Source organism: Balaenoptera ricei, chromosome 15 (assembly GCF_028023285.1).
Source record: "Balaenoptera ricei isolate mBalRic1 chromosome 15, mBalRic1.hap2, whole genome shotgun sequence".
Taxonomy (NCBI): domain Eukaryota; kingdom Metazoa; phylum Chordata; class Mammalia; order Artiodactyla; family Balaenopteridae; genus Balaenoptera; species Balaenoptera ricei.
This window is the reverse complement of record NC_082653.1, coordinates 53,292,466-53,521,899: the sequence shown is the minus strand read 5'-3', so window position 1 is coordinate 53,521,899 and position 229,434 is coordinate 53,292,466. Positions and strand designations below refer to the sequence as shown.

Genomic DNA, 229,434 nt, shown 5'->3' with positions numbered 1-229,434 from the left:
GACCATGCAGCTTCGGGTGCACTCCCTGGGGGGAGGCCTGGGAGCCTCACTCCTCGGACAGTGTCCTGACTCCGAGAACGCTACCAACTCCAGGTGGAAAAGGAGGTTTTGGGGGAGGGGTTAAAGTTGATAAAAAGCCACCAGCAGGTAAAGGCAGGGAAGGTGGGCCTGGGGACTGAAGACCTTGGCCCGTCGGGTCTGTGCAGCGCGTCCCCGGAGGCCAGCAGGGGTCAGCAGTGGGCCTGGCCATGGATCGGCCAGTGCAAAAGCAAGGAAAGAGGGTTAAACCAGCCACAAAGAAAAGAAACCACCACAGCCGGAGAATCGGCGGCACCCAGGAAAGCATCACCTTTCCAGAGGATTTAAACCTGACTCAGGAGCTAGAGAATTAGGTCCAGCTAACTGGTTGAAAAGGAGCCGATGATGAGCTGCCCTCTCCCAGCACCCACAGGGAGCCTGGAGGAGCCAGCGGCCATGGCCTCGTTCTGGGCAGCAGGCACAGGCGTTCCCGTGCAGAAGCTCTGCCAGTCGCCACGGGGACTCAGCATAGGAAGAACGTGAGCTGAGCTCCAGGGCAGCGGAACGTTCACCCATCAGCGAAAACGATGAGACACCCACGCTTCACTGTGATGTGACCTCCTGGGCTGGTCCTGCTTCCTGTGGCCTGGCCTCGGCCTGGACATGTTCACTCAAGGCAATCAAAGGACAGCCACAGCCCAGCTTGAGCAGGGCCCCAGCAAGGGGGCCTTGCAGCCTGCACAACCCCAGAAAGGCCCGTGCAGGCAGGAAGCCTCAGGTTTTTGCTGAGCTGGGAAGGGCCTGCCCAGCTGACCACAACTCTGGGTGGATAGAAAGCCCCAGAGTGAGAACGACCACGGGAGACCTCACCCCAAACGTACAAAAACCCCCAGGAGAGTCAGGAGAAGGCCCCGAACTTCTTAGAGGAGCTGGCAGAGGGAGCCTGGGGCCCAGCCCTACCCAGCCATGGGACATCCCTTCTAGGTGGGGAGGAAAGGTGGGGGGCAGTGCTGACTCAGGGGTGCCCCGAGATTCCCCACAGAGGATGCTGTTTCCTTTTGTGCTCAGGATCCATCGACCCTGAGCCGTGGAGGGAGGAGCAGAGGGGCCTCCTGGCCTCTGTCGTGTGACAGATACCCACCCAGCCCCTGTGGTTTCCAACATCCTGTGGGCGGCCTGCTCTCAAACGCCTTCGCTGCACCTCTGGCCAGGGCTGCAGCCGCCAGTCTGCACTCTGCCTGCCTGAAGCCTCAGCAGGCTTCTCCAGGGTAGCCACCGTGTGTCCCCCCAGCACCTGGCGAGCGCTGATGGAAGGGACAGAGGGAGTGAGGGGGGAATGGGAGGATGGCATTCTATGAAGCACTTCTGATCTGCCGCCTTGGTACCCTCCCCTCCATCATCCACGCGGCTCTTGAGGACAGGCTAATACAAGCACACGCCCCCTCCCAACTCCCCTCACACACAAGCTGCTACATGCACTTGAACCTACTACTCTCCTGCTCTATAACCATTGCTGGCTCCCACCTGCTCGCTGAGAAAATCTGAGGCCCCATCACTTTGCTCCCACCTCGTCATCTGCTTCTCTCAGTGGTTTCACATGACGTGGTTTGCTCCCTGTCACCAGAGGCTGTCCTGTATTTTTCCTCTACTGTAACTTTTCTCATGTTCACTCTGGGCTGTGTCCTTCCCCATCAATGCAGCGCATGTGCTGAGGTCCACCTCCAGGGGCCTGAGTGAACTGCCACATTCTGCTGTTTCAGGTGCAGCTGACCTGCCTTGGGGGCCCTTGACTCAGGAAGACACTGTGGGGTACAGCCAGGGCAAAGGTGCCTGTTGGGTGCTAGAGAGAAGGAAAGCAAGGGCGGTTAGAAGAAGGGGTGAGGAGGGCCACACACCGTATCAGAGCATGCCGGCCTAGAGTGGCAGGATGCAGTTCCAGCCCCAGCGAGGTCAGCTGCCTGCTGTGTGGCTTTGAGGAAGTCACTGAATGCCCCCAAGCTTGCCTGGTTTCCCTACCAACCCCCCAAAAGCAAAGGTCTGCTGATGGTGAGTCTGTTTTCCTTTGTGGCCTTGGTTGGACCACTTTCCCTTGAGCATCAGGTCTGCAGGGGCACTCAGTCCTTGAAACAAGACCCTGGCGTCACCCCTGCCTCTGACTTACAGGGTGGTGACAAAGCCAGAGAACTGGCCCGAGGCAGCTGCAGCTCACTGATTTGTCTGTAAGGTTGTTGGCTTTTGAAATCAGACAGGAAGGAGGGTTGAGGTGGAGCCCGGCACAGGAAGAGGTGAGGAGCCCCGGCTGCCGTGACAGCCGGTGGGCTCGGGGGAGTGCGGGAGCTGGCAGGCCGCGGCCCTGCTGCCCTGCACGGTCAGCACCTCCTGATCCCTCCAGACAGGGCTTCACTCCTGCCCTGGACAGATCCTGACGGCTCGGGGACCAGGTGACCAGCCACAGGGATTCCCAGGACATCCTCACACCCACCCAGCTGCCTCTGTCCACTGGAGCAGGGCTGAGCCCAGGAGTGCTGGGATGGACCCCCCCCGGCCCCCCAGCGTTGGTGGCATCCCTGGGGCAATGAGGCCCGGGAGGTAAGTCGAGTCCAGACTGCCTCAGTGCAGGATGGGGGAGGAAGAGGAGACAGCTGGCAGAAAGGACCATGACTTTGAAGGCCTGAGCCACTCTGTGGAGTGGTGGCTGGGGCAACTCCAGGAAGGTGTCCCCATGGGTGCCAGGAGCTGCTGGGAAGGACTAGATAACGGTGTGAAATAAGCAAACAGATGCCTAAGGACAGCCCACAATGGGCCAAGGCGACAAAGCCCAGCACCCCAGGTACCAATGATGGGACAGGAGGAGCAGGAAGTAGCTGGAAAGTGCTGCAGGCAGGCAGAGGTGATATTGAGCAGTGCAGCCCAGTGGTTAAACTTGGCATCAGCAGACCTGGGCACCATTCTAGCATCCCCCTTCCTCCCTTAAGATGGAGGGGACAATACCAGACCTGCCCAGGGTCCTGAGGACCAAGGGAGGTGGTGCAGGTGGGGTGGGGGTCTATCACCCAGTGCCTGCTCCATAAATGTCGCCCTAATGTTGGGTGAGCAGTCCCCAGGGGCCTCTCCCAGCTGCGCCCTCGGATGGAGGTGAGGTTCATCATTCTGAGACGGACGGTAATCACAGAGGCTTTCTCAGAAGAGGTGACATACAGCTGGTCCAGGGTGGCTATTGGTCATAGGGCCCTTCCCTGCGGCCAGGCTCCTGGGTCCCAGGGTTTTTCCCCGTCCCCTCAAAGGACACACATGCTTTCCCTGAGCCCTAGGGCTCACCCTTGGCCATTACAGGGAAACCTGCAGCTGGCTCCCAGGTGGGGGTGCAGGCTGGGCACCTCCTCCTCTGTCCCAGGGGTGCCAGGATCCCCAGGGTTGAGCCTGTCCCGGTCCCCAAGAGGGTTCCAGGGCAGTGAAGTTAGGAGAGCCGTGTCTCGCGGTGAAGGCACTGCTTCCTCCCTCCTCTGGGAAAGGCTGTTTGGTCTCAGGTGGTCAGCGGTCATGGTGGGGGGCGCAACCTAAGAGGGCTGAGAACTGAAGTCTCGGGCCCTGGGGGGCAGGGGACAGGGGCAGGAGTCAGGAGACAGGAACATCCGAGAAGCTGTGGCCTGGGACATGGGCAGCCCAGGAGGGAGGGCAGCACTGCAGGCCCCACAGTCACCAAGTGCAGGTGGGCAGAGTGGAGGCCGGCTGCTCTCACACAGGCCTGGCAGACGGGACTGGGGCCCCTGGAAGGAAAGCGTAGGACAAACCAGGCCTTGTTGGTAGAGACAATGAGGAAATCGGGGCCAGGGCCTCAGGGATGAGACAGAAGCCCAGCTGTGGAGCCTGAGGGACAGGGTCTGAGTGATTCCAGCACAAGGGCGCGCAGGCCCTTAGCTGTGTCCTGCCCCATGGATGAAGCACTGGAGGATGCATGGGAGCGGGGAAGCCCTACTCCAGGGAGGTGGCCGTGGACCCCCGGCCCTGCGTCTGTCTGGCCTTGCCCTGCCCGCTACAGCACAGACCCTCTGCAGACTGGCCGCCCTCTGGCCCTAAAAGCCCCCAAGGCGATCCAAGGCCCACCCTCCCTCAGTCTTCTTCCCTTTAAGCTGGGCTCTCAGGCCTCCTGCTGCTCACCAGAGACTGTCTACACTGGGCAGGGTCTACCTGGCTGTCCCTGGTGGCATGTGTGGCCACCGGATGTCACCCTGCTCAGAAGCCTGTGGTAGGTTCCACCCTGTGAGGGTGGCATCTGGGGCTGCAAGCAGGGCTGTCCACACAGGTGGCCAGGTAGCCACCCTCAGCCGCTGCTGGCTCTGGGAGGTCATGGGAATGGTGTGGCTCCTGGGCCAACTGCTGGGGTCTCCTCTTCTGTTCTTGTTGGGACAAGGTGTCCAAAGGTGAAGGCCAGGTTGGGGGGGCTCTTATCTGAGTGGGGCCTGCGTAGGGGTGCCAGATAACAGAACACCCTGTTAATACTGAATCTCAGATGAACAATGAGGTTTTTTTTTTTTTAAGTATAAGTATGTCCCAAGTAGTACATAAGATATACTAAAAGAATTATTTGTTGTTTGTCTGAAATTCAAATTTCACTGGGCGTCCTGTATCTTAATTTGCTAAATCTGGCAACCCTAGGCGAGCTCAGTGGGGCAAGAAAGATGGGTGTCTGATCAGGAGGGAATGTTGGCCCCACTGCTGAGTGGCTGATGGGACCCAGAGGCAAGGAGCTCACCCTCCCACCTTCCCAGGCACACGCAGGCCGGCCTCTTCCTCCCGCTCACTCTCGCCCTCTGCTGTCCCTTCTTTGTCACTTTCCTAGCCTCTCTCTGGCCCAGTGGTTCTCAACTCTGGCTGCTCATTAGAATCACCTGGGTAGCTTTAAAATGCATCCATGTGGGGGCTCTACCCCAGACCAGTGAAATCTCTGTGCAGTTGGGCTAAGCAGTGGCTTTTTTAAAATAGTGCTCCATAGAATGACCATAAAATCCAGCAATTCCACTTCTGGGTATACACCCAAAAGAGTTGAAAGCAGGGCCCTGAACTGCTATTTGTACTCCCACGTTCACAGCAGCATTATTCACAAGAGCCAAAAGGTGGAAACAACCTAAGTATAATATCTATTGACGAATGGATGAATAAACAAAATGTGGTCCATCCATAAACTGGAATATGATTTAGCCTTAAAAAGGAATGAAATTATAATACCTGTTACAACTTGGATGAGCCTGGAAAACATTATGCTCAAAGAGGCCAGATGCAAAGGGACAAATACTGTGTGATCCCACTTACATGAGGTACCTAGAGATGTCAGATTCATATAAACAGAAAGTGGAATGGTGGTTACCAGGGGCTGGGGAGTCAGTGCTTAACGAGTACAGAGTTTCCATTTGGGAGGATGAAAAAGTTCTAGAGGTGGATGGTGGTGATGGTTGCACAACACTATAAATGTACTTAATGTCACTGAATTGAATACTTAAAAAATAGTTAAAATAGTAAATTTTATGTTATGTATACTTTACCACAACAAAAATTTTAAATTAAAAAAATATATAGTGCTCCAGAAAATGTCCTGCCAGAGCTGAGAGGCACTGAGCCTGGCCCTTCTTCAACATGGTCCTGCATGCTCCAGGCCACCACCCCACCCCCACCGAGGCATAGTCTGTTACCTGGTGGGTGTACCTGGACATCCAATGCAGGAGGCTGTGTCCAGCCCTGGGCCACACCCTGACATCGCCCTGAGAGCAGGACAGAGGCCTGAGTGTCCCAGCTCATGCACTAAGAGGCTGCAGTAACAGTGCTTCATTTTGGTTTACATACATTTGAACGTTTAGATAGCTGCTAGCATAACGTTCTCTAAATTGAGGTATAACTTAGTAAAGAGAGCTCAATGGATTTTTATATATGTGTACGCCTGTGTGTACACCATCCAGATTAGTAGATAGAAGTTTCCAGCACCCTAGAAGGCTCCCTCATGCCCTGTCCAGTCAGAACCGCCTCCAAGTATAACCACTACTTTGACTTCTATCTTTTCAGATTGGTTTGGCCTGACTTTAAACTCCCTACAAATGGAATCACAAGAGTGTGTCTCTTTTGTCAGACTTCTTTCACTCACAATGTCTGCGAGAGTCAGCCATAGTGCTGAGGATATCAGTAGCTTATTCTGTTTCTTTATGATGTAGGATTTGATTGTATGAACATTCCAAAAAAAATCTCAATCTTTTGTTGATGGACATTGGTTGTTTCCACTCTTCTGGACTTTATGAATAAAGCTGACATAAATATTCTGATCTGGGTTTTGGTGGACATAAACACTCGTTTCTGTTGGGTATATACCCAGGAGGGAAATTACTGGGTCACAGAAATATGCATATTTAGTCTTATCATTACCAAACATTTTCCCAGAGTGATCTTAATTTTCATTTTCTGATTACTAATGATATTCTCTGCAGTGACATTCTTTCAATTTTTGGCTCAGTTTATCATCAGGTGTCTGTTTCTTACTGATTGATTAATGTGTTGGGGATGTTGTCTCCTAGTCCATGGTTTGGTTTTTCACCTTTTAATGCTGTCTTCTAATGAACAGATATTCCTAATTTTAATGAATCTCAATATATTGTTCTTTTCTTTCATGGTTAGTGCTTTTTGTGTTCTGTTTAATCTTTACCTAGACCAAGTTCAAAAAGATATTTTGATCCTGTATTTTTTCTAAGGCTTGACTGTGTTAGCATTCACATTTAGATCTATGATCAGCTTGAATTAATGTTTTGTGTATGGTGTGAGGTAGAGGTCAAGGTTCACTTTCCCCATATGAATATCCCATTAGCCAGCACAATTTAATGCCCACTGAATTGCAGTGGAGGCCTTGTTATAAATCAGGTGCCCATATATGTGTGGGTCTGTTTCTGGACCCTCTATTCTAGTGCACTGGTCTATTTGTCTGCCCTTGTACCAATACCTATAGCTCTATACTAAGTCTTGATATTGTGTAGTGTAAGTCCTCAGGCTTTGTTCTTCTTCTTCAAGATTATTTTGTCTATTTCAGGGTCTTTTGTTTATGTTTTAGAATCAGCTTACCAATTTCCACCCTCCCCACCCCCCTCCAAAAAGCCTGCTGGGATTTTGATTGGGATGTCAATCTATAGATCATCTTAATAATACTGAGTCTTTCAATCCATGAATATGGCAAATCCCTACTTTAGGTCTTCTTTAATTTCTCTTAGTATTGTTTTATAGTTTTGAGTGTGGAGGTCATGCAAATTTTTTTGCTAGATTTATTCTTTTTTTAATATTTATTTATTTATTTGGCTATGCTGGGTCTTAGTTGCAGCATGCAGGATCTTTGTTGCAGCATGTGGGATCTTTAGTTGCGGCATGTGAACTCTTAGTTGCAGCATGTGGGATCTAGTTCCCTGACCAGGGATTAAAACCAGGCCCCCTGCATTGGGAGCGTGGAGTCTTAGCCACTGGACCACCAGGGAAGTCCCTAGATTTATTCTTATATATTTGATTTTTTAAATGGTATTTAAAATTTTTACTTTTTACTTGAGTGTTGCTAGTAAGTAGAAATATAACTGATCTTTTTGTGTATTGACCTTGTGTCCAGAAACCTTGTTAAGTTCATGTATTAGTTCTAATAGTTCTATTGTAGATTCTTTTGGATTTTCAAAGTATACAGTCATGTCAACTGTGAATAGTGACAGTTTTATTCTTTCCTTTTCCAATCTTGATGTCTTTTATTTCTTTCATTTGCCCTATTGCACTAGCACCTACTTTAAAAAAAAAAAATCATCAACTAGAAGAGGTCACCCCTGGGGAGTGGAAGTGAGGTATATACTTTACTTACTTTTGTATTATTTAAATGATTTTAATGTTTTACTTTTATAATTCTATAAGCAATCTATTTAAATGAGGGGAAGCAATACACATTAGTTAGCAAAATCTAAGCAATCAAAATTTACAAAATAAGAAACAATTCCTTAATCCCACTGTCAAATATTTCCAGCTAATCTCTAGCCAGACAAAAACAGTAACCTATTTTCTTTTTAAAACATAAAGGTATCCTATCATAATTCTCCTCTGCACATTGATTTTTTTTCCCACATAAAAATACATTGTAGGGCTTCCCTGGTGGCGCAGTGGTTAAGAATCTGCCTGCCAATGCAGGGGACATGGGTTCGAGCCCTGGTCCGGGAAGATCCCACATGCCACGGAGCAACTAAGCCCGTGTGCCACAACTACTGAGCCTGCGCTCTAGAGCCCGTGAGCCACAACTACTGAGCCTGCATGCTGCAACTACTGAGCCCACATGCCACAACTACTGAAGCCTGCATGCCTAGAGCTCGGGCTCTGCAACAAGAGAAGCCACCGCAATGAGACGCCTGTGCACTGCAACAAAGAGTAGCCCCTGCTCACCACAACTAGAGAAAGCCCGCTCACAGAAACAAAGACCCAATGCAGCCAAAAATAAATTAAATTAATTAATTAAAAAAAAATTTTTTTAAATACATTGTAAACCATACAGGAAGCTCAACAAACTCCAAGTAAGATTAATTCAAAAAGACCCACACCTAGACACATTATAATCAAACCTTCAAAAAACAAAGACAATCTTGAAATCAGCAAGAGAGAAGAAAATCATCACACACAAGGGATCCTCAATAAGATTATCAACAGACTTCTCATCAGAAACTTTGGAGGCCAGAAAAGAGTAGGTTGACATATTCAAATAGCTCAAAGAAAAAAACCTATCAACGAAGAGTCTTATATCCAGCAAAACTGCCCTTCAAAATTAAGGGAGGGGCTTCCCTGTTAGCGCAGTGGTTGAGAATCCGCCTGCCAGTGCAGGGGACACGGGTTCGATCCCTGGTCCAGGAAGATCCCACATGCCGCGGGGCAGCTAGGCCCGTGAGCCACAACTACTGAGCCTGCACTCTAGAGCCCACGAGCCACAACTACTGAGCCCATGTGCCACAACTACTGAAGCCCGTGCGCCTAGAGCCCATGCTCCTCAACAAGAGAAGCCACCACAATGAGTAACCTGCGAACCGCAAAGAAGAGTAGCCCCCACTCGCCGCAACGAGAAAAGCCCACGCACAGCAACGAAGACCCAACGCAGCCAGAAACAATAAATAGATAAAATAAAATAATAAAATAAATAAATTTATTAAAAAAAATTAAGGGAGAAATTAAGACATTCCCAGATAAACAAAAGCTGAGGGAGTTCATGACCATGACCTTCCCTGCAAGAAATGCTCAGGGGAGTCCTGAGCACTAGACAGTAGTAACTCAAAGTCATATGGAGAAATAAAGATCTCAACAAAAGTCAACACATGGGCAATTATAAACGCTAGTAACAATGGTTTATAACTGCACTTTTGTTTTCTACATGATTTAAGATACTAATGTATTTAGAGAAAAAAACCAATTATTAGTGTACAAGCTAATATTACTATATCTTTGGTTTGTAACTCCAAATTTTGTTTTCTACATAATATAAGAGACTAAAGAATTTTTTAAAACTATTAGTTTATGTTTGGGGGGCACACAATGTATAAAGGTGTAATACTTTGACATCAACAACCAAAAGGGGTGGGGACAGAGCTGTAAAGGAGCAAAGTTTTTGTTTGTTATTGAAGTTAAGCTGGTATAAATTTAAATTAGAGTATTATAACTTTAGCATATTAAATGTAACCCATGGTAACCACAAAGAAAATAACTAAAATATATACACAAAAGGAAATGAAAAAGGAATTTTAACATTTCAATACAAAAAATCAACTAAATACAAAAGAAGACGGTAATGCAAGAAATGAGGGGGGAAAGTAATAACGCAGAATAAAAACAAATAGCACAATGACAGAAGTAAGTCCCTTCTTATCAGCAATTACTTTAAACGTAAATGGGTTAAACTCTCTAATCAAAAGACAGAGATTGGCAGAATGGAGAAAACCATGTGATCCAACTACATGATGTCTAACTTTATGAGAGATTAACTTTAGATCCAAAGACACAAATAGGTTGACAATGAAAGGACAAAAAAAGATATTCCATGGGGAGTTCCCTGGTGGCCTAGTGGTTAGGATTCCGGGCTTTCACTGCTGTGGCTCAGGTTCAATCCTTAGTTGGGGAACTGAGATCCCACAAGCCATGCAGCATGGCCCCACCCAAAAAAACTAAAAAATACATTCCATGACAATAGTAACCAAAAGAGAGTAGGGGAAGCTATACTGATATCAGACAAAAAAGGCTTTAAAATCAAAAAAGGTTACAAGAGACAAAGAAGGACATTTTATATTAATAAAAGATTCAAAACAGCAAGAAGATATAACAATTATAAACATTATATACCTAATGAAAGACCATTAAAACATATGAAGCAAAAACTGACAGGACTGAAGGGAGAAATAGTTCCAAAATAATAGTTGGATACTTTAATAACCCACTCACAATAATGCATAGAACAACCAGACAGAAGACAAATAACAAAATAGAAGTCTTAACACAATTAGATCTAACAGATACACACAGAATACTCTACCCAACAAGAGAATATTCTTTTCAACTGCACATGGGATTTTAACAGAACTGACCATATGTTAGGCTACAAATTAAGTCTTTAGAGACTTTGAAAGATAGATATTATACAAAGTATCTTCTCTAACCACAGTGGGATGAAGTTAGAAATAAATAACAGAAGGAAAACTGGAAAATTCATGAAATTGCAGAAATTACACAATACACTATTTTTTTAAAATTTATTTTATTTTTATTTATTTTTGGCTGTGTTGGGTCCTTGCTGCGGAGCGCTGGCTCCCTCCAGTTCCGGCAAGCAGGGGTCACTCTTCGCTGAAGTGCATGGGCCTCTCACCATGGTGGCCTCTCCTGTCACAGAGCACAGGCTCCAGGCACTCGGGCTTCAGTAATTACGGTGCACGGGCTCAGCAGCTGTGGCTCACAGGCCCCAGAGCACAGGCTCAGCAGCTGTGGTGCACAAGCCCAGTCACTCCGTGGCACGTGGGATCCTCCCGGACCAGGGCCTGAACCCATGTCCCCCGCGTTGGCAGGCGGACTCCCAACCACTGCGCCACCAGGGAAGCCCAAACAACACACTTTTAAATCACTAATGTATTAAGGAAGAATTCACAAGGAAAATTTAAAAATACTCAGAGATGAATAAAAATGAAAACACAACATGCCAAACTTATGGGACACAGTGAAAGTGGTGCTAAGGGAGGAAACTGATAGCTATAAGTACTTATATTAAAAAATGGGAAAGATCTCAAATCTACAACCTAACTTTACAACTTAAGAAACTAGAAAAAAAAGAACAAACTAAACCCAAACCTAGCATAAGGAAGGAAATAATAAAAATAAAACAGAGAATAGAAAAACGATAGAGAAAAATCAATGACACTAAAAGTTGGTTCTTCAAAAAGATTAATAAAATTGACGAATCTTTTGCTAGATGGACTAAGGAAAAAGACGACTCAAATTACTAAAACTAGAAAAGAGGGACTTCTCTGGCAGTCTGGTGGTTAAGACTCTGTGCTTCCAATGCAGGGGACGTGGGTTCGATCCCTGGTCAAGGACCTAAGATTCCACATGCCATGTGGTGCAGGCAAAATATATATATATATATATTCACTAGTGAATTCTACCAAACATTTAAAGAAGTAATACCAATCCTTCTCAAAATTTTCTGAAAAGTTGAAAAGGAGAGAACATTTCCCAACCCATTCTATGAGGCCAGCATTACACTGATACCAGAGCCAAACAAAGACACTATAAGAAAAGAAAAATATAGATATCCCTTATGAACACTGATGCAAAAATCTTCAACAAAAACCAAATGGAATTTATTCACGGAATACAAGGATGGTTCAACATAGGAAAATCAACCAATGTAATATGCCACATAAACAAAAGGAAGGAAAAAACCCACATGAACATCTCAACTGACACAGAAAAAGCATTTGACAAAATTGAACACCCTTTCACTATACGAACGCTCAGTAAGCTAGGAATAGAAGGAATCTATCTCCACATAATAAAAACCCACAGCAAACATCATACTCAGTGATGAAAGACTGATAGTGATTCTTCTAACATTGGGAACAAGGTAAGGATGCCTGTTTTCACCACTTCTATTCAACATAGTACTGGAAGTTCTAGCCAGAGCAATTAGGTAAGAAAAAGAAACTGAAGAGGAAAAAATGAAATTTTTATCCAAAGAAGATTGGTAAAATTATTATGGCTAAGTTATACAGTGGAAAATTATGTGGCCATAAAAGGCCACACAGAAAAGTCATCCAAATTGGAAAGGAAGAAGTAAAATCATCTGTTTGCAGATACGATTTTTTATGCAGAAAATCCTAAAGATTCCACAAAACAATTGTTAGAACTAATAAGTGAATTCATCAAAGTAGCAGGATACAAAGTCAACACACAAAATTCACCTTCATTTCTATACATGAACAATGAACAACCTGAAAAGGAAATCACAAAAATGATTCCATTCACAATAGCATCAAAAAGAATAAAATGCTTAGGAATTAACTTAACCAAGGAGGTAAAAGACCTGTACAATGAAAACTACAAAACACTGCTGAATTAAAGAAGACATAAGTTAATGGAAACACATCCCATGTTCATGAATTTGAAGACTTAATATTGTTAAAATGTCAATACTACTGAAAGCTAGCTACAGATTCAGTGCAATCCCTATCAAAGTCTCAATGACATTTTTTTTTTGCAGAAATATAAAAACCCAACTTAAAATTCACATGGAATTTCAAGGCACCCCAAATAGCCAAAACAATCTTTTTTTTTTTTTTTTTTTTTTTAAAAATCACATCTTTTATTTTTTTTTTTTAATTTATTTATTTATTTGTTTATTTATGGCTGTGTTTGGTCTTCGTTTCTGTGCGAGGGCTTTCTCTAGCTGCGGCAAGCGGGGGCCACTCTTCACCGCGGTGCGCGGGCCTCTCACCATCGCGGCCTCTCCCGCTGCGGGGCACAGGCTCCAGACGCGCAGGCTCAGCAGTTGTGGCTCACGGGCTTAGTTGCTCCGCGGCATGTGGGATCCTCCCAGACCAGGGCTCGAACCCGTGTCCCCTGCATTAGCAGGCAGATTCCCAACCCCTGCGCCACCAGGGAAGCCCAGCCAAAACAATCTTGAAAAAGAACAAAACTAAATAAGAACCTGCTGTATTAAAAAAAAAAAAAAGGAACAAAACTAGAGGACCCACACTTCTTAATTTCAAAATTTACCACAAAGTGGCAGTAATCAAAGGAGTATGGTATTAGCATAAAGACAGACATGTAGACCAATGGAATAGAATAGAGATCCCAGAAATAAACCCTCATGTATATGGTCAAATGATTTTTGACAAGGGTGCCATGACCATTCAATCAGAAAATGACAGTCTTTTCAACAAATGGTGCTATGAAAACTGGATATCCACATACAAAAGAATAAAGTTGGATCCTTACCTAATACCATATACAAAAATTAACTCACAATGGATAAATGTAAGACCTAAACCAATAAAACTCTTAGAAGAAAACAGAGGACAAAGCTTCACAACATTGGATTTGGCAATTACTTCTTGGCTATGACACCAAAAGCACAGGTAACAAAAGAAAAATTAGACAAATTGGACTTCATGAAAATTAAACAATTTTGTACATCAAAAGACACTATCCACAGAGTACAAAAACAACCCACAGGATGGGAGAAAATATTTGCAAATCATGTATCTGATAAGGATTTAATATCCAGAATATATAGAGAACTCCTAAAACTCAACAACAACAAAAAACCCAAACAACCTGATTGAAAAATGGGCAAAGGATTTGAATAGATATTTCTCCAAAGAAGACATATAAATGGCCAATAAGCACACGAAAAGATGCTCAACATTACTAATCATTGAGGAAACACACGTCAAGACTACAATGAAATACCACCTCACACCCATTAGGATGGCTGCTATCAAAAAACCAGAAAACAAGAAGTACTGGTGAGAATGTGGAGAAATTGGAACCCTGTGCATTGTTGGTGGGAAAGTAGATGCTAAAGCTGCTTTGGAAAACAGTGTGGCAGCTCCTCAAAAAATTAAAAATAGAGTTACCATATGATCCAGCCATTCCACTTCTGGGTATAAACCCTAAAGAATTGCAAGCAGGGTCTTAAAGAGTTCACCCTTGTACACCCATGTTTGTAGCAGCATTATTTACCAAAGCTAAAACATAAAAGCAGCCCAAGTACTCACTGACAGGTGAATGGATAAGCAAAATATGGTACCTACATACAATGGAATATTATTCAACCATAAAAGGGAACAAAATTCTGATACATGTTGCAATATGGATGAACCTGGAAAACATTATGCTCAGTGAAAGAGGCCAGATGCAAAAAGACCAATACTGTATGATTCTACTTATATGAGGTACTTAGAGTCATCAAAATCATAAAGACAGAAAGTACAGTGGTGGTTGCCCGGGGCTAGGGAGGAGGGGAGCATAGGGAGTTGTTGTTTAATGGGTATAGAGTTTCAGTTTTACAAGATAAAGAGAGTTAAGGGGATGATGGTGGTGATGGTTGCACAACAGTGTGAATACACTTAATACCACTGACCTGTACACTTAAAAATGGTTAAGATAGTAATTATGTTATATGAATTTTACCACAATTTTTAAAAAGTGGAAAAAAAAATTGAAATTCTAGAAAAGGTAAAACTAATCTATAGTGAAAAAAGCAGATGGATGGCTCAGGGCCAGAGGGGTGTGGTTGGGGTAGACAGCAAAGGGGCATGAGGGATCACTTTTTGGGAGAAAGAAATGCTCAGTGACTTGATTGTGGTAGATGTTACACAGGTGTATACATTTGTCAGAACTCATATAACTCTATTTGAAATGCGTGCATTTTATTTTATATAAATTATACTTCAGGACTTCCCTGGTGGCACAGTGGTTAAGACTCCATGCTCCCAATGCAGGGAGCCCGGGTTCAATCCCTAGTCAGGGAACTAGATCCCACGTGCATGCTGCAACTAAAAGTTCGCATGCCACAACTAAGGAACCTGCCAGCCGCAACTAAGACCTGGTGCAACCAAATAAATGATAAAATAAATAATTTTTTAAAAATATATATATATGATTCTCATTTAAGAAAAAATTATACCTCAAAAAAGTGATTAAAACCTTTATAACAGGGCTTCCCTGGTGGCACAGTGGTTAAGAATCTGCCTGCCAATGCAGGAGACATGGGTTCGAGCCCTGGTCCAGGAAGATCCCACATGCTGCGGAGCAACTAAGCCCGTGCGCCACAACTACTGAAGCCCGCACGCCTAGAGCCCGTGCTCCACAACAAGAGAAGCCACCGCAATGAGAAGCCCGTGCACCACAACAAAGAGTAGCCCTCACTCGCCACAACTAGAGAAAGCCCATGCGCAGCAACGAAGACCCAACGCAGCCAAAAATAAATAAATAATAAATAAATGAATTTTAAAAAAAACCTTTATAACATTAAGAGACAAAAAAATACACTGTGGACATTTCCAGTTTGACCTTATTATTTTTTATGGCCACATAGTTTTCCACTGTTTAACTGCGCCAAAATAATTTCACCAATCCTCTTTGGATAGAAATTTAGTTTTTTTCCCCTTCAATTTCTTGTTGTTGTAAACAATGTTTCAGGATCATCCTTATAGTCACATCTCTGTGCACTTGCCCAATTATTTCTTTAGCATAAATTCCCAGAAGTGGAACTTCTGGATCAAAGATATTTAATGACAATAGATAATGATACATTATGATCCAGAATCATACTAATTTACCCTCCCACCAGCTATGCACTAAGATTCCTACTAATCCCACGTTCTCACCAATGCAGCCTGTTATGTCATTATAATAGCTCCTTGCTTTGTTTTTTCTTGATCATTAGTGGGATTGAGCACCTTTTCAATATCATGGTCACTTATACTTCTATGAATTATCTATGTCCTTTTTTCTATTTCTGTCTGGGTCCACAATTACCTGTCTGTGTCCATCATTCTATTTCTATTTCTATTTCTATTCATTTCTATTTCTTTCTTATTGATTTTAAGAGTTCCTTATACATTAAAGATATTAATGCTCTTTCATATATTTGCAAATGTTGACTCTTGGCTTGAGGTTTTCCTCCAACTTTATTTGTGGCATCTATTATTATTTAGAAATATTCAATTAAGGCAAATCTGTTAGTCTTCCCCTTTATGACTCCTGGATTTTATGTCTTGCTTAAAAAAAAGCCTCCCTTACTGAAAGAATATTTTAAAATATTCTCTCATATTTTCTTATTGTGTTTTTATGGTTTTGTATTTAATCCAAACTGAAGTTAAATTTTGCACTTAATGTGAAGTAAAGTTCAAAAAAATTTTTTTTCATAGGCTGCCCAATACCACTGACTTGAAATGTTATTTTTGTCATATTACCAAATTCCTTCATATGTAAATAATATAAATATATATTTGTTCCTGGACTCTTTATTATGTTCTATTGACTTATGTTTCTATTTTTGTGCTATCCCACCCTGTTATACATAGCTTAATACTAATGGAAGATTATATTCAAGAATGCAAGTTTGGTTTGATGTTAGAAAATCTATTAGCATAGCTCACAGTTTTGTTTTGTTTTTTTGTTTTTGGCTGCGCCACCACAGCATACAATTCCCTGACCAGGGATCAGGTCCGTGCTCCTTGCAGTGGAAGCACGGAGTCTTAACCACTGGACTGCCAGGGAAGTCCCAGTGTAGTTCACGGTTTAAAGAAGAGATCTGAGGGACTTCCCTGGTGGTCCAGTGGGTAGGACTCCACGCTCCCAATGCAGGGGGCCTGGGTTCGATCTCTGGCTGGGGAACTAGATCCTACATGCATGCCTCAACTAAGAAGCCCACATGCCACACCTAAGACCTGGCGCAGCCAAAATAAATTAATTAATAAAAATAGAATAAAATAAAATAAAATAAAGGAGAGATCTGATATACATCAGTCCCGTTGCTCCCTCCAGTGGCTTCGCACCACACTCAAACGCATCCAAACTCCTTAGGGGAGTGACCAGGTCTCAAGCCCCTCTGAGCTTCCCTCCCAACCCCCTTTGTGAGCCCACGTGCTCATTCACTGCATTCCAGCAACTCTGGCCTTTTCCTGCTGCTCTAACACGCAGGGTATTTACACTTGCTGTTCCCCTGGCTCTCTGCATGACTCTCTCCTTCTCACCTTTCAGATCTCTGCTCATATGTAGCTTTCTCACAGAGTCCTTCCCTGGACACTGAAACTAAAGCACCCCCTCCCCCTGGACCCTGACCCTCTCCATCACTCACACGGTTTATTTTATTCAGGTACTAATCACCATCAGAACTGCCTTGCTTATTCACTTGCTTTCTTCTTTACTGTCATTATCCTCCACCCCCACCACACTCACAAGGTAAGAACTTTGTCTAATTGTTCACCTTTACATCACCAGTGCCTGGAACACACAGCAGGCCCCCTATAAATATCTGCCAGCTGGATGAATGATTGGAAGTAAATCATGCAATTATATCAATATTGCTAAAAAGTCTTTTGCTCATTTAACAGACATGCCTAAAACTTTTATAACATGTGTCAACATACCTTAAGAGGCAGGTAGATTATACAGCACAAGTGTTGCTGTCAGTGAAGCCTTGGTTTCTATTCCAACACAACTGCTTCCCACTCGTGGATCCTTGAGAAAGTCATTTAAACTCTCTGAGCCTCAGTGTCCTCATCTATAAAATGCGAGAAGTAATGGTAATGAGAGTTGTTACAAGGCGTAAATGAAATGATGTAAGTACAGTGCTTAACAGAATGTCTGAACACAGTAAGCCTTCAACAAGTATTATATAATGTTACTTGAATGGCAATAAGAAAGGAGGAATTGAAGGAATCTTTTCCAAGAGGAGAAGAGAACTAATTAGAAACCGGTCACAAACATCAGGTCTAATGGTTTGGGCTAGAACCACTCCTGGGAGAGTCAGGAGTAAGAAAACGATGCCTGCTACAACTGCTGTCCTTCAACATTGCTGGGGGCAGCGGTGGGGCTGGACCATGCAGAGAAATTGTTCAAAATAAGAGATGAAATTATTTGCATTGCAGTAGTTCAAAAGCCTGAAGAGAGTTAACTGAAAAATGAGAACTAATGTGACTACTTAACATGTTGGTGGGATACAAGATAAAATACACAAAAATTGCCTTCTTTGACACCAACAAAATTCATAATAACAACAAGAACTATTTAAAAATACTTAGACACAAAGAAGAAATTGGCAAGATCTAGATAAGGAAAAATATAGTTTTAGCAAAAGATCTAAAGAAAAACCTCAATAATACCTCCATTAATCTGTGCACATTAACATGACTTAAACCAACACCCCATCCAGTTTTTTTCCTCCTTGGTTTTGACATTTAGAAAAATAAAATAAAACAGCCAGAAGGGTCCTGAAAAAGTGTAAGGAGCATGGCCTCACCCTGGCCTATTTCTGAAGTTCCCAGAATAGTTTAGTCAGCTCAGTTGGGCACCACCTACCTCAAATTCATTGCACTAACTCTTCAATATCACCGTGAACTGAATGGTTAGAAAATGCTATTTTACTTGTTGCCAAGCTTCTTTTAGCATTTTCCAGGTAGAAAGGTTCATCTCAAGTTAAAATGCCTGGGAAGCCCAATTCAAATCCAAGGTCAGCGAGTGTGTTGGATCCTAGGGGCTGTAGCCAGTGGCCCCCTCTTAAATGAATCACATTGGGACCCAGAGAGCTGCAGGGCTGGAGGGTGCGGGTCGACCTGTTTCAATGAGCTGCTGCCACCTGAAGCAGCAGGCATGACCTCTGCCCAGCCACACGCCCTGTTTTCTCCTAGACCCGTGGACAAAGGATGGCCGACCCCCGCCCCCTGAGTTCCTGGGGCCCTGCTGGAGGGGCTGCCGAGGGCTGGACATCCTGCCTGGGGCAGGTGAGGAGCGGCTGGGGGCGGGCTCAGGGTCCTCAAGTGTCCACCTTAGCTGACGGAGGGACACATGGGGGCGGCCAGCCTTGGCAACAGGATCCACTCCAGTCCCCAGGGAGGGAAAGGAACGTGAGCAGGTGGGGCTCTGCCTCTCAGCGCCTCGGCATCACTGTTCCCAGCAGAAAACAGTGCTGCCTGCGGGTCAGGAGCCTCTGTGCTTCCCAGAGGCCCCAGGAACACAAATGAAAAGTAGCTGAGTAGCTGAACCAGCTCTCTCTTCCCTTTTGGCTCCTCCTTTCTTTCTTTTTTTTCTTCTTAAGTTAATAGACGTTAGTTTTTAGAGCAGTTTTAGGTTCACAGAAAGATCAAGTGGGAAATACAGAGATTTCCCTCTACCCCCAGCCCACCTACATGCACCCTTCCCCGACCAGAGGGGCACACTGGTTACAATCAGTTGACTTACACTGACACGTCACTATCACCCAGAGTCCAGAGCTGACATCAGTGTAACTCGTGGTGCCATACATTCTATGGGTTTGGACAAATGTACAATGACATGAATCTACCACTGCAGTATCATACAGAGTAGTTTCAGTGCCCTAAAAATCCTCTGTGCTCTGCCAATTCATCCTCCCTCCTCGCCCCAAACCCCTGCCAAACACTGATCCTTTTACTGTCTCCATAGCTTTGCCTTTTCCAGGAGGCCATAGGATTGGAATCATACCACACGCAGCCTTTCCAGATTGGCCTCTTTCATCCTTCCCCTCTCGTGAGTGGAACTGTTCATAATCTCATCCTCTTTCCCAGGTTACAAATGAGGACACCACGGCACAGAGCACTCAGGTGGCCTGTCCAGTGTCACAGAGCCAGTAAGTGACAGAGCTCAGATTTGAGCCCGGGGCCCCTGCACCTGAGCAAAGCTCCTGGCATCAGGGACTACTGTCACAATCCAGGAACAAACAGCCCTTCCAACCCTGTCCCGGAGGCCAGATCAAGAGCCACCCGTAGTTCAGGGCAGGAGAAAGGGTGGGTCCCCATCCTGCCCATCCCTTGAGGCTCGCTTAGCCTGTCCCCAGGCCACTGATGGGCAGACAGAAGAAAGCAGATTCAGGCCCTCTCTCCACAGCTCCTGGCAGCAACCCCAGACCCCATGAGGAAGCAGGAGGTGCACACAAGCAGGGAGGCTGGCCAGGGCCACGGTGCTGGCTCCCCAGCCGAGCAGGTGAAAGCCCTAGTGGACCTGCTGGCCGGGAAGGGCAGTCAGGGCTCCCAGGCCCTGCAGCCCCCTGACAGGACGCCAGAGTCCCCGCTGAGGCCCCACGGCAATGGTAAGCAGACAGACAGGGATCCCTGGGCCCTCTTCCCCTCCCCCACCCTCCCCTCCCCCACCCTCCCCCATCCCTCCCCTCTGGCTTCTGTCCAGCAGACTTGAGGATACAGAGGCACCGAGAGGCCCTTCTGAACAGGATGGGAGGCAGCCCTGAGCTGGGCAGCCCCTCCCCCAGGTTGACCAGCCTCCTGCTGGTGGAGGGCCTGATGGACCTGCAGCTGAGGGAACACGACTTCACACAGGTGGAGGCCACGCGTGGGGGCTGGTGCTCCACCAGGACCATCGCCCTGGACAGGCTCTTCCTGCCTCTGTCGCGGGTGTCCATCCCGCCCCGCATCTCCATCACCATTGGGGTGGCTGGCGTGGGCAAGACCACCCTGGTGAGGAACTTTGTCCACCTCTGGGCCCGGGGGCAGGTGGGCAAGGACTTCTCGCTGGTGCTGCCTTTGACCTTCCGGGATCTCAACACCCATGAGAAGCTGTCTGCAGACAGACTTGTCCACTCTGTCTTCCCACACGCGGGGGAGACTGGCCTGGCGTCAGCAGCCCTAACCAAAGTCCTCCTCGTCCTGGACGGCCTGGATGAGTGTAAGACGCCCCTGGACTTCTCCAACACCGTGCCCTGCACAGACTCCAAGAAGGAGATCCAAGTGGACCATCTGATCACCAACATCATCCGGGGCAACCTCTTCCCAGGTGTTTCTGTCTGGGTCACCTCCCGCCCCAGCGCGGCTGGCCAGATCCCAGGGGGCCTGGTGGACCGGATGACCGAGATCCGGGGCTTCAATGAGGAGGAGATCAAGATGTGTCTGGGGCAGATGTTCCCTGAGGACCAGGTCCTCTCGGGCTGGGTCCTGAGCCAGATGCAGGCTGACAGGGCCCTGTATCTGATGTGCGCCGTCCCAGCCTTCTGCCGGCTGGTGGGGTCGGTGCTGGGCCACCTGCACCGCAACAGGCCAGGGCCCCACGACACAGAGCTGTGGCCTCCGAGGACCCTGTGTGAACTCTACTCATGGTACTTCAGAATGGCCCTCAGCAGGGAGGGGCAGGAGAAGTGCAAGGCGAGCCCCCGTATTGAGCAGCTGGCCCACAGCTGCCGCAAGATGGTGGGGACACTGGGCCGGCTGGCCTTCCACGGGCTGGTCAGGAAGAAGTATGTGTTCTACGAACCAGACCTCAAGGTGTTCGGCGTGGACCTTGCTCTGCTGCAGACCGCCCCGTGCAGCTGCTTCCTGCAGCGGGAGGAGACCCTGGCCTCCTCGGCAGCCTACTACTTCACCCACCTGTCCCTGCAGGAGTTTGTGGCAGCTGCCTACTACTACAGCGCGTCCAAGAGGGCCATCTTCGACCTCTTCACCGAGGGCGGCATGTCCTGGCCCCGGCTTGGCTTCCTCACGCACTTCAGGAGTGCGGCCCAGAGGGCCATGCAGGCCGAGGATGGGCGGCTCGACGTCTTCCTGCGCTTCCTCTCAGGCCTCTTGTCTCCGAGGGTCAACGCGCTGCTGGCCGGCTCCCTGCTGACCCAGGGTGAGCACCAGGGCTACCGGGCCCAGGTGGTCGAGCTCCTGCAGGGCTGCCTGCGCCCCAACATGGTGGTCTGCGCCCGGGCCATCAACGTCCTGCACTGCCTGCGCGAGCTGCAGCACATGGAGCTGGCCCACAGCGTGGAGGAGGCCATGGCAAGCGGGGGCCTGGCCGGGCTGACCAGCCCCCCACACCGCGCTGCCCTGGCCTACCTCCTGCAGGTGTCCGATGTCTGCGCCCAGGAGGCCAACCTGCCCCTGTACCTCAGCCAGGGGGTCCTCCAGAGCCTGCTGCCCCAGCTGCTCTACTGCCGGAGTCTGAGGTGGGCGCCAGGGTGGGGCTGTGTGGGGCGTGTGGGCAGAGGAGAGAGTGGGGACCTGGAGGGCTCCTCCCCTCCACCACGTCCCTCTGTGTCCATGTCCTGGGGCTGCTGTAACAAAGGACCACAGCCTGGGTGGCTTAAAATGACATGTTATTCTCTCCCAGTTCTGGAGGCTAGAGTCTAAGATCAAGGTGTCAGCAGGGCTGTGTTCCCTCTGAAACCTGTAGGGGAGGATCCTTGGGTCATTCCTGGCCTCTCCAGCCTTCAGTGTTTGCTGGCAATACTTGGCTTGTAGACGTATCACCACAGTCTCTGCCTCCGAGGTCACACGGCCACCTTCTCCGTGTCTGTCTTCATGTAGAGCTCTCCTCTCTTGTGAGGACACCAGTCACACTGGGTTACAGGCCACCCCACTCCACCTCATCTTAACTCATTACCCTGCAATGACCCTATTTCCAAATAAGGTCACATTCTTGAGGCACTGGGGGGGTTATGACACCAACATATCTTATAGGGGGACACAATTCAACCTACAATACCCTGTAAACCATCCCAATGCTGACAGGCCACACCCATTCACTCCACTCTCAGCCCATCACCCTCTGTCCACTCTCTGGACCTTGGCGGAGGGAGGGGAAGGCTTAGGACAAGGGTCATTCAGGACCTCAGAGTAGCTTCTACATCCTCAGAAGGAGGAGAGCTAGCAAGTGGTGTCCTGCACACGCATACAGACTGCGGGGCTGCTGGGAAGACATCCCTGTGGGTAGGAAACCCAGGGTTTACACCACTGAGCCTCCCAAGTCACTCTTGGAGGAAAACTCTGAGCATGTGGGTGTGCTGGCACGGATCTCCGAGCCTCACAGTGGGGGCTGCACTGGGATGGAGAGGAGGGGGAGGGAAAGGATCTCAGCCTGGGTGTCTGTGTAGCGCCCCCTCTGCTGCCTTGATGCCAGCCCTCTGCCAGGGGCCTCATCCCACCTGCCCATGGGCGGTGGGACTGTTCATTATTGCTGTTCCTCCTGACCAGGCTGGACACCAACCAGTTCCAGGACCCCATGATGGAGCTGCTGGGCAGTGTGCTGAGCGGGAAGGACTGCCGCATTCAGAGGATCAGGTAACACCGACCCAGGACACCCTGCCCAGGCTGCCCACCTGTCTCTTGGTGTCCAGGGCTCTTTTCACATCCTCCTCTCTGCTCAAATGGCCAGGGGTGCTTTCAAAGTGAGGTGTCTTTGAGGCGTGTGGCTCAGGATGCAGGCTGCTTGTTTCTGCTCATTCCGGAAAGTTCCAGAGGCTCAGGTACCTCATCTGTAAGAAGAGGGAAAGGATACGGTATGGGTCAGATGCTATCGTGGATACAGAACCATTTCTCCAGATGCTGTCTGTGCGGACATACCGCCAAGCCTGATTTACTCTAAATGCCTCACAAAGTTTGCCCTCAAATGGTATTTTGAGCACAGGATTGCATCTTTAAATAACACCCAAATTTTTAAATTAAAAAAAATTAATATTAATTAAAACAATTTTAAATTTAAACATTGCATCTTTAATAACATAATTAGATAGAGTTTATATGCTGACTGCAGAACAGATCTATGTGCTAATGAAATCACTCCTACATTGCGTTGGCCAAAAAGTTCGTTTGAGTTTTTCTACATCACCTTATGAAAAACCCGAACAAACTGTTTGGCCAACCCAATAACATCCAAGTGTGAGTTAACACTCTGATTCGTAGTTGAATCGATGTGATGACCTGAGGGTGGCTTTAGGAGAACTAGGGAGGTGAGTTTAGAGAACAGGACCCAGAGAGTAATTTTTCATCCTCACACGTCCTCCAGCTTTTGAAATAATCTTTATCTGAGGAGACAAGAATATAGCATGAGTCCGGAGCAAAAGTAAGTCTTTGAGGATAGTGGTTAGAGTAGTGGTGAGCTCCACGTGACCTTGGACAGACACCTCTGTGCCTAAGAAGGGTAAACGGTATGGGTTCAGGGGTCCCCATGACCACCCTCAGGTTCAGTGAACTCACAGAACTCAGAAAAGCCACTATACCCACAGTTACGGTTCTTTACACTGAAAGGATACACATTAAAATCTGCAAAGGGAACGGCCCTTGGGGCAGGGTCCCAGAGACCAGGCCAAGTTTCCAGCCGCCCTCTCCCAGCGGAGTTGAACACAGAGTGCTTCCTACTCCCAGAGACCATGTGTGACAACACACATACGGAGCATTCCAACCAGGGAAGCTCACCCAAGTCTTGGTGTCCAGGGTTGTTACTGGGGTTTGGTCGTGAAGACACACCTGCCCACCGCATGCTGACCTTAGTCTCCAGCCCCTCCAGAGGTCAAGCTGACACTGCATGACCATAAATCCCACTGTGAGATAGACTATCCATCAAGGCCCAAGGCCCCCAGGTAAACAGAGACATTCCTACCAGGCAGGACATTCCAAGGGCTTAGAGGTCACCTCTCAGGAGCAGAAGCCAAAGTTAATCCTTTACTGCACACTGCCTCTTAGGGTTGCCACGAGGCTACATGAGTTAATTCACGGAAAGTTCTCAGGACAGGACAGCCACAGAGGAAGCACCGTGTAAGAGCCAGCTGTTAACTAGCAGGATCCTCTGGTTAGCCAGAAATGTAAATGCAATCTCTTAGAAAGAAACAAAATAATGACAATTTCTCATTATGAATATAGCTTCCTTCATGAGAACCTTCAGCAAAATAGCCAACTTTCAGTGTTTTGCTTAAAGGAATCTAGATAGTACTCAGAGATTTTTCTGAACAAAGCCCAAAACTTCTCTGGCCACACGCTCTCCTTCACCTCTCTATAGTTGGTCCTCAGTGCCACAGCCCTGTTTGAAACGTCCAAGGCATCCTTCATAAAATATTTTTTATAAAATGTTATAAAAGTCCTGGGGGTAGGGGATGGGGACAGAGGCTCTCTAGAAGCTGAGAACAGTTATATAGAAGGTGGTGGTCTGGATGAACAGTCTTCAAACTTTTTTTAAGCGACAGAACACTTTTTAAAAGTGGCATATGAGGGACTTCCCTGGTGGCACAGTGGTTAAGAATCCGCCTGCCAATGCAGGGGACATGGGTTCAAGCCCTGGTCCAGGAAGATCCCACATGCCGCGGAGCAGCTAAGCCCGGGCACCACAACTACTGAGCCTGCGCTCTAGAGCCCGCAAGCCATAACTACTGAGCCCACGTGCCACAACTACTGAAGCCCGCGTGCCTAGAGCCCGTGCTCCGCAATGAGAAGCCACTGCAACAAGAAGCCCGTGCACTGCAACGAAGAGTAGCCCCTGCTCGTTTCAACTAGAGAGAGCCCACGCGCAGCAACGAAGACCCAATGCCGCCAAATATAAATTAATTTTAAAAAAAAGTGGCATATGAGGCAGAATCCCAATTAGGCAGACAAAAGGGGGGGCTGCTGGGATTGAAAGAAGTGGGGGGCAGAGCCTAGGCACTTGGTTTCCCCTCAGCCTCCTGAAGCTTTTCTGAAGAAACTTAGGGGCCGTTGAAACATAGCTTGAAAAGCACTGGGGATTCCAATTGTATCCCATGGGGCTGCCTCACATGTTAAAATGCCTAAGAAACTGTAAAGAACCTCAACAGATATCATTTCTGAAACTGGGTGTATGAAGCAACATTAAGTGGATCCCCAGCGTGTTCCTGGAATGCCTTTTTTTTTTTTTTTTGGCCACACCACGTGTCTTGTGGGATCTTAGTTCCTTGACCAGGGATCAAACCCACGCCCTCGGCAATGAAAGCACAGAGTCTTAACCACTGGACCACCGGGGAATTCTCTGGAATGCCCTTTCAAGGCAGACACAGATGTACATTTTGTTACTTCAAAGTTAATTTTATAATAACTCTACCATTTTCGTTTCTTGGATTAGAGAAAGGGCTGGGGTCAGGGGTGTGCTGGAACCGACTTCAGCCACCAGTTCATGAGAGCTGATTGTTACATTTTCAGAATTTTTACAAGCTGAGAGTGCTTGAAATTGGCCATGATGGGAGTATTTACACCATGGAAATTAGCCAACCCAACAAATCATGATTTTTGTATTCTGTTTTTTCCTGACAGCTGGTTTTCCAGCACACCCCTGGCTGGGAATCCCATGGTAGTCTTCAGTAATTGCCCGTACCCTCTGCTGTGCTGTTGGGGTAGAAGCTGTTGTGCTGGATTCTGAGCATACTTTCCCCTGGGACCCTCTGCTGGTGTGAGGGTCTGTCCGCCCACTCTGGCCCTACCTTGCCCATCTCAGAGGCTTTCCTGGGCCTGGCTTACCTGATCTCCACCTGAGTCCAGGCCCTGATGATGCTACGGTGGCTGACGGGTTTGGATCCCAGGCCTCGTGTTGCAGGATAGGTGGCAAGATTTACAGACCTTCATTAACCACTCCTCTCCCTCTCTTTGGGCAGCTTGGCTGAGAACCAGATCAGTAACAAAGGGGCGAAAGCTCTGGCCAGATCCCTCCTCGTCAACAGAAGTCTGACCACTCTGGAGTAAGTAGGACCCTTCACCCCTGGGACAGGGAGAGAGTGTGAGCCATCCTGTGAAGTCCCCTAGACCACACTCTTCTCAGCATGGGTTGGAAGGACAGCTGAGCAAGCAAAGTCTTGACTCCTGCTCAGCTGCTGGGACTCACCCAGTGAAGCGCCAGAATTTCGGCCTTGAACCTGGTGTTACCATCTCCTCTTCACACTTGGCCCAAGCCCACTAGTCCATCAGATCCTGCTTTCTTCTCCCCATCACATGGGGCCATCTCGGGGAACTCCTTCCTTGATCGCCTAAATAAGGATCTCTGCCCCAGTTCTACCGAACGTGAAATCCTAAACCCTGATGCATTCTTTTTGAGGAGCATGGATTTAAAGGTCCATGTAACTTCTGTTCCTCCTTCCCTCCCTGGGAATTGGCTAAAAGAGAATGGTTCTTCCTCTCTCTTCCTCTGCCAGCCTCCACAGTAACTCCATTGGACCTCAAGGGGCCAAGGCACTGGCAGATGCTCTGAAGATCAACCGCACTCTGGCCTCTCTGAGGTACGTGTCACCCGCTCCCTGTCTCTCTGCCCCCAGGAGGCGGCCCAGAGAACCCTCTCATCAGGTGCCACTCATGGAGTGGGAGGTAATTCAAAATGGCGGCCATGAGATACTGGCTTCCACCCAGTGAATGCCAGGGGATCTTGTATCCTAAGCAAGTTTCTAAGTTCAGCTCTTCCCTGGTCATTGTGCCTGTGTTTATGGCCTGAACAGGGGATGGAGGAGAAGAGGGGAGGAGGTATATGGAGGTTTGAAGGACAAAATAATCTATGAGGAAAAGCTCTTGTCCTCCATTGAGTAGGAAATCCCCAAGGCCATGGCATCAGAATCATCCCCTGCGGTGTTTTCCAAGACACTGAAATCCCATCTTCCAGATGGTTCCTATGGTGTGGTGTGGTTTGCTGGGCTCCTTTTAGGGGCCAGTGGTTGTATCCATCCTTAGCGGAGTGTGTCCTGTCATTTTGTTTTGTTTTGTTCATTTATGTATTTATTTTTATTGAGGCAAAATTCACATAAAATTCACCATTTTTTTTAACAATCATCTTTTTTTTTTTAAACACCACTATTTTATTTATTATTTATTATTTTTTAATTTTTTTGGCTGTGTTGGGTCTTCGCTTCTGTGCGAGGGCTTTCTCTAGTTGTGGCAAGCGGGGGCCACTCTTCATCGCGGTGCGTGGGCCTTTTCACTGTCGCGGCCCCTCTTGTTGCTGGGCACAGGCTCCAGACGCGCAGGCTCAGTAGTTGTGGCTCATGGGCCTAGTTGCTCCACGGCATGTGGGATCTTCCCAGACCAGGGCTCGAACCCGTGTCCTCTGCATTGGCAGGCAGATTCTCAACCACTGCGCCACCAGGGAAGCCCAAAATTCACCATTTTAAAGTGTACAATTCAATGGCATTTAGTACATTCACAGTTGTGCAACCAACACCTCTATCTAGTTCCAAAATATTTGCATCACCCTAAAAGGAGACACTATACCCATTAGCAATCACTTCCCATTCTCCCCTCCCCTCAGCCCCTGGCAACCACCAATCTGCTTTCTGTCTGTATGTTTACCTATTCTGGATATTTCATACAAATGGAATCAAACAATAAGACTTTTTGTGTCTATCTTCTTTCACTTAGTATAATGTTTTCAAGGTTCATCCACATTGTAGCATGTGCCAGTATTTCATTCCATTTCATGGCTGAATAATATTCCATTACATGGACAGACCACAATTTGTTTATCCATTCATCAGCTGATGGACACTTGGGTTGTTTCCACCTAGTGGCTATTGTGCTGTACACATCTCTGTACAAGTATTTGAAGACTTTTTTTCAATCCTTTTGGGTAGATATACGTAGGAGTGGAATTTGCTGGGTCACCTGGTAACCCTATGTTTAACCTTTTGAGTAACTGTCAGACTGCTTTCCTCAAAGGCCATACCATTTGACATTCCCACCAGCAGCCGATGAGAGTTCCAATTTCTCCACATCCTCACCAACACCTGGGTGCTGTGGCTTTTAGCTGTAATTGGGACTATCGATGACCTTGTCATTATGATCTAGATACCATGGGCACCTTGTCCCCAGTCAGCAGGCAAGTGCTTAGAGACCCAGAGGAAAACCTAAGGCCAAAGCAGCAGTGGGAAGGGCCAGTTGTTTCCCCACTTCCTGGGTAGTGAGGGTGAGGGCATGCCAGGCACCCTCCTATGCTCCATCAGTGATGCACCTCTTTGCTTCCACAGCCTCCAGAGCAACAGGATCAGGGATGACGGTGCCAGGTCCATGGCTGAGGCCTTGGCTGCCAACCGGACCCTCTCCGTGCTGCAGTGAGTGGGCATGCTGGCTGGCAGAGAACGTTTCCTCTTCTCTCTTCTCCTCCAAGGGCCTGTCTGTTTTCTGCATGGAGGGATGGATGGGACAAAGCCCTGAGGCTTTCTGATCCATCTGGATGGCCCCTGGAAAACCTGATGTCCACTGCTTTTCCAGAGAACAGGTGTAGGGGAAATAATTAAAAATAAAGCCTCCTGCCAACCCAGAAAATCCTCTCCACAAATGTAGAAAAGTACGAAACAGCTTAATTCCTGGAATAAGCATTAAGCTAGCCTGCAATGAGCATCAAAGGCAATCCACCAATGGGATGGCAAAGACAGAAAAGAATCTCACCCTTTCCTACAGTCGAGCAGATACAACCCATTACATAAGTGTTTTCAAGAAAAACCACAACTTGCCCTCAAATAAGAGGACTGGACAGAACCATTTGTCACACTTACCTTATACTAAATTTGCCTGTTATTTGGGGGTAGCCATCTGTGTTTGCTACCTGCCTTTATCCCAAGGAAAATGAAACTTCTCACATCTTTATGACCAGCAGGTACTTACAGCTTGGAGCAGGTGTTCTCTTACTTGATGTGCACAGCTCAAAGAGATGGCTCCAAGGCCCTTACAAAAGATATTCCTAGGCTATAAACTTGCCAAGAGGTTTACTTCTAGCTCTTAAAAAGATTTACATACTCTCAAAGGGACAAGGAAAGGATTTACAATCCCAAATTTTCTCAAGGAAATACTCTAAGGGAGAGGAGGGGAGGGTTTTTTTTCCCTTTGTAACCAGGGAAAATTCCATTTTGTTTAGAGTGTACTTAGCCTCACACAGAAGAGGTCCTGCCCTGCCTGTCCTTCTAGGATGAGTACAGGGGTTCTCCTGTAACATCTCCCTCCTCCAGATTTAGTATAAGAGGAAGAAGCTTTTGAAGACGAGGCACCTAAGTGAGGGTCTGCCCTTGGGAGGACTGTAGGGTTGCAGGACAGGCTGCTGGCTGGTCTGGATGGAGGCAGACTGCTGAGTGTTGAGAAGGCTGGTCAGGTGAGGGGCCAGTGGGACTTGCACGTGGAAATCTCCAGTTTGGAGGTTGCTGGATATTAACAGTGTCCGCTGGTCACTGCTTTCTGGCCCCTGAAGGGAAGGCCCAACGGTTCTTGTCTCTTAACTCTTCACATCAGTCTATTAGCAACACTTTGGCAACAATCCACAGACCTTTCCTGGAGACCCCTCCCCCCATGCTGCGATAAACAGAGACGGCACTTGAGTAGTCTCTGACCTCTCACCTTGAACCAGACTGTCCTTGGCCTGGGAATGGTTGTGACCAGCTTTGCTGAAGGACCCCTCTCCTACAGCCTGCAGAAGAACAGCATCGGGCCAGTGGGAACCCAGCAGATGGCAGATGCCCTGAAGCAGAACAGGAGTCTGAAGGAGCTCATGTGAGAAATGCAGAAGGGCCAAACTGGTATCCTCCATGCCTGCCACAATGCCCAGCCCATCACAAATATTTGTGAACAAGGGGTTGGATGGATGGGTAGATGGATGGATGAGTGGGCAGATGAGTGGGTGGGTGAGTGCAAGGATGGATGAATGGATGAGTGAGTGAGTGGGTGAGTGGATGGATGAATGAATGTGTGGGCGCAAGATAGCTGGCTTTGGACTCCAAAGCCCTGGACCAGGAGAATGGAGATCCAGATTCCCAGGAATGAGTGAGCCCCAACTGTCTCAGACTCACATTTACTGTCTTCCCAGCTGGTAGAAGAAAACACCATCCCAGCCACCTTCACATAAAGTATCACAAATACCCCTCACTAAAGAGTTGGCCCTGCCAACCCTGCCAAGGAATCAAGAAAGACTTTGCTACCTTGATCTCTTACAGAGGCTACCCACCAACCAGCCTCAGGCAGAAGAAACTGTGCCCTGGGCACCCTTGAGACAACAGAGACAGCCCTTCCCTGGAGGGCTTCCTGGACTCTGATCCCCCAGCCTCGCCCTACCAGGCTGCTCCACCCATGTCCCATCTCTTGCAGGTTCTCCAGTAACAGCATTGGCGATGGAGGTGCCAAGGCCCTGGCGGAGGCCCTGAAGGTGAACCAGGGCCTGAAGAGCCTGGAGTGAGTCTCCAGGGGTGGCTGTGGGCAGAGGGTGACTCCCCACCTGGGTTCCCATCCAGCAGGTGGGTGGGTCCTGGAGGAGGGCTGTCAGTCAGGACCACTTCCCTGTCAGAACCCAACCAACCACCGACCCTGGGCATACTGTGATCTTAGTGTCTCTCCCTCCAGCCCACCCCAGTGGACAGTCAGGGTCGGCGCTGGTTCTGGAATTTTCAGTGACAAGCACTGAGTGTACTTTAGAAGCTGGCACAGGTGGCTGCAGAGGGGGCTGGCTCCAAGGGCCTTGGTGGGGAGTGGGGAGCTCAGTGCTGTCCCCATAATGGGAACACTCAGCTGCACCACTTTCTCTGGGGGCTGCAGACACATGTCCCCCCCAGAAGCCATGTGGAGCCACTCAAATCAAGGCAGCGTGTAAACTTTGGCACTGGTTGTGCTAGACCCACCTGCCCTGACCTAGCAGGAGCTGGAATGCGGGGAACGGGATGAGAAGGGCCGTGGGGGCAGCACAGGTTTCCCCCAACTCCCTGCTGAACTCAGTGCCTGCAGCCCCAGGCTGGACTCCCTCCGCGTCCTGAGACAGCCACGCCAAAGTGCGCCCTGTCCTCTGTCTGCAGCCTGCAAAGCAATTCCATCAGTGACCTAGGAGTGGCAGCGCTGATGGAAGCCCTCTGCACCAACCAGACGCTCCTCAGCCTCAAGTAAGTCCCTGCCTCCCTCTCCATCTGAGGGTGTCCCTTTGGCCAGGGGGTCTGAAGGGACTTTGGAACGTGGAAGGAAAGGCTGGTGCTGAGAAGCCCACACCCCCACCTCCAGGGGCCTGTGACGGGGAAGACGTATGGTTGGGCAGCTTGGCTCTGAAGCCTGGCATCCTGCGCTCCCCCTGCTCGCTGGGGAGGCAGGGGCAGCTCTGGCCCTCAGCTGGCCATATCTGCAGCTCCCTTCCTATGGGCAAGCCTGTAGGCCCCCAAGCATGCTGGCCTGCCCCTCCTTTCACACCTCTGAGGTCCCGTCATCTTATCCTCTTCCTCCTGGACTGTCTGTTCAACTGCTGACAGTCCTGGGGGGGTGTGGGGTCATCTGGCTGGTGAGCCGTTGGAGGGGGACTTCCTAGAGCAGGCTCTTCCCACCTTGGCCCAGGTCCCACCTGGGGCTCTCAGCTTCTCACAGCCTGAGCACCTGGCAGGCCTCCCCTGTCAGTCAGCAGTTCAGGGTCCTCTCTTTCCTCAGCCTTCGAGAAAACTCCATCAGCCCGGAGGGAGCCCAGGATCTGGCTCGCGCTCTCCGCACCAACAGCACCCTGAAGAGCCTGGAGTACGTGAGGGGGGCAGGCTGTACTTCCTAAGGCTCTTTATGCCACCCAGGGCCTCACTCACCCAGAGCTGGGAGCTGACAGCAGACCCTCGGCGCCCCTGCCATTGTGCGAGAAGGACCTGATTGGTGGGGGGGGACTGGGAGACCTGCTGCCCGGTGGCTACCCTGACACAAGTCCCCCCCTATGTCGTAAATTACAGGAGGATGAAGTGAGTGGCGACACTCTCCCTGCCCTGACCCCCTGACCCCCACTCCCTGGCAACAATATATGAGCAAGTGGGAGGGGCTCCCAGCACAGGGATCAGGAATGAGTGAGTCCCCGGGCGGCTCCGCCACCTCCTGGCAGGTGACCTGTCATGGAAGCTCACTGAGTAGAGCCTGCCCCCTGCCCCCCACCCCCCGTGGGGTTGCCAGGATGCAGTTCAATGGTCCAGGACACGTGCTGGGCACAGCACCTGGCACATTCAAGTGCCTCAAGAGCGTGAGCCAGGCAATCCCAGGAGACGCGATGCAGTCCTGGGGTGGGGGGTTGGGGACAACACGGCAGTGGTCTGGATCCCCCAGTGAGCAAGAACGGGGGTTGCACTGCCAGCTCCCACTCACTTGCCCCTGTTCACCTCCTCCCAGCCTGACAGCCAACCTGCTCCATGACCAGGGCGCCCAGGCCATCGCAGCAGCAGTGAGAGAAAACCGCGCCCTCACATCCCTTCAGTGAGTCTTCGACGCACCCTCCCTGCCCTGTCCATTTGTCTGCTCACAGAGCTGCAGGACCACACTCAAACCAGGGGAGGCAGAAGGCCAAGTCCGGCTTAGGGCGCCCCCCCACCCCCCGCCAGCAACATGGCCTCAGGGCCTCTAGGCTGTGCCCTGCCCCGTGCTCTGCTCCCTGGGGCTGATCCACGGAGAGAGGCCAATGGTGGGAGGTGTGTGCCCACGCTGTGCTTCTGTCACATGCTTCATGCAGGGCCACCTGGAGTCTATGTGAGCCTGTCCCTGTGCCCTCCACTAACCAGAGTGCACGTAGGCCCCTTGGGACTAGCCTGAGGGGGGCTGCAGGCGTTCTGCCCACCTTGGTCAGGAACCCCATTCCCTGCAGTCACTCTCCCAGGAGAAGCCCCTTCTTTCTGGAGCCCCTAGGACCTCCTGGGCTCTGCCCTGGGCCATGCAGTCATGTGTGTGTGTCTGCCCAGCCTGCAGTGGAACTTTATCCAGGCCGGCGCCGCCAAGGCCCTGGGACAAGCACTACAGCTCAACACGAGCCTGACCAGCCTTGAGTAAGTGGGGCCTCCGCAAGGGGGGAGAGGGGGCAGGGAAATCTGCAACCTCGGTGCCCACCAGGTGCAGGGCTCGCACCCTCAGCACACAGCCTCCTCTGCTCTAAGGCCAGCAGGCAGGTTTCCATCTCATCTGCTATTAAAAAAAAACAGCTTTGTTGAGATATAATCCACCCATTTAAGGTGTACACGTCGCTGGTTTCTAGTATATTCACGGAGTTGTGCAATATCACTGCAATCAAATTTAGGACCTTTCAATCACCCCAAAAGAAACTTCATACTCATTAGCAGTCACTCCCCATTCCCCCCCGCCCCCACAACCAAGTCCCCCAGTTCCCTAATCTACTGTCTCTATGGATTTACCTGTTTTGGACATTTCATGTAAATGAAGTCTTTCATGACTCACGTCTTTCATTTAGTATAATGTTTTCAAGGTTCATCTGCATTGCAGCATGTATCAGTACTTCATTCCTTTTTATGAGTAAATAATATTCCACTGCATGGACAGACATTATGTTTATCCACTCACCCACTGATGGACACTTGGGTTGTTTCCACTTTTTGGCTATTATGAATAATGCTGCTATGAACATTCATGCACAAGTTTCTGTGTGGACACACGCTTTTAATTCTCTTGTGTGTACACCTGGGAGCAGAAATCCTGGGTCAGATGGTCACTCCGTGTTTAACCTTTGAGCCTCATCTGCTTTTCATGCCGAATACTTCTCCCTCAACTTTCAAGATATCCCTTCTCTGGCTGGTCCTTCTGTTTGACTCTGAATATGGTACTCCTCAAGGTTTTGTCCTGGGTCATCTTCCCTTGAATGATGTCTCCTTCTAGAAGCTCCTCCTCACCCAGGGCTCCAATTCCCTTCAAAGTCCTGGTGGCCCCCACGTCTATAGCTCAGACCTCTCTCCTGAGCTCCAGACCCACGTGTCCACTGCCCACTCCACTTCCCACTGGGTGGACCTGACTTATCTCCCCCACAAGTCTGCTTCTTGGTTCCTCACCTTGTGAGGGGATCCAGCAACCAACTGTGCAAGCTAGAAACATCGCCTTCATTCTCACTTCCCACCTGCACCCCATCTCCAGATCCTGTCAATTCTTCTCCCAATGTTCCACCCACCCACCCTCTACCCTCACGGCCGCTGTCCAGGCCGCCAGCAGCACTCACCTGCATCACTGCTGCAGCCTCCACATCCGTCCATCCTCATACTGCTGGCCGAAGATCTTTCCCAAACGTAAATCTGTTCCCATCCTAGATAAGATGGCTGCCTGGTGCCTGCAGAGTGAAGTCCAACCCTTAGCGTGGCTTCCAAGGCCCCTAAAGATCTGCTTCCTTTGCACCCCCTCAGCCTCATTACACACTCCAGCAACTCAACTCGATTTCTTTGGGTTTCTTAGATGTGCCAGGCCCTCCCCCCTCTCTCACCTGCAGGTTTGGTTTAGACCTATTTCTGCTGGGCAGCCTCTGTGACCACACTGGGGAAGGAGACTCCACAGGGCCCTCCCAGCACCCTGCAGTTGGTAACTCTCATCTCATAGGTCTCCCCACCTGAGTTCCAAGAAGCTGGAACTGGGCTTGCTGGCACCCAACATACTCAAATGTCTGTTAAAATTATCATTGCAAACTGCTCCCTCAAACATACCAACGTCCACTTGAAATAAACTCTTAATCATTTATTGCTCCAGGGCCTGCCACTTTCCTCCAATGTGGAAGGAAAGGGGGGGGAAAAAGATGTAAAACACTGACCAGCAAGAATGGCCCGAGGATTGAGCGCTTTGATTTTCTGGATGGCTTTGCAAAGCACACCAAGCTCTTATTGACAGCATGTCCACGTGTCCCTTTTCTGGTTTGGCTCTGACAGTCCAGACTCATGCAGACCCGACCCCTGAGCACGTGCATTAGGTGGCCATGGGGCTGCAGTGGCCACACAGGAGGCACAGTGATCCCCAGGGTGACCCCAGGAAGATGGTCTGCTATGGTGTGTGTGGTCTGATTTAAATCTAGAAGGTCCATGCTCAGCATGTCCTGCCACAGCATTGGTCCCTGTTCTGTGCACCCAGAGTTCAGGCTCTATGTTCAGTTTACAGGAAAATGCCATCGGGGACGAAGGTGCTTCTGCAGTGGCCAGTGCGCTAAAGGCGAACACAGCCCTCACTGCTCTCTAGTAAGTCCTGATATGCACAGCAGCCCAGGAAGCTAGCTCTTAATCATCCTTTCACATTAACCGTCATTTTTGTTTCCTAGTCAAGGAAGGTGGGTTTGATTTTCCTAATATTAGCAATTGGGTCACCAGACATCTAGAAAAAACTAGGGGGGCAGGGAGTATTACCCCCCAAACTCTCCAGGAGACCACCTCTACTTCCTATATCCATAGCATCCAGATCTCTGTCAGGCATCAGTGCAGGCAGGAGATGCAGCATTCTCTGGACAGACCAGGGCCAACAACTTTCAGTGCTATTTCACCACTTTCAGCCCTAAGTCAAGGGGTAGTGGAAATGAAGGGCGAGTATGGATGCAGTTGGGCCCGGGTGGGTGTGAGGGCCGGAGAGGCTGCCTGTCTGTGTTGACTGCATCTCTTTTTACAGTCTCCAGGTGGCCTCCATTGGTGCCCCTGGGGCCCAGGCACTCGGGGAGGCCCTGGCTGTGAACAGAACCTTGGAGATTCTTGAGTAAGTATTCCAGTCTCTGGCTACAGCCTCTTGCCCAAAGAAATCAAGCTGTTGACTCACAATGAATAGATATGGAAGGGGGAAATGTACATGGAAACTCCCAAATCATTTAAATATCTTCACGTAGATCGGGAAGGACCCAGCTTCCCCAACCCCATGTCACCCCTTTTCCTGGGAGTCACTCGCTGGTCCTCTCCTTGGCCTTGCCCAGGCTGAACATGTCCCCAGGCCTGGGGTGGCCAGTGGCCACTGACCCGGTCTGCGAGAAGATCAAACCTGGGGCCCCAATCTCTGTGGGGCTCTCAGGATGTCTGGGTCATCCCTGCTCCTGCAGTTCTGTGGCTCCGAGCACACGGGCACCTCTGGATGGAGGGTTGCCGCTCCGGTCTCGGCCCAGCTCTTTCTTTGGAATGAAAACGGAGGATAAGAGTTCCAACAAACCACCAGGTTGGGCCGGCCTCACCCCTCCCAGCGTCCTGCTCCCCAGAGCCAATTTCCGTTCTGTGCCCAGGAGTGAGGAAGGAGCAACCTCACCGCACCCGCCACCCCTGTTGTTGCTAAGTAACTCATGGTCACCTGAAGAGGTACCGTGTTCACCTCTCAGCTGTCACTGTGCCTTAGGGTTCCTGTCTTTCCCAACAGCTTAAGAGGAAATGCCATTGGGGTGGCCGGAGCCAAAGCCCTGGCGAATGCTCTGAAGGTCAACTCAAGTCTCCGAAGACTCAAGTGAGTGGTTGTATAGACCTACCTGCATCTTAGAGCAGCAGACTTCTTCTCTTCTGGAACCTCCCCCGTGGCATAAGACGCTCTTGATTTCCTCTGTAGTTGCTTCCTTCCGAGTACAAATAGCTGACACTATTCTGATTACTACAGTCCATATTGTGGATGGGTTTGTTCACTTCTGCATTTTTGGTCTTATGTCCTCCATGGCACCTGGACGAGACAACCTGGCAGCCTGCAGACACAGGTCTCAGGGTTAAATGCCACTTCGCTGTTGCTAAGGCGCCTGTGGACAAATCAGTCTCAGACTTGTCCCCCCCAAGATAGTGCAGTGCTGCTTCCTGCGGAGTGTTCTTCTGTCCTGAATGGCTCACTGTGGTGTCTCCATCTTTTCTCTGCCTAGTCTCCAAGAGAATTCCTTGGGAATGGACGGGGCGATATGTGTTGCCACCGCACTGTCTGGAAACCACGGGCTACAGCACATCAAGTGAGTGGGGCTCGACAGCATCTGCCTGTTCCTGCCATCCTTGCTCACCCTTAGAATTTGCTCCCAGGGCAGACCCTGCCTTCCGCCTGAGCCTCGGAGCCGGCTGACTCCCAGGCCCCTTAGCAGCTCTGCAAGGGAACTCAGTATAAGAGGGAGCCATGCTGAGCCTTGTCCACGGGAGGAATCCTGGAAGCACAAAGGTTTCACACTGGGTTCTGCATTTTATGTAGTGACCATCTGCTCTTTACTAATGAGAATCTTCAGGCCTCCAGCCCTTCAGTCAATTTCTCAAGCCCTGTCCTAATCCTCTCTTCTAGTCTCCAGGGAAATCACATTGGAGAACCTGGTGCCAGGATGATCTCAGAGGCTATCAAGACAAATGCTTCCTCATGCACTGTTGAAATGTGAGCAAAACAAGTTCCTGGTGGACCAGGCAGAAGAACGGCAGAGACACAGCTGGGAGCTTTCCAACAAAAAGACCACTTTCCAGGTGACTTCTTGTGTTCTGGGAATGATGCTGACCTGCAGGAGAGCTGGTCTCCTGCAAGGAGGCAGGAGTGGTGCTGCCAGAGGAGGACACAAGCACCTCTCCTGGTCCAGGGTCAGTCCAGGCAGGGGAGCGATGAACACTGTGCTACAGCACAAGGAAAGGAGGGTCTTCCTCCAAGGGGATCAGGAACAGGCCTCAGAACTCAGCAAGTAAGAAGCCAGTCGGAGCTATTTATATCCTGAGGTCTTCATGTGCCCCTACTTTTTCTTATCATTACTGCCCTTTTCCACTGACCTGGCTAAAATCATCCCCCTCACTCCGAAATGAGTTGCCATCTTCAAGCCCATGAAGAGTACCAATTTGGCATCCGTGACAGAGGGGACCTCTCTTTCTTTTCTCAAGACGAAAAAAAGGTTTTAGGAGTATGATCCTTAGAGTCATATGGAAAAATTATGAAAAAATTTTAAAGAGAAATGAAGGCTTTAATTATAGGATTCTGGAGACAGAGACAAGAAAAGTTCTCCAAGGTTTTTGCCATCTTTTATCCATTACAAAATCTCTGATTTTGTCTGCCATATGTCATTTGGAATCTGGTATAGTGGTTATCAATGGCACATTAAATGTCAATGCCATAATATCATTCTATATTAGGCTTCCCAAAGCACTACTGTGGCTACAGCTTCCCTGTAAGGGCAAGAAAGCCGAGCTTCCATGTGGCATAAATTCCCTCAGACGTGTGTCTGTGTTGAAAGGAAAAATATTCCAAATGGACATCACAGCTCTCATCAACTAAATAACCAAGAAAAATGCTTATGAAAATTATAAAGTAATTATGACTTTTAAATGTGAATAGGAACTATGTTCCAAATGTTCCTTTAAAAATGAGTATTTGGGCAAGAATCATCATTGGATGATAAAACCATGGATGAAAGCCTATTAAGGAAGAAAATCACACAGTCTCCAAGTTTCACCCCACAGAGGGGTATTTACAAAGGCTCCTTAAAAATGGAGACATTTTGGGACTTCCCTGGTGGCACAGTGGTTAAGAATCTGCCTGCCAATGCAAGGGACACAGGTTTGAGCCCTGGCCGGGGAAGATCCCACATGCCGCAGAGCAACTAAGCCTGTGCACCACAACTACTGAGCCTGAGCTCTAGAGCCCGCGAGCCACAACTACTGAGCCCACGTGCCACAACTACTGAAGCCCACATGCCTAGAGCCTGTGCTCCGCAACAAGAGAAGCCACCGCAATGAGAAGCCCGTGCACCGCGACGAAGAGTAGCCCCCGCTCGCCATAACTAGAGAAAGCCTGCACGCAGCAATGAAGACCCAACACAGCCAAAAATAAATAAATTTATAAAAAAAAAAAAAAGGAGACATTTTGCAAATGCTGCCTTAGCAAAGTGATTGAACTTAACATCACTGATAATGGGACAAATGGACATCATGTGCCCCCAATGTGATGCGCTGAGGAGGACACATCACTGATGTATTTTATTCTTGCCAAAAATGTCTACTTGAATCTAATCATGAATGAACAATCAGACAAAATCCAAATGGAGGGGCATTCTGGGAAAAAAAAGGAAAAACTAGCCTGACCTCTTAAAAAATGTCAACATCATGAAAAATACAAAAGGCTGGGGACTATTTTAAATGAAAGGATATTATTAAAGAGTCATAACAACTTAAGATCTTTGATTGGATCCTAGACTAGAGGGAAAAAATCAGCTATAAAGAACATTATTTGGAAGTTGGGGACATTTGAACATAGGTCTAGTTATAGTCTTTACTGGATTACTGGTTTTGAAAGATATTTTTGCTGGGTATAGAATTCCAGGGTGACAGTTTTTTCTTTCAGCACTTTCAAGATGTTGCTATACTGTCTTCTGGTTTGCACTGTTTCTGGCTAAGTTGAGAATGTGACAGACAGTAGTTGCAGTAGCCAAATGCTAGAGAAAGCTGTGCCTTTGCAGGAACCTAGCACTGGAGAAAACTCAGGGGCCAAAGCAGTAGAGAAAAAAGTGTGCTCTCCAGGAACTTTGAAAGCCAGCCACACTGGGAATTGGAAGTAAAGGCCCCTCTTCTCTCCTTCAAAGTCTCTCTAGCACCCTACTGACGAGGCTTAACATTTTGCTGGCTAGCAAAGGAGAGATATTTACTACGAATAGCTCCACTATCACAGAGCAGGCCAAAAGGTGAATTTGGAGCTGAGGCAATAAATTGATAATCAACACAATGGGATTTTGGGGGTCTTTTTTGTATTCCATTTTGGACAAACATGCCCTGAGTCTTCAGGATCAGTAATGTTTTCTTCTGTAGTGTCTAATCTGATCTTAATCTCAGCTTGCACAGTTGTCCTCTCATTTTTTTTAAATCTCTACCAGTACTGTGTGAGACTTTCTTTCCATCTTCCGTATCTCACAACCTGCTCATGCTTTCCTCTACTGTCTGAATATATGGAATATAGTTATAACTGTTTGAATGTCTCTTTCTACTAATTCTATCAACTGTCATTTTTGCATCATTTCTTGGTCTGTTTCTTGACTTTTCTTATTATACCTGGTAATTTTTGATTTGATCCCAGACATTGAAAATTTTATATTGTTGGGTATTGACTATTTTCATATTCCTTAAAATATTCTTGAGCTTTATTCTGGGACACAATTACCTAGAAACAGTTGGATCCTTTCAAAACTTGCTTTGAAGATTTGCTAGTCAGGATCAGCCATCCTTTAGTCTAGGGCTACTTTGACTCAACTTCTAAGGCAATGTCTCAGTATTCTGGGTACTCTACCTGATGCCCAAGTCAAGAGAACTGTTTTGGGCCGTATCTACAATAGACACTATAGAAATCCAGGTGTAAAAGACCATGAAATCAGCCTTAGCCTTCTTACCCCAAATAGCAGCATCAACCCAAATGGTTATCTGGTGTATATGTTTTCAATATACAATACATATTTAAGCAGAATGGCTCCTAATGCAAACTTTGCTTCATCATTACACACACGGTCACTCCCTCCCTCTCTCTCTCCCATAGATTCAACCCCTCTCATTCCAAAAGCTAGTTCCCTTCAGTTAAAAAGCTATGTTCATTTTCCTCTTAAAAAAAAAAAAGGCCTTCTGCCCCTCCAAAATGTTCAAAATGTTCTTTGATCCCACTTTTCCCTGGCTCTGCCTTCTCTTTTTACTTATGACCACCCACTTTCTAAACAGTCATCAATACTCACTTCAAATCCCAACCTCTCTTCAACCCTCACCTGCTATCTTGCTTTTCCTTGTTGAGGTCACCAGAGATTTCCTGTCCATTTCAGTGACTTCTCTGACTCAAGCTCACTTACAGCAAGGACCTCACATTGTTCACCTCTCCCTTCTTGGGAAATTCTCTCCTGCCCTGGATTCCATAACATTACCATCTTCCAATCCTTCCACCTTCTCATTACCACTCTTTGAAAAACTAAACATATTTCTCCTGATTATTAAAGGAAAAATATATTCACTTTAGAAAATCCAGAAAATACTTTCCCAGTCTCTCCTGGCTCCTTGTGGACTCTCCCCTTAGACACAGGCGTTTCTCAGGCTTCCACCCTTAGCTCTCTTCTCATCCCACATGTTCTCCCCTGAGGAATCTTATACACAAATGATCCTCAAACCTGAATCTCCAGCCCTCACCCCTTTCCTGCCTGTACATTTACCTTTTTAAAAAATTCATTTTCATCAGGACAAAATGTGTAGTAATACACAGTTTAAAAAGTCAGAGTACTAGGCTTATAATGGGAAAGAACAATCTCTTGTCCTATTCCTCCCCTTCCTGAATACCTCTCCACCCAAAGCTAAATGTCATACATACACTAGTTCTTGTTTTATCATTTTAGAGATTATCTATTGACTTTCTATTATGGGAAATGTCATTGTACGTATATCACCGTATGACCCCACTTTCTGTTTCTCCATCCTTCCAATACAGTTACAGCATGATTCTTGGGTAAATCATTATTTAGTGTTTATTTTATGATTTTATTAGTACTGATGATCACTGCTGAGCCATTTTCTTCCTATATAATTTATTGTTCTTTCTAGAATTAAAAGTTGCATCATTTTAAACTTTCTATGTCACTACTAATTAATTTTTCCAAACTATCTAATAGACAAGTAAAATCTGAATACTGTTTCCTACAGACATATCGGTTATCCTGTCAGTTCCATTTTCCCCTAATGACATTACTTCTTGAGCCCTTTGTCTTCCTGCTCCAGTGTGTCCTTATAGAAAGGACTTCTGTTCTGGGTAGGAGGCAGAAGCTTTTAGTTCACTTCCAATTCAACCAGTCCTGTGTTCTAGCACACATGAGTCCCCTGGGCCAATCTAACAGTTGTGATATTTAAGCAGTATGTTGCTAACCTAAAGGGACACACCTTCCTTTCAGACATTTGACACTGATGTTACAGTTTAAAATACTAGTGAAAGAGATCTTGTATTTCTTCTTCCTGCCCCAGATAAAAGGGAAACAGTTCTTCAGAATTCCCAATGGACATCCTTGATGGTTATCACCACCAATAAAAACTGAGGACTTAAAAAGTTCCTTTAAATTTTCTGCCAATATATGTATTTTAAAGCATTTTAAGAGGTCCTTTGATTACACAGCAAAAAACAAAAAACAAAACCAAAAAAAGCTGTCAGCAATGATCTAAAAGCTAGTTTTTCACTGACCTAATCACACAATCTTCTCTGGGTCCTAAGTTCGCTCTGCTGCTTGACCAAAACCAAATGACACCAAATCATAAGGCACCGCATAGCACAGGGAGATCAGCTCGGTGCTTTGTGACCACCTAGAGGGGTGGGATGGGGAGGGTGGGAGGGAGGGAGATGCAAGAGGGAAGAGATATGGGAACATATTGTATATGTATAACTGATTCAGTTTGTTATAAAGCAGAAGCTAACACACCATTGTAAGGCAATTATACTTCAATAAAGATGTTTAAAAAAAAAAAAAAGAAATGTTATAGGATGAAGAGTTGAAACTACAGAAATAGCATAGAAAATGTTAAATATTTTAATAAATATAATTTTAAAATTAAAAAAAAAAATCATAAGGCACCTGCACACATCTGACTCCCGGATCTGTCAGAGCAACAGAAGTACATTAATAATTACGATCCATACTTGAAGCTCCTTTGTTGAAAGACGCTGCTGAAGTAAGGAAACATCAGACCACGCAAGACTCTGCACAAAGTCAGTTAATCAAGGGATGAGGGATGACAATAAGCAGGTGAGGGGCTTCCCTGGTGGCGCAGTGGTTGAGAATTTGCCTGCCAGTGCAGGGGACACGGGTTCGAGCCCTGGTCTGGGAAGATCCCACATGCCGTGGAGCAACTGGGCCCGTGAGCCACAATTACTGAGCCTGCGCGTCTGGAGCCTGTGCTCTGCAACAAGAGAGGCCGTGATAGTGAGAGGCCCGCGCACCGCGATGAAGAGCGGCCCCCACTTGCCGCAACTAGAGAAAGCCCTTGCACAGAAACGAAGACCCAACACAGCCATAAATAAATAAATAAACAAATACATCGTAAAAAAAAAAAAAAAGAAGCAGGTGAGACAATGACTAGCCGCTGCAGCTCTTGCCTCTACCTGTGGACGTGTTATCTGTGGTTTGGGTTGGGCTCCCATGTTAATGCCCATTAGAAGAAAGCATCACATAAGGGAAACAGAAATACAGTTTTTGTTTTTTAAAATAAAAGTCAGGTCAGACTCAGGTAAACCAAAGCTATGACATCCAAGGAGATGCAATGACTCTCTTGTGCCTTAAAAGCCATGGCATCTGAGGAGGTAATGTGGCTCCCGATACACCTCTTCCCTGTTAGCTTATCGTTTCAAAGATGGCACATCTCAAATTACTGGTGAATTAACTTAATGCTGAATGTTTTTTTAAAAAAAGGGAGTAATCTCTTATGTAAAATTGAGGGAAAGACAGAAAAAAGCAAAGATAGAAATAACTGTCACATAGTCTCCTGAAATTCACATGTAATATAATAACCCATGAACTCTTCTTAAATAAGTATTTATATGTTATGGTACAAATAAATAATTATACTTTCAAATAAAACAATAATATAAAAATATGGTATTAAATAAATTTATTAAGAGAGAACTTCACAAGTCTTCTGACTTTATAATTGAAAATAAATGAAAACTCCTCTGTGCTTTCCATATTAACAAGACAAAACCAAACTCCACCTATCTGTCACTTCTCCTTTCACAGAAGGGAAATTCTTCTAGTGCTATTCTATCAAATTCAATTCCGGTTTATTTTTTTAGGTCAGAAACATGAATCCATACCAAAACTTTTTCCTTAACTTGCTCCTTCCTAAGGAGGAAGGTCAGCCTTCTGAGAGAAAATGGAGTATGTATGATCTGGAGCATCTCTCTGTTGCCTGATTTTCAAGGAAAGCTAGTTTTCATCAGAGTTAGCTGACTTTCTTTCAGAAAATTTTAGTTAGTAAAATACATTTAAAGCTTGGTATTGTGAGCATGCAGAAGAAAGAAAATAAAGGCTAGAATCAAAAGCTGATCTAAAATAAACATTCTGAACTGTATGTGATGAATAGTCAGACACTCCCCCACAACTCCTGAAATGAGTCCTATGCCCAGTTCTAGCCCCAGGTCTGGACTTGAAGGTCCTGCTGACTTTTAGAGGAAAAGTGTAACAAAAATAACAGGCAAGACTTACACAGCGTTGGCTGTTATTTCTCAAGTTTTTGTCCTGTGGATGTGAATCACTAAGAACACATGCATTTCCCAAGTTTTAGGAGATAGATAAGGGAAAAAAATCATCTTTGGGGTTTGCTCCGGTTCTTGTTTAAGCTTTGGAGTGTGTAGAGTAACACATAGGAGGCTAAAGCTGAAATGGGTTTTGCTTCATTAACAATGAGTCCTGCTGGCTTATCCAACAAAATGCCTATTTCCTTCTGACCCTTTAATTTCCCCTTTACCTACAAATCTGAGGGTTTTAATCTGCCTGGGTCCCTTGGCAAGAAGGTCAGAAGTCATTGTCACTCTCATCCAGGGGCTCAGGTTTCCGGACTCTTTGACTGGGCTTAGCTGGTGAGAGAGCAATGCTCTCGTCCTCCAAATCGTCGTCGTCTTCATCATCCTCCATGTCAATCTCACTGTCCTCTGAGTCTTCCTACAGGAAAAGACAGCAAATACAGCTGAGGGTCCCGTCCTGCTACTGACATCATGTCAGCAGAGACCCTACCTTGCTTTTTTACTAGTAGCTCAATAACCAGCAACACCCACATGAAGGAAGAGCTTGCCAGAGCAGCAGTCAGGCCGTGGGGGCATAAGAATGGGGCCAGTGTCTATATATTGCTGGCTGAAATACATATATAAATGTGTCTTCCAACCAGTAACCCTCAAACACCAACGGGCAAGCCAAGGCTGGAGCTGCAAGGTGGCTTTCCCGCCGCCATCTCAGGAGCACCACTGGATGTGCACGGAGGCTCACTGGAGGCCCAGAGACCCACCAGTGGACAGCAAGAAGGGCAGGGGCTTGGTGGGGGTTGCTTATTTGGGCTTCTGGATGGAAAGCCACTCAGGAAATGGGTATAAGGAGCAAAATAAAAGACATTCTCTCTTTCATCATCTAGATCAAGGTGACCAACTCAACAAGCTTTTTCATACCGCAAGTCCTGTAGCCCCAGTAAACCAGGATGGTCGGTCACTCTATATAGACCATTCCCACCAGCACACATACATGCTGCAATCTCCTTCTTAAAAACACAAAATAAAAAACCCTAAAATGTAACCCCACCTTCCTCTGCAGCTACTCTGCCCTGTTCTCCTGTGGCCTCACAGCAAACCCCCTGAATGAGCTTGCACTCACGCTATCCCTGCTGGCTCCCCTCTCGCTGCCCTCTAAGCACCACTAGCCAGGCTCTCACCACCCCCGACAAGTTCCCCAAGACTGAAACATTCAATGGACTCAGATCCTATGGGTAATTCTCCGTGCTCCTGTTTGACCCATGGCTGCATCTGACACAGGACTGCTCCTCCTCCCCCGGAACCCCCTTCCTGTGCTCCAGGCCCCCTCCTCTCAGGTGCTTGCCCCACTTCACTTCCTCGTCTTCTCGGTAGAGCTTGCCTGACCTGCTTCCTCACCCTGACCTCTGCAATACAGGGTCGGCCTTAGGCCTCCTCTCTTCCCTTTCTATTCTCTCTCCCCGAGCAATCACATCTATCCTCATGGTGGTCTTTGGGTGGCTCCCCCAAATTCAATCTCCAGCTCAGACCTGACCCTTGAAGTCCTCAACACCAGCATGTGGACATCTAGCAGGCAGCTCACACTGAGAATGTCCAAAACCAGACTCTTGATCTGCTCTCAAGTCCCTTCCTCAGGTCTGCCCCCCTCAGGAAATGAAAACTATGCTTTCAGCCAATTAAGCCACAACCAGGGCATTTCTCTCTTTCTCTAACACCTCATGTCCAATTAACAAAACCTAATGGTCCTCACCTTAGAAACATCCAGAATCTGACCACTTCTCACCAGTCTGCTGCTACCGCCACCCTCGCTTCTGAACCAGACCCCTGCAAATGCCCCCCACCTGGTTCCTCTGAAACTCAGGTCAGCTCTCCTGGGTCTCCAGCACCTCCCCGCTGCACTCAGAGAGCGCAAGTCCTCGTCACATCCTGCAAAGCTGTGCGTGGCCCCTGCTGCCTCTCCTGCTGCTCCTGCCCCAGTTCACTCACTCCCAGTCACGCTGCCGCCTCCAGCCCTCGAATTCAGGAACCACGTTTCCTAGGCCTCATTGCCCCACCGCATCACCTTCCTCCTACCACTCAGCCCCCTGCCCAATGTCACCTAATCAGAGACCTTCCCCGACCAATCAGAAGACATCGACCTCCTCCCTCATCCCTGTCACTCTGTCCCCTGAACCTGCTTTATTTTTCTTACCACCATGACCCCTGATGTATCTGCTTGATGACCGTTGGAATGTAAGCCTCAAGAAGGCAGGGGCTTTGTTCTGTTCACTGCTGTATTCCCCAAACCCCTAACGGTGCCTGGTACGTAACAGGCACTCAACAAGGACCTGGCAAGTGAATGAGTGAACAGGTGAAGGGCAAGCCCCTATGCCCAGGGGGATGTGTGGAAACAGCCTCCTTGAGATAAATAAGTGGCAACAGGCACAGAGGAGATTTTAAGCTACAAATAAGGCATTTACTCAGAAAAGTAGAAAGCTATACAAATGATCAAGCAAATCATAAGAAAAGAGGCCAGACAGTGTCATGAGTTTCCCCACCAGATTTTCCCTAATTCTGTCTCAGATGGGTAAGATGGATGGATAGAAGCTATTTAGCCATCCCTCCCCTACTTTGTTAAAAAAATTTTTGAGGTAGTCTCTCTGCTTCTCTATAGACTGTCTTCTATGAATTCAAGGCCCTATTTTCTCTGTGCATCTTGCCCAGCAAATCTGAGTGACCTCTCCCCTCCCGTGAATTTCTCTAAAAGTATTCACCGTCGGTACCTAATAAACGGAACTGTCGTACAAGAATATCAGCCCATGCTATGTGCATGCACTAGTGCCGTGCTCCAGACACGCATGGCATTCAGCCTGATGGGAGGTCTGTGATCTCCATCAGTCCGGTCACCTTTGCCTCTTGGGCCTCACAGCCCTGCCAGGGACTCAACAAAGAAGGCATGCCCAGAGCGATGGACGGTGCGGCCCCAATAACCGGACCCCAGCAAGGATGCCTTGGTTCCCCATTCCATTGGTTTCCCAGTCAGTTATCCACTCAACAGTGCTCAAGGCATCAGCAACCTGATGTAACACTCCGGGCCCTGGTCTCGAGAGAGCCTGCCTTTCAGGTTCCCTCCCCAGAATGGAGCTGAAGAAAAGCCTGGACTTGACCCCAGCCCTCAGCAGAATCCCTTCTCTTCTAGGTTACAGTTCAGGGGCCTGATAACCTTCCTTGTTTCTTGGCTCAGTGTTCACCCCGCCTCCTCATTAGCACAGGGACCTCTTGGTAACTTCACCACTCACTGTGGAACCCATCTGAGTGGCTTCTTGCCCCAGACACAAGGCATCACTCTTGGGGAAGGCTCTCTGCTGACCCTAAGTCGCTCACACACACACAAATGGAGGTGAAAAAGAAAACCAACCTGTTTCTTGGAGCTGGGAGTCTTGCATTTACCTAAGAGAGCTGGTGCTGCTTCCATCTTTGGAAAGCAAGAATGGAAAGAACAAGAGAAGAAGAAAAAAAAAAGCAGGGCAAGCATGTTCATTTGAAAAGAAAAGAAATGAGCCAACAACTAGCAAAGAAGAGAGTCTAGCTCCTTGGGAGGTCGAACTCCGCCACAAACCCAGCAAAGGGCCGGGCTGAGAAGCAGCACCTCGCGCTAAACTGGTCAGATACACTTAGCTTCTCGGCCAAACTAGCCTACGAGGCTGGCCCAAGATGGCCAAGACCAGGACAGCTCAGGGAGCTGGTCGGGACTCACGTCGTCGTCCGAGTCTCCACCTTGCATTGTGCCCACGACGCGTTTGCTGGGTCGTCCTGAGGAGAACAAAAGCGTGAAGAGAGTATGAAAACCTTGTAGGATACAGGACAGGAAATGGCCTTCAAGATTTGCTTTCCTTTAGAAAACTGGGAAAAAGAAGAATCACATTAAAAAACTGACTTAAGTAGGTACTTCCCTGGTGGTCCAGTGGTTAAGACTCCGCGCTCCCAATGCAAGGGGCCTGGGTTCGATCCCTGGTCAGGGAACTAGATCCCACATGCATGCCAAAACTAAAGATCCTGCATGCCACAGATAAAGATCCCACACGAGGCAACGATGATCCCACGTGCTGCAACTAAGACCCGGCACAGCCAAATACATAAAATAAGTAAATAAATACTTTTAAAAAAATAAAAATAAAAAACTGACTTAAGTAGCATCCAGCTAATCAGAACTGTGATAGTAATAGATTTTCTGCATTTCCACTTTGAAAAAGAGGAAAAGGGCATTAAAATATAAGCACAAATCATAAATCAGAAAAATAAATATGCATCCTGTAAATATTTTAGGGAAAAAATCACTGAATCCCATTATTAGTATACATGCAATAGAACAGATGTGCTCTCTGTTGAAAAAAGAAATATATTCTCCTTTTATGGGCCAATGTCACTTGTACTTGGATCTATGTCTGAGCTCCAAAAAGTAAAAAAATTTAAGTATCACATTAATTTATCCTTCAAAACACCATCATTATCTAAGTGATTCTCCCCTCCTCCTCTGGAAGCCAATGTTGTCTAGATGTGACTTCCGCAAAAACTCAAGAGCCATCCTTGCTGGGTGAAGGCAGAGAGCTGCACATACCCGAAGGCTGAAAAACGGCCACCGGTGATGCCAGGGCCAGGCCTCAGAAGAAAGGCAGCAAAGGCAGCTCAGAGGCACTCACTCAGGGCAGGCCTGGAGACGGCCATCAAAAGCTGTTTATGGACATGCTCTCTTGGTCAGATAAAATGCAACTCTTGTGTTGTTTGAAGAACTTATTTATAGCTTTTGGAAACGAACCCTGTTTCCTGATTTTACTTCTGCAGGCTGAGTGGTCAGCAGGAGAATTTAGGAAACCAGTGCCCTTACTATGTTCTACTGAGCCAATTCCATACCTTTTTAGAGCCTTGGCCCCCATCTGCAGAATGGGAGTCATAACCTCTAACCTCTATTTATATCATGAAGCTCTTAAAAAATAAAAGGAAGAGAAAGGAATCAGAGCATCTAAATTATCCTATAAAAAATGAAATGTAATAAATAAAAATAGCTGAGCCTATAAGAGAAAGCAGTTAATATAGAAGTTAATATAAAACAATAAAGATGATTTACCACTTAGGAGTATTATATACATAAAAATGCAATTTTGTTCCAAAAATTAACAGGTAGTAGAAATGCTTTATAGGCAAATATAGGGCAATTTAGTTTAGTATCTATCAAAATAACAATTTATATAACCTTTGACCTAAGAATTCCATTTTTAATGATGCAACCTAAAGAAACACTTGCACATGTGCGGAAAGATGTACATACAAAGGAAAGAGTGGAAATACTTAAATATCTATCAATATGGAATGCCCAAACAAATTATGGGTACAGTCATAGGATGGAACACTATGCAGCTGTCAGAAAGAATGAAGCAGATTTGTATTTTACTGACATGGAAAAGGTTCCAGTATATTTAATAATAATTTTAAAAAGCAAGTACAGAACCACACACAATCTGGTCCCATTTAGGTTAAAAAACGTTTCAGGTGATCTCTGTGTCCACATCTGAGTGTGTGTGGGTGTGTGCGCACTCACAAGCGCACACGTGTATATGTGTGGAAAGGTAATTTGGAAGGACACACCCCAAGCCACTGGCCATGACCCGTGTAGGTGAGGGAGTGGGACATGAGGAAGACCCCAGGGGAGCACCCACATTTGCTCCACATATGTTATTGCTTGAATCTTTTGCAGTAAGAAGGTAGAAACTAGAAGAACTTTTTTTTTTTTTGGCCACACCCCACAGCATGGGGGATCTTAGGTCCTTGGCCAGGGATCAAACCTGTGCCCCCTGCAGTGGGAGCACAGAGTCCTAACTACTGGACCACCAGGGAATTCCCAGAAGAACTTTTTTTTAACAGCAGAGATGATCATGTAAGTCCCTTATTTGTGCATTAATTCTCTGACCATAAGGGATGTAACTGCACTGAGAGCAGTTTGGACCCAAAAAGGGCAGAATTCAGCTGATCAGCAGAGGCAATGTGTTATGTGGCCTCTGTGAGAAGTACCAAACCATAAATAAGACTGGCTATTCTTGGGGCCAAAGGTAAGAGTATTAGCAGCAAAGATGACCACTGACCAGTTTAAGAGCCAAATCCTGATAAACAACAGGGCAGTGTGCTTACGAGCCTCGAAACCAAGCAGCCCTGACCCAATCCTGGCCGCCATTTCCTGTGACAGGGCGTGGGGCGGAGGGCAAGCAAGAGCCACCGTGGTACCTTGCAAGAGCGCCTCCATGGCTGTCCGTGGCTTGGACAGCCGTCTCTCTTCTAGTTCACTGTCGGATTCATCGTCCTCCTGGATGTCAATGTCGGAGTCATCATTACCTGGCAGCGACACAAGTAGGCAAAACAAAAGAGCAGCTCTGTCATTGCCGCTAAAACAGCTTCTGTCCAGTAAGGCTCTTGTCAAAAGCCATCTGTGCTTCTGAGCCTTTCTTTTGATGCATTTGATTTTACAAGGCTCTTGGGAGTTGCCTGTAGATACTTAGTGAAGAGTTAATGCAAACAACGATAGGCTAGTTTTTTTATAAACAATTTTCCAAAGCAAGAAAAAAGTGGGTCAGTTATATCAGTTAGAAACATTATTCCAGTATGTAAAACTAAAAAACTGACTAGCCAGCTGTCAAGGTAGCTGGGAGTTCTTCATTAGTTGGGGGGAAAAAAACATTCTCTGTTCAGTCTTAGGCCATGTTACCAGAACTCAAGCTCCTTGAGGATAACACGAGGGAAGTGGAGCCCACTGAAATGGTCAGCAACTGCACCAAAACAAGCCTGGAGGCAAGAGGGAGATGGGCCAGGAAGGGCCTGATTGGGCTGCCTGGGAAAGATGGCTACCTGGTGACTGGCAACGAAAATTGGTGCTCGTGATATTCCTTACTGGAGAAAATTCATTATAAAGGTAAAGAAAGGTCATTCTCAATGCAACGGCCTTTTACATTAATTTCTTAAATACTCCTCTGGAGTCTTGTGCAGGTTGAACATTTCCTAATGTAAACCTACAGAAGGAGAGTTTCCACAGTGGGGAGAAAAAACTTTCACTGCCCAGCCCAACTGCTCTGTGCCCAGAGAGTGACAGGGGTTTTAGAAGGAAGGAACTGGAAGAATGCAGTTGCTGTTCTGATCACTGACTCTTAGGACAGTCTGGAAGTAGAGTAATTGTTCATCTACAAAAATGCTTTGCTTAACCCCTGCTGTAAGAGTAATGAAATGACAGCTGCATCTAGCTGGGCACTGAGGGAAAGTTTCCTACTTCCTTTAGCCCTGGAGAGAAGAGCTGTACTCTACAGCATGAAGGGGCAAAGCTGGGAGCTGGAGAAAGTGTCAATAAGGGCATCCTGCAAGGACTTCAGTACAATTGATCTGACAACTACCACCTTATAAAAGCTGTTACAGAGAATGTGATTAGATATTAACTTGATATTAACACGAATTAATGACCACAAAGTGAAATCACTCTTCAGATTAGTTCACTTTTTACCTCCTCCAGGAAAATTATGACATTAAATCCTCACCCCAAGCAATATAAAGCAAATGATATCATGAATTTTAAACCAACATTAACACAGGTACCTTGGGCTCAGTACGATTTCTTCTGACAAGTCACAGCAATAGACTGAGGACCAAGCATGTAAACTAAAGTTAATACATGCTGACACCGAAATCACCGAGTTGTCAGTGACACGTTAAAATGAGTATGGCCAACTAGGGTCCCGGGATGATTCAACAGGAAAAGAACAGACTTTCCAAAAAATAGTGCTGGGGCAAATGGACAGCCACACGCAAAAGAATGAGGTTGGCCCCCTACCTCACACCATATACAAGAATTAACTCAAAATGGGTCAGAGACCTAAATGTAAGAGTTAAAACTATAAAACTCCTAGAAAGAAACAGAGGGGTAAACCTTGGCGACCTTGAATTCAGCAGTTTCTTAAATATGACACTAAAAGCACAAGCAACAAAGAAAAAAATTGATAAATTGTACTTCATTAAAACTTTGTACAGCAAAAGACAGCATCAAGAAAGTGAAAAGACAGTCCAGAGAATGACAGAAAATATTTGCAAATCAGAAATCACCTAAGGGTCTAGTACATATAACTCATCAATAAAAGGAAAACCCAATTGAAAAATCTGCAAAGGGCTTGAATAGATCTCTCCAAAGAAGATATACAGACAGCCAATAAGCAGATGAAAAGATGCTCCATTTCATCGGCTATCAGAGAAATTCAAATCAAAACCACAATGAAATATACTTCATACACACTTAAACTGTAGACAGTTCCTTTGTAAGTTTCTCCTTTTAGATAAACACTGTCCAATAGAAACATGCCAGCCCCAGATGCAATTTAAAATTTTCTAGTAACTACATTAAAGCAAAAAGAAACAGGTGAATTAATTTTACTAATGTTTTATTTAACCCAATATATCTAAAATGTCATTTTAATAAGTAACCAATAGGAGACTGGTTCAAGATGGCAGAGCAGAAGGATGTGCTCTCACTCCCTCCTGCAAGAGCACCGGAATCACAACTAACTGCTGAACAATCATTGACAGGAAGACAGTGGAACTCACCAAAAAAGATACCCCACATCCAAAGACAAAGGAGAAGCCACAGTGAGATGGTAGGAGGGACGCAATCAAAATAAAATCAAATCCCATAACTGCTGGGTGGCTGACTCACAAACTGGAGAACACAGATACCACAGAAGTCCACCCAATGGAGTGAAGGTTCTGAGCCCCACGTCAGGCTTCCCAACCTGTGGCTACAGCAACGGGAGGAGGAATTCCCAGAGAATCAGACTTCGAAGGCAAGCGGGATTTGATTGCAGGACTTCAACAGGACTGGGGGAAACAGAGACTCCACTCTTGGAGGGCACACACAAAGTAGTGTGCACATCGGGACCCAGTGGAAGGAGCAGTGACCCCATAGGAGACTGAACCAGACCTACATGCTAGTGTTGGAGGGTCTCCTGCAAAGGCGGGGGGTGGCTGTGTCTCTCTGCGAGGACAAGGACACTGGCAGCAGAAGTTCGGGGAAGTACTCCTTGGTGTGAGCCCTCCCAGAGTCCGGTATTACCCCACCAAAGAGCCCAGGTAGGCTCCAGGGTTGGGGCGCCTCAGGCCAAACAACCAACAGGGAGGGAACCCAGCCCCACCCATCAGCAGACAAGTGGATTAAAGTTTTACTGAGCTCTGCCCACCAGAGCAACAGCCAGCTCTACCCACCACCAGGCCCTCCCATCAGGAAACTTGCACAAGCCTCTTAGACAGCCTCATCCACCAGAGGGCAGAGACAGCAGAAGCAAGAAGAACTACAATCCTGCAGCCTGTGGAACAAAAACCACATTCACAGAAAGATAGACAAGATGAAAAGGCAGAGGGCTATGTACCAGATGAAGGAACAAGACAAAACCCAAAAAAACAACTAAATGAAGTGGAGATAGGCAACCTTCCAGAAAAAGAATTCAGAATAATGACAGCATGATCCAGGACCTTGGAAACAGAATGGAGGCAAAGACTGAGAAGATGCAAGAAATGTTTAACAAAGACCTAGAAGAATAAAAGACCAAACAAACGGAAATGAAGAATACAATAACTGAAATGAAAACTACACTAGAAGGAATCAATAGCAGAATAACTGAGGCAAAAGAACGGATAAGTGACCTGAAGACAGAATGGTGGAATTCACTGCTGTGGAACAGAATAAAGAAAAAAGAATGAAAAGAAATGAAGACAGCCTAAGAGACCTCTGGGACAACATTAAACGCAACAACATTCGCATTATAGGGGTCCCAGAAGGAGAAGAGAGAGAGAAAGGACCAGAGAAAATATTTGAAGAGATTATAGTCGAAAACTTCCCTAACATGGGAAAGGAAATAGCCACCCAAGTCCAGGAAGAGCAGCGAGTCCCATACAGGATAAACCCAAGGAGAAACACGCTGAGACACATAGTAATCAAATTGGCAAAAATTAAAGACAAAGAAAAATTATTGAAAGCAGCAAGGGAAAAACGACAAATAACATACAAGGGAACTCTCATAAGGTTAACAGCTGATTTCTCAGCAGAAACTCTACAAGCCAGAAGGGACTGGCATGATATACTTAAAGTGATGAAAGGGAAGAAACTACAACCAAGATTACTCTACAAGCCAGAAGGGACTGGCATGATATACTTAAAGTGATGAAAGGGAAGAACCTACAACCAAGATTACTCTACCCGACAAGGATCTCATTCAGATTCGATGGAGAAATCAAAAGCTTTACAGACAACCTAAAGCTAAGAGAATTCAGCACCACCAAACCAGCTCTACAACGAATGATAAAGAAACTTCTCTAAGTGGGAAACACAAGAGAAGAAAAGGACCTACAAAAACAAACCCAAAGCAATTAAGAAAATGGTCACAGGAACATACATATCGATAATTACCTTAAACGTGAAAGGATTAAATACTCCAACCAAAAGACACAGGCTCGCTGAATGGATACAAAAACAAGACCCATATATATGTTGTCTACAAGAGACCCACTTCAGACCTAGGGATACATACAGACTGAAAGTGAGGGGAGGGAAAAAGATATTCCATGCAAATGGAAATCAAAAGAAAGCTGGAGAAGCAATACTCATATCACGTAAAATAAACTTTAAAATAAAGAATGTTGGGCTTCCCCGGTGGCGCAGTGGTTGAGAATCTGCCTGCTGATGCAGGGAACACGGGTTCGAGCCCTGGTCTGGGAAGATCCCACATGCCGCAGTGCAACTAGGCCCGTGAGCCACAACTACTGAGCCTGCGCGTCTGGAGCCTGTGCTCCGCAACGAAAGGCCACGATAGTGAGGCCTGCGCACCGCGATGAAGAGTGGCCCCCACTTGCCGCAGCTGGAGGAAGCCCTCGCACAGAAACGAAGACCCAACACAGCCAAAAATAAATAAATAATAATTAAAAAAAAAAAAAAAAGAAAAAAAACTTTAAAAAAAAAAAAAAGAATGTTACAAGAGACAAGGAAGGACACTATGTATTGATCAAGGGATCAATCCAAGAAAAAGATATAACAATTATAAATATATATGCACCTAACATAGGAGCACCTCAATATATAAGGCAACTGCTAACAGCTATAAAAGAGGAAATCGACAGTAACACAATAAGAGTGGGGGACTTTAACACCTCACTTACACCAATGGACAGATCATCCAAACAGAAAATAAATAAGGAAACACAAGCTTTAAATGACACAATAGACCAGATAGATTTAACTGATACTTATAGGACAATCCATCCAAAAACAGCAGATTACACTTTCTTTTCAAATGCGCACAGAACATTCTCCAGGATAGATCACATCTTGGGTCACAGATCAAGCCTCAGTAAATTTAAGAAAATTGAAATCATATCAAGCATCTTTTCTGACCACAGCGCTATGAGATTAGAAATCAATTACAGGGAAAAAAATGTAAAAAACACAAACACATGGAGGCTAAACAATACGTTACTAAATAACCAAGAGATTTCTGAAGAAATCAAAGAGGAAATCGAAAAATACCTAGAGACAAATGACAAGGAAAACACAACAATCCAAAACCTACGGTATGCAGCAAAAGCAGTTCTAAGATGGAAGTTTATAGCAATACAATCATATCTCAAGAAACAGCAAACATCTCAAATAAACAATCTAACCTTACACCTAAAGGAACAAGAGAAAGAAGAACAAACAAAACCCAAAGTTAGTAGAAGGAAAGGAATCATAAAGATCAGAGCAGAAATAAATGAAATAGAAACAAAGAAAACAATAGCAAAGATCAATAAAGCTAAAAGCTGGTTCTTTGAGAAGATAAACAAAATTGATAAACCATTAGCCAGACTCATCAAGAAAAAGAGAACTCAAATCAATAAAATTAGAATGAAAAAGGAAAAGTTACAACAGACACCACAGAAATACAAAGCATCCTAAGAGACTACTACAAGCAACTCTATGCCAATAAAATGGACAACCTGGAAGAAATGGACAAATTCTTAGAAAGGTATAACCTTCCAAGACTGAACCAGGAAGAAATAGAAAATATGAACAGACCAATCACAAATAATGACATTGAAACTGTGATTAAAAATCTTCCAACAAACAAAAAGTCCAGGACCAGATGGCTTCACAGGTGAATTCTATCAAACATTTAGAGAAGAGCTAACACCCATCCTTCTCAAACTCTTCCAAAAAATTGCAGAGGAAGGAACACTCCCAAACTCATTCTATGAGGCCACCATCACCCTGATACCAAAACCAGACAAAGACACTACAAAAAAAGAAAATTACAGACCAATATCACTGATGAATATAGATGCAAAAATCCTCAACAAAATACTAGCAAACAGAATCCAACAACACATTAAAAGGATCATACACCACGATCAAGTGGGATTTATCCCAGGGATGCAAGGATTCTTCAATATACGCAAATCAATCAATGTGATACACCATATTAACAAACTGAAGAATAAAAACCATATGATCATCTCAATAGATGCAGAAAAAGCTTTTGACAAAATTCAACACCCATTTCTGATAAAAACTCTCCAGAAAGTGGGCATAGAGGGAACCTACCTCAACATAATAAAGGCCATATATGACAAACCCACAGCAAACATCATTCTCAATGGTGAAAAACTGAAAGCATTTCCTCTAAGATCAGGAACGAGACAAGGATGTCCACTCTCACCACTATTATTCAACATAGTTTTGGAAGTCCTAGCCACGGCAATCAGAGAAGAAAAAGAAATAAAAGGAATACAAACTGGAAAGGAAGAAGTAAAACTGTCACTGTTTGCGGATGACATGATACTATACATAGAGAATCCTAAAACTGCCACCAGAAAACTGCTAGAGCTAATTAATGAATATGGTAAAGTTGCAGGATACAAAATTAATGCACAGAAATCTCTTGCATTCCTATACACTAATGATGAAAAATCTGAAAGAGAAATTATGGAAACACTCCCATTTACCATTGCAACAAAAAGAATAAAATACCTAGGAATAAACCTACCTAGGGAGACAAAAGACCTGTATGCAGAAAACTATAAGACACTGAAGAAAGAAATTAAAGATGATACCAACAGATGGAGAGATATACCATGTTCTTGGATTGGAAGAATCAACATTGTGAAAATGAGTATACTACCCAAAGCAATCTACAGATTCAATGCAATCCCTATCAAATTACCAATGGCATTTTTTATGGAGCTAGAACAAATCATCTTAAAATTTGTATGGAGACACAAAAGACCCCGAATAGGCAAAGCAGTCTTGAGGCAAAAAAATGGAGCTGGAGGAATCAGACTCCCTGACTTCAGACTATACTACAAAGCTACAGTAATCAAGACAATATGGTACTGGCACAAAAACAGAAACATAGATCAATGGAACAAGATAGAAAGCCCGGAGATTAACCCACGCACCTATGGTCAACTAATCTATGACAAAGGAGGCAAAGATATACAATGGAGAAAAGACAGTCTCTTCAATAAATGGTGCTGGGAAAACTGGACAGCTACATGTAAAAGAATGAAATTAGAATACTCCCTAACACCATACACAAAAATAAACTCAAAATGGATTAGAGACCTAAATATAAGACTGGACACTATAAAACTCTTAGAGGAAAACATAGGAAGAACACTCTTTGACATAAATCACAGCAAGATCTTTTTTGATCCACCTCCTAGAGTAATGGAAATAAAAACAAAAATAAACAAGTGGGACCTAATGAAACTTCAAAGCTTTTGCACAGCAAAGGAAACCATAAACAAGACGAAAAGACAACCCTCAGAATGGGAGAAAATATTTGCAAATGAATCAACGGACAAAGGATTAATCTCCAAAATATATAAACAGCTCATTCAGCGCAATATCAAAGAAACAAACACCCCAATCCAAAAATGGGCAGAAGACCTAAATAGACATTTCTCCAAAGAAGACATACAGACGGCCACGAAGCACATGAAAAGATGCTCAACATCACTAATTATTAGAGAAATGCAAATCAAAACTACAATGAGGTATCACCTCACTCCTGTTAGAATGGGCATCATCAGAAAATCTACAAACAACAAATGCTGGAGAGGGTGTGGTGAAAAGGGAACCCTCTTGCACTGTTGGTGGGAATGTAAATTGATACAGCCACTATGGAGAACAATATGGAGGTTCCTTAAAAAACTAAAAATAGAATTACCATATGACCCAGCAATCCCACTACTGGGCATATACCCTGAGAAAACCGTAATTCAAAAAGACACATGCACCCGAATGTTCATTGCAGCACTATTTACAATAGCCAGGTCATGGAAGCAACCTAAATGCCCATCAACAGACGAATGGATAAAGAAGATGTGGTACATATATACAATGCAATATTACTCAGCCATAAAAAGGAACGAAATTGAGTCATTTGTTGAGACGTGGATGGATCTAGAGACTGTCATACAGAGTGAAGTAAGTCAGAAAGAGAAAAACAAATATCGTATATTAATGCATGTATGCGGAACCTAGAAAAATGGTACAGATGAGCCAGTTTTCAGGGCAGAAGTTGAGACACAGATGTAGAGAATGGACATATGGACACCAAGGGGGGAAAACTGCGGTGGGGTGGGGATGGTGGTGTGCTGAATTGGGCGATTGGGATTGACATGTATACACTGATGTGTATAAAACTGATGCCTAATAAGAACCTGCAGTATAAAAAAAACAAACAAAACAACTAATACTAAACTTTCATTGGGTTATTTGTATGGAAATATGTTAATATAAATGTTTCAGACATTACATGAAATTTCTAAAAATCTTATATTTGTACTTGTATGGAAATATGTATGGAAATATGTTAATATAAATGTTTCAGACATTACATGAAGTTTCTAAAAATCATATTTGTATTTGTATGGAAATATGTATGGAAATATGTTAATATAAATGTTTCAGACATTACATGAAATTTCTAAAAATCTTATATTTGTACTTGTATGGAAATATGTATGGAAATATGTTAATATAAATGTTTCAGACATTAATAAAAAAAAAAAAAAAAAAAAAAATCTTCCAACAAACAGAAGCCCTGGACCAGATGGCTTCACAGGTGAATTCTATCAAACATTTAGAGAAGAGCTAACACCCATCCTTCTCAAACTCTTCCAAAAAATTGCAGAGGAAGGAACACTCCCAAACTCATTCTATGAGGCCACCATCACCCTGATACCAAAACCAGACAAAGATACTACAAAAAAAGAAAATTACAGACCAATATCACTCATGAATATAGACGCAAAAATCCTCAACAAAATACTAGCAAACAGACACCAACAACACATTAAAAGGATCATATACCGTGGTCAAGTGGGATTTATCCCAGGGATGCAAGGATTCTTCAATATACGCAAATCAATCATGTGATACTCCATATTAACAAACTGAAGACAAAAAACCATATGATCATCTCAATAGATGCAGAAAAAGCTTTTGACAAAATTCAACACCCATTTATGATAAAAACTCTCAAGAAAGTGGGCATAGAGGGAACCTACCTCAACATAATAAAGGCCATATACGACAAACCCACAGCAAACATCATTCTCAATGGTGAAAAACTGAAAGCATTTCCTCTAAGATCAGGAACAAGACAAGGATGTCCACTCTCACCACTATTATTCAACACAGTTTTGGAAGTCCTAGCCACAGCAGTAAGAGAAGCAAAAGAAATAAAAGGAATACAAATTGGAAAAGAGGAAGTAAAACTGTCACTGTTTGCAGATGACATGATACTATACTATAGATAGAGAATCCTAAAGATGCCACCAGAAAACTACTAGAGCTAATCAATGAATTTGGTAAAGTTGCAGGATACAAAATTAATGCACAGAAATCTCTTGCATTCCTATACCCTAATGATGAAAAATCTGAAAGAGAAATTAAGAAAACACTCCCATTTACCCCTGCAACAAAAAGAATAAAATACCTAGGAATAAACCTACCTAGGGAGACAAAAGACCTGTATGCAGAAAACTGTAAGACACTGATGAAAGAAATTAAAGATGATACCAACAGATGGAGAGATATACCATGTTCTTGGATTGGAAGAATCAATATTGTGAAAATGACTATACTACCCAAAGCAATCTACAGATTCAATGCGATCCCTATCAAATTACCAATGGCATTTTTTACAGAACTAGAACAAAAAATCTTAAAATTTGTATGGAGACACAAAAGACCCCGAATAGCCAAAGCAGTCTTGAGGGAAAAAAACAGAGCTGGAGGAATCAGACTCCCTGACTTCAGACTATACTACAAAGCTACAGTAATCAAGACAATATGGTACTGGCACAAGAACAGAAATATAGATCAATGGAACAGGACAGAAAGCCCAGAGGTAAACCCACGCACCTATGGTCAACTAATCTATGACAAAGGAGGCAAGGAAATACAGTGGAGAAAAGACAGTCTCTTCAATAAGTGGTGCTGGGAAAACTGGACAGCTACATGTAAAAGAATGAAATTAGATCACTCCCTAACACCATACACAAAAATACACTCAAAAAGGATTAGAGACCTAAATGTATGACCGGAGACTATAAAACTCTTAGAGGAAAACATAGGAAGAACACTCTTTGACATAAATCACAGCAAGATCTTTTTTGATCCACCTCCTAGAGTAACGGAAAAAAACCAAAAATAAACAAATGGGACCTAATGGAACTTAAAAGCTTTTGCACAGGAAAGGAAACCACAAAGAAGATGAAAAGACAACCCTCAGAATGGGAGAAAATATTTGCAAACGAATCAACGGACAAAGGATTAATCTCCAAAATATATAAACAGTTCATGCAGCTCAGTATTAAAAAAACAAACAACCCAATCCAAAAATGGGCAGGAGACCTAAATAGACACTTCTCCAAAGAAGACATACAGATGGCCAAGAAGCACATGAAAAGCTGCTCAACATCACTAATTATTAGAGAAATGCAAATCAAAACTACAATGAGGTATCACCTCACACCAGTTAGATTGGGCATCATCAGAAAATCTACAAACAACAAATGTTGGAGAGGGTGTGGAGAAAAGGGAACACTCTTGCACTGTTGGTGGGAATGTAAATTGATACAGCCACTGTGGAGAACAGTATGGAGGTTCCTTAAAACACTAAAAATAGAATTACCATATGACCCAGCAATCCCACTACTGGGAATATACCCAGAGAAAACCATAATTCAAAAGGACACATGCACCCCAATGTTCATTGCAGCACTATTTACAATAGCCAGAACATGGAAGCAACCTAAGTGCCCATCGACAGACGAATGGTTAAAGAAGATGTGGTACATATATACAATGGAATATTACTCAGCCATAAAAAGGAACGAAATTGAGTCATTTGTAGAGACGTGGATGGATCTAGAGACTGTCATACAGAGTGAATATATGTGGAACCTAGAAAAGTGGTGCAGATGAACCAGTTTGCAGGGCAGAAATTGACACACAGATGTAAAGAACAAACGTATGGACACCAAGGGGGGAACGTGGCAGGTGGGAGGGGTGGTGGTGTGATGAACTGGGATACTGGGATTGACATATGTAAACTCATATGTATAAAATGGATAATAAGAACCTGCTGTATAAAAATAAAATTAAATTTAAAAAAAAGTAACCAATTTAAAAAAGTATTAATGAATAATTTTACTCTACTTTTATAGTAAGTCTTCAAAATCTGGTGTATATTCTCCACAAACAGCATATCTCGATTCGGACTAGCCATGCTTCAAGTGCTCCAAGAACACCAGCTCATGGCCAGGTACCGATGGTGCAGTTCTAGATGTGGAGCTCCCTGAGCGCCTTTTCCATCACTGTGCACTGGAACAACACCTGACACACAGCAGGCACGTGGTAAATGTGTGTGACATGCATAAACATCTGCTCTCCACTACACCACAAAAATGGAACCACAGCAAGGTTACTCAGTTGCTTTCTAGAAATTCCTGGGTCATTTTATAAATTCAGAGGATTCTTTAAGTTCCTAATGCTACAGTACTTGAGTACTTGAATCCTACCGAGGATACAGTTATAAATTTACCACCAGCAACAAAGTTTAAAAGGATGGTGGGAAGATAAAGAGTCGCCCTTGACTTTTACTACAGGGCATCCGAACAGAGCACTTTGCCTTTTTAATCTCTGGGGCCTATGGCACTCTCCCATCTCTAATTACTCAAACTTTCTCTTCCTCAAACCTCTTACTCCAAATCCCAAAGCCAAATCTGAGATGACTTTACCTCCTGCTTAACAGAGAAGACAGTCTCCATCAAATGTGAGCCCCTCAAGCACACGGCCCACCTTCCAGCTCATCTCATCTGCCTCAGCTCCAGCCCCACATGTTCATACTTTTCCTCACTCAGCGAAACTCAATGAGTTTCTCACAGAAAGGCTGGGACTTTCCCCATCTGATAGCTCCCTTCTCCCCAGCTCTACTGATTTAGCCTTTGCTTAAACAGCATCTCCTGGTGAGGTCTACCCTGACTCCTCTTTAAAACTGCAATTCTATTACACCTTCCCTATGCCCCTTACCTGCTCCACATTTTCCCCCATGGCATTTTTCACCTTCCACAAACAGCTTGCTTATTGTTTGTCCCCCAGCATGTCGTTAGCACATCAAATCGTTTAAGGCAAGGATCCCTGTCTGCTGTCCACTGGTATGTCCTTAGCACCCAGAAAAGATACTCAGTAATGCTTTGCTGGGTTGAATCAGCTGCCTGCAGAGTGGCCTGAACAAGATGCTCTCTTCCAGCTTTTGGATTTTGCTAATTCTTGTCCCGATTCACATCTATGTACTATTAGATTTTTCTGTTCAGAGGAGTCTTTCACAGATGGAGAAAAGTTCAGAAGGTCTTCCTTTATATCTCTCCTCCTTTATATCCCAGTACTCTGGTCAATGTTCCCACATGTGCAGAAAAGCAAAGAAAGACAGGGCATCTTAAGAAGCTTAGGATGAATAGAACTGAGAATGGTCCTTTATAAATATTTTCCTAACTTCTTTGCTCAAAGATTACTAAATTAAGCGCTTTCCTTCATTAAGTGGGTTTAAACTGGAACTTATTTTTCCAAAAAAACTAAATCACACATACTCATGAGAATCTCTGTCCTTCATGAGATCCCAAACCTATGGATCACAAAATTAAAGTCTGAGTTCAGAAGAATAAAGCAAGATCACTGAGAAAGGTCTTAATGTGCTGGTCCAGGGCAGAGCAGGATGCAGCCAACCAACCGGGCTCTTACCTGTGCTGGGCCTCTCGGAAGGGGATAAACTCCATGCAGGCTTATCACTTAGGGCTGCTTCAGGCACTCCTGGCCGACCTGGAACCATAAAGGTGAGGGGCTGCTTTCGCTAGAGAGGCCCTTGGAATTTTCTAAACTTGCCCCTAGCGAATTTCACAGCAGTCCCTACTCTTCTTCCAGAGTTTCCTGACATTCAGGACAGAGAGGCATAGAACAAGTATGACAGGAGAGAGATACAAAGGGAAAAGACAGAGAGAGCGCACACCTGCTGTCCCAGGTACACTTCCCGCAAGCATGAGAGAATAAACCATCACAAGAAAAGAGAAACATGCAAGAGAAGTAACTCTGTGAGACAAAGCCATCAATTCCGCGTGAAGATCACGTGCTGCTACTGCTCCCAAGGCTGACTTGACACCTTGGTGAAGTTCATGGATGAAGTGTGCTACCCATTTATGGGGAACATTTCTTCCCAGAATCTAGGTCTCACAAGTAGGTAACCCCCATTTCTCTACAGGTGAGAGCCTAGATGAATGACTTCGGATTACTGGGGGACATATGACAGGTGTGTGTGAAGTGGGGGGACTACCTTCAAGTAAGTACACTTGCACTGCGTCACAGTACTTGCTTTCCCTCAGTTTGCCCTAAAATAAGGAACCCTACAAGACCTCTAAGAGCAAATTTTCTTGTATAATTATATGCAACTCAAACTAACTGTATCAGTTAAACAGGGGAAAACAGTATCTCAGTTGGCACCAAAACCAAATGTACTTTAAATGCTGTGTAATTTAAAACATTCTCTTGAGCTCCTGAGTGAATTAAAATGGTACCTGATATAAAAGTTGTGAGAAAATTGCCTTTTGAAAATAAATAAAATACGTGTGTAAGTTTTCCAAGGCTGAAAACTAGTCCAGAGTAAGCACGTCCATTTAAAAAGTGTGGGCTTACTTCTGCTCTTGAGCAGTCGCTTTTCTTCCTCCTTTAGCTTGTTCTGCATCAGACGGAGAGTGTTTTCAGCTTCCTGTGGAGCAGGAAAAACAAGATCCAGAAGAAATGACACTTTCTGGACTGTTTTATTATTCTTTACCATGTAAGTACGGCTAAATTTGTGATATAGAAGCAAAAAAGACTAAACTACAGGAAGGGGAAGAGAACTAACGCTGCATGGGAAACTCAACGCCCCTTCTCCGTCATCACTCTGGCAGCCTGATGAAAAGGGGGGCTCCCAGAAGTGACACCACTGGCCCAAAATGGGCCTCACTGGCCCCCAAAGCCAGGCTCCTCCCACTACACCTCACTGCCTCTGAAGAAAACTGACAACACAACAAGATGCCCGTCACGTGTGCCTGTGTAGGATGTGGACACAAGAACAGATGCATCAACTATGGGGCCTCTTGCTCTTAAAATAAAGCACGAATTTTATCATTTTTCTGCCCTGCACAATTCTAACCCTGAAAAGGGCTAAATGGTAGGAGTAATCAGATAGGAAAAGAAAGAAAGAAATACTAGTTTTAATTCCTAGGGTATAAAAAAAAGCTAATACTTGTGGCTAATAAAATGTGGCCCTGATTATTGTCAAAAAAGACAATGGGAGGGACTTCCTTGTGGTGGTTCAGTGATTAAGGCTCTGCACTTCCACTGCAGAGGGTGCGGGTTCCATCCCTGATTAGGGAACTAAGATTCCGCATGCCGTGCGGTGTGGCCGAAAAAAAAAAAGTTAGAAAAAGAGAGAATGGGAGAGGAAATTGGCTTTTAAAAATGTGCTGTTGTTCTAAATGTTAAAAAGGAAGCACTGTTTCATGCATGAGATATTTTGAGGGACCAGGTGTTAGAAGCATGGGGAGTAGCTGTGAGCACAGAAGAAAAAGAGGGTAGGTACTTGCTGAAGGGAGGGTGGGCAGGAAGGCGCCCCTCAGAAGTAACCTGGGCCACCCACTCGCATCCTGAGGCACGTTCTTTGGTACGTTCTCTGAGCCCAGGGGTGGCCCAGACAATAGTACAAAATGATCAGCTTATTTTCACTGTCTCTTTACTGCTCTTTCCCAGACACCCAATGTTTAAAATGTCCAGAACTCCAGGGTCTTTTCATTGCCCTCAAAACGTGCCTGTCCTGGACCCTCCATTCCTCCATGGCCTGCCTCTGCCTTACAGCACAAGAGTGGCAACGGGTTCCTCTTCCAGATAAACACATCCAGATGAAGATGTCAGTTACAGCCAGCCCTCTTGGCAACAAAGTAGCGTCACCTAATTCAAATGTCCAGGTTTGTAATAAGGCTAGGATAACCTTTATACCAAAAGCTGTCAAGGACAGCATGAGAAAGGGAGACTGGAGACCAGTTTCACCGTGAACACAGATTCCAAATGCCTATTTTAGGGTTAAGCAGAAATATCCCTAAGGGATAAGGGCAATTCAAAATGATAGCAACTTCGTCCAAGTTCCTTTGCTCCGAGTCCATATTTATCAACTGACGCTGGGATTTGAAATACTCTTTCCTAAATGGCCTTACACATTGGGATGAAAGGAACCTGAAAGACAGCCGGTCAGTTTCTAGGTCATACATATTTCCCACAATAATCAATAAGCTACAATTCTTCTTCATAAAGCAGTTTCTGAAAAGCTACTCTGGGTGATTCAATAAACCAGGGCTTGAAAATCTTTAAGTGAACTGACCAAACAAGATCTGTACCCAAGACATGTTACATAATTTGTGGGACTCAGTGCAAAATAAAATGCAGTTAAAAATTACTAAGAATTTCAAGACGGTGACAGCAGAGGATTAAAGCAAGCCCAGGCCCTTCTAAGCTTGCAGCTGTATCCAACTGCACAGGTCATGGTCCCAGCCCTGTCTGTAGTCCTAACTGACCAAACTCTGGTGACAACCTACTACCAAAGATCTGACAACCTTGGAGCCCAGGCTACACAACCAGAAAAACAGAAGAATCACACGAGCAATCCTTAGTCTGATCAGGGAGAAAACACATTCACCTGATATTCTTTTCACAGTGATATTTACAAACTGGCATGTCAACAAGTACAAAGTAACACACCAGAACGAATGGTCATACAGAAGGACTAAGCACTCACCTCAAACCTCTCTTGCTCCATCCTGTGATGATCCTCAAGTTGCTGTTCCAGATAAGCCAGATTTCGAAATTTCTCTAGATAAATGTCATACTGCTTTTGCAATTCGTCCTCAGTCTTCTCATACTCATCCATAAAGGCTGGCCTAGGAAAACAAAATGAAATAAAAACTGAAAGATTAATCAATATACAAATATATAGTAGTTTGAAATTGGTATTCAGAGCTCCAGATTCCGTCCTGGTTTTCTTTGGAAAGCCTTTAATTAGAGAAGGTTCTTCATTCTTGTAACTAAAGCTAATTTCCCCTTTTCTCTTCCCTCCCCACAAAATGAACATACTTTCAATCAAAAATTAAGACATGCTCTTTGTAAAAACTAGAAATAATCCTGAAAGTATTAAGAATAAAATTAAAATTACTCATAATCCCATCACTAGGTATTAGCACTTAATATTTGACATACATCCTTCCAGACTTTTCTATGCATAGATACATACAGAAATGCATTTCTTTTTAACAAACATTAAGTATATTATCTTAAATGAAGCTCTGAGGTCTTTTTTCCTCACTCAATATGGCACATATTACAATACAGAGTTAAAGAATAATCATACATTATACACATCTCTAAAAATCAATAAATTAAATATATGCATTATCTTAGTTGGGCATAATATTCTGTCTGAATGTTCCAAAATTTAATCAGTCCCCTAAAAAGAGAAATATAGGTTGCTACAAATTAAAGCTAAGTTTTAAAACAATATAAAACTTAAAAATAAAACCATAGCATAAAAACCTGTTTCAACTGGTTTGCTGAATTTTTTTCTCTTATTATTGAGCTTAAAGGAAAAACTTTGTTCTTTTAAAAATATAAACAGATAGGGACTTCCTTGGCAGTCCAGTAGTTAAGACTCCGAGCTCCCAATGCAGGGGGCACGGGTTTGATCCCTGTTCGGGGAACTAAGATCCCGCATGCCACACGGCACAGCCAAAACAATTTTAAAAATAAAAACATAAACAAACTAGAAAATAATTTATAATCTTTTGGACTAGAGGAAAACACAGAAATTCTTCTATTAAAAATATCTGAGGCTTGTGGAACAAAAACCACATTCACAGAAAGACAGACAAGATGAAAAGGCAGAGGGCTATGTACCAGATGAAGGAACAAGATAAAACCCAAGAACAACAACTAAATGAAGTGGAGATAGACAACCTTCCAGAAAAAAGAATTCAGAATAATGATAGTGAAGATGATCCAGGACCTCGGAAAAAGAATGGAGGCAAAGATCGAGAAGGTGCAAGAAATGTTTAAAAAAGACCTAGAAGAATTAAAGAACAAACAAACAGAGATGAACAATACAATAACTGAAATGAAAACTAAACTAGAAGGAATCAATAGCAGAATAACTGAGGTAGAAGAACGGATAAGTGACCTGGAACACAGAATGTTGGAATTCACTGCTGTGGAACAGAATAAAGAAAAAAGAATGAAAAGAAATGAAGACAGCCTAAGAGACCTCTGGGACAACATTAAACACAACAACATTCGCATTATAGGGGTCCCAGAAGGAGAAGAGAGAGAGAAAGGACCAGAGAAAATATTTGAAGAGATTATAGTCGAAAACTTCCCTAACATGGGAAAGGAAATAGCCACCCAAGTCCAGGAAGAGCAGCGAGTCCCATACAGGATAAACCCAAGGAGAAACATGCTGAGACACATAGTAATCAAATTGGCAAAAATTAAAGACAAAGAAAAATTATTGAAAGCAGCAAGGGAAAAACGACAAATAACATACAAGGGAACTCCCATAAGGTTAACAGCTGATTTCTCAGCAGAAACTCTACAAGCCAGAAGGGACTGGCATGATATACTTAAAGTGATGAAAGGGAAGAACCTACAACCAAGATTACTCTACCCGGCAAGGATCTCATTCAGATTCGATGGAGAAATCAAAAGCTTTACAGACAACCTAAAGCTAAGAGAATTCAGCACCACCAAACCAGCTCTACAACGAATGATAAAGAAACTTCTCTAAGTGGGAAACACAAGAGAAGAAAAGGACCTACAAAAACAAACCCAAAGCAATTAAGAAAATGGTCACAGGAACATACATATCGATAATTACCTTAAACGTGAAAGGATTAAATACTCCAACCAAAAGACACAGGCTCGCTGAATGGATACAAAAACAAGACCCATATATATGTTGTCTACAAGAGACCCACTTCAGACCTAGGGATACATACAGACTGAAAGTGAGGGGAGGGAAAAAGATATTCCATGCAAATGGAAATCAAAAGAAAGCTGGAGTAGCAATACTCGTATCACGTAAAATAGACTTTAAAATAAAGAATGTTACAAGAGACAAGGAAGGACACTACATAATGATCAAGGGATCAATCCAAGAAGAAGATATAACAATTATAAATATATATGCACCTAACATAGGAGCACCTCAATATATAAGGCAACTGCTAACAGCTATAAAAGAGGAAATCGACAGTAACACAGTAATAGTGGGGGACTTTAACACCTCACTTACACCAATGGACAGATCATCCAAACAGAAAATAAATAAGGAAACAGAAGATTTAAATGACACAATAGACCAAATAGATTTAACTGATATTTATAGGACATTCCATCCAAAAACAGCAGATTACACTTTCTTCTCAAGTGCGCACGGAACATTCTCCAGGACAGATCACATCTTGGGTCACAGATCAAGCCTCAGTAAATTTAAGAAAATTGAAATCATATCAAGCATCTTTTCTGACCACAGCGCTATGAGATTAGAAATCAATTACAGGGAAAAAAATGTAAAAAACACAAACACATGGAGGCTAAACAATACGTTACTAAATAACCAAGAGATCTCTGAAGAAATCAAAGAGGAAATCGAAAAATACCTAGAGACAAATGACAAGGAAAACACAACAATCCAAAACCTACGGTATGCAGCAAAAGCAGTTCTAAGATGGAAGTTTATAGCAATACAATCCTATCTCAAGAAACAGCAAACATCTCAAATAAACAATCTAACCTTACACCTAAAGGAACTAGAGAAAGAAGAACAAACAAAACCCAAAGTTAGCAGAAGGAAAGAAATCATAAAGATCAGAGCAGAAATAAATGAAATAGAAACACAGAAAATAGCAAAGATCAATAAAACTAAAAGTTGGTTCTTTGAGAAGATAAACAAAATTGATAAACCATTAGCCAGACTCATCAAGAAAAAGAGAGAGAGGACTCAAATCAATAAAATTAGAAATGAAAAAGGAGAAGTTACAACAGACACCGCAGAAATACAAAGCATCCTAAGAGACTACTACAAGCAACTCTATGCCAATAAAATGGACAACCTGGAAGAAATGGACAAATTCTTAGAAAGGTATAACCTTCCAAGACTGAACCAGGAAGAAATAGAAAATATGAACAGACCAATCACAAGTAATGAAATTGAAACTGTGATTAAAAATCTTCCAACAAACAAAAAGTCCAGGACCAGATGGCTTCACAGGTGAATTCTATCAAACATTTAGAGAAGAGCTAACACACATCCTTCTCAAACTCTTCCAAAAAATTGCAGAGGAAGGAACACTCCCAAACTCATTCTATGAGGCCACCATCACCCTGATACCAAAACCAGACAAAGATACTACAAAAAAAGAAAATTACAGACCAATATCACTCATGAATATAGACGCAAAAATCCTCAACAAAATACTAGCAAACAGACACCAACAACACATTAAAAGGATCATATACCGTGGTCAAGTGGGATTTATCCCAGGGATGCAAGGATTCTTCAATATACGCAAATCAATCAATGTGATACACCATATTAACAAACTGAAGAAGAAAAACCATATGATAATCTCAATAGATGCGGAAAAAGCTTTTGACAAAATTCAACACCCATTTATGATAAAAACTCCCAAGAAAGTGGGCATAGAGGGAACCTACCTCAACATAATAAAGGCCATATACGACAAACCCACAGCAAACATCATTCTCAATGGTGAAAAACTGAAAGCATTTCCTCTAAGATCAGGAACAAGACAAGGATGTCCACGCTCACCATTATTATTCAACATAGTTTTGGAAGTCCTAGCCACAGCAGTAAGAGAAGCAAAAGAAATAAAAGGAATACAAATTGGAAAAGAGGAAGTAAAACTGTCACTGTTTGCAGATGACATGATACTATACTATAGATAGAGAATCCTAAAGATGCCACCAGAAAACTACTAGAGCTAATCAATGAATTTGGTAAAGTTGCAGGATACAAAATTAATGCACAGAAATCTCTTGCATTCCTATACCCTAATGATGAAAAATCTGAAAGAGAAATTAAGAAAACACTCCCATTTACCCCTGCAACAAAAAGAATAAAATACCTAGGAATAAACCTACCTAGGGAGACAAAAGACCTGTATGCAGAAAACTGTAAGACACTGATGAAAGAAATTAAAGATGATACCAACAGATGGAGAGATATACCATGTTCTTGGATTGGAAGAATCAATATTGTGAAAATGACTATACTACCCAAAGCAATCTACAGATTCAATGCGATCCCTATCAAATTACCAATGGCATTTTTTACAGAACTAGAACAAAAAATCTTAAAATTTGTATGGAGACACAAAAGACCCCGAATAGCCAAAGCAGTCTTGAGGGAAAAAAACAGAGCTGGAGGAATCAGACTCCCTGACTTCAGACTATACTACAAAGCTACAGTAATCAAGACAATATGGTACTGGCACAAGAACAGAAATATAGATCAATGGAACAGGACAGAAAGCCCAGAGGTAAACCCACGCACCTATGGTCAACTAATCTATGACAAAGGAGGCAAGGAAATACAGTGGAGAAAAGACAGTCTCTTCAATAAGTGGTGCTGGGAAAACTGGACAGCTACATGTAAAAGAATGAAATTAGATCACTCCCTAACACCATACACAAAAATACACTCAAAAAGGATTAGAGACCTAAATGTATGACCGGAGACTATAAAACTCTTAGAGGAAAACATAGGAAGAACACTCTTTGACATAAATCACAGCAAGATCTTTTTTGATCCACCTCCTAGAGTAATGGAAATAAAACCAAAAATAAACAAATGGGACCTAATGAAACTTCAAAGCTTTTGCACAGCAAAGGAAACCATAAACAAGACGAAAAGACAACCCTCAGAATGGGAGAAAATATTTGTAAACGAATCAATGGACAAAGGATTAATCTCCAAAATATATAAACAGCTCATGCAGCTCAATATTAAAGAAACAAATAACCCAATCCAAAAATGGTCAGAAGACCTAGACATTTCTCCAAAGAAGATATACAGATGGCCAAGAAGCACATGAAAAGCTGCTCAACATCACTAATTATTAGAGAAATGCAAATCAAAACTACAGTGAGTTATCACCTCACACCAGTTAGAATGGGCATCAGCAGAAAATATACAAACAAATGCTGGAGAGGGTGTGGAGAAAAGGGAATCCTCTTGCACTGTTGGTGGGAATGTAAGTTGATACAGCCACTATGGAGAACAGTATGGAGGTTCCTTAAAAAACTAAAAATAGAATTACCATATGATCCAGCATTCCCACTACTGGGCATATACCCAGAGAAACCATAATTCAAAAAGACACATGCACCCCAATGTTCATTGCAGCACTACTTATAATAGCCAGGTCACGGAAGCAACCTAAATGCCCATCGACAGACGAATGGATAAAGAAGTTGTGGTACATATATACAATGGAATTCAGCCATAAAAAGGAACGAAATTGAGTCATTTGTTGAGACGTGGATGGATCTAGACACTGTCATACAGAGTGAAGTAAGTCAGAAAGAGAAAAAGAAATATCGTATATTAACGCATGTATGTGGAATCTAGAAAAATGGTACAGATGAACTGGTTTGTAGGGCAGAAGTTGAGACACAGCTGTAGAGGACAAACGTATGGACACCAAGGAGGGAAAGCCACGGGGGTGGGGGGGGGGATGGTGGTGTGATGAATTGGGCGATTGGGATTGACATGTATACGCTGATGTGTATAAAACTGATGACTAATAAGAACCTGCTGTATAAAAAAAATTAAATAAAAAAAACAAAAGATCTGAGGCTTAACAAAAATGAATTTATGCTTGAAAGGCAGAAGTTTTTAATGAGATAAATCTATCTGGTGGCCCTGATCCAGAGGCAGAAGGGGCGTGGGCTTGCCCTTGGCAAGGAGGAAGCCTTGATGCTCCCTTGGTTACTGTCTGCTGCCCCCAGGTGCTGCCTTCCCGCAGATCTCAGGACAGGAGCCAGAGTGTGGGCCAGGCACCAGTGTCCTGAAAAAGCAAGACACATTCAGAGCGAATACAGCAGCTGGAGAAAGGAAGGAGTAAAGAGAGAAAAATAAAGGGAGAATGAAAAGGGAGGAAGGGCAACACAGAAACAAAGCAAAGAAAGGAGGGTACAAAGTGAGAGAAAAAGGGAGGGCGCAAGAAAGAGGTGCGGTGGGGGAAGTGGGGGCTCCAAGAAAATGTGAGGCACACACTTGAAAGGGAAAGTCAGAAGAAGGATGAATTACCAGTGAGGAATTATAAAACTCTAAAATCTACTCAAACCTAGAAATGGGAGTATGTTTCTGTTTCCACCTAATTTATGGCAAGACACAGATCTGAGGAGCCAGGCCTTGTATAACTTTCGCCATCTGGATTTACTTACTTTGCCTTGCGTTCCCAGAAGCTATAAAAGCTAGAAGGGTGGTTCAAGAACTAAGCAGTTTTCCAGGCATATTTAAAGCAGTAAAGAGAATGAGTTTAGCAGTGTGCCTGTTAAAAACACACGTACATTCTGCAGCAGAGACATCTTTATGCCGGGCTTTTCCCACTGCTTGAAAGGTTAATATCACTGACGATGTATTCCCTCAGTCTGCTTTAACTTGCAGAGACAGCGTTCTACTCACTCTTCAGGTGTTCATATCTACCTGACACTCTGCAGAGTCTGGAGTCGCTTCCGATTTCTTTCCAGCTCTAATTTCCTCTTGTCAATTTTGGCTTCTAGGTTAGCTTCATCAGAGGCCACATTATTGAGCAGGTCTTTCGTCTTCTGAACCTGCACCTACATTTAACAGGAAATGAAGGAGACAAATGTGCCAATAAGGACGACGACCTGACTCTTGGAAGAGCAGGACTTCTCAACCTCTCAAGCCCAGCAACATCTCACTAAACAGAATCAAGGGGAAGCAAACAGAGCAAACCCTCCCTCAAGCCATCACTCGTTTAACCAACTATTTCCAGGAGGAACATCACAGAGGCCTAGAAAGAATCATCTACTTTTTTTTTCCATGAGAAGGTGTTTCCGAAGAGGGACCCAAAACCTCCTGCCACCTCACTTGTTTAGATGGTTACACGTCACTCTGAAGGGTTGGTTTGCCTTCATTTACATAGTTCAGGCTACTCCCCAGCTACAAATAACTGACTTATAGAATACATGCACACACAAGCTTTCTCTTAGCTTTACTTAGAAGGGAACAAAAAGAAACGCCGCCTGGTCCCAGCTCTAATGCGCTGCCTGCTGGGACTGAGAGAAGGTTCCTCTCCCCCTCCCAGGCAGCTGAACCGCAGACTGAACTAAACAGAGAAACCACTCCATTATGAGAAAGTGGCTCCCTGGGTGGCTCCGGTGTGATCCAGCCTTGGGGAGGGAGCCTGGGCAGCAGTGTGACACAGGCCCCTGGGCAAGGGGGCAGCATGAAGGGGAAGAGAGATCACTGGTGAAAACCATAGGCCTCCCCATCCTCCCGTAAGAGCAAGTTCATCTGAGGCAGGGCTAGTTTGAGTAAATGCACTGTCTTCACTCGTGTTGTCTGGGAAGCGGGCCAGGTCAAGGCCTGTGGCTCAGAGCTGCAATCTGCTGCCCTAGGAATGACATCTGCAACACAACCAGCCAAGTGTAGAACTGCTCCCCGCGCCCCCAGGCTGGGACTATCCAACTCTGCTGTTAAGTTCCAGATTGCCAAGGTGGGGTCCTCCCCTCCAGGACTTTACACATGTGTAGGCCCATGAAGGTTTACTGACTGTTTACCTGCAGGCCTCTGAAACACTATGCGGTCCACAAAGAAATCAGCTAAGGAGCCCAGACACGCTGCACGACTCTCAGAGACAGTGCATATTTGGAAGCAGTCACTTTTATCAACACTTTATGGCTTAATTTTTTTTGTCTAAGTACACTAACCATTTCGAAGACGCTTTCATGAAGATTAATCATATCACTAACTATTGATTTGCTGCAAGTACTTTAAAAACCCCAGCAGAGATGTGAGTTCACTCTCAGAGGAAGACAAGGTGGGTCTCCTTTCTGAACAGACAACTCAGGTTGATGGCAACTATTTCTCTGAATCAAAGTCAGATTAAAACCTAGTGAATCTATCTGACCTCAAAAATAAAGATTTTTAAAAAGGGTCTGTTCCTCAAAAAAGACAAATGTGATAAATACAAAAAATTTTCTCTAGCTTTCTGAAATAAATGGCCTATATTTCATAACCCCTTTTAAGTATCCATGTTGTTGTTTCGTTTTTGTTTTTAGAATTATCAAATATCATGTATATTTTCCAGCAACGAAAAGATATCTTAAGAGGTGTTCACCAAGAAATGAACTGTGCCCTCATTTGGTTGTTCCATTTTTAATATTGACTTAGTGCTAAAGGCACATTCATGCCATGCTAACCTGATTCAGCCAGAACACTGACAAGCACAAAAGTATTATCATTAGTTTTTTTTCTAATTTAGAAACAATCAGGAACTTACAAACAGCTGAAGTGTAATACAAAACATTTTTTCCTAACCTAGGTGAGAATGAGCTGCTGACCTGATGCTCCATCACTTCTAAATACTTTAATGTGTATTTCCTGCGAATAAGGCCTTTCTCCTAAATAACCACAACACAATCATCAAGACAGGAAATGAACTCTTGACGCACCACCCCCATCCAACCCTCAGACCCACTGCCCCATGAAGTCCTTAACAGCAGATGGGAGTGACCCCTGGTATTCAGTCATCAGGTCTCCTTAGCCTCCTTCAGTCTGGAATGGCTCCTCAACCTCTCCTGGATATTCATGACAGGAACATGAACTTTTCACTGTTGAAGAGTAGGGGCCGGGGAATTCACAGAATGCCCCTCAATTTGCCTTTGTCTGATTAGCTTCAGATTACACATCCCTAGCAGGAATAGCACAGATATCACTGAACCCTGCATCCCATCAGAAGGGCATAATTCTGGTTTGCTCCATCACTGGTGATATTCCTTTGATTACTGGATTAAGAGGGTGTCTGTCAGGCTTCTCCTATGACGTTACTCCTTTCCTCTCTGTAATTAATAAGTATTTTGTAGGGAGCTACTTTGAAACTATGTGAAAAACCTGCTCTTCATCAGTTTTCAATGTATTCATTTATCAGTGAGAACTCAAGATCTCCCATTTCATTCAATGGTCTATAATCCATTACTATAATTCATTCATTTTGATGCTTATCCTGTCCCTGGTGTGGCCAGGGGAAGCTGGCTTCTGTGTCCTTCTGACACTCTTTGAGCACTTCCTTGCTTTCTGGCACAAGAAGATCTTGTACTTTCTTGTCCCAGCTTTGGAATCAGCCATCCCTCCCGAAGAGCCCTGCTTCATTTTAGTGGAGAATGGCATTTAGAATCCAAGATCTGGGTGCTAGGTATGCTCAGAGCTAAGGAGTGTATGAATGTGTATGTGGGTGTGCATGTGTATGTACATAAATATACTACATACATATGCTACACATACATACATACACACAAAATTTATTCCTATATCTATCTACATATTGAAATGCATGCATTTAACCAACGCCTCCTATTTCAGGGTTCAATCTAATTTTCTCCCTTTTCATATCTGTAACTCCATTCTCCAACAGTGAGAACCCTGGCTTCCATTATCTTTAATATATTTACTTATTTGATCAACCTGCCTGTATGTAACCATCTCCCATCTCGGCTACCCTGCACATCTCACCCTGCTGAGGCTCTGACTCTCTGTGCTGGGCTGCGCAGGGAGTATTACTGTTTTATGATAAGAGTACTATAAAAACCAATCTTAGAGTTTTGTACAACTCACAGCAAATTCTTGTTTTATAACTATTCCTAATTTACGTAAGGCCCCCCTGTCTGTGTCTACTGAATAAAATGAATCTCTAATAATGACTGAATACCTACTATGTGCCACGCACTGTCATAATGAATGCTCACAAGGACCCTATGTGGTGGGCACTGCCATTCCTCCCATTTTATAGATGCGGAAAGTGAGGCACAGAGAAGTTAAGTAACTTGCCTAAAATCACACAGAGGGATTCAAACCCAAGTAGTCTGAGTCCCCCACACTTTCTGCTTTCCAAATGAATGATTTAGGTGAGATAAGCAAATAACAACTGATCATGGGTAAGTAGTAAAGGATGACGATCATTCTATTTATACAGTGCTGTTTAAAGTTAAGAAAACCTGGAAATCATTTAAACGCCCAGCAGTGAGGAACTGGTTAAATCAAGTATGAAGAGTCCATAAAGTAGAGTATTTACTAAAATTACTGCAGAATTTAAGAGAATTATTAAATTAATAAAACTGGCAAAATTTTAGCAACAGGAGAAATTGTTCATATTTGTAATGAGGAGAAAAATAACAGTAAGTCACCAACTATTCTAGAATGTGCTCTAAATTTTTCACCTCCCCACTAACCTGTCCCTTCTTTGTTATGAGGCCTGGCTTGTTCTGTCCTGTAGAGCCAGGAACTGTTCTCCAGTCCCAGGCACAAAAACATTAAATAAAAGCGAAGTAATCTTACCAAAATATCTTTTATTGCAATTCTCATCACTTTTTCAGTCTCATTTATTTCCAGAGGTCTGGCAATTGCTTCTGTTCTCAGTTCCTATGGGAAACAATGAAGCGAAATTATTTTTTCAGAAGACGAATTCGCAAGACCAATTCCCCTGTCTAGATATGGCTTATGGACTGGTTCTCAAAAGCTTCATTACTGTGTGGGTCTCTGATGCAAAAGCACTCCCACCATCACCTCCTCCAGTGTCTTCTGTAATCCTCTGGCCAGCCTGGCCTCTCTCCAGTGCTCAAGGTCCCCCTCTCCAGCCACAGGCCCTCTGTACCCTAACACCATGGGAACCTGAACTCACCATCCAGAATCTTTTCTCCCAAATTTGCTTCTTTTACTTGCATTCCATTCAGGTGACCCCAAACCAAATGCAGCTCAACTTGCTGTCTGAACCCCCTGCCAGCCTGTACAATCTTCTTTGTGATCACGTCCCTCTAAGTTGCCTATCACTGACAACTGTAACTAATGAGAAGAATCAGCTCGGCCCTGCCCCTAGCACTAACCACTAACCATCAAGGGAGGCATCTGTGCCTATCATATCAGTACTGGAAATTTCCGAGACATGGGACTTCATTGCGGATGCAGTTATGGGGTTCCTGGAGCACTTTATCAAATCCTGTCTTGTGCTTCCTTTATTCCACAGTGTACATTACCTCCCCCACAGTGGAAAACTATTGAGGGCAGGGACCGTGACTTACTCAAGGACACAGAGCACAGTGCCTTCCTTGCCTGTGGTTGGTGTTGGTCCTCAATGAATATTTGTTGAGTGTATGAAAAACATATATTGGATAGGGGATCTTCCTCAGATCATGACTGTATACAGAATTTGAGAAGTCCTACATTCAGGGTCTCTTGGCTTCCATGGCAACAGTTTGGCCTCTGATTGCTCCATCAATTCATTACAGGACAGTGCTAAAAGAGCCCCCAGGGGAATCCTGGTGAGCCTCACAATGAAGCCAGGGCTCTGCTGGCAAATAGCAAGTGACCAGCTCCTGTCTCTGGGACTCTGAGGAACACACGTAGAACATGTGCACTATTGCACTATAAACAGAAAACATGGAAAGCCGGGAGCTGCCTCACTGCTTATCTAAATTAGCTGTCAGACATTATGTCAGGTTTGTTCTGCCAACTACACTTCACCAGGTGGCAATATATCAAGAGCAGGGATGGTGAGCTAGCACCAAGTCCCCCGCTTCCAGTCTGTTCCTAGGGCAGAAATGAAAAATGCCATTACACTCTAGCAGCAATGCCAGAACACAGGCAAGGCAGTGAGAGAGCAGTCATGGATGATACACCTGATGGGAACGGAATGGACTAAGTGCATTTAATTCAAAAACATTAGATGTGAGCATGTATGCTTCAAATGCCATAAATCCTCACAGGTAAGAATTAAACAGTACTCCATTTCTTCTCCAACCAGTAGGTCCCAAAATCTGCTGCTCGTTGGAATCACCTGGAGATCTTTAAAAATCTGGCTCTCACCCCCAAACATTTTGATCCACTGGTATGGGGGATGACCTGGATGTCGGGTGATTTAAAAAGCTCTATAGGAGCTCCAAGGGTGTTTTAGGAACCCACTCTTCAACAGCTCCTTAAACACAGTGGACAGAGCATCCTCCTTGACTGGCATGGTCTAGAATAAGGACTGCAAGTAAGTTTCAACTGTAACATCAACTTCAAATGATTGGTAGTGACTGCCTAAATTAATGACTGGTTCCCAAACTCTGCTGTATGTTAGAACCACCCAGAAGACTTAAAACTCCCAGTGCCCAAGTCACATTTCATACCAATGACATTAGCATGGAAGCCAGACATCAGTAGTTTGTAAAGATCCCCAGGTGATTCCACTGGGCAACAAGATTTGGGAACCACAGGCTCAGAAGAGCATTTTGTTGGGAAGAATGCCAAGGCTGAGTGTACCGGGGGAAAGCATCATGATCAATAAAGTCTGCCACGGGCACAAGGAGGAAAGTTTCAGCAACAGGCACATTATTTGCCATTCCTGAACTAGATGTCAAAGGTATTAGAAACAGACCAGAGCCCACCAGAAGCACAAACAGCAGCAAACACCATATGCATATTACTTTCCCACACAGTAGCTCATTTAATCAGGTACCGTTTAATAAAATCAAAAGAACAGGGAAAAACAGAATTGGAAAAGAAACCTTGGAAATCTGCTTAGCTAAGGAGGTAATTGAGTTATCTGAACACTGCTTACCCTCAACTCCACCTCCTTGCCCAGCAAGTCATATAGAGATGCTCCCTTGGAAGTGATTTCAGAAGCAAGCTGCCTGGCTGCTTTCAAATCTGCAATCTGGAAGGAAAATATCAAAAACAGAAACTTCAGTGACAGGTTTTTATTAGGCATTCAGAAAGAATCAATCTGTTCATATCGGTTCCTACCTCCAGTCAGGATACTTGACTTACTTGACTATAGAACACATTTTCTACAAGACACATATTTACGTCCTGGAGAAGAGAGTTCCCAGAACACCAGTTTAGGAAACACTGATCTAAGAACAAATTAGACCAATTCCAGGCCACCTGAAAAACCCAAATGTCAGGTCAAATGTACTCTGCCACCAGGAGGTGTGGGGGTTGTGAACGTTGACACGCTTCCTATAATAAGGGACCCTGGCAGGGGTGGGGTGAGCAAAGGAGGGGCAACCTGAGGGACACATGCTTACCGCAGAAACCTGATGCCCTATGTTTAACCCTCCCTGTCCCCTCATTCTCTGCCTTCAGGTTGCACTTCACTGGGCTGCTGTGAGCTCAAATGAGCTCACAGGCATGAAGGCCTTACAAGCTCCCACAAGGCACTGCTGTGAAGATGATGATGATCTGGCCCTGGGCACAGCTTCTTTCTTAGGAGCTACACGTCACACCCTCTTCCATGAATACGCTAAACTTCCAAAGAGCCCAAACATTTCCCAGCTCAGCTCCCTCTCCCTCTCCCCAAAACAACGAATTCCCACCCTCTTTCATTTTCAAACCACTGACAACTCTCGCTCTTCATTCACAGCTGGTGACTTCCTTCCCATTTCCTCAGTCCTCAGGACTCCTCTCCCATGGCTGCTTCCTCACCAGCAGTGAGTTCCCAGCTTCCTCTCTGGGAGTCCTCTCACCCGCCCCACTTCTCAGCACTGGAGTTCAGCAGAGTCCAGCCGCACACCACCGCCCCCACCCGGACCTCCCTTTCACGCACACTCCCCGCAAGCTCTCAGCTCTGATACCAAGATTAAAGCCGTGAGCTGGGGCTTGACATCTCCACTTGGACATCTCGTGGACGTCGCAAACACAACATGTCCTTAACCAAACTCCTCATCTTTCCTGCCAGACCTGCTCCTTCCAAACTCTTCTCCACTTCAGTAGACGGCAACTTTGTCCTTGCAGGAACTCACACCCAAAACTTTAGAGCCATGATATCTAATATCGTGCCCGCTAGTCACGTGTGGCCATTTTCAATGTTAAACCATTCAAAATTTAATAAAACTTAAAACTCACTTCCTTGGTTATGCTGGCAACACGTGGCTAGCGACTACCGTATCGCGTGGCAGAGACACAGAACACGTCCACCAGCATGGAAAGCGCTACCAGACAGAGCTGCTTCAGGACCTTCCTTGTGCTGTCTGCTTTCTTCCAACCTACACCCAATCCATAAGACCTCCCTTCAAAATATGCTCTAACCTCTGACCACTTCCTCCCAGTGAGGATCTGGCTCCTGTGTATGGTTTTTCAGGCCTGACCACAGGCAATCCCGGAGGCTTTACCTGGCAGGCCTCCTGGGGAAAGCTGCACTCGAACACCAGTACCCTGCAGTCTCTGAAGAGAGTTGCAGTCAAGGAATCAGGCCCTCTGGCCAGTCATGTTCTCATAAAGACCTGCATTCCTAGGTCTCTTTATCTGAGGCCTTGGGTCCAGGTCCTCTTCAGTGCCTCTGCTGAGGCCTCCTTATTGGGGTAGGTAGGGCAAACACCTTCTCCCACACCTCAGGGGGCATTAAAACTGCCAGAGCAGTCTTATGAAACAGGGAGTTGACACTTCTTCTGGCTTTAGCCCCTTGCTTGTACCACTGCAGTTAGTGATTAAAGACACAGCTTTCACGTTCAGCTTGTTGCTTTAATCGAGTCCTCTGACGCCTGGCAGCTCACTCTCTCCCCAAGCTCAGCTGAGCACCTGACGGCCACTCTGCTCAAAGGCGCTGTCACCTCCTGCTTTCTAACAGGTCTCTGGGCTTCCACCTTTCTTCCCCCTTCAGTCCGACTCAATCCAGCAGCCAGAGTGATCCTTTTAATATGAAGTTTCAAATTATGTACTTCTCTGATCAAAACTCAACGATTTTCCACGTCAGAGTCAAAGTCAAAGTCTTGACAGTGGCTTTCCAGGGACCACAGGCCTGGGGCTGCCTCCCCTCCCAGCTTTCATCACATGGCCCCTTGTGTTTCCTCAAACACACACAGCACACCTTTCCACTGAATGGTTTGCTCCTTCCCTCCTTCAGATCTCTGCTGAAACCGTCACCCAGTCCCTGAGGCTGTCCTAGCCCTCCATTTAAGACACCTCCCCCGGCACCCCAGCCCCTTCCCTGCTTTACTATCCTCCACACATGCAGCCCATCTGACCTGTCACTCTTTCTGCTTTGCAGTTTACAGTCTGGCTCCCCCAACTGAGCTGCGGGAACAGAGGATTCCTGTCCTTGTTTTTCACGCCTGTATCCCCAGTGCTTGAAGAGTGCCTGGCAGATAGCAGGCTTTCAATAAAAAGTTGAATTTAGGGCTTCCCTGGTGGTGCAGTGGTTGAGAATCTGCCTGCCAATGCGGGGGACACGCGTTCGAGCCCTGGTGTGGGAAGATCCCACATGCCGCGGAGCAACTAGGCCCGTGAGCCACAACTACTGAGCCTGCGCGTCTAGAGCCTGTGCTCCGCAACAAGAGAGGCCGCGACAGTGAGAGGCCCCTGCACCGCGATGAAGAGTGGCCCCCGCTCACCACAACGAGAAAGCCCTCGCACAGAAACGAGGACCCAACACAGCCAAAAATAAATAAATTAATTAATAAATTAAAAAAAAAATGCCACGCCCAGTGCCCACTTTATAGGCCAGTAAAAATCACTATTTCTGGGCATCGGTAGTTTAAAAAAAAAAAAAAAAAGTTGAATTTATTGTCCCTTCTGCTTTGATCCAAATGCTGACAAGCACAAAACTGACAAATGGCCCTCAGTCAAGGAATAAGGAAAGAAGTGATGCTGTATTGATACAGCCCATTTCAGAGTTTGAGAAATAAACATTCCACTCCTCACTACAAGCCTTGCATTGTCCTTACCTTTGAGCTAAGGTCAAACTTGAATTTGCTGATATCTTCCTCTCCTATCTTAGAGTCCTCCATCCCTTTGGTCTTCATAGCATTATAAAGGACAGAGGTGATCTTCAATAGTTCTTTCACTGCATACCCGTCTGCTTGATAAAGCTTCTTAGTATTGAGTTTTATATGTGCCTTAGTGGCCTATTTTCAGATTAAAAAAAAAAAAAGTTTAAGACCCATTCCACGTAAAATCTAAACCAAATTCCATGTAGGTCATTTGAAAATGTCACTGCCAACAATAGGGATATAACCAAATCATTTTAAGAATCAAACTTTCAAGTTACTCATATATTGCAAGTGGGTATGTTGACTGACACAATCTTGATGGAGAGCAATTTGGTAAATGACAACAAAACTACAAATGCATACGTCCTTTGACCCAGCAATTCCAATCCTAAGAACTTATGCTAGGGATATACATATTCACAAACAAAATGATGTGTATAGGCTATTTGTTACAGCATTGCTTCTAAGAACAAAAGTTACCAACAACCTAAATGCCTACCTGTATAAATTACATAAGTTATGGTATAAACGTGCAAGCAATACTACTCAGGTGTAAGAGAGGATAAAGAAATTCTATGTGTATTTGAAAAGTTCTCCAAAATGTACTGTTACTTGAAGACAAGATTCTAAACGGTGGTGTGCAGTATGCCACTATTTGTGTAAGAGGAAGGAAAAGGAATATACAGTCTATTTGCTTAAATATGCCTAAAGAAACTCTGAAAGATATTAAGAATAGTGATCACTGGGAATGGAACTGGGCTGATGGCAAACAGAATAGAAAGTCATTTTACTCTGTATTGTTTCATGATTTAAAAAAAATTTTTGAGCCATAAAATATATTACCTATTCAAAAATAAGTAAATAAAATTCTTTTTAAAAATCTGCATGCTATTTTATTTCCATTAGAAAAATATTATCTATATAAAATTTTGGTCCAGTTTCTTCTCCTTTAGCTCTACTAGGTTTGAATACTTAAATACTTTAATTTTACTCAAGTAAAACCAGAATCATATATCTGACATGAAAAATAAATATTTTACATCATTAAATTAATAGGGTTTAATTAGGTGTGCTCTTTATTATTTCTCAGGAATAGTAACTCATCTTTCCTGTATGTTATTTCCCTTTACTTTTATTTATCTGAGTAACTATGTAATGCATGTCTTTTTTCCCACATCCAGTAATACAAGTGTTATGTAAGCATAATTTGTAACGTCAATAACTAGATTCGTCATTAATCTTCAATTTATGTTCAATTCCCCTTATTATATGGTATTTCCATAATAACTTCAGATATTTCAGTCAACCTTACACTTTGCAACAAAGACTGTAAAAATTAAGATGTTAATTTAAAAACATTATAAAAATTCCAGACTAAATAACCCTGGGCCCACTTAAAGTGATGCTGTCACAAGATATCCTGGAACAGCTACTGCTTCAATTTCAACATGGCCTCCTTTGGGCAAAGCAGCAACTTGGTAAGCAGCTCTCACAGGAAAACTACTCTGGAAATATTGTCTGTAGATGTCATTGACAGTATGTCAGCCAGCAAAACAGTTGTTTTTATCACATTCGTGAACTCACAGCCTACTGCTTTCAGAATTTCACCCATGTTTGTAAGAGCCTGTTTAGCCTCTTCTGCCACCCCTCCTGGCACAAGCTGTCCACTTGCACGGTCCATGCCTAGCTGTCCTGAAACGTAAATGGTCCTGCCAACTAACACAGCCTGACTGTAGGGACCAATGGCCGCTGGGGCATGGGACTCCAAAATTCTTAACAAATAATGAATTAAAAACAAAAAACCCAGAAAACTTTGTTGGTAAAATGGCTCCACAGAAATCTGGTAATGGAGTGTGTTTAGAAATCTGGGACTTCCCTGGTGGCCCAGTGGTTAAGAATCCGCCTGCCAATGCAGGGGACATGGGTTTGATCCCTGGTCCAGGAAGATCCCACATGCCACGGAGCAACTAAGCCGGTGCACCACAACTACTGAGCCTGCGCCCTAGAGCCCGCAAGCCACAACTACTGAGCCCGCGTGCCACAACTACTGAAGCCCATGCGCCTAGAGCCTGTGCTCCGCAACAAGAGAAGCTACAGCAATGAGAAGCCTGCGCACCGCAACGAACAGTAGCCCCCACTTGCCACAACTAGAGAAAGCCTGAGTGCAGCAACAAAGACCCAACGCAGCCAAAAATAAAATTAATTAACTTTTAAAAAAAGAGAAGGAAAAAATACTTTTAAAAAAGAAATCTGAAAGCAGCTCTAACTAGGCTTCATCTCCTTCTAATGTATTTAATTTTACAACTCCATCAAAAAACTGTGAACCAACCATGAACTGGGCAATTGCCTTAATGAAGAAAACTCGGTCTTGTTCAGTCTCAACATCAGAAGGGATGTCAGTCTGAGGTTCATACCTATTGCAGAGAGAGAAAGAGAGAGAGAAGACACAAGGTAATTAAGTATAAAGTTCACAAAAGAGAAAGTAAAGCAACTGAGAGGACAGTGGCTCTGTAACGGGAAGCTCTCTGAGTCCCCAGCTAAGGCAGTAAGAGTAAGAAAGGCTTCAGAAGCAACACAAAATACCAAATATTCAAGAGAACAAATCTTCACCTAAAAATAGGTTTAACAAATTTCAAGAATCAAATTCGGGGCTCAGCTTACAAAATTAAATCTATCTCAGACTGCAAAGTTTCATTAAAATAATCAGAACTATTACTCTGGCTGCCTGCCCTTGACCCAGTGGAGTTCCTTTCTTCGAGTAACTGATGACACACTGGGGTCAGCAGACGGCAGCCCTTGGCCTCTTCCTGTACAGCCCGCAAACTAAAAAGGGTTTTTACATTTTTCAAAGGTTATAAAAAACACAAGGAAGAATACATGACAGAGATCTTATGTAGCCTGCAATGCCTAAAATATTATCTCCTTAGCAAAAAAGTTTGCCAACCCTGAATCATATTAGATTTTTCACACAAAATGAAATCTAAATTATTTCCAAGCCAGGTACTCAGCAGAATGTGTGAGGAGGTCCTGTCACTCCCTGATGAAGGTGAGGGGATGAGGAGGAATGCGGACCAGCACCCCTGTGTCGGCTTCCTACTGAGAAACATTCTCCTTTTACCGCTGCTTGGTACACTCCCTTCTCCCACAGCGTTCTTTAAACTCAACTGATTTTTAACAGGTTACAACCGAGTCTGTCAAATTTTATTGAACTTTTCGTTTTGCTTCACAAAAGCATCCTGTTTCTAGGTGGCTAATGAATAACATCTCATATTCATTCTTAGACCTCAGTAAAGTGCAGTTCTAACCTTTTCACAAGCCAGAGAAGCACTTCAGATACAAGTCCGAAATTTGGTGTGCGGAAATTTTCCATAGAAATATGTCGAGGGTATCCCAAGGCTCTCATCATCTCTGTAAAGTCTGTCCAAGGTAAAACACAATGTAGTCAGTTCCTCGTCAAACAGCAACAACTTATGAACGTAGACACTTTCTTTGCTTTCTCTTCTTACTCCCAACCTACTGACACTTTTATGGACTATTTATCAACTCTCTAAGAGGAAAAGAAAAAGGGAGATAAAAGTTAAAATACCTAATCTGCTTCCTGAAAATCATTTATTTAAATTCAATGGGAGAAGAGGAAACTGTACATTGCAATGCGGTTTAGGGATTGGCTGTGATTTAATTTCTCTCTTGGACACCTCATTTATCTCTTGGATAGCTTTCTCTTTACCACTCAAAATGAGAACTACCGGGCTTCCCTGGTGGCGCAGTGGTTGAGAATCTGCCTGCCAATGCAGGGCACACGTGTTCGAGCCCTGGTCTGGGAAGATCCCACATGCCGCAGAGCAACTGGGCCTGTGAGCCACAACTACTGAGCCTGCGCGTCTGGAGCCTGTGCTCCACAACGGGAGAGGCCGCGATAGTGAGAGGCCCGCGCACCGCGATGAAGAGTGGCCCCCACTTGCCGCAACTGGAGGAAGCCCTTGCACAGAAACGAAGACCCAACACAGCCATAAATAAAATAATTAATTAATTAATTAATTAATTTTAAAAAAAATGAGAACTACCTGGCCACGGTTTAAATGTTAACCGTGGGGTTTTTTTGGGGGGGGTGGGTGATGATGGTAGGGTGAAGTTTATGTCTCTGTTTTATTTCTGAGTTGACTTTTTTCCCCCACTGAGCATATAGGACCTTAATAACACAAAATTTAAACATTAGTTGCATTGTATTTAGAGAAATCTTCAAGAAAATGATTGAACGATTGAGCAATATTTAGATGTATTATGAAACAGACTAAGAAACAGTAATACTAATACATGTTGATACCAGATGCTGCAGTCACTAAGCTTTCAGCAAGACTTGGAAATAAAACATCTTTTTAGTTCCCACGATGTGCTAAGACCTATATTCAGTGTGCTTCTGGCTAAGTAATGTCTGTCTTCACTCTTCTTGAAGGTGGGTATTCAAGATGTCCCAATGACATTCACAAATAAGCTACCTGGGCCTTGGAAATTAGGCTGGATTTCACAAGACAACAGAAGAGAAGGCATAGCAGAGGAAAGAGAAGCAGAGGAAAGAGAAGCAGAGGGCCTCTGTTGCTGTTTTGAGGGCTATTTAAATAGAGCAATGGAAAATAAAGCAGCAGCCTTCCCATCACACAGTAAGCCCTAAACACTTCTTGCCGCTAAGTAGCAGTGCAGTTGTTAATTCTACAGTATTATTGTCAAAATGGAGACAATCTGAGTAAGAATCTTACCATGAATTGCATAATGTACAGCATTCATTTAAGGTCACAATGTTCAGAAATCCCCTTCTTGTACACTTTTCCCAACACAACTCCATTCAACGTCCCCTAGCAGAAGGCTGGCCTCCCTCAACTATGAGGAAGGAGAAACTTGTCTCTACAACATAAGGTCACCAAGAACCTCCAAATCCCAGAGGGCACAGATTCACACAATAGTGCTAATAGGCATCAATAAAATGTGATGCCTCTTCCTATATATTTCCATTATAGAAAAAAGAGCAATTCACAACTGAAAGGAGTAATCTTTAATGGGGAAATTTCAGGCACCAGCAATTGTTAGAAAATTGGCCTTAAAGAGGCCCCTCAGATCACACCAAATTGGCAATCACCTGCTACACCTATGAAGGTGGAGCCAGTTGGCTAAACTGCTTCAGATTCAGAAAATGAAAGCGTATAAAAGGCAACTGATTCATTCACACAGTCCTACCTTTTGATCCTCGTTTCCACCCAGTTCTAGCTATGTGACCTAAAGCAAACTACTTTACCTCCCTGCCTCAAAGTATTTCATCCAGAAACTTATACGAACCACCTTACTGCTACAGTGAGGACTAAAACAAGATACTGAATGTAAAATGTTTGGTGTGTAACAGGTGTCCCCCAAAGTAGTAGTAACTAATTCTCTTTTCCCCATTCTTCCACTTCCCCACCCTCCTAGCAAAGGCACTTGGGTTCCCTTCTCCTCACCAGCCCCTTTAGAAAAGATGCAAGCTTTGTAGGTTAGACAACCTGACTTAACACTTCAGCGCCAGCTCTTACCACGTGTGTCCCCTGACCTGACCTCTCTCTGCCCAGTTCCTCATCTCTAAACACAGGAGCACAGTTGTTCAGAGGAGTGAATGAAACGATGAACACACATAAGACAGTAACTAACTACCTGGCAGATCATAAAAGCTCGAAAAAACGGAAGCCTCAATTATTATTCACCAGCCCCTCCTCGGTTGTTGTTCGTTTCCCGGAGCTCTAAGCTAACCCAACTCAAAACGGTCTCTGCGTTTTCCAATACAGTAGCGAACAGACCCATAAGTCAATTAAAATTAGATAAAATTAAAGCTTCGGTTTCTCAGCCGCACTAGCCGCATACACATACACAACCTCCTATCATCGCAGGAAGGGCTATGAGACAGGGCTGGGGCGCTCAGCCTGGGGGGCGGCGGGCCAGGAGCGCCCCCGAGCCGCAGAGGCCCGGGAGGGGGCTCCAGCGCGGGAGCCACGGCGGGGCTCAGACAGGGGACACGGCGGGCCGGAGCCCCGAGTCTCGGGAGGACCGCTGGTCACAGGGGTCAGGTTTGCCTTACTGCGGAGGTCGCGGAAAGACATGGCGCTCTGGTCCTCAGGACGCCGGAGTCTCAGCCGCTCGCCCCTCAGCGCTCACGGGTTTCTATGGCAATGCACGGAGCCCTCTACGGCGCGCAGCCGGGGCCAAACAGGACTGGAGGCGAAACGGCCGGGCTGTGTGCGCATGCTCCATGCCGCCAGAGAAAGGGCAGCCGGCAGGGGGCGTCCCGCGACGCTGAGGGAGGGGGCGTGGGGTCCCGCCCCGCCTGGCGGCCGGGCCCCCTTTACACAGTTTGCAGACATTTGGCACTGACTGACACGTTCTGAGGACCTACTAAGTGCCTGACGCTGTGCGAGGCACCCTACGTACTACTTCCCATTTCCTCCTAAACTCCTCTAGAAAGAATGTACATAATATCACGAAGCCGGGTCTCCAGCCTGGGTCCTGTGCCCAGTACATTTCTCTCTGGCATGTGTAAAATGGCTGGCCGCGCACACGTCCGAAACGCGCAAGAAGCGCCTGCAGCGTGAAGCAGTTGAGGCCACAGACTGCGAGTCGCAGGCAGGAGCTGACCGCAAGGCGGCGAGAGCAGGCCCGGCAGCCATCTGCGCGTGCGCAGCCGTCTCGCTCTTCACAACAGGCCGGAAACTGGCCCGGGTCTTCGCGCGCCGGCGGTTGTCCTGGCAACCGTGAACTCTGCCAGCTGGAGCTGTCGTTGCGCCTGGTGGAGGGAGGGGGCGGCTCCGGGGTGAGGACCGCGCCCAACATGTGGCCAGCTAAGCTGTGACCTAACTTGGGAGTCCTCTCTACTGGGCTGCCACGGTTGGGGATAGGCGACAGCAAGGGCTGGGGAGGTGAAGTGAGCTGAGCCCAAAAGGGTAGGCGAAGACGAGGGACTACCAAACCGTGGGACGCCCTCCGCCCCTGCATTGGTTTTGGCGAAGTAACAGACACATAAAGGCACGGGACCTCAAAGAGAGTCCCGAAATAGATCCACATATACATGGTCATTAGAACAAAGATGATAAAGCCCTTTAGTGGAGAAAGAATAATCTTTCAGAAATAGTTTTGGAACAGTTGGAAATGCAAGTAAATGAACCTCCACCCTTGCCTAAGAGTAAAACCTAAAAACTATTGGGTTGGCCAAAAAGTTCGTTAATATCGCACAGAAAAACCGGAACGAACTTTTTGGCCAACCGAATATAACTTTTCCAGAAGAAAACTTATGGGGAAAACTTTGTGACTGGGTTAAACAAGAATTCTTAGATATACCAAAAGTATCATCCTCTAAAAAAATGTTTTTTGATAAATTGCACCTCATCAAAATTTAAAACTGCTCTTCAAGACACTAAGAACATGAAAAGATAATCCAGAGTCTGAAAAATAAATTCACAAAACACATCTGATAAAAAGCCTTCTATCCAAAATACATAACAAACTCTCAAAACTCAGTAAAGAAAACCATCCAATTAGAAAGTAGAAAAAGGAACTTCCGTGGTGGTCCAGTGGTTAAGACTCCAAGCTTCCACTGCAGGCGGTACGGGTTCCATCCCTGGTCCAGGAACTAAGATCCTGCATGCCACACAGCCCAGTCAAAAATTGTTTTTAAAAAATTAAAGACAAGAAAGTAGACAAAAAACTTAAAACAGATACTTCACAAGGGAAGATATGGCAAATGTCAACAAAAAAATTAATCAATAGTCAATCTAAGAAATGCATAGTTTATTCGGGCCAGCCTGAGGATTATAATCAGGGAGACAGTCTTACAGAAAGCTCTGAGGATGTTTCAAAGAGGAAAGAGGGAGGCTAGTATGTAGTGATTTTGACTAAGGGGTAGGTGCAGTCAAGCATACATCTTGGTAGAAGGCGACTGCTATTCACGAGGAGCAGATATCTTAGGTAATGGTTGTAGTGCTTTTCTAAGTATGGGAAGATGCAAGAAACTGAGTTCATAAAATTTTCTCCCACAAATATCTGAGAGCTAGTTCTGCCAGTTTTCCCAGAGCACAAAATGCCTCATCCTGATCTTGGCCCTGAATTTCTTTCAGGGTGTGTTGTAAATCAGTGACTGTAGTGACTAATGACTCAATTCTTGTAGAATTGGATGGTGAGCAACATTCTTTGTTTTACAATCTCCTCCTTTTCCGTCTTAACTTCTACCAAGGTTTGGGAAGCATTTCATGACCAGTTTGTCCCACGGCTCTAGGAATGCTCATACCCAGGTCAAGCAAGGATTTCATTGATAGGCCACGCAATGTGCTATCACTGGACTGTTAACAGTAGCCAAAAGCCTCTGGACCACCTTGCCTGTCTTTCTAGTCTCTTATGGTCCAGGAAATGGTTCTCTCTTACTGCTTCTTCCTGTATCTAGAGTTACACTATTAATATCATCAATCTTGGAACTTCCTTAGTGGTCCAGTGGTTGGGACTCTGCGCTTTCACCGCCAAGGGCCTGGATTCAGTCCCTGGTCAGGGAACTAAGATCCTGCAAGCCACGTGGCGTGGCCAAAAAAAGAAAAAAAATCTTCAATGTTACAGAACCATATATTTGATCAATTGTTTCAAGTAGCCTAGTCATTATCAGAGGCTCAGTCACACATTCAGTAATACAAGAAACTATAATCTTGCAAAATAAACAGAATACAAGTAACATTACTAAGGTCCTAAGTAGGTATTTAAGCTAAGAACTTCCATTAGGTGTGGCCCAGTATCTCCCCAGATCATCTGACCCAGTGTGTTCTGCACCAATCGCTATCTTTAAGGGAAATGTTATATTGGCATTGCACACAAAGTTCACCAAAGATATCTGCATCATGACCCCTTACAAGATTGAGAAAGGAATGTTATCTTCTAAGGAGTTATATAACTGGCATCAGAAGAAGAAAAATTGAGCTTTATGGTTGAGCAGGTATTTCTGCTGTTGGGGAGGTCTGGTTAATGCATAAGGCAGATACACAATGCACACTACAGGGGAGAGAGGAGGCCCAAATGGGCAGAAAAAAAATTGTGTTTAAATCTTCTTGTCTTGCCTTAAAATATGAATTTTATTTCATTACAAATCGTAAGCAAAGGAAAAGATGCTCAAGATTATTAGTCATTAGAGAAATGCATATTAAACCACAAAATATCACTACACAATTATTAGAATAGCTAAAACAACAAAAAACCACAAAAACCCTGACAGTGCCAAGGGCTTGAAAGGATGTGGAGCAACTTGGGCTTTCATACACTATTGGTGAGAATATGAAACTGTACATCCACTTTGGAAAAACAGTCGGTAGTTTCTTAATAAAGTTAAACATACACAACGTACAGTTCAGCAGTCTCTCTCCCAGGTATTTGCCCAAGAGAAATAAAAACTTATGTTCACACAAAACTTATACATACATGTTGAGAGCAGCTTTATAATTGCCCCAAACTGGAAACCACTCAAGTGCCCCTCAACTTATGAATGGATAAACACATTGTGGTACATTCACACAATGGATTACCACTCAGCAATTTTGAAAATGCAAAGAGCTAAAATACACAAGGACAATGATGAATCTCCAATGCCTTATGCTAACTGGAAGAAGCCAGACTCAAAAGGCTTCGTACAAGGACTTGAGGACACAGTGGGAGAAGGGGAAGCTAAGACAAAGTGAGAGAGTAGCACTGACATACATACACTACCAAATGTAAAACGGATGGCTAGTGGGAAGCTGCTGCATGCCACAGCGAGATCAGCTCGATGCTTTGTGACGACCTAGAGGAGTGGGATAGGGAGGGTGGGAGGGAGGCTCAAGAGGGAGAGGATATGGGGATATATGTATACATTCACTTTGTTGTACAGCAGAAACTAACACAACATTGTAAAGCAATTATACTCCAATAAAAATATTTAAAAAGGGCTTCCCTGGTGGTGCACTGGTTAAGAATCCGCCTGGCAATGCAGGGGACATGGGTTCTAGCCCTGGTCCAGGAAGATCCCACATGCCGCGGAGCACTTAAGCCCGTGCGCCACATCTACTGAGCCTGAGCTCTAGAGCCCGCAAGCCACAACTACTGAAGCCCGCGCGCCCAGAGCCCATGCTCCACAAGAAGAGAAGCCACCACAGTGAGAAGCCACCGCAATGAGAAGCCCGCGCACCGCAACGAAGAGTAGTTCCCGCTCGCCACAACTAGAGAAAGCCCACACGCAGCAACAAAGACCCAACACAGCCAAAAATAATAAATAAAATAAATAAATATATTTTTTAAAAAGGCTTTGTACTGTACGATTCCATTTACATGACAATCTGAATGAGATGAAAATACAGACATAAATCAGTGATTGCCAGGAAGAGTTGGGTGCAAAATAATTTTGGGGGTGATGAAACTGTTCTGTATCTTGATTGGGGTGGTAATTACATGACAGTAGCTGTTTGTCAAAACTCATAGATCTGTGCACTAAAAAGGGTGAATTTTACCACATCTAAAATTGTATCTCTTGGGAATTCCCTGGGGGTCCAGTGGTTAGGACTGGGCGCTTTCACTGCCCTGTCGAACCTGGGGCCCAGGTTCGATCCCTAGTCGGGGAACTAAGATCCCACAAGACGCGTGGCATGGCGAATAGAATAAAATAAAATAGTGTATCACTAAGCATGACTAAAAACAAAAAAGCTTAAAAAAAAACTATCCAATGGCTTCCCATCGCTGTTCAAAGAAAACTCAGTCCTCTGAGCTGCGCCTGCTCTGTGCCTCCTCTGCTCCCTTCCCTCCATCTCCCCTCCCTGGCTTCCTGTTGAACACGCCCACCTTCTTCCTGCTTTCTGGTCTTTGCGCAAGTAGTTCTCTCTGTCCGTAGTGCTCTTCCCAACTTCTTCAGATCTTTGTGAAGAGGGCTCTCGGACCATCTACACTAAAGCAGACCCTTCCCAGCCCCTCCCTGTCACATCACCTTCTTTTATTTTCTTCGTATTATACCTGGAAACATCTCCCTTGCTTCTCTTCTGTGTCTCTGATCTGGACATGTATGCGCCGTGGAAACATACCTTCTCTGTCCTACTCGACTCTCTCCCCAAGTCTACAATAGTACCTGGCACTACACAGGCTCTCAGAACATACATGCTGAGACTGAATGAGTGAGTCGGAGTACAATGCCTCACCCCAGTGAAGTGAAAGGTCTTTGAGGAAAGGCCACGTCCCCTGCCCTCCTCCCATGCTCTGTGCTGGCTGTGATGCCCAGTTCAGAGCTGACACAACAGGCTGCCTGAAGTCCACCAGATCTGGGCAAACTGGTGTGCACAGGGCACCCAGTGCAGTCTCTAAAGCAGTCAGCTTTGTGACCTTGGGAAGTTACTCAACCTCTGGGGGACTTAGATTCTTCAATGTCAAAGTGGAGGTTGTGATGCCTGACACACACAGTGGAGGCTGTGATGGGCAGACAGCACTTGACATCCACTGTAGCTGGCAGGGCACGGAGGGAGCACCGAGCCTTCTCCCTCGGTTTTTACTTTTTTTAACAGCTTTTTAACATAAGATAAAATGCACATATTTAAAGTGTGCAATTTAATAAGCTTTGACAAGTGTATACACGCAAGAAACTATCCCAATCAAGATAGAGAACACATCTGCCACCTGTTTTCCTGTGTCCCACCCCTTTGTATTGTCTACCTCCTGCCACTCCTTCTACCCCAGGCAACCATTCCTCTGCTTTCTGTCACTGTACACAGGTGTATTTCTCGGGTTTTATATAAATGGGATCACACAACATATTCTTTTTGTCTGGCATCTTTTACTTGGCATAATTATTTTGAGACTCATCCATGTTGTAGCCTATATCGGTAATTCATTCCTTTTTACTGCTGAGTTGTATATCCATTGTATGGATATACCACAGTTTATTTACACATCACCTGTTCCTGGGCATTTCCAGTTTGGGGCTAGTACAAATAAAGCTGGTATGAACATTCATGTAGAAATCCTTATAAAGACACATATGCTTTCTTTTCTCTTGAATAAATACCTATGAATGACATAGAGTCATAAGGCAAGTGAATGTTTAACTTTTTTTCAATAATTTTTTTAAAAAATAACTTTATTTTTGGCTGCGTTGGGTCTTTGTTGCGGCACGCGGGTTTTCTCTAGTTGCGGCGAGCGAGGGCTACTCTTTGTTGCGGTGCGCGGGCTTCTCACTGCGGTGGCTTCTCTTGTTGTGGAGCACAGGCCGTAGGCACGTGGGCTTCAGTGGTTGTGGCTTGTGGGCTCTAGGGCGCAGGCTCAGTAGTTGTGGCACACAGGCTTAGCTGCTCCGCGGCATGTGGGATCTTCCCGGACCAAGGCTCGAACCCGTGTCCCCTGCATTGGCAGGCAGATTCTTAACCACTGTGCCACCAGGGAAGCCCTTCAATGGACTTTTGATTTTAGAACAGTTTTAGATTTTCAAAGGAGTTTCAAAGATAGAACAGAGTTCCTGTATATTCCATCTCTCCCTCATCCCCGCAACTGTTAACATCTTACATTAGTATGGTGCATTTGTCTGATGAACCAATACTGATACATTATTATTAACTGAAGTCCAGATTTCCTCATTTCTAACCTACTGTCCTTTTCCTGTTCTATGATTTGATTCAGGACACAGCATTACATTTAGTCGTCATGTCTTCTTAGGTTTCTCTAGACTGTGACAGTTTCTCAAACTTTCCTTGTTTTTGATGACCTTGATAGTTTTAAGTGGTGCTGGTCATTTACTTATTTTTATTGTGATAAAATATACATAACATAAAATTTGCCCTTATAAGTGTACAATTCGGTAGCATTAAATACATTTGAAATGTTCAACCACCATCTCTATTTAGTTCCAAAATATTTTAATCACCCCAAAAAGAAATGTCACACCAACTAAGCAGTCTCTCCCCATTTCTCCTTCCCCACAACCCCTGGTAATCACTAACCTGATTTCTGTCACTTTGGATTTATTCATTCTGCATATTTCGTGTAAACAGAATAAAATATGTGGCATTTTGTATCTGGCTTCTACCACTGAGCAGTATGTTTCTGAGGTTCATCCATGTTGCCCTGTGTATCAGTACTTCTTTTTACAGCTGAATAATATTTCCCTGTATGGACAGACTACAATTTGTTTATCCATCCATTAGCTGATGGACTTTTGGGTTGTTTCTACTCTTTGGTTACTATAAATAATGCTGCTATAAATATTTGTGTACAAGTATTTATTTAAATACCTGTTTTCGACTCTTTTGGGTATATACCTAGGAGTGAAATTGCTAGGTCATATGGTAATTCTACGTTTAACTTGTTGAGGAACTGCCAAGCTGTTCTCCATAGTGGCTGCACCATTTTCCATTCCCACCAGCAGTGTAGGCAGGTTTCAATTTCTCTACACCCTCATTAACACTTATCTTCTGTGGGGTTATTTGGTTGGTTGGTTTTTAAAATTATAGCCAGCCTCATGTGTGAGAAGTAGTGTCTCACTGTGGTTTATTTTTTATAATTTTTTAAAAATTTATTTATTTTTGGCTGCATTGGGTCTTCGTTGCTACATGCAGGCTTTCTCTAGTTGTGGCGAGCGGGGGCTGCTCTTCATTGTAGTGCACAGGAGGCCCCTCATTACGGTGGCTTATCTTTGTCGCGGAGCACGGGCTCTAGGCAGGTGGGCCTCAGTAGTTGTGGCATTGGGTTCAGCAGTTGTGGTTCGCGGGCTCCAGAGCGCAGGCTCAGTAGTTGTGGCGCACGGGCCTAGTTGCTCCGTGGCATGTGGGATCCTCCTGGACGAGGGCTCGAACCTGTGTCCCCTGCATCGGCAGGCGGATTCTTAACCACAGTGCCACCAGGGAAGTCCCTCACTGTGGTTCAAATTTGCATTTCTCTAATGACTAAATACATTGAACATGTTTTCATGTGCTTGTTGACTATTTGTATATCTTCTCTGGGAAAATATCTATTCAAGTTCTTCACCCATTTTTAAATTGGGTTGTTTGTCTTTTTGTTGTTGACTTGTAAGAGCTCTTTATGTGTTCTAGATACTACACTCTAATCAGATATATGATTTGCAAATGTTTTCTCTCATTCTGTAGGCTGTCTTTTCACTTCTTGACACTGTCCTTTGCAACACAAAAGTTTTCAACTTTTATGAAGTCCAATTTACCTATTTTTTCTTTTGTTGCTTGTGCTTTTGTTGTCATATCTAAGAATCCATTACCAAATCCATGGTGATGAAGATTTCTTCAAAGAGTTTTCTTTGAGTTAATTTTTGTATATGGTGTGAGGTAGGGGTCCAGCTTCATTCTTCATTTGTATCTTTTGAACATCTAGTTGTCCCAGCACCATTTGTTGAAGAGACTATTATTTTCCCTACGGAATAGTCTTGGCAACCTGTTAAAAATAAATTGTCCAGAGGTGTATGAAATTATTCTGGGCTCTCTATTCTATTCCATTAGTCTGGATGTCTAGCCTTATACCAGTTCCACAGTTATGGTTACTATAGCATTGTATGCAATAAGTTTTGAAATCAGAACTCTTGAGTCTTCAAACTTTTTAAGATTGTTTTTGGCTTTTGGGCTCCCTTGTAATTCCACATGAATTTTAGGATCAGTTTTCCTGTTTCTGCCTACAAGGCCATTGAGATTTTGATAAGAATTGCATTGACTCTATAGATCACTTTGGGAAGGATTGTTGTCTTAACAATATTAAGTCTTCAAACCATGAACAGGATCTTTTTCCATTTATTTTTACTTTTTTTTTCCCAGCAATGTTTTCTAGTTTTCAGTGTTGTCTTGTACCTCCATGGTTAATTTTATTCCTGTTTTATTCTTTTTGTTCTTTGCTACTGTATAGAAATACAGTTAATTTTGCGTGTTGATCTTGTATCCTGAGACTTTGCTGAATCTTATTAGCTCCGAGTTTTATTAGCTCAAATAGTTTTTTTAGTGTGAATTAATTTTTTTCTCTGTATAACATCATGTCATCTGTGAATAGAGAGAATTGAAGGTTTAACTTTTTAAGAAACTGTTTCCCAAATTGGTGGTACCATTTTACATTCCCCCAGCAATATATGAGAGTTCCGGTTCCTCCAAATCCTTCCTTACACTTGGTGTGATCCCACAGTACTCGATCATCTACTTAGGGGAAAATGTACAGAAAAATTAAGGGACCTATCCAGTCACCCAATACCACCTTCTCAGCATGCTCAAAGCACTGAGCCAGATCTCACCAAGTCTGCATCCCTAAACCTTCATTATCCATCCATGGATGAAGAAACTGATACCCCAAGAAGTCACCCCTGGGAGTGACTCCTCAGCCTGCAAGAGCTGAATCTGTTTGGCATGCCTGTCCCAAGCCAGAGGGACCAGGGACCTCCCCTAAGGTTCTGCCCCCTTCCCTTGTCCTCCTCCCACCCTGCCCCTGCCCTTGAGCGTCATCCTCTCCCAAACTCAGGGATCTGGGAAACCTGGGAGTCTTCCCTGTGACATCACAGAGCTGGTTGCCAAGGGAGACCTGCAGATCCATCCCCTAGGCAGGGGAGAGCACAGCCCTGCTGCACAGGAGGCTCGGCTGCTCCTCTCCCACCTGGCTGGCCCTCCATGGAAGCCTTGGTCTGTGTGTTCTCTCAGCTGCGCATAAGAGAAGGTGCCAGGCTGCGGGGAGGAGTGGCAGGAGGAGAGATGTCCTCCTGTCCTGACCTGGGCCCAAAGCCACCAGGGTGGCCTCAGGGACATACAAGCTTGGGAGAGGGGAATGGCCACCAGTCCAGGCCATGTGACCCTGGGCACCAGAATGCTCTCTCTAGGGTAGGGGGCAAAAAGGGGTGGCAGAAAGAGCCTGCAGTCCTGAAAGAGATCTTGGTGCCAAGACTCAGGCTTCTCAGCCTCCCTGTTGGTTGGGAGGGAGAAGGAGTGCTTTGTTGGGTGAGGGAGGTGGGAGACAGGGGGTGGAGCCCATTTGACAGACAGGTAAGCTGAGGCTCTGCAGGCCAGGGGTGGAGCCCATCACATGAGCATGTGACTACACTGTCCCCTCACGGCCTCTGTGGCCCACCAGCCACCAACCTCCTGCTCTCCCCTCCACAGATGCAGTGAGCTGGGTCCGAGGACGCACCAGTCACCCCGACACGCCACCCAATATCTACGACGGGGGGCTGGGGGCCCAGCAGCAGCAGTGTCCCAGTGCCCAGGGAAGCAAGCCCAAGAACTTCCGGTTGTACCACCTCCGGGGTCTGGCTCTCTACCTGCCAGGCCTCATGCAGCCTGCCGGCCAGTGTGAGACCCATTGGCTGGGCCAGCTCATGGCCGGGGGCTGCCTCCCACAACCTGAGGGCACAGTCTGGCCCCTGGACTTGAAACAGGGGGCTCTGGGCTCAGGTAACAGTCACCACTCAGCCCTTCTGGAAGTTCGACAGCCTGGGAAATACAGGTGAGCACCTGTTCAGGTGATGCAGGGCTGGGGACAGGAGGGGGAAGACCCCGGGCAGGGTTGGGCTGGGCACTCAGATGGACCCAGGTGGCCCCTCTCCACTCCCAATCTGCCTGGGTACCTGTCCCAGCTCTACATTTGATGAGGGACCTCAGACTGCTCTCCCCCGCTGGCCAGGCCTCAGTTTCCCCATTTGTAAAATGAGGGGTTCGCGTTAGAGAAGGGTCCTTTCAGTTTGAAACGTGTTTCCCTCTTCCTCCTCCCCTCCCAGGTTTTCTTTAAGGAGAACTGCCCCCTCCCCTCCGGTTTTGAAGGATGCCAGGTTCACGGGGGTCATAGGCTGGCAGCCTCCCCCAGGTCCCTCCAAGTGACTCCTCTCCCCCCACTTTCCTCAGCTTCCAGTTCCAGCATGGACCCAGCCAAGGGTGCCCCCTCCCAGCCCGGTCCCCGTGAAGGCTTGGGGCTCAGGCCTAAGAGATCCTGGGGGGCCTCAGAGGAATCCACATGTCCCTCATGCAAGAGAACGCACTCTGGAGCTCTGGAGAGGCCATAGGGATCCAAGTGCCAGGGATGGTTCTCCCAGCTCAGGACAGGAGGGGAAAGGATGGCCCAGGAGGAGGAGGAGGACACAGGTCCAGGGGGAAGGGCTCAGCCCCCACCAGTAGCATCCTCACACCGAGATGCCTGGGCAGCTGCCCAGCACCAGAGCCTAGGCCAGCCTCGGGAAAACTCGAAGGTGGAAGGAGGAGGAGGTCCTGCGGGAGGGACAGAAGGAAGCCTGGGCGTACCCTTGCAGCCTGCTCCAATTCAAGTCGGCCACTTGTACCTGGGAGGCTGGGCGGAGTGGAGAGTTGGGCTCCCAAGTGGCCAGGGAGCCTACAGGTCTAATTTCAATAAAAGCCAAGGCCTGCACCTTCTGTCCCTGGGTCTGTCTGTCATCAGGCCAATTCAGCCAGAGAAATGGCCCCTCGGCACCTGTGTTCTGAGAGCAGAGTTCCATGTAGATCCTGGGGGAATCCGAGGTGCTCCCACCCTTAGTTGAGGAGGGAGCCGTCCTCCTCGGGGCGGGACTCTGGGCAGGCTTCCTGGGTGGGCAGGGTCTCAGCAGGCCTAAGAGCAGGGCTTGGTGTTCTGGGTGGAGAGGGCAGAGGACACAGAAAGTTAGGCCAGGTTTAGGGAGGGTGTCGGGAGGAGAGCAAGTTCCCAACCTGGGCAGAGACGTTGACCCCACGCCGCCCCTCACTGAGGCCTTGGTTGAGTTCACCCTCTCTGGGGACCCCTGGCTGCCCTGACCCTCCAGGCAGAATGGGCACAGCCCTTCTCCCAGCTGGACTAGACTCTAGGCACCCAGGCATGGGCTCCTCTGTATCAGGAGGTCTTAATCCCAGCCCTGTTGACATTTGGGGCTATGCCATTCTTTGTTTCGGGGGCTGTTCTGTGAGTTGCAGGATGTTTAGCAGCGACCCTGGCCTCCACTCACTAGATTCCAGTAGTGCCCTCCGCTCAGTGTGGCAACGAAAAACATCTCCGGAGAGTCTGATGTCCCCTGGGGGGCAGAATCTCTCAGGCTGAGACCCCCTGCTCTACATCACTGGGCCTCAGCCTGTGGGGACAGATGGGAGGACCTGGGTTTGCCTCAGTGACCCTCACCATTTGGCTGATTTCCTGTCCTGGCAGGCTGGGTCAGGCAAGGGCTGACCTACCCCTCTCACAGGCTTCTGTCAGACCACACATGATGGTGTCAAGGACATTCTGGACACCAGGACAGCTGGGCTCCTTCCAGACATGGGGGAAAGCTCCCTCAGGCCCCTGCCCTGCCCCTGTACCCTGGTACAGCAGATTCTGGAGACTTTGGCCCCTGGGTGCTTTTCAGGTTGTTCTAAGTGTGCATATGGCCCTGGGTGGTGGCAGCTCCTAGTCCGGGCCACCAGCCTCAGGCCCTGTCCCATAGGGAGGGCCATCGGGGGGAGGCCCAGCCTTCAGGGAGCAGCGCACCCACACTTTGGAGGGGTCCACACCTGGGCTGGGGTCTCAAGCCCACCGTTCACAGCTGTGTGGCTCTTGGGCAACTCCCAGCCCCTGAACCAGTCATTTGTCTAACAGGGTGACAGGCACGACCCCCTGCCCCCAGGGTGGCCAGAGGCTCCAAGAAGTTGGTGGAAGGACCTGGTCCCAGGCTTGGCCCAGCCAGGGGTTGGGACCTGCTGCCCCCTCCCCCCGCCTCAGGCTCCTGCGGTGGGGTGCCCTGGGCAGGGCCCCTGCCTGACCACTGCACTGTCACCAGCTCTAGAACCTCTTCCAGGGCTGCATTCCTTGGCAGGGCAAGGTACAATTATGATCGTAAAAAACAATTGCCCTTTGAGCTGGAAGCCGTCCTTGGGACTTCAGGGGACAAGCAGCTCCTGGGCCGCCCTCAGCCACAGGGCAGGTCCACAGGCGCAGGGCCTGCAAAGACAGGATGTGACCAATTAAAGTCTATTTATTTGTTTGTAGTAAGACAAAACACTATAATCTGTTCAACACTGGGCTGGACACTGCAGTGATAAGGAGGCGAGGAGGGAGGGGCAGGGCAAGGCCTCTGAGCTCAATTACGAATGTCCAAGGCAGAACCTTCTGGAAGACTCTTCCCTTACCCTGAGGGGCAGAAATAAAAATCACATGATCTTTGATTCAGATTAGAGAGGACACCCAGTTGGGCCTCAGCATGAAACCAATGTCAGCGTCGAGGTGGGGAGTGCGGGGAGATGGAGTGCCCTTCCTGCCCGGGATCCACCGGTGAGGCCGCAGGAGCCCAGGGCCGGGAAGTTCTGAGGGAAGGAAGGACACGGTCACGGAGCCCCCACCTGGGGTGTTCCCGTCTCCTGCTCTCGTCCGGCGTGAGACTCTGTGCCATCCCCTCTGCTCCGGAAGGGCAGGCCAGGCAGCAAGCAGCTCTAGGGGCCCTGGCAGAAGGGACACCAGGAGCACGTGCCGTCCACGTGCACACTTCCAGGCACTGTCTCTGCCCCAGAGGTGGAGGGACCACAAGGCACGTGACTGTCCCCAGCCCCAAAGGCCGGGTCTCACTTGGTCATGGTGGTGCTCAGCTTCGTCCCGTCTGCACCTGGCCAGGCCCCGGAGCTGCTGCTCATGGGGCTGGGGGGCTGGGGGAGACAACCTCCAGGCCCTCAGCGGCGCCTGTCCTCAGCCCAGCTCCCTGCAGCAGCTCAGCTGAATGGCACATCCACCATCTGACAGGCGGTTCCAATCGCTCGGGACAGAATGAAGCAGCCTGTGGGAAGAGGCTGCGGGAGGACTCAGCCTCCTAGTGGGCATGTGGGCATCTGTCTCGTTATCCGCCCGCACACGTGGGGAGCGAAACCCCAGACCTCAGTGTGTGGGTAAGAAGCCTCCTCAGCTGTGCCCAGCAAGTGTCAGCCCCGGCTGGAGAGACCGGGGCTGCTCTCTGCCCCCTGGGCTTCTGGGTGCTGGTTTTGGACCAGGGGCTGGCCTTCCCGTTATTTCGACCCCTCATTGTTCAGAGGCTCCTGTGTCTTTAGGGTCAAGTCTGTCTGTAACACTTCGGTTCCTCCCTCCCAGAAGTTTATTCCGACTTTGGAGGAAGGAGCTGGAAGGATCAGGCAGTGGAGGGGAAGAGGCCGGTGAGGGGCGTGGGGAAGGAAGCCCTTTCCCATGCCCTTGCTCCCAGGGCAGCAGAAGAAACAGACCACAGTGAACACTGCCACCCCCAGGTGCCCGTGGGGCTGGAGCACGTGCGGGGGCCCGGCCAGGGCTCAGCAGAAGTGAAGGTTTCCAGATTGGGAAGGAGGGCTGGAGGAGCCTGTGGGATAGACAAGAGGGGAGCAGGGGTGAAGCCTTCAGCAGAAACACTCTGCTTCCCTCCCCTCCCCAGGGGCCTGGCCTAGGAGCCCAAAGCTGGGCCCCTGGTGCTCCTGAAGCGTGAGCCCTCCTCCAGGTCCAAAGTCCCTTCCAGTGACCACTGGCTCTCCTCGGTCCCAGCACAAACCACAGTACCGACGGCGGTGCCAGCCTAGGAGGCCACGGAGCCCTGCCGCCTGGGCTTGGCCCACGTCACAATCCGCTCTGGGCCGTGTCCATGCACAAGGGGTAGACCTTGGAGTCCCCATGATGCCTTCCAGCTCTGCCATTCCCTGAGGCCTGGGAGACCAGCTCCCCACGGTGCTCAGAAGTGGCCACGTCTAAGCAGAGCTCTCATCTAGGTGCCCACCACAGGGCAAGGCTGCTGCTGTTAAAGCCACCATCTACAGTGAAGCACCACCAGGGACACAGTGGCACTGATAACCCCTGGGAAGGGGAAGCTGAGTGTCTGGGGACAGGAGTAGAAGGGGCTTGATCTTTTGGTAACTTTTCAATTTTTGAACCATGTGAATGCATTATTTTTTAAAAAGTAGTTCAGGTAGTGAAAAGATAAAGCTCTGGCCAGGGCTCAAGAGCTCTGCTTTCCCTCCTGAAGTTTCTGAGAGACGTTCGGGAACTATCTCGGCCCCTGGCCATGCTTCCCAGCACCCTCAGCAGCAGATGCCCATCCAGGGCCTCCTGTTTTCATTGCTGAAAGCACCACCTCAATTTCCCCAACCATCATCCCACTGGGCTCTGCTCCCCTTTCTGCACCCCCTGCTCTGGTGTACCTGGGGGAGACCGGGCACGCCCCTTGACTCTCTTCTCCCGAGCCCACGTAGCACCGGGCCTGCAGCTGGGGCAGGTCGACGGGCCTGGCAGGTGCCCACTGGCTCCTCTGCAGATGACAGCAGAAGTCAGATGGCCGGGAAGGCGGTTTCCACAGGGTGCCGAGGGGTGGGGCCTGGCAGAGACTGCCCGGCTGGCGTCACATGGTCCGGCTGTACTCGATGCCGCCCTTGGTGGAGATGCTTGACCATGGCAGGAAGCTGCAGAGCAGGCTGTGGGCCTGGCGGTAGATCCTGTGCGGGATGGAACAGGGGCTCAGGTTTGCTAGCGCAGAGCCCAGGTGCTGGATGTAGTCCGTGCAGCTCCGTTAAGGAAGATTCCGACTCGCCTGCCCAACTGCCCCGGGGTGGCACTGTCAGCACGGTGACCATGGGGGCTGCATGCAGACAGCATGCCACTCTTGCAGGAGGCCAAGAGCCTGCTCAGCCTCTGCAGGGCTGGAAAGCCTCATCAGATGGAGGGGGCTCTGCTGCACAAAATAATGCAGGGCAGAGCCTGGGTACAAGGGACCTTCTGGGTGAGGCCCCAGGCACCTGGACACCCAGACTAAGGCTGGACAGGACTGGGTGCTGGGGGTGGGGTCTGGCAGAGCAAGTGTTCCTAGTTCTCCCCTACGCTCAGTCCTCAGAGTGGCAGGGCCCTGTCCCTGTGATGAGGAGGGGTCAGCAGTCCTGACCCTGTGGACACCCACAGAGACCCATCTTCACAGGAGCTAGGCCTGCAGGCTTTCGGGCCGCCCTTGTCTTTCTCGTTTATTTCCCTGTGAAAAGGATAAATCCTGGACTCATTCATTTAACTTCTCTCTCTCACATACACACAGTATTTTGGGGATCACACCCTATGACTATCAGGAAGTCTCCTGGCCTCCACTGAACCTGTCAAGGGCCAGAGAGAGTTAAAGAGGAGGGAGCAGGGCAGGGACACACCTCTGGGTCACGCACCCAGCAAAGAAGGTTTGAACCCAAGTGTTCACAAACAGCAAACAGTTCGTTTCACCTCACTTGCTCGTCTTCTCCCCCACCAGCACACAGCCCCATGAGAGCAGGGGCTTCTGGCTGTTTCGTTCACTGTTGTATCCCCCATGCACCTGGAACAGGAGGCTCTCATTCGATACTTGATGGATGGATGGATCTTGGGCCAGGAGGCTGAACACTCCCCTCATACCAGTCTAACGTCCAGCGAGCGCCGAGTGCCAGAGCTGGCCTGCTTTCCCAATGTCCACACCCAGACCGTCATTTCCCAAGATGTGCCGGCCAGACCCGCCCACAACAACATCTGGTCCCGTGAGCTTGGCCTTGTGGATGCCATGTGAAGGCAACCACAGCTCCAGCTGGTGCACGGGCCCTGCTAGGAAGCCACAATACCTCACCCCCGAAAGAGAAAGGATATAGGATGGTCCAGGGAGGGTGGCCACCGTTGATGTAGAGGACATAGGTGAAGCCATCTTTGAGGACCCCTCGGATGGAATAGTAATAGGGGAGATAGTGATGCTGCTTGAAGTCTCTGTTTTCGTAGAAGTTTATAGCCGTATTGTTGGTAGTGAGGACATGCAGGTAGATGGCTTTGCAGTGGTCCTGGGCGGTGGTTGATATGTGATCCTTTAAACTCTCAAGTAATAGGGAACCTGCGGAGGAAGAGGCACCGGGCAAGTGGGAAGGAAGCGTGAGGCAGACAAGGAAGTCATCTTTGCAGAGGTCTCTACAGATCTCTCTGCTATTGGACTGAAGACCGACCTCCCATAACCACCCACTATAGAAGTCCCTAACATCTCATGGCCCGATGGGGCTTGTCACCTGAGGTCCTCAGGCATCCGGGACCGCGGATGCCAGCCTGCTAGTTCCCTCCCAGGGGCTGAACCCACAACAGAGACTCACTGATCTTTTAGACAATGAAGTGTAAACCTGAGCCCAGGAAAATGTGGAACGGACACAAATGCAGACTCTGCCACTCCCTGGCTGTGTGGCTGAGTGGGATGGGAATTTGGAGTCATGCGGGCAGCCCGGCACCCCAGGTGTGGCGGGCACCCGATACGTGGTGGCTGGCACTATTTTTCAATTATGTTTTCTACTCTTAATCAAGAATACCTTGGGTCTCTGTCATACAGAGTGAAATAAGTCAGAAAGAGAAAAACGAATACTGTATGCTAAAGCACATATATGGAATCTAGAAAAATGGTACTGATGAACCTAGTGGCAGGGCAGGAATAAAGACACAGACGTAGAGAACAGACTTGAGGACACAGCGGGGAAGGGGAAGCTGGGACGAAGTGAGAGAGTAGCACTGACATATATACACTACCAAATGTAAAATGGATGGCTAGTGGGAAGCTGCCGCATAGCATAGGGAGATCAGCTCGATGCTTTGTGACGACCTAGGGGGGTGGGATAGGGAGGATGGGAGGGAGGCTCAAGAGGGAGGGGATATGGGGATATATGTATACTTACAGCTGATTCACTTTGTTGTACGATAGAAATTAACACAACATTGTAAAGCAATCATACTCCAATAAAGATATTAAAAAAAAAAATACCTTGGGATCAGACATAAGCTATGTGTGTGGCAAGAGGCACGATAAGAGGTGCCCATTCCCAAATGAGGACATTCGGGAGCGGTTATTAATCTGATCTTGTCAGATTTGGGAAGGAGGCCATGGCAGAAAAGACCTGGTATTGTATGGAAAGAGGACAGGCTGAAGGCCAAGGGAGTGGGTGGGGCCGTGGGTCTTGGCGGAAGGGGAGGAAGGATGAAGGTCTGGCCCCAGACAGAGGGACAGGGATGGAGGAAGAGACTGAGGGGTATTTATGAGAGACAATCGTCAGAACGGGGCGGGGGTGGGGGGCGAGTTGGCGGTTGTGGTTTATCAGCTCTGCCACCCTTACCTATGCCGTGCTTTCTGAATTCCTTCACTACTCCCAGGCTTAGGATGTACGCAACCTGTGTGTCAACAGAGAAGCTGGAGGCTAGAATATCTCCATCCTAAAGAGAAAGTCAGAAACAGTCGGGTCAGCAGTGGAGGCCCCGGTCCCACTGCAGGACACAGCTCACTTGCCAACTTCCCAGCCATGACACCTGGGGAGACACTGGGGCAGAGGGAACAGAACAGAAGACAATATAGAGGGTCACCTCCACTCCCATGGAAACGAGAGGGTGTGGGCCCTTCTGCGAGAAACTGCAGATGTAACAGCACACAAAAAAATCGCTTCTCTTGGGGTGGGTGGTAGACCAGACAAGGAGGGTCAGGGATGCCAGACGAGTGAAGTCATGGCGGGAAGAAGGAACTGCTCAGCGGGCCCTCAGCACGTGACAGTCCACCAGCCAAGAGACAAGGCAGCCCAAGAGAGTGTGAATGTTTTAACTAGGGATCCTACACAGCCCCAGGTGGTCTCACAGTAAAGGGGGAGGCGGGGGGTAGGGTGGGCAGTGGTGCCCTCCACCACCCTCTGCTGCCAAGGCCAGGCCAAGTGACACACCGCCCCACGTGGGTCTCTTGGTTCCGGAGATGCAGTTCTGGACCGGGAGTGTCATGAATCTGACCAGCACAAGGTTCTTATGTTCTTCTACCTCACAAAGAACTAGAAGGATCTGCCATGTGTATGGTTTTCTCTCCCCCATTGAAAAGGACACTTGGTGACTCGGCCTTTGTGTCCCGTCCACTGCTCACTGAGTGGCTCCCACGTGCTGGGAGTGGGTCGGCTCCCCACTCCCCACCCCACCCTCCACACCACAGTTAGCCTGGACACAGGTGGACTTGCCATCGGTCTCAGGGAGGTAAGCTTACTTCCTGCTCTTGTGACTCGAAGCCCGCAGAAAGGCCAGTGTACCGTTTACCCGCCTCCCTACTTCAAAACGGCTGTGATTGTGAAGCCTGTGGTCGTGTTACTTAATGCATATATGACTGTGTCACGAACACACAGAAAGAAACCAACCAGGTACGAATCTCACATGCCATCTGGGCTCCCAAGAGAAAGGGTCACAGAGCAGGCAGCGTGACTGTGTCGTAAGGCCCCACAGTCCTGTCCAGAGGCACCGACTGCCAAGTCATTGCTGCATACACTCACCTCCTTGTGTATCTTGGTCCTACTTTTTATTTCAGCTACGATCATTCCCACGATGGCGCCCCTGTAGGTTGCGGCGAGGGAAAAGAACTTCTTGTTGGAGGTGATATCACGATACCATGAGTCTGGGTAACTGAAGAAGAGACAAACTCAGATGAACCGGCCAGGTCAAGTCCAACCCCTGTCGTGCTTCAGAGAGTTGAACCACAGGGGACCCTAGGCTGCTCTGTCCACCACTCAGGGTTGACGAGGGGTCTGCCCATCGCTCAGTCTCCACCGAAGTGTATCACTCTCAGAGTATCATCTTCTGAAAGCGGTTATCTGTCCGGACAGGACTGGAAATTTGATGGGAAAACGATCTTACAAGACACCGAGACAAGAGGGGAAAAACCTCTGATGATGCTGTCCCCTCGAGAGCAGTGCCTGGGGGGGCAGGTGGATGAGTTAAGATTGATGACCCCCGCAGCCTGTGGACACTTGGGTGATTTCCAAGAATTCTGTGAGACTTTTTCAAGACTGGAGGAAGTGGTGTGGGGAGAGCCAGGTTCACTGCAGAGTGGCATTTGAGTTTCAGGGACAGGGCCTCAAGGGCAAGGTGTAGCCAGGGTCACTGGGGCTGCTGACCAAGTGCTGTCCGAGGAGCAGGGAACAGAACAGTGATGCAGTGATGAAAAGGCAGACTCAGCCACAGCTAAGGAGGCTCGGTCGGGAGGGTGTATGGGTTTGTTTCCTAACGGACACAGCGGGTTAGCCCAGGATGCCTTTCATGAGACCAAGAGCTGGAGGAGGGTCTCAGACCCTCCTGGCGACAAAGAGAGGTGCTCTACTCGGGTCTGCACTGTAGAGGCCACCGCCCGCCCACCGGAAGGTTCCACAGAACCTGAGCATCACCCAGGCTCCTCTCCTGGTCCTCATCACGCTCCCGCCTTCTGACCCCAGCAGTGCCGGGTGGCGCGGCAGCCAGGAGGGGAGCTGCGACCACATGGTCTGATGGGACTGAAGTTCTCTCCGTCATCTTTGGAACCTGAGGCCTCAGGCCCAGGAAACTGCAAGGAGAGGCAGGCAGGTCGGGCTCCTCAGAGGCACAGAGGCTCCGGCCAGTGAGGCTCTACCTGCCCCAGCTCACCCTCAGCGGGGTCTAACCTCGGACTTACTGGATTACTTTCCAGCGGTGGGACTGCTGGGATGACGTTTATTTTCTAACCTATGAAGCCGCCGCTAGCCTGTGGCCCCAGAAGGTGACAATTCACACTCCCATCAGGGACGTAAGGGAATCCCTCGCTTCCTGCCGGCAGCAGGTTAAACACATCTGAGGCTAAGGCTCACGGAAATTAGATGATTGGCAGGATCTTGTTTATTTTTAATTTTTAAAAGTTTGCACTATTTTTCTCACTATAAGCTCTATGTGCATATTACAGAAAAATGTAGGAAATACAGACAAGCAAAACCAGACAAACTTGTAGATGTTAATCATCCACCCACCCGAACTACTGAACACATTTGCTACGAAGTACATATCCTCCTAAGCTTTTATCTTGTATGTGTTTTTAAATAAAAGGGGGATTGTGGTACATACTGCTTTCTAGTCTGCTTTTTCCACTTAATATCTCGTAAAAAAACTCTCCTTGTCAACATATATACCTCTAGGACAGGTTTTTTTTTCCCCCGGCAGAATAACATTATACTTTTGCATGCACATACCCCGATGTATGTAACCAATTCCTTTCTGTTAAGATACTTAAGTAGCTTCTCAATTTTCTGAATATTATAAGTAGCACTGCATGGAACATCTTTGTAACTAAAGATTCTCAGCAAAGCCCTTTTGGGGATCTCTAGGAACACAATGAGGTGCAAAGAGCCCGGTGGTAGTCAGGGAGCAGGGCCCGGGGCCCCGACAGGCGAGGTCACTCTGGGCCACCACGGCGCCTTCACAGCAAGCCTTTCAGCTTTGGCACCCGTGGCTCTGCTCACATACCCCCCGCCACTCCCCACCCCTCAAGCCACAGCTGGGGACACTGCTCAACTTACTCGATGGGGAACCAGTCGCCGCACAGGTGCTTCACGGTGTCTATGTCATCGTGGCAGAGGAGACGCAGGCTGACCTCGCTGAGGGAGCTGGATGGCACCACCTCTGTCATTCACACCTGCAGGGAGGGAGGTGTCAGGAGGGCGGCCGCACCCACGCTGCCGCCTCCTCCTCCTCATATAACCTGTGAGGCAAGCAAGGCGGGAAAGCTCGCACCGTCCCCCTGATGGAGTGTTCCTCCCCTTACAACACTCCCTGCACTAGGCATCACAGGCACACCCCCACCTCCGCCGTCCCTGCAGGGCAGGAAACCAAGGATCGGGAAGGCCTGGGAGGATGGGGACCCAGGGTCCCCTCGCTGCTCACATGGGATACTCCTGAGCCCCACAGAGGGCAGCCCACCTCTGGTCTGTGTTCTCTCTTCTCTTGGCCCCTCTGAGCTGCCCGCTGAGCGCCCACACCAGCCCTACTTCTACCCAGAGGTTCTCACGTCTCCCTGACACCTGCTGTTTTTCCACTGGTGAGGCACACGGCCCTGCCAGCCCTGACTCCTCCCAGCCTGGGCCAGTGGCTGCCAACAAACGACCCAGGGCTCAGCAGCCCCAGAGACCTGCTGGATTTAGAGTGGCACTTGCTGGGTGGGCCATTTCTCCTCCCCTATGTGCGCACAGAAGGACTTCAAGACATGCCAAAAGTTCAAGACAGGGGCCACGAGTTGCAACGATTAAATCAGGAAGCTACATTCAGCCCAGGCAGGAAGGCCACGGGTGGACTCTGACAAAGCACCTGCACCCCCCAGGGCTCAGCGATCGCCAAGGAAAAGCCTAACCTCACACCCTTGAGATCCTGCAGTGCCACATCCCCCAGGGATGGAGACCAGCCTCCCAGTGCCTCCTGTGAAATACACAAAGCCCTCAAGCTTCCCACCTACAATGCTGGGCCTGAAGCCAATCAAGCCTCCAGGCCTAACTTCACGACTGCAGGTAACACTTGGCACCCGGGCACCATGACATCTGACACACACGGAACGGGTAGAATTCTACAAGACAACTGGCCTGGTCTCTTCAAAAAGTCAATGTCATTTAGGGACCTCCCTGTTGGCGCACTGGTTAAGAAATCTGCCTGACAATACAGGGTACACAGGTTCGATCCCTGGTCCAGGAAGATCCCACATGTCGCGGAGCAACTAAGCCTGTGCGCCACAACTACCGAGCCTGCACTCTAGGGCCCGTGCTCTAGAGCCCACGCACCACAACTAATGAGCCTGCGAGCCACAACTACTGAAACCCATGTGCCTAGAGCCCGTGCTCCGCAACAAGAGAAGCCACCGCAGTGAGAAGCCCGCGCACCGCAACGAATAGTAGCCCCCCGCTCGCTGCAACTAGAGAAAGCCCGCACCCAGCAACGAAGACCCAACGCAGCCAAAAAATAAATAAATAAATAAATTTATCAATTAAAAAAGTCAATGTCATTAAAAAAAAAATAGACTAAAAAAGACAAGGAGACCTACAACCAAATGTGATGTGTAAACTCTTCCTGGGAAAAATAAAAAGTCAAACAACATTTTGGAGAAACTTAAATATTGGCTGGACAGTAGATGATGAATTTATGATGAAATTATTATGAAACTATAATTAACTGACTTAGATGTGGAGGGTACAGTGCTTATGCAGAAAGTCTTAGGAGATGCATTGCTGAAATACTTTGTAGTGAGGTATCATGAGGTCTAAAACTAAACAGTTCAAAAATTTTTCAACTGCTTAGAATGCAAACGTGACAAAACGCTATTAGCGGTTGGACCTAAGTGGCAGGTTGATATAAAATAGGAACTTACTGTTCACACATTCAATTTTTCTACATATTTGAAATTTTTCATAATAAACATCGGGGTTGGGGCAGGGGGTAGCCTGAAGTTACCTAAACTGACTCTGGAAACCACAGTTCTGTGAATGGGCACTGTGAGAGTCCAGGCAATGCCCAAAGGTCAAAGGGAGCCCAAATGCAGTGCCCTCCTGCTGTCCTGACCCTGCTCCTGATTGGTTCCCATGAGACACAGGCGTTTCCATGAGGGTCCCCGGGCAGGCCGTGTCCTAACCTGCCACCTGCCAGGGGCCGAATCCACCCTGAGGCTTGACCACAGGGCCAGTGGGGCAGCTGCTCAGTCTCTGAGCCCTGGACATGATCCCAGTAGGCTCTGTCCAGCAAGAAGGGCTCCTTTGAGGGGTGGCCAAGGGTAGGCTGGGCAATGACAGGTCTGCCGCCGTCCCCCTTCCCCTTCATGGCACCAGCCAGTCTAACACGGAACAGCTGGGGCGGGGGCTTTAAAGGTCAGGTCCACGGGGCTGGAAACATGGTGACCTTGGTGACATTGAAGCAGACATGGGGTGGGCGGGGAGGCAGAGGAGGTACTGCAGGAGCTCCATGGCTCTGTGCCCACATCGGGTTCTGTCTTTCCAGCTCTCGCCAGACCCTGCAGGGTAAGGACCATGCCACCTTGACAGGTCCCTCTGCACAGCACGTCTTGAGAGCTGAGATGAGAGGGGACCTGCTTTCTCTTCCTCCTCCGTGTTTTCAGCCAGCACCTGCGCGCTGCACACACTGCCCGCGTGGGGTCTGCCAGGTGGGGCCCCTCCTGTGACCCCCTGGCAGCGTAAAGGGAAGCTCATCGGGACAAGAAGCTGGTGAGCTCTTGCCTGAGGCCTGGTGGATCCCAACAGGTGCCCTTCTTGAGAAGACTCGTCACTCAGAGGGGACCTCTGAGAGCCCACTCAGGCAGGGCAGAGACAGCCGCCCATGTCCTTGTTTTGAGATGACAGGACCAGGGACCAGGCCATCGCAGACATTAATGTGAGAGGCCACTGGAGAAAGGGCAGCCACAGCTGCTGGGCTGAGTTCTCGGCTCCAAACACAAAACAAAACCAAAACACCAACCAAACAACAAAAAAATCCTCCCAGACTTGGCAAATCTGACCTTCCCACATCGCCTGTGTTTTCCTTGTTGCTGGGACACACTTTCAGAAACCAAGATGCTGTCCGGCTCCATCTCTCGTGAACAGCTTGGCTGGTCCACTGCTCAGCAGCACTCCCCACCACCAATGGTGCCCAGGACGCTCTGGTGAATGTGACCTCAGGGACCTCAGGCCGGCCACCTCTTGGGAAATGGACTGTCAACCAAAAATGGCAACTCCTGAGTTTTATGAGTCATCTCTGTCCAGAATACATCCTGGCAGTCACAGCCAGGATGTGGCTTCACAGTCATCCCAGATTGTACAGTTCCAGGAGCAGAACGAGGCCCAACACATCACACCTGCCACAACAAAGCACTGCTTCCTGCGAGGTTTCTAAACAACCCACTGCACATGTGACCCTCTTTCCCCCACAAAGGGAGAGAGTCCACAAAAAACCTCTAAAAGCACCCACGGAGGTGCTGCTAATCTTGTTGGCATGAAAACAGCAGTGTGGTTGTGTAGGAAATGTCCATATTCCTGAAGAGATGCAAGCTGGACATACAGGGGTGAAATGCAGAATGTTCTGGAGCTGAATTTAGCTGTAGCGAAAGTGGCAAAATGTTCACAACCATTGAACTGGATGACGGGTACACCAGGTGGATGTGTGAAAATGTTCCTAATTAAAATTAGCCACCAACCTGCCAGACTTCTCCACAGGCTGAGTTTCCGGCATGGACGGCAGCTTCCCCAGGTGACTGATGGAGGTACCTCTGCCATCCTGCACGAGGCCACCTTGCAGTGGCCACCCCGCCTCTGCACACTCCTTGCTGAGAACAGCACAGCGCGCCCCCTGCTGGCCGCGGCTGCCCACCGGCCACACGGGGGAGCCCTGGAGGGTTGGGTGCCTGGTTCGGAGCTTTCTGGGGGCAGGAATACCGTCCGGGACCCAAGTTAAGCGACCCCCAAACTCCACCGCGGTTTTAAAGAGGAGGGTGTAGACACCTGAGGACAAGGGCGCCGCTTTAGAAGCCGTGCCTGAAGCTGCCCGAGGGGCTAAGTCTTAACCACGGGGCCAGTTGGCGCCCCTTCTCCTTCCCTTGCAGCCAAGAGAGGGGAAACGCAGGAAACCCCTGTCAAAACCTCGAGCCTTCGCGACGGTCGACAACCCTGCACCATCTGAGGCCGAGGCCTGGCCCTCAGTGCAGTCTTTCCAGAGAAGGCTCCTGAGACAGGCGTCCCCCTCTCCCTGTGGCAACTGCCTTTAGGGAAAATCCTGGGGGACAAACCCCAATACATCACCACCTGCCTAATCCGAGTGGCCAAACAGGATGCCCTATACACGTTCTACTCAACACTCCAGTGAGGGCACAACCCCTGCTCTAAATTGAGCAAAGGAGTGTAAGCTAGAGCCCACTGTGAGCTCACCAAAAAACAGCCCCAACGTGGAAGCAACCCAAATGTCCATCAATGGATGCCTGAACCAATACAATGTGTGCATCCATGCGGTGAATATTTAGCACTGACATGTGCTACGATGTGAATGAACACGGCAAACACGATGCTGAGTGAGACAGGCTGGACATAACGGGCCACATACTGCATCTTACGATTCCATTGCCATGAAGTGTCCAGAACAGGCAAATCCATAGGGACAGAAGGCAGATTAGTGGTTGCCTACGACTGGGAGTGGGGTTGGGAGGCTTGGAGGGTGATGGCTAAGGGTGTATGTTTCTTCCAGGAGTGGTGAAAATGTTCTGACACTGAACATGGTGATGGCTGCACAACTCTGTGAATACACTGAAAACACTGAATGGTACACTTTGGGTGAATTCATGGTAGGTGGACAGTACCTCAATAAAGCTGTTAAAAAGAAAACAAAAGCCAGCCCCAATCTTGAGAGTAAATGTTTCTTTGGTGAAATGGATAAAAACTATTCTTCCTGAAGGAAGTCACAGTAGATTCCAGAAAGAATCAGAAACTTTCCAGCCTGCAAGTCAAACTGCAGGGGCTCAAGCTGGTACCTGGAGAGGGGCTCTTGCAGTGGGGCTGGTCCACACGCCACCTCCCCCAGCCCCCGCCTCTGAGCCAGGCCCACTAGGGTGAGCGATGGGGGTGCTCTGGGGAAGATGAGGCTGAAGGTCAGGGAGGCTGGAGGGAGGCACAGACTCACAGAGATGAGGAAGAGCCGCCAGTCCACCAGGGCCGATCTGGTCGCTTACTCCAGATTTGGGCCAATTTTAATATTTCATATTCAAAGAAAAAAAAATCTGTCTTTGGCTTGGAGTGTGTAAGAAGTGACCAAATAAAGTTATCAAGGCTCAACCAAGTGCATCTGTGTTGTCTACAGGTTTTCACGGGGTAAGCTGCTTAGGTGATTTTGAGAAAGGAAAGATCAGGCTCAGATTTGCCCCTGTCTAGGAAGTCAACACAGAGCACAAATCACCGGATGAATTTCAAATCAACTTTCGGCTCCAATACCTGACCTGCGCCAGGAAACTCCACATCGTCCTCTTCCCTGGAAAACCGGCTCCAGGTGGTTTGTCTGGGGTTTGATGGGCTGAAGCCAGCCTGAGAAACAGGGTGACATGCCTGCCCACCCTCACCACCCCTGGCAGAGCTCCAGGTGTCTCAATGGCTCTGCCCCACTCTTCTCTCAACCAATAGCAAATGTGCTCTGAGCTCCCGCAGAAAGGAGCTGCAGGATGGGATACGTCAGCTCACTCTCACCAGTCTCTCCTCCGGAGCTGGCAGGACAAGTGCAGGCAACCAACAAAACCGGCTGCAGAGCCTGGATCTGGGTGGTCATGGGCAGACACAGGGCACCCGGAGCCACAGGAAGCAAGGCCTGTGACCTCTGGCACCTGCGGCAGGGGGCTGACTGCAAGGAGGCTGAGTGGGCACTTCCTGAGGGGACAGAAATGTTTTGTATCTTGATGGTGGTGGTTACACACACAAACACATATGTACACACACACATATATACACACATATTAAACTCATTGGGTACATTTTGTCATATGTCTATTAAACTTCAATAAAGTTGATTTTAAAACATTAAAAAAATTGAAGCTTGATAGCAAAGGGAGAGACTCATAATAAACGACCATCTCTTATGTCCCAGGATTTATACATTTTCCCCCTAGTACCCTTGGGATAATGCTCTTGACCAAAGGGGCAGGATTTGTTCCCTGTTCAACTTTCAAGAAGAACACTGGGCTCTAAGACACACAGCTATTTGTGGATTCTTGCATCCCTATTAAAAGTACTTCCGTGTTTTCAAAGGCCAGTTCTTCAGATGCCTTGATTTAAAAATAGAAACACATCACATTTAACTAAGGGAAAATGCAGCATGTCATAGTGTTAATCTGTCCCAGCCCAACCAACAGGAGAGGAGAAGGGGGCAGGAAGGCTTGGGGAATGGAGAATCTGGCGCCCGTGTGCCAGAGAGAAAGGAACGGTGCCAGGGAGGGCGAGGTCAAGGCGGCGGCGGTGCAGGTGGGAGGCTGGTGTGGCTGGTCCACCGCTACGGGAGAGGCCGGGGACTGACATCTGACACCTGTGGGGACCCCACCTGTCTGCCAGGAACTGATCTCCTATCACTATGGGCCACCCTAAGGGCTTAAGAGACAAGAATTCTGAATACTCACTAGAGAACAGAGGCTGGTGGGTGAAGCCAGAGCACAGCCCCCGAGTCAGCCCTCTGTCTTAAGGCCTGGGGTGCTGGTGGACGGGCACCGAAGCCACACAGGCCACCTTTCGGTACGTTTCTCTACAAAGACACAGACACGCCGATACTATGAAAGCAGGGACATGCTGTACGGGAGAAGGCATAGTTCAGGCCTGCAGGGAGAGTTCTCCCCAGGTTTCCTGGGTTTTCATCCTGTCCTTGGCCTTTAGGGGTCAGTGAGTGGAACAATTCCAAGAGGGACAGAAACCGGATTCTCCAAGACAATGAAGGGCCCACCAGCTCACCTCTCAGTCCATCCTTTCTCCTTCCCCAAACCTTGTCCTTGTGGGCTGTCTGCAAGCCTCATCTTCCTTCTGAGCTGAAATGACCTCTCAGGTCCCTGTACTGAAGTCCACGTGGTGGCTGGGGGGTGGTGGTGCCTGATCACCTAGGCATCCCCTCCCCGATCACACTTCCCGAGCGCCTCCGAGTGCTCAGCCAGAGGGACGGAGTGAAAGCCAACATCCCAGGGGCATCTTCCATCCCCCTCCCACTGCCAAGTGCTGGGGATTCAGAACCTGGGGGCTTGGAATGGGATTGTTCCAGTTTTTGGAGGGGTTTCCTGGCACCAGCAAGATCCCCACGGTGCACTCCACTCCCAACCAGTGAAGAAAGCCATACACAACCCTGTTTCCTGGAAACCACTCCCCTCTACAGACTGTGTCCTGATGCCCCAGGTCCACAGGGCCTCTCCCTCCTTCAAAGGCACTGCTTCTCAGTCCCAAACAAGCCATACTTAACTTTTAAAAACTGCTCCCATCATCTTAATGGCTTGAGAAGTGCTCTGGACTCCACCTTGACCTCAGCAGACTGCCAGTGGTCAGGCCAGCCATGACCACATTGCCCCTAGAACCTTCCCTTCTTTCTTTTCTTTTACTCCTGTTGGTTCAAAATGGTCCTTTCTCCTTGCTGAGGCTAGGCCACCCTCCACTTGTGCTCTGGACTCTGTGCTCCCCACGTGCTCCCAGATCCTGCAGGGATGCTGGAGTCACCATGCCCAGGGTCAATCCCAGCTCTGCTGTCCACTGGGACATCTCTGTCCTGCTGCATGCTTCAGCTCTCCTATCCGTCGCTGGGAAGATAAATGAGGTGGCCACTAAGGGGCACCCCAGTCCCTGGCCCAGCTCCACATCTCCTCCCTCCCTGGCCCAAGCACCACCTTCTCCAACCTTTTCAATCTTCTCTTTTGCACAAATACCCTCCAGTGCACACCGCGCACTCTCTCCTGGACAAGCCTCCCGCCACCTTCTCTCCCTTCAATGGAACTGCCTGCACTGCCACATTTGCTGCCACCTTCTTGCTTTACTCCTGCCCCAGCTCCCCTTTGGCCTGGCCTCTGCTCCAGCACATGGTGACAACGCACTAACAGTCTCCCCCACTGCAGCCCAGCAGCCTCCCTCAGGAGTCACCTCCCTAAACTCACTACAGCTCACATCTCCGTCAATCCCCTTCCTGAGCCCTCAGTTCCCTGCACCCTGTGACAAAGCACCGCCCTGGTCTGTCCCCAGCACTCCAGGTTTCTTCTCAAGCGAAGCACAAGGAAGATTAGCACACACTCGTCCATAGCACAAGAATGAAAGACCGCTGGGCCCTCGGGAGTGTGAAATTCTGCAGGCGCCAGGCCTACCGGCTTGAAAAATCCAACAGCCATGGACTCCAAGCTCTTGCTTTCAGGATGGATGACGCAGAAAAGGAGATATAAGCCAGTGATGGACACAGGGCACTGCCCTGCGCATCAGTAAAATGGGCTGAAGGGCTCAGAACGGCAAGTGAGGGAAACTGAGCGCTCGGCACAGCTGGTCTGTTCAAATGAGCAGCCGCCCGTGGTGGGACAAGCCGTCTCTAAAGCGGCCTGGGCTCCTTCCAAAGTCTCAGAGTAGGAGGAACATGAATAATTTACAGGCGACAAGAAACAAACACCCAGCACTCCAGTTCCAAAGAGCCTCCCTCGTACAACCCACCTCATCGTGCCCAGAGGGGAGCCCACGTATTCCTCACACACAATTTAAGACACATCCCTTCTGGCTTCCCTGGTGGCACAGTGGTTAAGAATCCGCCTGCCAATGCTGGGGACACGGGTTCGAGCCCTGGTCCCGGAAGATCCCACATGCCGCGGAGCAGCTAAGCCCGTGCGCCACAACTACTGAGCCTGCGCTCTAGAGCCCAGGAGCCACAACTACCGAGCCCATGTGCCACGACTACTGACGCCTGCGCGCCTAGACAAGAGAAGCCACCGCAATGACAAGCTGGCGCTGCAACGAAGAGTAGCCCATGCTCACCACAACGAGAGAAAGCCCGCGCGCAGCAACGAACACCCAATGCAGCTAAAAATAAATAAATAAATTTATTTAAAAAAAAAAAAGACACATCCCTTCAAACATGAACTGATAACAGTGGAGGATTCCATTTGTGTGAAATTCTAAAACTGGCTAAAGGAACCGATGGCGACAGAAATGAGAATGTGGCTGGGGGGTCAGACGACGCTGAGAGGGGGCAAAAGGTGACCCACTGGGCTGGTGGTGACGTTCCACGTGTCCTTTGGGGTCACCAACTGTGTGCATCTGCACACTTCTCGATTTAAAAATAAGACAACAGGTGGTCCAGGAGCAGTCCCGGGGACAGCCCATTTTGGCTTTCTTTTGGGCCAAAGCTTCTATCACCTCCCTCCCATTCCACACTGAGAATCCATTCAGTCATTTGTTTACCAAAATTGTACTTAAAACCCAGGCCCTGCTCTAGGCACTGGGGTCACAGCAAAGAGCATCATTGGACATCTCTGATTATTGGGGGAGCTACTGAGCGGAGAAGGAAGGTGTGTGTTTTCCTGCACTATTACCTAAAAACTCTCAGAAACCCCTTCTTTTGCTTGAGGAGTTCTGAGGCAAACAGCACATCAATGAACAGGAAAAGTGCTGTCCACCAGGCTGGGCTGGGAGGGGTTAACACAACTGTGGGAAGGGATGCTCTCCTCCCTGGGCCACAGGAAAGGCGGGGAATCCATCCCCTTGCCTCAGTCAAGATGTTTTTCTTGGGCTTCCCTGGTGGCACAGTGGTTAAGAATCTGCCTGCCAATGCAGGGGACACGGGTTCGAGCCCTGGTCCGGGAAGACCCCACATGCCGCGGAGCAACTAAGCCCGCGCGCCACAACTACTGGGCCTGCGCTCTAGAGCCCGCGAGCCACAACTACTGAAGCCCGCGTGCCTAGAGCCTGTGCTCCTCAACAAGAGAAGCCACCGCAATGAGAAGCCTGCGCACCTCAATGAAGAGTAATCCTGGCTCGCCGCAACTAGAGAAAGCCCGCGTGCCGCAACGAAGGCGTAACACAGCCAAAAAAAAAAACGATCATGTTTTTCTTGAGTATTTGTTCCGCCTCCTCGAATCAAAGAGTTCTGGGAGGCAAAATATTGAGGCCTGAAACGTCCCATGTGCATGGGACACAAAGAAACAAGAGGATCATTGATTCACAACATTTCTCAGAGGGCCTGTGAAGCAGGAGGCAGCAGAGTCCAGGGCTAAGCAAAGCTTCGAGGCCACCAGATCTGGGTTCAAATTCACTGTCCAGCTCCGCCTGCCATGTGCGGGCTATGAGCCGCAGGGAGGGCTATAAAGTGGGGATGGAAGTCCTCATAGGAAGCGTGCAAAACGCCTGCCAGGCAGTGAGATGTAAGCCCTCTGCAAAAGGTGGCCACGACTGCCAGGTGCCAAGTTCTCTGCCAGGGGCCGGCAAACTTGGGGACCCACAGTTGGAACTCGGGCCATCACCAGATTCTTGAGGATGAGAAGGCAGAGATAAGGGCACTACGCAGCTCAGGGCACCCTGCGTTTCAGAGCTCTGCCCTTTAATTTTACACTATATCCCAAGATGAGACAGATCTTATTTTGTTTTAAATTTTATTTCACCATTTTGCTTTTCTACCTCATGTCCATGGTAAAATGACCAGATGCGGAGGGCATGTCCTCGGACCACTGTGCACGTATGCCACCTGCAATCCCCACCCCCACTCCTTCCAGAGGCAGAATCCTGTGGTTGTTCTAAGGACCAGCATCCCAGCAGTCGATGGGCGGCCAAAGGACTGCTCGTCTTTTGTGGCCCCACTTGGTCAGAATTGGGGAACTACAGCCCGGGTTTGGGGACAGACAAGGACAAAGAGGGAAAACAGAGACAAGAATGTGACCTGGGAGAAAAAGGGCCACTGAACTGGGGGCCAGAGATGTGGAGCCAAGAGCAAACCCTGAGGTCCCCTCTCCTGAAAGCTTCGGGCACGTCTCCTCTTCCTGGAACGGAAAGGAAGTGCAGGTGCGCCTCCGCCGCCCACCCGCACGTTCACACCCACGGACTCGGTCAGAGCGCGAAGCAGAGACAGCCGGGCCTGGGCTGGACGGGCCACCAGGACGGCTGGGCAAGAGGCGCCGCTGCCCCGTGGCTTTTCAATTGGGGATCTTGGTCAAGCTGGGACAGGGCTGCCCAGAATGCTGATTCCCAGTTCAGATCGAGGGAGTGGGTCAACCAGTTGGGTTTAAAAACAAAACAAACAACAAAAAAACCACCTGTAAATACTAGGTTGGGGCTGATGGTGGTAAGTGTATGTATTTAATGGTAGTAAAATGTACGTATTAAATACACATCCTTGGACTTCCCTGGCGGTCCAGGGGTTAAAACTCTGCACTTACACTGCAGGGGGCACAGGTTCGATCCCTGGTCACAGAAGTTCCACATGCCGCAGGATGCAGCCAAAAATTAAATATACGTCCTTGACTGACACCCAAGACTGGACCCTATTGAGGGCTCTAACCCAACTGAGAGCGAGTGAGTTCTTCCACAGAAAACTTGGGCAGCTGCAGGCGCCCTCAGCACTGTCTGGGGCAGTGGGTGAAATGGACCGCTGGCTGCTCAATTTGAAGGGGAAAAGCACAGCAAAGGGGGCATCGGGCTTCAGAAACCCTGCCTGCCCCTCACTGCTGCTCCTTCAGCGAACCAGCCCCACCACTGGCCTTTCGGCACTTTTCCCATCTCACTCTGCTGGGTTTTTTTTATGTTTGATTTTAATCTCTACTTCTCTGGATTTGCATTTAAGGTCCTTCAGAAGCCAACAGATATTAAATGTGAAAGTGGGTCAAATTCGGTATAAATTAACACTTGATCATGAGGTTAACTTTTATAATAAAAATTATTTTTAAAAGTAATTCAATCTCCTGTCAGCATTTGCCTCTGGAATTAAGGCAGACGTTGGTGTTCTACATCACTCGCTTCTGTATCATTTGAGCTTTTTTTTTTAAAACAATGAGCTTGGGTTGTTTTTATTATCAGAAAAAAACAAGACTTGCAGGTGGTATGTGAAAATTATGAACACATCTTTTATATTAAAATAATCTGGGTTTTTTTTGCTATTTATTTATTTATTTATGGCTGTGTTGGGTCTTCGTTTCTGTGCGAGGGCTTCCTCTAGTTGCGGCAAGCGAGGGCCACTCCTCATCGCGGTGCGCGGGCCTCTCACTATTGCAGCCTCTCTTGTTGCGGAGCACAGGCTCCAGACACGCAGGCTCTGTAATTGTGGCTCACGGGTCCAGTTGCTCCGCGGCATGTGGGATCTTCCCAGACCAGGGCTCGAACCCGTGTCCCCTGAATTGGCAGGCAGATTCTCAACCACTGCGCCACCAGGGAAGCCCTAAAATAATCTGTTTTAATTAGTAACAACTTGGGAATTTTACAGTGTCTCTTCAAAGTATAAGTAGAATGGTTACCCATTTTGCCCCCAAATAGACCCTCTTAGTGCCAACGTTTAAGCCACATACCCTTGGAACAGCATGGCATTTATGCACTGATGGCAGAAATAAACATTCTAAACACAGACCCACATTTGTAATGAAGCAAAGAGGAGGTAGTTGTGGATAAGGATGCCAAATAGACTTGTGAAAATATTTTAAAGAGTTCCTGTGCAACTGTTAAAAAGAAAATTTAGTGGCCATATAAAAATCAATTTTTAAAACTCTTCATAGGTTTCAGGACAGCCATTTAAAAAAAAAAGGTTTAAAAAGAATATTCCCCTTTTGTTAAATGCTGTTTAAAACTATGTTTTACTATGAACACATGTTCATGGTAAAATAGGAATCCATACACAATGTGAAGCAAAAACTTGAAATCCCCTCCTCACCCCAGTCCCAATAAAATGACGGTTAATAGTTTCTTGCGTTTCCTACAAGAAAATAAACTTTTTAAATAGGAGAGGGCTTGCCTGGTAAGAGGCCCAAGGGGTCTTCTGAGGTGGTGGTTGCCCTGGTACGCTCATGCCATGACCGCTGGTCAAGCAGTGTACTTTTCTGTGTGTATATTTCAACAAAAAAGTTAAAAATGGGAGGCCAGAGGAGAAGCAATACTGTAATTTGACAGTAAGAGTAGAAAGAGCAGCAAATATCTGACCAGCAAGACCTTCTGAATAGTTTACAACTAGGGTCAGGAGTCAACTTCTAAAAATAAAAAAAATTTTTAAAAAGTAGCAAACAGCTACTGAATGCTACAGAAACCATGGAAATATTGTTGTATTAACATTTTCCAGATAAAAATCATTTTCAGTAGATAAGGGACAATTACTCAAAGACTATTTTATAAAATGAAATTGCTTTCTTCTCAGTTATTTTTAAGATGGGCTCAAATTTCACTATTTTGCTGCCAAATACTTTGCTGCCCTATTTCAGGAATGCAGGAAACAAAAAAGAGGAACACAATTTGCTTTTTAATAACAAGAATAGAACTGGGAAGAATTTCTTTTTTTAATGTGGTCTGTTAAAGATGACAAAATACTTTTCTTTGGTCTTCCTGTGGAAGCAAAGGGAACAAACATTTGTTCTGTGTCCCTTTCCACAATCAGCTCCTCTTTGCTTCTTTACAACTGTGCATCTTATTAGAACGTTTAGAATGTTTACTTCTGGTACCAGTGAACAAATGCCGTGCTATTCCAAGGGTATGGGGCTTAAACGTTGGCACTAAGAGTCTATGAATTGGAAGAGACATTTTAAAGTCTCTACGTTGTCACGCTCACAGGTGGTTCTCGCCATCAATATTCAGAGTGTTGGACCCCTCCCTGCCATGTAGGCCCTGCCTGAGCAGGAAGTGGGCCTCAGGTGAGGAGATGGGGAGTCTGAGATGCCCACAGGACGAGACTAGGGACTGGCCCTCATGCATGGTTACTCCCCCTCCACCTGACCATCCAGGCTCGGTGTTGTGGGCACCTCGGGGTGACTGTCATGTGTCTGCCAGCCTCTGCAGTGGGGCACTCGATGGAGCACTGGTTCCACTGTTGACGTAGACCCCAAACTACTTCCTGCAGAAAGCCCTGGCTCCCTGCTCAGATCCCCTTCCCATCACTCCACAAGCACTGAGCAAACACCTTCAGGTTCAGAGTGGAACGTCAACCCTACTATGTATGTGCTCACTGGGTTTTCAAACACATAGGCCTCTCTTTAATCAGCAGTGTAAGATATCTGGGCTTCAGATAACCCTGACCTGGCCTGTCAGCCAGCCTCTATCAGAGGTCACCCTAAAAAGAATGATATTTAGGGAAGGCGGCCTGATCCTGGAGTTATCAAAGACACTTAGAAATAGTCATTGAATGAAATTCAACATTTGGACTTAGCCAGAATGAGACCCAGGAGTTCCAGCATCATTTCGCAAATCAGCATTTTACTTGAAAGCACTGCACATGGACAGAAGCAGGACCAGCTTCGACACAGAGTCTATATCCCAATCTAGCTTTCTGCAAACGAAGAACTGAGGTGGAAAAGCCATGAGGACTTTGTGGATCCCTTCCAGAAAGAGATGTCAGGGGAGGAGGTGTTGGCGGTTAAGATGTAGAGATGCAGGAACCACCATTTAAGAGAGGACATGGCCTGACAAGCAGCCAGCCTTCTACTCAGGTAGGAGAGCTGTCACCAACAAGGAGCGACCTCTGGGCCATTTTAGCAGAGCAAAGATATGCACTGCCCAGCACTCAGAGCTCTGAGGATTCTTCTCTACACTGTGTTCCCTGTGGCTGCTGCCAGGTAAGGATGCTGTGTCCACCTGGTCTAAACACACCTCGGGCTGCCAGAAGACAAACTGCTGCTAACAGGTCCACTGAGGCTGGGATAGTCTGCGGGGCAGAGCACCTGGTGAGCAATGACAGCACCAACCTTCTTAGTTCTACTGGGTGTCTTTTATCTCTCCAATCTCCTAACATCCAGGAACTTTCTTCCATCCCAGGCAGAGGCCAAGTTGCCAAGCAACCTCAACAAGTTACACCTGAAGTCTGAGTGGGTGCGGTTAAAATAAACATGGTGATAAAGTCACTGTAAGTTACAACGGGAGAGGCTAAAGATAAGACACACACAGACCTTTTAAAAAAGTGTCTGTATTTTTTATTCTGGCTTGTGAACACCACACTATGCCTTGACTTTGTTACTTACAGGTTTTAACCATCTTTATAGAAACCCAGCATGTCTACAAGCTCAGTGAGATGGAACTCCAGCAAACTGTGGCCCAAAGGAGAAGGAGCTCATGCACACTGCTTTCTCAAAGGGCCAGTTTGCACTTTAATTGTGACGTACAAAATCCTGGAGCAGGGGAGATGAAGACCTATGTGCACAGCCATGACTGACTTTGTCCATTTGTTAAATGACTGACGTTTATATTTCAGCCACCCTTGAGTTTCTTCTGGTCTGGAATCCCTTCTTCTCTAACTGAGCTTAAATCAATTCAGGGATTCTTGTAAGAGAGTATTTGTTTTGCTCCAGCCCCTTTTAATTCAATGTTGTTCAAGACTCCCCTTCTCCCCACCTCACAATCCAGTACTACTGACCAAAGAACTTCTAAGGCTTATCTGTACATCACAAAGTACTACACGGAATGTGGTATTTCTATAGATGACCTGGAGTCACAGTGACTTTCCCGGTTCAGTCAGTTAAGCATTAACTAGAAGTTTTCTGCCTTCCATGCCCGGGTAAAATATCTGCAACCAGCAATGTTCTCTCCAGTTCTGACTCTCTGATTAACAACCACTCCAGGTACCACAGGGAACTACCCTGTGGGGCTGTTATCCTTTTCCTTCAGGACAAATGAGTAAGAAAATGGCATGGCTCAAGGATTTGGCAGAATGAAAACAGACCAATGAAGCAGGCAGTGTCCATGTTTATTGCAGAGTAACTCCTTTCCTCATCTCCAGGCCCTGGGCTCCGTCACCCGCTGGGCACACAGATCTTTGCTGTTAGCGGTCTAAGGAAAGCGCTCAGCCTCCCTGAAAATCTTCCCGGGGCACAGACCACAGAAGCTATAGATTCCCTCTATTCCTTGGGAAGTGCCCGATAGGGCAGAGGAGGGCAGAGGTGGTGTAGGGGTCTGCATGGCCAGTCTGTAAACTACCAAAAACGTAAGGAATTCAGTTATCTTAACCAAAATGTACAGCTGAAGGAGTAAGATGTGGAGACGACCAAGAAAGAGTCCCAGGCTTTCAGGAGTTCACGGGAGGGCAAACAAGTCGGCAAACAACTACAATCCGTGCAACAAGTACTCAAGCAGAGGTAGGGCCGGGCGAGGCAGCGGCGAATCGCTGAACTGTGAAGAGGGCAGGCCCTGCACCTCCCGTGAGACCTAGGGTGTAGTAAGGGGGAGGCTGCCCTGCGGTTCCAAATTTCCCCACCAACTCGTCCTGGGGCCTCGCACGGAGGCGTCCCAGGCAAAAGGGTCGGAATCGTGCTTCTCGGCACCCCTGGAGTCTGGGGTCGCGGCCCCCTCCTCACCCCGGGAAGCGTGAGCTCTGAGGCCGTCCCGAAACACCGCGGAAAGATCTGGGCTCCGGCTGGCGTGGGCCGCGCCCCCGGCCTCCCTCGAATGGACGGGCAGTTCCGCGCCCCGCCAGGGCCGCCTCGGTTCCCCTGCACCCCGGCAGTCCCACCAGCTGCGCTCCCCTGCCTCCCACGATCCCCGCCCCGGGCCGGGTTCGGCGCCCCACTGCAGGCCCGAGCCCGGGATACCTCACCTCGGGAGAGAGCCGGCGGCAGCGGACGGCGTTGTGGGGCTCAGTGCATCCTCGGTTCTCAGGGAGCCAGGAAGTGGGGCCGCGCGCAGCCCGCAACGAGTTATGTAACCGGTAGGGGCCGCAGCCTGGACGGAGGCGGCTGCCCAAGGCACTTCCGCCTCCCGCTCCGGGCCGGCGGCGCAGGCCCGAAGTCCATTGGCCACCGGCGCCCACGTGGGGCGCCACCTCTCGACGCCGACGCCGCCATCTTAGGAGCTGGCAGGCCGGGCGCGAAGCCGAACACAGGAGAGGCTGGGATGCCGGCGGTGGGGCTGGGGGCGCGCCTCCAGGGGGCGCGTCTGCTAGCGGCTGGAGAGGCTCTGAGAGCCAGAGGAAGGTCCGAGATCCTTCCGGACCCGGCCGAACTTTGAACTGCCCGAGCCTGGCGGGTGTGGACGCCGGGGGCGCGGTCCGGTTGGTAGCCGGCCGGCTCGGGTTTTTCGGGCGGGCACAGCTGAGCGTCCCCGCGCAGACCCGGAGGCTCACAGCCCTCCAGTTCCCGGCCAACACTTCCCTCGTTTGGGTTTGGGGCTTGAGCTTTTCCATCCCCAGCGGCTGGAGGGTTGTCAAGCCAGGGAAGCGTGATCGGAGGACCGACAGCGGCTGGTGGGCAGCGCCACCCCGCCCAGCGCCGGACGTCGGCCGGCAGCCAGAGTCCAGCTTCCGCAGACAGACAGTTAAGGCTGTCGCCGTGTAAATGGGCGGGGGTCAGTTGCCCTCAAGTTGGAGGTTCTACATCACAAAACCTAACTTAAATTTTGTTGCTACGGGACTCGTGTAGAGCAAACTCTGATGTTAACTTTAAAGGAGAGATTTATTCTTTGCCTTCAAATAACTTACAGTGGTAACAGGGCCAAAGGATGGAATCGGAAGGCTAAAATGATCAACCCTAAAAGGATTTAGTTCACATCCAAATGAATAAACGTTATCACAGATTAAAACAGTCTAAAATCACACTATCAGGACTTCCCTGGTGGTCCAGTGGGTAAGACTCAGGGCTCCCAATGCAGGGGGCCTGGGTTTGATTTCTGGTCAGAAAACTAGATCCCCCATGCATGCGGCAACTAAGAAGTCCGCCAAAGAAGACCCGGCGCAGTCAAAACAAATAAATAATAAATAAATAAATATTTTTAAAATAATAAAATAAAATCACACTATCTCATAAATGTTGAATGCATATTCTTTAACATTTTGACAAAGAAAATATACCTAAAGAGATTAGAAGTTTTAAAGGCAATTGGTATAAATAGATCAAGAGTAGTGGAACAAGGGGATGTAAAACAACCAGGATATTCTATTGTCTACATAATATGATGTTAGTGACTGATGGAATCTTGGTTTGTGTAAAGCAACTTATATTTCCTTTCTGTAACAGTTTCTGTAAGTTCCTATTTTTTTAAAGGCTGAAAAATCACGGGCAAATGAAAACATAATATCATTTACAACTCGGTAGAGTTACAGTTTTAAGTACTGCAAACATGCTATTGTAAGCAAAGATGCTGTGGTAAACGTGTTTGGGTCCACTCAGAGCATTTCAAGCGCTCTATACAATTATATTTAGTGTGTGACTATTATAATCAAACTTGAAAAAAAAAGCTTTAATATAAATGAAGATAGAACAAGCAACAGTGAGGCGGGTATAAAATGCATACTTTGAAGTCCTACATACTTTGTAGAGATGGGCTGCAAATTTAGCTTCAGTCTTTCCAGAATCCACTTTGAAGAGAACTGGTTGGGAGATCCAGCGAGTCAGTGTGTCAGAGGTGGCTAATTGTCCCCTAGTATCCACTGTCTTCCTCCTCCTCCTCTCCCTTCTTTTTATTTATTTTTGATTGTGTCGCGTCTCAGTTGCGGCATGTGGGGTCTTTCATTGCAGGCACGCAGGCTCTTCGCTGTGGCAGGCGGGCTTCTCTCGAGTTATGGCACGAGGGTTTTTTTTTCTTCTCTCTCTCTCTCTCTAGTTGTGGCGAGTGGGCTCTGTAGTTTTCGGCACATGGGCTCTCTCGTTGAGGCCCACAAGCTCAGTAGTTGTGGCGCAGGCTTAGTTGCCCTGCGGCATGTGGGATCTTAGCTCCCCAATCAGGGATTGAACCTGCGTTCCCTGCATTGGAAGACAGATCCTTTACCACTGGACCACCAGGGAAGTCCCATCTTCCTTCTTTTTAAAAAGCAACTGCTTTCTCATATCCTCTTGTAGTACAATAGAACAGCACCCCCTATAGCAGGTAATAGCTGTCAAGCTGAGCTTATACTTCTTACCCTCCCTTGCAGCAATGTGAGGCTATATGCCAAAGTTTTTACTGATGGACAAGAGCGGAAGTGATGTGGACAACTTAAGTTCTTAAGCATGTCCTTAAGAGGAAATTGCTTAAATATTAATAATTGGTGAAGCTAGGTGAAAAGTACATAGGTGTTTACTGCATTGTTCTTTCAAATACTCAGAAGGTTTGAAAATTTTAAATTAAAAGGATGAAGTTTTAAAAAAAGAAAATTGCTTGTTTTCCTCATCCTTTCTCTCGCCTTCCATCATGTTCCCATCCATGGAACATGGGGGCAGTGGTAAGCCCCTTCAATCACACAGGAAAGGCAAAACCCTTCCCAGGTCCTTGTTACTCAAAGTGTGGTCTTGTGGTCCAGCAGCATGAGCATCACCTGGGAGCTTGTTTAAAATGCAGAACCTCAAGCCTCACAAGACTGAATCAGAATTTGCATGAAGCACTCTGTAAGTGTAGCAGAGTTGACAACATTCTGTTGTTTCCAGGGTTCTACATAGAGCACTAATAAGATGAACTGTCAAAACTGAGAAGGGCATCTATATCCATTCAAACTTTAAAAGCACTTTCTAAAAAAAATGAGAAAATAATGATAACTATTCCCCCAGGGTTTACTATGTGCTGGGCACTGTGTAAGCATCTTACGCAGGATCTCATTTATCCTCAGGACAATGGTTTCAGTCAGGTACCATATGTCACTACAAGGGATATTCCAGGTAGTTGTCCTCTTTAAAAAAATTCCACTCTATCCCATTGTGTGGGTGGTATTGACTCCACCCCAAAATGGTCCCTACTTTGGTCTAACCCGTTAAGTTCAACCCATTCTCCCTTGGCTCAGCGACTGGCTCAGATAACCCAGCAAGTGGGAATTGCTGACCACAGGAATCGGTTCAGGAAAGGTCTAATCAGCACTGAGCTCAATACTGATTGGTCCTCCAAGTCTTTGCCTTCCTGGTTTTTCTCTATTTTTGATGTGTTTTGAGATATTTCTTCCACTTGATCTAAGAGACCACTGGCTTTATGATGACCATCCTCTCCTTCAATTTACCTACTGAATGTTAATTAATTAATGAATTAATTAGGCCACACCACACCATGCGGCATGCGGGATCTTAGTTCCCCAACCAGGGTTCGAACCCGTGCCCCCTGCAGTGGAAGCGTGGATTCTTAACCACTGGACTGCCAGGGAAGTCCCTACTGAATGTAAATTTAAAAACAAAACAAAACATGCTTTTCAGTTCCAGAAAGTTTTGCTATAATCGAATCTCCTCCAGTCATCGTATTTGGGTAGAGCTGCCATCTGTCTCTTTCAGAAGTTCTATTTCCTCAAGAGCTGCCTATTCTGAGAGTTCTGCCAGCTCCTTCTCCCTCTGGCTGCCAAGTCTCTTCAAGTGTACTGTTATTCTTCTCTTGCCTACTCATGACTGTTTTTACCCTCTGGCCATGGGTCAAGCACAGAGATATCTGCAGGCACTACCAGTGGGGGGCGTCATCAGTCTCTACTTCTGCATTCGAGCCACGTTCCAAGCTGCCAAGAAGAGTGGTTCTCTGTGGAGCTCTTGAAGGGAAACCCTCAATTCCTGCCTCCTCAGCTGCAGAGCCCTTTCCCAGCTTTGGTGATAGGGAGGTAATCAGGCTCTGCTGGGTCAGGGAGAGCCGCAAGCTACCATCTCCATGGGCAGGCTCTGCCGTTCCAGAGCCCCGGGTGAACTACTCTAATTTTGGAATACATGCTCACTGTAACAAATAGGAATTAACTTTCTCTGCCGTTCCACAAACTTCCAAGGCCAAGATCTCTCCAGAAATTAAGGCAAGATTAAGCATAGTAATTTTCATCTCTCTCTCTCTGGTGCACAGAGGAATAAGGTCGGGTACCGCTGTCTTCTGCCAACCCTAGGTGATCCCAGCCACCCAGGGCCCTACTCACTGCTCTATCATAGATGGACTGCGGTTGGGGAGGCGGGGAGAGCAGGGGCTGGGGATAAGGTTTCCCTCCCAACACCCGGACATTCAGGTTGTAAGCAGTATTGCCACTAAAAACCTTGGACAGAAACCTGCAATATTTCAGATTATTTCCTTAGCGAAAATTCCTAGAATGTTATTTTTTTATATATATAATATATATTCTTCTTAAAAAATATTTATTTATTTATTTGGTTGCGCCAGGTCTTAGTTGAGGCAGGCGGGCTCCTTAGTTGTAGCTCCAGGGCTCCTTAGTTGCGGCTTGCCAGCTCCTTAGTTGTAGCACGTGGACTCCTTAGTTGCGGCAGGCAGGCTCCTTAGTTGTGGCTCCACGGCTCCTTAGTTGTGGCTTGCCAGCTCCTTAGTTGCAGCATGTGAACTCTTAGTTGCGGCATGCATGTGGGATCTAGTTCCCTGACCAGGGATCGAACCCAGGCCTGCACTGGGAGGGCAGAGTCTTATCCACTGTACCACGAGGGAAGTCCCAAATGTTGGTTATTTTTAATTGATTTCATTTTCAATTTGAAAACATTTCATTTTCATTTGAAAACAAATGCCACACTGCCTCCTGTCTCATACATCCTCACCAACATGGGATATTATCATTCCTTACCTCTCTGCACTCTAAGGGGAAAAAAAAAATCTCATTATTTTAATGTGTACTTCTTAGTAAGTTTTATCACTTTTTTCTATTTTTATTAACCATTTACATTTCATCTTTATATGATTTTTACAGATGTATGCAACATATTTTGGTTTTGGTTTAACTTGGGGGGATTTTATGACATAAACATTTTTTTAGAAGTACGCATGCCCTGGACTTCCCTGGTGGCGCAGTGGTTGGGACTCCGCCTGCCAACGCAGGGGACACGGGTTCAAGCCCTGGGCCGGGAAGATCCCACATGCCACGGAGCAACTGAGCCCATGTGCCACAACTACTGAGCCTGCGTGCCACAACTACTGAAGCCTGCGCACCTAGAGCCCGTGCTCCACAACAAGAGAAGCCACCACAATGAGAAGCCCGCATACCACAAAGAAGAGTAGCCCCTGCTCACAACTAGAGAAAGCCTGCACACAGCAATGAAGAACCAACGCAGCCAAAAAATAAATAATAAATAAATAAATTTTTTAAAAAAGAAAGAAGTATGCATGCCTATGGTAAAATTTTAAAAGCAGAACAAAAGGATATATGGTGAAAAGTAAGTTTCCTTCCCTCTGACTCTGAGTAACAGAGTTCTCCACTGTTACCAGCGTCTCTGCATGCTCTCAGAGACCTTATTTACATGGACAATATGATATTTTCATAAATAAAAAGCAAGTGTGAGTGAGATGAGGGCTGAGCTTGGGTACTGGATGCTTGTCCTCCCTTCTTCCTTCACTTAAGGTTAGCTGGGCACTATGCTGGGAGCTGTGGGTACCAGTAGTGACTGAGATGTGTTCTCTGCCTTTGAGAAGATATGTGATTACAAGACGGTTTGATGAGGGTTTCAACAGAAGCACTTACACAGAATAATGGAACTTTTTGAATGTAATCTGAGTGAACATGTAGTTTCTAAGTGTCTGCTATGTGCTACATACTGTGTTACAGTCCTTCCTCAATGTCCTCATTTACTCTTCCAATCACCCTGAAAAGTCAGTACTGTTGTCCCATTTTACAATGAAACACCCACCCAAGGCCTTTATAGCATGCAGAATGAAACTTCTCTCCCCAGGGGCACCATGAGGATGAAAGTCAAGAAACAAATTGGTTCTTCATTTAAAGACGTGATGTGTTCTCTTGGATCACAACCTTCCTGACACCCAGGAGGACAGCTGACTTACCAAAACCAGCCTTTCCAGGAAGACACCGAAAACATTTTTCCAGGATCCCAGAAACAGATCATGAACAAGCCACTTCATGGCAAGCCCTGTAGACAGTCAGCTTGTTGACTAGCATCTGCTTTGCCTGAGAGGACTCTGGACCTCCCTGGGAGCACTCCCAGGGGAGGAGAAAGGTTCCAGGAGACTGGCTGGAGGTGCAGTGGAGCAGTGGATTGTTCTGACTCATGGTTCTGATGGGTTCATTAATATTTACATGGATCATAAGAAATCTGTTGCATTTCTTTACACTAACAATGAAATATCAAAAAGGGAAGGTAAAAAAAAACCCAAAAAACAACAACCCCTTTTGAAATTGCATAAAAAAATAAAATACTTAGGAACAAAACTGACCAAGGAGGTGAAAGACTTATATGCTGAGAAGTATAAAACACTGATAAAGGAAATTGAAGATTATTCAAAGAAGTGGAAAGACATCCCATGCTCTTGGATTACAAGAATTAATATTGTTAAAATGGCCATGTTACCCAAAGCAATCTACAGATTTAATGCGATCCCTATCAAGTTACCCATGACATCTTTCACAGAACTAGAAAAAATAATCTTAAAATTTATAAGGAACCATAAAAGACCCAGAATTGCCAAAGCGATCCTGAGGGAAAAGAACAAAGCTGGAGGCATAACTCCCCCAGACCTCAGACAATACAAAGCTACAGTAATCAAAACAGCCTGGTATTGGCACAAAAACAGACATATGGATCAATGGAACAGAATAGAGAGCCCAGAAATGAACCCACACACCTACAGTCAATTAATCTTCAACAAAGGAGGCAAGAATATACAATGGAGAAAAGACAGTCTCTTAAGCAAGTGGTGTTAGGAAAGCTGGACAGTCGCATGTAAATCAATGAAGTTAGAACACTCCCTCACACCATACACGAATATAAACTCAAAATGGTGTAAAGACTTAAATATAAGACTTGACACCATAAAACTCCTAGAAGAGAACATAGGCAAAACATTCTCTGACATAAATCATAGCAATGTTTTCTTAGGTCAGTCTCCCAAGGCAGTAGAAATAAAAGCAAAAATGAACAAATGGGATCTAATCAAACTTACAAGCTTTTGCGAAGCAATGGAATCCACAAACAAAATGAGAAGACAATCTACGAACTGGGAGAAAATATTTGCATACGATGTGACTGACAAGGGCTTAATTTAAAAAATCTACAAACAGCTCATACAACTCAATAACAACAACAAAAAAAACCCAATCAAAAAATGGGCAGAAGACCTAAACAGACATTTCTCCAATGAAGACATACAGATGGCCAATAGGCACATGCAAAGATGCTCAACATCACTAATTACTAGAGAAATGCAAGGGAATTCCCTGGCAGTCCAGTAGTTAGGACTTGGCGCTTTCACTGCCGAGGCCCAGGTTCAATCCCTGGTCAGGGAACTAAGATCCCACAAGGGCAGCACGGCTGAAAAAAAGAAAGAGAGAGAGAGAGAGAAATGCAGATCAAAACTACAATGAGGTACCACCTCACACCAATCAGAATGGCCATCATTAAAAAATCTACAAATAACAAATGCTGGAGAGGGTGTGGAGAAAAGGGAACCCTCCTACACTGTTGGTGGGAAGGTAAATTGGTGCAGCCACTATGGAAAACAGTACAGAGGTTCCTTAAAAAACTAAAAATAGAGTTGCCATATGATCCAGCAATCCCACTACTGGGCATATATTACCCAAGGGGAAAGGGGTCGGGGAGGGATAAATTTGGAGTTTGGGATTAGCAGATATAAACTACTATATATAAAATAAACAACAATGTCCTATACTGTATACCAGAGGAAAATATATGCAATAGTCTGTAATAAACCATAATGGAAAAGAAAAAAAAATAAACAAAGTAGATCTACATGGGCAAATATAAAAAAAATCTCTCTAGATATACTTAAGTGTAAAGAAGCAAAGGCTATAACACATTTGTATTGTAAAATAAACAATGGGAAAAAATTTGCATGAATCAAAGCCAGTACAACTAAGAACCAAATATTTTGCTTCCAGGGGGAGGGATAAATTGGGAGATTGGGATTGACATATACACACTACTATATATAAAATACATAACTAATAAGAACCTACTGTATAGCACAGGGAAGTCTACTCAGTACTCTGTAATGACCTATATAGGAACAGAATCTAAAAAAGAGCAGATATACGTATAACTGATTCACTTTGCTGTACAGCAGAAACTAACACAACATTGTAAACCAACTATACCCCAATACAAATTAATTTCAAAAAAATAAAATAAGTTTTGCAAGGCAAAAAAATAATTTGCTTCCAAAAAAATTCCCTTTGGGTGTAAAATGATGCAAGTGTATAAGCTGGATCACCAAGAATGATACTGATTGCTGCAATTAAAACCAAGACAGAAGTGGCCACTTAGCCTGGACTAAGAGGGTCAGGCCAGTATATTGGGAAGGTCTGATTCTCCATTTTTATTGTCAGTGTACCCTGAGACTGGGCTTACCAGTCAGGCTCACAAAAGACTGAGGCTTAAACCAAATTCTGGTTTACTTGTTTATAGTCAAGAGTCACTGGAATGCTCTTAACCCTGCTCCAGACACCTCCTTCTCTCTTAGTGTTCCTGGGAAAATAGACTGCTAACCAGAAAGTTCTTGGTGAGCAGCGTATAAAGAGGAAAGAAAAGAGAGCCTTAAGGGAGATCTTTTACTCAGGCCTTTCTCAAAGGTCAGGAACGCTTGCCCCACAAGTCCATGTTCCTTGTGTCTGAGCAGTGCCGGAGGGTTGCCAGACTCTTGCTGACTCTTCTTTCTCTTGGCTCCATTCAGACTAGGCCGCTCTGTAAACACATTACTTTTCAGATCCATAAATCACGACTTAACTTCCCAGGCTTTCCTTAAGATTACTTTGTAAAAAATTTTTTATTATTTATTTATTTATTTTGGCTGCACAGGCTCTTCGTTGCAGCGTACAGCCTTCTCTAGTTGCAGTGCACAGGTTTCTGTAGTTGCGGCACGCGGGCTTAGTTGCAGTATGTGGTATCTTAGTTCTCCGACCAGGGATCGAACTGGGGCCCCCTGCATTGGGATCGCAGAGTCTTAACCACTGGACCACCAGGGACGTCCCGAGGTTACTTCTTATTGCTGCAGAAACACGATTTTATCTTCATTTTCCCCATTTAATTCTCAAAATTCAGCCTTATTCCCCTCTTTAAAGTTCTTGGGAAACGCCTCATTACAGGAAGCTATCTGTGGATTACATTGAGGTATCTGATTGCTAAAGTGCCAATACACAACAGCTTTATTTAGAAACCTTTTCAATTATAAAGCTTATACTTTTTGAGCAGTTCTTTTATGCCAAGTGTTATGCAACATATTTTCTTTTAATCTTCCCAATAATCATCTGAGGCAGTTACAATCATTACTCCTATTTTGCAGATATGGAAACTAAGGCTTAAAGAGGTTAAATAATTAACCCAAGATGTTATAGCTGTAAAACTGTTAGGAGCAATTTCAACCCAGGCAATCTGACTCCAGAGCCCTGGCTTAAATAATCTGCTAATTATGGAAGAAATACATACTCACTGTAATAAATAAGAAAAATATAGAAAAAAGTATAAAGAAGAAAAAATTACCCTTTGCTCATCATCCAAAGATAATCACTCAACATTATTGTTTCCTTATTGCTCTTTTCAGTATATTTTCAATAATTATGATGGCATTTTATGTACAATTTGGTATCCCATTTAAAAACTTATATTGGGGTCTTCCCTGGTAGTGCAGTGGTTAAGAATCCGCCTGCCAATGCAGGGAACACGGGTTTGAGCCCTGGTCTGGGAAGATCCCACATGCCACGGAGCAACTAAGCCTGTGCGACACAACTACTGAGTCTGTGCTCTAGAGCCCACTCGCCACAACTACTGAAGCCCGCGCACCTAGAGCCCGTGCTCTGCAACAAGAGAAGCCACCACAATGAGAAGCCCACGCACCGCAACGAAGAGTAGCCCCCACTCGCCACAACTAGAGAAAGCCGTGCACGGCAACGAAGAACCAAAGCAGCCAAAGATAAATAAATTTATAAAGAAAAAAAAACGTATTGGAAGCATTTCCCCATATTATCAAAAACTCCTTATATATATAATCTTAATTGGATGCAATCTTTCCTCCTGAAAGAGAGGAAAAATACTTAGAAATCAGGTCATTTTTCTCCAGTTTTTCTCTACTGTAAATAATTCTGCAATGAACTTCATGTTTTCCCATCCATTTCCATTCATCTTTTTCCATATTCAACATATTTCCTTAGGATAACATGGCACTTATTGCCAGCTGTCCCGTGTCTACCTCCTCCTTCTTTCTCATTGTAATAGAACTTGTGCTTTTTAGCTGGGTGTGGGCTACCAGAGTGATACTATGCTTCTTAGCCTCCCTTGAGCTAGGTGTGGTTGTGACCACGTGACTAAGATCTAGCTAATGGAATGTGAACAGAAGTGATAGGTGCAACCTCCCAAGTTCCACCCTGAAAAGGAAGGGACATGCCCTCCCTTTCTCCTTCCTGTTGGCTGCAATGCAGGTGTGATACTGAGCCATACTGGGTGAGAGTCATGCTTAAGATACTAAGCACTCTAAGATAGTGGAGCACAAAGCAGAAGGAGCCTGGGTTCCCAGCAACTTTCCAGAGCATAGCTATCAGACCAGCTTGGATTGTATGTGGGAGAAAAATATATTTCTATTTGTTTAAACCAATGTTATTTTGAATTTCTTAGTATAGTTAATGAAATCAGATGCCCAGTTAAAACATAGATTTTTAGAATTAAATTTACAGAGTCAAATGGTATGAATAGTTTTCAACCACACAATACATACAATAGGGGCAAATTACAAGAGTATACTGAGTATACTTGCTTACCCACCCACCAGCAAAGTAAAAGCTTTTGTCTCACTAAACCCCCTCTATCATTCAGTATTAATAATTTTTTAAATGTTGACTAGCAAGATGGGTTTCATTTGAGTAGGTTCCCTCTGACTATGAGTGCATCATCCACAGCAAGGCAGAGCAGGCTTTTACATCTTGTTTATCCTTTTGCTGTTAATTGTAGTTATAATCACTCTTACAAAACTTTTTTGATTGTTTTTTAAATCTATGTACTGGATTGTTTAAGTGATCTTCAGTCCTTTTATACATTTGCCTTTCCTATTGTGATTTTCCCATTCCTATAGATCCTTGCCTCTTTTCTATTTAAGGAAGACTTTTCAATTATTTCTTTTAGGGCAGGTTTAGTGTTGCTGTATTCTTTTAGTTTTTGCTTAGGACACAGCAGGCTTTGACTCACTCCCTGGGAACTCTTCTCTGCACTCCGGCTGGCTCAGTCCCCCGTCCCTCCAACTACAGCCATTCTTATGCTGCAGGGGAGAAAGAGGCAGGCCATCACTTTGCTCCTGGCCACGCCATCTCTGTAACTCCTAGGCCAAGTGTCTCAGACAAGTCTGATCTCAGAATTCTCAATCTGATGGGCCTTTTCGGGGAAAATGAATTATCTGAGCACATAGTCCTCTAACCTACTATCCAACCCATCATTTCTTCTCCGTCCTCACTGTGTTTAACCTGCATTCTCTGTAGATCTCATTACCCTCCAGGAATCTCTGGTTGCAGCTTCTGTTTGCAAGAATTAATCAGTATCAGTAGATCTAGAACCTTTCTTTGGAAACGTCTCTGGCCTCAGTGACTGAAAAAGAATCCTGCTAGAGTTGATACGGAGCAAAGCCACTTTCTGGTAATGGGATTAACGTACTGGGGGTACATTTTAGAGCCCTGAGCTTCTTTCTGATGAAGGACCTCCTGCCCAGCTAGAGGTGATCCTAGCTTCAAATCATGAGAGCCTCTTATTCTTGGTGAAAGTAAAACCTGCAGGCATGAGCTACAGCCATCATTCCCCAATTAGAGACAAACTAGTGAACCCAGCTTTCTAACTGCTCAGTCAGGCATTTTGGATACTTATGAGAAAAGCCTCTTGCTGAAGTCGGGAAAAAAGATTATTCTTGCTTGTCTAGACTCCTTTGGTGCACTGTGAGAAGACCCTGTCAACTTCCCATTGGTAGTAAAATCTCATGAAGGATACACTAAAGGCTCTAAGCAGTGGTCCCCAACCTTTCTGGGCCCAGACACCGGTTTCATGGAAGACAATTTTTCCACAAACAGCGGTTGAGGGGGGGGTTGGGGAATGGTTCAGGCGATAATGCCAGTGATGGGGAGCGATCGGGAGCGGCAGATGAAGCTTCGCTCGCTCGCCCCCTGCTCACCTCCTGCTGTGCGACCCAGTTCCTAACAGGCCACGGACCGGTACCGGTCCACGGCCTGGGGGTTGGGGACCCCTGCTATAGGAACAACAGACATACTTATTTTTAAGTAATAAACCCTAAAAAGCAGTACCATCTGGGAATGTTAAAAACACCAAACCTGGGAATTCCCTGGTGGCCCAGTGGTTAGGACTCAGCACTTTCACTGCTGAGGACCAGGTCTGACCCCTGGTCTGCGAATCAAGATCCCGCAAGCTGCGCAGCATGGCCAAAATAACACCAAACCTAGTGAGTAATTCATTCTGGAAGTCATGTTTAAAATTACCAAGGAAAAAATATATACTTAACAATAAATAGTGATAATGTCTGGGTGATAAGAATGTGGTGCTTTTATTTTCTATTTTTTTATCTGTATTTTCTAACTTTCTAAAATGTACATATACTGTTTTGTAATAATAAAAAGTTACTTTTAATTTTAAAAAAGATGATGTGATCTTCAGAGAGAAAGCAGATATTTGGCTATGGAAAGAATTTTAATACATACAGATTATTATTATTATTGGTATGTTAGGGGCTGAAATGAAGAAACTTGTCAAAGGGTTGTGGCAGAAGAATTTTTAAGTTTGGATGATTAAAATCTGTCACTTGAACTTCTAATGGATATATGGTCAAGCACCTCTGATTTTTAAAAAATCAAGTTAGAAAAATAAATAAATAAAAAATCAAGTTAGGTATATAATTCAGTCTTATTCTTTCAATCTTGGTCTATCATAGACTTTGTATCTCATCTCTTTCCTTTTAGCAAGATCAAGCTTTCAAGCTTCTTCTTTCTTGATCGACTTGTTTAGTTTTGGTAGTCAGAAGGCCTAGGGAAGATTTTGCTCCTCTCCTGTTTCAAAGATAACTCTCTGGTTACCCAGTGAGTTAATACCACAGGCTTAATTTCTAGTCATTGGAAACTGGGTTTATCTCTTTGTAATAATGAGAACAGGATTCAAAGGAAAGGGCCATTAGAGCCACTTGTTCTTGGTGAAAGGGCCACAGATCAAAATCAGGAGGATCTAGCCCCAAATGAGATATCTCTGACATAAGAATACCATAAAATTAAGTACAAAGGAAGAGGGGAAAGAGGACTACTTGAACAGCTCCGTGATTACATGGTGAACATGTACCAGGCCATTAGCTCTTCTTCGACATTTACACTTTGGGTTGGTCTAGCCTGTAGGAAAGTTTGTCCTTATCATTCTTCCACCTGTCCTTTCAGCACCTTTTTCCTTCCTCCTGGGACCCCCAGATACCTCTTTTGTGACCCATCCCCACAAGGCCTAGCTCTACCTGTAAAGATGTCACTTGTGGCAGATACTGTTAGTTAACCTGTCTATTCTTCGTCCTTCTTTTTATTTTCCAACAGAGCCCTGATTTTGTGTAGGTAGATGGTCAGGAGAGACTGGGTCCCCTGGAGGTGAACCATGATGGGTGTAAACCAATACAGTAGCTAGTCTTTTTACTCTTGATAATGATTGGTTTAGGACTGGTACATGACACAATGCTTGTCGGCATGTATTACGTGGATTCCATTGCCATCTTCCCCAACATGCTAAGGATGGCAGAGGAGAAATATGGAAGTATTGGGACCATGATGGTGTCATTACGCCATTGAATTAATCAACCTATAACTGCCCTACCTTTGAACATTTTGTTGGGTTTTCTGTTACTTGCAGCTGAAACTATCCTATCTGATATTCCACCAAATCCCGTTACTTATTTTGTCAACTCTGATAATATTGTTTCAATTAATATGCAACCACTCCTTGAGTAACCTTTTAGGTACAGGAACATGCCTGGCACAAGAATAAGAAAATATATTGAGACGTATTCAGAATTTTCTATTAAGGTAAATATCACCCTTGTTTTTTCAGACACCTTTGTAAACTGACAACTTCTTTGAAACTACCCTCTGAGGAAAGGCTTCTGAGTTCTTTGCAGCTGAGGAAAGCAAAGTTGTATATAGGCCAAAATTACACAAGCAATTAGTGGCAGAGCTGCGGAAGCAGCTCAATTTTCTAATTCCAAATCCCTACACCACGGCACCCAGTGCCAGTAAAGTGGAAAATATGTGGCAATGGGGCAGGTCGAATGTGAGGTATTAAGAGGCCTACAACGTCCCGCGAAGCAATCCGATGGCTCTACTACCGCTTGAAGTCCGCTGTGGCTCCGAGCCTGATACGGCTCGGTTGGGCTGCAGTCGCCGGGCAGAATGCCCCTAGAATACACTGCGTTGGAGACGAGCAACCGGCCTGCGCCGACCTGAACTTTGTCCACCCAGAAGACACCCCTTTACATTCCATGGCCACGCAGTCCGCCCAAGACACAGCGGACTACTCAGGCTAAGACTAGGACCCGCACTCCTGGCCACTCAGGCATCTCACCTAGGCCGGACCAAAGTTTCGGACCCACAGGGTACTGCCGGCCGAACCCACATTTCAGTACCGATACTCTTCAGGTTCCGGATTCTCTCCGTCTACTTGCTTTCCTTCTTCCCTGAAACATTACGTCCCTCTGTGGTCACGCTAACGCTCCACTTCACCAGGTCCGCCGGCACGAAGCTCACGGGGGGAGACCCAGACAGCGGAACCGGAAATGCTTGGAAAACTGAGGGAAAACTACATCTCCCAGAATGCCGGGTGAGCCGGGGGCGGGAGGTTTCCATTAAGGCGCCCGATTGGTCAAAACTCAAAAGGGACTGCCCCCTCCTAGGTCACGCTAGCCAATCAGAGGCAGATCTGCGTAAAAGCATGGGGGTCGGCCGCATCCGGCGGCTTTCCCGGCAGGTCCAGCGTAGGGGAGCATGGGAGCCTGGGAGCCTAATGGTGGCGCCGTATTTCGGTCTCGAGTCTCGGCTGGGCGTCGCTTTCTGTTGCTTTTGCCTGGATAGCGGGAGGCTTCCTGAGATCTTTAGTCTCGGAGCCGTAAGTGGGGCCCGGCCGGCCCGGGAGTCGGCCTTTCCGAGGCTGGGCCGGGGAGAGGAGTCATAGGCTCAGGTCTTAAAGGGTGTGGGGATGCGAGGGGGTGCGTGGAGGAGCTTGGCAGCCGAATTGGCCCCTCCAAGTACTATTTTCTCCCCCCCCCAGATCTGTCCCGAAGTCCCTGTGGCGACTTGAAGACACTACCACCCCTCAAGATGGCATCCACACTCCCTACAACCGGGGCCCAGGTGAGACCGGGTCCCTTCTCTCGGTCCAAGTTCCGGTCGCTCCTTTCTGGCCTCTGCCTGGCCTCTTTTGGAGGAGGGTGAGGCACGCCCGTGATGCGAGGGCTCCTGATCCCCAGAGAGCCCTTTCACCAAGCTGTCTTTGTTCCTACCAGGCATATAGGAGAAATGGCTTATCAGAGCCTTCCTTTTAGAACCACCAACTGGGAGCAGGGCCCATTGGAGAAGGCTATTACAGGGTACCTCAAAGTGTCTTTCTGGAATGCTGCTCAAACTTACAGATTTCTAAGCTTCATTCCACACCTGTTGAATAAACAGAAACAAACAGAAACCCCAGGTGATTCTTAATCACACCAGAGCTCTATTGATTTATAAGTTTGGTAAACTTAGGGAAGGAGGAATAGGCCTGGATATGATGCTGCAGTGAGCTTAGCCATGAGTGTGACGAAGAAGAAGGAGAGGGACCAGCAAAGGGAAGGATGTTGGGAGAACACTGGACCTCCTGTCCTGTCATGAGTCTTCCCGGGCTGCTCAGTCTTCTCCTTTCCCTTAGAGCATCCCTACGTAATGGTTTCCTTAATGGTTCCCTGAGAGTTGTTCCCTCATCTTTTCTCTTCTAATAGGCTCTTCTAGAACTTCTCCCAGTTTACCGTTTTGGCCCTTATACCACTACCTCCAGTGGTCCATTTTTACTCTTTCCTTCCTAATCCCCACCTCCAGCCCTCAGAACCCATTCATACCCCCTCGCCAGCACTCAGGGACCTTTTCCACCAAGCCCTTTTCTCCCTTGCCTCTGATGTTTCTAGCTCTTCTCAGCCTTCCCAGACTGAGTAAGGGGGTAGCTTTCCAGCTTCTTGTCCTGAGATGGGCTCTCATGTTGTTTCAGGGACCAGTGCTGTTTGAGGACCTGGCTGTATATTTTTCTCAAGAGGAGTGTGTGAGTCTGCACCCTGCCCAGAGGTCCTGCAGCAGAGACACGCCACAGGAGTGTTTGGAGGATATGGCCTTGATGGGTAACATAGTTGTTTTTCCTGCATTTTTGAACTTTGGTCATTTCTAGGATTAGGATTGCATATCTCATCCACATGTTGGTATGGGGGAGTGGGACCTACCCCTGAGTGATTTATGTGGACATGACAAGAACTTGCATGAGAGTGCAATTTTCAAAGGGTGAGTTGATTCTTAAAAGGCAAAAATTGGCAATTCCCTGATGGTCCAGTGGTTAGGGCTCGGTGCTTTCACTGCCAGGAGTCCCGGACAGGGAACTAAGATCCCATGCAAGCCATGCAGCAGGGCAAAAAAAAAATTAGGGACTTCCCTGGTGATGCAGTGGTTAAGAATCCACCTGCCAAAGCAGGGGACATGGGTTCGAGCCCTGGTCTGGGAAGATCCCACATGCCATGGAGCAACTACGCCTGTGTGCCACAACTACTGAGCCTGTGCTCTAGAGCCCGCGAGCCACAACTACTGAGCCCACGAGCCACAACTACTGAAGCCCACACGCCTAGAGCCCGTGCTCTGCAACAAAGAGAAGCCACAACAATGAGAAGCCCGTGCACCACAATGAAAAGTAGCCCCCGCTCTTGCAACTAGAGAAAGCCCATGCGCAGCAGCAAAGACCCAACACAGCCAAAAATAAATAAAAATAAATAAATTTATTTTTTAAAAAATTAAAAATTTTTTTAAAAGGCAAAAATCCTGTCTAATACAGTGACTGTGGTTTTGCATAAGACCTGGTAATCTTTCCAGATATTTGTTACGGTCAATTCACAACTTTACTTGTGAAACTCCATTAGTATGGGTTACTATTATTTGCTAAAGGTTGGAAATCGCTTTAATCCTAAGGGGATGGTGTGCCTTTCTCACCTAAGAGGAACTATAATGTAGAAACACTCCTATGCCTGAGTAGATTTTATCCTTGACTAGGGTTGACTATTTGAACTTTCCCAGAACTCACATTTTATATTTTCTACTTCTGTCTTCATCATTTTGTTTTCCTCTACCTTCTTGAACATGTGAAGCATATTTATAATAGCTCTTTAAACATTCTTTCTACTAGTTTTATCATCTGTGTCATTTCTGGGTCTGCTTTTGTTGATTGATTTTGCTTCTAGTTACGGGTCATATTTTTCTGCTTCTTTACATGCCTGGTAAGTTTTGATTGGATGTTGGACATTGTGAGTTTTATGTTGTTGTATGCTGGCTTTTGCTGTATTTTCAAAACAATTTTTGGACTTTGGGGTAGGGTGCTAATTTATCAGTAAGTTACTTGGGATCAATATGATCCTTTCAAGGCTTGCTTTTTGCTTTGTTAGGGTGTGTTCAGAGCAATCTTTAGTCTAGGGCTGATTTGGCCTGCTGCTAAGGCAGTGTCTTTCTAAGCACACTGCCTGATGCTCTGTGTGGTAGGGAGTCTTTCCAGTTTGGCTGGTGGGAACATGAGCTATTGAACTATTATGTGAATTCTGGAGATTGCTCTTTCTATTCCTTTTTGGTGGTTCTTTCCCTGACCTGGGGTAGTTTCCTCAGATGCATTTACAGACTAGTACGCAGCCAGAGTCTTAAGGGGACCCCATCTAGATGCCCAGAGCTCTCTGCCTGGGCATCTGCCTCTTCTCTGGTATTTTGCTGTCAAATTCTAGCAGCCTTGGCATTCCTGAACTTGGTCTCCTTGAATCAGCAAAACCACTGAAGACTGGATTTCCACACACTGCCCTGCAGCCCAGAAACCCTTTCCAGGCAGTGAGCTGGGGCAGTCATAGGGCTGTTGCTTTGGAAGGAAAGATCCCTTTTGGATTGATATATTGGCTTTATAAATTAAGAATATTTGGGAAAATATTAAAGACTAATGCTTTTGGGCAGGCCTGAGTTTTGTCAGCCATCCTATAGCTTCCTGGTCCTCTGTGTAACTAGTTTGTTCTTTCCCCAGTACTACTTGAGGGTGTTTATGTTTTGCTTTGTTTTGTTTTTATCAACAGGAGGAGAAGGCAAGATTGAGATTAATCAGAAGCTAAGGCTAGAATCTATGGGACTTGAAGAGCTTGCCCTAGAAAAATACTCCATTGCTGTGCCCCTTGTCTATTACCCAGAAAATTCCTCTGAGCATGGAGTTGGAAACCTTGAAAGGAAAATGTCAGGTAGAACTCCTGCTTTCAAGAAGAGGTTCATAAGCCTTTTAGTTACCATTGAAAACCACACCCCTTTGATAGAACTATCTCAGTGTTTAGGAACCAGAGCACTTTCTGAAATTCTTGAATTTCCCGGGGAAGAAGCCAAAAATTCATACAAGTGTCCTGAATGTGACCAAAGCTTCAGTGATAGTTCATACCTTGTTTTGCATCAGAAAATGCATTCAGGAGAGAAAAAGTATAAATGTGGTGACTGTGGGAAGATTTTCAATCACAGAGCCAACTTGAGAACACACCAGAGAATCCACACCGGCGAGAAACCATATAAGTGTGCCGAGTGCGGCAGCAGCTTCCGCCAGCACTCACATCTGTCTCGGCACATGAATATCCATGTAAAGGAGAAACCCTACACCTGTAGCATATGTGGAAGAGGTTTCATGTGGCTCCCAGGATTGGCACAGCATCAGAAAACCCACGCTGCCAAAAAAGCCTGTGGTAAATGTTTTGGTCAGAAAACAAATCTGGCTTTGCCTGAGAAAAGGCACGGGTCAGCCAGCCAGCACCCATGCAGTCCGAGCGGGAAATGCTTTGGGCAGCCCTCGCACTTGGCCCTCCCCGAGCGGGTCCACGAGGACAACCCTGAACACTGCAGCGATTGCGGGGAAAATTTGCTTTCGTTCTCAAAATTCGAACCCTTAAAGTGTCCTGAGTGTTCGATGACCTTTCTTCGTATCTCTGAGCTTATCTCCCATCAAAGAATTCACAGAGGGGAGAAGCCCCATAAATGCAAACCCTGTGCAGAAAGTTTTATTTCGGACTCAGAGCTTGCATGCCACCAGAAGAACCACACAGGAGAACCTTATAAATGTACCGTGTGTGGGAAAAGTTTCAGGTTGAAAACACATCTCATTGTCCATCAGCAAACCCATGCGCAAAACACCACGTAAATATAGCAAGTTTTCATTAATGCTTGTGCTTCTCAGTATTTATACTGAAAACTGGGGCACAGTTACCCTTTATGTGCCAGGTACTGTGCTAAGCATTTTACACACATTCCATGTAATATATCATTTAATTTTCACCACCACCTTGATTTAGGCACCATGATTTCGGTTTTATAATGGAGGAAGCATAGTCAGTGTCACAGCTACTGAACAAAGCCAGAACTCTAACTCAGTAGCTCAGTTACTATCCAGATTCCATTTGTATGAGCCGGAGAAAGATACAGAACTTATAAAAAAAAAATTCAGTTTTCACTAAAATGAAGGTTATTGCTAGAGTTCTTTTAATTTTGTTTACGTGGTTTCTAAGTAAGTTTTAGAAGGCAAATTTATTTATTGTTTGCTAGTTCTGCAGATCTAGGATCTAGGAAAGTAAGTACCTTTGTATCTATTTTATACTTTTTTTTTTTTTGCTGTAACAATCAGAATGTAATGTTTGTATGAGATTATTGTTTTACATATGAATTTCTGGAGGGGTTTGGAAGCTTTTTTCCCTCCATGTGAAGTGTTCCCAAATGGGTTGGACTAGTTAGTGTCGAGATGGCTGTTAGTATCCGTGAAGTTAGTATCCATTCTCAGATCTGATGCCACTGGCCTTTGTGATTCAAGTGTTTGGAAGGAATTTTAGCAATCTGACTACAGCCCTTTCTGGTGCCTGGACTTGAGCAATGGAAAGGTACTTGCTTCTCTCTAAGAGGATTTACCTCCAAGTCTTTACCAAAGCACATCACCTGCCTTGCTATGAATAACAGTAACCCTTGTTTAGTGTGCATGCTCAATACTTCAGGTATATTAATTTAATCTTCAGAATAAATCTGACAGAAAAGGACTATCCTCGTTTCGTAAATGAGTAAGTAGAGCCCCTGGAGGATACAATCAGTACATTGCCCAAGACACAAAAGTAGCAACATGCTGAAGCTGGCATTTAACCTCTGGTCTCTGCTGTCAGAGGCCATGTGTTCAGCGACATTGCGTTATATGTTGGCATTTGCACCACATGTTAAAACTGCAGGCAGCTGGAGGACTGAGATGGGTGGGTGAGGATGGTCATCATGGAGGCTACCCTGTGCACGTGCTTCATTCCCTTAGTGCTTCATCCCAAGCCTGACTTACGTGTATGGTTACAAAGCAACTGAAAGACTGTTCAGGACTTGAGGTTCAAACTCCATCCCTATAATCAGAGATTGCAAACTCTACAGAGTATAGTTTTAGTTTAGTTTGAGTTTAGTTTAGGTTTTAGTTGAGTTTGGTTTAAGAAAAAAGTTTTTCTTCCTCATATCCAAAGAAAGATACATACAGAAAATTGTTAGAGCTTAATCAAAATACTTGAAAATATATAGATACTGCTGTTACATGTAAATACTGGAGCAAAATATTGTTAAATGGAATGGTTATTAATGTTAAAGAACCAGGGGATCTTGTAAATGTTACATTCATGTGGAATTTCTCTTTAAAGCAAATTTGTGTACCTCTCAGCAAAGCAGCATTTAAAGGGGTTTTTGATTGGGATGTGAGAATGGTCTTATTCTATATAAATGGTATAAAAGTATGGCATTTACTAAAATAGGATTATCACTGGGAAACCTCAGGAGTAATAATAGGCCTCTTTAGGACTAATTGGAGGAAAGTAGTACCTGGAAGGTAGGGTCTTTCTACTGAACAGCAGATTGAGAACTGAATGTACAAAAAGGTGCTGGCTACTGCTGTAAGCTCTTAACACTGATTAGAGGCAGGAAGATACTGTTGGTGAGGAAAAGGGAAACCAATAGCCCTAACCCAGCTCACCCACTCCTTTCCCCCTTTTCCTCATTCTTCTTTTGCCTCTTGTTTGCAGATCCACAGTTGAGACCCTGTGCTCTGTATGTCAAGGTCACACTTGGCTCATTGTTTCCCATGTCTCCACTCTTAGGATACAGGACACCAGTCTGCCGGGCCTTTGGGGTCTCAAATAAAAAAGCGAGGTCTTCTATAGGTTCTTCTTCAGCAAGTCTCTCTGTCTGAGGTGGTTAGAGTTGTGTAGAAAGATGGTCTCCAGTTAGGTTTCTTATCAGCCAGCTCTGGGATATAAACACCTTTGCTAAATATCAGAAAGTACTGCCTCCCTGCTTTCCTGCTTCTGCCTTCCGTGGGAGCAGCTGGCACAGTGCGCCACTGGCACATAGTAGGGGCTCCCATATTTCAGTTAACTGAAGAGTTGCAGGGTCGGGGATGAAATTGGGAAAGAGGTCCCTAGTAGCAGAGTTGCTGCAGAAAGAAGTAGAGAAGACTATTTTAGAAGGCGTTTGGACAGAGTGGCGCTGACCTGAAACATGGAAGCTGTCATCCTTTCCTTTGCTCCTAAGAAAGTACAGGGGAAGGTGAAAATTCATACCATCAATGACGTTCTGCACTCAGCATGGGAAGTTACCTTTCCAGATGAGGTTTCCTTCCCAATTAACTTCAGTTTTTACATTTTTGTTTTCTAGATTTTGGAAGATTATGCCAAACCTCCACAAGAGATTAGAAAAATATCTTTTACAAAGACTAATATATACATGAGTATAATTAAAATGCCTTTTTGGTGTAATATTGTTAATGATTGTTATGCGGAGGAAAAAAAAAATCCCTGAGTGTCAGCTACTGTGAAAGAGGCATCTTTTCAGTTGTTGCTTTATTGTGCACTTGCACCTAAATCCATTTGCTGGATGTAATTCGAGCTGCTCTGAGCCCAAGGAGTTGAAGGAAGCGGTCAGTATCCATCAGTGAGACCCATGCTGGTTTTATGCAGATGGCTTTTTCACCCTCTATTTACAGTGTTAACTGACAGGTTCCACAGATGGTCATTAATTCAGAGACATCATTAGCCTACCATGTTTTTTTGTTGTTTTTTTTTAGCCACAATGCTACTTTTTTTTTTAAATTAATTAATTTATTTTTATTTTTGGCTGTGTTGGGTCTTCGTTTCTGTGCGAGGGCTTCCTCTAGTTGCGGCAAGCGGGGGCCACTCTTCATCGCGGTGCGCGGGCCTCTCACTATCACGGCCTCTCTTGTTGCAGAGCACAGGCTCCAGACGCGCAGGCTCAGTAGTTGTGGCTCACGGGCCTAGTTGCTCCGCGGCATGTGGGATCTTCCCAGACCAGGGCTCGAACCCGTGTCCCCTGCATTGGCAGGCAGATTCTCAACCACTGCGCCACCAGGGAAGCCCCCATGTTACTTTTAATGAATACTTGGATGAAAGTTAATATAGGGATGAAAAACTAAATGCAGGAGTTTATTGCTAGGAACAGTCGGTTCACAACATTTTGCAGCATGGATGTTAACACAGGCAGAGTGAAAACTTTGTACTGAAGAATTCAATTGTTGAACAAATTTCTTTGGTTTTGTTGTTGATGCAGTGATGAAAATGTGTATTAAAGTCCTTAATGTGATTGCTGGACTATCAGGTTCTCTAACATCCGTCATTGATGAAACAGCATTATTCCCATAGCCTGCAGATGTTAAGTTTACATTTTGTAATTAAAGAAACTGTGGAATTTAATTGTTATTCTTGAAGGAGTTGAACTCAAAATAGTTTTGTTTACAGCGTTGTTGCAGTAGGTAATAGTCTATTCACATCTCTGCATTTAACATAGAAAATGACTAACCCAGTAATTCAGGGAGTTAAAACTAAAAACAAGTGACATTTCACAGCAAATGCTGTTTTGAGTCTTTGACTCCTGTGATTCCATATAATTAAGTGGCATTATTCTGATGACTGCAGCATGTCATACAATCTGATACTGCAGATTTTGCTCAAAGTAATCTGCCAATTTACTGCATATGTGTACTAAGCAGGTTATAGTTTATCTGAATAAAGAGTCTATTTGAAAGTGTTCACTAAACTTGTTAAGCCTATAGGATTTCCGTTGGAAAGTGTTTTTGCTTGGACATCTGTTTAAAAAGTAACTAAATAATCTTCATTAGAAGTGTTTATATTCATCTGTTTTAGTTTTGTAGATTGAGAGAGCTATTGATCTGATATCAGGATGACCATTATCCATCTCTTCACGGCCCGTCTGACTACAGGTGTTTTGTCTTATTTTTTGACATCCTTCCTTGTATTAACAATCTAGGGAGTGTGGGGATATGATATAAATATACAGTTATATAAACCTGAGAATATGCTGCAGTCTCTAGTTCCTTTGAATACCTTAGAAGTAATATGTCTGTTGGAGGCACTTGTGCTGTTTGTTTAATGTTTTGATTTTACAGTTTTTGGTGTATTCTCATCAGTCTTAGCTCTAGAGTTCAAGCTCTCACTGGGCAGTGATTACTGTCTGATGTGCAATTTGGCATCTAATAAATGCTTTTTTATGATGATGACAATGAAGTGAACTTTAAAATTTTGTTTTACACTTTAGTAGTTTGAGATGTCAATGAGATGTGACATTGTGTGGCAGGATTGTGGCTTGGAAGGGGTTAATGAGTAACTTCGGCCGTTTAATAATGGAGGTAAAATCTTTTGCTCCCGTAAGTCAGAAGAAAACTCCAGCACTGCTCCCGGGAGACGGCATTAGACGTCATTAGACGTCATCTTCCCTTTCAGTCTTTGCTCCACGACGGCTATACCTCCGGCCACGCAGGCCACCAAAGCCCTGCGTGGGCCGCCGTCTAGAGCGGGGGTTGGAGCTGAGGACGCGTGGAGTAAAGCTCCCAGAAGGCTTTGCGAGGCCTGGGAGAGACCTTGTGCCGCTCGGCCACCAGCCGCGCAGGCCGGCGGAAACACCAACGAGACGAGACGCGCTAGAGCGGCCCACAAGGCTGGGAATCGAAAGTCCTACGCTTACTTCCGTCGCCGTCTTCCGGCAGCACAGCTGCGCGTTCCGGGAGCGGCCGTAGTGGGCGGGTGACCCAGCGGCTGCTCGGCCAGACTCCCGGCCCACCTCCGCCACCCAAAGAGAGGCGGCCTCTGCAGAAGCCGAGCGGGGCGGGTGAGAGCGTCTGCGGAGCGGCTCCTCTGGTCTCTCTCTCCGCACCAGCGGGAAGGTTATGTGGGTGGGACTGTGGGGGGCCAGCCCGAATCTCGCACTGGTGACGGGAAAAGGAGCCCGGCGCTACCTCCTGGGCCCTAACCCTACTTTGGCAACGCGAAGCTATGGGCTCGCCCTGTTTGTCTCTTTAACTTGTCGAAAGGGACGCTTTGAGCTTCTCACTTGCCCTGGGTAGAGTGTCTTCTGCCAACTAAAGAGTGTCGCTGCCTGTCCAGTTCTGCAAGGCTTGAGTCGTTAGCCACTGCAGTCACTGACCTTCAACACGACCCGAAAGGAATTCAGGGCGAAGATCAGGAATGAGGCACTCTGTGCTCTGGGAAAACTGGCAGAGCCGGCCTTCAGAGAGTGAGATATTTTAAGGAGAAAATTTTATGAACCCAAATTCTTGCATTGTCCCATACTTGGAAAAGCACTAAAAGCATTACTAAGATATCTGTTCCTTGTGAATAGCAGTAGCCTTCTATGGAGGGGCGTGCTGCATACCCCTTCGTCAAAATCACATATAGTCCCCTCCTAAGTTCTTCAGGACAGTTTCTCAGAGCTATCTGAGAGGCTGCCTCCCCAGCTGTAGTCCTCAGTAAGACAACGAATAAACTTGACTCACAACTTTTAAGTTGTGTGTTGTTCTAAAAGTCGACACTTCTCTCTGGAACCAGCGCCAGTCTCCTCACCTGATTTCTGTGTACTCCACAGCCGAATTCTAACATGCTTTTGGTCAGAGTGTATCTTGGGATCACCTGAATCCACAGTCCCCACCCCCCCTTTCCCGCCCCAACCCCCAAGCGAGCTTAGCCACTTCCATGACTACAAGTACCTCACTTTATGTCTAGCCCCAATTTTTCTTCTCTCCTGCACTCTAGATGCCTGTATTCAAGTGCAAAAGAGAGATCTTCCTTTGGTGTCTCTGAGGCATGAAAACACATGCCCAATGGAATATTACTCAGCCATAAAAAAGAACAAAATAATGCCATTTGCAGCAACATGGATGGATCTAGAGATTATCATATTAAGTGAAGTAAGACAGAGAAAGACAAATATATCACTCATATGTGGAATCTAATTTTAAAAAATGATACAATTGAACTTATTTACAAAACAAACAGACTTACAGGTATCAAAAACAAACTTACGGTTACCAAAGGGGAAACGTGGGGAGGGGGTAGGGATAAATCAGGAGCTTGGGATTAACATACACACACTCCTATATATAAGATAGATAACCAACAAGAACCTGTGTGTATAGCACAGGGAACTCTATTCAGTATTCTGTGATAACCTATATGAGAAAAGAATCTAAAAAAGAATGAAAAATGTATATGTATAACTGAATCACTTTGCTGTAACCTGAAACTAACAAAATGTCGTAAATCAACTATTCCAATAAAGTTCAAACAAACAAGCAAACAAAGAAAAAAAAAACAAAAACATGCCCAAAACCGAACTCATGCCTTTAGTCCTTTTTTTAAAAAATTTATTTATTTATTTATTTATTTTTGGCTGCGTTGGGTCTTGCTGTGCGCGGGCTTTCTCTAGTTGCAGTGAGTAGGGGCTACTTTTCGTTGCAGTGCGTGGGCTTCTCATTGCGGTGGTTTCTCTTGTTGCGGAGCACGGGCTCTAGGCACGCGTGCTTCAGTAGTTGTGGCTCGCAGGCTCTAGAGCACAGGCTCAGTAGTTGTGGCTCACAGGCTTAGTTGCTCCGCGGCATGTGGGATCTTCCCGGACCAGGACTCAAACTCATGTCCCCTGCATTGGCAGGTGGATTCTTAACCACTGTGCCACCAGGGAAGTCCCAGGCCTTTAGTCCTTCATCTCTCTGCCTCCAGTATGTGGCGCCACATCCACACAATTGCTCATGCTACTAACACACACTCCCTCCTCTGCTCCTCAAACTTTCAGTCATCAAGTCCTGTGGATTCTACCTCAAAAATATCTCTCAAAGCTGACTTCTCGGGCTTCCCTGGTGGCGCAGTGGTTGAGAATCTGCCTGCCAATGCAGGGGACACGGGTTCGAGCCCTGGTCCGGGAAGATCCCACATACCGCAGAGCAACTGGGCCCGTGAGCCACAATTGCTGAGCCTGCGCATCTGGAGCCTGTGCTCCGCAACAAGAGAGGCCGCGATAGTAGGCCTGCGCACCGCGATGAAGAGTGGCCCCCGCTTGCCACAACTAGAGAAAGCCCTCGCACAGAAATGAAGACCAACACAGACATAAATAAATAAATAATAAATAAAAAATTAAAAAAAAAAAAAAAGCTGACTTCTCTCTCTCTCCACCCTTACCCAACAGCACTGACCCGGGTTGACAGCAAGGCAGGGACAGGGTTTTGACGTTGTGGGGATGACCATAGCCAGATGCTGCAGACCGGGACAAGCTGGGAGACAACAGACACTCAGGAGGCTGTTGCAATAAAGCAAGTGAGAGATGAGGGCCCTCACTAGGGGTCACGGGAATGAGGAAGATGGTGGGGCTTCGAGACAGATTGAGGAAGAAAAGGTGATGCTTTGGTGGGGTGAGAAAGCAGGGAGTCAAAGATGACTTGGAAGTTTCCGGTTTGGGTGACTTGATGGTTGGTAGCTTTGTGGAGAGATTGCTTGCCTCTCATGAGTTTACAGTTTTTCTAAACTTTCTAGGGAGACGTGTTCATCACAAGTGAGGGTGACAGTGCAGCTGTGTTCAGTGTGATCGAGAAGAGGTATGTTATGCTGTGAGAGGGGTCGCACCTGGCCAGAAAGAAGAGCTGAGAGCTAAACACCAACTTGACTTCATTGGTTGGAGGCTTCTGGAAAGGGCACAGGGTCCTAACAGAGAACATAGCAAGGGCCTCAGGTAATGTGTCAGCTGACCCCACATATAGTAAGCTTTTCTTGCTCACCTGTACTGTTTGTTTCCAGGGAAAAACAGAAATTGGAGAGCCCAGATGCCCAACCACACCCCACAGAGAGACAGGGTGTGACATTCCCAGATTCAGTTCAGTCCCAGCTGGTATGAAGCTATCCCCTGAGCCATAAGATGCTTGCAACTTGGGTGCCCTGGAACTCCCCATCCCCCAGAACTGGAGAGCCCCCTGATAAAAGATACCACTGGGGGCGGGAATCGAACCTGCAAGCCCACCATCCTGGTCCTGAAACACTGCTGTCAATGCATTAGGCCCCTCTGCCAGGAGGGGTAGCTGCGCCAGAGAGGCTCTTAGCCACCTCTGGAGAGTGTGCCATCAGTGGCTAAAGCCAGAGATGCCCACCAAGGAGCAGATCCTGGAGCTGCTGGAGCTGGAGCTCTCCGGCCCATCCTGTCTGAGGGATCCACACTGGGTTCAGTGTCACACCCAGAGGGTGACAAGAGACAGCAACCCTGATGGGGGATTTGCAGAGAGAGCCCAGGAACCAGGATGCTGGGTGACAAGGGCCAGAGGAGACTCAGAGAGTGAACACAGGATGGGTGATAAGCTCCTCTCCTTGGGAAAGAGTAGACGGGGGGATACCCTGAGCATATGTTACACCCCTGCTTCCTCTTCCACCAGGGATCCTGTCTCCAAGGCCTCCAAGAGTCCACACCATTGAGCTGAGGGTCACCTTTATTTTGGCCCAAGAAAGACCCAAACTTTCAAGGTTTCATGGGCAGCTCAGAGTAGAACTGAAAAGAAAATTAGAGAGCATTTTGTCTAAAACCTCATTTTACTGATAAGGAAACTGAGGTGCAGACATCGTAGAGCTCAGTAACTGGCTGCCTGCAGCACTGAAAATGGAACCTGGCTCTTCAGTGCCTTTTCCCCATCCCAGGCCTTTTCCCACCGTCTCAGGCTGTCTCCTGGTCAGGTTCAAGTGCAGCGGCATGTGTGTGATCAGCTAACTCCTTGTGAAGAAGTAACTTCTGTCTCTCTCAAAAAGACATGGGTCTGGTTGTACAACTTTGTGACTATAATAAAAAAAACTGAACTTTGTACTTTAAAAGGATGAATGTTATGGTATATGAATTATATCTCAATTTAAAAAATTACCTTTGGGGCGTCCCTGGTGGCGCAGTGGTTGAGAATCTGCCTGCCAATGCAGGGGACACGGGTTCGAGCCCTGGTCTGGGAAGATCCCACATGCCGCGGAGCAACTAGGCCCGTGAGCCACAACAACTGAGCCTGCGCGTCTGGAGCTTGTGCTCCGCAACAAGAGAGGCCGCGATAGTGAGAGGCCCGCGCGCCGTGATGAAGAGTGGCCCCCGCTTGCCACAACTAAAGAAAGCCCTCGCACAGAAACGAAGACCCAACACAGCCAAAAATAAATAAATTAATTAAAAACAATTTTTAAAAAATTACCTTTGAAGTAAAAAAAAAGTTGAAATGTATTTTAAAGCTGCAATAAAATATTTAAATGTAATATACAAAATAACGCATCAGAGACATGAAATAATTTATGCTACCAGCATGACTTATTTTGGGGCAGACCTGATAGTAAAGCTGCTTTTGCCTTTTCTGTGCAAAGATATCTTGTAAGATGAGCTGTTAGAACCATTAGCATTTGCAACTACTTATCTGTGTGCGTTAGAAGTTTCTCAATAGTGTGCAACCAAAATAAAAATCAAATAAACTGCATGTTAATATAGGAATGCAGTTCCCAAAAAGATTTTTTAAAATACTGAAAAGATGTGTGTCCTGGTTTAGGCACGATTTCCTTCCACAGAACCCACCTGTTGCAAAGGGAAAAGAGTGTCTCATAGTTTCAAAGAACTGAGCGTGGGAGAGTTTTCACTGGGGTTTGGGGAAAAGCTATGGACTGAGCAGGAAATCCAGATGAAAAGAGGAGCCGATGCATGTCTCTGGTGGGAGGCGTGCTTCCCGCTCAGCTCCTCTGCCCACCCCTTACTCTTTAGAAGCAAACTTCTCCATCAGAACTTTCTCCTTAGCTCCATTTTCTCCCTCCTGAGGGCATGTATCTGACTTCTGGTGTGATCCTTGACCTCCGATTCTCAAAATCCTGGATCAGAGAGGACTCTTACCATCCTCTTCCAGAACAGAGCCTGTTTCCCAGGAAATCATCCTGCTCAGTGCAGCATATGCCTCAGAAGTGGACATACAGGGGCATACGCTCTGGAGGTGTCTGGGTCCCTGATGTGCTCTACAAACACACCTCACTGGTGGGCTTCTTCCCTGCCTTCAAAGGAGTTCAGATGGGCCGGTGTTTATGAAGCCTTCATGTGGGGCGTTCTAGAGGCTATAACATGATCCCCCTCATCCCTGCACCGGCCCATCCAAGGTATTCACAGAAGCAACCAGGGCTCCAGGGGCAAAAAGTCTGCATGGCCAGAAGTCCAGCTTCCTAGAACTTAAAACAACTAGGATGCCCCCAAATGAAATGTTGCAGCTTGTGAAGTGGCGAGTTCCCCCGTCTACAAGAATTTCTAACAAAAGCCTGGATGACAGCTTATCAGGGTGTGGTAGGAGGATCTATGTAACAGGCAGTGTGGACAATCTTGCTTTTCCCTCCAGCAATAGGCTGTGATTTTGAAGAGGTTTGTAAAGAGGAGTGTGGGGCAGTTGATCACCTCCCAGTTTTGCTGTGGGCCAGCTTTGCCAGGGGCAGCCTTGCCCACTGGTCCACACTTCCAGTGGTGGCTGGACCAGACCCATGAAAGCCACCCAGAACGGGGACCAGACCTCTTGAGGGGCGAAGTATTTATGCCCATGGAGCCTTTGCCTTAGCGTGCTGGGGCATTCACCCCAATGGAGGCAAATAACTCAGATCCTCTCATTTCAACCTTATCAAGTTAAAGAAACAAGTTTGAAAGGGGAACTAGAGCCAGGATTGAAGCTAGGTCTGTCCAAAGCCAAAGTTCATGCACACCAGGTGCTATGGTCTGAACGTCTGTGCACCCCCCTAATTCCTATGTTAAAATCCTAACCCCCAGTGTGATGGTATTAGGAGGTAGCTCATGAGGATGGAGCCCTCATGGATGGGATTAGTGCCCTTATAAAAGAGACCCCAAAGAGTTCCCTCAGCTTTTCCACCATGTAAGGACACAGCAAGAAGACAGCCCATCTATGAACCAAGAAGAGGGCTCTCACTAGAATTCAACCTGACCGTGCTGGTGCCTTGATCTCAGACTTCCAGCCTCCAGAACTGTGAGAAATAAATATGTATTGTTTATAAGCCACCCAGCCTGTGGGATTTTGTTACAGCAGCCCAAACAGACTAAAACACTTGGCTACGCTGAACTATGTCCCGACGCTCCTTTATTAAAGTTTTCCAAAAGGTAAAATAAATGCCTTAAAACTCTTCCTCTGGACACTGTCTTTAGCCTGCACACCCCCATTCCACATGAACCATCTATCTCTCTGCAGCGTCACTTCCTAAGACTGTGCCACTTGCAGAATTTTGCGACTCTGGCCTTCCCTTCCACTGCTGAAAACACTGCTCCTGTCCTCCCAAGACCTCGGTGCAGGTGTCCCCTCCTGACACTCGGACACATCCATGGCCCCACATCTCCCAGGGGGACGCAGGTGAGCCCTAACTTGTAACCTTTATCGTTGGTTGTTCCACGCTCCTTAAAGCTGCTCCCATCCGGGATGGCCTCCCTCTGCCACCTTTGTCTCCATCCTGGCCCCTAACCCTCTGCTCCAGCTCCTAGGACAAGCCCTTCCCTGGACCTCTGCCCCAATTCCTGCTTGCAGCTGCTCCAGGAACACTAATGTGTGGTGCCACTCTCACAAGACTCGGGGGCCCTCTGGCAAATTTTCCATTGGGGTTTTTGAAAATATGTATTTGCAAAAAGTAAGGAGCACATTATTCATAATGGCCAGAAGGTGGAAATGACCCCAATGTCCATTGACAGATAAATGGTTAAAATGCAGTCTATCCATGGGAATTCCCTGGCAGTCCAGTGGTTAGGAATTGGTGCTTTCACTGCCAGGACCCAGGTTTGATCCCTGGTCTGGGAACTAAGATCCCACAAGCCACATGGTGCAGCCAAAATAAATAAATAAATAAATAAATAAATAAATAAATAAAATGTGATCTATCCATACAATGGAATACTATTAAGCCATAAAAAGAGAAGAAATTCTAATGAACCTCAGGAACATTGTGCTAAGTGAAATAATCCAGTCACAAAATGACAAATACTGTATGATTCCACTTATACGAGGTATGTGGAGTAGGCAACTTCGCAGAGACAGAAAGTAGAATGGGGGATGCCAGGTGCAAGAAGAGGGGGAACAGGGAGTTAGTGTTTAATGGGGACAGAGTTTCAGTTTGGGAAGATGAAAAAGTTCCAGAGATGGATCATGGTGATGGCTGCACAATATTGTGAATGTACGTGATGCCACTGAATCGTACAATAAAAATGGTTAGAATGGTAAACTTTATGTTATGTATATTTCACCATGATAAAAAAATTTTAAAAAGTCAATGTTAAAAAGAAAAGTAAGGAGCAGCATGAAGGGGCATTGAAGAAAGGGCGGGTGCCTCTGCTTTGGGGTGCCTCTCTCTAGGACATCAATTTTTCATAAACAGACTTTTGGAGAAATTCTTCCCCCCTTCCAGGACATTCTCTACCGTGACCCCAGTGTGAGCAAGTGCCAAATCCAGGAAAATAGGACCTCTCCACCCTCGAACCCCTGTGGCCTCTCTGCTCATTCCAGGCACAAGTATTTGGATCTGAAAAGGTGACAGAAGGAGATTTCAAGATGCTGTTTTACTTGACACATAATTCATTTTCTTTTTATGTAACACTTTACAGAAAATACTTTCACACACGTGTGTTCACTTCACCAATCATGTGAGGTAAGCAGAGCAGGTCTTCCCATTTTCAGTGGAGGAAACAGGCTTGAAGAATTTAAGTGACACATCCAGGTCAGGGGGCTGGGGGACAACAGAGCTGCGAGCAAAACCATCCTTGGTCTTAGCCTGGTATCAAGTCCACTCTGGTTTGTTTATGGAGCTGCCTCAGACTTGACTAAGTCAGGTCAGGTAGGTAGACCAAGGTAGGTTCCTGGGGCTACCCTACTTGGCTCTGCCCTTATCTGGTCCAGATGAATTTCTAGAGACAGGAGTGACATTTTGCCGCAAACGTCTGTTTCACTGGCAATTCAGGACTGTTACCGTCTTAGTCAGTTTTGTATTTTGGCAGGTGACAGACAGTGCTTCAAAGAGAGTTACTGCAATTGTGCAAAAGTATTACATTACAACAGAATGGGAGAAAATATTTGCAAGTCATTTATCTGATAAGGATTTGATTCCAGAATATATAAAGAACTCTTCAACTCAACAATAAAAAGACAAAACCCCCAGTTTTAAAAGGGCAGAGGTTTTGAATAGCCGTTTCTCCAAAGAAGATACACAAATGGCCAGTAAACACATGGAAAGATGCCAACATCATTAGCCAACAGGGAAGTGCAAATCAAAATCACAATGAGACACCACTTCATATCCACTAGCATGGCTACGATCAGAAAGACAGATAATAGCAAGTGTTGACAAGGATGTGGAGAAATTAGAACCCTCATACACTGCTGGTGGGAATGGAAAATGGTGCAGACCCTGTGGAAGACAGTCTGGGGGTTCCTCAAATTCTTTTTTTTTTTTTTTTTTCTTAAATTTATTTATTTATTTATTTATTTTTGGCTACGTTGGGTCTTCGTTTCTGTGCGAGGGCTTTCTCTAGTTGTGGCAAGCGGGGGCCACTCTTCATCGCGGTGCGCAGGCCTCTCACTATCGTGGCCTCTCTTGTTGCGGAGCACAGGCTCCAGACGCACAGGCTCAGTAGTTGTGGCTCACAGGCCTAGTTGCTCCGCGGCATGTGGGATCTTCCCAGACCAGGGCTCGAACACGTGTCCCCTGCATTGGCAGGCAGATTCTCAACCACTGCGCCACCAGGGAAGCCCAAAGGTTTCTTTTCAGGCTGTTGAAAATGTTCTAAAATTAGATTATGGTGATGGTGGTATAACACTGTGAACTTAATTATTAAACTGTACACTTTAAATGGATACATTTTATATGTGAACTATATCTCAATAAAGTTGTAAAAAATAGCATTTTGGTTTTAGAAATATCTGGGGGAAATTTCAACTCTATCTATCAGATGGTATTTGGGAGTTGTTAATTTTGTTGGGAGCGATAACGGTATTATGGGACGGGTTTTACAAGTCCTTATCTGCTGTAGATGGAAAATGCTTTTCAGAGAAATCTGCGAGGTCCAGATCCCTCACATATGCATGGAATCTTCCCCTCTCCCTGTCTCCTGGGGCAAGCCAGGGACCAAATAACCAAGGTAGGAATCATCCCACCCCCACATGGGTGAGTACAGGGCAAACTCAGAAAACATGGTGACACTTACAGACTGCTCCGTGGGTAAAGGGTGCACACAAAAGGAGAGAGGTTATTTTCTCATATGGGGTAGCCGATTGTAAGTCAGCAGGTCAATGTTTTGTGCTGAGACCCTCTGGTGGAACCACACATGCGGACTCTTACATTTGAAGAAGTGAGTACAGACCAGCAAATGTGGCTGAGTGCCCAGGGGCCTTCTACCAGGACTTCAGACCCTCACGGGCACTCCTCACCTGGAGCTGAGCCTTACCTGTCAAAGGAAAACTGGGCTGGGGGAGGCGGCAGCATCACAGGCTTGAAAACCTTTTGGGAGTGAGTGATATTCAGAGTGGTGATTTTGTCCCATTTATTCAAGGTCCACAGTTGAACAGGTACCCAAAGACATTAAGATTCAGCAATTATTAATTTCATAATCAGAAGACAGAAAACACACGCACACGGGTTCTTCAAAACATACCAAGTAAACAAAGCTCTTATTTTAAGAGAGATTTCCTGTCCCAAATCTAAGGAAAGTGGAAATCTATGTTCCTTTGCTTTTAGAAGAGATCGTCTTTGACTAACCGAATTGATTCACTAGATGGATGTGGTTGGCTGAATCACAGTCCCCGCCAAAGATGTCCACATCCTAATCCCTGGAACCTGTGAATGTTCCCTTATATGGCAAAAGGGATTTTGCAGGTGTATTAAGGATCTAGAGATGGGGAGATATCTCAGATTATCTGGGTGGGCCCAATATAATCATAAAGGTCCTCCTAAGAGGGAGGCTGGAGGATCAGAGTCAGAAGAGAAGGTGATGTGATGACAGAGATTGAAGGGATGCATTTTGAAGATGGAGGGAGGGGCCACAGGCCAAGGAATGCCAGCAGCCGCTAGAAGCTGAAAAAGGCGAGGAAACAGATTCACCCCTCAGAGCCTCCAAAGGAACCAGCCCGCCTGACACCTTGACTTCTACTCAGTGAAACTGATTTCGGACTTCTGACCTCAGGAACTATAAGAGAAGACATTTGTGTTGTTCTAAGCCACTAAGTTTGTGGACATCTGTTACAGCACCAAGAGGAAACTAATACAGACGTAAATATAATTAGGGAAGTTACTAAGAAACAACAGTGAAACTGGCCTGGAGAAAAAAAGGTGGTAACAGAATAAGGAATCAGGAGGCTCTGACCAGTGAGAGGCAGGGGGACAGGAGTGAGAAAACGGGCAGGCCTAACAATAAAGATAAACTCTACTAATATCTAACATAGTTGTTGGGAAAGGGACCTTGGATTAGATTCTGAAGGCCCACCAAATACCAGGAAGCAGGCCACTGGGCTCCCATTAAGTCTCTCTCTGCCCAAAAGATGAGAGGTTTTGTCCACTGCATTCAAAGGCTGCCACCGGGATCTCTGATTCAGGCAGGAATGGGCCCCAGGGTGAAGCAGGGGCCCTCGACTCTTCAATTACTGAACACCTATTTCTCCTGGCTGGTTGTGGGCTAAGTTCTAAAGCTAAAGTGATGGAAAATCAAGGTTCTGTTCTTAAAGAGCTTTTAACATATATAGCACAGTTCCCCAACCTTGGTACTACTGACATTTGGAACAGGTAACTGTTTTGGGGCCGTCCTGTGCACTGCAGGATGTTTAGCTACATCCTTGGTCTGTACCTACCAGAGGCCAGGAGCTACGCTCCCTTCCCCCAAGTCATAACAACCAACGGTGTTTTCAGACGTTCCCAAATATCCTCTAGGGGGCGAATCTGCTACCAGGTTGAGCGCCACTGGTGAAGTCTACCTCTGCCTAGAACTTGTCAGAGGAGGCTTTGCAGAGCTGGCAACTTTTGTGAGATGCGAGAGGGAGTGGGGGCGGTGGGTCCTAAGGGCAAAGGGAACAGTGTGTGCAAAGACCTGGGGGACAGGGCTGCCCATGTGAGCACCTGTCCCTCTGTGGTCAGAGGAACCTGAGATCCTTGGGGGGGACACACAATAGCACAACCACAGCCCTGAGGTGGCCAGCAGTGACCTGAGGATACTGATGCTTTAGGAAGAACGCTACCTGCACCTGTTTCCTGCTTGACATACTGCACCCACCTACCAAAAGTCTTCTCTAAACTGGGAGATCCACTGGCTTGCCCAGTGTGAATAAGAATTGTATACTGATTGGGTTATAATTTCCATTTTGAGAGAATGAGGGGTGGGATTAGATGATCTCTCAGGCCTAGTTCTAGGACTTTAACATTTTAGATAAATACATGTTGTCATTTTTAGAAACTTCTTTGAGGTATAACGTACATATCATAAAATTAATGAACGTTTCAATGATTTTTGGTACTTGTTCTGAAATAATTCAGTTTTAGTATATTTTCATCACCCCAAGCATTTTGTTATTCTTAAAGCTACTGGCCTAAGTGAGAAAGGAAAGTAGGAAGGATTCCCTTTGCTGTCTCCTTAGCAGTCTTGCTTCTTGCAGTTTTTCCTTATCACTATGGGTGGGGGATTGCAGCAGCTGTGATTTTTCTTTTACCAAATCAAAGGTGCTTTGATATAAAAAGAACCTTTAGTGTGTGTGTATGTGTATTTATTTGGTAAAAGCACTAATACTTGGAGACCCCCTCCTCACACAAACGTGTCCACAGTCCCACTTCATGTGTGCTTTGTTATGAACAGCCAGGAATGACAGGAAGAATATTAGGGGATTTACATTCCAATGAACTTCTGCCTTGAAATTCTTGCAGATCACTCATCTTTATTAAAGGAGTGTGTGCATGATAAAGATTGTCTGGTAGGACAGCAAATGCATAACTATATATAGGATTTATCCTTGAACAGATTTAGAGGATAAATAAAGCAGCAAGGGGAGATTTAACATCAAGGTGTGGGGCACATCTGCAGGATCGTCCTGATTCTCCCTCAGTAGTGACTCCCCGCTCTCCAACAGACACCCCGGTGCTCTCTGACCCAATGCCTAGACCTGCCATCTCTTCCCCCGTCATCGTACATGACCCCATGCACGATCAAGTCCCCCGTCAGCCTTTTCCCGACCGACGCCTCACCAGCCCGACGGGCGCCATCACTCCTCAGGGATCTCTTGCTTTCTTCCTTGTAAGTCACGCAGACGGTCTTTGTGATTTACATGCAAGCTAGGGGAAGGAGAAATGCAAGTACCTTCTTCTGAACAGAGAGGACCCAGCCCTGCTTTCAGTCCCCATGGTGGAGTCTGTGATGCTGGTGAAGGTTTGAGCTCTGGCGAAAGCTTTTCCCACACTGGCCGCACTGGTAGGGTTTCTCTCCGGTGTGGATCCTCTGGTGCAGCTTCAGGGTGGACTGCCGCCCGAAGCAGTTCCCACACTCTCCGCACGTGTAGGGCCTCTCCCCTGTGTGGACTCGCTTGTGTCTTTTCAGCTCTGAATTCCACGTGAAGCTTTTCCCACAGTCATCACATTTGTAAGGTTTCTTCGCCGAGCGGGTCGGCTGGTGACCAAGACGTTGCAAACGGCTGCTCAGGTTTCTTTTGCTTCCCTTGCTTTTCTTCAGCTCTCTCAGTGGGTGGCTCTTCAGGGGGCCGCTGATGTATTCCAGTTCCCTGCAATGTCTCCGGTAGTGAGCAAATGGCTTTTGAGCACGTGGGGGGCTGACCTGCCTCCGTGACAACCGGGACTCACTCACAGTCGCCCCTCTGGGTTCGGGGCTCTGCAGACCATTCCCTTTGGGTCTGCCCACTGACAACGCGCATGGTTTTGCTCCTTTAGCCCCCTCCTGCTGTGGATTTTCCTTGTTGTCACTTTTCATTCTGGAGGCCTCTATAATTATAAAGAATATGTTTCATTTCTGGGCTTCGAAGAAAGAACCCAAGCAAAAGAGCTATGAGATACATGGCAAAGTTTCTCAAAGTGCTGTTCTCCACTTGGCAACTTGCATTAGACTCATCTGGGGCAGCTGTCCACCAAGCAGGCTGCCCCTGCTCCCCCAGGGCTGCTGAGTTAGAATCTCTGGGGGATGGAACCTGGAAGTCTGCAGTTAACAGGGGGAAGCTGGGGTGATTCTGATGTATACTAAAGTTAGGAAACAAGTTCTCCAACCCCTCCCTCCTTCCTACCTTTGGGGAAAGGTTTAAGAAAGGAGAAATAGGAAAAAGCAAACCCATCAGAAATTTCGACATAGCAAATATACCCTCACTTACATGGACACTGACCACCACTCTCTCTTCAAATAATGGTAAATCCAGTGAGTGTGGTACTTTCTTCCATTATGAAGTTGATAGATAGCATATGTGACTGGAAATTGGGATATGGGCCAGACATGCACCCTAATTACAGAAACTCCACAACAGTGCTATTATCCAACAGGATTCCTGCCATGTGGAAGATCTATTCAATACGGCAGCCACTAGCCACATGTGGCTACTGAGTACTTGAAATGTGGCTTGTGTGACTGAGAAACTGAATTTTTAATTTTATTTAACTTTAATTTAAATTCAGATTTAAAAAGCAGCCCACACAATTATGGTCAACTGCTCTTCAACAAGGTTGTCATGATAATTCAATGGAGTAAAGAATAGTCTTTTCAACAAGTGGTGCTGGAACAACTGGATTTCTACATACAAAAGAATGAAGTTGGACCCCGACTCACAACACATACAAAAATTAACTCAAAATGGATCAAAGACCTAAATGTGAGAGCTAAACCTATCTCTCTTTGAACAGAACAAAGGTGTAAACCTTTGTGATGGTGGATTAGGCAATAGTATTTTCGATACGTTACCAAAAGCACAAGCAAACAAAAAGATAAATTGGACGTCCTCAACATCCAAAACATTTGTGCTTCAAAGGATACTATCAAGGAAGTGAAAAGATAACCCACATAATGGGAGAAAATATTTGCAAATTATACATAAGGGTCTAGTATCCAGATTATACAAAGAACTCTTATAACAATAAAAAGACCAACCCAGTTTAAAAATGAGCAAAGGGGACTTCCCTGGTGGTGCAGTGGTTAAGAATCCACCTGCCAATGCAGGGGACACGGGTTTGAGCCCTGGTCCAGGAAGGTCCCACATGCCGCGGAGCAACTAAGCCCGCGAGCCACAACTACTGAAGCCTGCGTGCCTAGAGCCCGTGCTCCGCAACAAGAGAAGCCACAGCAATGAGAAGCCCGGACACTACAACAAAGAGTACCCCCCGCTCACTGCAACTAGAGAAAGCCCGTGCACAGCAATGAAGACCCAACACAGCCAAAAATAAATAAATAAATAAATTTTTAAAAAATGAGCAAAGGATCTGAATAGACATTTCTACAAAGAAGATACACAATTGGCCAATAGGCACATGAAAATATGCTCAACATCATCAGTCATTAGGGAAATAACTCAAAACCTCCATGAGAGACCACTTCATGCCTAATAGGATGGATGCAATAAAAAGGACAAAAAATAACAAGTGTCAACAGGGATGTAGAGAAATTGGAATCCTCATAGACTACTGGATGTAAAATGGCGCAGCCACTTTGGAAAAGTCCAACCTCAAAAGGTTAAACGGTGAGTTACCATAGGACCCAGCATTTCCACTCCTGGGTGTACACCCAAAAGAAATGAAAATAGACACCCACACAAAAACTTGTACACAACTGTTAACAGCAGCATTATTCATAATAGCCAACAAGTGGAAACAACCCAAGTGTCCATCAACTGATAAACAGACGAAATGTCCACAGAGTGGAATATTATTCAGCCATAAAAAGGAATGAAGTACTGACACATGCTACAACATGGATGAACCTTGAGCATGAGACTCCACCCTCTCTGGAATCAAATAAAAGGAAATGGAGACAGCATGCACACCCAGCTGCCTCTGCTGAGGCAGAAGAAGGGAGTACGTGTGGTCCACTTTCTTTAGGACCATGAAGGCCGTAGGTTATGGGGTGGGACCTCAGCCAGGGCCACAGTGCTTTCCTGCTGGATGCCCTAGGTCTTCTCCATTCATGAGTTTTGAGAATAATGAAATCAAAGTGTTGGTGAATGTAGCAAATCTTAAGGAATCTAGCTTTCTTGTAACCTTCTTCTCTAATCTGTTGACCATATCCTGTATTCACATCACCAAGACTGGCCAAAGTGTCACTTTCATTCAGTCAGAGAGACCACAGGGCTGTGTAGAGCAGGGCCAGCAATTATACTGGCATTGTACCAGAGAAAGATAAAGAAATGGACACAGACAATGTCACAGGAGGAGAAAGAGGCAGAAAATAAAACGGAGAGGAGCTTTTTTCTCTAATTAGCAGAATCTTGTTTAGGTCCCTTCTAAACATGGGACCATTTTAAGTGACGAAACTCAGCCACAGCTTGAATGGAAGTTCATCAGTGGTCATATTTGGATTTGTCTTCACTATAAGTAGCTTTGAAAGGGACAGAAAAGTAGGCACTAGAATAATCCTGTGCACTGGATTCTCAAACAGTCATGAACAGAAAATGATAAAAGCACACTTTAGTAACACTACCATTCTAATTAGTGAAATTTGTTGGAGAATAAATATCTACTATCACATACAATATTGAAAAAAAGCCAATACCTGGTCTATGTCTTTTTAGAACCATGAAATGCTTTGATGGAAATAAAGGGATGATGAGAGGGAGAGAAGAGGCACCGAGTGTTTACCTGTCTCAGCCAATTTGGGGGTTGGGTCCTGGAGGAGCAGGGATTTTTCCCAATGACGGGGGCTCCGCTGATCCTGAGATCCTGCCTGGGACGTCTCCTCCAGAGAGCTCTCCCTGGGATATCTGCTAGGAGTTTGCAGTTGAAAGTCTGGCAGTTCCTGTTCTCCAAGCTGGGATCCAGTTTTCTCCAAGAGCACCTTCTGGCCCTCCATACAAACAGCCACCTAGGAACAAGCCCCATGCATTAGAGGGTAATGCATGCTCAAGGACTGTCTGAGGGCAGCTTGACCTCTCACTGCTCTGTAATGACTGTTTTTCCCTGGAAATTTCTGATAATGGCCTGGGGGTCAACCTTGAGAGAGAATGCTGAAACTCTCAAAGGAAGCAAAGAGAAGGACTTGCAGAATGACCGAAAGGAGGCTGCTTCAAATCAGCCAATACTTCCTGTCCCTAAAGCTTGGGGCTTTCTCAAGGCCTGGAGTCAAAGTCATCAGAGAGCAGGCACAAATATATCAGGGTCAGCCATGACACCCACCCAGCAGGTTCCTACCCTATGCTCACTTGCCTCTCTGCTTCTGCTGGAAACAGGCCCTGTAGGATAGGGAAGCAGTAGGGTGGGGGCCATTAAAAACCACCCTTACCTATAAATTGTTCTGCCCAAGGCTCTCCTGGTAAGGAGATCTCAGTAAGAGGACTGCCCTACCCCTGTTCCCTAACTGCTTCCGTTCACCAAAACACATGATTGTTTGCTTCCTCCCTAGGTCCCTACTGGGGTCTGACTTAGGGGTGGGATTTGGAAGGAATACTAGCCAATTGAGCTGGAGTTTCCTGATCCAAAGGCAATATGCAAGACACTTCCCTCGGACAAGGTCTAATAAAGTTCCCCCCAAATCAAATTCCTATCCAGTAGAATGACCCTGCCTGCTATGAATCCTGACTGCAGAAAAACTTCAAGAGGAAAGGGTCAGGGGAGATCTGTCAGCAAAGTTTCAAGAGCCTTACTTGATTCTCTACTTTCTCACTGGAATGCCTGTGGCTGGGTTTTCTGAAAACCTGTTACATCTCCCTAGGAGGGTGGGGGGAGGAGGGTTCCAAATAGAGGCCAGAAGCAACGTTTGAAATTCTGGACTCTATCTAGGGAGGGGTCCAGAGACCAAACACTAACCAGATGAAAAAGAAATCCTGGGGACCACAGAAAGTACCCTCCTTACCCACTGCTTTGGTCCCTTGGCTGCTCTGTAAAAATCTTCCACCAGGGTCACAATCTCCTTGCTGCTCATTGGACATTGATGCCTGGCCCGAGCCTGGATCTCCGGAGGCAGGATGTTCAGAAACTGCTCCAGCACCAGCAGCTCCAAAATCTGCTCCTTGGTGTGCACCTCAGGCTGCAGCCACTGACGGCAGAGCTGCCGGAGACGGGAGAGCGCCTCTTGGGGTCCAGACACCTCTTGATAACAAAACCGTCTAAAACTCTGGCGGGAGAGCTCAGGATCGGGCCAGTCTTTTTGCAGAGCGGGCTCCCGTTTTTCTTCTAGCTTTGCTATTATATGTCTCTCTTGCTTGGAGGAAGCCTGAATGTGGGACTGCGAGCTCAAAGTTATCTCCATCTTAGCCGCCATTTTGGGGCTCAGGAGACAGCTTCTCTCTCCTTGTAAACAGCTCAAGCCTTCGGGATCATGACCCTGAATGCTAGAAAGATGCTAGAAACGAAGCTCCTCTGAGGATATTGGAGAGGAAAGGATGCAAACAGAGCCTGCTCATTCGCTGGACTTGACCCCAAACTCCTGAAGACAACACAGTCCCTGAGAGTGGGAAGAGTTTGTTTTTCTGCCAGTTTCTTGAACTGTCTTGCAAAGGAGAAAAGTCATAATGTCCTAAAAGGAAACTGGGGGAAATACCGCTTTTATTTCAGCGGCAAGCACAAGCGGTCTCACAGGAAAATGCGCAACGTGACCTAATGGGCTGACAGGAATCCCTGGGAAAAGTTCAGGCTGTCATCCAGGTAGCCTGCACCAGCTCCCCCGCATCCTCCACAGGCCGACCTCCAGCATCTCGCCAGGCGCTACAGGGCGAGCCCAGGCAGGCCACGGCGCACGCTGGGGGTTGTGAGTTAGCGGAAACCTCCTGCTAGCCAGCAAGGTACACGGAGGCGCGGCGGCTGCTCACCCCCGAGGCTCCGAGGCCCAGCCGCTCCGGCCTCCGAGGGCGCCCGGCTCCGACTCCGCGCCCCAGCTGGCCTGGGGCTTGGCGAAGCTGCAGCACTCTGGCGCGCGGCTCAACTACGTGGCCGGGTGCGAGCCGGCGGTGGCGCCTGCGACGGCAGCACCACCGACAGCCCCGCTCCACACGCCCACCTGCAGCCGACTCACCTCTCTGGAGACCGGGGACCCAGAACCCAGGAGCCAAGGCTGGGGGCGGGGCAGAAGCCGCTCGTCGCGGACACTCCCACAGGCTGCCGCGAATCTGTGCCACGGGAGAGCTCGCCTCCTCCGCAGAGGGATTGGCTCCTCGGGATCGTTCTCTCTCGTCTATCGGCCGCTGGGTCTGTCGATGCTGGCGAGAACGGCACCCCGCCGTCGCAGTGCACTCCGGGAGTTGTAGTCCGCTGGCAAGACTCGCGAGCAAGCGCAGTGGGCGGATCCGCGCGGCGGCTCGCGGTGCTGACTTCCGGCCCGGCAGCCGAGCCAGTTTGGAGGGTCGCGAGTGAGTGCGTCTGGTGAGTGCTCCGCTTCTTGGCGGCCGGCGGCCGAGCCAGTTTGGAGGGTCGCGAGTGAGTGCGTCTGGTGAGTGCTCCGCTTCTTGGCGGCCGGCGGCTTGCTGCTGGCAGTCGTCTCAGAGGCAGTTGGGCCAGGTCAGGGCGCCCCTCGCACGCTCGGCGGTCACCCTCCTGTGCCGCGGCCCCTCGCCCCGGCCAACCCGAGCCGGCTAGGGCTGTCCCGATCCCTGTGCCCCAGCGCGGACTCTCTCCGGCCTGTGGCCCTGCCCGTCTCACCCCCGGGAGACGGGAGCGGGAGCCCGCGGACTTGTTTCCTAGTCCACTTCAGCCACAGGACCTAATCCTAGCACCGAGTGCACTGGAGTACTCAGGGCACCCTTGCCAAATGAAAAGTGAATCTGCCCGACTCCCCATCCTCATCCTGCTTTCTGCTGAGTGTTTGGGTTATCGCCAGAGAGAAACACATATTTGAGAGAGGAGTATTTTAAAATTAACGATGAATGGGATATTAGGGGTCAAGAGGAGTGCAGGCTCCGCCTTCTGCATGTAACTAGGATAGCACTCATTAAATTATTCTTCAACCAGAGAAGGTGTGGGATTTATGAAAATGTGTAAGGCAAGGAGTACAGGTTCTAGTCCTGACCTTGCTGCTGAGAAACTATGCTCTGTGATGCTCCTTTTTCGTTCAAAAGGACTGTTCACAGTAATGCCTTTGCTTTCTCTATCTCTAGCCCCTCCTGCCTCACGGAAATGTAAAGAGAATACAAGTGAAGGCAGTTTAAGTACTTTGGAAGAAAGGCAACCTGAATCCATGTTTTTAAAAGTAATTTCTTTACTCCTGTAAAAGAGACTCAGGCCTCTGGAGAAGGAATGGAATGGAGAGTGGGACATTAACTGCAGAAAGCTCCAGTCTTACGTCCACCAAATTTAGCAATTTCCAGGAAATTCGCAACTTTTTTCACCCGAACTGTATGTAAAATCCCAGAGAATTTTGACAGGCCCAGCCTATGTGAGTTGCCCATTCCTGGGGTTGGGGGAAGGGTACTGTAATGAACAGCCCCACCAGAGACAATGAAATAGAGAGGGGCCTTTTCATAAAGGGAGAAGATGCTGTTGTCAGAAGTGGGAAGGAATGCTGGAAAATAAAAGCAAACCAGAACAATCATTTCTCATCCTCATTGTGTGTGTGGTGGTGGTGGGAGGGAGGAGAGTGTGATAGTGATAAAGAGATTAATACTTTTCCCTCCTTAAGAAAAGGTGGCAATTGGGAGGCTGGGTCCAGGCCTCTGAGGGTAGGGAGGGCAGGGACAAGACCCAGGCACATGGGGAACACGAGAAGGAACAGCTGGACTACACTGAGGGACAGTTTGGGGAATTCATCCACAGAAATTTGGTTAGGGAGAAAACTATGTTTTTTGATATTTTTAGTACTTTGGCTACTTGGCTTGGATTGAAGAGGGAGTAAAGGAAAAGGATAGAAATAAACCATAAGAACTAGAGTGGAGGAATATGGGATGGTTTCATGCTGTCTTTTTCCATTCTTTTCAGCCTCACTGAGCCTTTTTCAAGTGTGCGTCTGAGTCTGCATGTCTATGAAATGCTCATGTCTCTGATTCCAGAAAGACACACTTTTCACTGGTATCCAGGAGACCCTCTTCCCAGTGATAAGAAAAGAGATGGAATCTGATCTGCAGGATGGAAGTGGCAACCAGTGAGCCAGTTCGTTGAAGCAAACCATGGCTGCAATAAGGAGTTCCCAGGCACACCCGTCCCCAAGCAAGGATTCCACACAGGGACAGAAATCAGCCCTGCACAACAACGGCCCTGACTCTGAAGCTTCCCGCCAGCGCTTCCGGCAGTTCTGCTACCAGGAGGTAGCTGGTCCACATGAAGCTTTTAGCAAACTCTGGGAACTCTGTTGTCAGTGGCTGAGGCCTAAGACACACTCAAAAGAGCAAATCCTGGAGCTGCTGGTTTTGGAGCAGTTTCTGACCATCTTGCCAGAAAAGATCCAGAGCTGGGTGAGGGAGCAGTGTCCAGAAAATGGTGACGAAGCTGTGGCTCTGGTTGAGGATGTACAGAGAGCACCTGGGCAGCAGGTGAGAAAAGGCAGTCAGAACCTTGTGGTTTTAGTCATGAAGAAGTTGGTGTGAGGAGCACAAGAATCCAGTTACTGGAGAGGCGCTTAGCTGAGAAATGCCAGAAGCTGTCTGCTGCCCAGAAAGTATTAGCTATCCTGCCTTGGTCCTATGCCCTTGGTCTATGGGAAGAATTTCTCATTTGGTGAAATAACTTAGACATTCATATATTCACTGAATCCCTGGAGTCACTAATTAAAGTGAGATAACACTCTCCAAAACAAGGCGAGGAAAAGGACAACAATCCTTCACTCAGCAGGTCAGGAAAATTAGAGATGGTGGTGAATTTAAATCTAATCTCTCTTGCTAGAAGGTTCCTTGAAGTAGTGTGCCATGTGTTGTACACTAAACAAAGTCGTATTAGAGCTGGTCCTTGCTGCCTGAATTAAGTGGTCAGTTTGGGACAGTGATGAGTTTCACAAAATACCCACTTGTAGAGGTAAGGACTAGGTCTGAGATCCACTCAGTGTAACGTCTTGTATATTTTGGGAGAAGCGGGGTGTGAAAGGCACAGGAGAAGGAAAAGAAACATGAAGGCTTCAGTTGTGGGAGATTCTGTGGGAAGAAGGCGGCTGAAATCCAGGTCAGAAATCTGGGAGAGGCAACGAGTAACGGAGGAGTGTGGGTCAGAGGAATGCCAGCCTGAATGTGACTGTGGCCAGAGCAGGAAGCAGCCCGCTGGCGCCCGAGTCTGCATGGCTGGATCAGGACGTGCTTGCGTTTCCCTGCGAGGAGGCGGATGTGCACACCAGCTGTAGGAGGAAGAGTGGCGAAGGGGGTGTCAGTGAAATTTCATAGGATTGAGAGGTTTTGACAGAATTTGGAGGGGGGAGCAGTATGGTGGTGATGCATTAGAAACAGGGGAAGTTAATTTATATCCATGGTTTGGAGACTGTTAATAATAACCAGGATGGATGGAGAAGGGCAGTGGAGCACATGTACGAAGTTAAGAGTTTGGAGAAGGGACCTAAGCAGAGCAGGAATCCCTCTGTGCTAACAGTCATCCTGGTCCCCGTTCCCCTTGCCATTTCTGTGTGGACCATCTCTCCCTTATTGTCCACCACCATTTCAGGATCACACTCTTAATGTGAATGAAAACAGTACAGGAATGTAAGGGTTAAAATGGCTATTTGAAACCCATCGGGGGTGAAGGGGAGAGCAGGAAGTGGAGGTGAGAAGCAGTAAGGGAGGTGATACCCCAGCTGCCTCTCAGTACCTCTCCTCTGTCACTTTACACAGGAATTTGTAGTGACAGATGATGGGGTCTGTTCTCAGGTCCCGGAATCTGGGAAGGACTTGAAAATGCCCATCGAGGAGACGGCCTCCTTGGGAGCAGCCAGAGAATCACTGAGATCCCACCTGAAACAGGGCGTTCATCCAGAAGAATGGACTGTGAAGGGGTCACGGAGCTCACCCCGGAGACCGTGGGGACAGTCAGAAGGTAAGCAGAAGCCTCTGCCCTCCCCCAAGGTGTGAGGGACAATCATCTCTTGGAAATGCAGGTCTGAGCTCAAGTTGGCCCCTGGGTTCCAGATTAAATGCCTTTGCGATACAACCAAAAATCAAGATTTCAAATTATAGTTGATGGTACTAGCACTTAAAATGTGGGTGGAGATCCTTTATCTGTTAGCTTAATTCTCTTTTATTACAATTTAATTCTATTGCTTCTGAATCAGGTGTTACTAAAGGTGAGCATAATTACCTCACCTTCTACAGAGCGGTTCTTCATGAACTTGAAGACATAACCCCCTTCCATCCAGCTTAATCTCTTCCAAAATACATTTCTCCTATTAGTTTTTCCTTTCTTCCAGTGCTTTTTTAAAAATTTGTCCTAATTTTTTAGAAAAAGGTTAATTAAAAATTTAATTAAATTTAATTGATCTCAAATTCATCACCTAATGTAAAATTAGCCATCTCAAGTGAACCATTCACTTGCATCTAGTACAGTCACAGTGTGGTACTATCACCACCTCTGTCTCGTTCCAAAAGTTTCCATCCTCCCCAAAATAAATGCCATGCCCATTAAGCAGTTGCTCCTCATTCTCTCTCTTTGTATTTGCCTGTTCTGAACATTTCATAGAAATAGAATCCTACAATATATGACCTTTTGTTTCTAGCCTCTCTCATTTATCACGTTTCCAGCCTATGAAGTATCACTACTTGGTTTGGTTTTGGGGCTGAGTAATATTCCATTGAGCAGACAGACCAAGGCTCTATCTTTATAAGTCTCTTTCTGTAAAGCACTTTGGCTGCATACATTTCTAGATTATCTAAAGGCCACTGCTGCCTTTTCTGCGTAATTCAAAGCTGCCCTTACAGGTTTCTAAGTAATTATTTTAAAGCCACCTCATCTTTATGTAACTCAGATCCTAAAGAAAAGCACTGTGTCTTCATGCTGTTTAAAAAGGCAAGCTTCTGTTGATGAAATGAGAAACAGTCTTAAGAGTTTATTTGCTTTTGTATTTTTTAAGTGAAGTAAATACACTATCAATATGTTAGAAAACTTTGTCATTTAGAATTTATTTACTTTTAATCCTTGGGAACATCTGTGCTCTTTGGTGTGTGATTTCTGAGGCTTTGGGGTCTGAGTAAAGGGGGCAGGACTCACTGTGTTCCATGTTCTGCAACCTCAGCTCACCGTACCTGTGGGCTGCTCCCAAGTGGTGAAACCTCCCCAGGGGTCAAGTTCCACTAATAAGTCATCAAAACGTACCATTTCCTTTGTACTATTCTTGAAAATGGGGATCTGGAAAAAAATGTATTATCTTGGTCTGAAAAAAAAAGAATCAAATTCCCGTGGTATTTTTAAGAGCACTATAGGGGATTTCCCTGGTGGCGCAGTGGTTAAGAATCCACCTGCCAATGCAAGGGACACGGGTTTCAGCCCACGGGTCCAGGAAGATCCCACATTGCTGTGGAGCAACTAAGCCTGTGCGCCAAAACTACTGAGCCTATGCTCTAGAGCCTGCAAGCCACAACTACTGAGCCCATGCGCCTAGAGCCTGTGCTCTACAACAAGAGAAGCCACTGCAATGAGAAGCCCACACACCACAACAAAGAGTAGCCCCCACTCGCTGCAACTAGAGAAAAGCCTGCGCATAGCAACGAAGACCCAGCACAGCCAAAAACTAGATAAATTTAAAAAAAAAAAAAAAAAAGAGCATTATAGTCATCTCTGAGTGGTTGGACAATGAGACATTCCCTCCCCTTGCTCCCAAGTATTCTATTAAAATTTTTAAAAAATATACTATGCACATATTTCTTTAGAATGAAAAAAACTTTTTTTAAAGCTATTATGTCAGGAGGGATCTGGTAAAAGGAATTTCTTAACACACAGACCATTGGCTGTGGCAGTGGTCCTGAAACTTGACTATGCATCAGACTCACCTGAGGGAGTGTTAAACAGATTCCCAGGCCTCACCCCCAGAGTTGCTGATTCATTATATCCCAGTGGGGCCCAGGAATATGCATCTCTGATGAGCTCCCAAGTGCTGCTGAGGCTGCTGGCCTGGGGACCCCACTCACAACCTCTGCTGTGTGGCTGTTATGTGGAGACCACCCTCTAACAGTGGCTGTTTTCTCCCCTAGCCTGGCTTACTCTGCAGGCTCCCAGGAACCTTCCTCAGAGGAGGGGTCTTGGAGACCAGGAGACGGGTGCTGTGCTCCACATAGCTGGGGCCCAGGTGAGCTATGGTGGGTATCTTTTATCTCTTTAAGTTCCCCTTTCATCTTGCGCTCACTCTCAGCCTAAAATCCCTTCTTTTCTGGAGATGCTGGAAAGATTTTTACGTGGTCCATTGAGTTTCTCTTGGGTTGTTTCCTTGTTCTGTCCACTGACATCATCATATGGCTCTTTACCCATCCCGATCCTTCTCTTGGAGGCCTGACCTCTCCCTGCCTTGCTTTGCCCCTGATCTGATACCCGTGGTCCTGTCTCTGCCCACCCCCCAAGCTAGAGCAGTACTATTTTATCGGTAGCAGCAGACCCCGGTGTTGTTACAGGGACGAGCCACGTGTGAGGACAGAGCCATATCCCTCTGTCAGGAAGGGCAGATACACCTGGGCCCCGAACAGAGGGCCCTCTACAGGGATGTTACACAGAAGAGTGACAGAAACGCCTGGCTGGGTAAGGATCCACGTTCCCTCTAGGTCCAGAGTGGATGTGTTCAGTTGTCTGGAGACAGACCAAAAGAACCCAAGAGGAAAGGAGACAGAGAGGCAGTGGGGAGCCTGTTGGGTGGGGGGAAAGAAGGAACAGGAACATACTGAGAGATGACAAGAGACACAGAGAAAAGAAGACACAGAGAGGGACAGAGGGATAGAAGGAAGGGAAAGCACGGGCTCATGACAGGGGCAGTGGGGACAGAGCATGTGGGAGGCAGAGGATGAGGGGGGAGGGAAGACAGACAGCAGCTAGGGAGGCACAGGCTGTGCTGGGAACAGGGGAGAGGTGAGTGAACTTGTGCTCACACACACAGCTGTGATAGGTCCTGGGGAGCAGAGGAGACTGAAAGACAAGAGACTCCAACCGTGACAGTCTACTTCTATGCCCAGGCCCTTCAGGAGGCAACAGGAGCCCTTTTTCAGAGTCTCTGGACCAATCTCTTGCCTTTTTTCAAATCAGTTTTGCCCCATCTGGGCTGCTCCTCCTCAGAGAAGCCTCCCCGACCATCAGATTCAGAGACAGATGCTCTGCAGCCTTGATGTCGCCTCCCTGCGTCTCCACATGCAGGGTTGCTCATTCATGGTCGGAAGGACATTCTGGGCTGGATCAGAGAACACGCAGGGACCCCAGATATGCAGGGCTGCAGGACAAGGAAAAGGCCTAAGACTTCCACGAGGGAGACTAGAGTGAAAGCCCATGAGACACCAGCAAACAGGGAAGAAGAAATCAAGGGTGAAGCACAAGAGCCAGACTCAGCAAATGGGACAGAGGCTGGCCCACTGTGGGCGGCTGAGGACACCAGGACTCTCCTGTCTGTTCTCAGCAGCCTCGGTTTTATGAGGAACTCCAGGAGCACCAGCAGAGCAGCCAGCTATGCGGGGAAGTCGCTGAGTTCTTGTGTGAACGAGGTTTCCACCAGACTCTGGAGCAGCATGAACCAGTTCAGAAGCCTCTGGGCCAGTGACTGCAGCCTGCTGCAGCCAGGCACCCTGTGCCCTTCAGGAGGAGAAGGAAGCTCTGCCGGCCTTACAGGGCTCCTCCAGTTCTCCCAGGAGCTCGGCAGACAGGGCTGTTGAGGCCAAAGGGCCAAGCCAAGGGCCATGGAAGCGCAAAGAGGCGAGGCTCGAGGACACAGTTGGGGGCTCAGACAGCTACAAATTTGACAGGAAGCAGCCAGTCCAGGAAACTGGAGCCCCCACACCTACAGCCAGCTCCAGAGCCACTTGGGTGAGGGCCTCTCAGCACACGTGTCCTGGTACTGTCACCTATAAGCAAACCATGCCCCCACTCTGTGCCTTGCCTTCCAGCTGTAAGTTGAGGATTGTTCCTGTTCCCTCACTGCTGGGGAAATGCTGGGATGAAGGCTCTAGTGGACACCCAACATAAAGCCATTCACTCGGCCACCTGCAGGTTACACACAGGGAAAAGCAGTACCTAAACCATTATGTTGTCTTGGTAACCCAGGGGATTTTCTTCTGAGTTGTGAAATTGGAAAGCCAAAGCCTGGGGTGTTTCTGTGACCTAAGAAGTAAATTGTGTGAGTAGGTGTTATATCTAGATTTTGTTAACTGAACATAAAAGAACGAAGCTAATGTCAGCCTGGGGAAGGAGCACTGTGTTCTCCGTGGAAGGTGGGTGATGTCCCAGCTGGTGCCGCTGTGTGGATTCAGAGAGCTGTCATCGCAGTCTGGGAATCAGGTTCCATTGTAGCTGCAGGGCAGTGGGGCAGGAGAAGAGTGATGGAGCATGTGGGGACAGAGGGTGGGTTGCATTTTTAATTTGGGTTGTCAGGGTAGTCCTCACTGAGAAAATGACATTAGAGTAGAGATGTGAAGGAGAAGGGGTGAAGTGTGTGGCTCTCTGGGGAGACTGTAACAGTCGGAGGGGATCACCAGTGCAAAGGCTCTGAGCCGGAGGAGCCTGGGCAAGGAGGCCAGTGTGCCTGGTGCAGGTTGAGAGGGGATGAGAGTAATAAATGAGGTCAGAACCAGATCACGTGGGGCAGCACTACTGAGAGTGAAATTGAGAGCAAGCGTTTAGAAACTTTTATAGCAATCTGACATTGCTGCACCATCTAACTGCATATTCAATGTATTTTGAAAAACAAAAAACCTGGTTCTTCACAGATACTTTGAGAAGCACTAACCTAGGGCCTCAGGCCCTACATAGAGGACTTTGTAAGGACTCTGACTTTTTCTGTGTGAAATGGGGTAGCCTTGCAGGATTCTGAGCAGAGGAGTAATAGTTTTAAAAGGATCACGTTGAGAATTTCAATTTATTTGACACTTAACTCTATTTAAACACGTGTTTGTGTCTCTGTTTTGTTACGGAGACCTTTGGAGGACTGTGGATTTCTTGAAGGCAGGGTCCATGTCATATGACAGTTGCATTTCTCAGAAACTGGCCTGCTGGCACTCACACAGGTTAGTTGAGTTGAATGAAAAGGAGGGGCCCACTTTGACAGCTGGATTGAGAGAGACTGTAGGAGGTCCAGAGGAGAGTCAAGACCAGGTAGGTGGCCACTGCAGTAATCCAGGCACGAGAAGACAGTGGCTCAGAGCAGAGTGGACTAGAGAGTGATGAGAAGAGGCTGCGTGCCCTTCAGAGCATCATGACCAGGTGTGATCAGAATGCATTTGCTGGGATGGCTCTAGACAAATGGCCCTCAGCCACCGGCCCAGATGGGCAGCCCCTGAGGGGCCTGTGCTGAGTGTTCTTGAGAAACCAGCCTTCCTGAACTGCTCTTCCCAGACCTTTACTACTTATTCTCACCTTGGGACACTACCTGCAGTAATTCAGTTTCTTGCATACACAGGGATGACAAGAGATATAAACAGATGTACAGGAGCCAGATCAGGAGGGACTCAGACATCAGAGGTGGGACTTAGCAGAAGTATCCTATCATCCGATCTTCTCTCTTGTGAATCTTTGCTTCCATCCAAGTCTTACCTGTTCACCAGGCCCTCTTATATGGCCAGTCACCCTCAGAGATTCCCACCCTGGAGACAGACAAGCACGAGGCTTATCCTGAATCATCTTTCAGGGGAAATTAGTGGGATTCAGGATAAAGAGAAATAAAAGCAGAAGCTTTGGTAAAGACTCTACAAACCCTCCTCAGCTGGAGAGGATTTCACTGGAAGTTGTTGCTTTAGGAACAAGCCCACAGTGAGATCTCCCCAGGAATGACAGTAGCCAGCATGGCATAATTTGAGAGACTAGGATGTAGCTTCCTGGGCTGCTAAAACCCTGCACTGTGGTATCGGTCCACCCTGCTCTGATCACTGAGTTGTCTCCTGGCAGCAAGTGTGCACTGGGGCTATGAAGATACCAAGACACTCCTGGCCATTCTCAGTAATTCTCAGTTTTATGAAAAACTCCAGACCCGTCAGCAGAACAGCCAGGTCTCCAGGGCCTTGGTGGAACAACTCCAGGAGCAAAGCTTTCTGCAGACCCCAGAGCAGCATCGCGCCAAGTTCAAAAGCCTGCAGTCGAGTTCCCACAACATGAGGAGAGGCTGTGTGCCTAAGCCTTGTATCTTTTACGAGGAAACTGATGCCCTTTCCAGCCCCTGGGCCTCTGCACCTACTATGGCAAGCAGTGCTGTTCCTGGCCAAGAGGGAAGTTGAGGCTAGAGAGCTGAGTCAGCAGAATGGGGGGCCCACAGAGGCTGGAGAATGTACCACCGTGGATGGTGAGGACTGGGAGGAAGAGGATTTCAGGGATCCTGGCCAGGCGGTTAGGAGGGTTGGCCTGCCAGACCTGTTCCCAAACAGACGTGGTAAGACTCTTGGCTTTGACTCTTGGTCAAAGCATGGGTAAGTCCACTTAGGGCCGTTAGCCTAGCATCACCAGAGAGCCATTCTGCTCCTGGCCTTGTCATCATCTTGATGTATGACCTGACATAGGCCAGAGAGTCTTGGTTTTCATGGTTAAGGATTATTTCCTTTGCACTTCAGAGCCCTGATTTTACTTTGCTGGCCTCTTTCACAGGGTCCGTGTCATTTTTCCCCATGGATTTGCACTTACTTTGCTTCCACAGATGGCCAGTTAGGTCTCCAGCCCAGACTCTCTCTCCTTTTCCAGCATTGACCCTCCTTTCAAATCTAAGCCTGGGTTTCCCAGATGCCCAGCAACTTGCCTTCTTCCTGTTTGAGATGGTTAAACCCGGGGTGGCCTTTTGTTACTCTTCCCAGAAGCCAGGCCATTCAAGAACTGAGAGAGATGACAAAGAGCTTGACTCCTTGCCTCATTCTGTCATTGTGTCAGAACATCCAAAAAGAGGTGCAATAGGAGCAAAGTGGGTGGATGGAGTTTTTCGGTATTTTACCTGTGATCATAGAATTTGGAGCTTAAAAATATTACAATTGGAAAATAAAACTTAGGTTTTTAATTAGCAGAAGACTGAATCACATGAGAATTCCAATTAGTTTTTCTTCTTAAAGGTAGTTTAGTTGTAATTCTTTCCTCATTCCATTGTTTTCCTGCTCCACAGTCTGATGTATTTCTTTTTAGTTTTTTTAAAATTTTTATTTATTTATTTATTTATTTATGGCTGCGTTGGGTCTTTGTTGCTGTACACAGGCTTTCTCTAGTTGTGGCGAGCGGGGGCTACTCTTCATTGTGGTGCACGGGCTTCTCATTGCGGTAGTTCTCTTGTTGCGGAGCACAGGCTCTAGGCGCGCGGGCTCAGTAGTTGTGGCTCGTGGGCTCTAGAGCGCAGGCTCAGTAGTTGTGGCACAAAGGCTTAGTTGTTCCGTGGCATGTGGGATCTTACTGGACCAGGGCTCGAACCCGTGTCCCCTGCATTGGCAGGCGGATTCCTAACCGCTGCACCACCAGGGAAGTCCCGACAGTCTGATGTATTTCTGTTCTTGCAGGTATTGAGATCAAAAGCGGGATTACAAAAGAGAATCGGAAATGGGATGATACAGAGGAAGCAGAAATGAACAAGCCTTTTCAGAGAAAGTCCAGTGACGTCTTTTGGCACTCTGAGCTAAAAAGAGGCTGGGCAGGTGCTCCAGTGTCAAAAAGGCAACAAAGATGTTCTCCAGGGGAGAGTGAGGAGAAACCCCCATCCCAGAAGAGGATGAGTCACCAGAGACTTCGTACTGGGGAAAAGGCCTGTACACATTTCCTGTGTGGGAGAAACTGCTCTCAGAGTTCTCCCTCTCACCACCAGCCAGTCCCCAAAGTGGAAAAAGCTTCTAAATGTCACGAATGTGGGAAAAGCTTTAGCCGAAGTTCTTATCTTGTTCGACACCAGAGAATCCACACGGGAGAGAAGCCTCACAAGTGCAGTGAGTGTGGGAAAGGCTTCAGTGAGCGCTCCAACCTCACTGCCCACCTAAGAACTCACACAGGGGAGAGACCCTACCAGTGTGGGGAATGTGGGAAAAGCTTCAACCAGAGCTCCAGCCTCATTGTCCACCAGAGGACCCACACGGGGGAGAAGCCTTATCAGTGCACTGTCTGTGCAAAGAGATTCAACAACAGCTCCCAGTTCAGCGCTCACCGGCGAGTCCACACTGGGGAGAGCCCATACAAGTGCGGGCAGTGTGGGAAAAACTTCAACAACGGCTCCCACTTGAGTGCCCACCAGAAAACCCACACGGGAAAAGCCTTACCACTGCTCTCAGTGTGAGAAAATCTTCACTAAGAACCCTGCCCTCATCCACCATCAAGGGGTGCACACAGAAGAGGTTCCCATATCACAGGAAGGAAGGCATGTGCTATAAGTATGGAAGAAACCCGACGGATCAATTCCTTACGTCAACATGTGTTTCTCGGCGCTTCCTTCTGCTTGTGGAGAGTTCTACTGGGCAATCCCCAGCTTAGCTATAGGTTTATTCTTAAGAACCACGTCCAGGAATAGGAATCAGGGTAAGAATGCTGAGCTTTTTCTGGCTCTGCATGGGACTCCTGGGTCCTGTCTCATTGTTGATTTCAGTTCTGTTTGAAGGGAACAAGGCTACAGGATCCATAATTCCTGCCAGGAAACCTGGGTATGACTGTTCCCAACAAAGAATGGGGGGGCTAGTGGCCTGAGCACTGTTTCTGGGCCATGTCAGAGAAGAAATTCTCCACCCTCATGGGAAGCATATCTAGAAGTTAACAGCCTGGATGTATTCTAAACCAACAACTGACCTCTGGCACCTAGTGTTAGGTACTACTGCTAACTTCAGAGCAGATCACTACTCTGTAATCCAGCCACCACCAAAGAAAGAAAAAAGGAAAGGAAGAAGAGGTTAAGCCACTGGGCAATATTAAATCTGTTTCCCTTGGTGACGTAATCTCAGAGCAAGGGTAACATCTAGGTTAATCTTTGTAAGATTCCTCATTTTACCATCACCTCCACCCCAGTTCCTGGTTTATTGTCTCTTATAGTTAACACTTTCTACAAGCTTATAACCATTACTGCTTCTGTTGACAATAAAGGTGTTTCTCCCTCTACTTCTTTGGCCTTTGATTGTAATTTTCTCCATTAGAAACTTTATTCTCATGCAGAAGACTGCACGGTCCTCAAGAGGATCCAAGGGTAGAACCTGCTTCGGGACAGTAGAACATGCAGAGAAGGAATAAGGGACAGGAAATGGGGAGAGAAGGAATACAGTTGGGTTGGGGAGTAAGGAAAACACAGGGGCTGCAGGCGGTTCTGACTATAGGTGAAAAGAAGGGTGGGTGTGAGGAGCATGAAGAGCCAAAATTAAAGCTTACTGATCCAGAACAAGGCATAGATGTTTAAGCTTTTGTGAAATCTCTGATAAAATGTGGTGAAAGATGGGTAAGTTGTCCATGGTTCTTGGCCTGTGCATGCAAGTTGTCAGTACCTTGCCTAAGCTTTGTTGAAAAGCAAGTGTCATGGTCTCTGCTTTAAGCCTTCTTGAGGAATTACAGATGAGCAAAGGAGAATGTATACCTCAAAGCCAAAAAAAATTTAATTTAGAAAAGGAGAAGCAAAGGCAGGACAGAAAAATATACTTCAGTGTTTCCTCAGCTTGAGTCTCGCTTGGCCCATCCCGCAGTTCTCTGCATACACGGTCCTTGAACATGGCCCAGTGGACAAGCTATGCAGGCCAGTTCCCAGAGTCACATACTTACCTCTGCTCTACAGAGAGGGGGAAAAAATGATACCTTAGGAAAGCTCAGGCAAAGGCAAAGAGATGGGCTTGAATGTGACCTGTTGGGGCACAGCCTGACTTCACTGGAGATCATGGTGGGGAAGAGGGGGACAGCCCGGGGTGGATCAACTACTGAAGGGCTTTGTACACCAGCTCAAAGAAGCTGGCTTTGTTAAGTGAGGAGAGCCAGTGAAAGTCAATGGAATCACTAAGGAAGCGCAGGTACCCAGGCCTCACAGGCAGGCTCCTCCCACCCCTGGGTCTGCGGTAACCAGGGAAACTGGGATGCAACTGTTGAACTCCTTGCATTCTTAGATTGCCTCCATCATCCAAATTGCTTTATCCTCTAGTCTGCTGGGCAGGAGAAAGAACACAGAGTACTAGAGCGCCCAGCCCTTGCCTGTCAGCCTCTCGGGAGGGTCTGGAGCAGACAGTAAGAACTGGAGAATACATCCAGTTATTCATTCATTCAGGAAACATTTGATTGCCTATAAAGTACCAGGTATGACACAGAAGCCAAATACAAAGCAGTGAACGAAACAGACACTGTATCTTCCTTCCAGAACCAGCCTTACTGGACCCCTCAGAAATGCAGCACAAGTCAGGCAGCACACCCAGCCCCCAAACCCCAAGATCTGAGTTCCAGCTCCGCAGGGCCACTCTTCTAAGTTCCGAGTTCTGATAAACCCAACCTGCTTCCAAGTTCTGATAAACCCAACCTTTCCCCCTACTCCCTGTGTGGTCGCTGCTTCCTACAGTTACACCTCTGTTACCTTAGTGTCTACGTCCCACTAACAAATCAGCCTGATCACTGCACCAACCACTTGAGAATACATTTGAAGTAGGTTGTACAAAAGGCAACACCCCCAAGTCTATCCATTTCCTCTGACGTGTAACTTATACTCCTGGTTTGCTTCAGCCCTTCAGATATCCATTGAAAAGCCAGTTTTCCCCTGTACGTTTAAAACTGGGGCTCTCCATATAGTCTGTACATCCCTTCCTCACTGAAACATTTTAACTCATTGATACAGTTTTTCAGTTGACAGCATGCCTTTTTTCCAAGGACTGCTAACCACTTGCCACAGACAGGATCAAATAAATATTCTCACAACCCAGAGAAGTAGCGCAAAGCCTGCACACCATTCCCTTTTCACACATCTGCTGTGGTTCCTCAGCCTAAGGTGGCTGATGGGTGGTCACAGCCAAAGCCAGAGCTGGGCCCCTCAGGCCTCCTACCCGACTTCCTTTCCTCTTGCCACCTCTTGTCTGCCTCTCCTGTGAGGGACTGCCTTACCGGTCAGTTTGGGAACAGCCAGGACTGCTGGGGTCCCGGGTGAGACTGTGCCCATGTCATCGCTGACGTCATCACAGGCGAATCCTCGCTTTCACCATCATCAGCCCCAGCCTCCTTGCAGTCCTGCTGCTCGTCCTCGGCTCGGCTTCTGGGTAGAGACAAAGAGAAGGATTGAGTGCAGGTCACAGGACACTAGCAATTAACCTGGCTACTCCCTGTGATATGGAAGTTAGCCTGAAGGATTTTGAACTTGTGCCACCCTGTTCTGGCATCTGGAGAAAGCTGTGGTCCTGAAGCTGCTCGGGCATTCCCTGTACACTTGGCCATTCTAGTGGCACTTCTGGAGTTTTTGATAAATTGGGGATTTACTGAGATTTGCAAGTAAAGTCTTCCTGGTAGCCCCAATAGCACACCTGCTATCATAGGTTTAAAGTGACTTGCATAGCGATTAAAGTGAAAGAGCTGGATTTTGAACCTGGGTCAGATCAATTTCAAAACCTTTTAATTTTTCACTCTCACTCTCAACACTCTTTCTGGCTAACAATTTCTGTGAAACCTCCAAACACAGACCTTATACTACATGTTCATGCCACCAGGGCAGCCCTGTTGTGGCAGGGGCCGTAGGCCCAGCCTCCTGGGGAGGAGGAAGGCACAGTTGAGGTTTCATGTCACACCCATTACCAGCAACTACCTCCCAGGCATGGTGTCGTGCCTGGCACAAGATTAAGAGCTAGTTATTACACAGTATAGATTAGACATGGTTCCTAAGAAACTTTTACAGCCAAAAGTGAGAAAAAGCAAAAAGAAACCCATTAAAAAGACAGAAAAGGAGACCCATCAGAGATCTCACTTGTTATACAGGATGGTCAAAAGGTACCCCTTCCATCGAGGCACAGTACGTGTGGCTGGGCAGAACAGAAGAGAGTCAGGACCCCAGTGCCGCACCTGACAGTGGCAGAGTCTTATAGGTCTAAACTAAGATCCGGCCCTCTGCCTTGTATGGCAGCAGGTCACCATGTAAGCCCCTAGACCTGATTCATACATGACCCTTCTAAGAGCTATCATGGAATGAGGTTTTCTGAAGGGAGAACCAGAGGGAACGACAAAGCCTCTATATGGAACTGAGCTGCCTCAGAACCACAACTGCGTCCCAAATCACTAGCTTCCTGCTCCCAACTGTGGTCATGACAGAACGATAAGGTCACGTCTCTGATGGATGGCACAGGCACGGACAACCTCTCATTCCTGGATTCTTCCTGCCTCTCCCCTTTCCAGCCTGAGACTCTGTTCTTCAAATAGGTGGGTTGTTCTTTAAAGCCCCAGGGTCTGAGTGGTCTGAGCATAGCTCTGCCTCTTCTCTTGGGAAAGCCCCTGAGGATGGGCTTCATGGTCTCCAATAGAAGCCTGGTAACCGCCGCCCCCCCACCCCGCCATAACCCCGGTTGCTGGCTCTTCTTGGAGCACAAACACCATCACCTGGAAATAAACCCCATCAATGGACACCCTACGTCCCCCGCCAAAGATCATCATATGGGCCCAGGGAGGAAAAGTATAGGAACGGAGATGCCTGCAAAGCCAGAGTTAGAAACTTGATTGAGGAATGTGATGTGTGTGGCTGAGCAGAACAGCAGAGAGCACTTGAGTCCTGTGTGCTCAGGGCAGTGCTGGGAGGTCTGGGGCAGCCCCTGCCCAGGGCCCCACAGTGCTGTTGTATCTTGCAGCATTACTATCAGTCCTCAGCAGGTCCCAGTCTGGCCCTCTCCTGACCAGAAATCCAGTTCTGTTTATCTGTTTTGTGAGAGGTGTGACCCAGACACTGAGGATGTAACCAAAGTTCCCACAGCTAGCTGAGCATTACAATCCCTCTGTCTTACAACAGGCATGTCAAGAACCAGAAGATTATCGTTTACAGAGGTGGCTCAGGTCATTATAACCTGCAGAGGAGAAAGCCTGAGTTCTACAGGGACAAATACTTCCCTTCCTTTATTCTTGGCAGCTGAGACCTACTGAAAGCTCGGTGATTGATGAGGGTCCAAACTCTCTCTCCACCCACCCTCCTTCCTTCAAAGGGGAAAGAAAATCTGTTCTCTTAAAAGCTGGCATGGACACCAATCAGGAAAACAAACAAGTGCTTGAGAAGCAGCAGCTAAATCAAGTTTCTCCACCTTGTTCCAACTGCCTGTCCCCTAACCCAGGCCCTCTCCAACCTGATCCCATTTCTCTTTCCTTACTCCCCTTCTCACCATTGCCTTCGTCTTCTGGGTTCTCACTCTAAATGCTGCACCAAGGTCACTGCCTTCTCAACGCTTCCTGGATGATGCCCCCTCACCCAGGCTTGGATCTTCCCATGCAGAAAGGAAGACGTGTCGGGAATTGCTTCAGCTCCAGGATCTTCTCGTTGAATGTAGTTTGGGCTGCAGCCATCATAAGCACAGCTCCCAGAGCTGGCTGAAAGCTTGTGAGTGAGGCCCAGCAGTTGCCAATAACATGAGAGTCTGAAGAGCTGGTGGGGGACCTCCAAGTTGCCAACCTCTCTGAGATGTCAGGACCTGCCATCAGCCACCTGAGAGAATGTGAGTAATGAAGACGAATTCAACTGAGGCTCATGTGTTCTCAAATGCAGTTCCTACAATGTGGAGAATCACTTCCAGCTGGGCCTCTCCAATAAGAACTTCATTTCTACTTCACTTTGCTAAGTTTGGGTGAGAAGGTATAGATTTTTTTTCTCCCATTCAAGTCAGACAGTGTTACCTAATGGAAATCTCACAGACTTTGACTGTCAGGTGGATCCAGTTTCCAGTGCCAGCTCAACTCCTCATTAACTGATGTGGGGCAAAATACTCAACTTCTCTAAGCTTCTTTTTCTCATCTGAGCATAACTATACCAGTCCTGCAGCATAGAGAAAAAGATTAGAAATGCTATTTGTGAAGCATCTGGCCAGTGCTTGGCACTTACAAGATGCAGAGTAAATGGTCTGTGGTGATAATAACAGAAGCTCTATCTTACAGGAACTTCTTTATAGCATATCTCACTACTTGACATATATTTATTGGTTTCATGTCTGTCATCCCTACAAGAATGTAAGGTTCTTGGAGAGAAGGTAATTTGTTTTGTTCATTGCTGAATCACAGCACCTTGAATAGTGTCTCATGCAAAATAAATATTTTGCAAAGGAATGAAAGGGTGAAAAAAGACAAGGAAGTCTGGGTCTTTAGACCTGATTGACTGCTTAAAGTACTTAAGCATTGTAAAGAATATGAAAGGAGGCAAAGACTGGTCTCTGGCTGAGACGTCTCTGAGATCTGTCTCCCCTTCGTTTCCACTTCTATCTCTCTAGGGTTGCATTTCTGAACTTCAGCACTATTTTTTTGTTGTTGTTTTAAAGCTTAGGTTTTTGTTTTTTGGCCGCGCTGCGCGGCATGCAGATCTTAGTTCCCCGACCAGGGATCGAACCCGTGCCCCCTGCAGTGGAAGTGTGGAGTCCTAACTGCTGGACCTCCAGGGAATTCCCTTGAACTTCAGCACTACAGTATTGACATTTGGGGCCAGACAGGTCTTTGTTGTCTGTGTGGGTCGGGGCGGGGGGTTGGGGGGGGGTGTCCTATGCATTGTAGGATGTTTAGCTGCACCCCTTGTCTCCACCCACTAGATGTCAGGAGCACCCGTCAGTCATGACAAGACTACTCCAGATTTTGCCAAATATCTTTGGGGGGTCAAAATCTTCCCTGGTTGAGAACCCCTGGTCAGGGACACATCATTAGGCCAGGCTGGTACAAGAGTCTTCCATCTGTCTACCTGGTCTTCCTACAGAGCAGATCTGGATTTCTTGACTTTCTACAAATCTAATTCAATTGTGTAAACTGCTCTGCTCAAAAGCCTTCAAGACTTCCTAATACCACTGAAATAAGCCAAGATATCCTAACCTGCAAAGGCTCTCCCTGGCATTCTAGATCTAACCTACTCCTCCAGTCTCACTGCGCACTCTCCTACACATGGTCTACAATCCAGCACAGGTGAACTGGTCCCACATCATGGAACAGGCTCTCTGCTTTCCATAGTGTCTTTGCCCTCTAACCTTTTCCCAAGACCTGATTTCATTCTTTCCAGAGAAAGTGAACACCAGGGGCTGCCAATCTCCATTCCTCCCAAGCTAGGGAGGAAGAGCACCTAAGCCTAGAAATTAGAAATACGGTAAATTTTATGTTCTCAATGAGTGGAGTCCATCAAAGAAGACAAAAAACCCACTGGAAGAGGATTGGTAACAGCACCATCACCACCTTCTTGACGCTTTCTTGACGCTCTGAACTCCTCGGCCCTGTCTGTAACTCTTTCTCAGGGCGCCTTCTCTTACTCCACCTAACACCAGAACTTGTTTCTGCGGGTTTATCTACTCCACAGTTTGGGAGCTCTCTGAGGGCAAGGAGCATGTCTGAGCTGTGTTCGCGTCCTCACCGCCCAGCACAAGGGCGCACAAGGAAGCGATAGGGCCTCGGTGAACCAGTGTTTGATTCGCGTAAAGCACAAGGGTAAAAGGCTCTGAGCCTTTCAAAGCACATTTCACGGGGAAAGAGAGCGGACAGGAACCCCAAAGGGTGACAGGTCCCGTACACCAGCCTACCATGTTCCCAGGCCTCTCCAAACAGAGGGAGGAGGCACCGGCTCACGGCCACTGAGAGTCTTACGGTCACACGACCCAGGACATCATGAGAGCCTCAGGGGAGAGGGCGGAGCCGCGGACCTCCAGCCCGCCCCGCCGCGAAAAGTCAGCCTCAAACGCGCGACTCACCCACCTGGTCAAATTTCCCAGAGCCCGCGGCCTGAAGCTGCCGCAGGGCAGGCCGGGACTTCCAGAAAGCCTGACGAATGCGCAAGGGCTAAACCGGAAAATAGCCCCGCGGGATACGCACAGCCCTCCCCAGCTGGTTCCGCCCCCCCCCCGCCGGTTCCGCCCCCCCCCCCGCCCCCCCGCTAATCGACAGCAGTCGTCCCCAATGAGGAGACGGGCTCCTCGTTTGCGTCATAACCTGGACCAATAACGCTGTTCGAAAACCTGGGGCCCTGGATCTGGACGTTTGTTAATCCCTCCTATTGGTTACTGCTGCTGTTCTGCTTGACAGGCGCTTCCGCTTCTCTTACTTAGAAGGGTCTTTGTACCAGGCCTACCCGGACTGGTACCCTATTACAAATGTGACAATGACAGTATCAAAAATACGTAACGCTTACTATATGTTTGGCACAGTTTTACACACGTACACAGTAACTTATCCTCACACCAATCCTATGAAGCCAATACTATTATCGTCCTCCAGACGAGAAAACTGCGACAGGGTTTAAGTGACTGTCTAATCACAGAAGTAGGACTAGAACTCGCTTCTAACCCAATGCTTTTCTTCCCTCTGTTTTAATTTTTTCATATTCCACAAGTACCGCAGAACATTCTCATTTAAAAATGAAGCCTCTCATCCCTTAACTCCCAAGTTACACTCCCTCTCCAGAGGAAATAACTGTCATTAGTGTGTATGTCTTGCTGGACCTTAATCTGTAATTTTGTCTACTTAGTATATCTTCCAAGTTTTTCTGTTTCAATATATCAACCTCATCTTTCTTTTTTTTTTTTAAACTCCTGTGTTTGGCATTTACCATTATGTGTTCAATCTTCAATCATTTCCCTTTTGATGGACATTCAAATACTTTACTAATTTTCGTGTGTGTGTGTGTGTGTGTGTGTGTGTGTGATTCTGGATTGGGATATTCTGGATATATTCTGAAGAGGGAGCTCATGGGTTGGGATAAGAGTGTGTGGGAAAGAACGGTGGAGGCTTCTCTCTGCCTTTATTCTGGCCCCACTTCATCCATCCATCATTTATAAACAATCTGGTTGCACAGTGAGAGTAGTACTCCATCAGGATATAAATGGAGCTGGGATGTGATATAGACTGATAAACCTCCTTAGGGTAAGTATTCCATCTTTGATTAAGTACAACACTGAGCAGTTTTCTCGAAGCACTCGCACATGCGCTATCTACTTTGATCCTTACATTGTTCCTGCCATCTACTATATTCACATTTCATATGATGAAACAGAGTGCTAGAGAGGGTTAATAAAACATAAGCCTGGGACATCTTGATGTGGCAGAAAGCAAGGAAATGCTCAAGGAATATGGGGACAAGTCAAAAAACACAAAAGCCAGTTTGAATGGACTCCCAGTGATTAAACAAGGGACAACAATATAATAATAGTAAAAAGTTATAGGGCTTCCCTGGTGGTGCAGTGGTCGAGTCTGCCTGCCAATGCAGGGGACATGGGTTCGTGCCCTGGTCTGGGAGGATCCCACATGCCGCAGAGCAGCTGGGCCCGTGAGCCACAATTACTGAGCCTGCGCGTCTGGAGCCTGTGCTCCGCAACAAGAGAGGCCGCGATAGTGAGAGGCCCGCGCACCGCGATGAAGAGTGGCCCCTGCTTGCTACAACTAGAGAAAGCCCTCGCACAGAAACGAAGACCCAACGCAGCCATAAATAAATAAATAAATAAATAAATAAATTGAAGAGTTGTTGCGTTTAAAAAAAAAAGTTATAAACCATAGAATAGAATAGGAAACATTGATTCTGTAAGATGTAAATAAATAAAAGATTAAGTTGAGTTTCATTAGTATCAGGATATTTAAGTAGTTTCAAAGTATTTCCCTGTAAAATGCTTATTAATTACAAAGTAGGAAATAATGGAAAAGCCTAGCAGACACCACCTTCATTTAGTGATCCAAGTAACATCACTAGTAATGGGAGACATTGAAATTTACACCACCTGTCTTAGTCTGCTTCGGCTGCCATAACTAAATACCATAGATTGAGTGACTTAAACAATAGGAATTAATTTTCTCACAATTATGGAGCCTGGAAACCCAAGATTAAGGTTCTGGCAGGATTCAGTTTCTGGTGAGGGCTCGTTCCTGGCTTGCAGAAGGCTGCTTTGTCCACAGTTGGCCTTTCCTTTGACTGTGTGTGGAGAGAGAAAGATCTCCCTCTCCTTCTTCTCTTTGTAAGGTCACCAATCCCATCAGATGAGGGGCGCACACTTATGATACCACTTAACCCTAATTACCTCCTAAAGGCTCTATGTCCAAATACAATTAATTACATTGGGGTTTAGGGTTTCAATATATGAATTTTCAGGTGGGGTACAAATTCAGTCCATAGCACCACCTGATAGCATACGATGAGAAGAATGTAACATCACATGTGTGGAATTCCTGACAAAGATGACCTGAATCTAACTATGAGGAAAAAAACTGAAATTGAGCTATGTTCTACTAAATAATTGGACGATCTTTTAAAGTGTCAGGGTCACGAAAGTCAAGAAAAGACAGAGGAACAATTTCAGACTGACAGAGGCTAAGGAGACATGACAACTATATGCAACGTGTAATTTTGAACAGAATCCTTTTGCTATGAAATACATTATTGGGACAATTGGCAAAAGCTGAATAGGGTCTCAGGATTAAATAATATAATGTACTGATGTTCATTTAGTAATTTTGATGGCTACATGGTGGTCCTGTAGGAGAATGTCCTTGTTTGTTAGAGATACACAGTAAAATATTTGGGGAAGACAGAGTATCATGCTGTCAACTTACTGTCAAATGATCCAGGGAGAGAAAGTCCTTTATATCATGCTTCCAACTTTTCTGTAAGTTTGTGATTATTACAAAAAGAAAAAAAAATTGGAAAAGGCACAAGCTTTAGAGTCAAGAGTACTTGGGTTTGATTCCCAGACCTACCACTGTGTGCTGGGAGCACATTTCCTCTTGTGCTCCAATGTCCTCATCTTAAAATGGGAATGGTATAGGTTGTTGTGAGGATTAAAGGAGTTGATCTTATAAAGGGTTTAGATTGTTACAGAGCCCAGGATAAGTATTCAGTAAAGTTGATGTGCTCAACTCATCTATATAGTCAAATAAACTGGACTTTTCCACCCAATCGTTAATGGAGCGTCCAAATTAGCCTGTAATTTAGCACTCACATACTAGAGCATAAGCTCACCAAGCCAAAGGCACTTTCCCATTCTTATTTCTCACCATCTTCTTTATGCCAGCATCTCCTAACCACAGCCATGTAATTGAACCTGAAGGCTGTGAAGACAGAAAAAGGACTGACTCCCTTCATTAACAGGTTCAAAATTTAGTCATTGCACTCACTTTGCTAGGATACAGGGCAAGGTGGGATTTGGACAGACTCTGTGAAAGGCTCTAGGAGATGGGCTCTTAAATTCACTTAAATCCACTGACCACACTAGCATATTCAAATTCTCTACATTTATGTTTTACTAAGGTTGGTGAACCTTCTATAGTTCTTGGTATATCTTTTGTTTTTCATTTTTTTGAATTTCCAACTGAATAAGACACAAAACCTATTTTTTCTTCTGAAACCCTAGAAATGGAACATCAAAGTCCTTAATAACAAGGAGCTTCCCTCACATTTAATGGCTTTTCTCCCAATTTTTGACTTTGTTTCATGCACACCACTGAGAATGGAAGACGAATATGTGTACACTTTGATGATGGTGTATGTGATCTCCATGATGCATTCATGTCCCAAGCTTTTTCTCCTCCCTATAATTCTCTGTGTCTTACTATGCCCCTAACTGCAAGTTAGATTCAAAACGTCCTGTACTTTCCATAGGGAGACTCTGCAAAACTCTGAAGTGTTTGAAGAACGCCTGTCTATTTTCTTCCTATTTTCCCACAAGTAATTTTGCAATTTAAATGAATTAGCTAGGGGATATCTCCTTGGAAAGTACAGTTCTCATAAATTAATCAACTGGCATTCTGGTTTGTATATCAACTTAGGAGCTTGGTCATTGTGATTCTACCTCCTGAGAACTTCATCTAATCTGAGTGTGCTGATCAATAAAACTTTTGAGCCTGCAAGACTCTGGACTTTGATGAACTCACCAAGTTTATGCTGCTAGGTGGCTACACCTGGAGACATACTTCAGTATTACTGTGTAAGGAACTGAGACAATAGGTCATGGCTCTGATCTACAACTAGAAAAACAAATTCAGGCTGGGACAATATAACTAGATGTCTTTGGGGAGGCATTATGCAAATGTGGAAAGAGGGGAAACATCATTGTTTGTTCAGCATTGTCCAAGTGACAGGATGACCCCAAAGTGGAAAATATGAAAATGGTTCATTCGACATTTTTAGTTCCTAGTGTGAAAAAGGGAGACTCATGAGGCTTGTTAATTAATTCAACTCACTAAACATTTATTGAGCATTTACTATGTATGAGGCATGTGTTTAGGTGCTGTGAAGGACACAAGACTCTTTAGAAAGTAGCCCTAAAATCATTGATCATCTTTTCTCTGGTAATGTAGTTGCCAGGTAACTTTCTCATATCAACCCAGCTTCTCTCCCTGGGGAAAGAACATACGAACTGCAGTGGCAGGTGTGGATTCCCTTGGCAATTCTAGTGTCGTGAAGAATCACGTACTGGCATTCTCATTCCAATACCTGAGTTCTTTGGTAAGTCATGGTGTGCTGGACTGATTGCTGAATTTTAGAAACTTTAGGGGTGAAAGACTAGATCATGAGGCAGAGGAGATGCTTTACAAATGGATGATCTTTCCTGGGCTCTTAAACCTGCTTAAGGAATCTCAGAGCATTCCATAATCCACTGACCATACTAGCATATCCAAATACTGGTAGCAAATCTGATGGCTGGGACTTTGGAGAGGAAATGATTTACTTAATTAATTAATTTATTTATTTTTTGGCCGCGTGGCATGCGGGATCTTAGTTCCCTGACCAGGGATCAAACCCGCACCCCCTGCAGTGGAAGCGTGGAGTCTCAACCACTGGACCGCCAGGGAAGTCCCAGTGAGAAAATAATTTAAATAAAACTATTTAATTGAAAGAAAAATGGTCTTGGGAATTCCCCAGCAGTTCAGTGGTTAGGACTCCAGGCTTCTACTGCAGGGGGCACTGGTTCGATCCCTGGTCGAGAAACTAAGATCCCACAAGCCGGAGGACACGGCCAAAAAGAAAAGAAAAGAAAAATGGTCTTCTTACCATTTCTTTTTTTTTTTTGAATTTTATTTTATTTAATTTTTTATACAGCAGGTTCTTATTAGTTATCCATTTTGTACATATTAGTGTATACATGTCAATCCCAATCTCCCAATTCATCACACCACCACGACCCCCCCCCCCCCCACCGCCACTTTCCCCCCTTGGTGTCCATACGCTTGTTCTCTGCATCTGTGTCTCAATTTCTGCCCTGCAAACCAGTTCATCTGTACCATTTTTCTAGGTTCCACATATGTGCGTTAATATACGATATTTGTTTTTCTCTTTCTGACTTACTTCACTCTGTATGACAGTCTCAAGATCTATCCACGTCTCTACAAATGACCTGATTTCGTTCTTTTTATGGCTGAGTAATATTCCATTGTATATATGTACCACATCGTCTTTATCCATTCATCTGTTGATGGGCATTTAGGTTGCTTCCATGTCCTGGCTATTGTAAATAGTGCTGCAATGAACATTCGGGTGCATGTGCCGTTTTGAATTATGGTTTTCTCCGGGTATATACCCAGTAGTGGGATTGCTGGGTCTTATGGTAATTCTATATTTAGTTTTTTAAGGAACCTCCATACTGTTCTCCATAGTGGCTGTATCAATTTACATTCCCACCAACAGTGCAAGAGGGTTCCCTTTTCTCCACACCCTCTCCAGCATTTGTTGTTTGCAGATTTTCTGATGATGCCCATTCTAACTGGTGTGAGGTGATACCTCATTGTAGTTTTGATTTGCATTTCTCTAATAATTAATGATGTTGAGCAGCTTTTCATCTGCTTCTTGGCCATCTGTATGTCTTCTTTGGAGAAGTGTCTATTTAGGTCTTCTGCCCATTTTTGGATTGAGTTGTTTGCTTTTTTAATGTTGAGCTGCATGAGCTGTTTACATATTTTGGAGATTAATCCTTTGTCCGTTGATTCATTTGCAAATATTTTCTCCCATTCTGAGGGCTGTCTTTTCGTCTTGTTTGTAGCTTCCTTTGCTGTGCAAAAACTTTTAAGTTTCATTAGGTCCCATTTGTTTATTTTTGTTTTTATTTCTATCACTCTAGGAGGTGGATCAAAAAAGATCTTGCCGTGATTTATGTCAAAGAGTGCTCTTCCTATGTTTTCCTCTAAGAGTTTTATAGTGTCCGGTCTTACATTTAGGTCTCTAATCCATTTTGAGTGTATTTTTGTGTATGGTGTTAGGGAGTGTTCTAATTTCATCCTTTTACATGTAGCTGTCCAGTTCTCCCAGCACCACTTAATGAAGAGACTGTCTTTTCTCCATTGTATATCCTTGCCTCCTTTGTCATAGATTAGTTGACCATAGGTGCATGGGTTTATCTCTGGGCTTTCTATCCTGTTCCATTGATCTATATTTCTGTTTTTGTGCCAGTACCATATTGTCTTGATTACTGTAGCTTTGTAGTATAGTCTGAAGTCAGGGAGTCTGATTCCTCCAGCTCCGTTTCTTTCCCTCAAGACTGCTTTGGCTATTTGGGGTCTTTTGTGTCTCCATACAAATTTTAAGATTTTTTGTTCTAGTTCTGTAAAAAATGCCATTGGTAATTAGATAGGGATTGCATTGAATCTGTAGATTGCTTTTGGTAGTATAGTCATTTTCACAATATTGATTCTTCCAATCCAAGAACATGGTATATCTCTCCATCTGTTTGTATCATCTTTAATTTTTTTCATCAGTGTCTTATAGTTTTCTGCATACAGGTCTTTTGTCTCCCTAGGTAGGTTTACTCCTAGGTATTTTACTCTTTTTGTTGCAGGGGTAAATGGGAGTGTTTCCTTAATTTCTCTTTCAGATTTTTCATCATTAGTGTATAGGAATGCAAGAGATTTCTGTGCATTAATTTTGTATCCTGCAAATTTACCATATTCATTGATTAGCTCTAGTAGCTTTCTGGTGGCATTTTTAGGATTCTCTATGTATAGTATCATGCCATCTCCAAACAGTGACAGTTTTACTTCTTCTTTTCCAATTTGTATTCCTTTTATTTCTTTTGCTTCTCTTACTGCTGTGGCTAGGACTTCCAAAACTATACTGAATAATAGTGGTGAGAGTGGACATCCTTGTCTTGTTCCTGATCTTAGAGTAAATGCTTTCATTTTTAACCATTGAGAATGATGTTTGCTGTGGGTTTGTCATATATGCCCTTTATTATGTTGAGGTAGGTTCCCTCTACGCCCACTTTCTGGAGAATTTTTATCATAAATGGGTGTTGAATTTTGTCAAAAGGTCCTTCTGCATCTATTGAGATGATCATATGGTTTTTCTTCTTCAATTTGTTAATATGGTGTAACACATTGATTGATTTGTGTATATTGAAGAATCCTTGCATCTCTGGGATAAATCTCACTTGATCATGGTGTATGATCCTTTTAATGTGTTGCTGCATTCTGTTTGCTAGTATTTTATTGAGGATTTTTGCATCTATATTCATCAGTGATATTGGTCTGTAATTTTCTTTTTTGGTAGTATCTTTGTCTGGTTTTGGTATCAGGGTGATGGTGGCCTCATAGAATGAGTTTGGGTGTGTTCCTTCCTCTGCAATTTTTTGGAAGAGTTTGAGAAGGATGAGTGTTAGCTCTTCTCTAAATGTTTGATAGAATTCACCTGTGAAGCCATCTGGTCCTGGACTTTTGTTTGTTGGAAGATTTTTAATCACAGTTTCAATTTCATTACTTGTGATTGGTCTGTTCATATTTTCTATTTCTTCCTGGTTCAGTCTTGGAAGGTTATACCTTTCTGAGAATTGGTCCATTTCTTCCAGGTTGTCCATTTTATTGGCATAGAGTTGCTTGTAGTAGTCTCTTAGGATGCTTTGTATTTCTGCAGTGTCTGTTGTAACTTCTCCTTTTTCATTTCTAATTTTAATGATTTGAGTCATCTCCCTCTTTTTCTTGATGAGTCTGGCTAATGGTTTATCAATTTTGTTTATCTTCTCGAAGAACCAGCTTTCACTTTTATTGATCTTTCCTATTGTTTTCTTTGTTTCTATTTCATTTATTTCTGCGCTGATCTTTATGATTCCTTTCCTTCTGCTAACTTTGGGTTTTTTTTGTTCTTCTTTCTCTAGTTCCTTTAGGTATAAGGTTAGATTGTTTATTTGAGATGTTTGTTGTTTCTTGAGGTAGGATTGTATTGCTATAAACTTCCCTCTTAGAATTGCTTTTGCTGCATCCCATAGGTTTTGGATCGTCGTGTTTTCATTGTCATTTGTCTCTAGGTATTTTTTGATTTCCTCTTTGATTTCTTCAGTGATCTCTTGGTTATTTAGTAACGTATTGTTTAGCCTCCATGTGTTTGTGTTTTTTACTTTTTTCCCCTGTAATTGATTTCTAATCTCATAGCATTGTGGTCAGAAAAGATGCTTAATATGATTTCAATTTTCTTAAATTTACTGAGGCCTGATTTGTGACCCAAGATGTGATCTATCCTGGAGAGTGTTCTGTGCGCATTTGAAAAGAAAGTGTAATCTGCTGTTTTTGGATGGATTGTCCTATAAATATCAATTAAATCTATCTGGTCTATCGTGTCATGTAAAGCTTGTGTTTCCTTATTAATTTTCTGTTTGGATGATCTGTCCATTGGTGTAAGTGAGGTGTTAAAGTCCCCCACTATTATTGTGTTACTGTTGCGTTCCTCTTTTATAGCTGTTAGCAGTTGCCTTATGTATTGAGGTGCTCCTACGTTGGGTGCATATATATTTATAATTGTTATATCTTCTTCTTGGATTGATCCCTTGATCATTATGTAGTGTCCTTCCTTGTCTCTTGTAACATTCTTTATTTTAAAGTCTATTTTATCTGATATGAGTATTGCTACTCCAGCTTTCTTTTGATTTCCATTTGCATGGAATATCTTTTTCCATCCCCTCACTTTCAGTCTGTATGTGTCCCTAGGTCTGAAGTGGGTCTCTTGTAGACAGCATATATATGGGTCTTGTTTTTCTATCCATTCAGCAAGCCTGTGTCTTTTGGTTGGAGCATTTAATCCATTCACATTTAAGGTAATTATCAATATGTATTTTCCTATTACCACTTTCTTAATTGGTTTGGGTTTGTTTTTGTAGGTCCTTTTCTTCTCTTGTGTTTCCCACTTAGAGAAGTTCCTTTAGCATTTGTTGTAGAGCTGGTTTGGTGGTGCTGAATTCTCTTAGCTTTTGCTTGTCTGTAAAGCTTTTGATTTCTCCATCGAATCTGAATGAGATCCTTGTCAGGTAGAGTAATCTTGGTTGTAGGTTCTTCCCTTTCATCACTTTAAGTATATCATGCCACTGCCTTATGGCTTGTAGAGTTTCTGCTGAGAAATCAGCTGTTAACCTTATGGGAGTTCCCTTGTATGTTATTTGTCGTTTTTCCCTTGCTGCTTTCAATAATTTTTCTGTGTCTTTAATTTTTGCCAATTTGATTACTATGTGTCTCAGCGTGTTTCCTTGGGTTTATCCTGTATGGGACTCTCTGCATTTCCTGGACTTGGGTGGCTATTTCCTTTCCCACGTTAGGGAAGTTTTCAACTATAATCTCTTCAAATATTTTCTCAGGTCCTTTCTCTCTCTCTTCTCCTTCTGGGACTCCTATAATGCAAATGTTGTTGCATTTAATGTTGTCCCAGAGGTCTCTTAGGCTGTCTTCCTTTCTTTTCATTCTTTTTTCTTTATTCTGTTCCACAGCAGTGAATTCCACCATTCTGTCTTCCAGGTCACTTATCCGTTCTTCTGCCTCAGTTATTCTGCTATTGATTCCTTCTAGTGTAGTTTTCATTTCAGTTATTGTATTGTTCATCTCTGTTTGTTTGTTCTTTAATTCTTCTAGATCTTTATTAAACATTTCTTGCATCTTCTTGATCTTTGCCTCCATTCTTTTTTGAGGTCCTGGATTATCTTCACTATCATTATTCTGAATTCTTTTTCTGGAAGGTTGCCTATCTCCACTTCATTTAGTTGTTTTTCTGGGGTTTTGTCTTGTTCCTTCATCTGGTACATAGCCCTCTGCCTTTTCATCCTGTCTATCTTTCTGTGAATGTGGTTTTGTTCCACAAGCTGCAGGATTGTAGTTCTTCTTGCTTCTGCTGTCTGCCCTCTGGTGGATTAGGTTATCTAAGAGGCTTGTGCAAGTTTCCTGATGGGAGTGACTGGTGGTGGGTAGAACTGGCTGTTGCTCTGGTGGCAGAGCTCAGTAAAACTTTAATCCACTTGTCTGCTGATGGGTGGGGCTGGGTTCCCTCCCTGTTGGTTGTTTGGCCTGAGGTGACCCAACCCTGGAGCCTACCTGGGCTCTTTGGTGGGGCTAATGTCAGACTCTGGGAGGCCTCATGCCAAGGAGTACTTCCCAGAACTTCTGCTGCCACTGTCCTTGTCCTCACGGTGAGACACAGCCAACCCCCGCCTCTGCAGGAGACCCTCCAACACTAGCTAGTAGGTCTAGTTCAGTCTCCTATGGGAGTCACTGCTCCTTCCCCTGGGACCCAATGCACACACTACTTTGTGTGTGCCCTCCAAGAGTGGAGTCTCTGTTTCTCCCAGTCCTGTAGAAGTCCTGCAATCAAATCCCGCTAGCCTTCAAAGTCTGTTCCTCTGGGAATTCCTTCTCCTGTTGCAGGACCCCCAGGTTGGAAGCCTGACGTGGGGCTCAGAACCTTCACTCCAGTGGGTGGACTTCTATGGTATAAGTGTTCTCCAGTTTGTGAGTCACCCAGCCAGCAGTTATGGGATTTGATTTTATTGTGATTGTGCCCCTCCTACTGTCTCATTGTGGCTTCTCCTTTGTCTTTGGATGTGGGGTATCTTTTTTGGTGAGTTCCAGTGTCTTCCTGTTGATGATTGTTCAGCAGTTAGTTGTGATTCCGGTGCTCTCGCAAGAGGGAGTGAGAGCACGTCCTTCTACTCTGCCATCTTGAACCAATCTCGTTCTAACCATTTCTCATTCAACATTGGATAAGACAAAAGGGAAAATGGAATGTAGACATAAAGGAGAGGTTAAACAAGATGACAGAGGGGCATATGGCTGGGAAGTGTGGGTAGATAGACTGAAATATTAAGAAAAGACAAAGAGAGATGGACAATGATGATGGATGGATAGGGTGCAAAGATGAATTCTTGGGTTTTCAACTGGGGCTAATAAAACCTGGCTTGATTTTATGGAATTATATAAGATACTGCCAAGTGGAGGTGCTTTCTTTAGAAAAGTACAGAATTCTCTAGAAATATAATAATACATATGTAATATATATTACACATAATAAAATGTGGACAGCAGTGACAGTGAGCTAAGTCTGTACTAAGTCAACAACCTCTGAGCCATTGATGACACATGTAGGATATTTGGTAAAGAAGTGTAGAATATTAGAAATAACATTAACCATGTACCAACAGCTTAGTACTGTCAAGAACGTGCTTGTACTGTGGTCAGTACTCCTCATGTTCACCTGGCCAGAGAGAATGAGAAAAAGCTTGTAGAGATGAAGAGGTGGTAAATGATAGAGTTTTCCCTTCTTTCAGCTGACTTCCCCAGCAGCCTCCTCAGCGCCCTCTTCACCTCCTTGTTCCTCAGAGTGTAAATGAGAGGGTTGACCATGGGTGTGACCACAGAGTAGAAGAGGGAAATGAATTTGTCCTGGTTGCTGGTCTTAGCTGGAAGCAGATACCCATAGATAGCTGAGCCGTAAAAGAGGAGCACCACCACCAGATGAGAGAGGCATGTGTTAAAGGTCTTTCTCTGTCCCTCGGCTGAGTGGATCTTCAGCACTGCCTGAGCTATTTAGCAGTAGGAGATCAGGATGACGCTTAATGGCACAGTGGTGAAGAAGGTGCAGACACCATTGAGCACAGCCTCATTGAGACTTGTGTCTCCACAGGCTAGTTTGATCATGGCAGGCACCTCACACAGGAAGCTGTCCACCCTCTGGTGCCCACACAAAGGGAGCTTCAGAGTGAATGTTGACTGGACCACAGAGTTGCCCAAGCCACCCAACCAGGCAATGGCAGCCAGCAGCCAGCAGAGCCGGGGGTTCATGATGGTGGTGTAGTGCAGGGGTCAGCACACTGTGATATAGCAGTCAAATGCCATCACCACCAGCAGGATGCACTCAGTAGCCCCTAGCCAGAGGAAAACATTGAGTTGGGTCACACAGCCACCATAGCTGATGGTCTTGTCTGATCCCCACAAGATGATCAGCATTTTGGGGACTGAGCTACTAGTAAAAGCAAGATCCAGGGAGGAGAGTTTGCTGAGGAAGAAGTACATGTGTATGTGGAGCTGGGCATCCAGGCTGGAAAGCAGGATCATGGTTGAGTTCCCAACCAGGGTCAGCAAGTAGGAGAAGAGGATGACTACAAAAAAGATTATCTCCAGCTGGGGATGGTCAGATACACCCATCAGAATAAAGCTCTCCAAGGAGCTGCTGTTGGCCCTTTCCATCTCTGGTTGCCTTCAGTCACTTGAGGAATCTGTCCAGGGACAACCAGGAGTAAAGCAAGTGAAGAAGAAGCTACTGGATTAGGTGGATCTGCATCAGTGCAGGTCTGATGTCGCCGGCCTTCGTAGTTAAGTACCAATTTAAATTTTATGATTGCAAGGTTTCATTGCAATCCCCAAACACTCTCAGTCCCACAATGAATGGAAACTTTATTCCATCTGAATATCAAACATGAGCTATCACAAAATGAAGGAAGTGCCTCACGAAGAACAAAAAGATCAGGGTCTTCAGTTCAACACAGTGATGACCCAAGAAATTCATCTTTGCACCCTGTCCATCCATCATCTTTGTCCATGATGAAGGAGTGTGAACTCCTTCAGTTCAAAAGGGTAGAGGGAGTTGACCATTGGAACTAAATGTGGAAATTCTCAAAAAATACTAATTTCCCCAGCCAAGGTTTTGGTATACTCAGAGGAGGGGTGAGCAGACCTGCTGTATTTGGAAGAATTCCCCAAATGTTTCTGATAAATTTCTTCCCTTCTCTTCTATATCCCTCCCGTCCCAAGTGAAAACTCCTGGTCTAGAAAGATGAAGTTTGAGGGAGAAGGTGATGAATCTATACAATCATGAAAAGAATGGGAAGCATGAATATAGACATATTCACCAAATACAGAAAATACAAATACGTGAGTTAAAAAGAGGTAAATGTAGAACAGAACAAAATTTCATGTAATCCCAAGTACGTGTAGGTGGAAAAGGCTAAAGATAGAAACAGGGTCTACCCCAAAAGGAGTTAAATCAGTTACAGGATACCCATAATTAGAAAAGGAAAATAGAAGTTTTCAGAGGGGATCCCCCAAAGTTTGAGGTATATGACCACTATGCCCACCTCTAAACCATGGAGTAATTCTTAACATCTCATAAACAAAATTTACCTCTTGTTAATAATGGGCCAATTACCATCTCCCTTCAATGGGCAAGACCTAGGCTTTACTGAAGATCACGAACCAAAGCCCATCCCCCTTCTTTGGCTAATAAATAAAAGGATCTGAGAAGAAAACAAAAACAGTCTTGGGTCAGCTGTCCTCATCTGGACGCTGAAGACTGGGAGTAAATGCTCTGCTCTTCCTCTGGACCATGACATGTCCCACAGGAACCCTGGCTGCCACGTCCAAAGAGCAGGCTTGACGGGAGTTTCTACTCAAGGGAAGTGCGCACGTGTGCTTATCTGGTTCTGGTGCTCCAGACAGGGACGACTTGGCTACACCTCTTGGCTGAAGACCCTGAGAACTGTCCTTTTCATCAATAAGTAGCAAAAATACTGGAGATCCTAATGCTAGATCCCACCCAGATGTCAGGCAGGAAATCTCTTCTAATTGTCTGTTTCTTTAGGTCAACAAGGTAGTCCTTCTTTTGAGTCAGGGATGATAAAGATTTCAGAGCACTTTTCAACCCTCCTTCATACCTCTATCTAATACCTTAAGAAGAGGTGACTGCTTAGGGCTTCCCTGGTGGCACAGTGGTTAAGAATCCGCATGCCAATGCTGGGGACAGGGGCTCGAGCCCTGGTCTGGGAAAATCCCACATGCCTTGGAGCAACTAAGGCCGTGCGCCACAACTACTGAGCCTGCGCTCTAGAGCCCGCGAGCCACAACTAGTGAAGCCTGCGCACCTAGAGCCCGTGCTCCACAACAAGAGAAGCCACCTCAATGAGAAGCCCACGCCACAACGGAAGAGTAGCCCCCGCTCGCCGCAACTAGAGAAAGCCCGCACAGCAACAAAGACCCAATGCAGCCAAAAATAAATAAATTAAATAAATTAATTAAAAAAGAAGAAGAGGTGACTGCTTATTCTTTTCATTTAGGACTTAAGGGAGCTGAGGAACTGAGGTACCAATCTGGTAGCTCATATTTCTGTTCTTCCTGGTATCCATCTCACTACCTCCTCCTAGAAGTGCTTGTCCTCTTGTACCCCTAGGGGAAAGAAACACAGACAGACATGGCCCATGTTCTTCCATAAGTTGTCTGGTCTCTGGGAGGCTGATGCTTTGTGTCTGCTCAGCTGGGGACTCTTTCGGCCCCCACTCTATGCATACCAGTCAGCACAGAAAAAGGAAAGGGTATATAGTGGGAGGATGTTGATGCCAGGCACCCAGAAAGTTCAGGAGGAAATACCATACCAGCTAGATGCTTGGTCTGATCTTGACAAACTCCCCAAGCAAACATGAATGTAACTTCAAGTTTGAATTCAGCAACTCGACTGCTCTTCTGGGTGTTTTCCACCCTTAAAGGGTCTCTCCACTTGGTTCCTAGCTCTCTTGTAATCTGGAATGTTAAATTGATCCGGCACTATTTGCGTTTTAAGAGAAGCCTAGAAAGGACAATACTGAACTCAGAGGATGCGCCATGTATGGTGCAATTTAGGAGCACCCAGTTGGAGTTTGTTTGGCTACAGAAAGATTTTTAGGAATCACTCATGTATGCATAGATGGTTCCCATCTTGGCCTGTCCGTAAATTTGTTTTGAACTTTCAGGATATTGAGAAAAGCAGCCAAGACTTGCTTCTTAAAGATAATCCTGGGTGTGGTAATTGCCCACCTTCGCCCAGATTTCTGCCCATTCCTCCCCTAAATTTTACCACAGTTCTCAATTGGCCACTCGTGGATTAGCCACAGCAAATATGGAATTTGGAGTTGGCTTTCTCCTATCATGGAAACTGCTCCTGAGCTGTTAGCACTCCCCATATATGGGTGCAAGTTCTCAGAATTCAAGCCTTGCTTTAATATTAGCCTGAGTAATAATAGGAAAGGGAATTATAAAAAATAAAAACAAATAAATAAACCTCATCCTGAATTCCTGATCCTGGCAGAGAAGTTTTTATATATGTTTTATTTTAAAATATTTCATTTATGTGGGAGACAGTTGACAGTGATATTCCTGAGAGCTCAGTTTGTGCCTATCTTGCATCTAAGGTCTAAGTTAACCTTTCCATGATGACTTGGTCAGAACTGGAGATAAGGTTTTCAGTGTAAACATTGTGGCAGTATGGCAGGCAAGAGCCATATAACAGAACAAAATTTGTCTAGAAGGTTTAAGTCTACGGTGGATTTCAGGTATTTGAACAGGAGTTCTACCCCCGAATCTTAGAATTCAAGAATTAGAGATGTGGGAGTTTGAATCTTAAAAGAGGTAAACATAGGATCAATAAAAGAAAAAATGACATAGTTCATAGTAAATCTATGGAAATTATTACCCCTAAGAGCAGTACAGTTGAAAAAATATATTAAAATTTAAGATTCATAAAGGGAAATGAAGGGAATCTACAATGTCTGAAGGGGCCTCTACATTTGATGTTTGCATCAGGGAATCCAACCAAGCTCCCTTAAATTGATTTCTGATGCTACTGTTGGAAAAAGGATGCTGGATGCATGGACTATCAGGCTGGCTAAGGGGGTAATTCTAATGAGCATAGGATTTTATAAAATTAAAAGAAGGCTAAATGCATGGCAGTACATCAAATACATATAAAAGTTTACCACCAAAAACTCAGACTGGAAAAGGCTGGATAAGCATGGTGTTCCATTGAGGGTACATTTCTGTGCAAGCTGAGGGCAGTTTGCAGCGGGTCTCGTAAGGGAAAACTGGAGAGAGGAGCACTCAACGTTAGGTCCAGGAAGCTTTCTGCCCTGTCTTGCCTAGGAAGTTCCTTACCGGAGGGTCTTACATTTTTTTTTAAGATTTTTGTTGTTGTTGTTGTGGACCATTTTAAAAGTCTTTATTGAATCTGTTACAATATTGCTTCTGTTTTATGTTTTTGGTTTTTTGGCCCTGAGGCATGTAGGATCTTAGCTCCCCGACCAGGGATCGAACCCGCACCCCCTGCACTGGGAGGCAAAATCTTAACCACTGGACAGCCAGGAAGTCCCCTGTCAGACATTTTTAAAAAGACATGGAGCATGTGCAGATTTTCAGAGAAGAGGGAGAAGGAGGAAATAGGTTCTATGGAAAATGGCCAAGATATTAGCTCATTTAAGAAGTGATTAAAGAATGTCTTTGCTATATGGTGGGATTTCAAAGATGCCTGCTTGCAGAGCAGGTGCTCTCCTTACCTAGGAAAAGGAAAAACAGGCTTAAATTAAAAGCAAGAGAAATTGTGATTATACATTCTGAGATTTTGGCATGATAAAATATTGGCAAATCCTTTGGCAAGAGAAAAAGGAATTAGAGACTTCGTGTTTAGACATTTGCCTGACCAAGGGCACTGGGCTTTCCCTAAGTCTGCTATGACCCTTTTCTGTTGGAAGATTCTGTTCCTAGGACTTGAATGTGCACACAAAAGGGTCTTTTTTTGGAGGGGGGGGGATCAGGATAAAAATTTTCCAGCTTCTCTCCTAGACATTCTAGAGATGACTTTTATTCAATAAAAGTTCTTAATTTGTAGTTTTACAATTCCCCTGTGCAGCTTAAATATTTTTCCTTCCTATCTCTTCTCTTAGCTGATAGAGAAGGTCACAAATGTGCTTGGGGCCCTAATACCATATCATCACCTCCAACTTTTCCCAGGCAGGAAGAATCCAAAATCAGCCCCTGTAAAAGGCCGTTTCACATGCTCTCTCTTCTCTGATCCCCATGACTGCTCTTTCCTTCTCTATCTTTTTTACTCTTTGCCTCTCTTTCCCATACCCTGGATTCTCCACTAATAAATGTCTACAGATTTTCTATGGAAACATACCTTTGGCTTCAAGATTCCACCTGAATCTGTCACACTGTCATCGGTGCTTTGTGGATCAAGTAGGAGAGAGAGTGTGGAATTAGGATGGTGGCTGTGCTCTGTGGCTGCTCCCCTGCCCTCAAGCTGAGAGCGCAGGCTTTTAACCTTGGGGTTGGCCCTGGCCCTCTGAGGAGTGCTGGCTCTGCCACCTGGAAGCCAGGCTCGCTCTGGCTCATTCTGCAGGGCCCAAGAGGGGATCTCTGTCCCCCACAGGCAATTAGCACAAAGCACTCGCACGGCCGGAACACAGGAAAAAGGCTGTCCCCGAAGAACCGACTGGTTCTTTCACCTGAACTCCATCCCCAAACACAGATTACTAATTGAAAGAGCAATAAGAATAACTGCATTCCTTAAATAATTACTAATTATATAATTTTATCCTTTCCAAGGTACTTTCACAGGATCTAGCTTAGTTGTTAAAATGCTTTCTATGGCAGGTGGTCTTATCCCCACTTGGTAGACAAGTAAACCAAGCATAAAGTGAGAATAAAATGACTTGCTTAGTGTTAAACAGTGTTCATTTTCTCACTAGGCATAAACAGACTATTCTATGTAGAGGAGGTTAGTATTTTTTTGAAGTATAGTTGATTTACATATATTTTTGAAGTACAGTTGATTTACATATAGCTGATACTATGTTAGTTTCAGGTGTACAATATAGTGATTCAGTATTTTTTATAGATTGTACTCCATTTAAAGTTACTACAAAATATTGGCTGTATTTCCCACGCTGTACAATATATGCTTGTTGCTTATTTATTTTATTTATTTTATTATTTTTTTAACATCTTTATTGGAGTATAATTGCTTTACAATGGTGTGTTAGTTTCTGCTTTATAACAAAGTGAATCAGTTATACATATACATATGTTCCCATATCTCTTCCCTCTTGCATATCCCTCCCTCCCACCCTCCCTCCCTCCCTATCCCACCCCTCTAGGTGGTCACAAACCACCGAGCTGATCTCCCTGTGCTATGCGGCTGCTTCCCACTAGCTATCTATTTTACATTGGGTAGTGTATATATGTCCATGCCCCTCTCTCACTTTGTCACAGCTTACCCTTCCCCCTCCCCATATCCTCAAGTCCATTCTCTAGTAGGTCTGTGTCTTTTTTTAAGTTACCTTGTTTTTTTGTTTTTATTTATTTTTGGCTGCGTTGGGTCTCCATTGTTGCGCACAGGCTTTCTCTAGTTGCAGCGAGCAGGGGCTACTCTTCATTGCGGTGCGCAGGCTTCTCATTGCGGTGGCTTCTCTTTGTTGTGGAGCACAGGCTCTAGGTGCACGGGCTTCAGTAGTTGTGGCACATGGGCCTAGTTGCTTCACGGCATGTGGGATCTTCCAGGACCAGGGCGCGAACCCGTGTCCCCTGCACTGTCAGGCGGATTCTTAACCACTGAGCCACCAGGGAAGTCCCACTTATTTATTTTATACATAGTCGTTTGTATCTCTTAATTCCCTACCCCTAACTTGCCCCTTCCCCTTCCTTAGCCCCACTGGTAACCACTAGTTTGTTCTCTATATCAGTGAGTCTGTTTCTGTTTTCATATATTCATTTATTTTATTTTTTAGATACCACATCTAAGTGATTTGTTTGTCTGATTTATTTCACCAAGCGTAATACCCTCTAGGTCCATCCACGTTGTTGCAAGTGGCAGAATTTCATTCTATTTTATGTCTGAGTACTATAGCATTGTAAAAATATACCACATCTTCTTTATGCATTCATCTGTTGATGGACACTTAGGTTGCTTCTGTATCATGGCCATTGTAAATAACGCTGCTGTGAACATTGGGGTGCACGTATCTCTTCAAATTAATGTTTTCATTTTCTTCAGATATATACCTATGAGTGGAATTGCTGGATCATATGGTAGTTCTATTTTTAGTTTTTTGAGGAACCTCCATACTGTTTTCCATAGTTGCTGCATCAATTTACATTTCCACCAACAGTGTAGTAGGGTTCCCTTTTCTCCACATCTTCGCCAACACTTGTAATTTGTAGACTTTTTTTTTTTTTTTTTTTTTAATTTGGCTGCTCTGCGTGACTTGTGGGATCTTAATTCCCTGACCAGGGACTGAACCCGTGCCCTCAGCAGTGGTTTCTGGACCGCCAGGGAATTCCCTGTGGACTTTTTTTTTACAATAGCCATTCTGACAGGTATGAGGTGCTCACACCTGTCTCACTGTACTTTGGATTTGCATATCTCTGATGATTAGCGATGTTGAGCATCTTTTCATATGCCTGTTGGCTATGTGTATATCAAATTTTTAAAAATGTCTATTCATGTCTTCTGCCCATTTTTTTTTTATAAAATTTTTTTTTATTTATTTAGTTTTGGCTGTGTTGGGTCTTCGTTTCTGTGCGTGGGCTTCCTCTAGTTGCGGCGAGCGGGGGCCACTCTTCATCGCGGTGCACGGGCCTCTCACTGTCGCGGACTCTCTTGTTGCTGGGCACAGGCTCCAGACGCGCAGGCTCAGCAGTTGTGGCTCACGGGCCCAGTTGCTCCGCGGCATGTGGTATCTTCCCAGACCAGGGCTCGAACCCGTGTCCCCTGCATTGGCAGGCGGATTCTCAACCACTGCACCACCAGGGAAGCCCTGCCCATTTTTAAAATAAATTTATTTCTTTTTCTTTTTATTTATTTTTGGCTGCATTGGGTCTTTGTTGCTGCGCGCGGGCCTTCTCTAGTTGCGGCGAGCAGGGTCTAGTCTTTGTTGCGGTGCACGGGCTTCTCATTGCAGTGACTTCTCTTGTTGCGGAGCACGGGCTCCGGCATGCGGGCTTCAGTAGTTGTGGCATGCAGGCTCAGTAGTTGTGGCTCGCAGGCTCTAGAGGGATCTTCCTGGACCAGGGCTTGAACCTGTGTCCCCTGAATTGGCAGGCAGATTCTTAACCGCTGCATCACGAGGGAAGCCCTCTTCTGCCCATTTTTAAATTAGGTTGTTTTTTTTAATTTAGATGTATGAGCTGTTTATATATTTTGGACATTAACTCCTTATTGGTCATATAATTTGCAAATATTTTCTCCCATTCAGTAGGTTGTCTTTTCATTTTGTCAATGGTTTCCTTTGCTGTGGAAAAGCTTTTAAGTTTAATTAGGTGCCACTTATTTATTTTTCCTTGCATTACCTTTGCCTTTGGAGACAAATAAAAAAAAATACTGCCATGATTTATGTCAAAGAGTGTTCTGCCTATGTTCTCTTCTGGGAGTTTTATGGTTTCAGGTCTTACATTTAAGTCTTTAATCCACTTTGAGTTCATTTTTGTAAATGGTTTGAGAAAATGTTCTAATTTAATTTTTTTACATGTAGCAGTCCAGTTTTCCCAGCACCACTTATTGAAGAAACTGGTTTTTTTCTCCATTGTATATTCTTACCTCCTTTGTAATAGATTAACTGACCATCAGTGCTTGGATTTATTTCTGAGCTATTTTGTTCCATTGATCTATGTGTTTTTGTGCCAGTACCATGCCGTTCTAATTACTGTAGCTTTTTAGTAGCATCTGAACCCAGGGAGTGTGGTACTTCCAGCTTTGTTCATTTATCTCAAGATTGCTTTGGTAATTTGGGGTCTTTTGTGGTTCCACTTAAATTTCAGGATTATTTGTTCCAGTTTGGTGAAAAATGTCACGGGTACTTTGACAGGGACTGCAATAGGGTAGACTGCTTTGGGTAGTATGGACATGTTAACAATATTATTTCTTCCAATCCATGAACACAGGATGTCTTTCCATTTTTTTGTATCATCTTCAATTTCCTTCATCCTTATTTTATAGTTTTCAGAGTATAGGTCTTTCACCTCCTTGGTTAAATTTATTCCTAGGTTTTTTATTCTTTTTGATGAGGAAGTTAGTATTTTTGACTCATCATCTGGGAGATGTTGTCTCTGAGTGTTTTATTTGTGGGGGGAATAGAGAAAAGGGGATTCCCACTATCTCTGGCCTTAACATAAGAGGATAAGAGGCTTGAAACTTAGACACACACACCATTCTGTGTGAAGAGGAATCACCTACAAATGATGCTAAATAAACATGTAAAATGTGACTGGCAACCTGATTAGGTCATTAGATGTCATGTAAGATAAATTACCCCCGAAACTGCTGACTTCGAAACCACCTCATTCAAGGAACGGTCACTAAGGGTGGACAGTATCCCAGGTGCTGGTGGGGTACAGGGGTGAGCAAGCTGAGCCTGGCCCCTGCCCAGTGGGACTCCCTGCCCCGTAGGCCTGTCTCCAACAAGTCTCTCGCACTCATAAGCACTGTGGGCTGCTTGTTCTGTGTGCCAGATGCTCTGTTCAGTAGTTTACATTACCACGATGACCACACTACTTACTGTTCAGAGATAGTAGATAATTGTCCAGGGCACATGGACTAGTTAGTAAATGGCAGAGCTGCTTAAACTATGTCTATTTGACTATAAAGTCCACAATCACAAAAAAATGGAGAATCTCAGTGTCCATCAGTGGGGAATTCAGTAAATATGTCACCTTGGAATACTGTACAAAATGTGATCATAGGTCTCTGCAAGATTTCTCTTTTGTTAATTTAATTTAATATTACTTTATTTACTTTTCCACTTTATTACCAATCCCACTCTCATTCCCTTCCACCCTCATAGGCACCTCCTCTGTCTCATATGTTTGACATATAAGTGTTTTGGTATGTATTGAATCCTTGTAGAACATGTAATGTTGTTTTATATATGTAAATGTTTTAAATTTGCATCAATGTTGTTGTGCTATACCTCCTGTTCTGCTTACATTTTAACTCCTTTTTTCCCACAGTGTTATTACTTATGTTTTAAAAGATATATCCATGTTGTTATGTGTATATTTAGTTTAGTGTTTTCAATGTTGAATATGCATCTATCATCTTTTATTTGTACATTCTACTAGGGATGAATGTATAGCTTGTCTTAATTTCCCACAACCACAGACAATGCTGCAGTGAACATTTGTGTACAGGTCCCCTTATGGACCTGCATGAGCCTCTACTGTATGCACATATGTGTACACACACACACACACACACACACACACACACACACACGATTGAGAATGCTGGGGAATAGGGATATATATACATAAGCACTACCAGACTCTTTCAAAGGGTTGTAGCAGTATACCACTCCCAACAGCTATAAATGAAGGGTTCTGATTCTGCAGCCCCCTGCCCCAACCTAGTTAACACCTACTACAATCAAATTTTCTAATTTACGCTAATCTGATGGGTATAAAATGGTATCTCAGATTAATTTGATTTTAATTTAAAGTGATTACTAGTGAGATTGGACATTTTTAAAATTTATTTATTTATTTATTTATTTTTGGCTGCATTGGGTCTTCGTTGCTGCGTGTGGTCTTTTCTCTAGTTGCAGCAAGCAGGGGCTACTCTTCGTTGCGGTGCGTGGGCTTCTCATTTCGGTGGCTTCTCTTGTTGTGGAGCATGGGCTCTAGGCGCACGGGCTTCACTAGTTGTGGCACGCAGGCTCAGTAGTTGTGGCGGCTTGTGCACTCTAGAGCTCAGGCTCAGTAGTTGTGCTGCATGGGCTTAGTTGCTCCACGGCATGTAGGATCTTCCCAGACCAGGGCTTGAACCCGTATCTCCTGCATTGGCAGGCGGATTCTTAACCACTGCGCCACCAGGGAAGCCCGAGATTGGACATTTTTTAATAAATGTGTTGGCTATTTTTATTTCTCCTTCTATAAACTGCCTTTTCATATCCTCTGCCCATTTTTATTTTAGTTTTTCTGTGGTTTTCTGATTTGCAGTAGATCCTAGAATAGTCTAGATAAATTTTGCTGGGTATATACACTGTAAATATTTCCCCCTAGTTTAGTCTATGCTAACCTCTGAACAGAAATCCTAGATTTTTATATAATCCAATAATACATTATCTGCCTTAAAGTTGATTTGTGCATTTAAGATTTTTAAGAAGTTCTTCCCAATCCCAAATTTACAAATATATTTCATTTCAATTTCTTCATATAGTTTTATCTTTCATATGTAAGTTTTTAATTCTCTGGAGTTCATTATTGTATATGGTATGAGGTAGTGATCCAAATTAATTATTTTATAAGAAAATAGGCGGTTTATTTTTCCTTCACAAAAAGCAAGTTCAGAAATAGACAATCAGGGACTTCTCTGGTGGTCCAGTGGTTAAGAATCCACCTCCCAATGCAGGGGACACAGGTTCGATCCCTGGTCGGGAAACTAAGATCCCACAGGCCGAGGGGTAACTAAGCCCGAGTGCTCTAGAGCCTGCGCACCAAAACTAGAGAGAAGCCCGTGCACAGCAACAAAGATCCCGCATGCTGCAACTAAGACCTGACACAGCCAAATAGATAAATAAATAAAAAATAGACAATCAGGGTCTAGCATGACAGCAGCTCAACAATCACCAGTGCAGGTTCCTTGTGCCTTTTTGTTCCACCATTCTTTTTTTTTTTTTTAAGATTTTTTTTGATGTGTTCCATTTTTTAAAAATTAATTAATTAATTTAGTTAGTTATTTTTGGCTGTGTTGGGTCTTCATTGCTGTGCCTGAGCTTTCTCTAGTTGTAGCGAGCGGGGGCTACTCTTTGTTGCGGTGCACGGGCTTCTCACTGTCGTGGCTTCTCTAGTTGTGGAGCACGGGCTCTAGGCGCGTGGGCTTCAGTAGTTGTGGCATGCGGGCTCAGTAGCTGTGGCTCACAGGCTCTAGAGTGCAGACTCAGTAGTTGTGGTGCATGGGCTCAATTGCCCCTTGGCATGTGGGATCTTCCCAGACCAGGGCTCAAACCCGTGTCCCCTGCATTGGCAGGCAGATTCTTAACCACTGCGCCACCAGGGAAGCCCTATATGGACCATTTTATAAGTCTTTATTGAATTTATTATGTTTTATGTTTTGGCTTTTTGTCCACAAGGCAGGTGGGACCTCAGCTCCCTAACCAGGGATCGAACCTGCATCCCCTGAATTGGAAGGCGAAGTCTTAACCACTGGACTGCCAGGGAAGTCCCTGTTCCACCATTCATTTGTTTTTTTTTTTAAAGAAAGTTGCCTTATTATTTTTCAATTTTTAAAAATTATTTAGTTACTTATTATTTATTTTTGGCTGCGCCAGGTCTTAGTTGCAGCACCGGGATCTTTGTTGCAGCATGCGGGATCTTTTAGTTGCAGCATATGGACTTCTCAGTTGCAGCATGCATGCGGGACCTAGTTCCCCGATCAGGGATCGAACCCGGGCCCCCTGCATTAGGAGCGCGGAGTCTTACCCACTGGACTACCAGGGAATTCCCCCTGTTCCACCATTCTTAACAGTGGCGTCTATCCTCAAGACCACCTGTGGTCTAAGATGGTGGTAGGTGCTCTAGCCACATGTCCACATTCCTGCACGGAAGGTGGAAGGAGATGTTTGCACCTAGTTTAGGGAGCTATCCTAGAAGTCCCACCAAATATCTTCCCCGTACATCTCATGGATGAGGATTCAGTTATATAACTACACCTAATTGCATAGGAGGCTGTAAAATGTAGTTTTTAGCTAGTCACAATTATTATATCACATCATGTCAGGCAGCCCCCATAATACAAGTGTTGTATTAGTAAGAAAGAAATGGAGAGGAGGTATTGAGCAGCCAAGCAATAGTCCCTGCCCCAAGAAGAATGATTAACTTCTTTTGAAATAGACTTCTGTATTGTTTGGCTAAATACAATAAGAATGTATTTCTTTACAATTAGAAAAATCCAATTAGGGAAAGTTTTGAGTGTCTTTTAAATTTTTATTGAGATAAAATTCACATAACAAAATTCATAATTTTAACCATTTAAAATGTTCAATCCTGTGGTTTTTAGTATATTCACAAGGTTGTTCAATCATTACCTCTGTCTACTTCCAAAATATTTTCATCATCCCCAAAGAAAACCCTCTACCCATTTAGTAGTTACTCCTCATTCTCCCTTGCCCCATCCTCTGACAACCACTAATCTCCTTTCTGTCTCTGTGGATTTCCCTATTCCAGATATTTCATATATATGGAATCATATGTGACCTTTGGGGCCTGACTTCCTTTTCTTAGCATAATGTTTTCAAGTTTCATCCCCGTTAAATTTAGTACAATTTAGTTGTACTAAATTCTTTTTTATGAATTGATAATATCCCATTATATGGATATACTACATTTTGTTCCTCCATTCATCAGCTGATGAACACTTGGGTGGTTTATACCTTTTGGCTATTGTGAACAGTGTTCCTATGAACATTCACTTGCAAGTTTTTGTTTGAAAGCATGTTTTCAATTCTTTCAAGGATATATGTAGGAGTGGAATTATTGGTTCATATCGTAATTCTATGTTTAACTTTTTGAGGAACTGCCAAACTGTTTTCCACAGAGGCTGTATCATTTTATATTCCCACCAGCAACATAGAGGGTTCCAATTTTTCTACATCTTTACCAATTATTGTTGTCCCTTTTAAAAAGCATTATAGCAATCCTAGGGGGTGAGATGTATTTCTCTTTGTGGTTTTGATTTACGTTTCCCCAATGACTAGTGATGTTGAGCATCATTTCATGTGCAATTGAATTGTCTTTTCACTTTTTTAATAGTGCCCTTTGAAATACAAAAGTTGTTTATTTTGATGAGTCCAGTTTACCTATATTTTCTTTTTTGCTTTTGTTTCTGGTGTCATATCTAAGAATCCACTGCCAAATTCAAGGTCATGAAGATTTACCCATATGTTTTCTTTTAAGAGGTATACTTTTAGCTCTTACATTTAGGTCTTTTATTCATTTTGAGTTAATTTTTGTATATAGTGTGAGGTAAGGCTGCAATTTGATTCTTTTGCATGTCCATACCCATTTTTCTCAGTACCATTTGTTGACAGTACTATTCTTTCCACATTGAATGGTCTTACCATTCTTGTCAAAAATCAATTGACCATAGATGTATGGGTTTATTCCTGGACTCTCAGTTCTATTCAGCTGATCTATATATCTATCTCTGTGGGGTTTAAAAAACATTTTATTTATTTATTTATTTATTTATTTATTTATTTATGGCTGTACTGAGTCCTAGCTGCGGCACGCGGGATCCTCACTTCGGCATGTTTAGTTGAGGCATGCAGGATCCTTTTAGTTGCAGCATGCAAACTCGTGTTTGTGGCATGCAAACTCGTAGTTGTGGCATGCATGTGGGATCTAGTTCCCCGACCAGGGATCAAACCCGGGGTCTCCTGCATTGGGAGTGCGGATTCCTTCTCACTGGACCACCAAGGAAGTCCTATCTCCGTGTTTCGATTACTATATCTTTGAAGAAATTTTTGAAACTGGGAAATGTGAGTTCCCCAACTTTGTTCTTCTATTTCAAGATTGTTTTGGCTATTCAGGGTTTGCAATTCCATATTAATTTTAGTATCGGCTTTTCCATTTCTGTAAAGGACACATTTGGAACTTTGACAGGGATTGCATTGAATCTGTAGATCCCTTTGGAAAGTATGGCCATCTTAACAATATTAACTCTTCCAATCTACGAACATGGGATGTCTTTCTATTCATTTTGGTCTTCTTTAATTTCTTTCAGCAATGTTTTATACTTGTTTGTATACAAGTATTGTATCTTCTTGGTCAAATTCATTCCTAAATATTTTATTCTTTTTGATAATATTATAAATGAAATTGTTTTCTTAAATTTCCTTTTCAAATTGTTCCTTGCTAATATATAGAACCACAGATGATTTTTATGTCTTGATATTGAACTGTGCAACTTGGCTGAATTTATCAACTCTAATACTTGGGTATTTGTTGATTCGTTATGATTTTCTATATATAAGATCATCTCACCTGTGAATAGAGATATTTTTTAATCTTCCTTTCCAATTTGCATGTCTTTTATTTATTTTTATTGCCTAATTCCTCTGTCTAGAACTTCCAGTAAAATGTTGTATTGAAGTGATCAAAGCGAGCATCCTCTCATCTTATTCTTGATCTTAGGGGGAATGCTTTCAGTCTTCCATCATTAAGTCATTAAGTCTTCCACCATTAAGTCATTAAGTCTTCCACGATCTTAGCTGTGGGTTTTTTAATAAATGCCCCTTACCATGTTGAGGAAGTACCTTTCTACTCCTAGCCTGATGAGTGTTTTTTTAATCAGAAAGGATGAAAGGTTTTTCTGCATCAATTGAGATGATCATTTGATTTTGGTCCTTTATTCCACTAATGTGCTATATTACATTGACTGATTTTCATATACTAAACCACTATTTTTTTTCCTGGAATAAATTCCACTGGTCATGATGTATAATCATTTTAATAAGCTGCTGAATTCAGTTTGCTGGTATTTTGTTGAGGATTTTTACATCTACATTCATATGGCATATTAATCTGTAGTCTTGTGATGTCTTTGTCTGGTTTTGTTATCACAGGAGTGCTGACCTCATAGAATGAGTTCAGAAGAAGTTCTTCCTCTTCTATTTTTGGAATAGTCTGAGAAGGTTTGGTGTTAATTTTTCTTTAACTGTTTGGTAGAATTTACCAGTGAAGTCATTGGGTCCTGTTTTTTTGTTTCTTAGGAGGTTTTTGACTACTGGTTAATTCTTTTTACATGTTATAGGTCTATTTACATTTCTATTTCTTCTTGAGTCAGTTTTTACAGTTTTGTGTTTCTAACAATTTTTCCATTTCATCTAGGTTACTAATTTGTTGGTGTACAGTTGTTCATAGTATTCTCTTATAATCCTTTTCATTTCTATAAAAGCAGTAGGAATGTCCTCACTTTCACTTCTGATTTTAGTAATTTGTGATTTCTCTCTTTCTCTCTTGGTCAGTTCAGCTAAGTTTTGTCAATATTTTTAATCTTTTCAAAGAACCAGTTTTGGTGTGTTTGATTCTCTATTGTTTTTCTATTCTCTATTTCATTCCATTTCATTTCTCTATTTCTATTCCCTATTCCATTCTAATCTTAATTATTTCCTTCCTTTGGCTGCTGTTGCATTTAATTTGCTCTTTCCTTAAAACAGAAAGTTATTGCTTTGAGATATTTCTTCTTTTTTAATATAGGTATTTACAGCCATAAATTTCCCTTTGAGTATTACTATTGCTGCATCCCTTAAGTTTTGGTATGTCGTATTTTTGTCTTCATTCATCTCAAAATATTTCATAATTTCCCTTATGACGTCTTCTTTGACCTACTGGTCATTTAAGATTGTGTTAATTAATTTCTCGTATTTATGAATTTGCCAGTTTTCTTTTTGTTGTTTATTTCTAGTTTTATTCCATGCAGTCAGAGAAGATACCTTATATGATTTGAATCTTTTAAAATTTACTAAGTCTTATTTCATTGCCTACTATATGGTCTATCCTGGAGAATGTTCATGTGCACTTGAGAAGAATGTGTACTGTTGTTGGGCAGGGTGTTCTATATATAACTGTTACATCTACCTGGTTTATAATGTTGTTGAAGAACTCAGTTTGTTTTTTTGATCTTCTGTCTAGCTGTTCTATGTATTATTAAAAGTAAAGTTTTGGGGCTTCCCTGGTGGTGCAGTGGTTAGGAATCCGCCTGCCAGTGCAGGGGACATGGGTTTGAGCCCTGGTCCGGGAAGATCCCACATGCCGCAGAGCAATTAAGCCCATGCGCCACAACTACTGGGTCTGCGCTCTGGAGACTGTGAGCCACAACTACTGAGCCCATGTGCCACAACTACTGAAGCCCACGTGCCTAGAGCCCGTGCTCCACAACAAGAGAAGCCACTGCAATGAGAAGCCTGCGCACCGCAACGAAGAGTAGCCCCTGCTTGCCACAACTAGAGAAAGCCCGCGCGCAGCAACAAAGACCCAACACAGCCATAAATAAACAAACAAACAAACAAACAAACTGTAAAATGGCTGAAGGACTCAAAGGGACATTTCTCTAAAGAAGATAAATGGTCAACAAGCACATGAAAACATGCTCAACATCATTAGTCACTGGGGAAATGCAGACCAAAAACATAATTAAATACCACTTTATACTCATTTAGATGGCTATAATAATAATACAAATAGAAAAATAGCTAGTGTTAGCAAGAAGGTAGAAAAAAGGAACCCCTGAACATGTCTGGTGAGAATGCACAGGCATACTTTGGAGGTACTGAGGGTTCAGTTCCAGACCACTGCAACAAAGCAAACACTGTGGGAATTCCCTGGCAGTCCAGTGGTTAAGACTCTGTGGTCTCACAGCTGAGGGCCTGGGAACTAAGATCCCACAAGGCGCACAGTGCAGCCAAAAAACAAAAAAAGCAAACGTCGCAATAAAGTGACACTTTTTTTGTTTTGTTTTCCCAGAGCATATAAAAGTTATAGTTACACTATACTGCAATTTATTAAGTATGCAATAGCATTATGTCTACATAATGCCAAAACTGTTTCAATAGTAACATGAAAAATCACTGATCACAGACCACCATAACAAATATAATAATGAAAAAGTTTGAAATATTGTGAGAATTATCAAAATGTGACACAGAGACAAAAAGTGAGAAAATGCTGTTGGAATAATGGTGCTGCTAGACTTGCTGATGCAGGGTTGCCACAAACATTCAATTTGTAAAAATACATTATCTGTAAAGACAATAAAAGTGCACTAAAATGAGGTATGCCTATAAAATATTTCAGGCCCGATAGGTAAGTCTGTTCCTCAAAAATTAAACATAAAACTACCATATGACCCCACAGTACCACTTCTGGGTATACTGTATGCCAACAGAGCTGAAAACAGGTACTCAAAACAAATACTTGTACTTGCATGAATGCAACAGGGCTATCACAATAGCCAAAAAGTAGAAACAACTTAAATGTCCATCAACAGATGAATGTATAAACTAATTGTAATGAATCAATAATACTGAATATTATTCAGCCAAAAAAGGAATGAAGTGCTGATTGAAACATGCTGCAATGTGGGTCAACTTAAAAAGCATTACACTAGTGAAAGAAAGTCAGGCCCAACATGTCACATACTGTAAGATTCCATTTATATTAAATATTCAGATTAGATAAATCCAGACGGACAAAAAGTAAGTTTGTGATTTGCCAGGCACTATAGGAAAACAAGAATGAGGAGTAACTGCCTAGTGGATATGGGACTTTCTTTGGGTGTGATGAAAATATTTTGGAACTAGATAGAAGTAGTAGTTGCACAAAATTATTAATGTACTAAATGCCACTCAATTGTTCACTTTAAAATGGTTAATTCTGTCTTATGTGATTGTAACCTCATTAAATATTTGCCTATTTAAAATCAACCTGCCATATTTATGTGGGTCAATTTCTGGACTCTTTATTCTCTGCCATTGATCTGTGTGTCTATCCCTTTACCAACATCACACTCTTTTTTTTTTTTTTTTTTTTTTTTAATGTCTGAAACATTTATATTAACATATTTCCATACATATTTCCATACAAATACAAATATAAGATTTTTAGAAATTTCATGTAATGTCTGAAACATTTATATTAACATGTTTCCATACAAATAACCCAATGAAAGTTTAGTATTAGTTGTTTTGTTTGTTTTTTTATACTGCAGGTTCTTATTAGGCATCAGTTTTATACACATCAGTGTATACATGTCAATCCCAATCGCCCAATTCAGCACCCCACCATCCCCACCCCACCGCAGTTTTCCCCCCTTGGTGTCCATATGACCATTCTCTACATCTGTGTCTCAACTTCTGCCCTGCAAACTGGCTCATCTGTACCATTTTTCTAGGTTCCGCATACATGCATTAATATACGATATTTGTTTTTCTCTTTCTGACTTACTTCACTCTGTATGACAGTCTCTAGATCCATCCACGTCTCAACAAATGACTCAATTTCGTTCCTTTTTATGGCTGAGTAATATTCCATTGTATATATGTACCACATCTTCTTTATCCATTCGTCTGTTGATGGGCATTTAGGTTGCTTCCATGACCTGGCTATTGTAAATAGTGCTGCAATGAACATTCGGGTGCATGTGTCTTTTTGAATTACGGTTTTCTCTGGGTATATGCCCAGTAGTGGGATTGCTGGGTCATATGGTAATTCTATTTTTAGTTTTTTAAGGAACCTCCATATTGTTCTCCATAGTGGCTGTATCAATTTACATTCCCACCAACAGTGCAAGAGGGTTCCCTTTTCACCACACCCTCTCCAGCATTTGTTGTTTGTAGATTTTCTGATGATGCCCATTCTAACAGGAGTGAGGTGATACCTCATTGTAGTTTTGATTTGCATTTCTCTAATAATTAGTGATGTTGAGCATCTTTTCATGTGCTTCGTGGCCATCTGTATGTCTTCTTTGGAGAAATGTCTATTTAGGTCTTCTGCCCATTTTTGGATTGGGGTGTTTGTTTCTTTGATATTGAGCTGAATGAGCTGTTTATATATTTTGGAGATTAATCCTTTGTCCGTTGATTCATTTGCAAATATTTTCTCCCATTCTGAGGGTTGTCTTTTCGTCTTGTTTATGGTTTCCTTTGCTGTGCAAAAGCTTTGAAGTTTCATTAGGTCCCATTTGTTTATTTTTGTTTTTATTTCCATTACTCTAGGAGGTGGATCAAAAAAGATCTTGCTGTGATTTATGTCAAAGAGTGTTCTTCCTATGTTTTCCTCTAAGAGTTTTATAGTGTCCACTCTTATATTTAGGTCTCTAATCCATTTTGAGTTTATTTTTGTGTATGGTGTTAGGGAGTATTCTAATTTCATTCTTTTACATGTAGCTGTCCAGTTTTCCCAGCACCACTTATTGAAGAGACTGTCTTTTCTCCATTGTATATCTTTGCCTCCTTTGTCATAGATTAGTTGACCATAGGTGCGTGGGTTAATCTCTGGGCTTTCTATCTTGTTCCATTGATCTATGTTTCTGTTTTTGTGCCAGTACCATATTGTCTTGATTACTGTAGCTTTGTAGTATAGTCTGAAGTCAGGGAGTCTGATTCCTCCAGCTCCATTTTTTTGCCTCAAGACTGCTTTGCCTATTCGGGGTCTTTTGTGTCTCCATACAAATTTTAAGATGATTTGTTCTAGCTCCGTAAAAAATGCCATTGGTAATTTGATAGGGATTGCATTGAATCTGTAGATTGCTTTGGGTAGTATACTCATTTTCACAATGTTGATTCTTCCAATCCAAGAACATGGTATATCTCTCCATCTGTTGGTATCATCTTTAATTTCTTTCATCAGTGTCTTATAGTTTTCTGCATACAGGTCTTTTGTCTCCCTAGGTAGGTTTATTCCTAGGTATTTTATTCTTTTTGTTGCAATGGTAAATGGGAGTGTTTCCATAATTTCTCTTTCAGATTTTTCATCATTAGTGTATAGGAATGCAAGAGATTTCTGTGCATTAATTTTGTATCCTGCAACTTTACCATATTCATTAATTAGCTCTAGCAGTTTTCTGGTGGCAGTTTTAGGATTCTCTATGTATAGTATCATGTCATCCGCAAACAGTGACAGTTTTACTTCTTCTTTTCCAATTTGTATTCCTTTTATTTCTTTTTCTTCTCTGATTGCCGTGGCTAGGACTTCCAAAACTATGTTGAATAATAGTGGTGAGAGTGGACATCCTTGTCTCGTTCCTGATCTTAGAGGAAATGCTTTCAGTTTTTCACCATTGAGAATGATGTTTGCTGTGGGTTTGTCATATATGGCCTTTATTATGTTGAGGTAGGTTCCCTCTATGCCCACTTTCTGGAGAGTTTTTATCAGAAATGGGTGTTGAATTTTGTCAAAAGCTTTTTCTGCATCTATTGAGATGATCATATGGTTTTTATTCTTCAATTTGTTAATATGGTGTATCACATTGATTGATTTGCGTATATTGAAGAATCCTTGCATCCCTGGGATAAATCCCACTTGATCGTGGTGTATGATCCTTTTAATGTGTTGTTGGATTCTGTTTGCTAGTATTTTGTTGAGGATTTTTGCATCTATATTCATCAGTGATATTGGTCTGTAATTTTCTTTTTTGGTAGTGTCTTTGTCTGGTTTTGGTATCAGGGTGATGGTGGCCTCATAGAATGAGTTTGGGAGTGTTCCTTCCTCTGCAATTTTTTGGAAGAGTTTGAGAAGGATGGGTGTTAGCTCTTCTCTAAATGTTTGATAGAATTCACCTGTGAAGCCATCTGGTCCTGGACTTTTGTTTGTTGGAAGATTTTTAATCACAGTTTCAATTTCATTACTTGTGATTGGTCTGTTCATATTTTCTATTTCTTCCTGGTTCAGTCTTGGAAGGTTATACCTTTCTAAGAATTTGTCCATTTCTTCCAGGTTGTCCATTTTATTGGCATAAAGTTGCTTGTAGTAGTCTCTTAGGATGCTTTGTATTTCTGCAGTGTCTGTTGTAACTTCTCCTTTTTCATTTCTGATTTTATTGATTTGAGTCCTCTCCCTCTTTTTCTTGATGAGTCTGGCTAATGGTTTATCAATTTTGTTTATCTTCTCAAAGAACCAACTTTTAGTTTTATTGATCTTTGCTATTGTTTTCTTTGTTTCTATTTCATTTATTTCTGCTCTGATCTTTATGATTTCTTTCCTTCTGCTAACTTTGGGTTTTGTTTGTTCTTCTTTCTCTAGTTTCTTTAAGTGTAAGGTTAGATTGTTTACTTGAGCTTTTTCTTGTTTCTTTAGGTAGGCTTGTATAGCTATAAACTTCCCTCTTAGAACTGCTTTTGCTGCATCCCATAAGTTTTGGGTCGTCGTGTTTTCATTGTCATTTGTCTCTAGGTATTTTTTGATTTCCTCTTTGATTTCTTCAGTGATCTCTTGGTTATTTAGTAACGTATTGTTTAGCCTCCATGTGTTTGTCCTTTTTACGTTTTTTTCCCTGTAATTCATTTCTAATCTCATAGCGTTGTGGTCAGAAAAGATGCTTGATATGATTTCAATTTTCTTAAATTTACTGAGGCTTGATTTGTGACCCAAGATGTGATCTATCTTGGAGAATGTTCCGTGCGCACTTGAGAAGAACGTGTAATCTGCTGTTTTTGGATGGAATGTCCGATATATATCAATTAAATCTATCTGGTCTATTGTGTCATTTAAAGCTTCTGTTTCCTTATTTATTTTCATTTTGGATGATCTGTCCATTGGTGTAAGTGAGGTGTTAAAGTCCCCCACTATTATTGTGTTACTGTCGATTTCCTCTTTTATAGCTGTTAGCAGTTGCCTTATGTATTGAGGTGCTCCTATGTTGGGTGCATATATATTTATAATTGTTATATCTTCTTCTTGGATTGATCCCTGGATCATTATGTAGTATCCTTCCTTGTCTCTTGTAACATTCTTTAATTTAAAGTCTATTTTATCTGATATGAGTATAGCTACTCCAGCTTTCTTTTGATTTCCATTTGCATGGAATATCTTTTTCCATCCCCTCACTTTCAGTCTGTATGTGTCCCTAGGTCTAAAGTGGGTCTCTTGTAGACAGCATATATATGGGTCTTGTTTTTGTATCCATTCAGCCAGTCTATGTCTTTTGGTTGGGGCATTTAATCCATTCACGTTTAAGGTAATTATCGATATGTATGTTCCTATGACCATTTTCTTAATTGTTTTGTGTTTGTTTTTGTAGGTCCTTTTCTTCTCTTGTGTTTCCCACTTAGAGAAGTTCCTTTAGCATTTGTTGTAGAGCTGGTTTGGTGGTGCTGAATTCTCTTAGCTTTTGCTTGTCTGTAAAGCTTTTGATTTCTCCATCAAATCTAAATGAGATCCTTGCCGGGTAGAGTAATCTTGGTTGTAGGTTCTTCCCTTTCATCACTTTAAGTATATCATGCCACTCCCTTCTGGCTTGCAGAGTTTCTGCTGAGAAATCAGCTGTTAACCTTATGGGAGTTCCCTTGTATGTTATTTGTCGTTTTTCCCTTGCTGCTTTCAATAACTTTTCTTTGTCTTTAATTTTTGCCACTTTGATTACTATGTGTCTCGGCGTGTTTCTCCTTGGGTTTATCCTGTATGGGACTCTCTGCGCTTCCTGGACTTGGGTGGCTATTTCCTTTCCCATGTTAGGGAAGTTTTCGACTATAATCTCTTCAAATATTTTCTCTGGTCCTTTCTCTCTCTCTTCTCCTTCTGGGACCCCTATAATGCGAATGTTGTTGCGTTTAATGTTATCCCAGAGGTCTCTTAGGCTGTCTTCATTTCTTTTCATTCTTTTTTCTTTAGTCTGTTCCGCAGCAGTGAATTCCATCATTCTGTCTTCCAGGTCACTTATCCGTTCTTCTGCCTCAGTTATTCTGCTATTGATTCCTTCTAGTGTAGTTTTCATTTCAGTTATTGTATTGGTCATCTCTGTTTGTTTGTTCTTTAATTCTTCTAGGTCTTTGTTAATCATTTCTTGCATCTTCTCAATCTTTGCCTCCATTCTTATTCCGAGGTCCTGGATCATCTTCACTATCATTATTCTGAATTCTTTTTCTGGAAGGTTGCCTATCTCCACTTCATTTAGTTGTTTTTCTGGGGATTTTTCTTGTTCCTTCATCTGGTACATAGCCCTCTGCCTTTTCATCTTCTCTATCTTTCTGTAACTGTGGTTTTTGGTCCACAGGCTGCAGGATTATAGTTTTTCTTGCTTCTGTTGTCTGCCCTCTGGTGGTTGAGGCTATCTAAGAGGCTTGATGGGAGGCTCTGGTGGTGGGTAGAGCTGACTGTTGCTGTGGCGGTCAGAGCTCAGTAAAACCTTAATCCACTTGACTGTTGATGGGTGGGGCTGGGTTCCCTCCCTGTTGCTGTGGCGGTCAGAGCTCAGTAAAACCTTAATCCACTTGACTGTTGATGGGTGGGGCTGGGTTCCCTCCCTGTTGGCTGTTTTGCCTGAGGCAACCCAACACTGGAGCCTACCCGTGCTCTTTGGTGGGGTTAATGGCAGACTCTGGGAGGGCTCACGCCAAGGAGAACTTCCCAGAACCTCTGCTGCCAGTGTCCTTATCCCCACGGTGAAACAGAGCCACCACTCGCCTCTGCAGGAGACCCCCCAACACCAGCAGGTAGGTCTGGTTCAGTCTCCCCCAGGCTCACTGCTCCTTCCCCTGGGTCCTGATGCACACATTACTTTGTGTGTGCCCTCCAAGAGTGGGATCTCTGTTTCCCCCAGTCCCGTCAAAGTCCTGCAATCCAATTCCCACTAGGCTTCAAAGTCTGATTCTCTAGGAATTCCTCCTCCCGTTGCCTGACCCCCAGGTTGGGAAGCCTGACGTGGGGCTCAGAACCTTTACTCCAGTGGGTGGACTTCTGTGGTATAAGTGTTCGCCAGTCTGTGAGTCACCCACCCAGCAGTTACGGGGTTTGATTTTACTCTGCTTGCGCCCCTCCTACCGTCTCACTGTGGCTTCTCCTCTGTCCTTGGACGTGGGGTATCCTCCTTGGTGAAGTCCAGGGTCTTCCTGTCAATGATGGTCCAGCAGTCAGTTGTGATTCTGGTGCTCTCGCAAGAGGGAGTGACAGCACGTCCTTCTACTCCGCCATCTTGGTTAATCTCCTCCCAACATCACACTCTTTTGATTAACATAGCTTTAGAGAAAGTCTTATAATCAAGTAATGTGATTTCTTCAATTTTTTTCTTATTTTTCAAAACTGTTTAGGCTATTCTAGTTCTTTTATCTTTCCACATTGCATTAAAACTATTGATCAATCAGGGGAAAACTGACATTTTCACTACTTTGAATCTTTCTAATTTATGAACATGGTATGTCTTTCCATTTATTTAGGACATCTTTGACTTATTTCACCAGTGATTTATAGTTCTCAGCACACACAACCTCTACATGATTTGTTAGATTTATAACTATTTCTTTTTTTGAAGCTATTGTAAATTACATTGTTTCCAATGTACAGAAATAGAATTTGTTTTGTTTATTGACCTTGCATCTTGTGATCTTACTAAATTTACTTATTTTAGAGATTTTGGCAGGGTCTTAGAATTTTCTACATTGACACTCATGTCATCAGTGTACAGAACAATTTTGTTTTTCCTTTTCAATCTGGATGTTTTTTATTTCCCTTTCTTTCATTATTGCACTGGTAAAATCTTCCAGTACAACGCTAAACACAAGTGGCAGGACTGGGTATTCTTGTCTTGTTGCTTATCTCATAGGGAAAGCATTCAATCTTTGATAACTAAGTATGATATAAGCTATAGAGTTCTTTTAATAGATGCTCTTTTACAGGTTGAAGAAGTTCCATTCTATTCCTAGTTTCCTGGGAGTTTTTGTCATAAGTAAATGTTGTATTTTGCCTCCATCTTCACCACAGTGCTCACTTCCAGGTTTCCAGCCGTGCTGAGCTGAGGTAAAGGGATATCAGAGAACATAAACTGTAAACTCACCATCAGTTCAGTGGTACTTTGAACTCTGGTGTTCTTCTCCAAATCACCAACTGCTATTAATGCTTTGACGTTCTCAAATAGCTGCTCCATACATTCTATCCAGGTTTTAGAGTTGTTTTCTATGTGAGAGAAAAGGTGAAGCATGCTTACTTCATCTTATCCAGAGCTGGAACCCCAATACTTAGTTTTTCTTGTGCCTTTCCAACATCTATACATTTTCTTTCTTTTCCTGTATTACTGGTTCTCCACTCTGATACCTAATCCCTGCCTCCACCGAGGTCGTCCCAAATTATTTTACTTCTTTTCAAAGGCTTTACTTAATCTTTTTTCTTGTCCACAATCTTCTTCCCTGTCCCACCTGCTACTATTAGTTACCTGGAAGCCAACTTGTCACCCTCTGCTTTAGTCCCTTCTTAGTCAGGTTTTTAAAATTGAGATATAAGACACATATCATAAAATTCACCATTTTGAAATATTTAATTCAGTAGTTTTATTACCATACTTACATTTCATCATCACTATTTAATTCCAGAACATTTTCATCACCCCAGAAGAAACCCTGTATCTTTAGCAGTCAACCTCCACCCCCTGCAGTTTCCAGTCCCTGGAAACCACTAATCCACTTTCTGTCTCTATAGATTTGTCTGTTCTGGATATTTCATACAACATGTGACCTTTTGTGTCTGACTCCTTTCACTTAGAATGTTTTCAACGTTCATATATGTCGTAGCATATATCAGAATTTCCTTTCCTTTTATTGCTAAACAACATTCCATTGTATGGATATACCACATTTTATTTATCCATTTATTAGTTGATGGACGTTTGGGTTGTTTCTAGTTTGGGGCTATTGTGAATAATGCTGCTTTGTACATTCATATAGTAGTTTTTTGTGGACACAAGTTTTCTATTCTCTTGGGTCTATATGTAGCAGTGGAATTGCTGGGACAAATGGTAATTCGATGTTTAACTTTTGAAGTTAGTGCCAATGTGTTTTCTACAGTGGCTGAACAATTTAAATTCCCACCAGCAGTGTATGAGGGTTCTAATTTCTCCACATCCTCAATAACACGTTCTTATCTATTATCCACATGCTAGTGGATAGTATCTCATTGTGGTTTTGATTTTCATTTCCATGATGGCTAATGATGTTGAGTGCCTTTTTATGTGCTGCCTGGTCATTTGTATATCTTATTGTGAGAAATG

The 229,434-nt window shown here is 45.4% G+C and overlaps 8 protein-coding genes and 1 long non-coding RNA gene across 19 annotated transcripts; 4 read left to right on the top strand and 5 right to left on the bottom strand.

The window, feature by feature from the left end:
* The first annotated feature begins 20,175 nt into the window (after positions 1 to 20,175).
* Positions 20,176 to 38,055, top strand: NLRC3 (NLR family CARD domain containing 3). Its single transcript, XM_059897227.1, has 17 exons — positions 20,176 to 20,368; positions 20,467 to 22,216; positions 23,244 to 23,330; positions 26,642 to 26,725; positions 27,176 to 27,259; positions 28,991 to 29,074; positions 30,420 to 30,503; positions 31,095 to 31,178; positions 31,793 to 31,876; positions 32,406 to 32,489; positions 33,117 to 33,200; positions 33,680 to 33,763; positions 35,852 to 35,935; positions 36,357 to 36,440; positions 37,083 to 37,166; positions 37,564 to 37,647; positions 37,965 to 38,055. The coding sequence occupies exons 1-17, from the start codon at positions 20,191 to 20,193 to the stop codon at positions 38,053 to 38,055; spliced, it is 3,198 nt and encodes a 1,065-aa protein (XP_059753210.1). The 5' UTR covers positions 20,176 to 20,190.
* Positions 38,056 to 44,246: 6,191 nt separating this feature from the next.
* Positions 44,247 to 89,784, bottom strand: CLUAP1 (clusterin associated protein 1). Of its 3 annotated transcripts, XM_059898396.1 has the most exons (13): positions 89,669 to 89,784; positions 86,877 to 86,988; positions 85,901 to 85,985; positions 83,527 to 83,706; positions 80,424 to 80,519; positions 78,164 to 78,247; positions 74,291 to 74,424; positions 67,310 to 67,451; positions 65,173 to 65,245; positions 64,228 to 64,305; positions 51,144 to 51,251; positions 48,625 to 48,680; positions 44,247 to 45,312 (listed from the first exon to the last, which is right to left on the bottom strand). In XM_059898396.1, the coding sequence occupies exons 1-13, from the start codon at positions 89,688 to 89,690 to the stop codon at positions 45,166 to 45,168; spliced, it is 1,317 nt and encodes a 438-aa protein (XP_059754379.1). In that variant the 5' UTR covers positions 89,691 to 89,784; the 3' UTR covers positions 44,247 to 45,165. The 3 variants fall into 3 exon arrangements, with proteins under 3 accessions (XP_059754379.1, XP_059754380.1, XP_059754381.1); XM_059898397.1 differs by lacking the exon at positions 64,228 to 64,305 and having other exon boundaries at positions 89,669 to 89,783; XM_059898398.1 differs by lacking the exons at positions 85,901 to 85,985; positions 89,669 to 89,784 and having other exon boundaries at positions 86,877 to 86,965.
* A 1,612-nt stretch (positions 89,785 to 91,396) lies between these two features.
* On the bottom strand, positions 91,397 to 142,528 carry NAA60 (N-alpha-acetyltransferase 60, NatF catalytic subunit). 7 transcript variants are annotated; one of them, XM_059898404.1, is made up of 9 exons: positions 127,513 to 127,678; positions 110,832 to 110,947; positions 108,807 to 108,936; positions 107,628 to 107,724; positions 106,138 to 106,372; positions 104,691 to 105,044; positions 102,885 to 103,861; positions 100,830 to 101,172; positions 91,397 to 98,597 (listed from the first exon to the last, which is right to left on the bottom strand). In XM_059898404.1, the coding sequence occupies exons 2-6, from the start codon at positions 110,939 to 110,941 to the stop codon at positions 104,888 to 104,890; spliced, it is 729 nt and encodes a 242-aa protein (XP_059754387.1). In that variant the 5' UTR covers positions 110,942 to 110,947; positions 127,513 to 127,678; the 3' UTR covers positions 91,397 to 98,597; positions 100,830 to 101,172; positions 102,885 to 103,861; positions 104,691 to 104,887. The 7 variants fall into 7 exon arrangements, with proteins under 7 accessions (XP_059754387.1, XP_059754384.1, XP_059754389.1 ...); XM_059898401.1 differs by having other exon boundaries at positions 100,868 to 101,172; XM_059898406.1 differs by lacking the exon at positions 100,830 to 101,172 and having other exon boundaries at positions 91,398 to 98,597.
* Positions 99,213 to 100,594, top strand: C15H16orf90 (chromosome 15 C16orf90 homolog). The gene is made up of 3 exons (XM_059898692.1): positions 99,213 to 99,258; positions 99,699 to 100,035; positions 100,414 to 100,594. The coding sequence occupies exons 1-3, from the start codon at positions 99,213 to 99,215 to the stop codon at positions 100,592 to 100,594; spliced, it is 564 nt and encodes a 187-aa protein (XP_059754675.1).
* Positions 142,529 to 142,738: 210 nt separating the features above from the next.
* ZNF597 (zinc finger protein 597) lies at positions 142,739 to 151,605 on the top strand. 3 transcript variants are annotated; one of them, XM_059897897.1, is made up of 4 exons: positions 142,739 to 142,903; positions 143,066 to 143,148; positions 144,032 to 144,158; positions 146,124 to 151,224. In XM_059897897.1, exons 2-4 carry the CDS (start codon positions 143,116 to 143,118, stop codon positions 147,218 to 147,220), a joined length of 1,257 nt encoding a protein of 418 aa, XP_059753880.1. In that variant the 5' UTR covers positions 142,739 to 142,903; positions 143,066 to 143,115; the 3' UTR covers positions 147,221 to 151,224. The 3 variants fall into 3 exon arrangements, 2 of the variants coding, with proteins under 2 accessions (XP_059753880.1, XP_059753881.1); XM_059897898.1 differs by lacking the exon at positions 142,739 to 142,903 and adding an exon at positions 142,906 to 142,975; XR_009497681.1 differs by lacking the exons at positions 142,739 to 142,903; positions 143,066 to 143,148; positions 146,124 to 151,224 and adding an exon at positions 151,242 to 151,605 and having other exon boundaries at positions 144,076 to 144,158.
* Positions 151,606 to 164,289: 12,684 nt separating this feature from the next.
* On the bottom strand, positions 164,290 to 170,755 carry ZNF174 (zinc finger protein 174). Its single transcript, XM_059896049.1, has 3 exons — positions 169,423 to 170,755; positions 168,213 to 168,435; positions 164,290 to 165,365 (listed from the first exon to the last, which is right to left on the bottom strand). Exons 1-3 carry the CDS (start codon positions 169,828 to 169,830, stop codon positions 164,764 to 164,766), a joined length of 1,233 nt encoding a protein of 410 aa, XP_059752032.1. The 5' UTR covers positions 169,831 to 170,755; the 3' UTR covers positions 164,290 to 164,763.
* Positions 170,756 to 170,854: 99 nt separating this feature from the next.
* On the top strand, positions 170,855 to 183,673 carry ZSCAN32 (zinc finger and SCAN domain containing 32). The gene is given in 10 exon segments (XM_059896052.1): positions 170,855 to 170,994; positions 172,476 to 173,026; positions 174,341 to 174,506; positions 176,654 to 176,748; positions 177,068 to 177,170; positions 179,115 to 179,124; positions 180,517 to 180,852; positions 180,854 to 181,008; positions 182,108 to 182,843; positions 182,845 to 183,673. Coding segments are annotated over 9 exon segments (2,085 nt in total). The 5' UTR covers positions 170,855 to 170,994; positions 172,476 to 172,663; the 3' UTR covers positions 182,966 to 183,673.
* Positions 173,553 to 190,517, bottom strand: LOC132348503 (uncharacterized). Its single transcript, XR_009497483.1, has 4 exons — positions 190,434 to 190,517; positions 187,886 to 188,205; positions 185,643 to 185,790; positions 173,553 to 173,817 (listed from the first exon to the last, which is right to left on the bottom strand). It is a non-coding gene; the product is annotated as an uncharacterized LOC132348503 (long non-coding RNA).
* Positions 190,518 to 202,145: 11,628 nt separating this feature from the next.
* On the bottom strand, positions 202,146 to 203,141 carry LOC132349870 (olfactory receptor 2C1). Its single transcript, XM_059898691.1, is given in 1 exon segment — positions 202,146 to 203,141. A coding segment is annotated over 1 exon segment (996 nt).
* Positions 203,142 to 229,434: the final 26,293 nt, after the last annotated feature.

Excerpts from the sequence above, each read along its gene's own strand:
- ZNF174 (XM_059896049.1), bottom strand. The coding sequence starts at position 169,830 with ATGGCGGCTAAGATGGAGATAACTTTGAGCTCGCAGTCCCACATTCAG. Across the intron at positions 168,436-169,422 it reads CCAAGGGACCAAAGCAGTGG|GTGGCTGTTTGTATGGAGGG; the intron begins GTAAGGAGGGTA and ends GCTTGTTCCTAG. Across the intron at positions 165,366-168,212 it reads CCCCAAATTGGCTGAGACAG|AGGCCTCCAGAATGAAAAGT; the intron begins GTAAACACTCGG and ends TTATAATTATAG.
- CLUAP1 (XM_059898396.1), bottom strand. The coding sequence starts at position 89,690 with ATGTCTTTCCGCGACCTCCGCA. Across the intron at positions 86,989-89,668 it reads GTCTTTCCGCGACCTCCGCA|ACTTTACAGAGATGATGAGA; the intron begins GTAAGGCAAACC and ends TACCTTGGACAG. Across the intron at positions 51,252-64,227 it reads TTCCGAGAGGCCCAGCACAG|GTAATGATGACTCCGACATT; the intron begins GTAAGAGCCCGG and ends TGTCGCTGCCAG.
- C15H16orf90 (XM_059898692.1), top strand. The coding sequence starts at position 99,213 with ATGGAAGCCTTGGTCTGTGTGTTCTCTCAGCTGCGCATAAGAGAAG. Across the intron at positions 99,259-99,698 it reads TCAGCTGCGCATAAGAGAAG|ATGCAGTGAGCTGGGTCCGA; the intron begins GTGCCAGGCTGC and ends TCCCCTCCACAG. Across the intron at positions 100,036-100,413 it reads GAAGTTCGACAGCCTGGGAA|TCCTCTCCCCCCACTTTCCT; the intron begins ATACAGGTGAGC and ends CCTCCAAGTGAC.
- NAA60 (XM_059898405.1), bottom strand. The coding sequence starts at position 110,941 with ATGACAGAGGTGGTGCCATCCAGCTCCCTCAGCGAGGTCAGCCTGCGT. Across the intron at positions 108,937-110,831 it reads GGCGACTGGTTCCCCATCGA|TTACCCAGACTCATGGTATC; the intron begins GTAAGTTGAGCA and ends TCTCTTCTTCAG. Across the intron at positions 105,045-106,137 it reads CACCCTCCCTGGACCATCCT|GGACTACATCCAGCACCTGG; the intron begins ATATCCTTTCTC and ends ACGGAGCTGCAC.
- ZNF597 (XM_059897897.1), top strand. The coding sequence starts at position 143,116 with ATGGCATCCACACTCCCTACAACCGGGGCCCAG. Across the intron at positions 143,149-144,031 it reads TCCCTACAACCGGGGCCCAG|GGACCAGTGCTGTTTGAGGA; the intron begins GTGAGACCGGGT and ends ATGTTGTTTCAG. Across the intron at positions 144,159-146,123 it reads GGAGGATATGGCCTTGATGG|GAGGAGAAGGCAAGATTGAG; the intron begins GTAACATAGTTG and ends TTTTATCAACAG.
- NLRC3 (XM_059897227.1), top strand. The coding sequence starts at position 20,191 with ATGAGGAAGCAGGAGGTGCACACAAGCAGGGAGGCTGGCCAGGGCCAC. Across the intron at positions 31,179-31,792 it reads CAGGGCCTGAAGAGCCTGGA|CCTGCAAAGCAATTCCATCA; the intron begins GTGAGTCTCCAG and ends CTCTGTCTGCAG. Across the intron at positions 37,167-37,563 it reads TCAAGTCTCCGAAGACTCAA|TCTCCAAGAGAATTCCTTGG; the intron begins GTGAGTGGTTGT and ends TTCTCTGCCTAG.